This window comes from Leuresthes tenuis, unplaced genomic scaffold (genome assembly GCF_036924035.1).
Source record: "Leuresthes tenuis unplaced genomic scaffold, fLeuTen1.0.hap1 SCAF_12, whole genome shotgun sequence".
Taxonomy (NCBI): domain Eukaryota; kingdom Metazoa; phylum Chordata; class Actinopteri; order Atheriniformes; family Atherinopsidae; genus Leuresthes; species Leuresthes tenuis.
Window position 1 is genome coordinate 23748938 of NW_027325366.1, and position 288358 is coordinate 24037295.

Below are 288358 nucleotides of genomic sequence, written 5' to 3' on the forward strand. Positions count from 1 at the left end.
GATTGGAGTAAAAATTTTTTTATAAAATTGTCTAAAAAAAATAATTTGATTAACATTTTCAGCCTTCTAAGACCGTTTTGAGTTTTCCAGAGAAAACATAAACTCTCTAAGAGGTTAAACCTTCAGCGTTTATTGTAAATGACAGCCTTTTTATTGTCTTCTAAAAAAATCGTAACAGGTTCTGTGTTTTGAAGATGTAATGTGACATGTATGCTTGAAAGAGAAAATGCATACGTCACTCTCAGTCATAAAGGTTAACCATTTCGTGGGCACACTTTATGGTCCAATGAAGCTTAATTGTAGACATCTTCAAATTTTTCAAACAAAAGGAGACATGCCATAACAAATGTTTGAAGTCTTGATTAAATGTCTGTAATATTATCCAAGCATTGTTTTATGCCTCTATTCAAGCATGTGATTTTAGGGATGCAGGCCTTCAGGCCTTCTAGAAACCTTTACTGCAGGATCTGCATATTTTGATATCACTAGTACTTAATAACCTTAAAACACTTTACCACGGTATGTGAGAGCATCCAGTAAATAACCTGAGAGTTAAGACTACTATCCAAACTGATGGAAATATGATATTTTTATACTTCTATTTTGCTTGTCTGCAGTTGGACTGTGGACGGCTGGTAGGCTACCAATCTCTTTTAGGCACAATCTTGTTTCCTGTATTGCCTTGAGCAGCCCGGGTCATTAAAACATACACTGCAGAAAGTAATGCTGTTGATAACAACATTGAGAACTCGCTGCTCTGTCATATAATGGCTTCATGAACTCTGGACTTCACTGTTGGTCCATTTTTCTGTAAACTTAAAGACTAACATTTAGAATTGGTTATTTATATGAGGATTATTTCACCAGTGTTTACTTTGGTAAGGATAGCTGCCGGTGCTGTACCGATGTGCATTCAATTTTTCTAACTTTCAACTGATGAAAAATGTCAGAATTGTGTCAAACTCTGTCAAAGTCAGATTTCCTTGTCAGGATGGCAGTACTGTGATTGGCAGGAGTGTCAACATGTTGGCATTGTTACTGTGAACATAATAACATGCTAATGGAGCAAGTCAGTGTTTTAAGACCTGTCCTATTTCAGGGACTATGACTTTACTTCATTGCCAAAAGTCCATCAAATCTGGAAAAGCCCCTGAGTAGAATTTGTCTTGAAACTTTTTACGCACATACTATAATCTATTGCTCTAATTACTGAGCATGAGCCCTGTAGTTTCTTCATCACTTTACCATCCAACTACACTCATACACCAGAAATGATATAAGGGCTTTTCACCATCAGAGATGCAAAATAATCTGATACGTGGTGCACGATGTGACTTGACTGTGTAATCTGATATTACAGGACCCGGCAATCTGGTGGACCTCATCATCAGTGCAGGACAGAAGGTGAGCTACCTATGGGTTGCCTAACAACCCCAGACTCGGAATGAATACACAGTGAACCATAGCCCAGAAAAGACACACTTATTTTAGCTTGTAATTACCAGGACGACAGGGAAAACTGTTAGCACACAGACCCATACAGGCAATGAGTGTCAGAATACCAACAGCAAAATAGCAACCATTTGCTAAACTTACAGCCTGGTCATGTTTCTATTTTTGGAATAGGATGCAGTATAAAAATATCAGCAACAAATTCCCAAAACATTTCAATTGGAATTAATTTGCTTTCTTAGATAATACACCGCTATCCTCTTTAGATGGGTTAGAAAATGGAAAAATTATTAAATGTTTAAGCTTTTCCCAGTACAACCTTATCAATTTCATACAGCCTTTAAGCAAAGTGAGGCTTGTGATCAGATTCAGATGTATTATGCAGCCAGTGACAACAAGCCGACAATCATTATGTACTACCCTCAGCAACAAGAAGAACACTGAATATTGCTCCCCCCCAGAGCCCTAATCAAGTCAGTCTTGGAGACTCGCATGAGGAGACAGAAGAAACTGTGAGCCTCTCAAAGTATCTGAGAGATCCCTAACCGGCAGAATGCTGGCTTTGTCAAAATGGTACGATGAGACGGGTCATATTTCTAAAAACTGGGAAAGTAGAGTGTAGAGTTGATCTGTATGTTCTTAACAAATAATCATTACAGAGACAAAGAAATAAACATTGAGAAATGCAATCACAGTCCAACTGTCATTGAGCTCTAAGCTACAGATAACAGTGAAAATAATGTGACATGGAAAGATAGCAGAAAAATATCATCTTTTAGTAGGAGCTAAATAGTACCCATAGGTGAGGAGGGGTTAGTTGCTTTCATCATTCATCAACAAAGAACGCAGGCTGCTTAGCAACCAACAAAACAAGAATACACACATGCCAAAGAGTTGAGAGTGACACAAGATGAAAAAAGGAGGGCAAGAAATGGGGTCTCTACATGTCTCTCTGTGTGTGCACGTGTGTGCGTGTCCCTTTGCATAATTGTGATTGCATGCAAGTGTGTAACTTAAAATCCAGAACAAACTCATGGTCATGTTTTACAAGGAAACTCTTAGAGATTTCTATCAGTTCTATTTCAGGAAAGACATTATATTGATTGCCAGCGGCAGCACAATGTGCCTGAAATAGACAGCATCAGGCTTCAAACCAAACTATTTGATGTTTCATTAGTCACACTGCAAAAGATGGAAAGGCTTGTCCACTTTTATATCAAACACCACTTGGCCAAGACTGCTGTCAGCAAACTTATGACAGTTGTGCAACACCAACAGAATTCTACAGTAGAAGCACATTGCTCCTTTTACAGTTCAGTATCCCTTTTTTCCTTTGACACTGTCTGCTGAAAGTGAAATCTACCAACTGCTTGGTTGCAGAAAATGCAGCAGGCACATGTTCAGAGCAATTTTACTACAACTTTTTATTCCGCCTGTTTTTCTTTTCTAGGGTGGTGGGCTGCTAACCTGTGCAAGAAGTTGGGGGAGCACCGAATCAGCTCTTTTAGCAGAAGGACATGATTCTCTATCTCATGTATCTACCATTTGCACCCAAACTGTTCCCTTTGTAGTGGCCGCTTAATTTACAACTTTACAACAGCTTTTATTTCAGCAAAAAGGTATCTTATTTTGTATTCTATGGTAAGATGATACCCAGCAGCAAGTGAGTGCTGACGAAATGCAAGGAAATCTACAAGGAGAGACAGTCGTTAAACTGAGAGGAGATAAAAGCGTGGAAACCTATATGATTGTTTGTAATTAAGAGGGTTTTATTTTGGCTATATTTCTAAGCTGGTAAAAACTAGCCATCACAACGCTTCTGACTTGTCTGTTCAAATTCCGAACAGTCCAAGAAAACGTGATTTTTACTGAATCATTCGTTGTTAGACAGAGGGTCAAGTTTATTGTTTCTAATAAATGTAGTGAAGGAGTTATTTTCTTTTACATGAGAAAGGTAACTAGCCAGCAAACCTCTTATGTTTTTGAAGACATTAAAGACTAGCTGGCAATGAAGGGCAGAACACACATGAGGGGTCTACATAGTTCCTCTGTTTTAAATTAGTTCATTAACTTTCGTTTGGATATCTTTGAAGTGTTTTTCTTAATCTGAATAAAGAATCAGAGGCAAGCTGGTGATTTGTGTGTTTCTTGTTTGGAAAAGCTACGAATTTTGTGAAAGGAAACTTATGGTACAGCGTGGTTTCAAACTAGTTAGTGCTACACGTTGAGTGGAGGGCATAAATAAGTGGATTAATCAGACACAAGAGGGAGCAAGAGGACAGCTTGAAGAAGCTTTCCCTTTTAAGAGCTACATGACAAGTGATGTCCCAATCAGTAACCCATCATTCGGCCACCTTCAGCCAGGGCAATCATAAAGTTTGCATGTCTAAGGCACATTTTTCCTAGATCGAGAGAGAACAAAGTTTAACTTAAATGTTTTACGTTGCAGGGAATGGGTGCGTGTAAACATGCTCTGTGGTCTTATCCAGACTCTCCACCGCATTAAGGGCCGGAGCCATGATCATCACATTTTTATGGTATAAGTGTTCTAAATAATATCACCATTGGCAAAATATTCTACAGGATCCCACTGCTAAGAAAAAATCGTCCATACCACTCAACTATAATCCATCCATCCATCCATCTGAACTTTCTATCTTAATCCAATTCAGGGACCATAATGAAAAAAATAAGAAGCAAGTCAACGGCAGCGTCTTCAATGGAAAACATACAAACGAATTGATGACTGTGCTCAAGTTTGCTGATTTATAGATTATGGGTGGGCAAATGGGTTGAATATGAAAGTTAATGATTTCGCCCAACGTCCCCCTCCCCCCTCTATTTTTCAAAGTCGTGGTGACGTAGCTGCAGGTTGATGCCTTCTGTTGCAGAGACCTCCCTGTTTCCACAGACTGTGCGGTGTTTCCGCAGTTCTGCTATCGTGAGTCGATACTACGCTGCTTGCCCACAGTCTGTTCCCTCCTCTCCCCACGCCCGCCTGACTGGTCACTGGGAGCATTTTTTTCTCTCCATTTGTTTTTCTTCTCCATTTTCCCCCCCTCTCACATGAGTTTCTTGGGTTCAGTGTGAGCTGCCTACACTACCGCTCTTGAAAACATGACGAGGATTTAGAGGAGGACAACACTCCGCATCCTTCTATCTCCATCCCCTCTGCCGCTGTGGCGCTTCAGAGGATCATGCAACATCTTAAGCCATGGCGAGCTCTGCTCCTTCTGGCTGTGCTGTACCAACCAGCAATCTCTGAAAAATACGGTAAGGTGATGATGATAGTAACATTGGGCTTATCAGAATTTACTCCCCTGTGATATTCTCACAGTTGCTCAGTGTAAGTAGCAAACGACTTCAGTCGTACAATTCTACTGTAGGCTACTTTATCCCCTGCATATTGTTGCTGGTAAATTTATGCATCAGTAGAGGGGAACTATGCTTATCGTTCCCATATTTACTCAGATCTGTAAGTAGATATAGAAAATGGCATTTAACAGAAGTGGAGAGGAGATGGAAGATGGAAGTGCAGTGAGTATTTTATTCTTGTCTTGAGGGGAGAAAAAGAACATTATAGGCTGATTTGATTACCCGTATAACACCAATGACACTGTTTTTGCTTTTGTTAATCTTCTTCAGAGGATAGGGAAAGCCAATCTCCAAATCTAGTTGCAAATGATGTTGCACCATACAATATGAAATGAAAAACTGAAAAATTACATTTGAAACCTAAAAATGAGAGAAAGAAATATGTTATTTTCTATATATTGATACCAGAAACTCATAGGAATCCCATTGTGCACGAAATACTGCCAGTGGTTAATATTTCATGTCTTCTTTATTAAGTGAAAAATTAATTAAATTGTGTTTTTACTGAACAGCCTCATTTTCCACTCTCTGCAACAGAGACTACTATGACGCTGACAGCAGTAGGTGTCATGTTTATATTATTAAGAGCAGTGATAGTTTCAGATTGAATATATCAAACTGATTATCACTTTGACTGATGGTTCTTTTTGTAGAGTGAATAATTGAACTGGCACAATTTGTAAGGGTCTGAAGGATGCAACAAGTCCATTTTTACATCATCTTATTATTTCATTTTTCCCCATATAATTTCAGTCTGCCTGTCTATATTGCATGTGAACATTTGTGAAATGATTTAGTGATTCAGATTGAGACCAAAGAATTGTTTACTATCTTTTCCTTTCCCCAGCAAAATATGACAAGTGAACCATACCATCAGCTTGCCCCAACCCTGTATATTTGCCATGTATATATATTCAGTCCTGTTATTTATTTAAGGTATATTTCCATTTTTTTTCTCCGAAGTAGAATTGCTCAAATTCATTAAACAGTATTGAAGCAGGTGGTTGCAGTTGAATTGTCAACATTAAAGGCAGCGTGCAGAAATACCAAGGAACAGAAATATACCTGTACTCGCACTAAATTCACACAAAATGCTGGTAAAATGCCCATTGTTTTTAGAAATTGCAGTTAAAAGGTGTGCAGTCCTTATATTATTCAAGAAAAAGACAGACAGAGAAACACAATGAACAATCAACTATGACAAGCCAAACTGCAAGATTTCAACACTTTGGAGAGAAATCAATTGCCACTGTTGCTCATCTCATCGGTTCACTTGTTAACACTTCATTGCTTCCATCATTGTCATGTCACACATGAACCCATCCACCTGTTTCTCTGATAAGTCATCCAGCCATATGTCCAGCTGTCTATCCACACACACAAGTGTTATGATGTTCCTGCGTTGACATCTCAGCAGCCAGTTATTTCCTGAGGGGCAGATGTCTTGTTGCTATGACCAACGCTGTTGTTGCTGACCAAAGTTAAAGGGTTAAATAGAACCTTTGTGATACTTTACCATGCTCTGGTATTCATTTTTTCTATTTTACATACATAGCAAACAATAATAACCATCAGTATAATGATCGAAAAATCATGTTATTTTTGCCAACTGAACTGTCAAACCTGAGGAAGCTGACTTATTCCATTTTGCTCAAATAGAGCTGCAGCCTGGGATCGTAGCATCTTAGTGTTGATGATGTAATGTAACATTATGTTAAAATGTGCTGGTGTTTTGTCTTAGATAAGTTCTCATTGCCAAGAAAATAAATTGTTGATGTGTTCTTAGAAATCAGCTTTGTTTTTTCACATGTTGCTTGTTAAAGAACCACCACCACCAAATGTCACCTTTACATTGATCTGTGTTTGACTAGCACAGACCATTAACCCCGAGTGTTTTGTACTACACTTTGGCACCAATAAAACAAAGAAGAATCAAATGAAGGCTAGTTTTAAAAGACACCTTGAAAACACTACATTTCTGCGCTGCGTGTATACACTGCTGCCTGTGGATATGAGTCACTGGTGCGTCAAGACACTTCGTCAGAATTTTTTTTTCTCACTTTTCTTTTTTCATTGCTGTGTTATTTCCTCGGAAAAAACACTCAATTCAATCCAGGGATCCATCAGCTCAGTCAAACAGCTACTCATCAGCTATATTTAGATTACATTTTGACTCACATTGTATATTTGCCATTTAATCATTTATGTATTTGCACCCTTTACATCCACGTATATAGAGGACCTCTGGATATGAAAGACACCTGAGCTGTGGCATTAGAGAGAAAGCCAGTCAGGGTTGTCCAAGCATATTCTTCTGTGCTGCCTTCTTATCTACAACCGGCCACCTGCTCCTTCTCACACTCCAAGGTCTTACTCGCCAAACTAAAATAAGAACTGGTTTAACTACTCAAAATTAAACACAAAGGAATTAGCAAAAATACTAAAGACTACTCTACATGATGACCCGCTGTTTATTCATAGTAATTATCTCCCTCTTACATGTGTAAATCCGTGCTTTAGATACTTAAGTTTGGAGTTGGTGAAGGAGAGTTATTGGCTAATGGGTTTAAGTGAGTATTTAAATGGTCTTTGTGCCATTACATAACTGTTGTATTCATATATTAGTGGGAAGGACAACTGTAGCATAAAAGAGATGCAGATCACTGTTACTGCGTGCATTTCAGTCACCAATTGTGCTGTACATTTTGAGACTAATTATAATGAGTAAACCAGTAAACCACTAAATGTGATTTAAATAAGCAGTTGCTATGGAAATGACTGCAAAAGATTTTAATCTCCCAGCTCTCTCATTGTCTTTCTACCACAGGTTGTCTGTTCGAGAGAAAACTGTGCACAAGAGATCAGTTCTGCTCGGATGGTGAGTACCACACATTCTCGCATGGAGTAACACACACAATAAAATTTTTCACAATCACACTTTTTTTTTTTTTTTACTTGGTCATTTAATTTTTTAAAGCAAATTACTTTTTCTAATCCTTCTGTATCTCTGGCAAATTAGATTTTTCACTCTGCAGCTGAACACGCAGGCAAAAACACCTTAATCGCCACATTAAGCAAGCTGACACAAAGATTGTGTAAATAAAAAAAAGTCAAGGATTTCTTTTCTCCCTCTGCCTCATGTGCGATCGTCTCTCCGTCACCTGCCCCTCTCCTTTTCCTCATCTTTATCAAAGCGCCTCCTCCACCCCACTGTCTCCATGGTAACACTGACATCACAGTGAGGTCGACACCCCCACAGTTGTTGTGCTAATACAGTGATGAGTCACTGACGCGCTCTTACGTCCTTCTTTGTGGAAACTGCTCTTACGCACACACACACGATCATTGAGCAGAATACTAAATGGATCAGTGCATTTGCTACCCAGGAGCACATAGAGACACATGCCTGCGTGTCTGAGGACAGAACATATTTCCACAGATTGTGGTTGTTATGAGCTCTTTCCTCTGCATTTATTCAAAAGTCTATTATGCAATATGGACTATAAACAATCTTTGCTTTTGTTAGACGCTAACAAAGACTAACTGACCTAATATTCTTAAATTATTAGTCCACTAGGAGCATTACCACAATGTTCACAGATACGTACTTCAAAGAGCGTACTCAACCACTGCGTTGTGCTTAGATGGTCGAGGTCGTGCCTGCATAAGACTGCACGGAGCAACAGTAAAAATCTTAAGAAAACAGGAAGCTATTTGGGGTCATAACTAATGGACACAACACCAGTTTGTCTATTTGTGCTTCCCATTTGTGTTCAGAATTAAGACTTAATGATTTTACTTGTTGTATTGTATGTTTGATGTCATACTAAGAACACAAGTGTGCTGAAGTGTGTGACATATACAATACAAAGGCTACACGGTAAACTTTAACTTTGGTCTTGGCGAAGGAACCAACTGGCAGGGTTCTGAAGATGGAATTACCATTCAGAAGACCATTTTCTTTGTCAGTTTAGCTTGTCATCCACAAGATTGGTTTTACCAATGGTAATATTAACAAAACATGCATACGTTAATCTTGCATAAAAAAATTAATAGCTTTATCAACGCGTTCACTTTGGCGGCCCTAGTATATATGTGTGTCCCCCTCCCGCAACCCTGAATTGGTTAAAGCGGAGTGCTGCTCTCCGGTGAACACAGGAGCAATAAACATCAGGTGTCAGGTCAGCCCACTGAAGAATGTTTGAATGTTCCGCTTTAACCGATCATCGAAGAACATACAAATACTCTTACACTTTTTGTGGTAAGTCACAAGAATAAACGACCAAGCGTCGCCAGTTGATCAGAGGCTTTAGCTTGGAATTGTGCAAAGAGGTATTATGTCCAAATACTATAAGATTCTTTGAGCCATTGTGTTTGAAGAGTATTCTGAATACTTGAATTTTGTGAAAATTAAAAAGTCAATATGTTCCCTGCACAAAAAAAGAGAACAGAAAGAACCAGCCTCCAAGTCGAGCCCTGCAGTGAACAACATGAATAACAACAACGTCCTGGTCCTATCTTACATCATTATATCATAAACAGTCATTTTGTTATTGTAGGACTGTGTGTATGAACAGATTTTTTTTACTGGGAAAACTATGTGCAATTTTATAACTTTATGTGTCTGTGTTATCTAGCTGATTCTATATCTGGCTGAGACATTTGCCTATTTGACACCCTACCACAAAGAGGTATATGTCGTCCACTTGTTCTTCATTAGACTGAGTTGTGAAACAGATAGATGGATAGAGATAGAATTGCCAGTATATTTTGCTGAATGCTTTCAGTGCCATGGCCTACCTTGAGAACTGATTATCTAAGAATCAGCCCAAACACTTAACAGCAGTTTTTCTGCTACAAATGTCTAACAGATTTTAACCCAAGGCTGTAGATGTTGTCTAGCAACCAAAATAATGCTTATAATGACCTTTTAATAGTAGGTGGTGAGTTCTTCTATTGAATTGTTCTGATCTGGTAGGCAATGGTAAGCCACAGATAAAACTGAAATATATATGGGCTATAATAAATCCTGGTACAAATGTACATGTCTCAATTGCATACTTTTTCATGTTAGATTTCAATATAGCTATTTAACAGCTGGGCTTGACACATACACCTCTTTCGAAGTGGCTTATAACTGTTTGGTTTCGCGGAAGATTTTTTGCAATAAAAACACTCTAACCCACTGTGATCTGTCCGATATAATAATTCACCTCTCATCTCTCTGTGGTAGATTAGGTTGTGTGTGATTTAACTGGTGTAGTGACTGTGATGACTCATCATTGCACCAAATAAAATATAGTCTCCCCTGCTTTATCTTCACTCTCACCAGATAGCAATCAACAGTGCTAGTTTTCTCATGTAAATACCTAGAGTTTTATATGATGAGGATTCAGTGTTAAAAAAAAACCTTTATACTTTGTCAAGCTTAAGAAGGACACATCTGCGTTTTTGAGGAATGACAGCGTGAGCTAAAGGTGACGTAGAGCTCACACCTGGTGCACTTCTTTAAGAATGGATTTATTTATGATTATAACAAAAGAAAATTTCACAGAGAATTCTACAATAGTAAAAGTCATTATTATTTATGTTGCTATGAGTTTGAAGGCAAGTTCACAGCTTTCATAGGACTGTTGAAATATTTGTACATGCACATGCGAACTAACAGGTGCAGAACCTTCTAACAAGGACCGTGGCAAGCAGTATAAGTGTGGGGGCTGTACTTCAGAATAATGATTCACTGTACGGTAGTGAAGGGTAGGAAATGATAAGAAGGCACTGTGCATCAGTGAGAGCGAACCATTTTTGCTCATAAGTGTTTCAAATGTGTACAGTTAAAGAAGAAGATCATCCCAAAAACATTTATGATAATGAAAATGAGCTTTTCTTTTATATATATATGAATATATTAACTGTATCATGCCTTTATTCTCATAACAGATACTTTGACAAACAAGGTAAATCAATTAATAATCGATTAATAACATCTCACTTTTCTTCAAGTGTTGCAGTTAGCAATGACAATGCTTTTCTACCTCTGTCGTGTCAAACCATTCATGATCAAACCCATTCTAAACTGTGACATAATTTAGACTAGTAGCCACACCGGTGACTGGAGTTAAAATGTTTCCCTCCTTTGTGTGTATGCATGTGTGTTTTTCCAGATGGGTTGTTCGGTCAATGTCGAGGCTCCAAGCAGGACCAGGTCCAGTACCAGGTGTCAGTTCCTGTGCTGAAAAGAATGCAGGAAGTCCTCAAACAGCTCATGCTACAAGGTAAGGCAGAGTATGGAAAACATTTACAAAGCTAAAACTGTTAAGGTGAGTACCACACAGAATTTAGTTGGCTGTGATGATACATAAAGTCAGCATTGATGTTTGAATAAATAATGAAAGAAATCCAGTCTTAGAATGAGCACTTCAACACAGTGCCAGTAAGACAGATATGAGAAACCGCGTTAATTCAGAAACTTTGTGGCGTCCCTTAATTGCAGTATTTGTGTGTCTGTATATGTGTGTGCAGGACTGTCATGGCAGGATGACATCACCCAGTATATTTTATCAAAGGAGCTGAAGAGAGTTCCCCATACAACCCTTCCGTCAAAGCCAATCTCCTCATCGCCCTCTCTTCATTCGTCTCAGTAAGCATTTTTACTGTAGCTTTAATAAGTAATGTACATTTACACATACGTACGCACACACACACACACACACACACACACGCACACGCACGCACACACACACACGCACGCACACACACACATCGATCTTAATCCTGTATTTGTTTTTGTCCTGGTTGCTAGGTCCAAACAACACATCTCCCACCACCACAGCTCAAAGTCAGGGTCTACACCACCTGGTGGCAAATATGTGGACTACATGATTGTTGAGCCACCTCAGTCTCCAATGCGCATGCAAACTGCATCAATGGATCCATACACATACCACCAGGTATGCCAACAAACACACGCAGTGACTGTATGGATGCTGAGGAAAGTCATTTACATGTTGTGCTTGACATGATGTCTTTAGATCCAATACAACACCACAACTTGAATATGAAGTCATACAATAGTCTGACTTCATACTAAAAGATTATGAATAACAGCGTGCTGCTTCTGCCAATCACAGCACAGGTACCAAGATGAAGCTGAGAGATCTCTTATGGGTGCAGGAGGGGGTTATGCTCGTCCCTCTTCAAGATCCCAGGCCAACCAGAGAGAGAGAGAGCGTGATAGGCAGCTGCTACAGGAAGCTCTGTCTCTCTACCTGACAAATGCGCAGCCCTCATATCGCCACCGAGGGGCTGCCTCCATTGCACCTGCAGGTAAATAGAGAAAATCTGAAAAAAAATTAAATGGATGCTGGATGCGTTTAAGGGACTCTCAGAAAAGGTCGATGTGCTTGAATGCTGTAGAAAATTAATTTTGTCATACTGTACCATGTTTCTCAAACAACCAGCTAGGCAGGTATGATGCAGATGTTGTTTTGTGATGAAGTCATGTCAAGAAAAAACCCTTTGGAGCACAAGTGGGGAATTTCAAGCATTTCATGAACACCTGTGGGAGAGAGGAAAAAACCCATATGATGTTAATGTTAAGTTTTGTACCTTTCTGAAACTTGTTACATCCACAAATATATTTGTTATAAAAACAGCATAGAAGTTAAATCAGTAGTCTGTCTTAGATGTTACACAAATTACACCTTACAAATTTACCTTATATTTCATGAGCAGGTCTGCCTTATTATGATGACTTGGAGTTGGAGATACCGGTGGACTACGTGGAAGACTACACCTTACAGGAGAGACTTGGCACTGCAGGCAGGCAGCAACCCTTGCAAAATAAGAAAGCTCCTCAGGACTTAAATGCCTTGTCTGGAAACGATGGTAAGGAAATTGTATTTAAATTAAGTTATACTTAATCTATCTAAGGTGTTTAAGAGAACTACTGTGCAACTTAAAAATAACTCCGCCCTTCTTTGTTGAGATGGCTTGCTCCAGAGGATGTTAGAAGTTTACCTCAGGAGGTACAACGTTGATCCGAGGGAGCTGAGTCAGGAGCAGCTCTACAAGCTGGCTCTCATACTGCAGCTTCTGCAGGGGCAGGACAAAGCAGGTACAGGTTCCCTTTTTATGATGATCTGAATGTTTTAAATAGAAATGAAAATCTTACTCTTCTGTGAACTGAGCAAATTGGAAAGACAGGTTTTTGCTAACACTGATTAATGTTTTATTGTAGTATCTGTCTGCATCACTGTTTTTTTTTCTCTCAACATAGATCCAATTGAGAAAGACCTCATCACTCTCAAGGAGGTATGTTGGTTCCTCGTGTTAGCCATGATTACAGAATCTAATCCTACACCTTTTACAGTAAAAGGCTTCCTATCATCCTCCTTAGATGCAGCTGTTAAAAAAAGAAAGTGTGTCCAAACCAGAGAAGCCTGCTGCTGTTCCTGGTCCCCCTGATGACCCTCCTGCGCCTCCTGCCCCTCCTGCCCCTCCTGCCCCCTCCTCTGCCTCAGTCCCAGATACACCTCCAGCTAAAAGTGCCAGCTTGCCCCCATCTGCCTCCAAACCTCCACAGACTGTTCCTGCTGAAGATTGGCACAGCTTTAAGGAGTCCCTTGTTGAGGGTGCAGGAGCCAAAGAGGAATATGGATATATCGTCACTAACCAGAGGTCAGCATCTTATTGGCCATATCAACCATAAGTAAACAGGATATTTATCATAAGTTATGATAAAAATATATATATTTCTTCTTTAGTCCTCTGAGTCTCTATGATGGAGTGAAGCTGTTGGAGCAACTGGCTAATAAGATACACTTGACAACTAGCAGCTTCATCAACATCAGGTAGCGCTCCAGTAATGTGGATGTCTGTGTCAGCAAGTTACTACATTACTGTTTTCAAGGATTCAAAGTGTGTGGCCCTGTGTTTGTGTGTCACTAGCGTGGTCGGTCCTGCGTTGACTTTCCGCATCCGTCAAAACGAGCACAACATGACGGCTGTAGAGGTGGCCGCTAAAGCCGGTGAGACTCGTGCGCACACATAAACACCTAGATTACATATCAGCACTTACGTGCGCACGACCATGAAGTGGAAAGTATACGTGGGCTCTCCATTCTGTTGCTCTCACAATTTAGTCCATTTTCTCCAAAGTTGTTTTTTTTTTCACTTCAACAGTATCTGAGAAGAACTTCCTGGAGTCTGAGACTGGCCTGAAAATTGTACAGAGTGGTGTGGGAGAGGTACTTAATAAACACACAGGCACACTTCCACGGCTTTTCTATCAGTAACACACGGACCAGTTGTCAAGGCAACAGAGATCTAATCTTTAGTCTTTATTCATTACCATTGCCACTTTAATCTCATCATTTTATTATCAGACATGCAAGCTTTTTTTTTTTTTTCATCATCTAAATATACTTTATCTATGGCTGTCTTTTGTGATTATGATGACTCTTAGCTTACGGATATTAAGTAGCCAGTCCCATGAAATAATTCAGATATAAAGTTTAGTCCTTAAGAATCCCAGTATGAATCAAAGACGAACAGGATTAGTTGGGACATTATGTGGTTTTAAATGTGAAGTCTATATTTGGTTTTGTTCAGTGGAACATTTTTAGTATTTTAAGTCATATTAGTAAGTCTCACCCACACAGTAACCTTGGCACTACCTCACAGACAAAAGCAGTGCATTTATCTCACATTTAAGTTTTTGGTGTTTTTTATAATTCATCGCTATTCTTTATGCTGTAATGCTGTGAGTCACTCATTTTTGTGTGTGTTTGTGTGCACTCCTGTGGCCTAAATTAATAATCAAAGTGACACTTTGTAGCAACCGGTTTTTCACTTGTTGCCATGGCGTTTCAACTCCTCCATCCCCCACCTCCCCTTGCTATGGCTCACAGATCCAAGGTGCTATGGCAACTGTCACACGTGTCATTAACCTTATTAGCTGCCTATTAGCTGCTGTTCACACAAACGGCCTCTGGGTTATAACTGTTTAAACCAAATAACAGTATAATGTCCGTATACTGATTGCTTTTGAAGATTTTTTTGTGCTGACACTAAATTTGTTTTATATTTTGAATCATATCATTGTGATGTTTTTTTAATTATTGGAAGGGCTTGTCAGTGATTTCTACTTTACTTACACAAATTTAGTCTTTGGTTTCTAATCTATTGAGTAAGTTGTGCTCTAAAGTCACTTCATGGATGTTACAAGCCAACTGTAATAGCTATTTCTCAAACTGGGCTATAGAATTCCTCCTAATCTGTTGTGTATCAGAGCATGTCTCACGTAAAAGTTAGTAGTATCTTAACAAACAATGGTCCCTATTTCCTATTTGATTACAGTTGTCTCTTCTATAAGATAGATCTAAATCCAGTTCAGTAACAGAGTTACTTTCTGCCACTGACCTCCAAAAATGAATTTGTCCTGTCAAGGCTGGGAAATATTTTCCCTTTGCTTGTGAATCTGCTGTTCTCCTTCTGACTGACAATTTGAATAAACAGGAGTGATAAGATTTTGTATTCATCTGTTTAAACACAAGATCCCCAAACTCTAATGGTGATTTCTGTTAATGTTGAGACTTCTTTTTGAAAGATGGAAATGGAGTGATACTGTGCGGCAGCACTGATGTTTAACATGTCACATGTTATGGCTGGTTGCTCTTTACTCGGCCTCAGCTGGCTTTTTAATGGATTCATGGGATATAGCACCTTGACCTTTCAGACCCAGGTTTCTAAAACCCAACCTCAGCTGCTCATTAAGCACACAACGCTGTCATATGTGCTTGCCGAGAATCTAATCCGCCATTAAACTGAAACGAGTGACCTTTGAATTTCAGTGAGGAGAGCAAATCCTATGGAGCAACTGAGCTTGGGTTTACCACTAATGTGTAGAGAAATATGAGAGAGAGATGAGATTGCAGTCTCATTAGGTAATAATCAGTTTTATTCATAGTCCTTGTCCTCTTCTTCACCACTGTTTGTGGTTTTCTTTTCTCCCAGAGAATAGATGCACATGGTCTCCCTCAGGTGGCCCGGGTTTCCCAAGGCTCCAGTGGGACAGTCATCACCCTTGTTTCCATGGCTGTTGTGGGGGGTGTGCTGGTACTGGCCATGGCCATAGCTTGTTTCAGGCACTATGCTCAGCAAGTGGCCAATGGCAAGCTTGGCCTGGGTCCAGAGGGAGGAACAGAAACACACTTTGACTACCAGGTGAGGCAATATATAGTGACCACTGGCTTGTGAAGACCTTTAAAGTGTTTTTTAGGTATTTTGGGAATTTGGGGTAACCATCTATAGGGTTAATGTGACGGGAGTATCTTTTATGTTGCATTTTGCCAATGTCTTGCTGTTACAATAGAATGGAAGATTATAGGAAGCCAAATGATAAATGAAGGGTTACGAATGTATGAGTTCACATGTCATAGCATCGTTATTGTTATTTAGAGCAGGCACAACTTTACACAAGTGATACAAATTGTGTCTTGAGTTAAGCACTTTATGCTCATATTGATGCAATAATAATGGAATGGAACGGCTCCCATCGATTTGAATGCTCTTGCAAAGGCACAACTCGGTCCCTCCGTTTGTCGCAGGATTGTCGTCTAGCTGTGCCTACACCACGCTTAAGACAATCCAAACTCTTTCATGTGTCATTCCACGATGGTGGAATGACCTAAAGAGTGCTACCAGAACAGGGGCGTCCCTGTCTATCTTCAAGAAACTTATGAAAACCCAGCTCTTCAGAGAGCATCTCCTATCTTAGCACTTACCTTGTACTTCCCTACTCTGCACTTTATCTTTCTGTACTTTCCTCTATGCCTGCACTCTACCTCTACTCTGTCACCTCCGACAGAGTCTGACAAGTGGGTTCCTTCTTTGGAGTTTATTGTAGTTTATTGTTAGCTTTTTTTATATAGCTTGTTATATCTTCTTTTGTAAGTCGCTTTGGATAGAAGCGTCTGCTGAATGCATAAACATAACATAACATAACATAACATAATGCAATTTTAACATATTTCAGGAGCTATGTCGGCAGCATATGGCCTCCAAAACCTCCCTGTCCCGCCAGGACTGCATGAGTGGGGTGACTGCTGGCATGGCTGGTTCTGCCATAAGTACTGGTGCTGGTGGACGGAGGGGCACAGACACGTCCCGTGTCAGCAGCGTCTCCTCCCAGTTCAGTGACGGCCCGCAGCACAGTCCATCCTCCACACACAGCTCTACCCCATCCTGGAGTGAAGAACCAGCCCAGCCTAACATGGATATCTCTACTGGTCACATGATACTGGTGAGGGAGGACAAAGTCAATGAGGTGCTGTGGAAACAACCCCTGTTGAGCAAATAATGATTGCCCTTTTGCTGCCTTTCTTGCAGGCATACATGGAGGACCACCTGCGTAATAAGGACCGACTGCAGAAGGAGTGGGAGGCTTTGTGTTCCTATCAGGCTGAACCCTGTTCAGTAGCTGTGGCTCAAGACCCGACCAACATGGACAAAAACCGACGCCCTGAGGCCCTCCCCTGTTAGTTCATCTATGTGCCACACTTTCTGATAATTTCTGTCACTTTTATGCATTTACAGATTTGAAATTTAAAGTGAGTGTCAAAATGAAACAGTGGGAGTAGCACAGATGTTGAACATGTAGCACTTTATTTCCTTCTTTTTTTTCAATTTAAATATGGTGGGAAATTTATTGCCTTAACGGATTCATTTTATTGTTACTATTCTCTATTTTTCTAGATGATCACACTCGCGTGAAGCTGAAGACAGAAGTCAACCCGAATAAACAAGATTACATCAATGCCAGTTTTATAGTAAGAAAATCCACAATTCAATTCAGTTCAGTTAAATTCAGTTTTGTTTATATACCGCCAAATCCCAACAAATGTCATCTGAAGGCACTCCAAAGATACAGTCCAAGAGTGACTCTTGTTTTTCTCTCTGATCTGCAGTTTGATCACGACCCTCGTCAACCAGCTTATATCGCCACACAGGGACCTCTGCCCCACACCGTTGCTGATTTCTGGCAGGTCAGTTCAGTCTTGTTGTGTTTTAGTTTAGTTTAGTTTTTTTTTCCAACTCTGCCGAATTTGTTTTTTTATTTAAAGGCAAATTTCCCAAATAAATGTGGCATTGTGTTGTATGTAAATAAGAACAGAGTGCAATGGCTTTCAAATCATTTAAACTTTGTTTAATTGAAAATAGTCAAATAAAAAAAAAAAATTATAAATCGTAAGTATCTCCCAATGTCATTTTAATAAGGTAAGACAAAAGGGTTGGAATGGGGGCACGTGTACCGTGTTGCTGCAGTGCCTCCTTTTAACACTTTGACCCATCATATAACACATCAATACTTCAAAGGGACAATATTTGCATCCATCTTGTCCAATTTCCCTTTTTGTGCACACTTGATTCTTCCCCTCAACGCTTGTTCCTCCCACATTCAGGACAGACATTGTGATAGAGTAGGTAAGGTAAAAGGCTTTTACTCAAATAAGACATTCTTACTTCCTTTTAAGCTGACATGAATTAAATGTGACCTGTAACACATCTGCATCATATAAATATTTTTTTGTTCCAGCATATTGCGGCTGTATTTTCTTATTTCTGAGTATCAGGAGGTTTGGTGAAAAAGTATGTATTTTACTTAATTCAGCTCACAATGTGGGATTGGTATATCCCACCTCCTTCAAACATCACTGGTTGCAACGTTGCTCGTAGCTCGTAGCTCTTCCAGAAAGCTTCCTCTCCCCTCTGGCCACATTTCAGAATAAGAAACTCATTTGGTTGTGAACCATTTTCAAAACACAGACAGAAAGAAGGAAGAGAGAAGAGAGGAGGAAGCACAAACTGGACAAAGCAGACGAGCCTCATGTCCTTGTGTGTGCTTTCTGTCATCAACCTGCAGATGGTGTGGGAGAACGGCTGCACGGTGATCGTGATGATGACCGCTCTGGTGGAAGACGGAGAGAAGCAATGTGAACGATACTGGCCTGATGAGGGCTCATCTCTCTACCACATCTACGAGGTTCATTTCCAGTTGTAACATTAAAGTAAACGATACTAGATCTCAAAAGATATACGGACAGGAAAATAGTCTTGTAGTATTTGTATTAAAATGTTTATCCATAATCTATATTTTATTCTATCTCCTTACTATAGGTGGAGTTGTTTTACTCTAACATTTCTGTAGAAAAATATTGATGAGTCAATAATCCTTCCATTTTGAGGAGACTGCTTAATTTCTCTATCACAAACAAGACATTATTTGGCACCCTTTGCTTTATCTTTGTCTGCCACCCCTTCCACTCTTCTTTGCCTGTTTCTATCAGGTCAACCTGGTGTCGGAGCATATCTGGTGTAAGGACTTCCTGGTGCGCAGCTTCTACCTAAAAAATGTCCAGACACAGGAGACAAGAACCTTGACACAGTTTCATCTGCTGAGTTGGCCGGGTGATGGCATCCCCACCTCCACTCGACCACTGCTTGACTTCCGCAGGTAAAAAAGAAAAAAGAAACTACACACTTACACACATACATAAATATACTGTCCCTGCATGGCCCATGATTTTAACAGGTGCCACAAGACTCAGTCTTATTCTGAAGGCAAACTCAAAAATTCGGTATGCAGTGTGTAAAATATTACGTTCAACTCCATCTGATTGCCTTCATCACATCCATCACTTCTCCTTGTTTCCTACTTTCTTGTTCATGAAACACTGTCTAATCGATTATAGCATCTTCATTTAATGCTTTCTCCATCCACCATCTTGGCTCCCTCTCCCTCTCTCCCAGTGTGCAGGTTGATAGGTTTGTATTTTAACATCTCCCAGTGTCATTTTTGTGGTTTGCAGCTAGTACTCTGGCTCCAGTTGCATAGTCACAAAAATGAGCATTGGCAGGTGTGATTGGCTGCTGCAAGAGGGACAGTGAAACTGTTGCTTCCTCTCCACCTGTTCTATCCTGTACCCACATGTCACTGTCTTCCACAACCACATAGTCTCTGCTCCTCCTGTCCTGTCAGTGTCCGTCACTGCTAGTCAAGTTGCTTTTATCTGTCCTTCAGTGCACATTTCCACAGGTCCATTCCATACAGTTCCATTTGGTTTGCTCTTATTGTTATTAATTCAAACACAATCCACCCATACCTGAAGCTGGTTAAGAAAACTCTAATCCTTGTGTTTTTTGAAAAATAAGAATAAAAAGTTGACAATAAAGTGTCTGTCTCTGTCCTTTGTTCTCTTATATCTTTCTGTCCTTTGTTTCTGCTTTTCAGGAAGGTGAATAAATGTTATCGAGGACGATCCTGTCCAATCATCGTTCACTGCGGGTAAGACAAAAATAAATACTGACACTGTATGTGCAACATAAATGTTTTGTGACATAATGTCTTCATATAATGGGTCTCTCTCCCACAGTGATGGCACCGGTAGGGCTGGCTCGTACATCCTCATTGACATGGTGCTGAACCGCATGGCCAAAGGTGAGGCACACACATACACACACCACACAAATAAGCTTTATCAGTTGTTGATCATTTTGACACAAGACCCAGTAATTATCCAAGGTAAACATAATTTTAAGAGAACATCAATCAAAATCAATGCATTTTCAGTGAATGTTGCATATTGTCAAATGCATTACCTGTTGTGGACAGCAGAGGGAGCTATGTTCAATCTGTTGGAAAAAACAGCATTTGCTTTAATGATGCTACACCTATTTAAAGGATTAATGCATCGTTCCGTTACAGTCCCATTTTATTTATCAAACAGGGTGATTACTTTTTTAAATAAGATCAAATGTACATGCAGTATGGCCTTAAGTCTTTCATTTCAAGATTGGAGCATTATTAAAATCAGTCCATCCTTTCACAGATGACACACAAACGTCTTCGTTGTTTTTTCATATGTACAGATCTCAAAATTGTCTCAATAATAATTTTTTTTAAAAGCATCATAAAGTAAAGCAAAATCGTGAATATGGAAACCTAAGCCATTTCCCCCTGTTCACTTTTTTTCAGAAGTTGAACTAATGCTGTTACTGTCTCTTGTTGTCATTAGGAGTGAAGGAAATCGATATTGCAGCCACACTGGAGCACATTAGAGACCAGAGACCTGGCCTGGTTCGCACCAAGGTACCAACTGTCTGTGTGCACTTATGTTTGTGTGCAGTATTTCAGCATACTCTCCTATTATCTATAATTCAACATAACCCAAAAGTCTTCACCTGCCTCCTTTCTGTTCTCCTCCTGATCAGGACCACTTTGAATTCGCCCTCACAGCAGTCGCTGAGGAGGTGAACGCCATCTTGAAAGCTCTGCCGCAGTGAGACACACTGACGACGCATTCGGGCACAAAAAAAAAAAATACACTCACCAAAGGACACATTCATGTGATGTGTTCGTGTACGTCCAATACCGTAAGTGTTGCTCGGCCACACTTGGAGCTGCTTTCCAACCTTTTCATTTCTTCTCTCTCTGGGAATTTACACCTTTTTGGAGTTTGTGAATGTTCTTGGCAGGATGCAAATAGGAACAGAGGATCGCATTTCTTCACAAATAAGGCACAAATTTCATCTCTGTCTTTGCTTTCTGAATATTCTACCTTATTATCCAAGGATGCAGCCATCAGTTGTGAAATTAACTGAAACAAAACCTTTGTGCCTGTGTAAATCCAGACGAAATTTCCTCTCTATTCCTCACAGGAGAACAGAATATTTGTTGTGTGGTCACACAGTCAGATAGGGGAGAATATAACTCTATCAGACTGTTGTGTCATACCATCAATTGTTAATGCCATCTGATTCAGTTTTTTCCTTTAGTTTTACTGGATACAATTACCTCAAATGATCAATCAGCACCAACAGATATGTTGTGTTGTAAATATTAAAATTGGACCAATGTTAAAAATATTGTTAACTTACCAAATATCTATAGCATCAATGAAACAAAAATAAGGTTTCTATTGATTTAACGCTCTGGGTGTGGTGTTTTGTGTCCACCAGAATACTGTATATGACTGTCAGGTGTGTTGATTTCTGACAAGTTATTTTATTTGTGAGGCTCGTCTTTGCCTTGCAAATGTAGGTGTTTTGCTCCCAGCACAGCTTCTTACTGTACATTGATTATAGTACACACCATCTTATCTATATCTGCACAAAAAGTAGCTTTGTTTGCTTTCTTTTACTGTCTTACTCAATGTACAAACTTGTGATCGATGTATATAATTCATCCTGATGATTGTGTTTATTTCATGTAGCATACAGACACAAAATATCTATAAAAATGTATTTTTGACTTGACTTGAATAAATGTGTGATGTGATGCAGCAGAAAACAAAACAAACAAAAAAAAACGCTCGGGTGCTCTTTTTCTGGTTGTGGATCCATTTAGCTTCCCATCTCATATGCAAAAACTGCAACTTCTGCACTTTTTTTCCAGAAAAAAAAAAAAAAAAAAGCTAAAATTTCTTTCAAATTTTTTTAATGCAGATGATTAGAACTCTTTCCTTGACCTTCAAAATATAAAGTTTCCAGTCTTTTGCTCCACATTGAGCGACATACATATACACACAGACACACGCATTCATAATAAATACACATTTCTTTAAGTGTCGTTCAGCAGGTAGGAGCCATGAGGGGGGGGGGGCTGACGGAGAAAGTGCATCTTAGGGAATTGATCTTTGACCTGTGAAAACAGATTTCACACAGAGATGTTACACTTCATCACTTTTGCAAACGGGCATCATGTGATCTGTTATCTACATGGAGTTGGTTGAAAGCAATGTTCAGCGTTCTGGATGCCTCAGATTCAAGCTCGTTCTTTACCTCCAGGCTGGGCTTAAGGGCACAGAGCAGCATGAGCCCATCAGGTTAGCTTGTGAAGGCCTTGAAGTCTGAGTCTGAAACAGGAAGCAGGAAGTGTAAGACAAAAAGTCCAACTTATGGTCCGTTAGTGTGATACTAGATAAAAAAAAAGTTCCTTACACACGCATCTGAAAAACATAGAAAGAAAATGTCTATTTGAGGTGGAAATGAGAGCAACAGATCGGTATAACATTGTCACTAGATAAGAGCTCACCTTTTGGTAGCCGTGCTAGTGTTAGATACAGTATATCATTTACACATATTAGTTTAAATAAATAATGGGAAATACATGACTGTTACTGCTATATTGAGAAAAAAAAATAATCCCAACTCGTCTTTTGGCGCAAACTTTATTTGTTACTTCTGGTTCAACAATCTGAAAAGAACATTAACACATGGCACTGCAACATAGTACAAATAATAGTACAAATAACACAAGGTGTAATGTATTTCGAAGAGAATTGATTGGCCTCCTTCTAACTGAGGAGGAAGGATGATCGATGGTTCGTGGTGAAAAAGAATCCATTTTGCTCTAATTTTATCAGCGATAATTATACTTTCAGGTGAAAGATGAACTTGTGTGACGTAAAAACAAACCAGGCACTCCCAAAATGTGCCGATATATATTACAAACAAATGGAGTTACTGCTGCATGAGCAGCATACACACAAGAGAGGGTCAAGGGACACCGCCTGCACTGAGATGCTGAAAAAGTATTTTTTCAACACACGTTACTGGTAGTAATTAATTTGAACAAGTCTGTGTCCTGGCACCAACGTAAGTTTCTTTTCACTGAAGATTTCTATGCACAAAGATTCAGCAGCAAACCCATTAGCAGCCGTTAGTGTTACACTAATAACACTTCTGCCTGATTAGAGCTCTGAGCCAAGGCAAGTTTAGGGTTTTATCCCAAAGCACCGCAAAGCGCCGTTCTCTCCCCCACATACACAAATCAATTTTTTTTGTCCCCGTATAACTCCATCACATGGATACTTTTCAACCTACAATTCTTACGGCTTTGTAAACAATGCCTCAGCTTCAGTGCAAAAGTAGGAACGCTCACTGAGAGTTTAGACCAACTCAGCTGAGTCCGTAACTGGAGATATGACATCAAAATATGAAATGAAAATATAGTCTATTTGTTCAAATCTATATCAGTTTATTCTAATATATTAAAGACAGAAATGATGCATCTAAGGCAACTGAAGTTGCCACTGATGGGGGGGGGGGTCAACATTTTTGTGAGACCCGCTTAAACAAATGTTGAAAGAAAAGTGGTGACTGTAGTTCTACTATTCTACTGAAACTGCTTGATTGTTAAAACTCGAACCATCATATGACTATCACAATCACATGGTGCAACTCCTGCAAGTGTCTTCATTTAAAAGCAGCGAAACGCACCACAAAAGCCACTGATGAGGAGCTTGAGGATAACAGAGATATAAGAATCCAAAAAGAACTCGATAGTTCTTGTGCATTTGTTTGTCCAAGTTGGCGTCTTTGCACTTGTAAGTTCAGTGTGGCCAACAGCGACACAGTTAGAACGTGCATGCGCACCGAAAGACTTAAATTAGGTTTCAATTCACAGGTAGTCATGTTAGAGAAAGTGTACTGAGATCAAATGTACATGATTGTCCTGATGTAAATCCTCAAAACTGCAACTTCAGAACAATTCCAAGCTACCTCCAGCATGTGAATGTTTCTGCCTCAGAGTATCTATAAAGTAGGTTTGAGTGTGCTTCACGCAGTTGTTCTATGCGGTACATTCTTTAGAAATATTTATCAGTTGACCAGTAAACGTAGGTCTTTTCTGATCCCTACTGACGATCATCAAAGAAACTTCTGTGCCCTACTTTTAATCAATCAATTGTTGCGCGTCACGCAGTTTGGTTACATTCTGTTTGCCAGGGAGTCTAAATGAGAAAATTCTATGGCAAGGTCCCAGCTGACCCAAACACAAACAGACACACAAAGATAACTGCACACACACACACACACACACACACACATTGCACTGATTTAATGCATTCCCTTGTCACAACATGATGCCTGACACAAACCACTTACCTACCTCTAATCTACTCCTGATCTTCATCCTGAAACTAAATTATGACCCTTAAAAGCCATTTCAAGCTTTATTTAAAAGCCAAATTGGTCCTCATAAAAGACCGTACCCTTCACACTGGTTGAGTAAATCCCACCCCACTCAGTCGATGGAATATTTGGCACATTTATGTACATTCTGAATAAGTCCTCTGTGTAGCTATGTATCTATGAAACAAAACACTTTGAAATTATATAGGCAGATAGGTGGAAATATCTTGGCTGTCTATCAAAAAAAAAAAAAAGCACCAGTAAGAAATGTTAGGAGCGCTGAGACATCATTAAAGATTCAACCAATCGCATAAGAGTCTGGCTACTGGCTCACTCTGAGAGGAGAGAAGGTATGATAAGGCATCCCAAATACTCACACACAGACACTGCATTAGCACACAGCACACCTACATTTCTTTTTCTTTTTCACACTGCAATCGCAGTTTCTGATCTCAGGTTTGACTCTCTCTTCGCAACAGTGGCTTGGCAGTGTTGTGTTGGCAGTTGCGAGTGACTCAGGAGAGAAGCTCGCCTCCCTGGGTACATTTCTCTCCACTTCACATTTATCTGCAGGCTTCGAACCCATTTCAAACTGTCCCTCATCATCTTTCTCCCCTTCAACAGCTCCTTCACTTTTAGGCAAGTTTAAATGTCTTCCCTTTACCACCTCGCCTCTTCTATTCCCCTTAGTTTCGGCACTCTTGGCTCTGCCCCCGCCCCCAGCACCTGATATGCAGTCGGTAGCAGCAGCTCTCTGCTGGGCTTCCATTTCTGACAGGCTGCATGCCAAAGCCATCTGAAGTTCTTCGTCGTCCTCCTCATCCTCGCTGCCTCCTGCAACCCCGTAATGGTAGTATGGGGCGGAGCTAAATGACCGCTGTGCAGCAGAGTAAGGGCTGCTCCGGTACTTGTCAGACTCAGCAGGTGACCTGGTTTGGATTTGTGGCTTCTGAGGGGACGGATGGGGCTGTTCCTCTCTCCGGCTAAGCTCCAGAGCGAGGGCCATTTCATCTTCCACACCTGGGAAAAACACACACAGCAACACAGGCGCGTTTGTGCACAATCGACATGTAGCAACAGATGCACATACATGCAGAAATATTTAACCATGACAGACATCAGTTATGTATAGTGAAGCTGTCACTTTAAAACACAGTAAAATGCCTAAAACTTTTATTCAAACAAATTCTTGTGTTTTCTATGGCAACAAGGATGGTAAGGTTTAAGAATGTATTGTGTTTAGAGGTTAAAAAAGACTCTTTTAATGTGTTAACTTCATGTTAGTGAGCTTTTTCTGGTAGAAAGTGTTGAGATAAAACTTGTATCATGTGCACAAAAAAAACAGAGAAGCTGGAGAATAATTAGTAAAGCCAGTTCAGGCCAGTGGACTTGACCAATCAGAGCAGACTAGGATTTTGTGGAGCCAGGAAGTCTCCCAGCTTCTGTTTTAACCGAAAACATAAATATGTGAAAGTAAATTTTGATCCTCAAAGTGTATCTGGTCTTTTGTGGAAGCACTTGAACTGTAGAAATGTTGTTGTAATTGGATTACAATGAACTGGAATGAAATAGACTTCTTTATTTGCTGTTTGGGGAGCATTTAGATGAGACACGTTGCAAACTGGCACTATATAAATAAATTGAAGTGAATTGCCTTATCTTTCAATTGCTCACCAAAATTTAGTGTGTGACAACTTACCGTTTATTAAGACACTCTTTAACACCCCGTCCTCCTCTACCTCAATTCTTTCCTGCCCGTTCTCCTTGATTCTGCGGGCAAGACAATAACAAAGATGACTGTTAAGTATTGAAAAGCCTCCATTTACTTTTTAGCTTTTCAAAAATTAGGGAAATTACTCAAACACTCGGCAAGAAAACATACATTTTCCACAAACTCATTTATGACATTCGCATGCAAAATGCCTCGAACCCTTTGTGGCAATTTGAGCAAAACTGTACAATCTAACAAGTTGAGGCCTCATTTCTTTGTTAAATATTTCTTTGTTTGGACGACTTTCTTTAGGGAAGATATCACGTACTTCTTGGTGGTGGTGCGTTTGCCATTTAGGATGCGAGTGGAAGTAGAAACAGATTTGAAGTTACCCATCCCTCCACCCATGCTGTCCATCCCGTCCAGACCACCGAAAGAGGAAGAGAAAGAGGCGAACTCAACTGCAGAAAGGCAGACAATCAGTGTACAGAGGAGAGGATAGATGTACACTATCGATCAAAAGTTTGGGGTCACTTAGAAATTTCCTTATTTTTCAAAGAAAAGCACTTTTTTTTACAATGAAGATAACATTAAATGCATCAGAAATACACTCTATACATGGTTAATGTGGTAAATGACTATTCTGGGTGGAAAAATCTGGTTTTTAATCAAATATCTACATAGGTGTATGGAGGCCCATTTCACTCCAGTCTTCTAATGGTACATTGTGTTAATTGTGTACATTTCTACAGATTACCTCAACAAATTAACAGCGAGAATGCAAAAGGTCTGCAATGCTGTAATTGCTACAAATGCCGCATTATTTGATGAAAGCAAAGTTTGAAGAACAAAATTAATATTTCAAATAAAACTGAATATTGTCAATGCCTTGACTATAATTTTGCAACCCATTTGATAAATAAAAGTGTGAGTTTTCATGGAAAACACAAAATTGTCTGGGTGACCCCAAACTTTTGAACGGTAGTGTAAGTGTCACACATCTCTGCAGACCCTCGGTCTGTGTGAACAGAACACCACCGGCACGCTATTACAGAAACAGAAAGTGGGAATTTGGGCAGGGCAAAATTAAACAAATATTCTAACTTTCTAATATATTTTTTTACTATAACATTACCCAACTTGATCAGTTAAACTACCTGAAAATATTGTTTGACACTCCGGTTCAGCTTTCACCTATTCTTACTTTTACCAACAACTCCATTGTGTTGCAAAAACTGCTAAAACTAGGACTGATTAAAAGATTATGAAATGTTAAGCGTCAATTCTAGGATGCATCCGCGGTTTGATCTCAACAGGATCGCTGTCGATGTGACACGTTTCTTCCAGCAAGTAACTGTTTACCTCCAGCTGAAGGGAAAGAGAAGAATCGGCTGGGGCCAAGGCGAGAGGATGAACCTCCGAACGATGAGAAGTCATCTGAACGAGGGAAGGAAAGTCATGTAAGGATGTGAAAATGAGTAAATGGAACTGTGAATTATGTAAGAGACAAGAGTGACGACGAGCAAAAAATATTTCCAATCTTAATGTAATAAAAATGACACTGATTCCAGTCAGTTAGTCAGAGGAACAGTTTGGTGTTGTGCTCGACATACCAAAAAGGCTAGCAAAGGGATCCTGCCCACCAAAAAACTCCCTGAACACCTCGTCTGGGCTGCGGAATGTGAAGGTAAATCCTGGGAAATCTGGTGAGAAGTCTGAGCTGGAGGAACCTGGGAGATGAAGATGTAAGGGCCGTGAGCGAAATAAGGAGAGAACTGGGAAGAAAGAGAGTGCTGCAGCAACACAACAATGAGGATAGAAATCCAACCTTCACATACTATCAGTTTTAACTTCCATCTGTTAGAGGTGACCACTTTTCATTAGTCTTTTCACATGTAGCCTCAGTATGCTTTTACTTGCCTGTGTGTCGCACTCTGTCACTGCCAAATTTGTCATACTCGTTGCGTTTGCTCTCTGTTAAAAGGAAGAGGCACCACAAGAATCAATATAGGTTCGTTTTTGTTTTTTTTCATACAAATATTAAATATACAGAGTATCAATTCTGTCCAAATCTGTGATTCAAACGTTCACAATCTCATGTCGTGTCTTATAGTCTGTCATTTGTTGATACATACTGTCAGACAGGACTTCATAGGCCTCAGCAAGCTCTTTGAACTTTCTTTCTGCCTCGTCCTTGTTGTCTGGGTTTTTGTCTGGATGCCATTTCAAGGCCAGTTTTCGGTACCTTCACACCCAAAGACACCAACAAACGTTTACACCAGACATACAACCAAATACAAATAGAGTATCAATACTTTTTATACCAAGCTTTCTTTGGAAAAACAACAAGCACAGCCCAGAGGAGAAACGGAAAAAAGAAATAACATACTTCTCCATGGTTTTCAGAGATTCATATATTTCATACCAGTTATTGACGCCTCTTTTCTAAATGGATTTACTTGGAGATTATATCAGATTAACAGATATTATATACACACAGCACAAACAATTGATTTGAGTCTTGTCTTTTTGTTAAAACGGCCATTGTCATTCTTAAGAAGAAGAAGAAAACACAAAACTATGATAAAAACAAGTCCACTCAAATGTTATAGCAAGCAACACTTAAAATGGATCTTGTACTGAAAGAAGTATTTATTTTTTCTGTTTACTTGCTATTCCTGGGACTTTAACTAATCTTGCGATACTCACGCTTTCTTGATGTCATCTTGCGAGGCTGTTCTGGACACACCGAGGATTTTATAGTAGTCCACCATGTCTCCCCCCGTCACTGCTCAGTACACTACCCTGAAATATAATCATACACTCAGCCCCAATCTGCATAGGTGTGCATCACTTAGATAATGTCACTCTAGACAAAAAGAAAGACTTGTAATCTGTGGTATTCCTCTAAAGCCACACAAGGTAAAGAACAAGAACTGATAAAGAATGCAGCTGGGAACACAGGTGAAATATGACCATTTTTAAACCATATCTTACTTAGAATGTCAGACACATAAATGTTAATTCATCCCAGTATCATGAGATAATGTTTAATGCGTCCTTTTGATGTTTCGATGTTTTGTAAGACTTACTGAGATAACTAAACTTAACTGTGATTGGAGTTTTTTTTTTTTTTTTTTTTACTATAATCATTAGTCACATTTATATAACATATGTACACAGTACATATGTAAACAGTAAAAACAAACGTTTATTGGCGGATTTCACCTAATCTCGAATGAGGCTAGTCATTTTAAGACTTTGCATAATTTATCTAAAGGACAAAGGCTTGTTCAAGACCTCAGTATCGTCAGCAATTCTATAATAGCCACAGACAACACGTTCGCCATCATGCCAGTCTCATTAGTAGCCTGCAACAGTTGAAGGGGGGCTTCCAAACTGAGGCAAAACAGCTAAACTTAACTTTCTGAGTCCCCTCGAGAACAGCCATGCACTCACACAAGTATTATTACAGCGTTATTTCTAGTACTGAGGCATCTGACAACTGCTGCTGACATGACGGTAGGCCTATACACGCTTAAACACGGCAGATGTACTTGGAAGCACAGGTGCTGTGCTATTAAAGTGTGTACCCTTAACATTAGGGCACAGTTGGCATTATTTGGAAATTTGAAGGAACATTTCCTATTATGGTAAAGTTGTGATGGCAAAGTCAATAAACTGCAGTGGCAGTCTATTAGCAGGGTAGCCATGACTTGTTAGTAATAGCCAAAGCTCGGAACCTACCGTTCGACTCTTTTGGCCCAATCACTAAGCAGTTTAGCCGTCTGTCCGAAGGTTTGGGATAAAAGTGGATTTGTTGCGTTTGCCTCTGGAAAATGCTCTCTTCGAGACAAGCGCGCAGCCACCCCCCACGTTTCGTCAGCCTCTCCACCGTCCCGACACCAATGTTGTCTTCAACAACACACTATCACTCACTGGTGCAGTTATGCCTCTGCGGCGTACACCGGTGTTTCCCAGCACAAAAACATGCAGACAGTTAGGCCAGTTTACGCTGAGCGCAGCCGTTGGTCTAAACTGCACGCGCTACGTCAGTGTGAACAGACAGAAAAAAATAGAACGTCTAGAACATGCCAGTGTTTGGAAACGTCACCAGACCCGCCCTGCTTAGCGTCTGCTTGTTGCGCCGTGACAATGTTCTCTGAGATTTAACAATTGAAACCAACGACTTTAACCATCCATTGCTAATGCAACATTTCTATCAATAACAGTTTTTCATTTAGGTCATTACGGTAGTCTTTCGTAGCCATTGTAGTGCTGAAATAAATCGCTAAGTTTGAGTATTTCTTTTTCTCTCTTACTGCTCTATCATGACTATAGGGCGACTTTATAAAACGCAATTCTCTATTACATACTAACACTTATGGCTATATAATGCACCATTATATAATGAATGGCATTCACTACCATTGTTATTACATTCACCATTGTATTTAGAATTAGCCTACATAGTGGATTATTCAGTCGCAATAGAATAACCATTTTTGCTCAAATTTAAATGAAATTTTGATCGCAATTTCAGCATATGGATACATAGATCTAACCCATTAACAGCGTGGCATTATCATCATTTCAATTCCCTTACAAGTTATTGAATAAGCTGATAAATTCAGCTCACTTCACGTTACTCACTGGTCACATTGCTGCCATCTCCTGGGTGGAAGAGAAGCAACTTTAGGAAACAGACCTATTTACCTCGAGGACACTCAAAAATACATGAAACTGGCAAAGGGGAACTGAGATTTCCCTTTGAAAAGCGCTGAAGTTGCAGCAACCCAATCCTAAATCTAAAAAATATGTATTAATTGCCAATATCTATAGTTTGCAATTTATTACCCACAAAAATACGGCTGAAATATAAATTTGGACACGATTGAGTACTTGTAAGAATAATGCTGCTAAAATGTTTCCATTTTCCTGTCTGGCAGTCATGTATAGTGTGTCAGTTATAAAGGTTTAAACATAACATTTTGTGTATTTGCTTGTTTGAGTAAGTCTAATATTATCCAAATGAGTCACTATATAAAAGAAGGACAGTTCAAGAAAATCATCTCATGTTCCTTCAAACCTTTATTGATACGGACATATCACCAGATGTTTTTTTTTTTAGAATGTTGCTGGGAATGTGTTATGTTCAGAACAACATTTGGAATGCATGGTGATGTTGGAGCCCTTAATACTCCTCTCCTTCCTCATCCTCCTCTCCAACGCTGTCAGTGCCCACCTCTTCATAATCCTTCTCCAGAGCAGCCATATCTTCCCTGGCCTCTGAGAACTCTCCTTCCTCCATGCCCTCACCAACATACCAGTGGACAAAGGCCCTCTTGGCATACATGAGGTCAAACTTGTGGTCAAGTCGGGCCCAAGCCTCGGCGATGGCTGTGGTGTTGCTCAGCATGCACACAGCTCTCTGCACCTTGGCCAGGTCTCCTCCAGGAACCACGGTTGGAGGCTGGTAGTTGATGCCCACCTTGAAGCCTGTGGGGCACCAGTCCACAAACTGGATGGTGCGTTTGGTCTTGATGGCTGCGATGGCGGAGTTGACATCTTTGGGCACCACATCACCACGATACAGCAGACAGCAGGCCATGTATTTACCATGGCGTGGGTCACACTTCACCATCTGATTGGCTGGCTCAAAGCAGGCGTTGGTGATGTCAGCCACAGACAGCTGCTCATGGTAGGCTTTCTCAGCAGAGATGACTGGGGCATAGGTGGCCAGAGGGAAATGGATTCGAGGGTAGGGCACCAAGTTGGTCTGGAACTCTGTCAGGTCAACGTTCAGAGCTCCATCAAAGCGAAGTGAGGCTGTGATAGAAGACACAATCTGGCCAATCAGCCTGTTCAGGTTAGTGTAAGTTGGTCTCTCGATGTCAAGGTTCCTGCGGCAGATGTCATAGATGGCCTCATTGTCCACCATGAATGCACAGTCGGAGTGCTCCAAGGTGGTGTGGGTTGTCAAGATGGAGTTGTAAGGCTCCACTACTGCTGTGGAAACCTGGGGGGCTGGGTAGACGGCAAATTCAAGCTTGGACTTTTTGCCATAATCAACAGAGAGTCTCTCCATTAGCAAGGAGGTGAAACCAGAGCCAGTGCCTCCACCAAAGGAGTGAAAGATGAGGAAACCCTGCAGGCCAGTACACTGATCAGCCTGAAAAGACAATTAGCTTTAATTAGTTGAAATGCAGCTGTAGCCACAGATGCCTCTAAAGTTCGTTGATACTTGTACAAATCAGCCAGTAATTCTTCCCAGAGTACTCAAAATTGTGTTCAGTGTTAAGCGTGTCAAGCGAACTAATGTGACCAAACTCTCACCAGCTTGCGTGTCCTGTCGAGAACAAGATCTATGATCTCTTTGCCGATGGTGTAGTGTCCACGGGCGTAGTTGTTGGCAGCATCCTCCTTTCCTGTAATCAGCTGCTCAGGGTGGAAGAGCTGACGGTAAGTTCCTGTACGCACCTCATCTATAAAATGGATAGTTAAAAAGTAATAAATAAATAATATATATACAACTTATTCAAAATGTACCAGATTAATAGGCAATTTCTCATTCATTTAGAGACTGACCAATGACAGTAGGTTCCAGATCAACAAAGATGGCTCTGGGAACATGCTTCCCTGCCCCGGTCTCACTGAAGAAGGTGTTGAAGGAGTCATCTCCTCCGCCAATCGTTTTGTCAGAGGGCATCTGTCCATCTGGCTGAATCCCATGTTCCAGGCAGTACAGCTCCCAGCATGCATTGCCCATTTGGGCTCCAGCCTGGCCAACGTGCATAGAAATACACTCACGCTGAAAAAGAAGACGAAAAAAGGTTAGGTAAAAGGAGCCTGACAAGTTCTATTTTGTGAGATAAAGCGCACATTTATCATTCAGGTTTTCTATTTTCAATTGAGGTAATGCCTGCTTAAATTCTGATTGCTTTGAGGTCATAGTATGAACACTTAAGATTCTACAGATGGGTATGGGTCATCTTTGTAGTCCAAAAATGAGGTCAGTCTTTGTCATAAAGTCTTCACACAGCTAAGATGTCTTGTAAATTCTCAAAACTGTATGTCAGAACAAATTGTTGAAGCTTTCATGAGCACACAGTAGATTCTGAAACAGCAGGCTTTCGATCGAAAGACTGTAGATGAAATGTATTTGAAAAATCTCTTTGTGCACCAAGGAGAATGGTTGAGAAAAAAAAAAAAGGTCTGGCAGACAGGAAGGCCATGCCCCAAGAAGATGGGAAACTCTCCCCCCACCCCCCCATCCTGTGTGTCCGCCCTTTCCTCATCCCCTCCCCTTCTGGGCCTCTTTCCTCCCCCATCCTGTCCAGCTGTGCACTGTAGTGCCATGTAACACTCAGAGATGTCTCTCTCTCGCTCTCTCACAAACCAAAAACCTAACAAAATGGCTGCCGCCTAACTCATACTGCAGACTAGACCACTCCTCTTTTGTCTGTACTTTTTATTCCATCCCCCCACTGCCACGATGACTATGTATTCAGTCCCTCTGACTTAAGAAAACTAATTCTTAAAGAACGTTTTTACCTTCAGTTCGATAGGTTTCCTATTTTATTACTAAATGTATATTAGACAAATCTGATAAGAAAGCTGTGCATCTTTTACTATTTTCCATCTGACCAGGATCATCCAAGACTTCAGAAATGACTGGTCTTCCTCTCCTCTTTAGCATCTGCACTGCATGCCTCACCCTGAATTCTCAACAGACATGCCGCGAAAAGTTTAATTACGTCAATTCAGCTTAAACTCCTTACTGCATAGTATGACAAAGCTGCTTTTGTGCCGGTAGCTTTTGCTCCAGCAGAGGGCTAATGTGCATTACAGAGACCCAGATATAAAACCCATGTAGTGCTGAGCCACAAAAGAGAGGCAGGATACAAAAGAGAATGGACATTTCAAGCCTACGTCATCACCCAAGCTGTTACTCACCATTTTGTCTGCTTGTCCTTCGACGACGTTGAGGAGTCAGACACAAGAAAGAAGTGCAGAGGAAAGGAAGAGCCGAAGGTTATATAGACACGGATGTGAAGGGGCGGGCAGAAAACCACAGAAAGCAGCTGCATAGTCTATTGGCGGGACGGAAGAGCATTTTGGAAAAAAAAGAGGGAAGTCCCTATACTGCCTGTCATTGTATCCACCCTAATACATTTCTACTTTGTCTGTCTGTTTTATCTGAAACCCCTAAGAGTCCAAAGTGACATTATTTCATGCCCTTTAAAGCCTTTGTACTCTTTTTTTCATAGTGTGACTGTTTTTTTAGTAAAACTCTACACAGATTTCCAGAGTTAACAGGGTAATAGATCAGTGGTGCAGTAGCTATGTATGTATGAATTTATCAATTCAGCAAAATGCAAATCATCAACCTCCATACATTTTCAACAAATGTATAAGGACTGGGAGCAGGCTCATTATTATGCATCTTGGTTGCTGCTGCACCCACACACTCACCCACCCCACTTCATGACTGCATTTAATCTTTAAATGAATAATCCCACCCAACAGATCCAGACAAAAGAAAAATGCTTTATTCTGGTCATTGAATTAAAAAGAAGTGGTGCTTTAATGATAGAAGAGCATTGTGAGAGCGATTACAAATGATATATTAGTATGACAAAAAAAAATGCATGTCATGCTTTAGTACTGCTGTATAATTCCGAACACAGAAAAACAGTATACACCACTAACAAGTACAACAATTAAAAAACAAACATTTTTAAACAAATCTCAGGGCTAGTCTTATGGTTTTGCTCTCTTTTTAGGTTGCAGCTTTTGATCAACCCTGTTGGAGTCACATGGTTGTGATTCATACGTAAGTGAACATAGATCCTATTGTGGCTGCAGGCCGCTGTCTGAGAGTGGGCCACACAAACAACACTAACCAGTGAGTACGAAAGTTATTTTCTCTCGCTCTCGTTCTCATAGAGTCACAGCTGAATGGCATATAGAAACTGACATAGAAGCCCTTTCATAACTTGCATTCCTCATGGAAGAGGATACTGCAGAGGGGGGAGGTGCACAGAGGAGAGGGTGTGGTCAGTGTTTCTCAGCAGGAAAGAAAAGAACTTTAAATAACAAAGGGAAGTCATGCTGTTTTCCTCTGAATGCAAATGTAAATTTTCTAAATGACAACACAACAGATGATTAGAATGATTAGAATTCAATCCACATTGCAGTTATGAATTGCTCACTACAGATTGTAGTTTAGTTGGTATGTTTTTACATTTGATACATTTTCTCTCACATAAAAAAAGCCTAAAAGACCAATTTTAAAACCAAGAAGAAATCTATTTATTTTTACTTGAATAAAGACTTTACATTAATCAGTATTCCTCTCCATCATCATCTTCTCCAACGCTGTCAGTGCCCACCTCTTCATAATCCTTCTCCAGAGCAGCCATATCTTCCCTGGCCTCTGAGAACTCTCCTTCCTCCATGCCCTCACCAACATACCAGTGGACAAAGGCCCTCTTGGCATACATGAGGTCAAACTTGTGGTCAAGTCGGGCCCAAGCCTCGGCGATGGCTGTGGTGTTGCTCAGCATGCACACAGCTCTCTGCACCTTGGCCAGGTCTCCTCCAGGAACCACGGTTGGAGGCTGGTAGTTGATGCCCACCTTGAAGCCTGTGGGGCACCAATCCACAAACTGGATGGTGCGTTTGGTCTTGATGGCTGCGATGGCGGAGTTGACATCTTTGGGCACCACATCACCACGATACAGCAGACAGCAGGCCATGTATTTACCATGGCGTGGGTCACACTTCACCATCTGATTGGCTGGCTCAAAGCAGGTGTTGGTGATGTCAGCCACAGACAGCTGCTCATGGTAGGCTTTCTCAGCAGAGATGACTGGGGCATAGGTGGCCAGAGGGAAATGGATTCGAGGGTAGGGCACCAAGTTGGTCTGGAACTCTGTCAGGTCAACATTCAGAGCTCCATCAAAGCGAAGTGAGGCTGTGATAGAAGACACAATCTGGCCAATCAGCCTGTTCAGGTTAGTGTAAGTTGGTCTCTCGATGTCAAGGTTCCTGCGGCAGATGTCATAGATGGCCTCATTGTCCACCATGAATGCACAGTCAGAGTGCTCCAAGGTGGTGTGGGTTGTCAAGATGGAGTTGTAAGGCTCCACTACTGCTGTGGAAACCTGGGGGGCTGGGTAGATGGCAAACTCAAGCTTGGACTTTTTGCCATAATCAACAGAGAGTCTCTCCATTAGCAAGGAGGTGAAACCAGAGCCAGTGCCTCCACCAAAGGAGTGAAAGATGAGGAAACCCTGCAGGCCAGTACACTGATCAGCCTGAAAAGTGAATAGTTCACGTATGTTTAGGCAGAGACATAATATGCAAAACAAGTTTGACATAGTAACCAGCTAACATGTACACTCAGCTCTTTCATTCTCACCAGCTTGCGTGTCCTGTCGAGAACGAGATCTATGATCTCTTTGCCGATGGTGTAGTGTCCACGGGCGTAGTTGTTGGCAGCATCCTCCTTTCCTGTAATCAGCTGCTCAGGGTGGAAGAGCTGACGGTAAGTTCCTGTACGCACCTCATCTGAATGATGAAAAGATTTAAAGATTTAGTAAGTGAGTAATCTTAAAGTTGAAATGCAGTAAAAAACTTTGTTCTCAAATGTTTGCTCAATGGAAAAAAAGTAAACTAAAGAAGTTGTTGTCATCTGTGTTTTATATTCTGGGGACATATCTCTTTATTGGTTAAATGGAAGACTTATTACACAGCTAACAAACAATCCCAACACAATCATTTAGTGTAATACACTGGTATAAATTTGTCTATAAAACTGACCAATGACAGTAGGTTCCAGATCAACAAAGATGGCTCTGGGAACATGTTTCCCTGCCCCTGTCTCACTGAAGAAGGTGTTGAAGGAGTCATCTCCTCTTCCAAAAGTCTTGTCAGAGGGCATCTGTCCATCTGGTTGAATCCCATGTTCCAGGCAATACAGCTCCCAGCATGCATTGCCAATCTGAGACCCAGCTTGGCCCACATGAATGGAGATACATTCACGCTGCAGAGAGTAAGTTACACCGTTGAATTAATAGAGGGGTCTATTTGCTCTCCACAGTTCTGCTGCATAAAATCTGATTCAACTACTTTTGGACTGATGCAATCAGAAATAGATTTCCATTTGACTGAATATACTACATAACACAGTTTAATGACAAATTCAAGCTGAATCTGAACAAATAGTGCATATCTCATAATTGATAAAAAAAATAAATAAATAAATACATCCATCTACACTAAGGATTACACCAGCAAATCACATCTTACCATGGTTGAGCTCTCTTCTCCAATGTCTAGGTATCAGAAAGAAGATGTAGTGCTGGAACCAGCTGTGTTTCTCTGCTTTTATGTACAGGACTGTCAGCGTACTATGTACAGTGATTTAATCTGAGCTGTAATCAGAGAACCTACTGATGAGACTTGGATAAGATCGTTCACTTTACAAACATAAACACAATGCAAAAAGAGGTCACCACCCTCGTCATTGTGTGCAGTGTTTGTACAGGTGTGTATGCACCTCATATTTCAGAAAGCAAATTCAACCCCAGATGATGGGAAGGTAACCTATTAACGTTTAACTTTCCAGTTTTGAAAGCATGAAATTATGTTGCAGCTTATGATTGAAACGTAAAAGTCGTATTGCTCTCAGTGTGTTTTTCATTTGCAATATCATCAGACAGAGTCAGAGAAAGTATCCTTGTCCAAAACCAGCTCGCTCTACAAATTTTGACAAACTGGAATTGAAGTGCAAAGTGTTCCAAGGTTTTGGGCAATTGGGGCAATATACTAAATATGTGGATAGATTTGTATAGACACTGAAAATGTAAGGATCTACATTTTTTGCTGAAATGTTTTAAGTAATCCTCCATAACTTAAACATTCTCCTCTTTCCTTAATTGTTCCTCTGTTCCTTGTGGGAAAGAAACATAATATATGTTAATTGCCCCATGAGGTGTCAGCTGACTATATGGTGCGAACTGAATGCTCACCATTGTGGTTTCACTGTATGCTAAATGACAGTCAGGGACAGGGTGTTTAAGGTGTCCCGGTCCATACAGTCACTGAATACACCATGGTGTGTATTTCACATGTTCACAGTTCTGTGTCTCATCACTTTGAGTTGGGTAGCAATACCTGTCTCAGTTGGCAAGTAAAACCTAAAGTGTTGATACAATACCATGCCTTTAAGGCAGAGTGCTCTTCTCTGTGATATTTTAAACAAGTCAAACAGCTTTCAAGACCAGGAGGCATGAACCGTAACACAAAAGTTCAAAATCATGTGGGAACGTTGTCTTAGTTGAGTGCTCTGTGACAAAACACGGCAGCAGGTTATGGTTCATTCATAAATAACAAAAGAAACTCCCCTTTTGTTATCACCATATTTATTTGTAATAGTATAAAGACTTACCCTGAAAAAGTATTGGATGAAAATTAAAGAGGAAAATCAGACTGAAAGCAATGCTCCAGCTTGAACTGCACCACCCTTCACTGAAGGGACAGTGTTCATGAAAGCACTATATTGTAAGCCGTACACAATGCTACTTTATGTGTATCAAACATATGAATTAAAAGGTTTTTGTAGACAGGATGGGGTTGAATTTATAATAGAAGCAACATTGTGTAACTATTTTAAACAGTGCCAGATAAAAAAGATAACTAAATGTTAGCCATCGATTCAAAGTAACGTTTAGCTCAGTTTCATGTCCTATAGGACGAAACAACTCTGGGAAAGCTCATACCTTACTGTTCTCTTTTGTGTGTTACCCTCAGAGGTGTTGCCTGAGTCGTAAAGCTGTGACCCACTTTCATTGTATGAGAGCAGGGCCTTCCTTCATGGGTCCTTTTCCAGTGCTGCACAATTAAGTCTTTTCACTAATGGCTCACAACAATGCCAGTAATAGTAAACAGAATGAAACATGGAGACCCAGGCTGTGTAAGGTATGCCATTGTGTGATAAGGCTGTCCTGTATACATTTAGGAACATTTGAACTAAGTTTGTGAAACTTTTGTAATTACTTTTTTAACTGATTCCTCATTAATCACAACTTGACAAAGGTGGTAACACACACATGATCACATTTTTTCATTTCTTGATTGAACACACTGATCAGCCACCCACAGCTTCTTTTTAAGCATCTCATCTTTTTAAGCATCTCATGTTTCATGGCTTTGCAGCTTATGACTCTTGTATCATGACTTCTCATACATTCTTCTTTTACTTCCTACTTACCAAAGATGTTGTGTTTGAACATTTATTGTCTGAAATAGGTTGCGGTCACTTGGCCATTCAAAGACATAAATGATTTACTTAGTCTGTTGCTGATATATTTGTGACCTTTGTCTTGTTGAAACACCTGGCTCCGAGACAACAAGTCATGTACCAAAAAGTCTCAATCCAATTTTGGAAACATTGTTCCCTCGCTGAATACAAGTTGCCCACGTTCTGAGGTAGAAAGCTAACTCCAAACCATGATAATATCTCGACCTGAGGAGAATTTTCCTTTTCATATGTTATGACTGGCTCAGAATCATGAGGTCAAAGCAAGAAACTCAGTACATTTTCTAATTTTATTCAACTTAATCCAGTGTACTCAAATTTCAAACACTTATGTTATGGAGTGTGTCAGTAAAGCTGTAAATTGTGAAAACAATGAAGGAGGTGTTGTGTGGTAGAAAGGACCAAAGATTAGGATAGGTTAGGATCTTTTTCAGTGCCAGTGCTAGTACTAGTTTTTTTTACTAGTTTGACTAGATTGCCACAGGCAGAGGCAACAAAATGCAAATTGCATTTAACCAGAAGTGCATAAGCAGTAATTGTAGTGCAATACTTTTCTAACAGTATACACATAGATCTTATGAAGATGTAATGATTTTTTTATTTTGCTGTTACCTTTGGCTTATCTTTTTATCCTCTCAACTTGGCATGCTGTGGTGTAGTATTCAGAGGGAGAGAGAAATAAGCAATGAAATTTCCCAAATATTCAACAGTTTGCCTTTGGATTGATGGACATAAGAGTCTTTAGAACTTCTTCTGTGGAATATCCCAGATTTCTCTTTCAGGCTTACTCTGGTTCTGTGAAAACTGTTGTGACTCATGTTTGGTTTACATCAAAATCTATTTGTTGGGGATAGTGGCATTTGTCTATTATCAAACTGGTCGGTATCTGTTTATCTATGGACACGTGCAACTGTGTGACCTATACTTCTAAATGTATCTGCTCAACTGAAATACCTAACCAAAGAAAACTCGGGAGAATCCATTTACTTTGTTCTACTTTGAAAAACCCCTCAGTCTGTTCACATGAATGTAGAAGTGTTTGCTAAGACTGTATGTTATTAGTTTTGTTCAGACTGTGTCTTTAGCTGAAGATCAATTTATTACTAAGTAGCTCAGAAATCCAAATTAAATCCAAATATATGTTGCTGGACCCTCAGTGGAGGAGGAAAAATAAAATTCTGCTATGTTTTCACATAAACATGTCACATGTTGCTTTGTTTTTCTCAGGTACTCAGGGTGAGGCAACCACGACCCCCAGCGGTGAAAATGTTGAAGCACCAACATGTGTAACAATATGATAGTATGAGGACTGTTGGTTCGGATTAGTTTGCCCCACCCCATAGGCAAACTGACTGCATGTTTTCCGTCTCCGAGGAGGCACTGAACTGACCCTCTGACAAAATGAGCTTTTAAAAACGTCTTATCACACATTTATTAATTTACTAGGTTATATATTTAGTTAGTTATGTGCATGAAATGTTGGACCAGATTTTGTGGGCTGTGAAAAAGGGTTGTGGTTGCAAAACATATCGGCGTTGTTTGGAAGATAAACACAGGAAGGTAGCAATGACTGCTATTGAAGGCCTGAAGGCTAAACGTAAATGCTACGTGTCTGTTATTTGTCAAGTGCAGGTTAACAACTCTGCATTCTGTCATTAAGCACACGTTTCTAAAGGGCTGTCACAAAGGTATGAAATTCTCTTTCTTCCTGTTCCCTGCTTTGTATTTTCCTTAAACAATGGATGCTTTCAAGAGTCAAACTAAAACGTATTAGTCATATCCTTAATCCACTGGAGCCTGTGCAGCAGTCTGAGGTTTGTGCAAATTGTTTTCCTAAATGCCATGGTTATGGAATCTGCTTAATAAAGTCCAGTTCAGCTCTTAAGTTTTTTTCCTTCTTTTTTTCATTACTAACATTGACAGAAATTCCTGCCAAGACGTTTACCACCGCGTGTGTAAACCTACATGAATTACTCCATAGAAGAAACTATATTCTCGCTTTAAATGCCTTCAACTCCCTGGACTCTTAACAGCAAGGAAAATGTTGCAAAACCAGGTTTAGTGTCATTCCCTGCATTACCGAGTCAAAATGAGAAGTTCCCGTTGTCTTTGCGATTACAATAACAGCAGTCACTTTAATATCTAACCATGGCCGGTGATATTAACAGATGCGAATTTCAACAAGTCCAAAACTGTCTCTAAAATGAAAATGATCAAATTTCATAGTTTTAGGTTCATTTTTCAATTTTATTTGGGCTATACTGAGTAAAGATTGTTCATAGAAAATGTCTCCAACCGTCTTTTGGGCTTACTACAAAAGTGTTAGTCACGGTCCTTACATTGGAATATTTGTACAATAATATAATAATAGGTGAAAGAGATGCTCCAAACTGTACAATTGTCGGATTATCATAAGTGTACATGTATTATCCATCTGTATGAAGAAATGAGAAAGAAATGAACGAATGAAACACCATTATCAGCTCAATATTATCACTGTCGCTTGTAATAATCCACGCCCGAAGCGGTTTACGCGCGCTCCCGCGAATAGGGACGCATTTCTTGGCAGGCATGCACTTCTCGGCATAACACCGGCGCGTTCGAAATAACGCGTTCACGTCAAAGGCACAGGTGGGCGTGGTTTGGAGTTGAACACAGCGCCGCAGTCCCTCGTCCACCTGGCAGTACTTACTCACCCGCACCACGTTAACGGCCGCAGTGAGGGGCTACACAAACAGGTCTTTTTGTTCGAGATCATCCCACTAACATTCAACAATGGTAAGTGCAACACTATCATCTGTCTTAAGCGATTGAAGTTTGTTTGGTGCGTCAGTGAAAACACCAGCATTCGGTGTTTTAAAAATGCCAAGTTAATGGAGTGATGCAGCAGCCCCCAACCTCTCCCTGTGGGGCCTCCTGCAGCAGGACCACAGTGTCAGAAATAGCTTATTGGCTCAGTGACTGGCAGTAAAGCTGAGCTGGCTTCTGTCTGGAAGAGCAGGTGGTGATGAGTAGTCTACTTTTTCAGCACACGATTAGAGTAAAGATATAAATACACCAGGTTTAACATAGACAAAACAATTATTTAGCGTTTACTGAATCAGTGGTCCAATAATCTTTTTAACTAAGAGGAAAAAGTTCTGCTTGTTTCTCTCAGATGGCATTTTGGGATAGGTTAGGTGAGGTGTGGGATTTGTATGTCTCATACTGGGCAATACATAAGTTAGAGGTGGAATAAGGTGTGTCTCATGATGCACTTAGGCTACTGACAAGTCAGTGCAGATTGGGACAAGGCCGGAATCATTTCCCTCATATTGAAAAGGTCACTGAAAACTTGTCAGTGTCAAATTTTGTAGATCCAACAAAAATATAATATTTTTGTGCTGTAAAATGTGCTGCAGCAGTTGAGAAGAAAGTGAACAGATAATAAGTTTGTGGTCTGTGATTACCTGTAAAGCTATAATAACTTTATGATGTACCGGTCTGAGCCTCCTATATCACGAGATTCAGGAAGCACATATGCTCAACCTCTGTGGTCTGTTTGCACTGTGTAGTGTAAACACAGCTTGTCACCACAGTGCAGCATAAGCTCTGCATTTTTTACCTGCCCCGATCAAGTAGATGACATGATTTTAAAACATGTAGATGTTTTTCAGTTGGTTCAAATGTTATACTCACAGCAACAGTTTACCCTCAAAGTTTTCAGTACACATACATGGATGTGTGTGAAAATTCAAATAGAGCAAACATGGAAAAATTCACAAGTAGCTCCGTCACTTGTTCAAAAGTTACGCAAGCAGCACAGGTCGACGAGTGCAAAACATCACACCCAATCTTGTGATTGACAAACTGTAGTCAAAGAACGGCTTACTTTGGGGAATGAATGTGCTCAGCACATCTTGTGACAGCCAGCAGTCACTGTGCATGCAGTTTATCGTCAGCCCTAGTGGGTTTACTTTTGAACTTCCCGATGGAGCAGGTTTCAGCTAACGTGCTATTTCTACAACATAGCTTCATTACTAGGTTGACAGCTTGTCACTTTTCTTACGGTTTTATTGCAACCTTAGGGGAGCTAGTTTGGGCTGAATCACAAATTCAGCCTTCGCTTTGACTATTCTTGTCAGGTTGTTTTGATTCCTGATATATCTGATCAATTGACCCGAGACACCAAAGGAAATTTTGACCAGCAAAATGGTGATGAGGACAAGACTCTTTCTTGCTCTCTCTTTTTTTTTAAACTCATAGTGCTCCAGGCACTATGCATATGTTTGAGTCTGAAAATCTGAAATGAGTCATCCTTTAGGTAACACGAATGATTGATCTTACCAGTTATCATGTCTGATTGACTTTCAGATTTCTAAACATGTTGGTCTAAACCAAGACAAACACACCTAATGACTCAATACAGTAGACGTTGCTCTTCAAGCGTGGTTAATTGGGATCTGAAACAACTTATTGACAAATTACATTGCTGCTTAGATCTGTGCAAATTTCCAGCAAATCATTATCTATTCTCACCTTGTCCCAGTTCTGCCTGTTTTCAGCACATTCTGTGACAGTGGGGCATTAAGGGATGTCTGCTCCCATGCCTGCTGACCTGAAAAAGCTTTTAACAAATTGATTGCTCTTTATGCATTTCACTGTTCCTCCTTAACAGCCTGTCTCTGGTGGAATCCTGAGTTCTCTACTTTTAACTACTAACTAAACAGGATTCTCAAGTCAGGATTGTGGTTACACCTCAGACGTGCCCTTACTCCTGTACACAGACACACCCTAACAAGTTGAACTGATATGAAAAATGTTGACAGTTTGAGAAAGCTTTGTTCTCTAATCTCGCTCTTATGAGGGGAGACTCTTTTTTTTTTTTCTCATACCTAAAATCATTTTGATGAACACTTACAGCCGATAGGTTTAGTAATTCTACCTGGCAGCTAACGCTGTTTGGGGGGTGACAGTCAGTGTTTACAGCAACAGTCAGTCCTTGCAGCTAAGTGTCAGGTTAGCATGGAGAAACTAAAATAGCTCTGCTAAGCTGGAAACTCGGGCAAGTCACGGAGGATCAACTTTGGGAGAAGAGACAGTGGTCTAAATATTGACTATTTCTAAGCATGTTTGATTTAAAAAAAAAAAGAAAAAGAAAATTAATGTATTGATTTTATTTTAACGGACCTTAAGAAGTGATACGGCTTAACTTTCTGGACAGTTTCTACCCTCTCCCAACCGTCACCCACTATGTGATCACAGAGGAAGAGAGTGGGGGGGTTGTGTAAAAATAGCAGCCTGACATGAACTAAGGTGAAAATGCAGTGTGCCAAAAGTGGCAGGTTGTCCCAGTTGTTTGCATTGGGATTAAATGACAGGTGGCATAGTTTAACTGCCCTTGTTTTTAATTCATGATGTTTTGAATCCAGAGCCACATAAGAAAAGTGCAAACAGGGAATTTAATCCAGTTTATTGATTCAGTTATTGATTAAAAAAAAATACTGTTTACAGATTTTCCAATGCAGAAGTTGCTTCTCTCACTTTCAACTTTGGTACTATGACTGATTGGCTTGATATTCGAAGGCACTGGCAGATGCTAAAGATGAATGTTTTAATGCTGTTCACTCACAACAGAATGTAGGTGTTTATTCAAGTTAAAGTGTCCTTATTCAAACATAAAGTTGTTGCATTGTAACCATCTTAAAGGATCATTCCTTCTCAAATGTAGAGCTTTTGCAAAAACAAAACTTAAAGTTTAAATGACTGAACCAAATTAAATTAAAACCCTAAATCTACGCAAAAGTTCGGTCTTAAACAGACAAATCTGACAAACCTTGAAGTTGAATTTTAACTTAAAGAATACAAACAAAGGGATCCAATGGAACAATAATTTTCTGGCGTTGTCTTTGTGTTTTGTTGGAGAAGTGTATGTTCAGTGAACTGCTGCCTTCAGTGTTTTAAAGGTCTGACTCTGGTCTTTTAATCTATACCACCACTCTGATCCCAGAAATGGTCTAGTAGCTCCTAATTGTCTGTGTTTAAGTGACATAAGAGCTTATACTTGTTTTTTTTTAGCGATCTATCAATCCTCACATAGTTGTTATAAATGTTACAGAGGGCCCTTATTGACAAAACACTGTATGTCTCTTTGGTTAGTAAGATTCTTTTGGTCCTGCCATTAGACAAATGTCTCTTTAATTCAGGTCATCTTCACTGCATCAGTAGTACATGCTTATTTGTTCTCTGAACTCAACCGCAATTTCAGCTAAGGAAAAGGCTCATGAGCTCATGACTGCTCATAGCAGTCACATGAACTGTAGTGACAGCTGCTGCAAATATGTGCTGTTGTTGTTCTTCTCATGTCTCTTTGCTTCCACCTAGTGGTCGGGTGAGGAAACGACTCCTTTTGAATCGTATCGGCTTTAGTTTTGTATAAAATCTGATCACAGCTAAATTCAAGCCATTCTAATTTTTTTGTGTCTTCTCTGCATTCTACCTTCTCCTCTGTCCTCTTTCTACCACCTCCCCTGCTTGTCTTTGATTCCTCTCTTGCAGCGTGAATGCATCTCTGTCCATGTCGGCCAGGCCGGTGTCCAAATGGGGAACACCTGCTGGGAGCTCTACTGTTTAGAGCACGGCATCCAGCCAAATGGTCAGATGCCAAGCAATAAGCCCATAGGTGGCCATGATGACTCCTTCACAACCTTCTTCAGTGAGACTGGGGCTGGGAAATACGTCCCCAGAGCAATCTTTGTTGACCTGGAGCCCACTGTCATTGGTCAGTAGTGTTGTTCTTTTGAACTCGGGTTTTTAGCTATCAAGAATGTGCACTTTAAGAAGTTGTTTGTATCTTTCTTTGAGGTACAGGTAAGTGTAATGCGACAGCTAAATACAAATTTCAGATTAAACCTGAGAACATTTATTCGATGCTATAGATAGCTCAGCAGTGATGTTTTAACTTGAAAAAGTTCCTTTTGAACCTGTGAAATACTTTTGATGTGTTGATACTTAAACAAAAGCTCTTTCTGTAAATAAGAGCAATCGATATTTGTAACCCTTGCTGTGTTGTTCTTTCAGATGAAGTGCGAACCGGAACGTACCGTCAACTCTTTCACCCTGAACAGCTGATCTCAGGAAAGGAGGATGCGGCTAATAACTACGCCCGAGGACATTACACCATCGGCAAAGAGATAATTGACTCAGTCCTGGACCGGATCCGCAAACTGGTAGGGCACTTAAAGGGTCATCTCCATGCTTTTTCTATGGATCAAGGATTATCTTGCCATATCCAATAGCGTCATTCAGACCCACCCTGCAGGATTTTGTATACTATAGAACAATGACTGCAGCGGTCATTGGTGGCTTGGAGTATGGGTCACTTCTATTAAAACAAAAGAAACCCTCAACCCAGTCAAACTGCTGCTTTACTAGATTCTAGAGGAAAGTGGATTATTTAAAGGTCATACAAACACGTGGCTGTCGACTTTGGCAGGATTAACCCTGATTGGCTGACCGAATACATGCTATCGTCATGCAGATTTGTGACAATACCGTACGTTGACAAACCAATAGTATCCTCCCCTGATCACAAAACAGGGATTGTAATATTTTGGAATATTTTATCAACTGACTCATAAACACAATTTAAATTTTGCATCAACCCATTATGACCTGATGCACCATACGGGGTTCAGCAGTTCCCACAACTAGAAGATGTTTCAGGTCTGAGTGGGTTAATGACGGCTCTCTTAGATGGTATAACTTAAAGTTTTTTATTTGACACTCTTTGTAACTTTTTAACTATCATATCTACAGGCTGATCAGTGCACTGGTCTCCAAGGATTCTTGGTCTTCCACTCCTTTGGTGGAGGCACTGGCTCTGGTTTCACCTCCCTGCTAATGGAGAGACTCTCTGTTGACTTTGGCAAAAAGTCTAAGCTTGAGTTTGCCATCTACCCAGCCCCCCAGGTTTCCACAGCAGTAGTGGAGCCTTACAACTCCATCTTGACAACCCACACCACCTTGGAGCACTCTGACTGTGCATTCATGGTGGACAATGAGGCCATCTATGACATCTGCCGCAGGAACCTTGATATTGAACGCCCATCCTATACCAATCTCAACCGCCTTATCAGCCAGATTGTGTCTTCTATCACAGCCTCACTTCGCTTTGATGGAGCTCTGAATGTTGACCTGACAGAGTTCCAGACCAACTTGGTGCCCTACCCTCGAATCCATTTCCCTCTGGCCACCTATGCCCCAGTCATCTCTGCTGAGAAAGCCTACCATGAGCAGCTGTCTGTGGCTGAGATTACTAACGCCTGCTTTGAGCCAGCCAATCAGATGGTGAAGTGTGACCCACGCCATGGTAAATACATGGCCTGCTGTCTGCTGTATCGAGGGGATGTGGTGCCCAAAGATGTCAATGTGGCCATCGCAGCCATCAAGACCAAACGCACCATCCAGTTTGTGGACTGGTGCCCCACAGGCTTCAAGGTGGGCATCAACTACCAGCCTCCAACCGTGGTTCCTGGAGGAGACCTGGCCAAGGTGCAGAGAGCTGTGTGCATGCTGAGCAACACCACAGCCATCGCCGAGGCTTGGGCCCGACTTGACCACAAGTTTGACCTCATGTATGCCAAGAGGGCCTTTGTCCACTGGTATGTTGGTGAGGGCATGGAGGAAGGAGAGTTCTCAGAGGCCAGGGAAGATATGGCTGCTCTGGAGAAGGATTATGAAGAGGTTGGGATTGACTCATTTGAAGAGGATGAGGAAGGAGAGGAGTATTAAAGGGGTTTTGCTGTCATTTTCAGGGACAAAATGAGTCATTGTTATTATTTATTAAAGACAAGAAACTATGCTTTGCATGTTAGTTTCACATTCAGAAGGATTTGGTTGTTTTTATTTACCTTTTTAAATTCTTGAACTTAGCTTCAATCTAGTATCTGAAATAATGGTTTATTGTGCCATCAAAATTCTTGTTTTTGACAGTTTTTGATTTGTTGGTTGATTGTTTGATACTTGATATCAAAATGATATTATGTAATAACCTACTTTTGCACTGTGGTGTTGCTTAATGAATACTCCCAATAAATCATAAAGAACCCATTCTGTCATTTTCTTTTGGCTCAAATCGTATAAGGTATTGATTTATTTATTTATTTTCTTTTTAGGTCTCCATTTTTTTTATTACATGTATTTGATTCTGTTTCTGGGCCTGTAATTGTAAATAACTGTTTGCAGCTATATAACAGCATTTAGACCAGGCCTTAACATGTGAAATTGCTACAGTTTGGTATATTATGCGGTATTCAAGAACAACTGTTAATGAACGTCACAAGGGATTTTTGTGTTGGCACCATACGCAGACCAACTACATTTCAGTGTCATTGGTATTTGCAAGTAAAGGCTTTGAAATTTGATAGATCACTAACCCGAAATTAATACAGACAGAAGAGGTGGAACTTTCCCAGATAGTGGGTATTGTTTGGATTGGCTCCAGAACAGTGTGATAAGTTTATTAAAGTACAAAACTGCTTTTTAGTTTTATATGAACATTTGTAACACAAACCCATTTTAGATACTGACAGCTCATAGTCACAGTACTTTGTTGATAATGTGCACCTGTTTTTCCTTCTGCATGTCTATACTGTTTTGTGAAATCCTATAGGGTGCATCCCTAAAACATTTTGTTGATCAAACAATATGCATTTTGCAGGGCAAGTATGAAAAACATCATATGATCATACCTGATAAAAAGTGTTCCAACAATACCATTCACAGATTTTACTGTTTGTCTCAAAGCTAGATTTTGCTCCTCCTACTTGAACAACCTCAAATATTGCTGAATTAACCAGCAAAAAGAGATCATGCTACACTAAATATGACTGTATATGTATATGTATATATTTTATATTTTGAAATAATATAATTGTGTAAATGGCAGCTAGCGGAGCAGAACTCACAGGCAGGGTGACTCTGCAATCACTTTTCTGTCCATTGTTGCTGGAAACTACACCAAGTTGCATCCTTTGATTATATAGCCTATAATTCTATTTATAATGCAAGCACAAGTTAAAGTAGGCTGGAGCAAGGAACAATAAACAAATCAAGTCATAAATTAGTGATAAGATTAAATTTTTCCATGAGAAGCCTCTATCTGCAGATGTCAGTAACATTGTCACTTAGATTGGACCGATCTTTTCCAAATAGTTTATCATTACTGCAGGGAATACACTGTTTATAATGACTTCTGCAATTATCTAGTCTTGCTCTAGAGCAGAGTCATCTCTGGCCCTGAAAATACCAAAACAAAAATTAACCATTTGGACATGATCCCATGAAAATGCTTTCACATTAATGAGGTATCAGAAAATAATGGGCAGTTTAGACTTTATTCATCTCTCCGGGGCTCAGCGACAGCTTTACATTTTCATTAAGTGGATTTTCAAGGTCTGTTTGAAGATGTCTTCCTTTATTCAACTCATCCTCCTCACAAATCTGCAGGTGGCTCTTTAGATTGCTGGTTGCTCGGCAACCGTACCGACGCCTTCCGTGCTTCCGGAAGTGCGTGGCTTCGAGGAAATATGGCGCACTGCACATTGCATATACCATTGATATATCTATTGTCAACTTATTCGTTAAGGACGTACCTTTTGTTTCTTTTCGTCGCTTTTGGAGCGCTACAAACTGTGAAAAATGACAATGTATTCAGTGCAAGCCAGACGGCCACAGCCCCCATCGCTGCCGCTAGGGATCTGCGGTGAGTCCAATCTTTTGTTAGCTAGCAATGCTAAAGTAATTTGTTTACAATTGTTAGTTTTTCTTGAACTGTAGGTGGTGAGTTTCTTTGTATGGCAACTATAACCTCACGTTACACTCCTGGTCTTATACATATGTGTCTCTATCCCGTTTCCCAGAACTGAGTGCATGTGTTGATCCCCTTTCTCGAAGAGAGCGCTACTGATTCCAATGTAAAAGTTTCCAATTTAATGATTATTTACGTATAAGACCCATAAATCCGTTGTACACACACACGCTAATAGGAAGGTGAAAATTGTATTGTGCTGCAGTGATGTTCGGCGTAGAGATAGTTGGTTAAAATTATTTTAGTAGAGTTGCATTCACTTGATTCCATTCACTTATTCATTCCTCCGTGACTCATGGGTATTAACGTTAATATAAAGTTTGATAGAGCAGTGATTCTTGAACTTTTTACACCATGTAGCACCTCAGAAAATATTTGGAAGTAAGAACATCAAGAACAGCATGCCAACAACAGTGTACAACCCTAACCACTACAGGGAGCTTGTGTTCTACTAATTGTACATGTACCACAGTTTGAGAACCATGGAGATCGGGGATTTCTAATTTGACTAATACTATCGTCATGTGTATTCTTTCAGGGTGAACATATCTGATCAAGCCGAATATGATAATGGAGAAAAGACAGGAAGAAATTATTTTGTAATTAGGAACATTGACACTTTTTCCTCATGTCTGTTTTCATCTCAGCTACCTGTTGTATGATGTAAACCCTCCAGAGGGTTTTAATCTGCGTAGAGACGTCTATATCCGCATGGCCTCCCTTGTCAAGACTTTGAGGAAAACAGGAGATGACTGGGTATTGGTGCTTCCTCCTTGGGGTCGCCTCTATCACTGGCAAAGTCCCGATATCCACCAGATCCGCATCCCATGGGGAGAGTTCTTCAGCCTTACTAGCCTGCAGGCCAACGTGCCTGTCATTGAGTATGAGGAATTCATTGCTGGTGAGTCGATTTATCTGGAATTCCATTGACATTTCCTTTATGTTTATATGGCTGATTTGTAAATTGGATGTTTTGTTTATTATACCTTTTCTGACAAAGCTCAGTCACCACTTTATAGCAGGTTTAATGAATTCAAACTACACAGCCACTAAGAGTGCTTTTTTTATTCCTCTTCCTGGATGTAGAAAATGGAGGCCCATTTGTAGACCAAGTTATGATAATGCAGAACTATGCTGAGGGATGGACTGATGGAAAATGGGAAGAAAAAGTTGATGAGCGACCATGCATCGAAAAGCTGATGTACTCCAAAGATAAACAGGGCTACTACAGGTGATATAACACAACGTGTCGAGCCAACAACATCTATTTAGAACCAGTATAATATATTGTAAATGTCAATAATTTCACATATGTCTCACAAGTTTTCATTGTATACAATCGGTAGAGGATATTTTACGTGTTGCTCTGAAAGATTTGTGAAAATGAAAGCTGCAGAGGTCACGGTGGTGTATGAGTGAATTGTTTAAGCTCGACAGAGAAGCCTTTTCATAAATACACAAACCTGTTTTTGGAACTTGACAGATCATATTCGGAGTTGTATGTATCTATGTACCTAAATACCTGCAGTATTTTTGTTTGTTTCCATAGAGGCTGGTTTTGGGGCTTTGAGGAGACGAGAGCTCGAAACGTAACATGCATATCAGTCCAAGGCCATGCCTCGATCATGGCCCCAGTTCTTCAGGGAAACTTCACAGCGACGTGGGTCTACACAAAAACACCCACTGACTATACACAGAGACATTGTCTTGACATCTTTAAAACCAGTGGCTGGTTAAAAACATGTCTACAGGAGATAAACTGCAGTAGTAACATTCGTGTAGAGTTTTTAGTTATTTTAGAAATTGACTGGTAAATCTGTGTCTTTAATGCATTTAGATTCACCTTATTTTGGCAAAAGAGGCCCAGAATGCCCAAAGAATGAAACAAGTATTTTCTATAACAAATGGTTTGAAGAATTAGGTTTAGTTTCTTTTTCTTTTTTTTTTTAAATCACTGTCACAGGGAGACTTTTATGATCCTAACACACCAGAGTTGCATCTTGAGGGAAAGCAGTTTGCACTACATTAAAAACAATTAAGCAACCCTATTTTATTGTTTGTGGGCGGCTGAAAGATGACCTGACTTCATTATTGTTTAATTGTAGTTTCAGTTCTTATTGTTGCAGATCTTAGGAATGCTTGCTTTAATAAGTATGTGCTGCTATATTTCAGATCAGTTATGCTTGATCGAGCAGAGACCCTTCTTCACGATGACTATGCTGGGAAGCATTACTGGGATGTAAGTCAAGTAATAACACACCTGTATGTCTTGGTGTCGGGATTTAGGTGTAACATGCTCTTATGCTATGCCGTGGCATCAGTAGTTCTTATTTAAAGTAACTCATACCATGTGCTATTGGATTTTTGTACATTTCTACCAAACGTCAAAAGCACATGTTTCTGTCTGTAAACTGATGTCAGAATCTCTGCAATTGTCTGCGTACAATGTAGACCCGCCGCAGCATGGTTTTTGCGAAGCACCTGCGACTCATAGGAGATGACTTCAGAGCAGAATACCTGAACTCTACAGATGACAGAGACCACACAATATACAGCGAGGACTGGAAACGCATGAAGGCAAGTCATTGTGTGTCTTATCATGGCATTTGTGGTTGTTCTTATTCTGGGAAATGCACCTTTTGAAATGTGACCATCTCCATTTACAAATTTGAAAGGGATGATTTGGTTTCTCTGAAAGAGAGCTGAATGACCTTCTCATCTACAATGGGTGTATTATTTACTGTTGACGAGAAAGCACAGCTCTTGTTTAACAAGGCAAAGAGAAGTAACTGCAGGTATGGAACATAAGCGCTGCTCAACAGAAACCATACGCATACCTCAAGAATTCCACATTTCTTTAAGGATATGCTGTATCCAGAATATTTAACAGGCAGAACTTGCTGTCAGCGAGCATTTCTCAATTGGCTGCTGATGCTGTTATGATGCTCTCTTTAGGATTTCTCTGACAGGAACCTCAAAGAACTCAGGAACCGCTGCTCTGCCATTGCCTGATCTCTTGTGTTTTAAGGGGTAATATGGATTTGGACACAAAAAAAACCTAATTCAAACAAACACACTAGCCAATCGAGGCATTGCTAGACCTTCGACCTTGTGTTCTTTAAAGTAAAATATCTGAGGTTTGTCAAGGGAGTCTGGTTATTTTAAAGAGAACACAGATAGATGTGACAGTTTCCAATCCCCATCACAATGGGTTGTCTGGTGTCTGTATTGTTGAAATACAGTAAATGTAGTGTAGGCATATTTTGTTGCTGACTGTGTTCGTATCAGGTTGCTGCTTAGCTCTCATGCTGGCCCTTCAGCCAGTTTGTACAATCTGGAGTCATGCCTTCTGTGTACTACCTATTATAGTGTAAGGACCGTGGGTAATCGCCTCAAACCAAGCAAGACAAACTTTTTTTCAGTTATTAGCAGTAATTAAAAGGTTGGCTTCTGTTTCTTTATTTCCCCCTCAGACTAAGTCTGGCTCAGCCAAAGGTGGTCCATATCTAGGAGTTCATCTCCGCAGAAAGGACTTTATCTGGGGTCACAGAGAGGACGTACCCAGCCTGAAGGGGGCGGTCAAAAGAATACGCAGCTTGATGAAGAAACACAAACTCGACAAAGTGTTCGTTGCTACAGATGCAGATGGTGAAGGTAATGATGGAACAATTTGTTGTACATTCATAAAAAGAAATGTCTGCAATATACATTCAGTTGCTTAAAGTAACACCGGAGAATTTGGATATGTTTTTGCAGAAGCCCTGAAAAAAATGTCAAGCAATCATAAGAAAAAACGTGGGATACCAAAGTTCATTAACAAGAAGAGAGGTATTTGTAAAGGCATATCATCCTCCTGTGCAATTTGTGTACACCTGTAGACCTGAGGGAGCTGAGAAGCTTGTTACCAGACATGGTGCGGTTTGAGCCATCCAAAGAAGACCTGGAACTACTGAAAGATGGAGGAGTGGCCATCATTGACCAGTGGATATGTGCCCACGCCAGGTCATTTCCTTTACATGATTATTGTTGTAGCTGAAATGGTCACTTCTAAGATCAGATTTACTGTTTCAGCACCTTTGATAATACAACAGGGTGTTTTAATGTAGACTGGGTGGATGGTTGTCAAAGCTTGCCAAAATCAAAACAATTAATTCTCTCTCTTTTATGTTTAAGTTTATCTTGTTCTGTAAGGTGCATTCAGCTCACGGTACATCAATACGGACAGTGTAAAAATGGTAGACGAGGCATACCGTATCAAAATGAAGCCAACATTTAAGGGCAGTAATCGTGCGGTCTGTTTAACGACCTGCAGAGGGCGGCTCCTTCGACTGGAAAAAGAAATCCTTTTGTGCAGATAGCTCAAGGACTCCTCACTCCATTTGTGACTTCAGAATGAATTTTTACGATGACTTTAAGATCTTAATGGCTTGTCCTGTGTTGTAGTTTACTGAGAATTATGCTCTTCTTTATTAATTTATGAAATAATGGTTTAATTTACAATTAAATAGTAAAAAAAAAAACACGACACGTATTCGGAAGAAGCTACATTTTGATTGACAGCCTGCTACTCAGAGGTGGAGTGATCAGATTCAGACTAACTAGATTTCAGACAAAGAGTATGTTTGTGTGGGGCATATTACCAACACTTAAAGGAAGTCTTAAATTTGATATAATGTCCAACTTAAAAAGTCTCTACAGAGGCTGACACTCCATCACAAACTGCCTCTAAACCATCTCTCTCCGACTTTCCCGATGGGGAATTTAAGCTGCGTAACACACACAGATGCACTGGATACGTGCACACTGTCGCGCGCTATTTGCTCGACGGACCCTGAGAGCTTCACTGCAGCCTGCAGGTATATTTTTGATGAATTAGACACTCCCGGTGTGCATTTGATGCGATGCGGTGTGCAGCGTACCGGAGCTTTGGACTCCTGCGTGGGTGCTGCTGTCGAGCTTCAACACATGCACACGAGGCAGCTCAGACTCTGACTGTTTTTGCTTATTTCAGCTTATATTTGAAATGAATTAGCATTGGCTGTAAACTGTAGTTGATTTATCCATTGTTTGATAGTCTGTGAGCCAATAAAGAGCAATGACCAAAAAAAACCCAAAAAACTGTTGTCAGAAATAAATCCGTTCGCAAATTTTCAAATCCAAACCCACATTTTCTAAGACGTTTAATATGGATTAATGACAGAACTGTCACGGTTGGCACCAGTTCATGGAAAATATCTTCAACTTGAAAAACTAGTCAGGGTAGCTCGTGCTGCTTGTAATTTTCCAATCTTGTACATCAATGTCCAATGTTTGTTTGTTTGTTTGTTTCCAGATTCTTTATAGGAACGTCTGTATCCACATTTTCCTTCCGGATCCACGAAGAGAGAGAAATCCTGGGATTTGACCCCAAAACTACATACAACCGATTCTGTGGCGACACCGAGAAAGAATGCGAGCAGCCCACACACTGGAAGATAGTGTACTAATGCGACCTCTGACTTTGATGACACACAAGTGCCAAGAGTAGTGTTAACAGTGATTTATTTTTTTTTTCTATTGTATGGAATATACAAGATATTTAAACTCTATGATTTTCACTTTTCCATCAGTGTTGTGCAGTCAGGTGGCCACTGTGACAAACTATGCTTCTGAAAAGGCCAAGACTGGGCTGCCAAAAATATGTTACTGCAATGTTCCAACAACTACATCTGGATATATTTTCAGGTTGAATGTTCATTGTGGATCTTTCATGGGAGCCTTGTATTTGACAGAAATTGGAATATTTATTTCTAACACCATCTCACATGCTTGAGGAAAGTGTGTTGTAATGACTGACAGTATTGTTTGGCTGGCGTCTCAATTTGCTATTTGCCAAGCTTAAGCTTCTAAATATTCTATGCGACGTTTTGAGTTTTTTTTCTTTTTTGTTTAGTTTCTTTTCACCCAAAGTGAAAGTACAAAGTGAAAATGTGATGCAGTTTTCTTGTCATCTAGTTAAGTTCTGCTTGAAGTCAGTATTCTTACCTCAATAGTTCATATGTGAAGCACATAAGATTTATAAAGTGAATTACAATATTTTCTTTCCCCTTTCTGAGTCAGCATATCTTTTTATGCATTATCCAGAACATTTGACACAAAGAGCTACATCACATTGTCTTTAATGTTTGAATATTAACAGGTTTTGTAAGTAGCATTATGAGGAATATTGGTAATTCTTAAGCAGTTCAACCTTGTCTTTACACCACAGGCGATTTAAAAAATACCATTACCACTCACAAAAAAAACCCATAAAAAAAAAACAACACAAGCTAGCCTGCTTTTATCCTAATAAACATACTTTACAGTATGCACAATGTTTGATTAAACCCGTTTTGGCACGGACAGCCTTGAGTCCACCCAACATTCCCAGGCCGTCGTGCTGGTTTAGGAGACTTGGGTCTGATAGCTTTGTGCACTTTTGCTTTATTTCAAAACTATTTGGGAAAAATGATTGACATTAAGAGTTTCCTTTTTATCATTTTTAATGGAGTGTTTATTTAATTGACACAGTTGACTTCTTAATCACATCAAGCAAAAAAAAAAAGATAATCCTATAAAAAGGTTATGTTGCGTGTGTTTAGAGAAAGTAAACACATAAATCATGTACATGTCATTCAAATACTCGTTCTTCCCTGTATTCGGAGTAGTGATGAGCCTGTGTTGAGAAAAACAGATTCAAAAAGCCAAAAAGAGAAGTGGTGTTTGAGAAAGTTAGCCAACCTGAGGCTGTGTGTCACCTGTGGCAGAGGATTGAAAGTGCTCACTTATGGCTCTGACTCTTTCCCCACATCTTATCAAAATGGAAAACCGGTATGACTGCCCTGATGATGGATTTCTTTTTCATGTTTTGCAATGCATTGTCACATCTCACCTTTATCCACGCTTGGCCTAAGTCTTAAATAGCCTACTCCATTGTTTTGTAATATGGCTTCTTGAACATCTGGTAATGGAAAGAATCTGTTGAAGTAACTGCCTGCTAGACAGGTGCTTCTACTCTATCGGGAAGTTCATGAAAAAATCCTTTGAAACTTTACTCACCACGTCCCACAGAGTAGCATTTATTAGACATAAATCTGTACAAAGAAAAGCAATACGGCTTCCAGCGTATAAATGATGTTACTATTTATTTGCCTGATGTATTTTCTTGATTTTCATTTGAACGTTAATCATCTTCAGCCGCAAGATAACAGTGAGAGGTGAAACATCTTCAACTTTTTTTTCTTTTCTTTTCACGTTTTCCCAGTGGATCCCCCTCACGATGGTAGTGTGACTTTTCCCAGCGGTTTCCCCTCACGATGGTAGTGTGACTTTTCCCAGCGGTTTCCCCTCACGATGGTAGTGTGACTTCTCCCAGTGGAGATCCACTCACCCCCATCCCTCAGCAACTGGTTACAAAATGAGTGTATCTCCCTATGATGCCTTTAGTTACCCTGTCGGCACTCTCATCCACATGCTCAGTAGCTATGAATAATAAAGATTAACGCCTCATAACACTGGAGCCTGTAACCTTCATCACACTTCTCCCAATTCCTTATTTTCACCAAAGTCACCCTGAATGAACATTGCAAAGCAGCGTTGAGGAGGTCATGATTGTACACAGCATCCACACAAACGATTCGGATATTTGATTGAGAAGATAATAAGATATAGAAGTCCTTAATTTTACACACATATTCTTGCATTTAAAGGACCCTCCAATCACACATAATCTCAAGCGCAAGTCTCGTTAACTTGTTGGAAAAAGACGAGCGTTTTTCTTTTTTTGCTTTGGACACACATACCAGCCAGTCACACCCCTTTTTTCTCCCCTCACAGCTATTCTTTATTACAGAGAGGACGAGCTGCAATGCCCTCATTATCAGGAGAACAGGAGAAGCCGGTGAGGTGAAGGCTGTTTTTGTTGCGGTTCATAAAGAGTAGTTTCTCTTTTTGTTTTTTAAGCGTTAGGATTTGGTTTTCTTTCTCTCTCACTGTTTTTGAGGGTGAATTATTATTTTTTTCTCGCTGCAACGATCCAACTGATGGAAAGGGCATCCTGCTAGGGGCCACCCGCGGCACCATGCCCGCCCTAACGACCCTGCGAATTACACTAAGATAGCGAACAGTTCAAACCAATTTAACCCAACCACAAGCCAAGAGGACAGCGGCAGCCAGGTTTGTCGGTACTTCTGTTTTTTATCACTTCACGCTTCTTGTAAAGCGCGCGCATCAAAGTGTTACCGCAGCCGCTTGATATTTTGATGGCAGTATTTTGATGTTTATTCATATTCGATGTTTGACTACTGTACATAGATTTGAATACATTTCACTAAAAGATAATTTCATCAGTAAAATGATCTCACTGTCTCATCATAATTTCACAAACTTTACCACTTGTCAAGTAAATCTGACTTGGATGTTTCGACTTCCAGTCCCGCTGAATTTATTGTTGCTTGAAATAATGGAATTACACCCACACACACACACTTAGGTGTGAGGTTTTTACTACTTTAATACAGTATTATAAATTTATAAATGACTTTACTCACTTTTATATGTTTGTGTGTCACTTTTATGTGTCTGTCTTTATTTTCAGCAACTCAACTGATGGCCTTCTTCCAGCAGCTGCGACTTCTTCTCTGGAAGAATGGACTGTCCGTCATTAGACAACCTGTGGGTGACATTTATTGAGTTTTTTGTTTGTTTGTTTTATTTCCTTTCAAATTTGATCAACATGAAAAATAAATTTGGAGAATATCTGCTGTAAATTAAATGAACCCATAGCTTTCACACCATGTGTCCCTCAAAATAAATGAACTTTTCACGAAAGGATTACCATACCTGATTTATAATGTATTGTGTTGTAGTTATGGTCCCTGACTCTGATTGCCTGGCCTCTGATCATCTTCATCATCATTGCTGTGACCCGCAAACAGTTCCCTCCCATCGTCAAAGAGACGTGTGAGTATAAAACTTCCCTGGAATAAAGGGTTTTGATCCAGTTTGGAGACAAATGCAAATATACTACAAGGAAACTATCCTATTTTGTCAGTTATAAAGAGTAGCTTATCAGTGGAAGCATCTGTTCTAAATATTTTTTATATCTTTTATCTTTTTATCTTTAATTTTTGTGAGATACTGTTTAAGCAACTTTAAAAAAAATTGAATCAAGTCATTAAATTTGTGGCACTTCTGAAACATGTATTGACACAAAACAGACCTCACATGGATCCCAGGGTACATTAAAGGCCAGTTCCTTCACACCAAATTCTAATTTCACAATCAGAGTAATCAAATGAAGAATAATGGTCAAACAACAACAGCCTTTTAGAACTGAGCCTATCCAGTCACTGTTGACATGACGTTAGCTCTCCTTTATTTCTTAAATGCTGTGGACTGAAGTCACTTTTGTTCATTTGCAGTAATGTGGGTAAGGCTTCTTTCTTGAGGGAGTGTCTTACGTTACCTTTGTGCCGACATCCACTGCCAGGGTTACAAAAGGTGGTTGGGGAGGGAGGGATGGTCAAGACTTACAGTTACCAGCAGGCAAAAAGTGTGTAGCCTCACAATACGACAGCATCAGCATTATTTTAGACAGGCTTCATCCTACAATCTGACTGTCAATGTGTATGATATGAATTATAAAAATAACAGCATAACAATTGCAGTGGAAGCTGCTTTCACATGATTTGTTCAGCCTCTCTTAAATGTATCACATTCTGAGCATGCAGGGATTCTTTTTGTAATTTGATAACCCCAGCGGGCTCAAATATAAAAGCTGTCCACTGTTTCAAAACAATAGGACTCCTTTTTTCTTTCCATACGTACTGGAAACAAGCACAGTATTAGACCACACCCAAGACAGACAACAAAACCACTTTTAGTATCTGAACTTGATTGAATGATCAGCATTCACTTTGAATCTTGCATATTGTTTCAACTTGGTCTGCAAATATGGCCAAAACTGATCTAAAAGAACGAATAATAACGATTTCAGCATGGGCTCCTGTTTGTCCCAAAACGATTATGCATTATCAGAAAAAAAATTTCGAGATGGGTAAAAGTGTCATGTTTGGAAGCTTATTATTATTCTTTTTTTAAATTTAAAAACTGTGCACACACCGATGCTTATGCTTGTCCCCCCTGCTTCTTAACAGTAGTAATACACTGAAAGGTTTGAGCAATCCTTACCTCTAGAGGAAGTGCCATCGAAGGTTCATTTTCTTTGTGAAGAAGTAGTTACAAAAGCCAGTGTTTGCGTCATACCTCTTACATTGGTATTTCGTGAAGCTTTTTTTGCTCTCCATTGTTTAACTCTCATAAGTTAATGTTTTATTTCCCAGATCATTTCTCTTTCCAGCTGTGACAACTATACATTTAAACAATAAAAGTGGGTGTGTGGATAAAATAGATAACATTGGGGTGTGATGTAAGACACGTTTTCAAAGGTATCTTGCATGCTCAAGGTTTTGTCCGGTCTTTCACGCGTGTCATGGCTGTCATTATTTAAACCATTTTTTTTTAACGTTTGTTGGAAAAACATGCAAATAGAAAATGCCACACATGTGATGTTCCGTACATTTGGTGTGGTCATAGCTGTTCAACTGCAACTTGATCCTCATACCTCTTCACATGTTATTTTCTTTTGTCCTGCCTTGAATAAATAGCTGAGATTATTTCCTGACAAAAGATGGTATAAGTTACGCACAGATAGTGATCCGAGTGTTACAGCCCACACAAAATGATCACAGGCTTATTATACTGCAATCAACAATGTTCCACGAACTGTTCAAAGAACTTCTCCGATTTTTTTTTTATACTTAAACCTGACTATTTTATTGTTGTTGATAAAACATAGGTTCCCCCTATGAATGTCATTGATGATTATAAATGAACTTGAATGTAGTATTTTGACTTGTGATCCATTTATTCACTTTGAAGCACAGTGCTTCTGGATTTGAAAGAGATCCGAAATCAAGAGTCGTTTTTAAGTATCAACCTGACAGTAAAACTTAATACCGTCTCTTCTAGGCTATGTTGGACCCCGTAATCTACCCAGCACAGGCTTCTTCCCTTTCCTGCAGACCCTAATGTGCAACACAGACAGCAATTGTCATAACACATCTCGCCTGGTGGACTCAGTTACGTCAAAGTCATCGAGGAATAAGCGGTAACATTTTTATTATTTGAGGAACTTAGGACTTCTGCATGAATACCTAGAACAGACATTCCGTTGTGGATGAGGGGAAGGGGAACTGATTCTTAACAATAGCCTACATCATTAATCTAGCAGAATTTTCTTTAACTGTACTGTTCTTTGACACTTGCTCACGCAAACCTGTCTGGTTTGTTGGCCTTCAGGGCTAAAATGACATCCGTAAGCATGAGTATTTAAATGCCATAAGCAGGAACAATAGTAGGTGGTTGAAAAACTTTCAACTTCAGTTTTGCTTTCGAAGTAGAAAGTAGAATAAATGATCAACAGGGTTTTTACTGAAAACATTTTGTCTAATCAAAAAAACGGAACTAATCAAATGTAAATAGATGACTGTTCAACGTATTTCAGCGAGCAAACTTGTGATCCTCTTTGAAGCTATATTTACTCAAATAGATTAAATAAAACTGATCTTCTGGCCAAGGATGACCATGTCAGGATTTGCTTAGGTTTAGCATTGTTGGACAGGTGGGCAGATTCTCAGCAGCACCGCCTTGGCTACAGTGGAAGTTGACAGAGTTGCTTCAATGCAACTTTGGGTTGGTCACTTATGGTACATAATCCAAAATGATAAGCGGCTTATTTTGTTTCAGCTGCAGATCTTTGACCAGTCTCTGGCCTGTTTAAGTTGCATACAGAATTGCACATTTATCGAATAATATGAACCAGAAAGATTTCCCTCTTGGAACACCATTTAAGATTAGGTTGTGTTGGAGATTAAGTAGAAAGCTCTCATAACTTAAAAATGTACATTACAGGTCAACCCACTCGGACGAAAAGACTTCCCCACTGTCAGCTCTGGTTCATGGAGGAGAATTTTTCCAATTAAATTTCCCCACTGACTCCAGTAATGATCCAGCAGCGCTGGTTAAGGTCCTGGAAAACATTTTTGGTAAGTTAGTCCCCTTTGCATGGACTTCGTCTGTATAATTTGCCTAACTGTTTGTGCTTTTAGTAAAGATACTCATCACTTGTGTGGATTGAATTATTCATTTTTGAGATCTTGATAAAAGTGCCACATTCAAATCTTAATTAACTTACACGATAGCACTTTTTTAAAAGGAAGATCTCTAAAGATTTTCATTTGTGGTAGTAGATAGATTTAGTTTACTTTTACTGTTAAGATAAAGCACAGTAACCCCCCCCTTATTTGTACTAAGCTTATCTACCATCTGCTTGTAGTATATGTTTAAAATGTAGAAATCATCTGTCCAGCTAACTGCCAAAAGGAAGATAGAGGTAATTAGGACTATTTGCAGACATTGTTGTTGATGTATAAACTCTTACACTCTGTCAGCCTTCAACCATGTGTCCTTATTTTAAAGGCTCATCTTACCAAGGAAACCATAGTAAAATCTCTCTCATGAGTGTCATCAACACCACTCTGGACGATCAGGTGGGTATTTGCACGATCCAGTGAAAGGAAGAGGAGTTTTCAGAGGAAATAGTGGGGTTTTCAGTTCAAGCCATGCACCAAAGAATAATTAAATGACAAGACAAACGCCAAGTCTGCTACAACATAATAAACCGATGACAGATTTTTGCTAAAATCACGTTGTCAATCAAATTTCAGGACTGTCAGTGTATCCCTAACCCTAAGTCCATTTGAAGTAAGGTACCATAGGTCACTTGGGTCTAACTCATATTCAAAACTCTACCTTTTAGCTCAGCAAGCATTTGTTGTGCTTAGAATGGGTAAAACTGCAGTGTTAACTCAATGTTGTTTATTTATAAAAATATGTATTTACTTTTTGAAAGCTAATGGCTGATTGGGTTTAAGATTTTCTTAATGAAATGATTGACTGTAATAACTTGAATCACATGTCTTGCAGGAGGCCTTGAACAAAATGCTGGAGTCAGTGAACATTTTGAAGAGAGCCATCTGCACTATGACTCTGCCCATGATAAACAGGACCTCACCCGACACCCTGACATATGCAGTGATCACGTTCTGTAACTCCAACGACACTGTATTTGAAGTCTCAATTGATACACTCAACCAGGTTTGCCTTTTTACAGTACGGATTTGTGCGTTCACGTTAATATTTTTTAAATATAAAATAATTTTTGGTGTTAGTTTGTGACTAAGACATTATCTTCGGTTGTCAGATACTAACGGAGCTGATGCTGACAGAACCAGATGAGATACTCTCAGTGGCCGGGACAATGGTGCTGTTGTTCGATCAGCTGCAAAATGAGACCTCACTGTGGGAGAGCCTTCTTGCTCTTCCTCAGCTCTTCTCCCCTCATTCTGTTGACCAAGCGCTGAGCAGCACAGAAACCCTACTCACAAACATACAGGGGTGAAGTATTTTCGATGATGCAACAGCGCAAAAGTGAACAAATGGCTGATGTGTGAGGGATGTATTGACTACACTTGCTAATTATGTTTTTTGTCCCCTCATACTCTCCTTAGTGCGATGTATGTCATCCAAAGGAATTTCCCTGAAACTGGTGACTTATTCTCCGCTGTGCATCCCCTGCTTGTCGGAGGGACCAACTTGATCCGCTACGTTCAAAACTGGCCTGGAAAAAGTAACTTGACACCATCAGCATTATTGTTTCCCAGAGTTTTTTGTCTGAATTCTTATACCTAATCAAAATCAAGGCAGAAAGTTCCGGTATTTTGGGAAAGCATTGATTAAAACACAGTTCTAAAAAGAAAAAAAGTTGCAGAAAAAAATGTTGCCAGTCGATTTGGTGCTAACATTGGAACATGTCCTTTTGATCTTCTTAGATGTTTCCATTTCCCTCGGAGATGTTGTCATGTTACACAATGACTCACTGAGTGAAATAATGAAACGTGTTCTACAAGAGGTTCAGATACCACTGGACAAGGTATGTGCCATTTGAGTATTTTCAAAAGATACAGGGATAGGCTAATGACTAAGACTATAGACAATTGTCCCTCCAACACATATTTTCCTTGGAATTTTGTCTAAATTTCTAAATGTCTAAAATTTCAAAACGGCTTGACTCTCTGGCTCACGACTCTAGTTTCAGAACTGTGCCCTCTGGTAAGAAAGCCAGTTGCGTCACATTTACTTCTGAATTTAGAAACCAGACTCAGGGTCACTGAAGAGACTTTTAATATACAAAAAAAGTTATAGGACAGGTTTTTAGACATTATCTTGTTTTTTTTGTTGTTGGCATTTGAGTGCCAGCTCCAAAAGAGCAAATGTTAAAAGTTTGACTATGATTCTGTGATAAACACTATAACTGGGGTCTCTGTCCTAGGCTATTGGTCTGACGTTGGACAAGGCCATGGTGCATTCCTACCTGTGTGACAACAGCAGTAACCCAATGTGGCTAAGTGTTGCGTGCAGTACGGGCACTGTAAACCTGCTCTTGGGTTGGATCAGCCCTGACAAGGTGGCAAAACAGGTAGGGTGTTATCTGTAAAGTTTTCAGTATAAACACAAAGACCTGCAGACATCCGAAATGACTCTATGTTATGTTATGTATGGCATGTTTAGTCTGTTTTTTTCTGCCTTTGTTGCTGTGTCATGCTGCTGAGAACATCAGATGATTTGTATGGAAGCTGTTGGCCATGGCAACAGGCAAATGCAGCTCCAGGGAGCAGAAACCTAAAGGATACCCAATTAGCACTGCCATAACAGCATGCACGTGTTAATAAGATAATTCCGAGTCAGAAGCTAACACAGGCACAAGTTTATATAAGCTTCTGGTTATAAATTCTGCTGTCCTGACACGATCCAGTTGCAAGTACACCCTCATTTGTCTTTTTTGAGGCAAGAAAAGCCCTGCATTTTTGTCCACTTAATTACACACCTCCTTCTGAAAACGCCAAAAAGAACAAAATGATTTGAGACCAAACTGTCGTTTTCCCTTTTCTTTTTGAGACAGACAGATTTAGGAACTGCTGGACTGTATGTGTTTGCCTTGTTCTGATTTGCTTCTGCTTAAGTTTGACAGACAGTAATTTGTAAAGTCTGTCAGTGTGATTTATTACCCCTTCATAATTATCATGCTTAATGTACACTAGTAAATTCCGTAGGGAAAAGGACAGAGTGTTAGGTTGTTTTGACATATTTGGAAACACCTGTGATCCTTTTCGGAACATTGTGTGCAGCTGAATTGGATTAAAAGGGTATAGAAAATGGATGAATGAATGGATGGATGTCTTACATTCACTGCCTGTTTTAATTTCTTATGCTTTTCTGCTTAGATCCATTATCCAGCTGAAATGTCCTCTCATTGTTCAACTTTAACTTTCGGACAGGTGGCCTGAACACTGTCTTGAAGCACTTATTTTGATGTGATACAGAATTCACAGTTGAGTCAGTGACCACAAGCTGTCAAGTCTTTAGTGCAACAAAGCACCAAAAAACAGGACTGGTTTCTTAGGTTTGTAATAAGTGAAATCCTCCTAGGTGGAAATGTTCCACTGTGCTGTTGTCTACTTGTTGCGTTTATAGCCTGTAGAATATGAGAAATACCATATGAACATGTTGAAAATATTAGAAACTACATTTTTGCAAGAGATGATCTTTAAGGTCTGAGCAACTTTATTAATCAACAAGTAATTAGCATAACTTTGAGAGTTTTAGACACCTTTGCTCTTACCTTATTGATTAGATGAGCATTTATGCTCCTCAGCTTATTTGTTGTATGGCCTAAAGAGGACATGAGCTGCTGTAGCTCGAGGCATAAGCAAAAATTGAAGTTTGGATGTGGGGTGTGGACTCTGCATTAATGGTAAACATTAATCCAACATTGATTTGTTCTCTATGTAGAAACTTACGTAAAGCAACACAACCTTGTAGAATCATTCACTTACAAATTAAATCTTTGGTATTTCCTCTCCTCTGTTTTTCCACCTTATGTAAATTGTGTTACTCCCAGGCTCTCCTGGCATGGAGCAAGCACGTGGCAGCACATGATGTGTCCTTTGCCAAAGGACTGCTTCACAGTCTTATGGGAGGTTCATCCTCAGGAGAACAAGAAGGCGCCAACATCACGAGGTCCCGGCGTAGCATAGTTGCACAACCACAAAACATCGACGAGGAGCTGTAAGTGCAATCCCATTTCTTTTTAAAATAAAATGAAAGCTGTGAAATAGATTCATTAAGACTACTGAGGCTTTTAATTCCAGATTTTCCAACCTCTCACGTTCGGATTCCATACATTTAAGAACACTCCAGAAGCTTTCTCTCACACTTAAAGATTTGAATCTCTTTAAGTGCACCAGACCTTCTAATTAGACATTTGTACCAGTACAAACCAGTACGTCTTCCCAAAGAAACAGGTAGTAATTTATGTTGAACCTGGTTTTATGCTTTGGTAGGTTTCTGGGGGTCGGTCAAATACTTTTGGAGATTGTAGAGATTGAACCAGAGGTGAACCTGGTTGTCCAGAGAGTCCTGAGAACTGGCTTTCAGTCCATGAAGGCAACAACGCTGGCTTTACACACTGTAGAAGGTAAGGTTACAAAAACAGAAAATGAAAAGCTGTGGTAAAAATCTCATACTTATCTCTGTCTATTCACAACTTTAGGCTATAGAACTTACTGAGAAAGAGACAAGTGACAAAAAGTGATATCAAAGTTGTCAGTCCTACCATTAAAAAGCAAAAAGCAGACAGACCAAATGAAAACACGAAGGGAATTTAGTGTTTGATATCAGGATCATGGCTTGGATTTTTCACATACTTTTACAATCACCATTATTGTCTCTCCAGAAAGAATATATTGTATAACCAAAAGGTAAATGACACAAGTTCACACCTTTCCTCAAGGGACTATGAAAGAAAAAACATTGAGAACCAAAGAGGGATTAGAAGAGTTGCATGCCGAAAAGTCAAACACACACACTCACACAAAAGAAAACTGGAATATGTCATAGAAAGAAAAATGTGAGTCAAGGTTCAGCTTAAACAAGGAGAGTGTCCAAAGGTTGATTTATTGGAAAGAAGGCCTGTATTTTCTAGGATCTAAGATCAAAAGATTTGTCTCACTGAATACACTGAATACATAAACTGACATGGTTTTATCTCCTTGGTGCGCACTTGTTGTCTACATGATGGTCCCCAGAAATGATGAGCAATGTCCTGGAAGATGCTGGTCAACTCCAAATGACTTATCATCTGCTGCTGACCAACCAGTCTGAAGCGAGCGCTTGGTTCAACCATGTCCTGGACGGTGTGATGGAAGTGGTTATGAAGGTATGCTTGTAGTATTTCAATTTACCACAGGCCTTGACACTTTGATTAAAATATCACAACCTCAATCTTATTTTCTTTTATTATGATTTTTCATAAGTGTTTATAAGTACTTAGTCACCAGTGTTATTGCTCAGATGTTGGGAGGCAGATAGACATGCACTCCATATGTAAGGCACATGAGTAATTTCACAAGAAATTAGTTTTAATCCACACCGTGGCTGCATTTACTTTCAGTTTTGCTTGCAAACACATACCTTAAGCTATTTAAACTTTGTGATATGCTGGCTGAGCTCTGGACCCATCTTTTGTTTGACTAATGATCCACACATATGTCAGCTCTCTGTCACATGTGCTACTGAATGATGAAGGGATGACATGTTTTATATTTTCAGTCGTAAAAAATGCTGATAAAGATAGGAAATACTCAGCAGGTGATGTATTTTCTTCCCATCTGTTTCACTAGATTGTTTTATCAAAGCCTCAAACATGTGAAGAAGCTCTGAGGCCCTTCGAGTGGCTCTTATCCACCAAGAGCATAACAATTGAGGCGTGGAGATCAATGATCTGCCAAAACAGCTCAGCTCTTCAGCAAACTTTGATTAAGGACTGGATGCATGTGATTCAAGAGGTAAAAACTACTGAATTCAAGCATTTTTTTTTCTCCCCACAGTGGAGATAAAAAAAAGTGTGGCCTGAAATGTCGATATTATGTAAATAACGCATCAATGATTTTATCACGCTCCCTTTTTTTCTTTTTTTTTTGTGACAATTCGTCTATTACTGCCTAAAGGTGTTTTTATTTATTTATACTTCATGTTTTATTTGGTACTTACGATTTGAAGCCTATATTTCAACCAACCTTGTGATTCTTTTAACATAACTCAGGTGTCAGCTTATAATTAAACCCTGCCTCATATTTCCTGTTGTTTTCTGATTTTCAGGTGCTAGAAGTGTACGGCACCCTCACAAGTGAAGCAGACTTCAATGTCACACTTCCCATGATTCTGTCTGAGTGGCATGACTTGCATAATAAAAGCCTGCATTTTGGAGAGTTTTTGGACAAACTGTTCACAGAGCTGGGTGGAGCAAACTGGATGAACTGGATGCCTAAGAACACTACTCATGATGTTACTGCAACGTTTCAACAAAGGTGCTGACAATCATACCTGCAGGGTTTAATTCCAGTGACATAATCAGATCACGATATGAGCTAAATCATTTCTAATTCACAAAAGCATTAAAATCACAAGACACAGATGAAAATGCATTCCTTGCCATGAAACTAGATTTATGTTTGACAGGGCTGTGAAAATTACCAGCTTAGGTTTAGAGTAAGAAAATAAACAAGCAAAACTAAGGCGTGTCAAAGGATCAATTTTCCACCATGGTGTGTTTTTAACTTGTGCAATGCCTGCTTGTATATTGTGCGTTCACTGTTCATTGTGCTTTTGTTCTGCTTGTAGTGTTTTCAAGTTCCAGGCAGAGTTTGGCGAAAAGATTGAGGACATTTGGCCTGAGGTGAAGAGCTACTTCCACATGATTTACTGGATTGTGAACTTCAGGCCTGGCATCACAACTCAGCCAGCAAACTGTGAGTGTACATGATAAAATAATGTACAGTTTGTATATGTACATGAATTCTGTGTAAATTAATAAGCTACGGCGTTGTCGTAACAAAGCTCAATGAAACACAGAATATTCAGGATGTACAGAGAAAACAAATATCCCTCCAGATGACCAACCTTTCTTTATTCAATGATGAAGTGATTTTTTACCTGTTTTCACTTTGTCCTTCAGGTTCTGCTGACACTGCATCCTTAGCCATTCATTGTGATACTGGCTTGAAGTGGCCGCAGTTTATTCAAACAGTGGCACAGGCTCTGATGTCACCAAGCCAAGACATTTTGGTGAAGTGAGTGACAAAGATTTGTTCTTCATTTGGTGTGAAAAATAGATAAACATTAAACTGCTTGTTAGATTATGTTAAATACAGTAGATTTATGTCATTCTCTTATCGGTTAAATTTTCATTGAAATTCTAATAATACTGATCTTTTGTCCCCAACCTTTCCCTTTTCTTTCTAGTATTCTCAAAGGAACTGTGAATCTGTTGCAGCATGTGTATCGGGACACATACTCACACCTGGCAGCCTCATATCTGAAACAAGAAATTAAAGGTGGAGATGCCCTTTCTGCCAGTCTGATTAACCTGATGCATAACTTGGATAACTTTGTCCAGATGATCTCGGTTCTCCCCAATCAGAACATCTCAGACCCTGCTGTCATGGTTCCACTTATCAGTAACCTGTTCAAGTCCACCGGTCTGACACCCCTGCTGCCTCTGCTCTTCAGTGAGGGTCCCATCAATGCCTCCATGGTGCTGGATGTGGCCTCAAAGGTTGGCAGGCTCAACCAGCACATCTTTACCTTCAATGAGACAGACCCAACAATGCCTGAACTTGAACGGTTGATAATGCAGTTTCTCTCCTTGGAAACTAACCTCACATTGCCTCTCTCCCACATCATGGGACATAGTCTGCTAACATATACCAACTCGTTCAACCCTGCCGATGTGGCCCATCTCAAAGAAGCCATTCGTCCTTTCACAAATCAGACCTCAGCTGGCCTTGTAGAAGCTATCCTCAGTGCTACGGAGCTTCTGAAGACGCTGATGGATTCTCCAAATGCTGACCCAACTAACGTCATTCTGGGCTACGTACACCAGCTTCAAGAGTTTGTAATTTCGCTTTACAGACTGAGAAAAATTGAAAATGTCTTGTTGCCAAATGGCCAGATGAGCCCAGCTCAAGTTACTGACCTCCACATGGTTTCCAAGGACTTTCTCAATCTCCTAACTCCTGAAAGCCTTCAGAACCTCACTCAGGCTGGTCCAGATGATGCCCAGAACATTGTTTTCCAGAAGTTTGTGTTGCTTCTACCACCTGCTGTCCAAAATGAAACTGCTCACTTTCTCCAGGATTTCAAAGCTCTGCAGTATCATATATCCAAATGTGCAAAGGGACAGAACTGTTTGGCTGGAATTTCAGATATCTTCACGTTCCTGGATCAGATTTTACAAATTATGCTCATGGCCAATGGTAATGTCACTATTCAAATAGGCCCAAACATTCCTTTGGTATTGGAAAGTGAAGAAATGACATCCCTGTTCTTCTCCCTCCTCCTGTCACCAAATGATGCTGATAATGTGAAAACATTCAAACAGGCCCTTCATTTCATCAAGTTAGTCATGGCTACACCAAATATCACTGTTGCCAGCGTGCAGAATGCTCTGAGACAGTCAAACCTAACCATTCAGGAGCTGAATGACATTGCTGCAATAGCTGGAGCTGCCAACTTGAATGAGCTGATGGTAAATGTGATGGAGATTGTCAATGTTCAGCAGTGTTTTCAACCTCAAAATAACCCAAAGGTAACCTCCCACTGCGTCATGGGGCTGATAAATGGGGTCAGTGGCTTTCTGACACGCCTACCCGCTCTCCGTAATGAGACATCCATCCTCTCTCTCATCACGCTAATTGTCAATAAAACTATCAATGGTGTCATCAAAGTTAACTTCAGTTCTGATCCTAACATGGTTGCCGCGCACACGTTGAACACCACCCTGGCTAACATCAAGATGAGCCTCCAGCTGAGCCAACTGAACACTCCCGAGATCATGAATGAAATCCGAGTGGTGGAAGGTCTAATACAGCTGGTTACCAACATGGAACCATTCAACAGTTTAAATTCTACCTTGATGGAGGACCCCATATATGCCCAGAGAGTTTATCTGGAGCTTGTGAACTGGTATTTAAAAAGGCTGGAAAACATCACCAGCAACAGTTCAGTCTCAGAGCTCCTTCAACCCTTTTTCTTAATCACACACATGCAAGTGGCATCACAGCTGGCTCAGACGGAATTCTCTATGTTTGTCAGTAACAAGATTGAGTTCCTTATGAACAACCTCAAGTACCCAATAGATGGTTCGGGGCTAAGTGCAATCGGTCAGGCAGCAACTGAAATTACTCGCCATCTGTGGGACTTCATCAAGGTCAGCCTAGAGCTTCAGAATAACAATCAATATTTGTACGAACCGTTCAACACAACAGTTCTGCATTCTATTGAGCACCAAATCAAACTGTACCTGAATCTCATAGAAAAGTGGATGAAACAGCCTGATATTCCATCACTCCTTACTAGTATGCTTCAGTGGGGAAACTCCTCCCTGAGTGCATCCACACCTGTGACAGACATCCAGCAGCTGCTGCAGTCGATGGCTAATTTCCTCAGTGGTGATCAGCTGGCCTACCTCTCCATGATAAGCAACATAACCCAGTCTGTAAGTAAAGCCCTAATGATTGTAGAGGAAACAGGTGGCCTACAGAGTGAACACTTTGTAGCTGCAATCTTGGAAGGAGTCCAAAGCGCAATGCAGATCCTGACCACAACCGCTGCCCCTCTACCGCCTCGTGTTCAGGAGGATATCCTGGAAATGATACGAGGTTCACTAAAACTCATTGTCGATCCAAACATGAGTTTTGCCTCTTCACGTAACATCTCCCTTCTCATCCTGAAGACAGCTGAGCGGGTCATTCAACAAATACTACCAGATATATTTGCCGAATATCTGGTTGGTGTAGTCAAGGTGGTAACTACATATTTTGACGGCATGTCTAATGGCGGCGGTCCTGACAAGTGGAATCAAATGTGAGTGATACTAATATATTTGCTAAACCTTGACTGCAATAATATCTGATATAAACGTTTGATATGCAGAAAAAATATTTGAGGCAGATTCTTCACCTGTCTTTAAAATAAACAAAGCTCATTGTTGTCGTAACTGAACAAGGAAATGAATTGCGCACTTTTGCATTCTTTGCTTTGCTGATTAAAACACAATGACCTTTAAACGAGAAAAGCTCAGATGTGAAATATTGATCTGCTTTGTTTCTGAAGAATTGTAGATGAGATGAAGACAATCCAGAGCCTCCTGCCGACAAACTGCACAGCGCAGGCCTACGTCTCTGTCCTCATTAACATCACTCACTTCATCTTGGAGTCTGGCCAAAGTAAGTTAGCTTCTCACTATAACTGGAGGTAGACAACATGTTGAATAAATGTTTTGAAGTAGACTTAGCATTGTGCACACCATTATTCCAGAATTGACGCTGGATAGTCAAAGGGTGAAGGTGAATCGAAGTAATCAAAGTAACAATGTTTCTAGCATTGGTTATAAGAGTATTGGTGGAAGACTTGTGTTTGCATGTTGGGTATCAAAGTTCACGTTTCTCATTTTTCTGATGATTTCAGGCAACACGACTCTGTGGGCAACTTTTGCTGGAGCATCATTTGAAACTCTGCCAGAAATTGTTGGACAGGTAAATCCAATGTATGAGTGAACATATGTATGTGGAAAAGAGGGTTTGGTTTGTTGGAAGTTTATTTTGTAATCTAATTGTTCGCCTTATATTTATAGGTAGGAAAACTCTTGAGCATGTTTTGGCAACTTGTTATGGGAGACACAGGGTCACCTGCTCCACCTCTAGGGGAACTGACTCATCTTGTTCCAGTTCTGGAGAAACTGATGACAGGGGAGGCAGACCAAGACACGTGGGACAAGTAAGTTTTATCATCAGCCATGATGGAAGCAAACCAAACAAGTAATTACTTGATGCTGTTGTACAACATTTTTTGTATTTGATCAAATAGATGTCTCATTAAGTCATTTTTGGAAAAAAAAAAAAAAGTCAAAATGAAGCCTGCTGTTCAGTTCTGTGACTGCTTCAAACCAAATACAATGTGTTTTGTCACAGACTTGAACAGATGCTGGCAGCCCTACTGTCAACCTTTGAGGGGACAGAGTTGTGGAACAGCACCGCATCTGTTATACCTCTGTCCGAAAAGGTCATTGGAAGTTTGGTGAAGAGCATGCAAGCGGAGAATGGTGAGCACACATCAAAACTATTGTGGAAACTCTGGTCTGGAGAATCAGAATTACAATGCTGAATAGAATGAGACTCAAGCAGTGCAGCTGTTACAACTTTTTAAATCTTTTTGTAAAAACAGTAAAGTATAAGTATATATTAATACCGCCAAATTTCCAATAAGCTAAATACAGTTTTCAGTTTATTTTGTCAGATGGCTATATGTGTGAGAAAACTTGACTGAAGCAGCTGATCAAGACCATGTGTCGATGACTTAATACATTTCCAGACTTTAATAAGGCATTAGGCCAATCCCGATTTTAGAACCGCAGCATCATCTGACAAAATCAACATTCAACTAACTTTAAGAAAACATTTGTACCTGATTTCAGCTACACTTACATGTAAGATGATCTCTCATAGAGAAAGTAAAAAGCGTCAGAATGCCTTGAACATTTTCTCACACAGTTCACTGCATCATGGTGTAGGACGTGGTTAGGCTAGGTTGAGCTTTAATCATTGATTGTTAAGATCTGTCAAATCAGACAGCCTGGGTATCTTGAACGTAATTTGCAGCACATGAGCTCAGCTATGAAGGTCCAAACGATGGATCTGAACAATTATAACAAGATTAACGTGACACTTTATTATATTGGGGTACTATATTTAGATTGAGGAGAATAGCAGAAGATTTTAATCTGTTGTGACATGAGTTTGTAATTACATTTTTGATTCAATTAAAAGTAATGTATGCTGGTTACTCCATCTGTTTTCTTCTTTTTAGTGATGATACTGAGCCTTCAGATGCCCATGGTGACCCTGATGACAGACATAGCAGTGTCCGTGAACAAGAGTCGTTTAAACGTGTCAGAGCTCTCAGAGGGAATGCAGTTTGCCATTGAACGCACGATTCAAGCAGCTCAACAGGTCTGTTTATGTTCTTTCAAGAATTGCATGAGCACATAATGTCATCATTACCTAAGTGTGTCCTCACTGTCATTTGCTGGCACTCTTTTGTAGATGTGTTTACGTGCCTGTGTCTATGAGAGATTGAGGTGGGACAAAGCTACTTATTGTGTTAGTCGCCATGCATTGCTGCATTTAACAATAGCAGTGTTATTATGTCTCACATTTAGCACAAGTTTCCAAACACTTGATAGACTCAAGACACCATTTTTGCCTTGTGCCTTTATCTGTCTGTTCTATCTGTCTGCATAGGCATTAGCACATTTATTTTCTCTTTATCAGATATGCAGACAGTCAACATTCTCACACAAGGAAACAAAAAGCATGTGGGTCTTGCTGGACTGGTTAACGCTTTGAACAATATTATAAGGGTATACAGAAGCTTGCTGGGATTTGTCATAGATATGCCTCATTTCATTACAAAAATACACTGTAAAAAAAAATCTTTCTTTTCAAAAGGTTAATTTTGTTGATAAATTAATTTGATCAAAAGAAATTTGTTGAAAGAATCTTTAAAAAAAAGCTTCTGTGTTTCAGATTTGGTCTGATTCGCAACTTAAGCAGTTTGATAATATTAATATCTGATATTATCTTATGATATATATATAATAGCACGCTTATGTATGCTAATGTTCGACTAATGTTTTATGCAAACGCACAAGAGGGATTTTGAAAAAATTCTAGGCTATTAAATGTGGATTTACTGTTGTATTCACTGAAATTTCTCATGCAGTTCTATCTAATTAATTGAAATTTTGGTATGTTGAGTGTTTTACATTTGTGAAGGCTCATTCTAATTTTGTGAAGTCAGTGTAGCTAGCTGGTTAAGTTATCTTAGCATAAAGATACATGCAGACACGCAGATAAGCAACCCTCAGCAACTAGCAGCTTGTTAACCTAATTTGACACAAAGACTGCTCATAAGGTGGAAGAACTAGCCTGGCTTAGCCTGAAGCTAACTCAACTCACCTGCTATCTGAGACCCATAAGAGACTCATGTTATAGGCTATAAAGAACATGTGTGGGTGTGTAAATAGTGACATCATGGGAAAAATATGCATGCATAAGACTTTTCTTTTTATATGCTTAACTGTAAACTTAAAGGAAGCTATTAGGATATTCTCCACATTTTATGTCCCAGACACTGTTCTATTTTCATTTGTTTGTTTTTACAAGAGTGCCTGATGAGGATATTTCAATGGATACCGTATGACACATAAAAATATGTTTGTCTTTTTGTTTCCCTCAAGGCAAATGGTACATTGGATTGCGGGGAGGCTCTTAAAGCATGGGAACCTGTTCGAAAGGCAGCAGGGTTAAATGCCACGTTGTCAATGTGGTGTGACATCAGCCTGCAGCCTGTTTTGGATGCCCACGCTGCAGCCCAGACTGTCTACTTCCAACTGAACATAAATGTGAGTGGAGACTTGGCAGTTTAAAATGGAAACAGCTTACGAACAGATTTGATAGAATGCTGTCTTGTCTGTATTATTCTGCAACATGTGTAATAAAAATTGAACTCTTACCGAAGTACAAGCATCAGTTTCACCACTTGGTGGCAGTGTTGGCACACAGAGGAAACCAGCATTTGTTAACAGTCCATTTCTGCTGCTTGTTTCTGTACAGCACATGGGCGTGGGACCTATGAGTGTGAACGCCGCAGCTGGCAGGATTATCAAAATAGTACAGCCTCTCTACCAAGTCAGCATGAACCGCACACTTGTGATACAGCAGTTCATCAACACTTTCTCCAGCAAGCTGTCTGGACTGGCAGGCCAGCCATTGAGTCCTGAGGCACAGGCTTACTGGTATGAGCAGCTCCAGGACATGCAGTTGCAAAACAGGTCAGCTACAGTTGGATTATGTCATTGCAAAAAACAATGTGCTTTTCACTTAATTCACGTAATTTGCATTCTAGAAAGGAAATCTCTTTGTTTTGAATCAAGCATCCAAGATGAATCTAATTAGGTGTTAATTGACAACACATCACATCAGATTATTCATCGGATTTTCAAAACCATTGGAAACAAATGCTTTTTATTGCAACAATAAATCATACTGAAAAAAACTGCAGGCCTTACTAGACCACAAAGACCAATGCTATCTGAGGACAGTGCAATGCAGTCATATCCAGACGTACTGTAATGCATCCACAGAAGAAATCCCACTGAAAATGATGTGTGTGTTGACAGCATTTCATTATATTGTAGAAAGATTGCCTATATTTCTATCAGATTCTGTTCAGAGTTAACACCATTTCCACTCAGACCCACATACCTCACCCACAGAATACATGAACTCATCATGAACTTACCACTCCATTTGCTGTTGCCACATTAACCAAATGCACCAGTCAGACCAATTTGATTTGTACATAATTACACAAGGAATTGGAGTGTTCACATTTGCATTCAGATTGATTAATTTAATGCAAGTCTGCCTGAAAGCAGGCCAATGCCCGAAACGGTAAGAGCTCAACTAAGATCCAGATGGCTGGGACATCCTCTTAAAATTGATTTTCATTTTTGTGCCAGCTACAATAATGGGATAGGTATGGTGGTAAGGATCCTATTCTGCATATCACAAGAAATCAGGTCTTACTACCTGACTTATAGATCAGTGATAGCAGTGGAAAGACACTTCACTCTATTACTGAGGATGAAATGGTGTGAGCTGGCATTAAGGATAGTGATGAAGAAATATTCTCTCTTTCCAAATCTCAGAAATTAGAAGTCTATGTGGTCATTGTATTGAGGAGATATAATTAAAACATGGGTTGCAATGTATTAAAGTAGTTGTGTAAAATTCCACTGAGTTCTACCTAGAAGTCATATTTCTAAATATCATTTAGGTCATACAACCATCACAATTCATCTTGATATTTTTTTTCATTGGGTCAGAAGAAAGAATTTTGACATTCAGTGAATTTCTCTTTTTTTCCAGTTTGACTACTATTACACAGCTCTCAGATGAGTTGCTTGCCGTGGCTCCCGCCCTGCAGCCTTACATTGAAGCTACAATAAATGCACTGACCCACATCCTGGGCAACTTCCACCTGGCTCAAAACAGCAGCTCGTCACAGGAGCTCTTGGAACAAGCAGCAATGATCTTCCTAACTTCAGCAAACATCACCTCAAATGACATCTTCTCCCTGATGTGGGGAAATGGTACTGAAGTTAATGGGCTCCTGTTTGCTGACATGATGAGGGAGGCTATCAAACTGATGATCAACATGAGGTTATTTGGGGATGAGCCTATGGTTTACCAAGCCCTGGATCAATTTCTGGCATCCAATGAGACAAACCTAATGGTGCAGAATTTGGTTGAGATGTCTGTATGGTTGGCTGCAACTCAAGCGTCTGGACTGGATCTGCTGAGTCAGGCTCTGCCCAAAATGTATGACATCCTCAGACCTCTGTTGTCTGTCCTGAAGAGGATGAACGTGGGCTTCCCTGCGGGTACAGAGCTTTATGAAGACCTGGCTGGAAACATAATTGCAATGTTTAGACAGTTGGTAAGCACCGGTGATCTTCTGCCCCCCATGCATCATCAACTTGGCATGTTACACTCAGAAGTAGCAGGTGGTCACCAAGTGAGTAGGGTCAGGCAAAGACGAGATGTCTCATTGATGATGACAAGAGAACCCATGGATGATTTCATAGACCTTTTCTACATCGACTACCCCGCCATGTTCAGAGCCATCTCTGTCCCTCCAACCGCAACAGAATTTATGGAGACGGCCCACATGTTCTTTGCCAATCCTGATCTGAACATTGTAATGAAGGGCGCTACAAGTGACATGCCCTGGGGCTTGAATGCCTCTCGGGAAGCAACCATTGATGCTGCCCTTGGAATGTTTTCCTTCCTCACCCACCCTGACTTATTTCAGACGTAAGTGTTATTTGGCATTAAGAATCAGAGGAGAAATAAGTTGCCTTTGTGCACAGCATCTTTCTTGAGATCTGAATTTGCCTTAGCTTTGAGAAGATGCTTGTTTCCCTTATAGGTCAGTATTATGTATATTCCTTTTTCAATTTTCCACAGGCCATCAATGAATCTCCTGACAAATGCTGTTGGTATGCTTCCCGATGGCTTTCCATTCTCCTCTGAGATTAAAAATATCACCAGAGCGCTAGCCAGTGAATCTCAAGGTAATTTAAACATTCTTGTATTTCCATTAATGTGCTATATGTCTTTTGTGCGTGGAATAGGTCTGCATAGTTATTAAACCCAAAGTCCTAAGCAAAACAAGTTTTTCTCTCCCACAGAAAATGCTTTACTTAAAGAACCTGAAACACATCATTTGTCATCCAGGCTTGTTGCCTGGTTGGTAGTAAAGCACATCTCAAACAAAGAATGAGCAGGTGCTCTGCATGTAGCCCTTTTCCATCAATTAGCAGACCCATCAGAGCAAACTGGGTTGTTTAGGAGGGTGCTTGAAAAGGCGGTAGCTAAATTAGAACATTTGAAACTAAATGTAACAAGAGATGCTGCAGCAATTTCATCTGCAAGGAAAACAATGCATTTCATAAATATTAAAGATGTAAACATTTATTATTCGTAGACCCCCTTAAATGACCATGGACTTGCAAATCTGCATAACATTGCCTTTTTAACAATTCAGGTTTCCATCTTCTTAACTAAGTTTGGAAAGTTCTGGGCTTTTTTATCCAAAGTCTGATTTATTGTGTGAAATGTGCAGTAATTAGTTAAATAGATAATTCCCAAATGAACACCTCATTTCCCTACTGACTCCACTGTGAGTCTCCCCTCCACTCTTTCCTAGTCTAATTGTTGTTGTGCTGTTGAGTTCACACTTATGCCGCAGCTTGTATTTGCATACCTGCTGTGACAGTATGAATGCATAAGTACAGTCTGCTGTTAAACAGTCACACAGCTTGGAACTCTACCATCCTGCAATTTATAGCTATTGCAAGACCAAAGGAACACCATATAGCATTTTGTCAATGCTACTGTGGCTGTAAACATGATTATAGTGCAGCAAATATTCATTTTGGAGATATGAGGAATACGACTTCACAGTAGCTTAGCTTGAGCTCCCAAAGAGCCCAAGGCCATATGGCCCTTCTCCAGCAGAAAGCCACTCAGCACCTTTTTAAATCTCATTAGCAAGGTAGAATTCAATCACTTATCCCGTCCGCCCTCGCTAAATGTCTCCTCTTACATTCGCACAAGTGGACAGCTATGACCTCTTTTTAATTTTTCGTCTGTGCTTGCATGATAATGTTTTCAGTGCATAGAATCATTCTGCATGCAGCTTCACTTTTCTGCAACCCCACTCATATCCTCCCCCAAACAAACACACAGCGAGCTGTTATAACTGCAGAGGCCTCCAGGTGTTGAGCAGTCTGAGATTAAATAATACCATTGTCTAATTTTGGACTAATTAAATATTCTGTCATCACATCTTGTAGCCTAAGGTGGTGCCTTTCTTAGGGCTTGTCAGATTTGTTTTAATGCATGACAGCATGTAGTGCGGCTGGCCCTCCTGGCCTCATCAGACCCACACAGGGCTTCACTTTAAGCACATCATTTGCTGCTCGGTGCTTGACTACGATGCTCCGTAATGGTGCAAGTCGTAATGAAGCCCACTGGGATGTCATGTTATTCTGTCACCTTGCAGACCTGACTCTTTAAGGTTCTACACTCTAACACAATTGCACCTCTTGTCTCACTCCTTTGTCTCCCTGTCTCTCTGACCTGTCACAGAGAACCTGATACTCATGCAGCAGACCATCCAAACAGTGACTGAGCTTCTCCAGATCAACCCAACAGAGCCACAGTTCACAGAGCAGCTACGCCACCTGAGATCCCAGGTTTGTGCATTAATTGTCACACGTTACCTCCAAGGGGTATTTTTGTTTAAAAGAGAAGAAAGAATTATTCAAAAAAGGCTTAAAGCTATGGCTTATTGCATCAGCTGGTGTGGTTCAGTCATCACCGCATTTGAGAGGAAAAGTGCAGCCTCCTCAACTTCCTTTTTATACTCTAAATTCCTGAATGTTCGAACAGTTATCACTTGATGACCATGAGATATGGAAATCTTAAAAACCTAAGTACACAAACAAAAAGAGTCACATTTACTACAAATTAACCCTACTTTGCCTCCCTTAAAATGTAATACTGCCACTGTAGTGTAGAGATGTTTAAATAATGTGATTAAGATAATGGTATATACACCACTTCGCTTAATTAGATTATTGCTTATTTCAAATATGACTTTATTTTGTTTTAGATGATCAGGAAAGGCTATTTTTAAATGACTCAGCTCACCTCACCTCAACGTTATTTGTGGGCCACCTTTTAAACACAAGTGTACCACAAAGGTCAAGTAATGTTCTTTTAAAAACTTGTAAAAGCAATTGGCCTATATATAAACGAAAAACCCAATGTGTCTTGAACATGTTAGATCATTATCCTCCCTTTAATGTCCTCAATGAGAGAATATTTTCTTTGCGTTTTTCCCTTTTCATGGGGCAGTAATTAGAACAACCATTGTTGTTAGCAACCGATTATCAAAACCATACAAAATTTACAAAAGCAATGACATAACATTCACTAAATATGAATAAAGTGGTAGAGAGATTTACTGCTACAAATTTTGAATAAGCAACATTGAAGGAATTGCTCTACCAATCAGAACAGTAGGACATTATAGGATTATTCTTCCCCATCTGACTGATTTATATGTTGCAGGTTTGTACCTTGGAGAGCACGGAGTCTGTGCGTCAGCTGATGTTGACCCTATCTACAGAACCTGGGCAGCTCTGTCACACTTTTCTGCCCACCTTGCAAATCTTGGCTGAGAGTTTGCTGATGAACACAACTTCTATGTCGGAAGTAATCTTCCAGGCTGTCATCGGCGAACCCAGGAGCTACAATGTCCAGACAAACTGGTACAGAGTTGTCTTCACCTGTCAACAAAGTAGTGAGAGCAGCATGTTGTGCAGAGAAAGCTGCTCTCACCACTGTCTAGATCTTCACTGCTTATACTTTATATTTTTCATGTAATTTGCCAAATACCATCACAGAATTGCACAGTCAGCTGCATTTATCTAACTCATCTTATAAGATTAGATTACAGAGAAGTCTGAAAAATCAGCTACATTTTTGTGTGATTACAACAAGTTTGTCTCTGTGTGTTGTATATTTGTGTGAATGTGATTATAGGACCACTGTGTTGAGTCAAGGTTTGGGCTTTAACACCAGCAGCCTGAGCTCTCTCAACATCAACTTCACCTCTCCAGGTGAGTCTACCTGTTAGCTAGTTTTTAGTTGGCTTGTTGCTGGGAGAATCTCAGTAATAACTGGCAAACATTAACCTACTGTTTTTGACCGTGAAACCAGTTTACAATCAGAACAGTACATTTTCAGACTCAAAATATGTCATTTTAGCCCAAACTAGGTTTAGCTTTTTTGAGAAAAAAAGAACATTTTTTGGTACAAAGCAAGTCTTTACAATAAAAAAAGAAAAAAAGGTGCAGGTTATAGTTGTTCCCTTTTTCTTTTTTTCCCTTTTTATTGTTGTGTAGCTGACACTGATTTAATTAAAAATAGATATATGGTACAGGCTAACTCTTATATCTCATTATTTCCCAGGTGTGGTCACAGTTGGTGAGATGTTGAAGAATCCTATCGATTTTGTTGTGGATGTTCAGCGACACATGGATTTCAATCCTATAGCTCTTCAGCTCCTGATGGAAACCATCGTGCCAAACAACAATCTACAGGTGGGCCAGGATCTGCATGTTCTCACTTTAAACTTACTGACCTATTTATGTGTTCTGAGACAGGTGCTATTGGTGCATGATAAATGTAAGTTCCAACTTCATAAAAGATAGGTGGTTTCCTTTACAGCACAGTGAACAGAACTGAAAGCTTAATCACAATCACTTTGTGGCTGTTTTTGCCACATGGACAAATTGTCCCAAAAAAGAGCTTCCCTCTTCATGAGAAAAGTCACTTAAATAAAGTTTATCAGCTGCAGACCACACACGTGTAGAAAGCTAACAACATGAGACGACTGAGCCACCCACGTGACTCACACACATCATGCATATCAGCACAAGCACACTTTATACGTTTGTTTAGCAGTTTCACTGTATGTTTCAAGTCTTTGCCTTTGTCTCATTGACCATGTTTTATAGTCTAACATTCTTGTGACCTGACCTCAAACATATTACACTCTGTGTTTATGAAAAGATGGCCAAGAGTTCCTAACCATTTTTACACCTATTTTTTACACCTATTCTGTGCCTGGGCACACTCTCAAAGCCCTTGTTGGCAGTTTGGCTGGTTTCCATGTCTCTTATAATGCGTTTTGGAACAGATCCTGTCCTGGCTGGCAAACCTGCATCACTGCCACACTACAGCAATTACGAACATGAAACAGACTGATGCAGTCATCATGAAGACCTTCTGCTCCATGTCTGTTGAGGAGTGGTACACGTTTTCACTGCTGATGGCTAAACATCTGAACATGGAGAGACTCATTTACAGGGTGAGGTTTTAGGTCAAAATACTTTGTTTTTCTTTTTTTTTTACAGGTTATGGACAGATATTGTTTCTTTGCAGTCAGAGAACACATTCTGTTTGAGGAACTGTGAGTCAGAAATCTTTGTATAGTATTGTCATGTTCACCACACTAAGCTTTTTCTCCTTCACACGTGTTGACTCATTTCTTTTATAAGCGACATAAAAAAATAAATAAAATCCCTGCACTATTCATTTCAAATAACTCAAAACCACATTTGATATTTGAGTTGGAGACTTGCTCAGGTGGAAAAATGCTTTTGAGAAGATAATTAGTTCCACTTGAAATATATATTTGATATAATACATGTACAGTATGTTCAGATTTTATATCATATAAAGACTAGAGATCTGCCACACTGAGGAAAACAAAACCACAGACATCTGAATGTTGGTTCCTTTTTTGCAGGTGGTGTTGTGTGAGGAAATGCAGAACACAGTGGGAGTTGTGTTTCAGGTGGCCGAGGTTCTAACCGACACAATGAACAAGATTCTTCCTGCTGTCAGTCAACTGCAGAGCTACCTGCTCTCCATTAAAGACCTCAACTTGGAAGCTAACAACGAATTCAACCATGTGCGTCCTCTTTACTGTTACAATGAACAGCTTTTCTCTCAATGTACCTCAATATGTTTGTGAGGATGTCCAACTTTCACATTGCCAAATGAAAGGGATGTCATTGTTTCAGTGATCTAAATATCCCCGCGACCTGTGACTGATCAGGCAATTATTAAAGATTTCTGGGATTTTTTTTGTTTTATTTTCCAGATGGCAAGAGGGCAGAGGGCCGCCATCTCTAGCCGAGCTACATTCGTAACCCTGTCCCGCGCTTTGTGCAGTAACGGTATCCTGGCTCTGTTTGGAATCTCCAAACTCCCTGACATGAACAATTCAAGCCCCTCTTTCCCTGACAACCAGCAGAGGGAAAAGATGATCGAGAGGTTCAAGATTCCACAAAATGCCAGTATGTTTGCAGATTCACAAAATTAGAGCTTGTTAGTCCATGGTTTCACGGGCCTTTTTTGTTAAAAATAACATTCATATTTAGATTTACAAAGTAAAAAATAAGTAACTTATTGTAAACAGATATTTGACTTTTTTTTTTCTAAGTGAAACAAACAGGGTTTGTTTCTGACCAATCTGTCAAGCAGCTATCAGAGTTTTCACCTTCTGGAGGCCTCAGCTTGGTTTCCATAGATGGTGTTAGCTGCCTCTTCTTAATTACATTAGGAACTGAGGAGGGTGCTACCTAAAGAAATGCTAACAAGCTAATTAAAGTTCCAAGACTTTGGGATGTAAAGTTATCTCAAAGCTCAAATATCTTGGATGTCCAAACCTCTATTATTTTCTTTTTTACTCTAAAACTGAACAAAATAATAGACTAATTAATACAAAATAATACACCCAACTAAATGTTTGTTCATCTTAAACTTTATTAATTTTATGGATAAGCCTATTTTCTGCACATTTAAATAATTTACAGTAAATGTTGTATTCTTCTGTATTTCCACAAAAGACTTGTTTGCCTGCAACACAAAATAATGTCTGCAACAAGAAAGCAAGATGTCCAGTGTTTGTGCTGTCCAAATGTCAGCCTTCACTATGAATACTGCATTTCTAACACCTCTGTTGTTTTTGCTGGGCAGCTCCCTTCTGCATGAACATGTATCTGGACATGGTGAATACCACGGGAGGAGCTATTGCCTGGGCCTTCCTCAAACCAATGCTGATGGGACATGTCCTCTACACACCTGACACACCCACCACCAGAGCCATAATGGAGAAGGTATAAACGCATGCAGTATAAATGGACATGTGCACAAGTGACCTCCTCTACACTTTACTTCACACATATACATTGTGATACACACTTTGATCATTTATTATTTACGGCAAATGAAAGTCTTCATTGCCGACCGACTAATTTAGGTAAATTATTTAGTCCCTTACCTGTGGTTTGTAAAATGGCAATCACTGATTTCTGTGAAGGCATCTCCTCTTTCCTTTCTGCTCCTTATTGGGACTGAAGCAACTTCTTCAACTTTTTGTTCTAACCCTTCATAATTCCTCATTTTCATTTTCACTGCTATTTCTGGATTTTCTAGGTCATAGTTACTTCTTTAGTCCCCACACACCTGCGCTGAAACTAAGCAAACAAAGCACCCAATGTTGCACAAGATGTACAGATACAGTATGTGGATGCACAAGCACCTATGACTACTGTATGGTTCTATTTTGAGCAAGTCTGACTTTGTTTTCAGTGTACGGCAGCCTTTACAGACTCAAGCAGATTTTTTACTGATACCCAGCCAATTTACATGCTGTGTCCTTGTCTTATCTTTGCCTAGGCCAATGCGACCTTGCAGGAGTTTGCAAATCTACGGAAATATTCTGAGGACTGGATTGAATCCTCCAAGTACATCATGAACTCTGCCGAAATACTCAGAACCACCTTGCCAATGCTGCAGGTATGAGAACTCAGAGAGGCCTTCTTTACATCTGATTATGTTAGCTGGCTCTCTGTCGACAGAAAATCTAGAGATAAACTTTGCAGTGGTCTTCAATGAGTTTCAGCAGCTGAAACTTGATGATGCTCATGGTTTCCTTCACTCTCTCCTGCCAGAATTCCCTCGGCAATTCTTTTGTGAGGAATTTCATTGAGATACAGACAGACATCAATGTCGGCAGAATGAAGGAGACGCTCAGCAACTTCTGTAAGTGAACTTTTTAAAGTCTTACTTTTGTAAGGTGCATATCTGGTATGTAACCTTTTTATTTGACCTTTATTATTACCTGAACAATTTTCAAAATATGAGGAAGTGAGACTGCTCCGTTGTACAGAACACATAGGACTTATCATTTCTATGCCTGTTTTTCCTTGATTTAAGTGTACAGGTCACTCACTGACAGATTTTTAAATAAAAATTGTAAATAAATAACATATTGTCAGAACGTTTAGATATCATAGATATAGATAGATATCTAGTTAAGATATAATGGAACAGAGTTTTGCATAGAACTTGAACAATACCTATTTTTATTTGGCTTTACAGCAGTCAAAGCTAATTGTCCTATCCTTCGTTCTATGCAAACTTTCAAACTTTCAAAAAATTAACTTGAACTTCTTGTTAGATTTGGTCACTTTTGGGTGATATGTATGTGTGTTATATTGGATTCATTACTGTAACTAAAGCTGCATTTCTCAGAAAAGTAGAAAAGTCTGTAAGATACAGACACGGTCATGCAGAATATGGTAAATACTGTTGTTGGCTTAATTCTAATAAAAAAAATCATCACTGACATCTAAGGTTAGATAATTGTGTCTGTAATAATCTTGATTTATAGGAAAATAGATAGGCTGAACTGCTGATGGATAGGTTTGGACTCATGGTGCTGTAGTTTGCATTCTCCCACATCAAAAACATTCATGTCAGATTAATTAGGGATGCTGAATTTAAGTTTGATGGGTGTTTCATCTCACTTCATTTCTGCACCAGGACACAAAGGTACATTTTAGTCACTTAGTGGTGCAGTCTTGGTCTTTCTAAGATACAGAAAAGAAGGGACAAAAAGGTACCAATGTTCAGTGTTACAAAGTTACAGTTGCTTGTACCCTGCAAGGATTCAACTCTAACAACAAGGCATGTGTACTTTGTTGGGATCACTCTTGCACTTTGATTTAATTGTATGTGTGCGGCTGGATCACTAATGGCACAGGACACCTTTTCCTGTCTGGTGATATCAATGGGGTTATGACTTGGAGTGACATATGTCTGTTCATCTTTCATGTTTGGTGTGACGCACACGTTGCTTCAGTCTTTTCAAGACACATTAACTTCAGTTATATCTAAAAGATATTAATGAACAAGTGGCCAAAGCTACTAAATATTTTTAAAGCTAAATTTAACCTGAATGGTTTCATTTCATCTTTCTCATTTCTTCAGAGACTCAGAATTAAAAGTTGACAGTTTGAGGTTTTACAGAAAGCCCTCAGAGTTAGGCGGCTGTTTTTAACAAAGCCTTAGGTCTGGTTAAGCTAGTTTAAGGAGCTAGTAGGACCTTTTTGGGTTGAAGATCTAACAAAAAAACATTTGCCACTAGAAAACCTTTTATTAGGCCATGATAATTACGCAGGAATTGCTTCATCACATGCATCCAACTTCTCCACTTGACTACCCTGCAGGAGCCTCAGATCTTTGAAAGGTCACAAATTATATTAAATTATAATTGCGTGTTCCTCATTTGTTCCACTTATTCTAAATGTCGAGAATTAACAATTGAGTTGGAAAAAAAGATTTTTCTCATCTAGTTGCCCAATAATCCTACACATTTATGGCCTAACAATCACTTGTACACTTGTACACATCTAGAAAAAATACTACAGTCACTCATCTGAGTGTTAAACACTCAAGTTTACAGCTCAGTAAAATTTTGGAATGACTGAGAGTGTTTTATTTGTTCCGCAAGAAATGGTTTGTCTTATAACTGTGCATGCTGTGTTTCCTTCCAAAGCCAACATGACGGTGTTGCTGGAGCAGAACAAACACATACTTGACCAGATCACCACCTTGTCCACCCTTATGATGAGACTCTCCTCCTGCATCAAGTTTGACCGTTACCGTGGTTACGACTCAGCTGAGGAGCTCAACACTGTGGCTCAGGAGCTCGCCAAAAATCGTGATCTCTATGCAAGTGAGTATATGTGAGGTGAATCCATCCAGCATTCAGTAGTGCAGATCCAGTGTCTGGTGTCACATCAGACACCTATTCGGGGCCGACGGGGGTTTCTAATTTGCTTTAGTGGATGGTAATTTAGCATTTCTTGACAGCTGTATTGAGTGCAGGTCATCTAAATACACCTAAACTACTCTATTTCCAGAGTTATGACTCTCAAGGGCTGCAAATGGTACTATGGTAACTATTACGATGGTAATGAAGCCAAATTTTGTTCTTAAATGAAAACTGTGTGGGCTGTGTGTCCTCAAGGTGTCATCTTCAAGCTTCCCAAAGATTCATCCAGGAAGCGTGAGGCCAGATCCTCTTCCTCCTCCTCAACATCCACACTGCCTCCCAAAATCAGCTACACCATCCGTATGCATATGGACAATGTCATGCGTACTAATAGAGTGCGAAACCCCTACTTTGTGAAGGATACGCACATCTCGGCCAGTCAAACGATGCGCTACAATCGGGGATTCATCTACCTGCAGGAGAACATTGATCGAGCAATCATTGAAACCCAGACTGGGCAGAAAGTCACAGACTTGGCCGTACAACTGCAGCCCTTCCCCTATCCGTGCCATCTGCGAGATGAGTGAGTTCTCTAAATCTATGGACGCACACACCTGCAAATGTTGACACACAGTAAATGTATGAATTCGTGCACAGAAAAATGAAAGGATCCACCTTGTCTCTGAGAGGAAAAGACATTAACATGGAATAATGCATGCTCTCTCATTACTCATTTGCAACATTGGACTGACAGCAAGTAGTCATTCAAAAGAACTTGTCACATTGTAATTAGCTCTACACCAAGTGCATGAATACTTTCTGCAAAATTGCATTAATTTTGAAGACCATGCACATACTGTATACACATCCCTCAGGCCTGAATAAACCTCTATGAAGAACACGACTACTCTATGCAAAATGTATCCAACATGGATTTAACATTAACTTGTCCATCGACATGCAACATCATTTTCATTAAATCATCCTTGAACTTAATCCTTATGTGTGCGCCGTCGAGTGTGACTTAGGACAGTGATATCTCATCCAGCCACTGTCTGGCTCCCTAGCTTTTGACCAGCTATAAGATATGAAGATCCTCGCCTTTCCCTCCTTCTGATTTATTACTCAGCATCACAAATACTGACACGACAGCTGTGAAGTGTGTACATGTAAAACAGCCACCACTAAAATCTAATTTATTAAACTCCTGTTATGACTGGTCAAAAAAGAAAAAGAAAGGAACAAATACAGATGGAGAGGTATTTATTTTTGTAAATAATGGAAGGATGAAAATGTGGCTGTCAAAATCTCCAAACCCTCTCCACGCTGTGTCAAGCTTGGGACTGAATGATAGGCCCCTTCATCTGCTTGGATGTTAGATTTGAAAGGAATTTGATTGACAATGTGCCTCTCTGTATTCCTCAGGTACCTGGAGGCCATCTCTTTTGTCTTTCCTATCATGCTGATGGTAGCCTGGGTGTTGTTTGTGGCTGATTTTGTGAAAAAACTGGTCCATGAGAGAGAGCTGAGGCTTCATGAGGTAATATTTCTTAATTTTAAAATAATAGCTCTCTATTTTGGTATGCTTATTGTGCTTCTTTTTGTTTTTCACTCTAAAAAGAACCAATCAGACATCTAATAAATCAGACCCACACTGACTGTTAAATATGATTTATTTCTGATGGGATTGTGTTGTATCTTTCCCTCAAGGTTTTGAACAGCCACAAATGTTTAATTGAATTTTCCTTGGCACGCACTTTCGATATTGTCCCCGATAGTATACACATTCACTGGCACCACTGGCAAGATAAATGTTGTGTTCTCCTTCAATTTCTCCTTTCACAGTACATGAAAATGATGGGAGTCAATCCACTCAGCCATTTTTTCGCCTGGTTCCTGGAGTCTGCCTTCTATCTGGTGTCGACCATCTCAATCCTCACCTTGGTGCTGAAATATGGCGACATCCTGCCCAACAGCAATGGGTTCATCATTTTCCTGTACTTATGTGACTATGGGCTGAGCATTATAGCCTTCAGTTATATGATCAGTTCCTTCTTTGACAAGACCTACATTGCCGGCCTGAGTGGAAGCCTCCTCTACATCCTCTGCTTCTTCCCCTACATCGTGGTCATGGCACTGGAAACAAATCTAAGCATATCCCAGAAGAGCGCCCTGGTGAGTACACTGTGAACCTGCTTAACTGTTACACATGTATATGAAAACTATTGTTTATTATCTGATCATTTTGATAAGATTGATTTTAGGGATTGAAAAATGGAGTTGAGATATGATGTCATTTCTTTTTACTGTCAAAATGTGACTTACTGTATCACTCTTATAGTATTGCAGCATCAGATGTTTGAATAAACAGTAGCCTCTGTCTCTGCCTGTTTTCCATTATGAGCATTACCAACAGGGATGTAAGGGAGGATAAGCTTATTTGTTGAACATAGCTGTACTCATGTACTCACATCCTTATTTTTCTGAGAAAAATCTGAATAGTGTTTTTCTTTCCTTTTTTTCTTGGTCTTTGCTGTCTTGCGATCATTAACTGGAGGTCAGATACCACAGATCTGAATAACTAAACAGTCACTGCTCACATTTAAAGCCTTGTTTGGAAAAGACTTGCACACATACAGTCAGTTTATACCGCACAGTGTTGTTGAAAATAACAAGAAAAGCGGATTTTTAAGCAGATTGGCATTGCTTAAAAATGCAATGCCAATCTTTCTCTTGCCTCTTTTTTTATTTAAATTTTTTAATTCCTCTCTGATTTTCCGGCAGGGTTTGTTCTCTCCAACCTGTTTCAGCTACGCCAGTCAATACGCTTCTCGCTATGAGACCCAAGGAGAAGGTACAAACTCGTAGATGTCATCTGATTACCATCACATCTCTCTGACACATAAGCAAGCTGAATACGATGTTTGTTTTGTCTACTTCTTTAGGAATTCAATGGAGCAACTTGTACACCTCACCCATTGCGGCAGACACGGCCTCGTTTAGTTGGCTGTGCTGGCTCATGCTCATCGACTCCATCTTGTATTTCATCATCGGGGCTTACATCCGCATGGTTTTCCCAGGCAAGCTCTCACTTATTCATTGTTTCTTGGAATTTCTCTGTCTGTATTTTCCTCAAAGGTACATATTGCTTGTTTAAGAACACACGGTTTGTTATAACCTGTTTGTTACAGATATCTGCAAATAGATTTTTCATTTATTATGAATATGAGATCTCTTGACTTTTTTTTGACCCATCAGGAAAATATGGCATCCCTGCCCCATGGTACTTCCCCTTCAAACCCTCTTTCTGGGCTGACTTGTGCTGCTGCACTCAATCAAAGAGCAATGTGGGAAAAGGGCTCCTCTTTGCCAACATCATACAGAAAAAACAGCCTGTCTTCTCTGAGGACAAAGAAAAAGGTACATAGGGGTTGGGTATGATATTTTCACAAGCAGAAATTCGAAGCCTCACCTGTCAGGATCTGTTATTTTATTTCCTTTCTCTGAAACCTCACTACATTTATATTTCCATATATTCTATACTTAGTCCCTGCTTCCTTTTAGTTTGATTTACAGTTTGCCTCTCCATGTTTCTCTCAGGCAAGAGCACTCTTTCCTATCAGGCTGGTGAGGAGTGCTCAGAGCTCCCTGTGGGCGTTGCACTCCACGGCCTCACCAAGATGTTTGGTGACCAAGCAGCCATTCAAAACCTAAATCTGTCCTTTTGTGAGGGCCACGTCACCTCCCTTCTTGGTCACAATGGAGCCGGCAAGACCACCACCATGTACGTGTGGCTCAGTTGTTATCCTTTTTATGTTGTTTTTCTTCAACAAAATCAGCATGTCCTAACAGTAATGCAAAGCCATTGGGACCAATTATTGTGTATGAGTGCACTTTTAGTATTAGATTTGTGCATGCCTTTAATCGTTTCAATGGTCTGCTGCTGACAGGGAGATTGTATTGTCCATATCTGGCACAGCAAATGCACCGTGGTAGAGATTAGCCTGATGGGTCTTCATCTACTGGAGCACACACACTTAAACTTACATTCTAAATGTGACTCATTTTGCTGATGTTCTTATCCAAGGGGAACATGTAATGACTACAGCAGCATAATGAAATTTTGCAAAACTGAGAAGACAAAGATCCAGAAGGGATTATACGCCCCATGTGGGACCAGCAAGTGATTATTTAAGAGGGATAAATTGCAAATGCTGACGTTATACTGTAACCTTAAGAACATGCTCTCTGTCTAGGTCTCTCCTGACTGGCCTTTATGCGCCATCATTGGGCACCATAGAGGTGTATGGCAAAGACATGCATGCAAACATCGACAAAGTCCGCAAAGAGCTCGGAGTCTGCATGCAGTATGACGTCCTCTTTGATCATATGACCACCAAGGAGCACCTGCTGCTGTATGGTCAAATCAAGGCCCCACACTGGTCTCAAAGAGAACTGCGTGAGCAAGTCCGCATGTGAGTAAAGTCTGAGTCTCAAAGACAACATGAGAGCATTTACGCGATATATTGGTAACATTTTATCTTTCATAATGATTTCTCTTATAAGCGGTTCTTTTTACTGTTAAACTGTGTTCAATCTCAGTCTCTGGCAGGGTGATTCAATAAAAAAGGAAAAACGTGTCATGGTTATGAGGTTCATGAGCAAAAGTAGCCAGGGCTCAGTGTTGAAAATATAAGGTTACACATTGGAAATATCAAAGTATTAAAGGGATCTTCAGATGGTTGTAATCAAACAAATGTAATGGCTATGTCTACTGTGATTTGTTAAACCTGATATTCTTGAAACAAACTCTCACCCTAACATTTTCATGAGCTGTCAAATATAGATTTGAATGCATGCTCTGGGAAAAAAGTTAGAGGAATAAATTTCCCCTGGTTTTTTTTCACATTTTTCATTAGAATATTTAACCCCTTTTTTTTGTTGCATCTTATGTTGTGTTGCATCATGAGACTCTTCCGGAGAGTTTCCTTATGACAGGAGCTGCAGTAATAAACCTGAACCTAAGGGCAGGCAGCAGTACCTCTCCTGCGATTTTAGGAACTCAGAAACTCCTGCTGGGTTACTAATGGAACAGATCGAACTACAAATCAGAGGCTGGGCTGCAATGCACTAAAAAAAGTATGCTTGCATCAGCCCTGTGCTAAATGTTTTTTACTGGCTCCCCTCCCAGGATCCTGGAGGAGACAGACATGTACGCTCACAGACACAAGCGAGTGGGTTCCTTGTCAGGGGGCATGAAACGCAAGCTGTCAATCTCAATCGCCTTCATAGGGGGCTCTCGCTTGGTGGTTCTGGATGAACCCACCACAGGAGTCGATCCCTGCTCCAGGCGCAGCATCTGGGACATTGTTCTTCAGCATAAGAAAGGTGAGTCTCACAATTACTTTTAAACAGTGAACACTTAAAATTCTTTGCTGTTATTTAACTTAACAAACTCTCTGTTGAACTCAAAGTACCAAGACTAACTACTATTGCTGTTACTATTCGTCACAACTACTGTTGCTGCGATTCAGTGACATAGTTTTCATACATCAGCTACAGGTATAAACTCTCCCTACAACACTTACCTGGAATTCTGACTTTTTACTTCTTATTTTACAGCCCATTATGCCAAACAAACTGGGTTTTGTCCAGTACACGCTCTCTGGGAAACTTTTTGCAAGCAAAAAGCTGTTTCCCAACTCACAGCTGCAGTTAACTGCAGATCCTGTAATGAAATATTAGTGAGTTAAGAGACCTTTTTTCCATCAGTGTGCATTTCTACAAATTTACTGCGGTAACCAGTCCTGGAATCTTAACTCTTGGCATGACACTGCACGCTTCACACTAGCAAAGAGAAAACCGGGCTCTAGATGTTAGCAGTTTTGATTATTTAAAGGTCCTCAATTAACATTATAGTAAGATTCTAATGTAATGTAATGTGTTTCTAATGTAGTTTAATTTATTTCCACAGCTTCTCACACTAACCACGAATGCCAGTTTTATGTGTTGCCTTTGTTACGCTCATTGTATTATCATTAATGTTTTACAGAATGTTCATGGATTTTGAATTGCAGTCTAAGACCACTTCAAAAGGTTTATAAAATTGTGATTAATAACACGGCATTGAACGTCCTTATTCCAAACGTCACAGAGTAAATTGACACAAAAGATTACAAAAACAAATCAAATAAAACAGAAAAAACTAAACAAAAAGGCTCTGACGGTTTTTTTTTTGCCTGAAGCAGTGAAGCTGAGGGGCACCCTGCAGGGATTTCCTCTGCTCAGTCCCCTGCCTGAATTAGTGTAAAAAAAAAAAAAAGTTGCAAGTATTTAGTCTTCAGGCAGTTGTAAAATAGGAGCTGTTATGGCAGGATAGATGTTCAGTCTTTTATAATTTTAGTGTTATTGGTTCCGTGCCAGATGTTACAGTGGTTAGATTTTCCCGCCAGGACATGTTTTTTGCTTGTAAACCTTTTGTGCGTGTAAACTTGTCATTGAATCCTTGCTTTACTGACTTGCTTGTCTGACAGATTAACATCCTTAATTATCACAAGTGTACCTTTGGTTTCTATTTGAGTGTCAATTATTAATGAAGGAATAGTATGATAATGCGTGTGTAAATTATTCAAAATGTGATATACATGTGTCCTCTTAGACCGCACCATCATCATGTCCACTCACCATCTGGATGAGGCTGAAGTACTGAGCGACCGCATTGCCTTCCTGGAGAGAGGAGGATTAAAATGCTGCGGCTCACCCTTCTACTTGAAAGACAAGCTGGGTCAAGGCTACAAGCTCACCCTCACCAAAAAGGTAAACTACCTTCGCAGGCATTCAGTCACTGTGTCTGTGAGAAGCACTGAAGACTAATCTTACAGCAGCAAAATTATTGTTTATTACTATTATTTCTGATGCATATCTTTCATGATGACTCAGTGATGCCAGTGCTCCATGTTAAAACATTAGCATGAGTGCAAGCTGCGAGAGTGTGGGCCGCAACCTTTATCTTGACAGCAAAGGAAAAATAGGCAGATTTCTGATGCATTTTAACAGGGACACATCATGGCCAGCATAAATTGTAACGCTTCATGATCCATTATTATGGATGAGCCAGACCGCTCATGTGGAAATAAATCCCTGGTTTTATCTCTGCTGCATTTGACACATTGCAATAGTGTGATGTGTATCAGATATATTGAAAATATGGCAGATGGACCAAATCCCCACTCAACTGATGCTGTGCAGACGTTAAAGTTTTAACTGTTGGGTAGTTTCCTCTTCATCTTCACCGATGTTGAGGATGAATAACTTTTGTCATTTCGTTCAAATATGTTGTTTCTTTTAGTTTTCTGTATTTTGGCTACTTTATACTCTTTTCTACTTAGTTTTTGGAACAACCTTAAGACAGAAACCCTCAGGCAGTGTCAGAAAATATCTTGGCAGTCTCCTAATTTTTAATCCCCTTATTAAAGTACTCATGACTTATTTGGACAATGCATTAATGAGAAGCAGGAGCACCATCTGATCAGTTGGGGTGATGACTCTCAAAGTGGAGAATGCTGGACATCTACTGCTGATAAACTACAAGAGTATTGTTGGATGATATAAGCAGTTACAGAGATAAAAACACTTGATGCTTTCCTCCTTGCAGATTCAAAACACAGAATCTGAGCCGGTTGACAATGCTGAGCTCAAGGCCTTTATCCAATCTCATGTACCTGAAGCACGACTGAAGGACGCCCAGGGGGGTGACATGGTCTACTCACTGCCCCCCTTCACCTCATCAAACGCCTCCTCGTATCGATCCCTTTTGACGGCGCTGGATGCCAACCTGGATGACCTACAGCTGGGAGGCTATGGCATCTCTGACACTTCACTGGAGGAGGTGAACTCACAAAAACGCATGCTGATTGAAACTTGATTGAAAAATGGAGAGGAAAAATATGCACCGCTGAATGTGTTCCCCTTCCACATTTAACAATAAACTTTGCGTCTTGTATGTGTGTAGGTGTTCCTCCAGTTGACTCATGGAAACACATCTGGAGCAGCTGATGGCCCGCTTTCTATCTCAGAGACGGTTTCTGACACTGCATCCATCAACAGCTTCCCTTCAGACTTTGATGAAGGCATCTCCAACCTTGGTGACAAGATCAGTGAGTTCACTCCATTTTTCCTCACCCATTACCTGTCTCATTCCTGCCCCTCTTTCTCTCACCTGCACACATCCAGAGAAAAGCCAATGAAAATTAAGTAGGAAGTCTCATCACCTAACACCATTACCATTTTTTCTACTGATGAAGTGCACTTTTATCTTTTGCAAAACAAACTGTTTGATTACCTGTGTGTTTTAGAGCTTACCAGTTCGCCCACTGTGGGCGGCATTTCCCTGGCCTGGCAGCAGATGAAAGCCATTCTAATCAAGAGATTCCACCATAGCCGCAGAGACTGTAAGGGCCTGCTCTCACAGATCCTGCTTCCTGTCCTGTTTGTGGTGTTTGCTATGGGCTTGGGCTCTATCAGGAGTGACTTGCAGCACTATCCTGAGCTGGAGCTTAGCCCTGCACTCTACAAGATTGGGCCAACTTACTCTTTCTTCAGGTCAGTCCCCACGGGAGAGTAACGAGAGACAGAGGTAGATTAGTCAAGGCAGAGCTCTAGATTAACTCTACTACAAGCAGAACTTGTGCAAACAACTTTCCCAGTTAGGCACACCAGCACATGATTTAGTCTCCCTGCACAATAGAGAAGAAGAACGCGGTACTTTATCAACATGATTTCACTCTTTTTTTTCTCTTGTTGCAGCTTACAGTGGATACCTTAAACAGAGACAGATAGTGTAATATTATTTTCATAATAATTTTACTTAACACTTTTGCAATTAATTTGCACACTAATAGCAATACTTAGCTATGTGAGCTCCAGAAATACAGCATGTCTTATTCATACACAGTTATACCTGAAATAAAATGTGGTGAGTGACAAAATGAATTTGTGATTTGGGCAGTTTCAAAAACACATTCAAGTGTACAGCTGTATAATGAATATGATCTTAAGGTGCAGTCTCTCTGCTTTAATTTGAGGACATCCATTTCCAATTTGGAAAAAGCGTTCATGTATTAAATCTCTTTTTTTATATCAAGAGCCCTGTTTTTCAGGGGCCCAAACATAAATGGGCAATTAATGACAAAGCTTTTTCATGGACACCTGTGGGATCTTCCTTCATTATGTTTTGAACTAATTATAACAATTATACAGATGAAAGGTCCGGAATTGTTTCAACTGATATATTTGCATTTGAAAGCTGTTGCCGTGAACCCACAACATGTGGTCAAAGAGGCTCTTGATGGATGTGAAAAAGGCCACCCTTAGGCAGAACAAAAAGTCCATTAGAGACATCAACGGTTTGGTATATTTAAGGAAATAGAAAAGAGAGAAAAACAAAACAAAACACAGATGAGCTCAATGACAAGGCGAGGATGACGATAGAAGACAACAGTAGTAGGAAAAGCCACATTCTTTGGATGATAAAACTAAGAGCAATTTGTACCAGAACTGAAAAAGTATGGAGGAAGCTTGATCTAAACCATATGGCACTAGTGTACCAGTGTTTATTAATAACCTGAAAGAAGATAGAAGCAGTCAGAGGAAATCTAAAGCAGCATAGCTGATTGAACGATACTTAACAGCACATCCAGACAATGACCTGAAACATACTGCTAAAGCAACCGAGGAGCCTTTGAAGATAAAGCAGTGGAATATTCCACTGTGGCTCAACTGGTTCACTGGTTTCGTGCATCATTTGCAGGGGACTGCGGTTTACACTTTTTATGAAATGAGTTTGAAGCCGTCGTTTGCTGAAGGGCAGATGGACTTTCAGGGGAGAGCCCGAGTGAGAAGGCGAGGGTAAGAGATGATCGAGATAAGGACGGCTGTGATGTGAGATCAAACGGATAGAGATGAACAGTGTCAAGAGATTGCGAGATGTCTTCATTCTCAACATGCGCTGTTGTTTGATCAAGAGGACATGAAGCGGGGGAGAAAATGCTTAGGTGCCTATCCATATCAAAGACGGCGTGGACGCACCTCCCAGTTATCTTTTTATTGATATTCAAAAGAGATTGAAAAGGATATTTCATTAGATTTTATGAGTGGGAAGGCTGAGGGTGAAGAGCGAGGTTCCAGGTTTACTTAAATATATGTAGATTAAACTAGGCTTGTTTTTGATCACATTTCTCAGAGTTCTATTTTTTTCTGGGTTGGCTTTATCAGCAATGCAAATGTGATGATCTGATTGTTTATTTATGAGTGTAGTCTTGAGTTGAGAAGCAGTGGGTGCCTCAAACAAAACAATCCCACTTAGATCTAACGTGGATTTGTCAAATATTCTCAGATCTACTCTACTTTCATCTCTTGAGTTGCTTAGAAGCAGCACATATTGTTAGAATTGCTGATTGTGCCTATATATCATTTCAATGTTAGGAAATTGAAATTGCTTGAGCTCTCCTAAGAAACTGACATGAAACCTCAGACTGGCTACTTGAGAGTTGCATCAATCTCTTTGATTTCCCAAAGTGTTAGAACCTTGTGAAACAACTTTTTGTCTGTATTACATCATGTAAAGGTTCTGAGTTACCTTGGAATCAAGACTGACTGACTGATTTACTGGCTCCACAGTAACCAGAATCCAGAATCCAGCCACCTGGTGGACACCATGATGTCATTCCCTGGGATCGATAATGCCTGCCTCGACACGTCTGATAACCAGTACGTAATTGCACTTCCAGCTATCCTAGTTTTTCATAAAATGCACTCATCTTCCTGGCAGCCTTTTCACATTTCACTTATTGTCATTCTCTCCATACCTGCTCTTTCTCCATGTTTCATTTTACTGGACAACCTCTCTCCAATTCCTGTCGTCCTCTCTGGTCTCTCTCACGTCCCTCCTCTTCATTTTCCTGCTGCTCATCTCCATGCATGTGGCTGAAAGCCTACAGCAGAACTCTGCAATGTGACAGCATCATCTGTATTCCATAAACACCTCGTGTTTATAGGAGAGATTTTCCCCTTGCAGGCACTCAAATCAATGTTGGAACTCATGAAGCAGAGCTCAGAGGCATTTAAAAGTGCGCCAACAATCACACTGTGTAAAAGAGTGTGATTGTTGCTCACATTTCCCTGTAACTATAAAATGACAATGATTAACTTTAAGTGCTGTGTTTCGTGTACATCTATAGAAGATCTTCAGTGTTGTCCATCCTTATTTACTCATTTATATCTTAGGTAACAGGTGTGCTCACATTGCTGCATTCTGTTTTTGATCTGCTCATAGCATTTGGCAGAAGGCAAACTGTGAGGGAGTCGAGCATCAGCCCACACAAACACAAGTTTCACGCAATATAACTTTTCAACACAAATTTAAGAGCTTGGAAAACTGTAATCAGAGAAAATATTTAGCTTCTGATTTTAATAAAAGCACACACGCTCACAGCTACTTCATCAATCACTGCTGACTTAAACATTTTTGACTCTTTCTGACACTGTCAGAAAACCATTTATTTTCAAGCATTGAGCCGCCTTTCATACAGCATTAACTCAGTTTCAGGATTTGTTTTGGAGTGTGTTAAAAGACATCATCTCACATATTCACTGAACCACTATTTAACTTTTTATTTTTATTTTTAAAGGGTCTGCACTAGAAGCACAGACAACTGGAGCTCCAGAGGGAACAGCTCCAAAGCGTTTAGTGTCTGTAAATGCACCCAACAGGAACAGGTGAGACAGGGTCACTAATAACAGTAGGGGTGGGGGTGAGTGAGTTTTTGGGTTCTCACTTGTATCCATCCTGTGCTCGCATTCTCGATCATTTGAAAAGGGGCAAGTCTGAGGCTTTTTCTGTCCTCTGCTCACTGTAGATTTGTGAGGAGGACCACTACCAGCCCCCCCACAAGAAGATCCCCTCGTCTCAGATTGTCTATAACCTGAGCGGCATCAATGTGGAGAACTACCTGGTGTCCACAGCCAACAACTTCATCAGGAACAGGTGAATTCAGCCTCTGTTGACATTTGACTCACGGACCAAATCCAATCCAGTCCAACTTTATTTGTTAAGTACTTTGTACTACAAATACTAGCTCGGGCTCTCAGATGATTTGCCGTTTTCTTTAGGGTGCAATATCAAAACATTCTTCCAACAAGATCGAGATAGTTTTTTCAAATATTACATCCCTTTTTATGTTTATATTTCAGCACATTTCATCATCGTGATGAGTTAATTTAGTTTGAGGAAGTTTGCAAACATTGTATAGGCTTTTTTTTCACTTTGTTTATTAAATTTAGATATTTGACCCAAATAGGATGTTGCGACAGTCCAAAAAGTTTAATCAGAAACTTTTAGTGTTTTCGCTTCTCAGATGAAATATTCATTTTAGATATAAAATGCCTTTGATGATGTCTCAAAGTTTAGTCCTGATAGTTGCTCAGCTTGACATCTGTACTTGAAAAATACAGCACTCATCATCTTCACGCAACAAGAAGTTAAAGCCTTTTACCTTACCTGTTTGTGTTGGATTTTTACTGTGATTAAACGAAACCAGCCAGTTTAAAACACAGCGTGCATCACATTTGGTTTCTCAGCAGCAACCAAAGCTTCTTGTTTTGATCAATGTGCTCGCTTTGATTTTTCAGGTACGGTGGCTTTGCTTTTGGCATGCCGCTCCCACCTGACTTAAAAATGGACCTAAAGGCGGTGCCCAAAAACCGTACGCTGTCTAAGGTAACTGTCCTTTCTGCTTCCCTACTGCCTGGTTTTATTATCATTTTAATTACGGTACTGTAATGATGAGTTGTTAAAAGTTAATATATGATGTCCCAATTAAAGTCTTTTGGCTGTAAGATCAATGCTAGCAGATGGAGCTGAATTGTTACCCCATCAGTGTCATCATAAATATGCTTTACTGTGGCAATTGTGCCACGTTTCAACGTGTCAATGTTTTCAGATGATCATGCCATCAGCCCTTTGTATCTTCAAAGTGCTTTTATAGAGATTTGATAGACTTAGATTTCCTGATTTTGAATGGTTTTTCGTGCATGCCTGTGTTCATGCTTGGCTTCATGGACGTAGGTCTGGTTCAATCCTGAGGGCCACCACACAATGCCGGCATACTTGAACAGCCTCAACAACTTGATTCTACGCTCCAATATCCCAGCTGACAAAGACCCACAAAAATATGGTAAGTTTAGGGGAAAAAAACGGGAGGATAGTCTATACATTCGAAGGTAACGACAGAAATGTGATACAATTTTCTGACAATAATATATACATTTCCAACATCTTAATCTTATTTGATACCGTTATAGAAGATATATATATATTTATATACGTATCATTTTGGTAGGATTGCTTCCTTTTAGCAAACACCACTTTCCTGACATAGCAAAAGAGACATAGGCATGAAATAAGGGATGAACTGAAAAGGACATGACAGAACAAATTGAATGCATATCAGCGTTAAAATGATGCACCCAGTGCATTTTGCATGCTAAAAGAAAAAGACAGCTATAATCATTATGTTCACCCATGATTCATTTTTCTAGATTAAAGCCAGGGGGTGCTGTTAGTTCTCACACTGACATCACTAAACATGTTGAATACTGATCAGTGCCACTCACAGGGGAGCTATGCTAAAGAGAAACAAGGCTGGCCCACATTTTCTGTGCTGTTTCAGCTCTGAGTAGCACCCTGACCATCTGCCTGTGGGAAAGATTGCACAAACATACACACATGAACATACACACACTCTTGCATGAAAAGAATGGCTCATATACATATGCAGTGCATGCACACAAGAACAGACCCAAGCATTTTAATCCTCCCGGAGAAGGTAGAAGAGCTCAAGGGTAAAGCATAAGCATTTAACTATTAACAGTGGTGGTGGAGGTTAGCAGGAGTAGAGATCCATGGAGATTACTTTTCAAGGTGACCAGTTTATCTGTCAAACCTGATGTTCTAACCCTTACGTTGTACACAACAGCATCAGCAGTGGGTTGGCACCCTTTAGAGGTCTGCATCAAACAGCTTTCATCCCTCTCTTGCAGAATATCTCAACATAACTGCCTACTGTCGCAGATGTGCCATCGAATTCCAGTCCGTCAATCTACAGTGTCATGCTATAGATTTGATCCCTCTCACCTTAAAATATGTTTTGGAGTGGAAGCCTTTCTGCCACAATGTTCTAAATATGATAAATCAGTGACTGATAAAAAGTATACCAGTTCCAGCCTCTGAAATTGAAACTCTGGTGACACAAAATGGACTCATCACCTTGGATATGATTTTTGGATTATTCAGTGTCCGATGAATTAACTTGCTTCATAGGGAAATATATAAAAAGAAACCTAGCCAAATCCAAGGTTAGTAGCAATGTCGTGCCAATAATTACAGATGGATTAGTATGTAATACCTGACATTAAGGGCACAAAAGCGCCCTTAAACATTAACACTGATCCTCCAGCCAGCTCTGGGACAGCTTTGCTTCAGGTCCTGCTCTCCTACCTCAAGAAATTTCAATAAACACACGAGGAAGGGCAGTTTATGTCTGAGAGCATCTAGAAGACCCTGAGAAATGATAAATAAAATTCAATTCCCTTCGTGTGCACTGGCAAATTAAATCATCTCGCACTATATTTTGCAAGATGTGTCTCAGACTAAGAGAATATCATTGCTCATTTGGTTCCTGTGCTCAGTAATAGCCTGCATGCTGTTGTTTTTCCATTGCTAATATGATACCCTGTTTCTTTCTATTACAGCTATTTCAATTTCCAGCCACCCCTACTTTGGCCGGGCAGATGATGAAGATGCAATGTAAGTATTGTGCTCAAATTTTGCTGAATTGACTGCCACTATATAATCATACAAATGTAAATGGAAACATCTACTCAAAAATATTCATATTAGCACTTTTATTGGCATAAATATTCTAAAAGTACTCACGTTACTATAAAGAATATTGCTTACCCTGCTTGAAAAAGTTCCTAAAAAAAAAAAATCTATTTTTCAACTGGTCTTAAAGGTCAGGCTGGATTTAGGTCAGGGAGGTACATGACAGCAGTATTTACCCATATTTAATTTTCTAAATGGATTCACCTGAGCTTACGGTATTGATCAGAGTCCAAATGTAATGAGTGTTTATCCTTCCTGAAGGTGGCTCTGAAATACATTGATTCTCACCTTTTTGCCCAAAAAAGTTTATTAAAAATTCTCCACATTTTGCTTTATAGGCCCAGACAGGGTGATTGTGAGTAAACATGCAATCAAGTGTGTGTGCCGGAGGATCAAATCAAATTAATCTTTTTGAGTGTGGATTTGTTTGATCTTGTGGCTTCATGAAGTTTCTTCCTCTCTGGTGCCTTATTAGCGCTAACCCTCTCACTGGCTGATTCAGTGTTACTGGTCGTCAATTTTTGTAGCTCACTGAGGTGCTGCAGATTCACTCATCCTGTTCAGTCAATGCTTCCTACTTGATATATTGACTTGGCCTGTGTTGTGTTAGAGTTATGGCAGTTGTATTACTCCAGTTGCGGATTCTTGCCATTCAGCAGCGACGCCCATGGGACAAATTCTAAGACTGTACTGTTAACAAGCCTGCTCAGTAGTTGCAGCTCCTGGCTATTCTCTTTAGTTAGTGCTGCACTGTAACGCCCACTATAGTTGCCTCTCTGTTTTTCTCTCTCTGTCCCTCCTGGTCACCGCCATCTGCACCCTCCTCTTAGTCTCATGGAGCATTTTCAGTCTGGTTGCTGGTGGTGTGCTCCAGCCAGAGGGGAGTGGTACTGTAGAAGTAGCTCAGCAGCATGCAGGCGAGGCAAGAGAGCATGTAAGATGAATCGGTTCTGACATGGCAAGAAGAAAGTTTGAGTGAGCACCCTGTGTTGAAGAGTAACTAAGGGATCAAAGCCTCAACTGAATTCCTGGGGTCTAATCTGGACAATAGACTCTGCAGGCTCACAACAACACCTCTGGCTTACATACAATACATACAATACAGCAAGGGCAGCATGAAGATGGTCTCTACATTGTCTCTCTCTTTTTTTTCTTTTATTATTTTGTCATAGACGAGGCAAAAGCATCTCTTTATACAAAGCTGTTACTTATTAATGGAACTCTATTTATTTCACCCCACTTCAATAGATCTAATGAGTCAGAGCTCAGCAGGGATTGTTAATGATCATTTGTAATGTGGGCCATTGTCTCAATAGAAGACTTGCACCAGCTTGCCTTTTTTTTTTAAAAGCAATCCAGCTCATCAGAATATATTGATTCGTATGTGTATGTTGCTGTCTCTCTGCTCTTATATTGGTAAAATATATTGCCTCTTATTCAATTTTATGATGGTGAATAATAATGATAATAAGTATGAACATAAATAACACTTGATCACATGATCTTTTCCTCACAGTGTTCAGGGAATGCTCCAGATCCTCGTGGCTATGTGTGTGCTGACAGGTTATTCAATTATGACAGCCAGCTTTGCCATCTATGAAGTCAGTGAGCACCACAGCGGGCTCAAGAGGCTCCAGCACATTGCAGGCATCAGTGAGCCTTTCTACTGGGCTGTGAACTTCTTTTATGACATGGTAACATCTTCAAATCTTTCAAATCACTAAGCAGCACACCGAAACAAACATCTCATGAAATAGATTGAGCAAACCATGTATCAAATTTAGTTCCAGTAAAATTAAAAGTGAGAAACAAGATTTTAAATGCACATATGTGGACTCAGTTTTTATTTGTAACAAAATATTCTGTTATGATCAAAAAATGCTTTCAATGAAATCAAATGCCACTATGTTCCTTCTTTTTCCACAGGTTGTTTATATGATCCCTGTGACTCTGACCATCGGAGTGATTGCTGCCTTCCAGATTCCAGCATTTACAGATCACCAAAATTTGGCTGCCATCACCCTCCTTCTCGTGCTCTATGGGTAAGTAAATTGAGTTAAAGCTGAGAAATAACCATCAGTATATGTTGCGTTGCCATTGTTAGTTTTTTTCCTTCTGTAATTGTTGAGCACAGTGTAAGGGGCATCCAAAGGGGCAGGATAAAATAATAGTAAGACAATTATTGAAGGTGTGCCAGATTTGCCACCACAACTTTTAAAGTTGTAAAGCTGAAAGTCTCATTTGTTCGATAGCCGATAGATCGATAGCCTACCATATGGTTATATCAGTGGTGATAGAACTTTTTCTCGATTAAATTTTGCAAAATATGGATGCTTGCTTAAAACTTGGTATTAGTTTTAGTTTTGAATGTAAAGGGTACCACTAATTGTTCAATGTACAAGGTAGTCCAATGAATTTAAAGAAAAATCCCATAAGATCATAGCTAAAAGCTCTATGCAGGTGATGTTACAGTCACTTGACTCATCAAAGTGTTATACAGCTTTCTTTCTTTTTTTTTGGCATTTTAAAAGTCTGAAGGATTATCTATTAAATGGTATAGTCTTTATAATCCATCCAAAAGGTATTCAAACCCTTCTGACCTAAAATCCAATTGTATTCTCATTCAGTTTAAATACCTCTCCATACTTCTAATGTGTAAGTAATTTTGGATTAAAAACATCCGCTGGATCAATGTAATGTAATAAACTGACGCATAGCGAAATAGTGTGTTTCCTGTCTGTGCTCCTCCAGCTTCACACACGCTCTGATTGGTAACGTTAAGGGGATACTGTCTGTAATGGAAAACTAAGGAGAAGAAGAGCTGTGCTGAGTGAAACCATACATAATTCCATACAATATAAGGATTAGCAAGTTCAAAATTCTCTCCCACAGAAAACACTGCTCATGATATGCCAGAAACAAATCATTAATAGATCAGACTTTTTCCACGTTACATGACATCGTCACAAAACATATTTTCATAATGCCTGCCCAGTGGCTAATTTGGAAAACATCAAACAAAACGTGAGCATCTGCCTGCTGCTCAGCAGTTTTTGACCTATCAGTGCAGACTTAAGGCTCATGTATGCTCACTTTACATAAATAGGTACGTCAGTTTCTAACGTTGTCAAGCGTCAATGCCCACATACTCCCACCCATGCTTTACGTTAGCATGGTTGTTAGTACATCCACCAGAAGGCAGTGCAGAACTCAGAGTTCACTTCCAAATCCCCTCCCAGCTGTTTAGGAGTTCTCTGTACCTTTGCCCAAGCGAGGTAACATCATAGATGTGTTTGTAGTTCCGTACACCAGCCTCTCCTCAAAAAGTTTCTGTTTTTGTCTTCTTCTTGTTTGTTTCTTTCGCTGGGCGCATGTGAGCTATTCAGCGCAACACTGCCCCATGATTTCCGATGCCACTGCTCCGTTTGCTCTGTTTGCTATGTTTGGATACGCGTGGAAATGAACGCAGAGGACGGACAGAAGGGTCCGTCCGTATGCGTCTGTGTATTTAGCATTGAGCATAAATGAGCTCTTAGACTTTTAGGAGAAGGGGCTCACTGAGATAAAAGCTTAAACAGTGATGAACTATTAAATAGGTAATATGGATGCATAATAACGTGTGTATGAGCATGATATGGCAGCAAACATGTAAATAACAAGCATTACGAAAAATGGACTGTTTAGATCCAAGCAAACCGACGTATGGTGTGTTATGATGGCAATCTGAGCATCCTCCTCAATATGACCCGTTAGCAACCAAGGAGTTGTTGCCAAACAGTTAAATGCGGTCATTCAAACATTTCTACGTTTACAACAGCCTTTCCTCACATATGCGCTGAGATTTCTAGCCTCTAATGGGTGTTACTTTGCTGCTAGATTGAATTGACAGCGCTGAGCATAAGGAGGCTGCTGTTGTTCAAATGTAAACACAGCTAATTTTGTTATAAGATTTCTTGCAAATACAGATGGCATTAGGACTGAAAACCTGATAGGAAAGTTTCTGCCAACATGTTTATCCCATTCACGCAAAAAATGCCAGAGAGAGGGACAAAGGAGGATCAGGATGTAACAGAGCTTATGGCAATAACAATATGATTTAGTGTGAGATAGAGGTTAGCTGTAATCTAAGAATACCAGTGTTTTGAAATCAATCTGAAAAAAGAGATTTAGATTTTGAAACAGTGTCAAAAACAATGATGTGTCATGGCCCCCCCATCTGTATTACAAGGCTCCTTTTAAATAATTCAGCTGCTGAAGATGAAGTTTAGCTCCTGTGTTTGCCGTTGTTGTTTGCAGGCCTCATACTGAGCCTTATATCACTGAAGGCCAAGTCAGCACTCTCCTTCTCATTTATCAGACAGATGTCTCCCTCCCAAGCAATGAGTAATCGCAGTACTCCATCTGTCAGGCTGCACCCACCTGGTCTGGTCTGCAGCCTTCTCTCTTCTGTTCCTTGTCATGGCTTGGCACCCACAGTCTGCCTACCAAGCACCTTTTTTTGGGCATGGCACACAGATGCTTTGTCTCTGTCTGACTCTATCTGTTTGTGTCTCTTTCTTTTCCGACCCTGCTTTTGTGTTTTTCATCTCTTTCTCCTTTCCCCCCTTCCTCTTTTCCTCACTGACCCAAACACCCCAATCAACAGAACTAGCACAATTGCATGAGGAAAAAAGGGAAAAGATCTTCTGCCCCCCCTCTGGGGAATAAAGAGAGAAGTCATTTGTCTCTGTCTATTTTGGCATCATGACTGAATGTTTACCCTCCTCATGGTGTGGTATTTTCCTCCTTCCTTTGTCAGTATTCTTTGGTGCCTGATTTCATCAGGTTCACAGCTACTGTTTCTTCAGTTAAAGGTCTTACCCACCTCAGTTAAAGATACAGCTTAGAATATGAAGTTGTGAGGAAAACCATACGAATGCTCAATGTTAACTTTGTTCATGTTTGTATTCTATACTGAAGCTGCCCCAGTCAGATCACAGCAGGGGTATTTTTTCAAGTTGCGTGTATAGTTATTCTTAGTAGACTGTGTGTTTAAAATACTCCTTATTATTGTATTCCTCAGGTTCGCTACCTTCCCGTGGATGTATCTCTTATCAGGTGTCTTCAAAGACACAGAGATGGCCTTCATCAGCTACGTGTGCATCAACCTCTTCATCACTGTGAACACCATCATATCTACCTCCGTCCTCTACTTTCTGGGTCAAATATCACACCACAACTCAGAGGTCAGAATAAACTGCCGCATTCAGGTTGCCTTTGTTAGAAACTTGTTCTGTAGACGTTAGATGCACAGTTCAGCTCACTAATAAGAAAATATACCTCACATATCCACGAATCCAACCAGATCCTTTCAGTATCTTCTGTTCTGTCCCACCCGCTGTAGGTAATCCAGGACATCTTCCAGAAGCTGTGCTATGCCTTCTACATCTTCCCTCAGTTCAACTTTGGAAATGGGCTGATGCAGCTGGCCAGAACGAACATAGAGGTTCAGATTCTCAGTGGCTACGGAATTGACGCCTACAAGAACCCATTCTCCACAGAGAGCTTGGGCTGGATGTTCATCTCTTCCTTCATCCAAGGCCTGATCTTCTTCACTCTTCGTCTTCTGCTCAACAAATCTCTCATGCGCAAAATAAGGTGAGGAAAACAGACACTGGAGTAGTAATTTGATGTGATGTTTATGGAATTCAGACTTTTAATGCAGTTAAGATTGTTCTCTATGCACAGAATGTTGTACCATGATCAGTTTCAGATGCTTTGCTTTTGTTAATGTATGGTGCTCCATATCGAAAGGTTTTGCTTTCTGCTAGAGCTGAAAAAGATTTGCTGCCGTCTTGCAGCTCAAAACATGAATGTGGGATGAAATAAAGGCATATGATATGCAAATTGGTAGTTGGTTATGTAACAGAGCCACTTTGAGTATGAAGAACTCAAATGTTATATTTACTTTCAGATATTCTTTCCTCAGCTTTAGGACCAAGCAGTAATTAAAAAATATATGTATATAAACCAAAGTAACAAAGAAAGAAACAAAACCTTTCTTTCTCATTGTAGAGATGCAGTTTTGGGCAGGAAGACCGTGCACCAGGTTCCTCCTAAGGATGAGGATGAGGATGTGGCAGCGGAGCATCTGCGAGTGTCCAGTGGTGCTGCCAGCTCGGACTTACTGCAGGTCAACAATCTCACTAAGGTCTATCAACATCTCAAGAAAAAGGTCCATGCTGTCAAGAGGCTGTCTGTAGGCATCCCTGCTGGAGAGGTGAGTAATAATAGAATGGTTTCAAACTGAAGGCAGCGAGGTGGTTTCATTAATTACTTACTTCTCACGAGGACAGCCAGTCTGTAATTTTCCAAATAAACACACAGTCTCCAGCATAGTATTACTGAGTTTTACACTGTTTCTGGTCACATGTGAAGTGGAATCAGAGACTGAGTTAGACTGGCTAACACTGCCCACTGTTCATGTTCTTAATTCAGCACAGTTTTCAATTGAGATTCATATACTAGCAAGGAAATTTTAGGATTTGGAGGCCACTATGATTGCAATAAAAAGTTTAATGCAGAATGAAAATACAACCCAGCACATTGCGTTTATCCTTAAGTCAGTTAAAATGTTTCATCTTTCAGACTGGACGAAAAGAACCTCATCTGTTATGCCAAAATCAAAAATAGCTAATTCCTCTTCTCAATTATTGCAGCTGGCTGTGGGAACATCATTCATTTGATTATGAGTGTATTTTTGTTTCATGAGTGCGAGAGTAGCTCTAATAACTGCTTATTACTCAAATGGTTTAAGAAATGAATGTTTGCCTTTCAGTGCTTTGGCCTGCTGGGAGTGAATGGGGCAGGAAAAACTACCACCTTCAAGATGTTGACCGGAGATGTTAGCCCCACTGATGGCTCTGCACAGATCAGGGACTGGGACGGGTAAGCTGTACAATGATTCATTTATGCACATAACACAAACACGGCGGATATCTTCACATCTTTTATTTATGTCTTTATTACTTTTCCAGTTCCAGCACTATTATCATTTGCATCGAAATTTGATGTGCAGTGTTATTGGTATATGTATAACAGAATACTGTTTGCACAACTTTTTCGTAAAATATAAATCATATTTGAAAGGCTCTCTGGTTGTGTCATAGTGTCAGACTGAATATGTGACAGCCTGAAAAATATTGGCTCTTATATTCCTGGATGCCTTTTCAAGTAATCGTTTTGTTTTTTGTTTTTTTGTTGTTGTTGTTTTTCAGGCGGTTGGTAGACATCATGGAGTGCAGGAACGAGGGAATTAACATCGGCTACTGTCCCCAGGTTGATGCACTCGATGAGCTGCTTACTGGAGAGGAGCATTTGTACTTCTACGCTCGCATTCGTGGCATCTCAAAGCGGGAGATAGATGGGGTAAGGAAGACTTGCAGATCCTGCTCTGTCTTTTAAAGCTTTGAGTAGTGGCAGCATCATCCACAAAATGACGCCAGATCTGATATGAATTCCAGGGTGCATTCTCACTCCAAGACTAGTAGCTGTTGCTTTTGTGCATATTGAATCAGAGCGTGTGAAGTGTTGAGTGATGTGTGTTGAAAGCTTTACAGTCGGGGGCGAAATGGAAAAGCATTTGTTCTCAGCTCGGCTTGGAGTCCAAACTCTAGAATTAAGTTTATACTGTTTGCATCAGTGCGTACAAATTTGTATTTAAATGATACTTTGATAGGGAGAGGAACTTATTAGATGTGTCACTTTAGCTCCATTCTTCTCATTTATCTTTGTGAGAACTAATCAATCTTGCTTCTGTGGTGATTACTTAGTGTGCCTGTCTGTCAGTGCGGCTGAGTTGAGAGGAATCAGCAGAGTAACAAAAAGAAAATAAGCAGCTTTGAGGAGTTTAGGAAACATTTTAGAAATAAATTAAAGAATATTTGTCTGTCTGTCAACCTGTATGGTCTTTGTTCCTTGCTCTAACTTTTCTCTTGATCTACTTCTTGCTCGGCGGGCACATTGCTGGATCTCATAGAAGTGCTGGTGTACAGCAATCTTTAAGCCATGGCACAGATTCTCAGTTGGATTGAGGTCTGGGCTTTGACTTGTCCATTCCAACACATTTAAATGTTTACCAGTATGCTAAGGGTCATTGTCCTACTGAAAGGTGCACCTTGATCCCTGTCTGAAATCTCTGGAAGACTGACACAGGTTTTCCTCAATAATTCCCCTATTTAGTATAATCTATCCCAGTTTCCTGTTCCTGTTGCTGACTCTGGCATTGCTCACTCTGTGGCCTTTCAGAACAAGTATATATATATCTATCTATATATATATATATATTCACTGAGATCATGTTACACTTAGCTATGCATTCAGGTGAAATGCTAACATATCATTTTATTCCCCAAAAGGAGTGACAGCAAGCACTGCACTAGTCATGGCAAATCTGAGTTGTATGCAAAAAGACTACCAGATGTGTTTTTTACTCTCTACAGGATTTTCTACAGAAGCTCAAAAACATTGATTGTCTCAGTCATTTATCAGCAGAACTGAGGACAAACCTTACCAAGTACGGTCACAGACACATAGACAAAACAGCCGAGAAATGGATCTGTCTGGCGCTAATCACCATCACTGCTGTTGTTACAGCTCTTGCTCTCTGCTCAGGGAAGTGACAACAGTGGTTATAATAGCCACAGCAATGGTGTCAGGCTAATTCACAAAGATGAGGTTATATATAGAATTTCTCTTATGATGTCTTCCACTGACAGTCGCCCAGCTGTGGATAATGAGACAAGTCTTAATGGGGTCATTTTGCATTGACACGGCTTTGTCGGCTTAATGAGCTGTTACATCAAAGGTGATGGAAAATGGCTTTTATGAGAGAACATAAAGAACAACATATTTTGATCTGAAACTTGTAAGAATATGACATGTTGCTGGTACTAGTCTAAAGTATAAAATTGTATAGACAGTGTTCAGGTAAATGAGATCAGTGAATCAACCAGATAAAAAAGAAAAAAAATCAGCCAAAACCAAATGCCCTTAAATAGGAGAAGCAGATGGTCCTAGTAGAATTAGATACCTATTGCATTTGCTTGCTTTATTGATCTGGTTTCCACATTTCCATATTTCATAAATGATGGAAAAAATGGTTGTAGTTCATAATTATCAGTATGAAAGGTAAGCATTTTTCAGCGACTGATGTGGTCATAATTCATTAATGTTCTAATATGCTGTCTGATATTCTAAACCTCAATACTGCTGCAACTAACTATTTGCGATATGTGTGGATGTTTGTATTCATGCCTTAGAACACGACCTCTGTGAAACAATTGGCTGTGAACATTTTATCGCTATGATTCGTGGCTTTGTTCTCACAAATGACAATTTCATGAGTCATGGATGCTTTTATTTGTGCCTTAGAACATAATTGCAGGGAAAAAAGTACCAAAGAAATAAGACATTGTCACACCACCAGACATGTTCAGCAATGACCCTCAAAGATGCTAGTTTTTGGAAAAGATTCTTGCATTCAAAACGCCGCTTAAGCTATTTGAAAGGCTGCGCCTGTAAATTTCAGCTTCTGTCTTGGCTGTTTGTTTGGACTGATGTGCTGTTGCTCGCAATAGTTTCCTAAGGTCACATATTACCCCCTTAAAAGGTTTCTGTTTTTAGCTTTCACAGGATAAACTAACATGCACCAAATGGATTGTGCTGCATCACTTCCTGCAGCCCCAAGGAATGCATAGAGTCTACATAGAAAAAAGTAACCAAGTAAAGCCATCATTGTTGTGCAAACAAAATTAAATATCCATGGCAGCGGGACCGGTGGACAATTCATGTAATTTACTTTGTTGCTGTGCTGGACAGCATAAGGGAAGGCAATTACTGTAAGAACATGAATATCAACTAGCCAATAAGGAGTAGCACCACTCAATGTTCTCTGCTCATTTTCCTGTTGTGAACAGGCACTGAAGTATGTGTAGTGGCATATTGGACCTCTACAGAAAGCATCCATTTGATGGATTTAAATATTTGGAAATTCACTTAATTTAAGGAGACCTGTTTTCTTGGATCTGCTCAAGTTAACAATGGTGATTTTATTCCTGCAAAGCTTGAAGCTAGGAAAGAGCACAGCCTATTGAATTGACAAACTTTTCCTTTACTTTCCTTTTTCATCATACATGGAGAGAAATTATGAGAGCTATTGACTCACAAGATGACTGCAAGACCATTGTACATCTCCTGTATTGAGTACAAGTTTGCAGCAGAGATAGACTGGAGGACTATTTTCTCTCAGATAAAAACATGTGTAACATGTGTAACTGATGTTTGTTATTCTGCTTCTCCGTTATGTAATCCCCTGCCTGTTTCCCTTTCAGGCGGTGAACTACCTGCTGAAGAAACTGGGGCTAAATCAGCACAGAAACATCACAACTGACAGTTACAGTTGCGGCACCCGCAGGAAGCTCTCTACTGCACTGGCTCTCGTTGGACATCCACAAATCTTGCTCCTGGTGAGGAGGACACACCTGTTTCACACTGCTGCAGCTGCCTAATGAATTGCCTGACTGGTCTCCAGAAAACAAATACTAGGCTAACTGTACACTGTTCTTCTTACAATAGTCTTTGAAGTAAAGTAGATATTGATCCCCTTTACTTGAAAGATCTCATGCAGTTAATTAGTCTGCTTTTTAAAGCTTACCCTAGGATGGTCTTCCCTGTAGTCTTACATTTTGTTTCTACCTTATGTCTCTGTTAGATCCTCTTGTGTCTTTAGCTGGCTCCTTCCTTCCTGCGTACCTCAACACTCTCCATCCCTTTCCTCACTGTGTCTTCTTAATTCCCCCTCCTTTTTAATTGCCTTTAACAGAGGCCCTCTCATCTTCACTTTTATATTCCTTTTATGAATAGTGATTACTCTTACTCTGTCACCATCCCTTGCTTACCCTTCTCACACTCCATGTACTGCACTGTGCTTGTTTCATGCTACTTTTGTTAATAATCTCTTTTTTTTTTCCTTTCTCTTTACTGTGATCTCATCATCCTGCAACCGTATAATCTACTCATTCCTTCTCTACTCACAGGATGAGCCCAGCTCTGGCATGGACCCTCGCAGTAAGCGTCACTTTTGGAAGATCATCTCTGAGGAAGTGAGAGGAAAATGTGCCGTGGTCCTTACCTCGCACAGGTGAGGAGTGTGTCACACAGAGATTATTCTCAACAACGACATTTTGATCAAAACATTCCTAAATTCCATTCACCACAGTTTTTTCAGGTAAGATTAAATATACAACATTCATAGTTTGTGCAGAGCTGGTTAGCATTCTGGGACATTATAATTAGGACATTTTCCTTCCCAGTGTCCTGCAGATAAGAACTACAGTAACATTAAATGCACAGGAAGCCTTGCTAATTACTCTAAGCTCAAAGGGTTCTTGTATGACCTTTTTATCTTTCTCTCTTTGTCTCCATATCTCAGCATGGAGGAGTGTGAGGCACTGTGCAGCCGTCTTGCCATCATGGTGAACGGTCATTTCCAATGCCTGGGCTCCCTGCAGCACATTAAGAACAGGTTCGTGACCTCTGCTCATCTTTCAGACCACCCTTTACTTCCTCTTCTACCCACACCACTGCCCCTCAGACATGAAATAACAGTGCTTTGTTTGTAAAATACTCTTTGGGCAGGTTCGGTAGCGGATTCACTGTGAAGATGTACTTGGCCGACGCCTCTTGTGATGCAGAGGCAATCACTCGCTTTATGCAGCGCAGATTCCCCAGTATCTATCTCAAGGTGAGCTTTCTTAGCTATTCTAAGTTGTCAACAGTACTTGGATAAGGAGAAATCACATGTTTGTGATTTTGTATGAATGTTTTTCCTTGTCTAGAGTGCTAAAAAGATTAAATTAGAAAACTCTATGACCAATATACACTTAAAATATATCTAAATAAACAAATATATATTTTGATAATATCAGATGTCAGATATTGTAATCCAATTGGAATATTTTTGGATTTCTTTTTGGATCATTTTAATATCAAGGATTAGATAAGGTGGGAATATTGCCCCTAGCATTAGAAAAAGAGATACAGCCACAGAATTTTAATTCCTATGAATATGTATGTATGAACTTAAAATTCTGAAGCTTCATCCTTTTTTCTTCAATTAATTTTCTTTAAACGTCACATCTTTTTCTATCAGATGTTTTTTGCTTTGAGGAACACTCCATTTTCACTCCATTTTCTGTGAAAATAAAAGGACAAGACAGGAACGTCTGTTTTCTATCACAGTCAACAAAACTGGGAACCTCAGAGAATAAGAACCATAAAGTAAAACATATTCACCATTTAAAAGGGGTCACAACAAACTACTCTTACAAAAACGTGGTGACGTAAACATTTACATATATTGCCTTGATGCTTCTCTTAGTTATCGTTGCTATATTTATAAAAATTTTAAGAGAATCTAATCAAGCAGTGCTTGACAGTGTCACTGTAATTACATTTCCTGGTTCCTCTTTATGTATATACAGTGTTAAATAGAACTTTTCCATAAAGTTGAAAACACAGCAATGAAGTACTGGCTTGTTTAAGCCTAAAAAAAAATGTCGTCAGACTCTTTTTGCTTTTACATTTAGGAGATGTGAAGTATGTAGCAGACGTCAAAAAGGTGTTTGTGGCTCAGTGAACACCAGCTAGTGGATATTATTGCACAGGAAAATGCATAAAGATGTTAGACTTTGGCACACTGCATCTCTGTAAGAAACAATATAAGGGATGAGTTGTGTTCATCGTGAAACTGCAACATTTCATGACATGGATCCAAGTGGCTTTTTCATCAGGTTTCCCCTGCTGCTCGATTTTAAGTTGTGGTAAAATGGTGAAAGTGAGTTGAAACATAAAAGTAATTTGGTGCATTTCTCACACTAATTAACCCCTTTCACTTAACATCTAGTCACTGTGAATTTGATTATCTTGATTAGTGAAGCTTTAAAGAACCTGATAATTGGGTATTGATGGCTGTGCTCTTGACATGTATTCCTAATGACCCATGTGGAAAAGAAAAAAAAAGAAACAAGCTTCTGATTTACTTTATTGAACATTAGTGGCAACTGATTGTATCAGGTTGTGGGGTGATCCAGCTTCATTCAATTATATGTGTTAACTAACATAAAAATAAATTTGATTCCCCAGCAAATCATTTTTGTTAAATTGAACAATCAGGAAATTTTGTTTTTTTGATGAAACTGATGTTTAATGAGTTCTTTGGGTGGGATTCAGTGATCTACACTATTCAAGAGCATTGTCTTCTTTTCAAACTTTTAATCTCTGCATTCTCTCTGAACACGCAGGACCAGCACTCTGCCATGGTGGAATACCATGTACCAATTGCTCCTGGAGGAGTTGCTGACATCTTTGACCAGCTGGAGTCCAGCAAGAATGCTCTGCAGATCAAACACTTCTCTGTGAGCCAGACCACACTGGATGAGGTGAGAAGAAGCAACATAAAACGAGAGAGAGGGAGAACTATCTTGTGGCTTTTGTAGGGGTGGGTAGGTGGTAGCTGGGGACAGAGTGAAGGGACAAGAGATGAGAGCAGGAGCGAGAGGGCAGGAGGGGAAGCGGGGACAGAAGAAAGCTGAGTGGGAGTGAAAGACAGAGCAGAGAAAGTTTAAGAGAGGCAGAGGGAAACTGACAGAGGGTATGCCTGAGGGAAAATAAATGGAATATGAGTTAGGGGAAGAAACCATGAACTGTATTTGCAGCCAGTGCTGATATTCTTCAACCACTTTAAACCCTCTGGGGTCTGGGATTGGAAGACACCACAGCCAGGAGAAAGAGAGGGGGAAACAAAAAGAAAACCGGGTGGGAAGCTGAGCAGCCTATTAGCTCACATCAGGGGAAATTATTACTTTTAACGCTGGCGTGACTCTTACATTATTATTGAATCTCCACAGGTCTTCATTAATTTTGCCATGGGAAAGACTGGTATGGAAAACATATCAATTGATGCTGAAGACGAGTGCGATGGCCAGGACTCTATTAAGGAAGTACATACATAGAGCAAACTGCCATGTCCTCTAGGCTTTTTTTGCTCACTGTGAGATAAAACACTGGTGTCCTCTCATAGTAAATCTGCCCATAAATATGTGTACAAAATATGATTATAACATATTTGTTTCTTAGATCCTGATTATTTCTTATAAATCTCTTGATTGATCAAATGAAGGAAAATTACATTTCTGTGTATATCCCATGACATGAGGAATGAGAAGCAGAAGAGCACCTGCACTTTTTCATACATGCACAGATGAAGTTGAAAATGTAGTCTAGTGTTTATTTACAAGTCATTTGACTCCACATGTAGGTTTACTTTGGATTCAATTTGATGTAATTATTTTTGAAGATTTGATTTTTCTTTCTGTGGCTTGGGTACTGTTCACATCTTGAATTGTTGTGTATTGCTGGTATGCCCTGATTGCATATCATCTTAAACCAATCACTCAGTAAATATATTACATATATATTTTTAAAAACCTGAGATACATTTAATTGTATCTATTTGATTAAACTTGACAAAAGAAAAAAATCCACACTCAAACTCAATATACCCTTTTCCTTTACTCATTAATAGTTACTCTAAGGGCACATCTCTCTATTGGAGTGACTATATTGAATATTTAATGGACTTTCTTGCTCATGTGGTCTTTAATGTATTAAGACTATTTTTATAATTCTAATAAAGATTTTTCAAGTTCTGATGCAGTCCAGTTTAATGTTGTTCAAACTTTTATTCTGTTTCTACTCTGGGGTGCATTTAAGATCTTTGATTTTCTGATTAGACTTTATGTTTGTATATATATATCTTGCTCTTGTACTCAAGAACAGGCCCTGAGGCTTCTAAGACAGTCCAGTACATAGTAGTGGGGTGTAAGATGCAGGCAGGTACAGAATGCGTGGAACGCCATAACCAAATGGTGGAATTAGCGTCCAGAGACGTTGGTGCCGGGTATGGATTGGAAGTCCCAAAGTCAAAATGAAAGACACCTCCAAAGATGGTGGAGAATGACCGTGCTTAGGTCCTGTGGAACGTCTAGAACCAGACTGATAAATAACCAACGGGACATTGTGGTGGTCGACAACCTAGAAGAAAGCCAGAGTACCCAGAGAGAACCCACGCTTACACAGGGAGAACATCCAAACTCCACACAGAAAGGCCCCAGCTAGGAGTTGAACCTGGAACTCTCTTGCTGTGAGGTGATGGTGTTAACCACCACCATGCAGCCCTATGACAAAAAATAAAAATAAATAAATATAACAACATCAAGAAAAATTAATGGCCCAAAGGCTATGGCCAATCAGTATTGGACTTTGGCTTTGCACCCCTGAGTTTTCCAGCAAACAAAATAGATAAACAACCAAGTATGTTGGCTCTAAAATTCTCTGAAATATTGAAACCACGCTTACTGTATTAACCATTACAGGCTCATCCTCTCTGGATAAATATTTGTATACCTAGTTGGTTACTCATCTGTCGGTAGGTGACCTTTTAGTGGCATGACACAACTATTTATTTGTTGCTCTTTTCTCAAGCATTTGGAAACATGTTGTTCGGATCAAAGTCCAAATCACACGTATTACATACTTTAGTAAATCGAGTGTATTAAGTTACCGAATTATTCAGAGCTGTTTACGGGTTTACGACTGAAATACAGCTGGGTGTAACCTCAGTGTTGACGTTTTAAGGCTCTATGAGTTTGTTGAAATTGTGACCGGCCGAATGAGGGCGGCCTGGAGGATACGTCACACCACGAGAAGTTACGTTACTTCCGTCATCTCTGGCGGGAGATGCGAGAGAGCAGGAAGCAAGCTCGGTTAGTTTTTACCGTATTGTTATTGAGGCAGTGATACCAAAGAAGGAAAATCAAGCAAACAAAGTCACAGTTCGTCTTAAAAATGAATAAGCAAACTCTCGTGCAGACGGATGACTGGAAGAGCACCAAAGAGGCGGTTGCTAACTTCCGTCGACTGCTCCTTTGTTCTAAATGGTAAGTTCACTTTAGTATTTATCTAATGCACTGCCATACACACGAATGTCAAGCTGCTCCAAACTGGATTTATCACGACACTCTACTGAAAATACCCCCTGTGCAGTTCGTTTAGTAGCTGGGTTAATCATGTGGGCAGAATGGATGATTTCTAACAGGCGTTTCGCCCCTTTTCGATGTTCGTGTAAGTTTTACGTAACTGGAGAGCGAAAATGAAGCGCAGCTTCGCAGTATTTGGTGTTTTTTTTTTTAATGATCAAACCACTTGTGATCCAATCTGTTTATTTTTATCCTCAAAACTCTCCATTTGTGGGTTCTGGCCGGTTGTAAAGTTAAGTAAGCCGAGTCTTTGCCTCCCTGGGCATCAAAAACAGATGTCCAGAGTGGCAAAGGCGTGTCTGCACTGACTACTAATACGTGTTTTCTGTCCTTTACTCCAGCTCAAATATGATGGAAGAGCCTGTGTGTCTGGGCTTGTGCGAGCATATGCTGTGCAGGTAATGCAACCTTGCTGTGATACGCTTATTACACACACACTTCTCTCGAGGCAGGAAGCTTTCTCGCCCAACACAGGTGTAGCTAATAAAGATGATGATGCTCCATTCCATTTAAGTGTGCCGCTGCTGCCAGAATTGTGAAATTGTGCATGTTAGCACACTGGCAGGGTATAATGGCATGCCTAAGTGGTACTTAAAAGTAACAGTATGGCCTTCTTGCTATGACATCAAAATAGCTACAGTGGGAGATATTTTGTCAGTTCATTCAGGTGTGTCAAATGAGTGAAATCAGTGGGGAAAATGACTTTTTTAAATTGAATATTCTCCAGTGTAGATGATGCGTGTTTTTTAATGGTGAAGACCATTCACAGAGTATAAATAAATAAATAAATAAAAGCCTTAACTTGTTCCCTTTCTTCATATCTGAATCCGCTAAGAGGAGGAGTCGGTAACCTCTCTGTATTTCTTTCCACTGAACTGTGAGTTGGACTCCAATCTAAGAAGAGTTTATTGCTCAGGTCCTGTGCCGGCCCCCGGGCAGGAGATGGCTGCGTCGTGTGTCACAGCCCTGCGTGGGTGAAGGACATCCAAATCAACAGGCAGCTGAGCAGCATCATACAAATCTTCTGTGGTTTGGAGTCCCTGCTCAATCCCACAAAACAACCAGGTAGTTAGGAGCTTTGTGTGTACAGGCATCCACCTACATGCTTCTAGTTGATGTATTTGAACATTTCCTCTCGGTATTAGGGGTTTATTGCATGTATCGCCCATCTGGGCATTGGCATCTATTGTGCAACGCATTTAACCACTTTTGTTTTTTATTTTGTTTTGACAAATCAATCAGGGCAATATAAGCGGCTGAATATGTGCATGTCTGCAGGGGCCTGCGTAAATGTATCAAAACGGAAATTGATTGTCAGTATTCTTATTTATTTTTTCATCTCAGTGGGTATTGCTAACACAAACGGCTTTTTTGAAAGCCATTCATACTGAGAAGCTGTAGTGTACACACAGCGGGGAAGGGATTATTTTGTGCTGTTAAATGTGTATTGTCTGTGTTTTTTCGACGCTTCATTGCAGACTCATCTGTTGTCGAGATCCAAGCACAGCCTGAGACTGCTGTGTTAAAACACAAGAAGAACTTTAAGATTTGGTTCAGTCCCCGCAGTCGCAAAGTGCGCTGCAAGGTGGAGAAGCCCTCAGAGGTAACTGTAACCGACAGCACGTCCTCGGGAGAAACGACTGCAGCGCAGCAAGACGCTCCTGCAGCTCAGTGCCAGGACCTGTCGGTTTTTAATTTTACCTCCTCCTCCCAAGACTCTTCCTCGTCTCAAAGAAGCAGCTGTGTTAACGGGAAAAGGAAGAAGAGGCTGCCTGAGAACAATGCTGACAACAGGCGTGTGCAGGTGCAAGGATCCGCTGCAACCACATGGAAACGGAACATGCAGGATTTGAAGAAGGAGAGGCTGGAGGCGATAAACCAACAATGGGGAATTTCAGAGGCTGCACATATCTCATCTGAACTGGTGCAGCCCTGTGCTGATGGGGCGAAAAGGTCCAGTAAAAGGGTTTCTTTCCTAAGCCCTGCTGTCACCTCTGACGAACCTGAGCTTGAAGTGCCACAGGGCAGTACTAATGAACTCAGTCCTGCCAGCAGCACAATGACTGACAATCTCTCAAGAGATGGAGTCGAGCTACTGAATCACCAAACCCGGCCAGTTCAGAGCATGACGAACAGTGTGGCGTTACAACTACCTGAAAATGACTCCAACCCAAATGATAATCCTGAAAAGCGGGATGAAATACCTCCACCAGACAAGTCTTCAAAAAGAACCAGAGTTGAGGAAAAAAAGTGCGCCTTGGAAAACACACCAAAAAGGCCAAAGGCTTCTCCGGGCCGAGGGAGGAAGTCACTGGGTCGGATGTCTCCAGCGGTCCTTAACCTCCAGTCTTTAACTAGCCCTAAGGCTGATAAGAGAGTCGCAAACTGTAGAAAAGAGGAAAGGGGCAGTCCCTTTGCAGCATCTATGGAAAACCACAGCAGATCTCCCTGTAGTCCTCGATCATCTGTGGGACGACCCAGCCCAGGAAGCCCTGCAGTTATGAAGAGGAACCACAAGGGAGAGACCCCGCTGCATCTAGCTGCAATAAAGGTCGAGAGGTTTCTGAATAAATTTCCTAATTCCTCATTTATTTGACTCTATTTCATGTTGGGAATGTTTTCTCATTAGACTGAAGCAATTCAAAGATTAAATACACGATGCTTGATTTTCATCAACAACATGGAGTGAAGCATCTGAGCATGAAATGTGATGTTTACAGTATAAACCAAAATCAGGGGGTTTCATGTGGCTTAAATACACTTTAACTTTTGCCTTGAAATAGCTTTCTAGTTTATCATTTGTTTAACTGCAAAAAGAAGAAGTGCATTTATGGAAATAAATGATTAATTGAGGGTGCATGACGCATATTGTTTTTTTTTTTTTTTTGCTCTTTAGTTTCTTTTATATAACACAGATTTCATTGGCTTCCTTTCCTGTGGAGTTGAACATTAGTATCCAGATCATTAGGCAGCCACGTTCTGTCTTACAATAATCCTTGTGAACATAGTTGTAATCCCTCACTGCACCTCAGACAAAGTAATCAATGGCCCACTGTGGAGCCTGATTGATAAACCTTAGGGTTTTGATTCACTCGGACCAGCTGGGCTGCCTTTGCGGGTCTGTGATTCTGACCCGGGGTGTGTTGTTCTCCCTCGGCCCTGCAGGGAGATGTGGAGGCCGTCAGGGAACTGCTGGACCTGGGAGCTGACCCCAACCTGAAGGATAACGCTGGGTGGACACCTCTGGTAAGTGATGTGTTTGAAAAACTCGGCAACAGAACGTTTCATCTGCAAAGCTGGACTTGTTTGGAGGTCAACTGTTTTTCTACAGCATTAAGGCTTTTTAAGGTTTTCCCTTATGTTGAAAGAGATGTTTCTTGTCAGTAGCAGAAGCGGTTTTCATTTTTAGCCACCGCGATGCAAAGGTACTTCAGGCTTTGTCAGACAGTTTGATGGTGGAAACTTTTCCAGACCGTTTGTTTACACTTTAACTTTGCCTGCAGATGTTTGTATCATTAACCACAATTTGACACATTTCTTATCTTTTCTCCTCTGGTACACCAACATGCTTCGATGCTGCGTTCATTGTCCGTAGCGTAATCGCATTACGCACTGGTTCTTGCATATATTTCTGACATTTGTCTCTGATGTGATTGTCTGATAGTTGTATTTCTTTTAGGTTTAAAGGTCAATCGTGAAATATTTCTGCTGTGGAAAATAAAACTGCAACTGTTTTATGCTAAAAGTTAACTTTGAAATGTGTTCACCTGAAGCCTGAGCTGCATTTATTTCAGCACTCCAGAGTTTGCAGCTGATCATTCAAAATGCTGCCAATAACCTTGGAGCTTGAATGCTTCATATTTGATTTCCCTTCTATAGCTGGAACGGCCGGGAGCTGTAAACACGCTGCAGTCATTTGGAACTCCCCGGTGTGTCTTTTCCTGAGCTGATCTTATCTCCTTTGCTCTATTACTTGGATAACAGTTGGGTTTGAGTTCTTACTTGTGTCTGCTCTGCCTTTGTTTGTCAAGCCTTAAAGAAACAAAATGAAACGGATTTTAATGTCCACTTTACAAATCCATGGATTTTGGTTCTTCACGGAGAGGAAAATAAACATTTGTCTGCTACAGATGGTGAACACGAAGGATTTATATGAAACAGTTGGTGGGTAGGAAATGACGAGAGGCAGCTTTCAGTTTCTAGACAAATGAAGTAATTTATTACATTATATTTCCTTCTAAATATTTCATAGCTGATATTGCAAATATTTTTTTCCGACCAGCTTCTGAAGAGAAGCTGAAGAGTTTTTAAGTTGATCAGACTTGCATCTTTTTAGTCGCAGGAGACCTTAGTTACACGGTTCGTATCGGTAATGTGTGCACTGTGCTGCTGCTGCAGTGTCTTGGATACGTTCCCAATCTAATCTCAGACTGAATTGTGAGTGAAGAATTTACAAAGCAAGACAAGCTTGGGACATTGTTTTTGCCCCTGAGGATAACAGGAAAATGAAACGGGTCTGTGATCAGGGTGACTTGCCAGCTTTGCTGCCTCTTGTTTCAGCATGAAGCGTGTAACCTGGGCCACCTGACAGTCGTGGAGGAACTGGTCTCAAAAGGAGCCCTTCTGAACACACCTGGGTATGAAAATGATTCTCCACTCCACGACGCTGTGAGGAACGGACATGCGGCCATCGTCAGAAGGCTGCTGCAGCTTGGCGCCTTGCAGAGTGTTCTGTAAGTTCCTTCACCCCCTTTTTTCTTTCTTCTTCTCATTTTAAATACGTTTAAGGTTATTGGTTTTACTGCTACAGATACTTTTATCCCATTGGGTGATTTTATTTATTTATTTATTTCTTCTTCAACCGCCTGGTTTTGAATGCAACCTTTCAGATCTTTTTAGTTTGCCTGCAGTTTAAAGTTGGTGGACAAAACATGATGAAAACCTTTGAACTGAGTCAGTTTAAATTTGGGGGAAAAAAAGATGCATTGCATCATTTAGGTTTTTAGTTCTGATTGGCCAGAACTTTTATAACTCTTCTAAAGCAAACAATGTAGTTCCTGTTCCCTTGCTGCTGTGCCGGGTAATCATTTCTGTGCGTAGTTAAGGTTGACTGAAGCAGTGTTGTGTGTAGGTGGAGGGATGCCTGGCTGATGCTGATTACTTGTTGGCCAGTCAGCTGATGCTGCATCAGCTTTATTTTTCCCATGGAAGCAAGGTAGAGTGTCGATAATGAGAGAGAATGTCGGGTAATCATTATGATGAGTGGAGTCATTGATCAGGGTCAGTGTAATGGTCAGTTTGTGCACTCTTCACCATCATTTTATACCCCTCATCATTTGTCTACTCTTCTTCTTTTTTACTATATTTTTCTCATATAATTTATTGGCTCCCGGTTGCTCGGCCACATGTTTTCTCGTCTGAACGTTGTTGCTTGTCTGCAAAGGAAAGATGCAATGATGTGGACAGTCTGTCAGAGCTCTGCCAGACGAATGCAGTTCTTGTCATAGCATCTTTGCTTACCAAGCACAAACTGCCAGTGCATTTCCTAATGGAACGACTGGCACACATCTCTGGGTTTGGGCGCACCGATGTTGCAAGTCTTCATTGTCCCTTTGTGTATCCGCATGTGTGCATTATGGGGTTGAATGTTTCCACTGCCTTTTTCAAGTGTTAAGGCCACCCTTTCTAAATCAGCTGCTGCCAGAAATCCCCATTACGAATTACCCAGAAATGATGAAGTTTTAGAGAAAACAAAAACACCTGCTCTGAATGTGTTTACCTTCCCTTTTGGGGAAAACTCCACAGCATGCATAGCAAGGCCTCTTATTAGCTCTATAGGTGTAATGGAGGCAGCCTGCAAAGTCCATGCTGGAAGACATTTAATAAGCTTTTACATGCTCTGTTTATGCTCGTGTTGGTGCAGCTGATGAATTTGTGTTCAACAGAAGTGGGGAAACAAATAATTTAGTATACTTCTGGCTCAGTCGTCAGGATTGAGTGTTGAATCCATACAATGAATCCATATTCGGATTTTAATTGACATCACCTGTGGGCCTCCAGTACTCGAATGCCAATAAGACGCACCGGATTGTTATAATTAGGGTACACAAATCACACAAGCAATAGCAGTCACCAAATGTTGGTAATTTGTTCATTTGGGTCTGCAGTATTCCATGTAATGAGCACAGTGTGACATTGCTTTACTGGTTTTGCCATAGCTTACCTTGATTTAAAAACACTTTGTGGGACTGAATGTTAAGAAATGTGTGTTTATAGGTATAAGATTGGGATACATGTGCTCGAGCTTCAGCTCGTGGCTTTCAGTTATTGAATTCTTACAGCCTTCTTGGTTTCTACAAGCAAACAACATATGGTTGTAAAATGCTTAATGCAGAAATGCATCATCATCGGCTCAGTAAGACGGCAAGCAAGTACACAAAAGGGTGGAAAGAATTATGGAAATGAATTCAGCATCTTTGTTGGACCTCAAGGATGCACAGAATGTTTTTTTTTTTTTGAATAAGGCTGAGTGGAAACAGGAACTTTAGTTGTTTACAAAAAAACCTCACAGGGCACCTTTAAGATAAATGCACATTTGACAACTTGCAGAGAATGGATATAATTTTGTTTCTTTCGTCTATTTCTTTTCTCTTTTTTTTTTTTCAGTCCTCGAAATGTACTCTGTCTGCGTTTCATTGTCTTGTCAAAACAAAGTGCAATGCTCAGATGAATTTTGGCTCTTTTTATACAGGACTGTAGCTGTTTTCCAGTTACAAGGGATGAAATATTCCTAATGATTTGTGTTAAGTCCATCATCAATGCAAGATTCAGATGAACTCGAGCATCATGACAGGTCAGAGGGGAAAGAGAGAAGACCAAGTTTTTTTTTTTTTTTTATAATGAAGGGATGTGTTACACTTGATTATTATTATTTTTTGTTTGTTTTTAACATGTTGACACACTTCCCTAATGTTTTAATGAAATGTTTCACACCCTTTGGTCAAAAATACCACAGATGGGGATGGATGTTTTAGGGAATCTGATGGATTCACTGAGTGAGAAATTTGCAGAGTTTGCAGATCTTTTTTTAGCTGGAATTGATTTCATATGTGCTCTCAGAAAAGGTGTATTTTATCCATAATATATCCCCTTTAAGAAGGCATTCAGGTCTGAACCAATGCCTGTTGAGTTGATGCCTGCACGCTTCCACCAGTAGTCTCCTGCTGGACCGACATAATTCAGCACTTCTGTCAGCCTTTCAGTTCTCATAAGATTGGCTTAAATTTAGAATGAAAGTCTTAGTGCTGTGTACCATAAGAGTTAGTTAGATTTGTGTCACAGACATCCATTTTTGATATGCATTCACCCACTCGATTGTGGACTACAGTTTTGAAGCCTCAAGTTTTTAATTGGGATGTTTCAATCTTTGTTTTTTAATAAGCAGAATTAACATTTAATTGCTGGCTTTGACTGAAATCCCGAGCACACTCTCCCTGTCCCATTGGATCCTTGTCACAGCCCCTAATTATGCAGAAACTTAAACTGGAAATGTAAAAAATGTATGTATTGCTGTAGAGACCTTCAGAGTTTTCCAGACCATGAATTTAAAGTAGTTTTCTTCTGTTTGACATGTTAACACTGGAATCTATAAGGATTGACACCCTTTGAATGACGCTTTAAGGAGCTGCATTGGCTTAAATTTTCAGGCCCTTTTTTTTTTTGTCAGTGTTGCAATTGTTGTTTAATGTTAGCTTCAATAAAGAAGTCTGTTTTGTAAAGAATCTGAGAAAAACACTGGTTTGATTCTTCTCCCTGTGGTTAAAGAAAAAGCGTTAGTTTAAAAAGGAATCCTCTACGATCACTTTCCTCTCGCTTTGGTAGTGAAATGGAGGCCGTGGAAGTGTTTGTTCCTTTACCTCCAGCTCAACTTTTCCAGGATATTTTACATATTCTCCTCACATGCTGCTGTGCGCATATGTTTAAGTGTCAGGGACATTTTCTGTTTGTTTGTATTTGTGTGTGTATTGGGCTTGGGGTATGAATCCAAATGAAATATTTTATGGACCAGTGGACCTATTAATTGTCCCCCAGGTGTTATCTTTGCTGACGCCTAATCTTTTAGAGACGACCTGCTGGTCTTCGTTCTTCCCTTCATATCCCCTCTTCCTCCTGCGCATGCCTTCATCCCTTTTTCTTCCCTTCTTCCTCAAGGTGACCTCAGTCTTATTTTATGCAGCTTCTTCAAACTTAGACTTCTCCTCAGTATCCCTGCTGTAACCAGGAGGTTTACTATGTATCAAAGCTGAAATATATACTGCATCTGTAAAGTGTCTTCTCATCAGATGATATATACACACGTTTAAGATTGTTCTTTGGGATGCAATGCTGTGATTTTTTTAATTTTATTTAATCAAATTGGGCTTTTTGGATGTAATGACTCTCGCCGTGTTTTTCCTCTGAAGTACAGATTTCAGCTCACCCTCATATCAAACAAATATGACAAAACAAGTGAATGACACACATGAATGCACAGTTTCATAGAACAAGCCGGGTGTGACACTATCAGATTATGTTGCTCGGAGCTCAGCACTGGCAAATATTGAATTTCAGTGTTGTGCGTGGCCAGTGGTTTAAAAAGAAAGCCCGTTCAGAAGCACCGTGAAGGCATGTTTAGAGGATGATTGACTTTTTGGGAGGATTTGCTGTGGATTGCACATGGTAACATGCACGCTCCTTCAGTGTGTGAAGACAAAAATAGGTTCCAGGAATGTTAACGTTTATTAGTCACTAAGCTCCAGAAGGGCCTGACATGTAATGATTTTCATCCTTTAACGTGTTTGACAAACTTAGCTCTTACTTGTATCCATAAGGGAGTTTTTATTTGTTCCCGACTTCAAACTGTAAACGGAGCCTTTTATAAGCCAGTTCCCAAACACTCGAGTTCCAAAAACTACAGATATATGAGAAGGTGTCATTTAAAAAGAAAACTAAATAGATAAGAATGATTGTTTCTGAAAGCTTATCCTGTATTCATGGTGAGCTAATTGTTAAAAAATGGTGGAGTGAGGTGCTTTCTCTTTGTTTATGACATGCAAAATGATAATGCAAACAGGTGAGGAAAGAAAAGCCTGGACTACAATCAAGGTGTTCAAGCACACGCTCTATAGACTCTCGATAACTCTGTAGACCTTTTTGGACACGGTAACAGAAAGGGGGAAATTAAATATCTTTTCCTTTGATGTTGATTGATAAGAATCTGGCACTAATACTATTGTACTTTATTATAGGTGGAGTCTACATGCTTCCTGTTTCATAAACGCACTTTATCTGTGGAATTCTCCTCTTCACAGTAATCTGCATGGAAAGCGGCCTGCAGATTATGCAGTGAGCCTGGAGATGCTGGAGATTTTCCAGGAAGCTGCAGAAGGCGCCCAGTATGCTAATTGTCACAGATCTCCGAGCCCCTCAGCCAATCTCTCTGTGGTACGTCTTCACCAAGAAGAATTGAAAAATCCTTTTAAAATTTTTTTTTTTACTTCATTTGATATTGAAAACCCTTGACAGCTGATATTCTAGCATCGGACAAGCATTTTGTGACTGTGTTCTTGTGTTTCTTAGGTTAGTGAGTGTGTGAGGCGGGATCAAACTGTGGTGGTTTTAGTCAGCAAGCTGTCTAAGCCAGAGCAGCATCAGCTGACCATACTGGGAGAGCTACTGGGAGGGAGAATTACTGACACCTTCTCTGGCTCAGGTAATGTTTGTGTGACTCAGACAGCACCCCGTCAGGGTGTGTGCTTCTTCAATGTTCCAGTAAAGCCCCTTATGATGCTCTCCCAGCTGGTGAATAAGCTCGTTCACTCCCAAAGAATCTAATAGGTCATCAGAAGTCGATTGTCTTGTTTTAGACTCGGCCACCTCATGGTTTCTGTAGTTATGAAGTCATCTCATGCTCTAGTTGTCATGTTTGCTGTGAGGATTATTTCCTCCACCACAGAGATGGGATTTTGAATTTTTTATTTTTTTTTTTATATCCGATTGTATTTTTCCTCACACAGCCGTGCTTTATAGACTTTACTATCTAACACAGATCCATTTGTACTGTAAGAGCCAGCGGTCGGAGCTTGAGCATCATCTCTCATGGAGGTTCAGCAGTAGCAAACAAGTGCTTTTAGAGGTGTATACATCACTGATATACAGCAGCTCCTTCGGTCTTGAATAGTAATGGCTGGAAGAACACCAGAGAGCCAAAGTAATTGCAATCATTCCTCATAAAATGTTTGGAGGTGCTGTCAGAGTGATGAATACACACTAATGAAAAGCAGAAGTGCTTCTCACTGCTCTGTCAATGCTGGCCAGAGGGGTGAAAGTTGCTGCTTTCACAGAATTATTATTATTTTTCTTAAGTGAAGCTTACAGGTCCACCAAAATCCACGGCCAATGCACAGTGGCGTAAGAGGGTTTTACCCTGGATATATAATTATGTCCAGTCTGCACTTGTCAGCTGTGTTCACTTGTTGAATGAAGAGGCAATAAGCTTGATTTAAATTTTAATTAGACTATAATTATGTGCCCCTGCCTTTTATAGCATAAGCTGCTGCCTGGTCTTTTGCCAGTAGTTGTTTGACAAGCTCAGAGTGCGTTTACCTGGTAAACCACCAGGCAAATTATCCATCGATCAATCCGTCCCTTTTCTATACGTGCTCGATCAATTTCAGGGGGCAGCCATAGTGCGAGAGGTGGGGTAAACCTTGGATGGGTTGTCAGTCCATCACAGAGACGAACCAGAGAAACAGCCACGTACATTCACACTGTTGGCAAAAAACAATGTGAAAAACAGACTTTTTGTTTTTCTTCTGGAGTTGGACTCAGTTGATTCACACTGCTGTCCAGTTATATTGTGTTATCCTGTCACAAAACTCAGTCTTTCAAATGTATGATTTTTTAAAAAACAGATTGTGTATGGGACTTATGTTATACGCATGCTAAATGCTTTGGAATTATTCTGACAGATCCTCCCTTAAAGCATTCATAGTGTTGCGCTTTGAACATGTAACAAATGACAGAAACAATGCGAGTGGATGTGATTGTGTATGTCGGACATGGTATTCTTTCTTCTTACATGAGAAAGCAGTTCTTTAAGGGGTCTCTGAAGCTCTCCTACCATCCATCAAATTCTGTCTGTTCTTCCTATCTCGATATAGTTGTCAGCAGTATTGTTCAGGCTTAGGATTCTCGTGAGAGCCCCATTTCTCCACATGAGATAGTTCTCTACATGAATTTCTTTTCAAGCATTCAGGTGGATGATTTGATTTGTTTGATATAACACCTTTTTTTTTTAATCACATATTTTATATTCGATTAACTTGCTTTGCAGCCTTTACTTGAGTCAATCCCTAGACTATACATAAAAGGCTGATGTTTCCCATTTGGCTAAAAAATATAATTTGACGACTACAGTATCTTAACTTTTCAATAAAGACTTTAATTTATGTGATCAAAGTATTATTTTGACAACAACCGGCAGCATGTATTCGTGTGTGTGTTGCACTGCTCCCATATGTGCTCACCTTTTTCAGTTTGGCTTTGTTCTTGTTTGTTTCTTTCCCCAGTGAGCCATGTCGTGGTGCCAGAAGGACAAATGCCCACCACCTACTCCGCCCTCCTGGGTCTTCTTGCTGGCTGCTGGGTTGTCAAATACAGCTGTAAGTATTGAGTGAGCTGTCAGCTGGAACAGTGTCCCTGTGGATGCTGTTTTTGAATGTGGGTGTTTACGCTGCTGCTGGAACCTGAATAAGCTCCTACTGCAGTGACACTAATACAGATTTTATTTGGAAAAAAAAGCCTCCTTAAATACATCGTCCCTTTATAAGACCTGCAATCTAGGTGATATTACAACCCAAACAGCAGCTTGTTTAACTGTGATAAGATATTTCAAATTTTTATTTTTTACCTCTGTTTCCCTTTATTCATGACAGCCTTTAATTCGTGTCGGTGGGCTTATATTTATTCCATCCCTGTTAGATTTGGGTTAGTTCATGTTTTTTTTTCCTCTGTAGGCTTCAGTAGACAGGGGCACAATGCTTATTTGTCCTGCACTAAAAAAGAAAAGTACAAATTTTCCGGGGTTTTAAAGTTAATCTAAATCTATGAAGTTGACTGAATCATTTAAAGGTAATTTAGCCATACAAATAATAACTCGAGCTGAATCTCATGTTAAGTTAGTTGACTCTTTACATAGTATGATGCATCTAAGACTTGGCTGCTAAGTTGGACAGTAAAGAAGAAATGGGTTGAACTGGACTACCTGTTGGGAGATTTCCTTGGTTTTGTACTCCAAGCTGAGCACCAGGAAGATTGTACCTTCCACTTGGCTAAAATAGTTTCATGTTAGCTCCCTTTTAAGACTAACACTGACTCTACTTTAACAGCCAATTTTTAAAGGAAATATAAAATGCATTGGCATGAATTGAGTTTATGTGAATACAGTGAGGGACATGGAAAACCTTGAGTTCCTGCAAAGGCTTCTGTGTTTATTCCTCTACAGTACCAAAGCAATCCAGGGCCTGGCCATTCAAACCTTTAATTTCCTCTCTGCAAGTTTACACATCAAACCAAAACTCCATCAGCGGAATGGGGTATTGGGACCTCTAAATAGTCTTTGTTTCATTTCATTGCAGAATACGCAATACCCTGGGAAAGATTCAAAGAATATTGTGCAACAGGCAACTTCAAATCAATTATTTGTGGCTGCTGCTGTGTGCACATGTCTGCTTACATGTCTGACTCCCGTATAGCGGGGGTGGATGACTTGGGGATAGAATCTAGCAATCAATGCGCCACAAAGCTTCAATATCACTAGCGATGAAATGATGGCTTAGGCTCTTTTCTCTTTTTCTTTTGGCAAGCTGAAAACTAATTTGCTATTCTCAGCCAGTCTCCCTGCCATCCTTGAACCAAGTCAACAAGCAGATATTCAGAGGAAGTCGGCTACAGGCAAAGGAAAAGGAGACTTGCTGTCAAAGAGTTTTCTGGCACCTCGGTATGCCTTTCACTGTTGTATTTGTCAGTAGCATCACTTCAGTGCATGTATGTGTGTGTGTTGAGTGCCACGCCGAGAGTGCTTGTGCCTGCCAGAATGCCAGTTCAACTTTGGATGTGTGTTGCTGTGTCACTGTAAGATTTTGTTTGCACTATATCCCGCCTCTCCCCTTCTCTTTTCTCCACGCTGGTTGAGCACTTGACACAGCTAGTCTCCCTCCTGACAATCACTGTGGCATTCCATCTGTTTTCCATACTTGTGTATGAGCACACAACAGCAGCTGAGTTTTCACTGTCACCTGCCTTTGGATGGCGTCGCTGTCATCTAAGCCAAGGCTTGGATTACCTCTCACCAGAATTATGTTCAATTTCCCTTTATCTTCTTTAAAAAAAGAAATCGTTTATGTCCATTACGCAGCAGTTTGGTTAACCTATTTATTTAGTCAACAAAAGCCGGAGTCGAGACGTGTTTGGCCCAGCTTTAGATGATGATGTAGGCTAGGAGAAACGGCAATTAATCACTAATTAACTTGTTTTAACCCATAAATGAGCAACAATATGATAATTCTGATTATCCCAGTCCAATAACTCACTGTGATGTTACTTTGGTATCATAAAATGTGCACAGAAACCAAAACCTGTGTTTGCCAACTGGATCAGGCAATCGTTGCACAGATTGATGTTTTTGCTCTCCTTTTAGTGTCCGAGTCCCCTGATAAGTCGTGTTTTTTTTGTTTCTACGTTGTACGGAGACTGTTAAACCGTTCATACTGTATCAGATGTTCAAACTGAACTATTCTGAACAGAATGCGACTCCGGCACTTTACTTAACCATTAAATTGATATTGATGTTCTCATCTCAGTCTTAGAAAGCAGCTAATTAGGCCCAAAGGTTGAATTTTTACTCTGATAATTGCATGTTCCTGTCCTCACTTTGCCCCATTTTCCTTTCACTTTTTTTTTGTCTTTTTGTGTAATTGTCCTGATCATTTTCAGCCTGCTACTCCCATTGTTGGCTGGGAAGCTTGCATGCCTTTTTCCAGCCTCCAGTGAAATGTGAAAAATGAGATAAGAATAAATTGAAAAGGGCTCCTGCCCCAGTGGAACACATGGCCCTGCCAGAAATTGAACCCAGGTTGACTCTCTCTGGCTGTGGTCAGACTGCAGGCAATCCAGATTTGTCAATCCTGAGCTTTAGTTTATTGTAATGCTTTGATCCTGGACAAACAGGTGCTCATTTCAGAATCTACTTAAAGTTGATTGTGTGCACAGGTATGCTTGAAAACAGAGTATAGTAGAATTTATCAAGGTTTTATATTTAAAAAGTTTGAGATGACAATACAAGTCCTGTCAAATATAACTATTGTGTTTAGGGATAGGACCTGTGCAGCGTGTACCCTGCCTTTCACCTGTAGTAGCAGCTGGGATAGACTCCAGAGCTGTTTCATCTTGTTGCTAACCTTAAATGTTTCTGCTGGGCGTTAGAAATGCTTTATGCTTGAAATTTAAACTAGTCTTAATTTCATCGTGGCATCATAAAGACTTTCGGTTTATCTGATGACTAATCGAGGAGATAGATATTTGGCACATGAAGATTGGGGTTCAAGATGTCTTTGGATTTCTTTCACAACATAACTGGCAAATATAGAAATTAGTCCTCAGCATTAAATGATTTCCTTTGGAGATTCAGCCCAGTATATTTGCTCTTATTCAGTCCAAATATCTGGCAGGACCCCATCAAAGAAAGCTATAATTAAGGAGGAGAACCACACTTTGTACTAGTTACTGCAAGTGTGTATATATGCATGTAATTTACTTTATTGTGACAGTGTGTACATACTTGCACACATTTACCTTAATTTGCTCATTTAATCGTCTGTCACAACTAGGAGCAACTGTGTGTAAGACCAACTTGAAGCTGAATGGCCCTGAAAGCAGTTGTTGGTTCAGGTGTACGTGTCATCCAAATGTGTCCATAGATACAGTACTGATCAAAACAATTGCCTTCCCCAAATCGTGGCGCTGAATAAAGATCTTCAGAAATGAATGCCAGTAAACCAATTTTTCATACTTGTTTTCATGTTTTGAATTGTATTAACGCTTTGATCAAATGTCCAAAGTTAATGAACAGATTTTGTTGTTGGAGCGTTGATGACTGCCTTTTTTGATGAAAGCGCTCCTGATAATCTGAGATGGATCTGTTATCTTTGCTTGTGTAAAAAAAAAAAAGAGAGGGAATTAAGTAACTGGAGATTTCATGAAAATATTATGAGACAAAATGTGTGTTTTTGCTTTCTTTTTTTCCCTGAGGGTATTGTAAGTTTGGGGCTGTCTACACTACCAGCTATGAATATATATATATATATATATATATATATATACTGCTGCTTCTGCATCTGAAGTGTCAGTGTGGTTCGGTTTGTGTCTTAGGCTTTTTTTCTTTTTGGACATCTTTAATTTTGTATTTTAATTATCAAACGGAAACAGTTACTGTGCACCTCAGTGTGCTACTTTTAAATCCTCAGTAACTGTATGCATGCTGTGAACTGCAGCACTTTGATCTGTGACATGTTCAGAAGCCATTTTTAGAGAGAGGTCATTAAAATGTGCCCCCATTTTTTATTTTTTTTTTCTTCCTCATCTTACTTAAAAAGTGTCCTTTGAGATACTTTTCTCAAGGATTTAGAACAAAAGCCTCATCTCCAGCTACAAAAAAAAAAAAAAAATGCTTGCTGCGACACAGTTCCAGTTTCACTCCTTAAAATCTCAAGAGAGACAGACTGAGATATGATGCTCAAATTCTTGTTAATACTTACTAAGGGGGTTGCATCATTAACTCCATTCTGTGGGCATCGTTCTCTGTCAACTGCTGCTTCGCCAGTTCTTGAAATCTTCCAACAGACAGGATAAAACAGACGTGAGCTTTGTCTTCCCCCGTTCACAAATGCCTCGACAGTCTCTTTTAAGTCGGCATAATTAGCTGCAGCTTTAATTTTCCTTGTTTTCTCTCTTTGATGGCAGGGGTGGAAGCGTGTCTGGAGGCAGGGAAGTGGCTGCCTGAAGCCGAGCATGAAGCAGGAGAAGGCCCTCGGCGCAGTCGCATCAACAGATTGAGCTTGGTAAACAAAATGCTGGAAATCTGAAATAAATGAGGGAAAAGACCGTGTAGTCCTACAGTCATAAGGAAAAGTTTGTTTTCCCAGGCAGCAGCACACATGCCTGTTCATTTATCATGTTTTAATATGATGAGTCACAGTTGCTGCTCCCCCCGCCCCACCGGACTCAAATCAACAGCAGCCACGATTCAGATTTCTTAAATTCAAATCAATCTCCCTTTATCAGCACTTTGTTTTTCCCTCATCTGTTATATCCAGACAATCTTTTTAGCTTGAAGAAAGACGACCGGAAAGGCAGAAGCTTCCAAGCAAATCCAAAATTACACTGAAGTAGCTTGAAAAACGACATAAATGCCTCGCGTTGGCCAAATCAGAGTCACGACCTCAGTCAAAACAAGAAACTGTGTCAGGGCTTGAAAATTGCTGCTTCCAGTTGGCATGAAAGTTGACAGTTGGACGAAACTATCACTTTTGAGGCTGCGCTTGCTGCAGTGACATCTGATCATAGTCTGACGTCGGTGATTTTCTCTTGATTCCTGTGAAAACTAAATTAATACCGACTGTGACTCATTACAGCAGAACAACTAAATATGAGCAAATGGTTTTAATCGGCATTGCAAATGAACATGATAATGCAATTTCATGTTTGCCCCCTGATGGATGGTGGTACTAGGAAAATTAGGAATCAGAGCAGCATAGTGCTGGTTGTAAACACAATAAATGTATTCGTCGCAGGTTTGGCATTTCCCTACTGTTGGTTTCAGCTCTTCACCTCATTTCTATACAGAAGAAATGTTCATTCTTAGAAAAACAATAGCCTTAGTCATAATCCTATATGAGGGACACACATTATTCAAAGTGAAAGCCAAAGTATAGTCAAATAACCTTCCTGCTCGAAACAACAGAGAGCTAGCTTACATCCCTCAACAGTTGAATTCATTAATGCTTTGAATAGACCAGTCTCCAGTGGCCTAATTCACTGCTGCATGAAACAACATTGCTAAATGGTTCAGAGTTTGTGTGGAGAACAAGGCTTTTAAAAATTAATTTCATCTCTACAGTAAATAATAAAAGCATCCACATAGACACTTGGCTGGATGTAATGGCAGAGGAAATGCATGAATCATTTGATTTAATCAAACAAAAGGGGAGGTTGTAATGATTCAGCCCCAGCTAGGCTGACAAGTTTCAGTAAAGTAAGATGGGTGTCAGTCACGGGTAATCTCAGCTAGACATCTGATGAAAGGGTTTGGTCAAAAGAACTCATCAAACAAGAGGAATTCATCAAAGTTCCCAGTAATGCATGAATTGCTTTTTTGCTTTGCAGCTACCACCACTCTTCGATGGCTGTTTCTTCTTCCTCCTTGGCCACTTTAAGTCGCCCTCCAAGGACGAGCTCACCAAGCTGCTGCGGGAAGGAGGAGGCCAACTCCTGAGCCGGCAGCCCAAGCCGGATAGCGACGTGACTCAAACTCTCAGTGCAGCGGCTTACCACGCCATGCCCAGCTCTGACCAGGCCCTCTGCACCCAGTACATCATCTATGACCCCCGGGGTCCTCACAAGCCTGCAGTGGTGAGACGAGGCAAGGTGTGGTCCGCCCCGTCCACCTGGATCATCGACTGCATCGCAGCCTTCTGCCTCCTGCCTGTGCCATGTCCTCAGATAGTGGTCTAAACCTTTTTTTGTCTCGTTTAAAACCTATATTGAATATTAACTTGTAATAATTAGGTTGGATACTAACCAACAAATGACCTATTGAAAAGAATAATGTTGCACACCACAGTTTTAGTGATCTGTGCTTTAAATGTAAAATAAAGTGGTAATGGTTGCCCTCTGGGGGGCGATCAGCAGGAAATGACTGCATTAATAACTGAAAGAGAAAATAGTCCAGCTAAAAAAAGACTGTAACTTCAACCAACCAGGGTTACTGGTTACTGATGGCATGCAACTATAATCAGCTCAGACTACATTTACAGTTTGCTTTAAATCACATTAAAATATAGCAACCAAAACTTTCTTGTACACTTTTATGACTTCTATGACTTTTATGACTGATTTTGTATAGACCATTTGATTTGACCAGTATGTAAATGTTCAATAAACAAAATAATTGTGCTTGCATTGAAATGGTCCTGAGATGTTTGAGGGGAAAAGAAAATGCTTATGTAATTTGTAATCTATGGTAAAATGTGCACTGGTTTCAGTGTTTGACTTTGAAATAATCCTAAATTATTCAGATTCAGTTATTTTGAAATCCCATGGAAAACAAATGCAACTAACTCCACTTGACAAGTCATTTGCATTCAATAGCTGACCACTTTTCAAAGTAATCTGCTCGAAACTGCATGCTGCTCGGTAATTGTAGAGTTCCTGTTTTGTCATTGCAGGTCAAAGTACACCATCCTTCCATTCCCGGCCACTTTTCCAGGCAGGGGTCACAGGAGCTGCAGGGTAAATAAGGCAGTGCAGGTGCCTCTCGCATCATTAATGCCTCGGCTTTTACTGGATAAACTCAGACATTTCCAGGCCAGGGTGTATACATTATATAATTGCTCTGACATTGTGTGCTTCTGCATGCGGTATTTAATGAGTTTTCCACTTGCCGGGAGACATCCACAGACAGGTGTCCAGGTCACAGCCTAAACCACCATCGCTGTTTAACTGTTTGATGTGAAGTAGCTGCAGTCTGTGGACCAGACCTCTCATCCTGCCTCACAGGGGGAGCTGAGCTCCTGCAGAGGAAACTCATGACTCTACATTGTGGTTGCAAGTTAGATTGACTGAAGTTGGATTGAATTAGATTGTAATTCGCTGCTTCTTCTCAACAACACTCCGGCTCAGCATCCGCATCATTGCCTATGCAACAACCTCCCATTTGTCGATCTTCGGCTCACTTTAAGCCCATTCATCTGTTGCTCAAGTTTCCTGTTCGTCTTTTTTTTTTTTTTTTTTTTTTGCCGTGTGTGTGACACTGAAATAAATTTGTTGCATGTTTCGGTATCTAATGAATGATTTTTTTAGAGTGGAATTACTTCCCATAATATGCATGTGTTTACCAGACAGAGATGATCGTATAATGGAAAATGTCACTTTGATACAAAAGCAAACAGTGGGTCCTGGAGAAAGATTGATGGAAAGTCAATATTGAGAGTAGAACAGGAAAACAAAGCAATTAATTATTCCATCACATCGTTGGCGCTTGTGGAGAAAAAAAGCTAAACTTTTTCAGGTATGTGTGCTTTAAGAGGTCCTTCACTGACCATCTCCCAAGATGCCATTTTCTGCGGGATTAGTCGGGGATGCAGCTAATTGCTATTGATTGCTCTACGCTGCATAAAATTGCTTCCTTTTTCTTGTCCATGGTAGGAGGTGGGAGAAGGCAATTAGCAGTGTGGACCAGATAGAAGTCTGGACTGACTTGTAATGAAATGGAATGGAGGAATGAACCTGTGAGTAATGCCCTTGAACTCGGTAAGCATTACAAAACCTTTAAGCACCACTATCTTCTTAGTCCTGCTCTCACATAACCATGAAGCAGGAAAATGATGGGCTTTTATTTATTGTGAAACGCTCCGTTTATCGACACGACACCTGGGGTTTTCTTGTGTTCTGTTTCAGTGAATTGTTGTTTTTTTTTTTGTCAAGGAGATTTGTCCCACAGCATCCTCTGGGTTTCTGCCAAATCTCCACATGCTGTTATTCAGTAAAAAAAAAAAGAAAGAAAGAAAAAAACCACTGCATTTTACACCGTTAATAGCTGTTGGGAGTTATTAGTGTTTTCAAGCAATCTGGTGTCTGGAAATGTTAGCGTTCTCCTGAGTGAAAAAGACACACACACAAGAATAATAAAGAATCCACACTCACTTTTGCCGAATAACACCTCCTTTTCAAGTCTATTTAACAAAATACTTTTGTCTCGGTGAATAATACACATTTTCTTATGACTTTTTTTTTTTCTTTTTGACTCCACCTCAGATTTCAGAATACACATTTTACGTTTGAAGATATTTACATATGAACAACACGTGGAGCACCAAGGGTTGTCTTTTGAAGTTTGGACCCTTTATTGTACAGTTTAGGTTGAATTTCTGTGAGCAGGAATTCGTATACAATCAAAGATGCTCTTGATTTTAAGCAGAAATTAAAGGTAACCTCATATTTGAGTCCTACATTAACAAACCCATGGTGCTCCCTCAGAATAATACAATTGATTGTATAATAACAGTGTTTCTCTCTTCCCACATCTGTGTTGGTTTTCAGGCACACTTTATGTAACAGTTTTGTTGCTGAAAAAATAATTGACAGAAGGGGAACAAAATAAAAACAAACACAATCTTTCATTGTTTCCAGCTACAGTTAGTCGGTGTCTCATGGAAAAAGCAAACGGTGTACCTGCCCATGTACAAGCCCGCGGTTTTTATGATGTAGGAAAGGAACAGGTGGCGTCATTTGAACAGATCGACATTCACACACGGACATGAAGACTCGAGCTTCTTGGCAGAAAATATATAAAAAAAAAAACGACAGACTGCACAGCTCATTTGTCCTTTCGCATATTTGCAAGGTGAAATGTAATTTCCTCTGTTTTGAATGCACACAGTGCATTGTAGCAGACCTCTGCCGCATGACGCCTCGTGCGGTTTTCAAAAGGTAACTTCTTCCTTCAAATGACTCACAGACTTTACCTTTTTATGTAATGCGGCTTGTGGTTTCAACAAAATCCATCCTTTCCTTTCCTGGATCTGTTTCTTTAACGCTCAACTTTCGGTTGGCAACCACTTGGTCCTCTGCAAACCTACTTTTACTCTCATCCAATGACAGCAGTTCACAAAATCAAGAAAATGAGCAGCCATTGCTCACCAGTTTGCTAAGTGCAGCGCATATCAGAAGCCTTTGAGGAGTGTGTATCAAAATGACCAGTACGGTCAGCTAAAATGTCATGCTGCCACGAGGATAGAGTTGCTTCAGCTTGAAAATGACATCTGCCGCTTTTGTTGCTCCTTGTTTTTCTTTTTTCTTTTTTTTTTTTTTTTACCTCTTCCAAATGCCACCGTGTATTTTTAGATCCAGCCTCTGCAGTTTCAGCTGTAAATGAACTGTACTCGTCTTCGTAGTTCTGTTAAGCCCCACTGGCTCTTTCTGGAATGTCGTAGGATAAAACAATAAACAGTATGGGGCAATACATAAGAGTAAAGCGTTGCACAGCGAAGTGAAACAAACTAGCTCTTACAGCAGTCTGGGCTGTTCATTCTGTGTGAAGCCAAAGGCCATGCTTTGTGACTCTTATCTGCAGCGGTAGCAGTAAGGCATCTGTGGTGGCAGCAATGCCTTTGAGCCCTGTCAACTGACACTCGCTCCTCCATCTGTCTCTGTTGCAACCTACTAAAACAAATTTTTAATTTTTTTCCTTTTTGGATACATGTATAAGCTCAATAATTATGTGGCATTTAGAGTAATTAAGATTAATGAATCTCTTTTTAATAATTCTAATGCCTGGAGCACCGAGGCTGTGACTGATAAACCATTCATGTCAGGTTTGTTTTATGAGCCTGCAGACATCAAGCCAGATAGATGAGGTCTGTCTTTCCACAATGAAAGATACTAAATCACTGCAGCTAAATTATTGAAATAACGCAAACTGTATTGTTGTCTCCGTGACTGAACTTTGCTCAAATGATTTCAGCTCGTCCACTGCACATGCGCTGCAGTTACGCAGCAGGCGATGAGATTTTTCCAAGATTAGTTTTTGGTGCCTCTTTACACCTCTTTAGTCATTGCTCTTTATCCTATGTTCATTTCTCTCATTACAGAGTGCTGGGAGCTACTGTTAAGCAGCCCATCCATCATTGAACAAGAATAGGGTCTGAAAGGTTAACAGGAACGGATTTTCTGGAAATGGAAAAAAAATTCTAGTGAAGAATGGCATGAGCTTACGGAAATTCACCTTTGAATTAACAAATCGTATTTATCATCTCAAAAATGTGTTTTGGAGTCCGGTTGGGTGCTTTTTCTTTCTGACTCGACAACCACCCTAATCTGAAAAAGTGTCAAAGCAATACATTAGCTGGTCTGGATGCTATAACAATGGCCAAAGCTACACTACATTGGCTGAAGCATTCTGACATATTTAGGAGGGGAGGGACTGAAATCCTGTTACACACACTGTAATATATGCAACAGCTTTGTATCTTAACAAGCCTTATTTATTGGATTGAGTGCGTCAGTGGGTGCAGATTAACATACTGTGCCTTGGACTGTGGCTGAATGTCGTGCACATGTACTTTCACATAGACATTATGCTTGTGAATGCAGCTTAAAAGCATTTCGCCATATGCAGATTCCCTCCTTTTGTCTGCTCGTTCTTGCTGAATGTGCCCAGCGTGCAGGCTGCAGCAGCGCCAAGCATCCAGCTGGATGATTTATCACAGAATACTCCTGATTAAGGAGAATTAAAGCGGGCTGCTTTTGGCTCACTAACTGTTCAAGCAGTTAGGTAGTGGGGGTGTTTTGGAGGATCGGAACCTCAGAGAAAACGATAAAACCAACTGATCTGGAAAATGTTTGACATTCTTCTGACGTGGTTCCTGCTACTCCAAGGTCGGGAGTGGCTATCTCCTTGCTTGCTCTTCAGCTACACTTGGTGCTGCTAACATATTTTGTTTGTGTTGCTACTAAACAGACGTGAGTCAAAAACAATGATATGTTAATAAAATAAGTGTTGGGGAGGTTTCATTGCAGTTCAGGAAATATGACAGTAGCATCTTGCAAGTGGTAGAGGTGAGCAACAGCCACAGTGATTTAAGAAAAAACCTAATGAAGACAAACATTTATGTTATGTGCATTTTGTAAACAAGCTCTTAGAGTGAAGTTTTGAAACTCAAGCACATTTGCAGGGTCACACCTACTCTGACCAGAAAACAGCAGCGCTGTAAAGTGTGCTTTCGGTTTGCTTTTTCCTGCTGTTGGAAATTTACAACATTTACGCGGTTGTGACTCGTATAACAAGCTGATGACACGCATACAGAAGATGACATGAGCAATAAGAGCATTGCCAGTGGTTAGGAAAGAGTTCGAAGAGCTTAGAAACCTTCTGTGTGAGAGCAGCAAGTCAAGCAAGTCAACTTTTCAAACTATATAGGACGAGTAAAACTTGAGGGTGGAAACAGCTGTGACAAGTTCCATCATCTTCTCACTGGCTAAATTTGTATTTGTGTGAAGCTTGTGAGATCATCTCTTCGGTTCTATGCCGTCTTCATTTTTTAAGGAATTGTGCTCCTGCCCTATCAATCATACAAAATGGCGCAGTCGGCAGAGCCTTGCCTGAGCTTATCCACCGTCCCCTGTGAAGTCTCTCTATGACAACGACTGGCCATTGAGGCACTCCCGCCGCAAGCACTGCGCCGGCTTCCACCAGTCTCCGTTGTGGCAACGGCAGATGGTGCAGTCGTCCACCTTCACTTCAATTCCGGCTGGGATGATTGTTGTTCCAGCAAAGCAATTTGGACCTGCCGCATGGGAAGGGAGGGAAGAGAGACAGGAAAGAAGGAATTTAGAACGACAAGAAATGGATGTGTTTCTCCTGAGAGCCTCTCTTTGCAGAGGGGTGGTGGAGTGATGCAGAGAGCTGCAGGGAGTTAGGGGAGTCAAAGCAGACGTACAGATCTTTTCACAGGCATGCACCGATGGGCTTGTTTTTGCAACACTAAAGCGCTTTTGTTAGTCTCCCCTTCTCCCTCGACATGGAGCGCTTTGCATCCTAATGCGTCGCGAGCAGAGAAGCCTGCCAGGCGCTGGCTTGGCAGTTCAGAGAGGCTGGAGAGCTGAGAGAGGCAGAGGGAGAAAGCTGCTCTGAGAGGGCATAGGGAGGATGGTGTTAATCACTTCGCTTCTGTAATGGGAGAAAAAAAAAAAGCCACAGAACTCCTCAGCAGTTCCTTACGGTTTGTTTCCAAACACACGCAAAGACATCCAAACCAATAAAGTACTCGGATTAATTGTGACATCCGATTCATCCTCTAAACTCTGCAGGATTTACCACTGTGGATCCCTTCTTGTTGATAAGATTCTTTCATTCTAAAATGCGTTGTGTACCACCAAAGTACACGTCATACCCATGTATTTGATCATCTCACCAGACACAGAAGCAGATTAGCCAAGGTAATCTGTTTTCAGAGAAGCCAATAATGCTGCTACCTTTGTTAGAAGGCAGTGCGGTTACCAGTAAATACCCTTTGAAATGAACATATCTAATTTGTCTATCTGTCTCAGGGAGATTTAAGGCTCTGTGACAGACGGATGACCTGTGTAGGACGCTCCCTGTGTAGGACGCTCCCTGCCTCTCGCCCAATGATTGCTGGGATAGGCTGCAGCCGCCCTGAGACCCTGAATATGATAAAAGCGGGAATGCACAAAGAATCCATGACATTAGACGCTGTGCATCTGTCCCTGACCTTTTTGAGACAAAGGAGCTAGGTGGTGGAAGGAATTGACCCTAGTTTTATTCATTTAAACAAAGCAATGAGCAACTCAATTGAGGTGAAGGTGACTTGGGATTGGTCTCAGTATTCAGCTCTGTAAAACCTGCCAGAGTTAAGAGTCCTCTACGACTTATCATAAAAACCCGTATGTCCCATAACTCTTGCAGATACAGCAGTTTCTACAGCCAGTACTCACAGATATTTAGGTGTGGCTGTGAAACTGATTTAGTGTGGGATAACTCATTGACAGTCAACCACCTTTCATGAAAAACATTTTCATGTGCCGCAGTAGACTTTAAAGACTGAGCTGCCTTGTACGCCCTTTCAGTTTTGTGATTCTGGTGAGGTGTGTGCTCACTAACTGTCTCACAGTCACGGCTTTTAGTGACACTTGGATACCGGAGACATTGATGTTGTTACTATCACCTGTGTCTTCAGTAGAAAAGCTTCTAAATGTATTTATCGACTTTTCAAGCAATTTCCAGAAAAAACATTTCAAACTCAAAGGACAAAACTAGTTTTTTTCAATGTTTAACCAATATTTTAAGTTTTTTTTTCTTTCTTGCACCTGGAGTAGTCCAGCAACTCCTGATAAGGACTGTGAGTTGCTTATGAGTGAAAATTAGGTGCAAGAGTGCAGAAATAATCATGAGATACAGACAAAAGGGGCTGTTGGCTACCACCTAATCCCAGCCTTTGCCTCAGTGTAGCTGTGTCTCATCCTCTATTTGGACCTGATAAAAAGCCCTTTGATCTGAGCTTACAGGAGACACTGAAAGTACTTGCCAAGTCTTAACTCTCATTGATCGACCTCTGGACACCTGGCACAGGTTGCAGGACAAACTCAGTAAAGGTTGATGTGGGATGAGCATGACCAGTGCTGCTGCTACGGGTTGCCGTTTACAGCCAGATAGGTTTGGAGACGGATTTAGATTCCTTTAACCAAAGTATAAAGTGAATACATATTACCACTTATTTCAATCAAGGGGAATATGTTACCCAAATATCACTCTGTTGCTCTCCCACTCCATGATACTTATGTCAGCAAAAAAAAAAAAAAAAACATGCATGGAAAATCTTCAAATGGTATAATCCTATAATACTTAGAAAATACCGACCGTTCTCAAGACTGCTGCACATTATCACAAGAATTATATGATTACACAGACCCTGATGAATTTATAGTATATAATTCATGATAAAGATTAAAGCAGAATCAGTTGGACTCAAAGAATGTGGAGCTCAGAGATAAATACGGACTCTTCTATTGTGCTGCCTTCTGTTCTCTGTCTTCAGGGTGAAATTCCAAGAAGAAGATGAGCAAAAAAGCTCCTTCTTAATAAAGATAAGCAGCATGGATTTTTTTTAGTAAGAGTTAAGACATAAGTATATCAAGTTGAAAATGCTAAATTGAGTTGATTTTGATTAATTTTTATTAAATATTGAAATATGCTTTAGATGCTGAAATATAGTCACAGATGCCCTATTCAACCACATAAAGCCCTATTTTAATCCAAGTAATACTAAATCAGCGATTCATTTAAGCTAAGTGGTCAATCGATTCCACTTCTATTAACAGTTAAGGCACAGCTTTCCTTGACCAATTTTAGAAATAATCTACTCAAACTTTTCACTTGTTTGTGAGCGGAGCAATCGCAGTGTGGAGATGTAGCTGAACCTGCAGTTGCCAAAAAAAGCGTAAAAAAAAGGAAAATTGTTTCGGCTTCAGGACGTTAAGGGGAAATTCTGGGATTCTTCAGAATGGGCCTTACCTTTCTTGCCTTTTTGTTTTTAGATTATTTATGCAGACACATGTCATTGCAATCTTGAGGCAATATTAAAGTAAAAGTGCCTTTTTTTCAATCCCTACAAATTGGTTCAAGAAAAAATACCCAGGATTATTAACAAAGGTGTCCATCGTGGAGAAATGGTAGACCCGGAGTTATTTCGGGATAAAATATAAACTTTCCTTGGAACACATTTATTTTTTGGTGATCTAGACTTCCCTTTTCATATGAGGTCATATTCTAAACTCCCAAGCAGGCAAAAATTTGTAATGCATGGGCTGTTTGTTGGGCTTTGGAGTTCTACTTATATTATATGTTCCCAGCTCTCTGCTCATTTGTCCTTGGTTGAGTGAAATTTCTTATCCATCTATATGATTATTTGAAATGAACACCTCTAAGCGTAAAGGAAATTGCCAGCTTTGGTCTCGCTCTGACTGCATGAGTAACTGAAGCACATTTAGATATCTTCATTCCCCAGTCCCTTGTCCCCAGGCCAGAACTGAGAGCTAAACAGAGACCACTCACTGTCCTTTCCCCAAAGCTCTCAGCCATCCACTCATGTACAGATTTATCCTGATGCCAGAGTCTTACCACGCACCCTTGGGGGACCTAGAAACAGCAGGCCTACCGTAAAATGCCAAAGGGTGTCACTGTGTCCTGTCAGCCTGGATTAGTTCTCTTTTTGCAGGTTCTCCTGCACTGTTACTGTATGTGTTATTGTGTGAATACAGACATGTTGTAGGTATGTAATGGTAGTAAACTAAGACTAAGTGCAGCAGAAAACGTGTGTAGTTTTGGCAGAATTAACATTTTTGTTTGTCCTTTCACAAACTCGATCTACATAATGTAAAGACGTTACATAGTTACAGTTATTTGGTTATCAGGCTCTCATCTGAGTACAGGAAAACTTAAAAAGGAAAAAAAGATCAAATCAATCATTTGAATTCAATATTACCCAAAGCGCCCTTTGCTATCGATCACTCCAGGCGGGTTTAAACTCCAAATGTGCAGTTATGGTACTTTATTCATGAAGCCACCCACCTCACCTTGTAAATAGTCAATGAACCATTGGAATCCTATAGTTCTAATTTAGGGATTGGCTGTGTGTGACAAGGGCACCAGGGCACTAGCAGATAAAAGGCCCTCCAAGGACCCATTAGTCCCTCCTACCGTGCCTTTAATCAGTGGGCTAATGTTTACTCTGCTTAGTGTGTCATTTATAATTAAAACTAGTACTGCTCATTAGTGTATAACGGGCCCAAGGTAATAACTTTAATTCATAATAACATCAATTACATCCTTATTTTAAGGTGCAACCATCAGATGGTGATACCACAGATAAACTTGCTGCCAATGGTTTAATGAACACTTAATGATTTTTAAAAAATCAACACCAAATTCCAGTGGAGGTGAGTGTTTACCGTTTTTACAGATGGGACAGCACTGCTCCGGCTCATACACAGGGTTGACACACTCTGGGACGGCGCAGTCGGACACCACACAGTGCACCTCGTTATTTGGTTCACAGCGGCACCATTCACAGGGCGACGGCTGTGGGTACAGGGGAAACAGAGACAGGGAATCTGGGTCAGACGATTCAGCTGGTTTCACCTTACCGTGTGCATATGTGTATATGTGCATGTTACAACTGGTGAGTTAAAGCATCTGTGCAACCATAATATTTAAATCTCGTATGCGTTTCATAAACAAAGAACATAATCAACATTATAGCTAGCTGTGGGCGATATGGCAAAACTATCATATCACGATTTAAAAAAAAAAAAAATCACGATTTCTATTTTATCACGATCTTAAATTGAAAAATGAAAAACAGACAATTTAGCCCAAAGAATAAGGCTCTGAAGTGCGGCTGGACCACAGATCACTCGTTGCAAAAAACTGGGTAAGAAAGCGCGTCACTGCCTGTGATTCGCTGTGATTGGTCGGTCAGGTTGACGACGTAATACGTCTGGTGTGTCGGTGCATCAGCATAGAACTGCAATTTATAGAATGAATGTGCCTGAGACGATCCCACGATCTCTGCAGTTTGACAGATCGTCTTCACGTTGTAATCCTTCACGATCTAATATCGTCATATCGCCCACCCCTAATTATAGCCCCTCTTTATAAAGGTCCTTGCATCTTAACAAACTCCAAATCAAGTCTTTTTGAACAAAATTCTGCTTTGGCCTGCCTCTGGAAACTGTAAACAGAAAACAACAGCGGCTTATCTAACCACCTCTTCTACATTTAGATCAGAGTTGTGTTGCTCTCCGTGCTGCTGCCTGTTACTCGACTTTATCTTTACAAAGTGTCTTGACCGGAAAATGAACTGTAACATGATTACATGGGGTGCAAAAATACAAACTGTCTAAATCACAAAAGGTCAACTGTTCATCATATTACATTTTCTTTCTGTTCATCGTGATAAACGGCCTTCAGAGGACCTCCCCTCACTGGGCCTCTTATCAAGAGCTCAGAGCTCTGAACGAATGTTAGAGGCTACAAATGCTTCAGATTTGATAACCTCTTTCTTGGCCTTTTTATTGGTAGGCTAACATGTGCAGAGAGCAGGCCATGGGACCAAACACGGTTCAGATTATTTATGATAAACTATCCCATAAATTGCAGTTGCAAAAATTGTATTCCATAACAGCTTATTGGCAAACCCAACCAATTTGTGAGCAAATATCTGAAACATATTTCCAGAAGAGAATGAAATTGGCCGATAATATGCCTTTCTTTGAATTAATTAAAAAATTCTTTATCTTGAGGAGACACTGGCCTGGATCAGCTGAGAGGTCTATCTCTGTCTCTGTTGCTAACAGCTTGCTTTATTGGTTGCCATGTAACCAATAGAGACTCCAGGGAGGTTGAAGACACATAAAGTGGTGGTTGACATGTTGTGAACCCTTTAAAAGGTTCTATAGAACGACATAAACAGCTAAAGATTATTATACATGTCCTTAAAGTATCGTACTGGGTGATTTATTTATATATTGAAACTGTTGCATATGTCAAAGTATGTGAACCTCAAGGATTTGAAGGTGAAAGAGCCCAGCTTTTTCACTCAATGGGACGACTATTGGGTGTGAAAGAAAATTCTCTTTGTTAAAGTGTATCATGGCACGTGCACAGGACACTTTTGAGGACCTCAGAAGAATTGTTGATGCTCATCAGCCTGGAAAAGGTTACAAAACCCTCTCTCAAGAGTTTGGACTGCACAGTTCGACAGATTGTGTACAAAAAAAAGGGAAAATTGTTACCCTCCTCAGGAGGGTTCAAACAATAGTTCACTCTGAGTGCAAGCATTGTTCACAACATCACAAAGGAACCCACTATAACTTCTAAGCACTATAAGGCCTCTAAAGACGTCTGTCTGTCTGGACCCTGTTCATCACATATGACTTCTTCTATTATAGAGCTTTAACCTGTGGACGACACAGTGAAACTATGTCGACAGACAATCATCTCTGCAGCGCTGCAAAACGGTGCAAAGATGACGGGCAATCACCATTGATTTCTGGCTGTTGATTGTTTCTGCAGAACCTTTTGATCATTATATGTACTGTGCTGATGGTGAAATATTTAAAGAATTACCTTATCTTATGTTCCACATTTTGTAGATGTAGGTTTCGTCAGAATGCTCAACCTCTGCACATCTCTACTTTTAGAGGCTCTGTCTTAGTCATGTTACTGTTGTGGTTTTTCATTTAATCTAATTGGTTGCAATCCGTTCCTCTGGCTGTTTATTTTCAGAACCTCTTACTTTTCCAACCTTTTGTTGCCCCAATCCCAAGTATTTTGAGACATGTTGCTGCCATCAAACCATAGTATTTGTTCATGAAAATCTAAAATGTCTCACTTTACACATTCTTGTATTCTATAGTAAATACACTGTGGTATGATGAGGTGAGCAAATTATTCCCTACTTTTTTTTACCTGCATTTTACAGTGCATCCCAACCTTTTGGAATTTGGGGTTGTACTTTGGGATTAGGGATTTATTAGGCCCATAAACTGTAACACTTGCAATGATTCCGGCAATACTGACATAGGAATTATAACTAAAAAACAGCACCTCAGGTCAAGATATGAGTTAATGTAGAAATAAGTAAAGGGCTATGGTAATACTGGATGATTCAATGTGACTTTAGCTGCCCATTTTGCCAGAATGAATTAAGTGACAGAGAAAAGGAAGATTTCCTTTGATTCTAATGGGATGTAATTGGAGTCTAGTTGTAGCAATAATCTAAGCAATGTTGTGATTAAAACTACATTTCGTTTGTTTAAACCAAGTAGAAAAAGAATTAAATGCTGAAATGAAACATTGAATTTGGCCTTATTATTCCGCTCTCCGTCCTTGTGTTAGTATTAATCATACATCTGTGATACTTCAACGCACATTAAGTGTCTCTGATACAAGGTTGTGGCAGGGCTGACCACCACAACAACATCCATCCACCCACCCATCCATTTCCCATTTCCTATGTCTGCTTAATCAAATTCAGGGTCGATTGTATAGGGTATACCTGAACAGTTCACCAGGGCGACACAGAGACAAATGAAAGAAACAACCCTGCACGCTCACACTCAATCACACACAATTTAGAATCAGCAATTAATCTAACTTGGCTGTCTTTGGACATTAGGAGGAAGCCAGAGTAACCAGAGAGAACCCACGAATGCACATGCAAACTCCACACAGAAAGGCCCCTGCTGGGATTCAAACCCACTTGCTGTGAGGCGACAGTGCTAACCACCACACCACTGTGCACCCATTAAAGACAAATATTAAGACTTTAAATTTGTTTCAACGCCAAGTTACAATGGGAGCTATTGTTCAAGTCGCAATTCACTTAAATTTCCTCAGTCAGTGTTTGTTAAACCATCTGTTGCAATTTAATTCAGCTAGTTGAACACATAAGCACTGAACTATTAGTTATCCTGTACTAGCAATTAAGGGATGAGAAATAAAGCATACTTTCATTCTAACTGACCCAGAACTCCAACACAATCAAAAACATTTTTGGCAAATGTAAATACAAGAGACCAGATTAACTTCGCTTTATTTTGCTTGGCACCTGGTGCAATCCCCATAATGGCATTAAAAAGTTCTCATCAGTATTTTATAATGTGGCGCAGTGTTAGAGCCTTAAAATATTTGTATGGTTAATGCTGTGACTTTATGATACTGATCACTGCCAACTGAGCTATTATTGACGGCTAAAATAGAGCATGTCTCTTGTACTTGGCATAGCTGTGATAAGTTGCTTTGACGAGGACATACGAGTATTGCCATTCCTGTAAATTAATTTGAAACACCAGGAGAAGATTTTAACAGAAAAACTGCATCTAAATTGACTGGAGGAAATCTAATTTTTGCCTGTGCTGTCCAAAAATAGACATTATTGGGAAAAATATCTCCTTACGATGTTTAAGGGGCTTTAAGTAGGTTGTTAGGTAAGGCTACGTGTTAGGCTTTAGTGACTCTTCAACACTATTACACCCATGCAAAAGTAGGAGCTTATTTATCAAAGTAGACACTGTAAACAGTCTTATTTTTTTCAGCTGAGCCAAATAGCACATCTTAGATCATCTAAATAAACAAGTCCATAGTTGTTGTGTACAAGAAACAAACTGTGCCTGTTTAACTGGTAAAATTACAGGCTCCTGTTTATCAATGGTTTGTGTGCAACTCTACTCTTTTTTTGCTAAACTGCTTTAGTGTTTACTGAGATGAGCTTGTTGTGCTTGTAGATAAGTTCACTTCTAGGAACTCGACTGCAAATCTGAACACTACTGCAGGCACTGATTATGATATCCAACCACGTGTGTTTGCCGGACTGAGTAAATTTGCCCTTAAATTGGTCATTAGGGGATGAGAGAAATGGTGTTTTGCAATGATAAGTCACAAACCCTGTGTTTATTTACATATTTAGAGAGAGGCCCAGATGTCTTTAATGAACTTGACAAACTGAGGCAGAGTTAAACTGTTGCATAATGAGACCAAGATGAAGTGTTTGGTTAAGCCTTGTCTATATGTTCATGACTTTGAAATAAAGGTGGAAAAAGCATCAAGCAGAGATCATTTCAACTGATAAATCTGAGATCCATCAGCACATGCTTACTGTTTGAGGGCAAAGAGCTGCATAAATGAAATGTGAGATGCAGAAAAGTAAAAGCAATTGTAAACATGAAAAAGCAGTTTGCTCTAAATGTGGGCTACTTAACATGAGCTACAGCCTTTAAGCAGCTCTGACTTTGACTATTGTTCCACTGTTTTGCTTGTGTTCATCCATCCATTTTCTATACCCGCTTAATCCATCGGTCGGGTGACAGGGGGGCTGGAGCCTACCCCAGCGGTCATTGGGTGAGAGGTGGGGTACACCCTGGACAGGTCACCAGTCCATCACAGGGCGCTTGTGTTCATATTTTGACAATTCAAGTTCTATGCTAGTGATGTGCAGTTGAAATGAAACAACACAACTTTCAGAAATCAAATAGAATTAGGGCTTGGTAAACCAAAAACGCTCCTATTAGCAATACTCAGGAAATATTGTGCAGGGCCACTTGACACTGGACAAGAAGCAATATACACTCTGAACAAACTGATCAAACTGGTCAAAATCACAAATTAAGTCCAAGACGGACGGAAATAGGCACAGTGATGTCATACAGCTCGAAAAGCTCCAGTCAAGCAGGTTTGAACTAAAACCACTCTGAACTGCATATTACAGAAGGGTAATAAGACCATTTACACTTTCTAGAAAGTGTCACTTGGATAATAAATCTATCTTATGTTTGCTTTTTTTTAAATGTGACATTTAACGCAAAATGTTTTTCTGTTCTTGGCAGCTTAAATTTGGGTGTTTAGTCACCAGCAAGTGTGAAACTTAGCAAAAACACGACCCTGGGGTGTTTTTTAGTGCCCCTTTCTTTGAAGGTTCCTCATGTAAGGAGCCATTCTGATTTTCATTTCAAAACTGCATCACTCCACCTCCTCTGCTAAGCCTCGGCCACTAAGTCCCGTCCGCTCACATCCACCCTGCTGGACTGATGAAATGTTCTGTTGTCAGCCGTAGAGGAGCATGTGTTTTACATCCACCACCAGCCTCAGAGGATATAAGAGCACAGTATTAGCTAAAGACTGTGTATGTGCAGCAACCACTTTTTATCTTTTAACTCTTTTAACAACTTCATCCAGTTCAACGCTGGACTGAGGAAACTGAGCCACAAAGAGGGATTAGTTCCAACTCTCAGTACCTGAACTTCAGACGAGTGAAATTTAAGTTTCTGAGAAATAATTCGACACGGTTTATTTATTTTTTATTTTTTTGCTCAGCAGTAGCTAAACTCTAACGGCTTAAACAATGAAGTACATGACGTGAAAGATTAACATTATCTCTAAAAATGTGTCAAATTGTAAAAAACAAAAAGGGCATAATAGGGCACAATATGTCATATTTTAAGAAAGCAACAAAATTAAATGATTTTAATTTTCATCACTAATATCAGTGAATTAATTTACATGTAGTGCATACAAAGTTTACAAACTAATTAACAGTGATGAAACAGAACTCAGTTTGAATATACTAACTAACTAATCTCCACCGTGCAACTGTGGAGATGGTCCTGGTTACCGGTTGTTTGCACTGGTTAATAGTGCGGTGAAGCGATAAGCCTGACAAGTAGCCTCACTCGCTCCAGACTAGTCTTGAGGGATGTTTCCATTATGACACAAAAACAGCTTATCTTAGTTTCTGAGCAACGTCTCCTTTGTAGACAGGCGCCTCGTCAGCTCAGGATGAAAGAAATGAGAAACAGATGACAAGCAATGATATGCTAATGTAGGAGGTAAGTAAGGTCTTGCAAGATATGATTCACTGAATTGTTATTCTCACACTTTCTTGTAGCTGACAAGATGGAGAAACTACAACCAGGAAAATTCTGGATGCTAAAAAGAAAACAACCTCATTCTTAAATGCTTAAGGACCTCAGTCAGTAGAGAAATTGGAACGGCTGGCTGTGAAGGAGTTACCCAAACCTAATGCAGGCAATCGGGAACCTGTATATTGCCTGTAACTGTGTGTCACAGAGTATTTACTTAGCAGTAGACATTTCAGTGTGAAACAACTACTTATAGGTAAGAGTGTCTCTTTACTTTTAACCCCTTGATAAACTATGCAGAGAATATTTATCTCTTTCATATCAAGGTTTTTGTTGGTGTCCACAGATACTGCCTCATGCATTTTGTAGTAAAGAACAAACTAAAGAAACCTAAAATGAAAGACAGCATGTGGTATTTCACAATCACGACTGGGCTTTAGAAAAAAAAAACATTTCAAAGCCGCTGTGGTACTTCTCTGTAGGTTAATTTGCTTGATTGGTCTGTAAAGCAGCTCAGGTAGAAGATGCAGATGCAGACGTTTTAGAGGAAGTGTTACATAAGAGACATCATTTGAAAAGAAAACTACTCCATGTTCTTATAGCACATTGCAGAGAATCCCTCAGTGCAGTCTGCAGCTCCTGATGCTTTCAGTGAGTCCTTTTGTATGAGGTCTACCGTGAAGAGGATCAGTCATGCCTTATCCCAGACTCACAAAAGAAAATGGAACATGAGCACCGAATTTAGACATGTTGCCAGATGTTTTGGTGATGAAAAGACTCCTGTTGTCCCCATTTTAATGGATGGGTATTAGAGTGAATTGACTGTCATGCTTCTCATTGTCATACTGCAACAAATGGAGACAGGGCAGGGAGGTAATGAACTGTCAAATAACCTTTAGGGGGACAAATGTTAATGCGGAATACTTTAAGGCTGGACAACAAGGCCACAGGAATCTAACCCCAGGCACTTAATAAGAATGGCACCTTGGCAGCCAAACTGCAAGCTGTCACTGTGCAGTTAGAAATGTTTTAGAAGTCATCAGGCAAAACAAAGAAAGAAATGGAAAGACTTAAGAACAAGGAGAGTCGCTTGCTTAAAAACACTCAACGCTGACTACAAGTGCAATTCATAAACAAAACGTTCTTTGTGACCAAATTGTTTGCACTTATTGGCATCATCGTTGCCTCTGGCAAAAGGGATAAGAAAATCAATTTCAGCAGTCAGTTTTACAGCTTTTGCGACTGAAAAAAACGAGTTACTAACTACTGTAATGTGTGGGCAGCTCAGCATGAGGGTGTATGTTTGCTGTTTAAAATTCATTCTTATAATTGTAAGCGCATGTGCTCTTGCATTATATTGCCAATAACTACAGCATATCGACATCTGAAAAGACCTTTGCTGTATTGAAACAGTAGAACAATTAAAAGCTAGGGGGAAAGGAGCCACAAAAAAATCAAACTTTTTCTTTCATTTGTATTAATTGCAGTTGCAGAGGCATAGAAATCAAGTTTTTTTAAACTTTGTAATCCTACAGAGGGACAGGCTTTCACTGGGTTGGACTGTTGTAACCCACATACCTTTTTCATCTAAAGTGGATCTCAGACAGGTATTGCCCACTTATAAGATCACATCCCAGCCCTTTGATCTGAACTCACCTTATATGTTTTGGTGCTATAGCTGCACTGAAGCCATATACAACTTCAGATATGCTGTGTGTACCGGTCTTTTTCTCCTCTTATTGTAAACATGTACATAAGAGGCATAACTTCCTGACAGTGCAATAAACCAAAAATATACTTTTGCCCAATTTACATCAGAAGTCAATTCTAAGAGTAAGAACACCTGGATGGAGGAGACATATTTTTCAGGCTGCTGATGCACGAAATATATCAGCATTAGATTAAACAAATTACAGGCTGACGTCAGCGGTTTTCTGTTGAATGGACACCCAAAACAACATGCATGATAGTGACTCCATACCCTATGTACATGGCAGTAGGCTGAACAACTGCATGATGGGATTTTCAGTATAAGGGAAAATAAAATAAAAAACCTTGATAGAAATAAAGCCTTTACAGAAACTTGTTTTTTTTTTTGCTAATTTTTTGACAGAATATGAATGCATATATCTGCACAATGCAACACAATCGCACCAAAGGTTAATCTGTCAGCATCCCTGAACGGGGTTCTGCATAGCACATACTGATGGCTTTCTAGTTCCTTCAAGACTGCAGGGTTCCAAGGCTTTCATGTCTTCAATGAGGAGACCCACTCTTGTGGAACGGTTACTTGTCTGATTAGAGAGTGATATGATCATTCTGTAGCCAAGATCTCTTCTCTCCTTATTTCCATCTAATAAACTGTTGTCCACAGAGAGAAAATCTTTAACCCTAAAATATGCTGAAATTTGCTTTCTCCCTCTGGCTCCTCGCTCAAGGTTAGCATGGCAGTGAGCTTCACTATTGATAGACCTGATCTCACATTAGAATGCGAGGCTTATGCACATACAAAATCTGTGGGCTCGCATCTTAATGCAGGCTGAGCTTGATTCTATCTGACATGCAAACACACCAATCAGTACAGATTAAGTAGATAAGTTTTGAATGGTCTGATCCCACACACCCCTTATTAATGGCATCACTATTTTACCTTATGTGGATGTGCCAGTGCAAAAAGACGGATGCGGCCAGCAATTATCTCCTTGACTTGTTACCCGATTCTCTCTTTTTGAGTGACTAATTATTTTATTAAAAAAAACTAGGACAATATAAATTTCAAAGTTGTCCAATTTGAAATAAAATAAAAGAAACAAAAGCAAATTTTGGGACTTGTTGGAAATGAAATGAAATGACAAATCAGTCGATTATATTCATAATATTTGTAATAATATAATGTCAGCTGAAGTGGGTAAATAGTGTGTAATAAGTTGCTTGCACAGATTCTCCTAGACAGCCAAATAACAATGTTTATTCTTTAAGAAATTATCCAATAAATTCTCTTTAATTTATCCCCACCCGGGGCCTTTCTGTGTGGAATTTACATGTTCTGCCCGTGTATGCGTGGGTTCTCTCCGGGTACTCCAGCTTCTTCCCACTGTCCAAAAACATGCACGTTAGGTTAATTGGTGTCTCTAAAATTGTCCCTAGGAGTGAGCGTGCATGGTTGGAATGAGTGTGAGCGTGTGTGTGGTTGTTTGTCTCGTTTGTCTCTGTGTGGGCCTGTGATGGACTGGGAACCTCTCGGCAATGACCGCTGGGATAGGCTCCAGCCCCACCGCGATCCGACCGACGGATTAAGCGTCGATGCTCTTTAATTTAAAAACAGTGATTTGTCATGGTCTTATCTTCTCAACATATTTGTGGAAGAAAGATTATGATGGAGTAGAGATTTATCAAACTTGTTGATGCTCATCAGAAGAGAAAACATTAGACAATTATCTCTCTAGAGTTTGAACTCAAACAATCCATAGTCAGACAGATTGTGTACAAATTCACAACCACTGTTGGACTACCCAGCACTGGCTGTAGGCAGCCAAAGGCCTCTCTCGCACTGGCTAATGTTCATATTCATGAGTCTGAACAGCAATGATAAAGCCACTTTTCTCCAAAAATAACATTGCTTCACAGAGTTTCATAAGAAAAAGCCAGAAGCGTATTGGCAAAGTTTTTCATGAAAAGACCAAAATAGAAGTTTTTCATTTAAATCAGAAGTGTTCCCTTTGAAAAAAGAAAACATTACATTGCAGCATAACCTTATTCCATCTGTGGTGGCGATAGTATTGTGGTTTAGGCCACATGAGGACCAGGCAGGCTTGCTTTCATTGAAAGGACAAATAACTCTAAATTATACTGACATACTCTTGAGGAAAATGTCAGAACACATGTTCATGAACTGAATCTCAACAAAAAGTGGGTCATGCACCGGGAAAATTACGCTTACATGGCTATTACATCTTCAAAAAGCTAAGTCAAAGCCCTAACTTTAATCCATTAGACATGTTGTAGAAGACCTGAAGTAAGCAGTTCATGTGACGTAACCCGTCAACATCTGTTCTGTATTGACGAATGAGCTGTGCTAGACTATTCAGAAGTTATTTCATACTGAGAGCGAAGGTCCACATACTATTGTTACTTACGGATGTGCAATACTGGATAATTTCCCTCAATATAGATATAAATAAAGAAGTAGGCGGCAATAATCTTGGTTAGTTTGCTTTAACTTGGTTCTAGACTTGGAGGTCTGATGGAAGTCTGATACAGACAAGTTGGAAGGGTTCACAAATGTACCTCTGAATAGATTATTAAAGTCTTTATATTAGTTGTCAGTGCTGAGGCACACACTGCAAAAATACCACAATGTTAGCTCTTCTTAATGTACTTTTGGAAAGTAAGTTTTAAGTAGTAATTTAGCTTCTGAGTTTCATTAGGAGGATAAATAAGTTCTGCTGTCATACGGTACATTTTGTACACTGGACAGATGTCTGCAATGGACAGGTATTGTTTAGGCTGACTGCACAGAAATGATGATTGAAAAGGACTTTTCTTCACTGACACATGAACATAAATCCTTCTTTTATCTGATTAGGAGAACAATTTGCCTACAGAGTTGTGGTTGTTTTTTTTGTGTATCTGGCTACCTACAGAATTAGCTTCTGAAACTGATTTGTCATGAAAGAGTTGGCAGTGTCATTTCAGAATAATACTTTGTTGTATACATTATTGTATAACCATTTTTTAACTTGTCTCACTCGATGTAGGCAACTCTCAGCTTTTTTGTAACATGTAAACTTGAAATCCAGAACCAAATTAATTCAGTGCTGTCTCAATAAGGAAAAACAACAAAGGGTCATCATTCAGTCAGACAACTCAAAAGATCTTTTTCTTTCAGATCACAACCAGGATTTAGAAATTAAGCTTTCTCTTGGGGGCCTGCAGCGTTTGGCAGGTCAGACTGTAATGGATGCACAAACCCCATACCAATCACTGATTTATTTGCACAGACATGGATACATTCCATGATTAACCACAGAGCTTCTCATTTTGGCCACATTGTGTCATATTACATTTCAATCACTTTCAGCCTCAGTCCACTTGTTGGGAATGTGAATAAGGAGATTTCCTCATGGGCAGCAACAGTTTAAACACAGACTGTAGTTGTCATGCTCCCAGTGTCATTTATAATCAAGTAGTGCTGTCACGCTCCATAACAACCGCTGACACACTGGTCTGATGGGTAGAGACCCTCTGCAGGAGACACAGGGAAACTAGATCTGCCAGCAATGACTCAGTGTCCACAAATCACCGTATTAAAAATACTGTTATGGCCTCTGTCACTTTTGTAATGTTGGGTGAATGTTCAGTGGATGAGGCAGGGAGTGGAGATGACATCACCCTGGGAGGCAGCCATCTTGGTGCCCTTAGCCAATAAACACATTTTGATGGTACTTTTACATTATGCCAAGAATGAATCAAAACCCAAAACATCACTCATTCAAACAATACCCCTCCCCCAATCCTGCTTTTGGGTTGCGATTTTCTTCATTTAAACTATTCATCGAAATCATAGATGACTATTGTCAACAAGTTGTAAGACCAAAAAAAAAAAGGTTGAAAACACAACAAAACAAACATTTATGACCTACATTCATTATAAATAGCATATGTTATGCTAAAAGTGGCAGCCAATGTAACACATGTGACATGTGGTATCAGATTGTGTTTTACATGGCTTATCAGCTTATCATGAACATGCAAGCATATTTGGGGGTGTTCGTGAGATTCCTTTTGAAACAGGCTGGATAATATCTGAATAACCAAGAATGCCTTGTTATAGGCTGGCTTTAAAGTCTAGAATTTAAATGAACCCAACTGGGAACATATCAACTGATGAGCTTCAGAGAGGTTTCTCTTAGCCTACGAAGAAGTTGAGTAACGAAAAATAAAAATAATACCTCAAACGCTTAACTTTAAACTATGTTGTAAAGGTTCATAAAGGAATGTGAGAGTGCAAATGCTGCAATGTCTTCGCTGAGTTTTTGTAAAGAGATACAAGTGAAGAAATCGTTTTAAAATAAAAGTTTGAATTGAAAAAAATTGCAGAAACTAGACCTTCATCTTAAACTGGCGCCTTACCTTGAATTCTTCCAGTATTTTGTACGTTTTCCCTCGGTACTCGCAGAAGTTTTTAACCTCTTTGCACTCTGGGCAGCATCCGTTGTGTTCCACTTTGGTGCACTTAGGGTGTAGTTTCGGGCACTCGGGCTGGTCGCACACGGGCCCATCCTCCGTGCACACGCACGGGCAGTTCGAGTGTCCCGGGTAGAAGCGTTCCCCGAGTTTGTACACGAAACCACTGTCATCCACGCACCCTTTGCCCCGGTAGTCATCGAAGACGATGTTCTCAGCTGCGGTCCGCTCCGCCTCGTCCGCGGTGTAATCCTCAGGGTTACCCACAGCGGCCGGACATACGGCGCTCAGGGCCAGCAGGAGGACGAAGGCGGCCGAGGGGAGAGGGCCCATGCTTCGCCGCGGCATTGACATCCACATTCAACACGACTACGTGGATGCCATTTCTAAGCTCCCCGTATCCTCTCTGGATCCGTCCAGGGCTTTATTATCGCCATTATCATCATCATCATCATAATCATCAAGTAAGGAGATGGGCTGCGGTGGAGAGAAAAATCATAACAGATAAGCAAATGAAGGTTCCACTGCTGCTGTTTCGCACATTCTCAGAAGGCAACCTCACCTTACAACGGGCTACTTTTTAATTTTTTTCTTTCGGCTTGTGAAAGCTTTCTCTCTGCTGCAACCACTTCTCTAATAGGGGCAAAACAGACACAAAATGGATTCGTTATAGCAGCGTAGCCTGCTCAACAGGTTAATGCCATTCATCATCAAAGCAAAGGCAGTCACATAAGAAGAAACCTCTGTGATCTGGACTGCAAGTGGTCTATATGTGCATGTATAGTGGCTGCGCGCTATCCCATGCAAATGATTCTTCCCTTGCAAAATCACAACAGCAGCAACAACAAAGGAACGATTATGACATTCATTATCTGAATCTGGTGGAGTGTATTATCATTTCCACATTCAATAACAGGAAATCGAATAGGTATTTCAATGTGAAACTTTATGACAAGGCTCAAAGACAACAGGTAGCTTTAGTCGTTTTCAAAATTGCTTTAATCAAGAAATTACACTGATGACTTAGATTGCATTGGACTTAACGGTAACCTACTCTATAGCACTAAACAACGGTGTCACGAGCAAATGCCCCGAAACATTGTTAATGCGCAATCATTTAACCCACCCAGTTGAAAGAGGAAACACACGTAAAAAAAGCCAGGCAGTTAGAGGTATATACGGTTATAGAATAATCTTTTTTTAGAGCCGTGTTTCAGAGCAGTTGGAGTTCCAGCAACAGCAGTGATGTACACCAAGCAAAAAGGCAAACTCACCGCGGTTTATATTGCTTGATATCCTTTTAAATGTGAAGCCAGGATACCCAACACATAGAGGGCTGGAGCAGATCGCAGATAGTCGCCTTTCCTATTGGAAACTTCACTCGATCCACACGGTAAATTCGCCAGGCTCCACGAGTAACTGTAATCCCCCCTCTTGCTGTAGTTTTTGTGGTTTAAAAGCAATTAAAGAGCACCCTTTTGGAAATTTGCTTTCCCCTTTTCCAGTGCAAAGAAAATGACATCCACAAAAAAGTAGGTCTTCTTCATAATTATAACCATCCGACACATCTTTTTGATACAAAATCGCAGTTCACGTCCAACGGCATGCGGCACACGGAGGGAAGAGACCAGAAAAAAATCCTATTTAGTGTTCCCTGAGAATCCGAAGTCAATTCAGTATTTCCAAATGATGCAGGTGAATGCTAGAAAGCGACAGCAGGTCTTGTTGCACATATGCGTGTGTACATCCAGCGGTTGCATGACAAATAAAAATCCACATGGGCACGGATTAAAGAGTGTACAATTTAAATCAACGGAGACTAAAGCCAGTTATTATTGGATTTTGTTGTCGATGTTGCATTCATCGTCAGTAGGCGAGACTGAGGAGGGAGCGCTCCGACTTTCAGCACCTTGGAGAGCGACTGTCTCCTGCGTCCTGCACCAGCGGAGCAGAGCCCCCCCACCCCCCTCTCTCTCTTCCGTTCTCCCTGTGACACCCACAGCCACAGCCACAACACTCACATCCCACATCCATTAGGACAAATACCGGACTACATTTCTGGAAGTCGTCTAGCAAGAGACTAAAAACAAGTCAAACGGCGAAATAAGAGGTCAGTTGTCAGCAACAGCTGGGAGATTGAGCATGTAGGATAGATCTTATGGATGTCTGTGAGTTCCCATTTCTGTCAGTAAACTGATGTGCCTCTTTGCATGTTTATGTCATTGCAAGTCTGTGACTGCAGGTCTCTTTACGTGCGCTTGTGTTTATGTGCTCCTGCCTTCAGAGTCACTCCTAATTTGCAGCAGATTTTACGGAGACCTTTGTATTTGTATTCTCTTGTGCATGGCACAGGGCACTCTGACTTGTCTGCCCCATACAACCCCAGAAAAAATACAGTATGGCTTCACAGCAACATCAGCTTTATTTTACAGATGATAGCCCATAGGGGCCACTGCATAACTACATTCAGTCTGAGCCCATGACTGGGGGAAATCCAGAAGACCATCACTTAATTAGATATTCCCATGAGACATCATGAACATTTTAACAACTGCAGCCTCATGGCCCAGAACCCATTGCCCATTTGGAAGGGGGGATGCAACAAAACATACTGACAGTAAATATACAGCAATATACTATATATCTGAAGATAAATATCACTCCTGGCTTGGAAAAAAAGTGTTTTACAATATTGACAGATTGGATGATAATCCAAGGAAGCAAAAACATGTGTGAGGCAAAGTCATCACACTTGATTGCTTGAAATCCACTTAATTTGAATGGAAACCAAAACAACACAGGGGTAGAACAGACTATGGTAGTCCCAATTTGACACTTCAGTCAGTCCGCAGATGTGGTATACTTTCAGTCTTCTATTTAATAGAACCATCAATATGTGATATATCTCTAGAAGGTAACAAACACACCTTTGGCCTCGAAAGTTAGTATTTTCATGTTTTAATGTTTTTTTGTGGAGATTTTTACTTAAATTGTTCACTCGTTTCACACAACTGGCAACTCTAGAATTCAAAATGCTTTTAGTCACTAGATGTTTGAGCTTCCATTAATATACTGTGTGTTTGAAATCACACAGCATATTTCAGTGGGATTAAAATCTGGGTTTAACTAGCTCATTTCATAAAGCGTCATATTATGTTCAAGTGCTTTTTGAAATGATGGAGAATTAAAAGCTGTCCAGTCCCTGAGGTAGCAAAGCAAATCCAAACCATAATGTCTCTATTACCATGCTTTAAAGTTTGTATGAGGTTTTACTGATGAAATGGTATCTTTGGTAACTGATCAATAGACTGATAAACTAGACTAGACTAGTAGTAATCGACCGCCTACCTTTAGACCAACTGCTCTTCTTCCTGAGCTACAGTCATCTGAACCCAACATGTCAACTGTTGTTGTGGCTAAACATTTTAATATTTGATTAATCCCTCCAGAGCACAAATTTTCCCAAAGGCCTGGTCATTGGCAGCGTCTCAGTTTGCAAACTTGTTTTTTCGCTCATGTTCTCTTTGGTAAACAAAGGCTTTATACTGACATGTCAAATTTGAGCAAGTCAAATTTGAGCTTTTTAGATGTACGCACTTTGATATTATTAGCTGCAAGAGTTACCTGCAGGTCTTGTGATGGCATTCTGGGTTGCCTCGAGAGTTATTTTTCCCATCAAATGCCCATCTTGAGCTGATTTTGCTGGGGTAGCCACCTAAACCACTTGCAATATCCCTCATGGTCTAATTACTTACCTCAAATCATTTAGAGGGCTTTTTAAAATCCTGGCTAGACTCACAGGCCTTTACAATCTTTTCTCATAAGGCCCAAGAGAACTGACAATTAAAAGTATGGGGTTTCAATAAGATAGTGTTCACTCCATGAAGAAGCTCCCATTGAGACCAAATCTGGAACTCCTGATTCAAATTATTTGGATTCAAGATTGTGATAAACGTTTGATTTTTTTCAGTGGTGTTGATCCTGTTTTTTTTGTAAACGATTGAAAAATGTTGTTTTAAGTTTTTCATTTGCTTCTTACCTTCATTTAAGAAACTCATTCAAAAAGGATCATGTGTTTGTTTGAATGTGTTGAACATAATGATAAAAACCCAACAATTTCCAAGAATATTTATTCACCTTATCAGTCTCTGATAAGGTGAACCTACATTAACCCATCTCTCATGATGATTCTTTTTATCAAATATTCAGTGTTCATTGGGGAGGGAATTAATAGAAAGAAAAACTATTAACTTAGAGAAAAGTTTGAGACTACTTTGAGTATGAATCAAATAAGAAAGACTGAAGCTCAACATCAAGAGGTTGCCTTGAATATAGTGTGAAAATATTCTCCTGCGTAAGTGCTGGGCCAAGCCACCTTTAAATAAGATGCAAAACAGCAAGCCTGCACTCATCGGTCTCATGCTTGACGATGCTCAACCAACTTAACCAAAACTCTGTCTAAAGAGCAGTGTCATAGGCACCTCCCGTTGACTAAGTTCAAATGACTGTTTTCTGATTCTAGAAAATCTAAAGGCTCATATGATATGTATATGATAGCTGTGATTAGACAAACTAACATTGCATCTGAGAGCAGGCTGTGAGATGGTGCAGGAAGTGCCACTGACAGTGACCATGCAGGGCCAGGTATCTTTAAAAGGTCGGCAGGTCTTTGAAATACAGATGGAGAAAGATGTGATCACACACACACACACACACAGACACACACACACACACACAAACTGCTTGGTAAACTTTGGCTTGTCAAACTCCAGGTAACATGGGTAAAATGGATGAGAACTGTGTCAGCTAAAACATTTAACATGCAAACACACGAGGGCAAACTATTAACACTGTTAAATTTTCTCATATGCTGAATGCAGAAATGAGGAGGGCATATTTTGATTTTGTTTTCATGTGGGGTTTGCATTCTTCCATCCTGTCTTCTCATCACCTTTCATCAGCCCACATTTGACCAAAGTGAGTGTGAACGTGTTGGGGCGGGTGGAGCTCAGGAGTAAGAGCGGTGGTCTGCCAGTCGAAAGGTCGATGGTTTGATTCCCTGCCTCCGCTGGACCAAAGTGTCCTTCAGCAAGACATTGAACCTGAGGTTGCCTGATGCATTCGTCAGTGCACAATATACAAAAAGCACTACGCAGCCTGTAACACTGTGTAAACCAGGAAGTGCTGTGTTTGTGTGAGTGTGAGTGGCTAAATGTGGCTTGTCGTGTAAAAGCGTTTTGAGTGCTCAAGTAGACTCGAAAAGCTCTATATAAGGACAGTCCATTTGCCATTCCATTTACAGCACCCCTACCAGCTGTGACGCCCCATTCTTTTTTAAATTCTCTCTTTTACATCTCTAAATCATGCTTTGTTCGCAGACAGATATGTTTTCTGCCACATTCTGCCTCGAACATCAAATTATTCTTTTTGATATCCATATGCCACGTCTCTCCCAGACATACTGTACATCTCTATCTTTCTATTTAAAAGAAAAATGCATCATTTAGCATGCATTTCAAAGTGTTCTTATCTATACACAATACACATTCCCTCTCCCCCACCTCTGTACAGAGACATCTTGGCTGTTGACCTGGTTCCAAAGAAAAATAACACTTATGGGTTGTGAAGTCTATCACCCTCCTTACAATTCTCACAGCATCTCTTGCAATAGAACCCATACAAGTATATATATATCATTTATTAAATCTGACATTGCACTCGAGTAAATGTTAGATCCTAATGTGTGATGTGTTGTCTGAGAGAGCTGGCCAGCCACTCCAGCATGCTATGGTCCATTAGGCCTTCACTCTGGCTCACGCAGTACATGGTTTGGATGATACAAAACATCAGCGGTACCAAGAAATGTACTAGGGCGACCGCTTTTACGAACACACTACCTGTGTTACAGCTGGGTGAGGAAGAAGTCTTGCTGGTGTGACAGTGCTTTTTCATGACATTTTCCTGAGCCCTATAACAGAGGTGTTTACATCTTAGTCTTATTTAATGTGAGGGAAACAAGTGTCAGCCAACAAGACTGGGTTCCAACTCAATCAGTTAATGGAAAGAGAGCACTCCCCCCTCCCCTTTCCACCTCCCCCATTTTCCTGCAGCAACACATTCCCTAGAGCAGGGCCCGTACCAAATGTTATAATGGTTTTGCCATTAGGACTACATTTATAGCCCGTTGGCAGGTCTCAGGCATTATGTTTGGTCGCAGCTATTCATGGTAACTTATTAAACTGAATACCAAGACGAGGAAAAGCAGAGCTAGTGGAAGAGAGGGGAAGAAAGACAAGAAGCAGCCAACAGCATGGAAAGAGGGCCTCTGGTAAATCAAGACTTGTGTGCAAGTGAAGCATACATTTTTCCCCTTGCATAGAAATAAAGGTTATGCAAGATAATGTGAAGATTTTGTGGGGTTGTTTCTGGCAGAGCATTTTATGTCCAACAATTGTGGTATTCTCTTCGTGGCTTGAAATTAGCACGGGAGCTCCAGTTTTACTGTGACAACTATAATCCATGGCTTTAGCTCCTGCAATCCCTTGTTGATTTAACTGTATTACAATGTGAATCCATTTTTGTCTATCTGATCTTTGCATTTGCTTAAAAAAGTCCTGGTGAGTCTGCTTGAGTTGTGAAGTGAAGTAGTTGTATCACTATGAACTTATTAGAAAATAGATATATAAACAGAATAAAGAGATGACAAATCATAGCAGAATTTCTTTATATGAGTTGTGCCAGAGGATTATCTGATTTATTGATCCCAAAGTTATACAAACATCTTGGGCTGATTTTGGTTAATATGTGCACAATATTTGTTTTGTCAAGCAGCAAAAAGATTTTCATGATAGAAATAAGTTAAATTATGCTTTTGTGGGGGGATAGCCAAGATCTTGCAGATTGTGTATTGTGGGAATTTCATGACCTAAATGTTTAAATTTAAGTCTGGATTTCAGAGATTGCATGCTGTCACCTCATGCTGTGGTCCTGTAAACCACGCCTTGCATTGCTATTATTGCGGTTATCATTGATTTTGATTTTAGCCCTGCTGTTAAAAAATATTATTCATTTTTTTTCTAGAGATGGGGATGGGGATGGGAGTTAGCATAGTGGCAATGTTGAATAGGGAGAAAAATGCATGTGCGAGTTTCAGTTTCCTGGTGGATCGTGGGTCTCCCTTTGGTACCTCTTATCCCAGCTGTGTGTAACCAGGCCCCTGTGGGTGCTGGCATTTTCCACCAAGTTAGAATAAGAGCTCCTTTCTCCTCCCATAGGGGATCTGTAGAGGTTCTCTGATTCGTCTTCTCCAAAGACTGACGATGCTTCAGCAGCTTCAGGGAGGTACTCAGCACTGAGACTGTGTTGCTGTGGTTGGTTGCTTTTTAATGACTCTACTGCTTTAGACATGCAAATAGAGTTGAAGTGGAGAGATGGCCTGGAGGGACGCTTTGGCATAAGAATAAAATGCAATATACTGGATTTTAGGCTGTAATACGGGACTCATTTGTATGAATGGATGACTGCATTAATTGAATTCCCAACAACACCGCTGTTCATCATGAATGATATGATTATATGATTAATCCATCAACATACATCAAGATATTCAACACATTTGGCTTATGTATATTTTACCCTGCGTGGAAAATTATTGCCGGCTCTTGAACTTTGAGTATATTCATTTGGAAACTGACACATGGTATTTACCACTTTCTCAGTAGTCAAACGTAAATAGAATAGTAAATGGAGAAATATGTGAATATATACATATATATATATATATGTATATAAATAAATATATACTGTTAGTTATTTGACAATGTGTGATATATATATATATATATATATATATATATATATATATATATATATATATATATATATATGTATATATATATATATATATATATATATATATGTATATATATATATGTATAAATATGCACACACACACACATGTGTATATATATATATATATATATATATATATATATATACATCGACATTTTCATTTCCGAATTACATTCAGATAATACAATGCTTTACTGACACACTTTTGGCACTTTCTAGTTGGGCTTAAACTACAATATCACATAAAGGTTATAGCTATGGCTAAAATGCATTATTTTTCAAAATAAGACTGTTCCCGTTATGGATGCCATTTTGCTTGCTGACTTAGTTACATGTAAACAAGTGTTACACATAACTTTGACTTTTAATGGGTAAATTTAGCCATCAACTTAACTTGGTTAGTGTTAGAAAATGACCATTTGGAGTTTAATACATCACTTTTACAATGAGATTGTTAACGTAATGAATGCCACTTTTACAATTCACCTGCACTTGTCCTCAAAACTAGTGAGTGCATATTCTATGAGCATACTTTAATTTTAGGTGATCCCAGCCTGCATTAATAAACTATTGGGACGTTTGTGGGTGGAGGACAGGCTCCCAAAGAGCCAGCCGTTGAAAAGAGGCTTTCTTGACGATATGTCATGTTGCTGCCTTCATATGTTTGGTTATATAATTTTTCACCTTAACTTATTTAGTATAACAGTTTATACAATATTCAATACATTTCTGTTGTGGCTTTTAATAGCATGCTGACCAGTATACTGGCCACGGATCACCACTATAGAGTTTTCAACAATGCCAGGTGCTCCCAGGCCTATTGGCTTGGGAGCCTTCCTGCAGCCTCAGGCATAAAAGCTAAAAGGTGCCTCACCAAAGGTTTTAGATCTGAACTTTGGAACAACTAACAGGTGGAGGAGGTCTTGAGTGTATTAGTAACACACTGTAAGCATATGACTGTTACTATGAACTATAAAAAGGTAAAGACTGCAGGCTGTAGATTTGTTCTGGAATAAAACACAGCGCACTCAGGAAGACTATTAATTTCTCCATAACATGTATATATATATATACTGTGTTCCAGTTTGTGAGACATCATGTCAATCCTTCATGTAAACAGTCACCCAGATGCCTGCACACACTTTGTTTAATCTTTTAGCACAGCTAATTTGAAGATGGAAACAGCATATGTTAAAGATTTGTACATGTTCTCTAACAAACACACAGTGTTATCACACAATTTTGAAATTTGCCTGGTTTCACTGAGCACTCCTTCTTAGATTATACTTACACTACATGCAAGCTAAGTAGTTGAATCTTGAACTTAATCAGCAGTGACAATAATTTAAACGCTCTTGGATGTGTAACCCCCTTATATCCACTCATTGTAGTCTGAGCACTACCTCTGCACAGTGAGAAGTCATGCTTGCTGGTATTAACTGTGTTGAGTCAGCTTTGCAGTGACACGATGTGATACAATACCAGCCTCCTCTGTTTCCACCGCACTTATAAGACACAAGGGAGGTGCAGTGCTTCCCAGCATTTGGCAGCCAATTAGACTGAGTGTCACTCCACTCAAAAGGGTGTCAGTCATCAGTGTAATGTATTCAACTGTAATCACCAACAATTACAGTAACCCCTGGAGTTGTGAACCACTGAATGGTGGCTTTTATGTAAATGGTAGGATTCTCACCGTTGTCACAAAAATCTGCTATAAAGAAACTATTTCAGAGGTAAAGCTTTTTGACACCACTGTTTTTAACTACTACTATTAAGATAGAGATCTCTGACTGCTGTCCATGTCATGACAGGATTTTTCCATTTGTAAGAAATAACAATGGAGGACATAAGTCATTTTGTGATGTTTTGTACAATTCTTTTCTTTTTTTTTCTATTGCCACACATATGATAGGGAAGTTTTAGTGTCCTGCCACTTTAGGGAAATCTGAGCAGTTTAAGATTCCATATTGACATGTGTTCTTTCTTGGTTGGCAAATATTACACAGACAACAATTAGAGGGCACATGAGGTATGCAGATTTATTTTCTTTCCACAGATGTAAAGTCAGCCTACTGTAATGTAAAATACACACCAGAGGTGAGCACATCTTGCAATGTGGATGTCAGATGATTAAGAATGGTGTCATCTTACAGTGAATGTAAGCTGGATCAGAATTGAATTTTGCTTTTATGTGACTTTAGAAGGTAGAACAGATTACAACAAGGCAGTAAATATTTTGTCAGTAAGACTGAAATCTCTTGTGTACTTTAAAGGTTTTAAATGATGGGCTCAGTCCTCCTTGGCATGGTGAATACCAGTGTGGCAGAAATTTCTTGAGAAATGTTGTTTTTTTTAAGCTGCTTTTTGCCAGAGGGTGTGTTGTGTTGCTCCCCATCTCTCTTGGCAGGTCGTACCATGGATTTTGCTTTTATTTTTTTCTTCAGAAACTATTGTGTGATTTTAGCAGGGCGCTTTGGATTGCTGTCATGCCGAATCAAATCCTCTTCTGCTAAGTTTCTGGCCATCCCCTTTTACTCTTTACCTCCTCAACACCTTTTGCACTCATGCAGCCCTGTACAGTATCATCACCCTCAGATGTCCATGCTCCACTGCTGGTGTCATCCTCCTTGTTTTTTCCTGTGTCTTTTTTGAAGGTTACTTTCCTCATGTGATTTGTCTGGTTTTACTTCCTGTGTTTTCGTGTTATGTCCCCGATGGTTGTATTCATTGTTCCCTTCTATGTCCCTACACTCAGCTTTCCAGTTCCCTTTGCGAGTGTACCTGTTTTCTCCTGTTAGTTCACTCTTCTGTTTACCTACCAGTGTTCTTTTTTTCATGAACTTCACTTTGTGTTTACTCTGCTTACTCTTCTTTCTGGTCACTTTGGTTTATCTTCAGACTTTGCATCTAGTGAGTTATAATGGACTTTTATTCCCTGGACTCATATTGGACTCATATGGACCTCATATTCTCAAGTACGTTTTGATAATGAGTCACCTTTCTCTGGTTAATCAGGGCCAGGTATACTCCAGAAATAAATCCAAATTCAAAACCTGATCTCATCAAAGAAAACAATCTTCTAAAGTTTTATCAGACTTCCTCTTGTGTTTTCTAGCACAGTATAATCTCACACTTTCATGTAAAAGAAAAGGCAGGATTTGTCTTTTTTGTCTCTCTTTGATGTTATGCTGTGTCTTTTGCATTATTTGCTGTCACTGAGGATGCAGAATGCTGAGCACTGTTTTTCAGACCCAGAATGAAGTGTAGAACTAGAGCGATGTATGTGGTGTCATTTTGGAGGCATGCAGGCCACTGGATGATTAGCAGCTCTATATGGATCCCTTCATGCCTCCTGGTTACTACTGAAACCATTTTTCCACTGATTTCTGGTTACTGATGTTCTTGAATCCTCTTTCCTTTTAGGGAAAAATCAAGGTTATTTTTTTTCCCCTGATTATTCTTTGCCATGCAAAGCCACGATTGACCATGTCCAAAGGTTATTTCACAAGCATGCTTATGCAGGGGCAACTAATTTAATTTCATTGCTCTGAGTTTTTATAACTCGTGTCAGAGATTGTAGATATACAATGAATTTTACTTTGTTGGCTGAGTTAAAGTAGAATAAATGTAATATTGGACTCACTTGTGTTGTATACTTTTCTAAAATATATATTTTGGATGAAAAAAGGTACTAAATTACAATTATTGTTATCATTATTAAATGGTATAACAAAAGGGAAAAAGACTAAGAATAGTTAACTTCCATCCAAGCCCTTTTAAAATGTCAAGTCAATTTATTTGTCTTTGGACATGCTATACTTTCTTAAGTTTAGCGCTGAATAGTTTTCATGCAAATGTGTGATATTACTCTAATTATGTGTGGTAGATGTAAACAGCTGGTAGTTCCTTCCTGGACTCATAATTATCCAGTGGCATACAGAAAAAAAACGCACATGGTGTCTCTCAATCTTTCCCCTTTCTGTGGCTCACAGGCTGTTTCTCAGGGGTGCTTCCATCTGTATCTAACTCCTCTCACCACAGGGATTTTCATAACCTCTATCTCTCATTCTGCTCATCCCCTTCTTCATCAACTTTCTTTCTTCCATCTAATATCACTGATTCAATGAGAGGCAGAGGTGGGAATAGGAACCCACGGAGGAGATGACATCACTGCTGCAGATGGCAGAGTATGGATTTGTGCACTATACTAACAAGACCAGGTGTTTCACCACCAGAGCTGCAACATGCATTTATAAAGAGAGTGCAAATGTAATGCAAACCCATTTACCTTCTAAGCGTGTGCATCTAGCCTAACATCTGGTGTGCTTTTAATATTCATGCCCTTCTCGATTTAGGAAAGTGCTTACCAAACATATACACCCAGTGATTCCTGACTCGTTGGCTAATTGTTTTGTGAGTCGAGCAATGACAACAACCAGAAAACTGTGACAAATAGAATTTCCCTCAGCACGCTACACTCAGTCTACATAATGAACAAGGTTGACAGACACCCTGATTTTCCTGTTATTATAAAAGCATTATAATTACTGGTAGACTGCTCTTCACTTCTGTATGTTTCAACATATTACTTAAAAGAAATTACTGTCATGGGACAGTTACATAGCTATTAATGTTCATAGGTAGTTAGTATTATTTACTTTGTAATGTAAGTGGTTAATAATAATTATTGTTTTTTGGAGAACTGCAATGTTTGAAATGACAAACTCACCTATTCAGTTGAAATAAAAGAGAAGTATAACCTAAATCCACAGTTAGTTAGAGTTAGTAAGTAATTATGATAGATTTGATGACCAGTACTGTGTAATGAAATTTCAAACTTTTGCCTCAACAATTGTAAGAGTTTAGTGCAACGGCCAATTTTACGACCCAGAAAGCTTTGCTTGTCGAACTGAAGCAGACATTTTATTGTTGGCTTAAATCGATGGAGGTCAAAACACAGGTTTTGGCTCAGTGTTTGTTCCATTACAACAGCACATTGCTTCAATCATGACCAAAAGCAAGTCAGTTTCTTATGAAACTAAATAAAAAAAGACATATACATAAATCTGAGATCCTTTATCTTTCTACATCAAGATACTAAGTGTTTCATTTCATGATTATTATTGTAAGGGTTTACATTTGTTTGTGTGATTTCTAGTTGATATTTCTGCATAGACTCAATTAGAGAACATTTTTTCTCATTGTGGTTTTAGAACTAAGCTGAACACTCTTTCCACCCTAAGAGAGAAGGTGGAGGCAGATGCGTGGGTGTTCCCTTGGACAACAGACTGGACTGGAAATGCAGCACTGAAGGTGTTTTCAAGAAGGGACACAGCAGACTACATTTTTGAAGAAGCTTACATATTTCAACATTAGTAGCAAGATGCTGCATATCATCTATAAGTCTGTGGTGGAAAGTACATTTTTCTTTGACTCAGTGGCTCAAAGAAACAGAACAAACTGATAAAGAAGGCTGGCTCTGTGCGGAGGACTGCTCTGAAGTCCCTGCAGCTGATTATGCAAAGACGACTGCTGCAAAAGCCACTCAACATAATGGAAAATACTGTTCACCCTCTATTCAATATACTGATTAAACAATGGAGTGTTTTCAGTCAGAGGCGTCTTCAGTTCATTTATGCACTGGTACAGAACGTCTCTTTTACCTACAGCAATATCTTTCGATCATGATTCTCCTCAGTGACTATTTGTTTTTAATTTAAATGTTTTAGTCAGTAATGTTCTGCGACAGCATTGTTTCCGTTTGGGTTTAATATTGTATTATTCAATTCAGTTCTATAAAATTCAATGGTAAGGCTTTTTCACATCACTGTGACTAAATAAAGTGACTTACTAAATAAAATATACATTTCCTTTTATTTTCAAAGTCAATGCACATCGATTTGTAATTTTCCCAGTTATGTCCCCAAATGTAAAAACAACCTAGTTCAGGTAAAACAATTAATTGTGATGGAATGATTTAAAGTACCCTTTAACAATGCAATTCAGACTATACAGAAATTATATGTTTTGCTTTGTTGTAAGCTTGAGAACTATAATCAAGCTGCACCTTAAAATAAAAATACATGTTTTCAATCAGTGCACTCAACCGAGAGTTATCTGAAAATGTGTTTTTTCTCCAAGCACGTAAAATAAGATGATAACAGAGATGGTGAAGTTTCTGTGCTCCTTTGCAGCCATGACAGCGATGTGGGCTGTTGACTGGAGAAGGATCACTCTCCACAATAAATAAAAAAACAGCTCTAATTTAGGAGGTTTATCTGCTTTTCATGTTAGATACGTAAGGATACAGTGTTGCCATTTTAATTTTTAGAAATAGGAAATAATTGCAACGTGTACATTCATGACTTTTCCATCAAGTTCTTTCAGTTTTTGTAGACAGATGGACTCGGTGTGTACATGACTTTCTTTGTATGTATTTTTTTTTAACCCTAAACAAATATTTTATGTTTAAATAGTAACCATCCATCCATTTTCTGTACCCGCTTTATCCGTCAGTTGGGTCATGGGGGGAGGCTGGAGCCTATCCCAGCAGTCATCAGGCGAGCGTCGGGGTTCACCCCGGACAGGTCACCAGTCCATCACAGGACCACACAGAGACGAACGAGACAAACAACAACACACGCTCACACTCCTAGGGACAATTTTAGAGTCGCCAATTAACCTAACATGCATGTTTTTGGACGTTAGGAGGAAGTACCCAGAGAGAACCCACGCATACACGGGGAGAACATGCAAACTACACAGAAAGGCTCCAGCTGGGAGTTAAACCTGGAACCCTCTCACTGAGGCGATGGTGCTAACCACCACACCTAAATAGTAACCCTTTACTTCAACCAGATATTATCGTGTTAATTGGTCTGGGGTTTGGAATATACATATGGCACAACATTTTTGCCCCTCTGGAAATGTAAAATGAAACACTGATTCCTGGCCATTGTCTTAAATGGTTTGGAAGCTTCTTGGATCCCCCTTCTAACTGCCTCCAAAGCACCTACTTTCTGAGCTGTAATAGGCTTCAACCCCCATGACCCTGAATTCGTTTAAGCAGGTGTAGAAAATAGATGGATGGATGGCATTTGCTTTCTGATTTATGTATCTTTAAAAATGAATATGTACATTTTGCAGCATGGGGCACTCCATCACTGCCAAGATTAATGTTCTTTTTTTTCCCTGGTTTGTTCAACCAAGGTTTTTCATGTTAAATTGTGTTTCTCTTAAGAAAAAAAAAATCAAAAGTTGAATACATTTTATCTTGGAGGTTGATAATAACACAAGTCTTCCCCTCAAAGCAAAAATAAAATATTAACTGGAAATCCACCTGATAACATTATGTATCTTTTCTCTGAAATAAGAGAATCTCTAAGATGTTTGCACAGGTAAAAATGCATTATGATTAATTTCAGACGCTAGTATAAAAGTAATCTATTCACAAAAAGTCCCCTGATCTCTCGAAGGTCTACTGCTGGTACTTCTTTCAGTCACAACTGTAGCCTTCTGAGGTGCTCAAAAGAGGGCCAAAATAATAGCAACATTGCATTCAATTTTTGGTGGACATCTGCCTTAATTTGTATCACCATTATCCTCCAAATCAATTTTTAATTCTTGTTTTAACATTCCATGGGTTTTGTGTTTGCTTTGAATAAATTGATGAAGCACCAATAACACGGCTCTAATGTGAGGTCTGCCTGTGAATAGGGCAAGTCTAATGTCTGCTGAAATGCATATTTATATTATAAAAGGCAGACTGCCTGCTCAATTATTAACATAACTTTGTTAGAAACATAACTTTATCACCTTACAGAAATTAGACACTCAATTCAAGCTTTTTATGTCAGAGTAATGAAAACAAATTAATCAACTGGTTCCTTCTAGAAAAGCTTTATGTAGCATAAAACAACAAGAAGAGCCAACATTGTACTGAAATATCTGAACAACACTGCTAAAAAGATGAGCTTGTACAAGGTAAAAGACAATAAATTGCTGCTTGGTTGTAAAATATTTGTGTAATATCCTTAAAATGTAAAAAAAAACCCAAAACAATTTAGAATGTATTAATAAATCTATGTTCCAGCCATATTCAACACTAAATTAAGCTTGCAAACATATAAACAATTCATAAAAAAACTTTTATTCATATAGCGCCAAATTACAGCAAATGTCATCTCAAGGCACTTAAATAGTATAGTCCAATTCAAGACAATTGGAGTTCAGTTCATTGTAATCCTAATCCAATGAAATCCAATTTATTTTCAAAATAATCCAATTAAAAAACAATATCCTAGCTAAGGAAACCAACAGATTGCACCGAAACTTGTCTTCAGTCCAATCTCCCGTCCTGAGCGTGCCTGAGGTGACTCTGGAAAGGAACGACTCCCCTTTAACAGGAAGAAACCTCTGGCAGAACCAGACTCAGGACTCTTTGTGTTTGCTTTTATTGTTAACTAATTTGATTTGATCTGACGAAAGCCACAATGCAATCCAAACATCAGACTCACCAAAACAACAGACAAGAGGATATTAGCTTGTCTTCTAGTTACTTTCTTGACAGAAAACCCAATGGTTTATTGCTCTTTTTATTCTTATCAGCCTTTGTTGGGACATTGCCCACTCTGCAAGTAAATTCAGCTCAACTGAGGAGCTATTAATTATATAAATGCAAGGACCAGCCAAGTCCACATAGACAGAACAGTCACAACAGCAACCTGACCAGCTAAATCATTGGAGAGGAACCTGCTGAGTGGAAGATATTTGCCAGTTGGGCATCTTGAACTGTTAACTGAAGATAGGCAACTATGAACAAGTTCAGACAAGAAACTGAGAAAAACTGCACAGGTTATGTATTGTAAACATCTCAGCTTTTAAATAGATTATTTTGAATAAACTGAAGGACATTTTAAGATATAAGATTTAAGCTCAATGACAAGCAGTTTTCTCTGAGGTACAGTACATATACATGCATTATAAAGCGCTAAATTTAGTATATAGAGCACACTAAAAACACAAAGCCTACTCACTCTTGAAACAGAAAGTAATGGAAAAAGATGACATGCAGACTGATAGAAAAATAAAAAAATAAACACAGTGTTCACCTCTCTTCATGTTCCTTTCCCTCAACACTGCGTGTTGTCAAAAAAAAACAAGGTAACACATGCAGCCGACACGTGGAAAAACTATTCTTGGTCTCAAGTTGAAAACTTCACTTCGTAGTGTGAAGTATATGGTTCATAAAAAACCTCTGTTTAGAAAAGCATTGCATGACCTGTTGTAAACTCAGTACTGTATAACTGGATTTTCTTGTCACATTTACTGGGGGCTAATAAAAATTTTATAGCTGTGTTGAAAATCTTGGATATTATTTCTAACAAATGAATTAGAAAATGTTCACTACAGCGCTTCATAGGGACTCTATGAGATTCAGCAGTTCAGTCTATATTTGTAAAGAGAAGACAGGCCTGTGAAAGTGAGTTAGCTTGTTAGAGCAGCTGCCTGCCTCCCCCATGCATTCACATGCATAATGCATTGCAACCCCATCTTTCATTCCCTTGTCTAAATAGCGGGCTTGTCCCCATGACACTCAGAGCAACATGAGGACAGGCTGAGCTGGCAGGTCTTGGCAGTGGACACTTTGGACCCATCTAATATATGCTTGAACTGTGGTCCTGTCAACTTCACTAACACTCCCAGGTAGGGGATAAAATATATCAAGAGATACGTCAAGAAACATATCCAGAGACGTTCACCACTGTAAGTCTAAAGTGTATATGAAGAATATGCTGCACAAGTTTGCCAAAATTGGTTAAAATTTCTTCCACACAATGACTAGAGTTATAGCAGTGATTATTATCTTCTTAACATAGCTGTGACACTTTGTCCGTCAGCTATGACGATAACTGTGGGTGCTACAATGATTCAAGACACACCAAGGTAGTATAAGAATATGATTCTAAACTGACAGTGAAGAAGATAATAAGCAGACCAGTAGCCAGGATGTTCACTTATGAAAAAAACTCAGACTAAGCATGGAGCTATTAAGGAAGCACTGTCCTTAATTAGCTGAAGACATAAACTCTTTAGATGAGTCGATAAGAAGCAGCCGGCTAATGCAATCTCCAGCAGATTGAAAAGCATTTAAGACAAAGTACCAGTGACTACTCAAATGGCATTGAAGCCAACGCTTCGCCACATCAGCATTGAGCTGCTCTACCCCACGCCGTTGTGGCTGACCCAAAGAAAAACAGGACAATGATTACTAATGTGCATGGATGGCTGGGGTATGAGTTTGCATTTATCATTTTTTTCACTTATTTTTCTCCGCAAGGATAAAGGAAGTACACTCTGTTTGAAATGTTTTACCACAGTCTTCTTTTTAAAAGTCAACACCAGTTGTACCATATGAAGAATATAGCTGTGACATGTTGTATTTGTGTGTAACTCTCTGAGCTCTTTCTCTGAAGTAAATTACAAACTGTTCCTTTAATGTGTTTGTGTCACTGTTTGTGTAAATCAACACAACTATACGAGAGTCAAACCAAATATCATATGTTTTCTTAAATGGTACAAAGTAGAAGTGTGGCATGTTGAATTATTGTGAATACTGGGAAGTGTTACTTAACCTGTCAGCAAGACATGAAAACAGTCCCGGGAAGCTGCAATTATGCATGCTGTGATAGCACGCTCACTGAGACAATGGAAGTTACAATGTTCACAATGTAAACAATGTCGTACTCTGAATTTTCACTGAGCAACAATAGGGTTAAAATTGAGAATATCTCCAAAGTGATCACAGTTCATCTACATTGTGGCATGAATATAGATAGACAGGTTATACATTAAGAGAAAACCAAACATTAGGTGTCTTTGTGAGGTTACTTTGTAACCATGTGATGAAAAACAGCTTCAGTGTACCTTTAAAAAACAGAGCCACATTTAGACAAACAACCATGCATGCTCACACTCATTTAGAGTTAACCTAACATGCTTGTTTTTGGTGGGGTGGGAGGAAGCTGGAGTACCTGGAGAGAACCCACATATAAACCCTCTTGCTGTGAGGCAATGATGCTATACATCACATCACTGTACAGCCCTCAGTTAAATCAAATTCACTTGTATTTATATAGTACCATTTCACATCAAAAATCATCTCAAGGCACTTTAAACAAATCAATTCCACTTACAGTCCATTTCAGTCCAATTCACTATACTTTAATAAAATTAAATTCATAAAAAAAAACACATGAGTCCAATTCGTATAGTGCCAGTTCATAAAAAAAGGCCTGGCTAAGGAAACCAATCAGATCAAATCTTCTCTTTGATTTAATCTTGAGTGAACGAGGAGACACGAAGAGAGGAAAACTCTTTCAACAGGAAGAAACCTTCATCAGAGCCAGACTCAGGAGAGGTGGTCAACTGCCTTGGCTGGTTGGGGGTTGAAGGGACTTTTGGTGTTAATGGTGGTGGAGGAGTGCTCTATCTAACATGTGAGTAAACTCCTACTGATATTTAATCAGGCTGAGACCTGCGGACCAACTCATCAAACCATCCATGCCATATAGACAGAGGTGTTGTCATCCTCCATCAGGAAAGAGATATTTCGTCTCAGGGTAAAGGCTATCACTCAGAACAACTTTTCATCGATTTGCAGTGAGTCTTCTCTCTAAGGGGACAAGTGGATCCAAACTGTGCCAGAAAATTTGCTTCACAACACAACAGTCACTGGATCCCCTCACAACAGGGATCAAGGGTTCAGGTTTTTCTGTCAATTCGTCAGCATCCATCCATCATGGTAGACCAAGAGGAAAAGTTGCAGGATAAATAAAGGTGCTGGATCTTCTCCAGTGGGAACCATGAGGGTCAGTGCCAAATGTTGTATCAGTTCATCTCTCAGAGGCTATGTCACAGGAAAACTTTTTTATTGAAAACATTTTTCCTCCTGGTGGAGCCAAGAGAAAAAATCAGGAATCACTTACATTTTTAGGGTTCATTCATCCACCAAATGTCCTTCATGTCATGGCAACCATCCACTTCATCACTCTAGGCCAAAAAGGTTAAGACACAGGGATGATCTAATTTAATAAGAATCATCCCCAACCTTTAGCTTTTGAGATATTTCAGTTTGGAACTAAGTCAAAATAGCTTTGAGCCAAGCATTTATCATGTAAAATGCAGTAAATTGAAATGATTTGCAGAACTACCTGCTGGTATTGTGATGAGTCATTATGAGTCAAGTCAGAAAATGTTTCAGTATAATTAAATGACAAAGCCAGGAGAGGAATCGGACCTGAGTCAATGTGACAGATGACTGATGTGTTTATCCTTTTTCCAGGAAGCTGCTCTGTTGACTAGCATATCTTTATCTGACAGATTTGTAGTATGTCATGTTGACTGTAAAAAGGGACCCTATAGATATACAGCTTTAACCTACTCTGCAAATAGTTCAAACCAGAGTAAAAACCACTGACAACACAGAAGTAAATTCACCTCTTGATTAATGATAAACAGTACGCTTACACTAAAGAAAGGTTTCTAAAATGCATTTCTACATGATATTGTTTCAGCAGAACTTGAGTTGCTTCTTCAACTGGAATAGGAATCTTGGACAGTTTTAATCTGTTTAATCTAAATCTGAGCTCATGAATTGAAATAGGAAGTTTTAAAAAATTTATAAAACTATACAGATGGCAGTGGGTTGTCAGGGAGGCTGAGTGGTTCTGACAAAACTCAGCGTCAGCTCACAAAAATACAATCACATTTTACATTTTTGGTAGTGACAGATATAAATCTGACATACGGTACATCAGGTAGATTTGGTGCATTAGAAACCTAGGCACACTCACCCTACATCAGTATAATGGTAGTTTTAAAAATACTTCATAAAATGTAGAGTGGAAAGATGGAGAGTGGCGAGAGAAGGACATTTTAAAGACTAGTTTTATTCATGAAGTGTGCAGCTCAGGCAGTTCCTCTGAGTAATGATGAGATCTTACATTGTGTTGGAACGTTTCAAGTGCACAGAAATGGGCTACATAGGAGAACAACTTCTCAGATTCTTTCCTTGTTCCCACACTGATGATAGTGTATTGCTAAATCAAAGTTATTGCTTTCATTGAGCAATCACCTTATCCTGTTTGCTTTGTTTTTTTTTTGTAATTTATTCTCATTATATGCAAGCAAACATTGATCTTCTGCGTCCTATCTTCCTCTCTTGGTCAATAAAATGACGCTATAACATTTCATAAAATCTAAAATGATTCCTGCTCTTCTTATTTTCATATTATTTACTTCCTTCCTCGTCCTCATCATAGTTCTTGCTCTCATCTTACTTCTGCTCTTCCTGGAATTCTTTGCATTGCTGTTATTCTTTGTTGAATTCTTTATCTTCTTTTTGTTCATCATTGTCTTCACTGTAGTTTTATTTTTGTTTTCTTTCTCTTCTTCTTTTTCTTGTTTTCGTCTTCAGCATTGTATTTTTTGCATTCTTTGGGTGCTGTCAAATAATGAAATAAAAAGGAATCCTTTTATTCAAAACAATTATCATAATCCTTTCGCTTTTATAAGCTTTAATTGGAAAATATTTTAAGACTAAAGAAAGGAGAAATTATGGAAGACTTTGGAGATGACAACCTTGCTGCAAAGCGAATACAACCACAGTCATAAGCTGTAATGTAGGTCAGCAGTTATGAAACCATGGATGTTCAATAGATACATATTCAACAAAATAATAGCATACGGATAACGATATAATATACGGTACCATGATATAAAATAAAGAAAAGGCACAAAAGTGTCAGTTACTGCTGTGAGAGACTGCTCACTCTTGTGGTCCTGTCCTCATATTCATCCACAACAATCACAGTACGACTGGATGAAAATGATCAAGAGTTGTTTTGAAAGTTGCGGCAGTGAGGAATTGAGGGAAAGAATCAACAACTTCTTTTGGTCCAGTGTTTCCAAAACTTAATTAGATAATAAAGGAATAACTTGAGCCCCTTCCCTTTAGCATACATTGAAAATTCACGCAGCGCTCATAAAAGCTATTGCTTCTGGGTCCGTTCATTTGGTTAGGGACCTTTCTAAACTAAAAAGACTACATGGCTGACCTTTTGTCTTTGTATTCCACTTCTTCTTCTTCTTTCTTTCTCTTCTGATATAGAGTTCTGCTGTCTAAAAAAAAAAAAAAAAAATACTCAAATGTATTTTCCTGCTAAAGTCGGTAGAATTAACCATAATAGCACACGCTATCTGATACACACTATCTCCCCTATAGTTTCTTTCTTTTCAATAGTGTATTAACTCGATACAGTCATGTTTTTAGGCATGCAAGTTCCTCTTAAAAGTGTGAGAGCATTTCTATAAGATTTATTCGTATATTTCTGTCAACTAAACAACTCCAACTGGACTGATCTATAGTGAACAGCTCAAGATTCCCTCATTGTGAAGCCAATGCTTTTTCATTGACATGAGTGATAGAGCCTGCAACTGTATGGAGACGTAGTTCTGGTGCAACACCTTCTCACCACTGGGAGTGTTGGGTAATATTTCGTCCTCCTGGATCAGGGATGGTACATTTATCCATGCTAGGCCGCTTTCTCTCCCAGAGCTCAATAATAAGCCTGTCAGCTTGATTTAAAAAGCCTGTGGCAGTATCATGAGAGACACCATCAAGTTTACAATAATTCATAAATCTCAAGCAATAAAGAATAAATCAATAGAAGCGTGAGCTTAAACTGTTTTCAGTTTCCATTCCCTCTGTCTGATAACTCAAAGGAAAGACACAATTCAATTATAGAGGCATTGCAGCATTATTTCACTACATTATCATTTCCATGGTCACAAAATATGACATATGACGTTGAAAACTTTGGAAGACTGGATGAAATTAGAGGACTGGTAATTTTCAGACTAGCTAGATCACTCCTAAATGTATACAATGTGTTACAATTTCCATGCTTCAATTAAATAAAAGTGGTGAACACTTAATATGTGTCTTCTATCATTAGATTATATTGATCCTATAATATGATTATAGTTCTGTTGTGTATTTATGACACACGTTTTAAAAGTGACAGAAATATATCTTTGTGTATTATTAACAAGGCAGTACATTTACTACAGCTTGGCTGAAAATCATTGGTGTCCATTGGATACACCTGATCGGAGATCTCACATGAGTCAGTCTGCCGAATTTTAGATTCCTGACAAGTTGTTTTGGGGGTTTGAGATACGGACCGCTGGTGAAGTGTGTTAGCACCCGTGAGATTTTGAACGCAACTTTTCATCACCTGGTAATTGCTGGGAAAGAGAAGCCATATCACAGTCTCTCTTTTGTTTATTTCATGCATCAGTTGATTTTTTAATTCCAGAGGTGCCGTAAATGAACTTATCAAACACATACACGGCCATTACTCATGCTGATGAGAGAAAGAGAGAGAGAGAGAGAGAGAGAAAGAGAGAGAGAGAGAGAGATGAAAGAAAAAGAAGCAAATAACTTTTTTTAGCCGACACTGAAATTATTCACAGCGATTTCTTTTTTTAGTAGCACGCACTAAGTGTGCATTTTGCCAACAGGATAGAGGTTTATACATTTGGAAACATGCAGACATGTGCTGTATCTCTGCTTTTAACAAAACATCTTCAACATCAATTTTAGGATTCTGGTATTGTTGCTGACTGAATATTTCAACTGATTTTTCACTGGTGAATTTATATCTATTTCTGTTTCTTCTGTCGCTTCTCTTTTAATTGAACAACCTTTTTTAATCTTATCTATTAAGTCACCACTGCATAACACACTTTAAAAAACAAAGTACATAAGAGGAAGATGTTGAATTCTGGTCCTTCCTGCGCTATGGCAAATGTTATTTACCTACTGTGCAGTTAAAGACAATTTCAAGAGATGTTTATCATGCACTTAATGGTTTTTAGGTGTTTCAATAAAACATTTTCAAGGTCTGAAAATGAGATTTCATAGATGTTTGGGTCATACCAAGACAAGGATTCAACATCACTCTTTATGTACGGTCCGGAAACATAACCCTCTTATGAGAAAGTATGATAAACTTAACCTTTTCATGGCCAAACCTGCATTTTGTAAACACCAAATACCAAAAGGAATTCACTTTTATTCACTTAATCAAGAATAATACACCACATGTCTGTGCTCCCAGTACACACTTCCATAACAGACCATGCAGTAAGCCTATTTACACCTGGGGCTAAGGGCATTGTGAGTGATCCAATCACAAGGGGTGAATCAGTTTACACCTGGTATTGAAATGTGTTTCTGCATGCATCCCAAGCGACTGTTTCTGAACTGATAGCCCTTCTGTACTCAAATGTACTCAAGCAAAAAAACAAGCAGCCCAAGTCATACATAGTCAGTTGTGGTTGGTAATAAAGGGAAGAAAGGGGTACATAAGAGAGTATCTAATGATTAAGATGCAATATAAAAACACCTTTTGTTATAGTTTGATCTGGAATCCTTTAAATGCAATTGATAAAACAAACAAAAGATATTTGACTACCTCTGCATTTTTTTTTTCATCAAGGCCATCTATTATAATTGGCTGCTCAGAAAGTCAACTGTAATTCAACTTCAAATAATATTTGGTTGAAAAAAGACAAAAATGTCTTGCTGCTTACCAATGGAAGTGAACTATTATTCATTCAATTGCAGATTTTTTTTTAAACCCATACAGTGATAAAATAATAAGACACTGTTTTGGTCAAAGTGCAATGTCATAAACACGAAGTGATGCTCATCCTTGCTAAACCTCCAAAGACCTTAATTACTGATAGAAATCCCATCTTAGAGAACCAGTGATAAACCTTTCTGTGAGTTATCATTGTTGCATTAATAACTGTACTCAATATGAGCTTGTCTTAACTGACCAGTCGTCACTTATCAATAAGCTGATTGTCCTTGTGGTGAAGGACAGAACAAAGGACAACTGTTCCTTTTCATAGTGACGTATTAATTAATATTTACGTGCCAGTGAATCTCATTCATTTTTTTCTGTCAATCAAGTTAAAAAGACAATCCTTCTCTTTCATCTGCTAAGACAACAATGGGAGCTTTGTCTTCATTTTGAGTCTGTGTTAAAATAATGAGACATCTTTATACACTTGAAGTGGATACCATGTGTGAAAAAGTTAGGATTGGCTGTTGATTGGATTTCTGTCCAGAGACTGAGCAGGAAATGAAAGCCCTTGTATTGCTAGTAGTTACAGTAGGGGGGGAATTGTAGGCTGTTATCAAGGGCTTGATGCAATTTATGAAGCACTTTTTTGGCTTTTGGGTGCATGAAATAAACAAGGCAATGGTAGTCTGCTAATCCTCTGCTTCATTCAGTCCTGGGCGTCTGTTTGAAAGGGTCAGTGATTGACTCTGATTTGGTCTGTTTCCAGTTCAGATGAAAAGAATAGATGCCAATCACAGTCCTGCGATTCTGTCAGCAGGACTACCCAGCTATGAATAGATGTTGCACAATGACTAGTTCATGCCAGTCCCAAGTAATAATTACATGCTACCGTACATGATGTTGCAGTATAAGCCTCCTGTAATGTATAATATTGGAACAGTACAGAAAAGCCTTACATGGATATTTTTGTTCAAACTAGTTTTTTCTCTTGATCAAAAAATTATTTCTTGTTCATTTCAGCAGCACTGCTTTGTAAAAGTCTGATGTTGTTTATGTGGAATTTGAACAGTAATCTGCTGAATTTTTGTCATACAATTAACTGCAATGAAATATATGCTGCCAAAACCGTCCATATTTACACATAGGTGCTTTTGGTGCCTAAACTTCCTCAGTTACTGTTTGTCAAAACCTAACCAAACAGCATTTAAAAGCAAAATGATCAATACCCTAAAAAAGTCTAAAGAGGAGGAAAATGGAATCAGATCAGGGTACCGAGTATTTGTTCCTCTCAGCCACCGCACCATCCTTCCCCCAAATATTGATTTATTGGGAGCCTTTATAATTCCTCAGAGTAGCAAGGATTCCCCGCGTTCATCACAACAAAGAAAGCTGTGTGTCCATGGTAAATTGATGCCACAACAACAAATCCAGTTTGTACAAGTTTAAACCTAACGTACCAGTCAAGTGTCAGATATTCTTCATATAAAATGTTGTTTTTGCAACTTGAATTCTGATTTTGTTGAATTAGAGTTGAGACATGGGATGGAGGTTTGCACTGTGAGGCAAGGAAGTTGGCATTTTTTCCCCCAACAATCATTATAAATTCCCATTATGCACAATTATTGCTGTAGGATATCAGGTTATTGGAATAATTAATGATTCTACATCTGCTGTAGTAATAAGTGATCGTGAGTGTGAGACTGCCTGGTTGTCTTTCTCTTTGCTGTAGCCCTCTGATGACATTAAAGGAGCATAACCCTCTGTACATGGTGGACATTTACAGTTCCGAGAGTTGTCAGTGTTATTAGAGAGGCTTTCAATAAGAATAAGAATAACATAAAGAAAATACTACATGTAATGATGAGACAGTAATCTAAAAAACTGTGTAATTTTGCAACTGTGCTGCAAAATTGATGATTCAAAATTTGGCAATGTGTCTTTTGTGGGGGGTCACGGTTTTGCTACCACTGAATTTGTCAGCCAGAACACTCAAGTGCTCATGCACTGAATGTTCCTGTAATTTCAACACCCACCTCTGGAGGAAACATGTGCTTGGAATGAACTGGAAGGTCTTTCTGATTGAGCCTCTGCTTTAATTTCAAATCATTTCAGCATCTATCAAAAGATTCTTTGAGGAGACCAGACCTAACAAAGTAACAACATGGGGGCCAGCCAGTGCAGTAGCATTATCTGGTGGTGCACTTTAATACACCACAGTACTTTCAACTCAGGTGGGGGTGTATCAAGAACTAATGGCTGTACACTCTACATGAGAGTAGAAATGACATATAATGATAGAGTTACGATCAGGCAAACAACTCCATATCTCACTTGGCATCATTCTGTAGGAGTGCCACTTTCCTGAAAGTCGACACTACACATTTATGCCTCTTTGATGTGTCTTGAGACGTTGTTGAAGGATGAGCACTGCTGCATCCTTTTCCAGCAGGCTGCATTTTCTATTTCTGATACACCTCAGTGAAAACTACTGCTCTGTAATCTTCTTAAGCAAACCCCCATCAAAACATTCCACTCTTAATTTGAGCTGGTGGTTGATGGCTAGAGAAATAGATAGGGTATTGTGTGAAAGTTTTTGTTCTGTGTCCATTTTAACAAGAATCGCAAAGGCTTCATGTGTGTAATGGGTTAGCTGCTGCCTTAATGATTTGCATTTTTGTGACAAAATTGGCTTATCATAATGCATTGAGGCTAAGCTCTTGTTAAGTGAAATACCTGCTGGCTGGCTGTTGATTGAAAATCCCAACTGGGTAAGATGCAGCACTAAATGATCTGTGTAGAGAATGCCCACTACCCACCATTTGTCATAATAGTAAGGTTGTACAGATACAAGAAGATTCTTATCACAAAAGCCCAAAGGGAACAACCGTGGCTAAGCTGAATGAAAAACTATTGTATTCAAAACCAGAGAGAAGCAGAGGAATTTTCTATAACTCTTAGTCAATAGAAGATAAAATTGAGCATCTCTCAAATCTATAGCGGTTACTTGAGGCTTTACGCACTCAGGTGTTTACAGATATTTAGGTTCCAGAACAGCCCATATATAGCCTTTACTACAACACCTGGTGGTGGGTATGATTTCTCAGAATGAACATGTTTAAAAACTGCAGTACTCTGTGTTTCTTTGTGCTAGTCCTGTGTCATTATGCAATACCTCTGAAACTAAAGGTCTTTGAATCTATTAAAGTCAACTTGTTTTAGCGCAGTCAGAACCAATTAAACTCATACAGAGAAGAAAGCAGTGTCAAAGAAAATCATCTTGTTTATCGTGTGTCAAAGCCACTTCGTCCTATCATGCGACATCTCACCACCGAGTCAGGAACTGAATTAATTCCGCCCTTATTAGGAGTTTCATCAACGTGTGTCTGCAACTGCTCCATCCCACAATGTTTTTCACGGTAGATCTTTGTGTTCCAAGTATTCCACTATTCTGTATTCTGGTCCTGCCAAGGAAACCCATGCATATGTTATGCCCAGATAGTTGCAAGCCTGCATACTTGGATGACTAAAATACTGAGCCTTAATGTTATTCAGAATTCTCAGCTCTGTTTTATTATTTGAAACTTTTAAGTATTGGAGATTTCCAAATTAATAAGTAATGCTTCTTTTTTGCTTCAGTCTCCCAACTAATATATGCTGCATATCAGAATTGAGATATGCAGAAGAGTGTGTACTTTATATAAGTCTGAAGTAAATAGATACTGCATTTAAAACTTGACTTCTTCTTCTGTGTTATCATACATCTCTTTATAATCCACTCAGTCTGGTAAATTTTCCAAATATGTGTGAGTTAGTTAAATGCAGTCTTTAACTTCAGAATAACAATTAAATGAGTTATTTTCCAAATATGTGTGAGTTCACAGCATCTACTTACTAACTAATATACTTATACTTATACTAGAGTACATACTGTAATGAGGTCTCTAGTAATCTCTTCTACAGAAAAACTGACTGTTAAGTGATCACGTGTTGCTACTGTATTAAGAGTAATCTTAACCCAAAAACAACCCCATTGATAAAGTCTTCATGTAGGGAATAATTACTTATATTCAGGCTCAATGAATTTGCAACCTTAGTGGTCAGAAGAGCATTTGAAGTGTGAAAATAGCATCTGTTACTGTGATGGTGGTACAGTATTTATAGACAATGTATTTTAGCCCTAACCATGATGTCTTAACCAAATAGTTTTGATATGTAACTCTAAGCAAGTGATGATCTTGCCAGAACCACGCAAACACGCAGTGAAAAAAGTGTCATTATAACTTCCTGTTGTGTTGACATGTCACCAAAACAGTTGGCAAAATGGCCTTTATTAAGAAGTTGATGGCATTCTAAGAATAATTTATGTCAACCCCAACCATAATCATCACCTAATCCTAATCAAGTAGTTTTGATTTCTTTCTCTAACCAAGTCAGGATAATTCATAAACTCAACCAAGAAGTGACAGAACTGTTTGCTGACTGAACATAACCCAGGAGTGGAAAAAAGAAACAGTTGTCACATCTGAGACACATACTTCCACCATCCACCCCACCTTTTTCTTCTTGAAAAAGACTGTGGCTTGTCAAAGGAAACACTTGAGAATGATGCTCAGATATGAAAACACTCACATGAGTCATGTTTTATTCCTTCTGATTTTAGGGGGAATAGTTAAGAGAAAATACTCTACGGGCTGTATTTAGGGGTATGAACAAACAACGTATTTGGTACTTTTGGTTGGAGGAGCTGCTGGAATTAAAAGTGACATAATATGACACATTTTTTTCTGAGGTCTTATTGATATGTAAGAGACAGGCTTTGGTCAAAATACCTGTTGGTTGGCCCTTCTTTGACCCCCGTCTTAACACCTCACCTGAGAACATGCTCTTTGGTGAGAGAGCAGAGAGTGAGCAAGTGCTCAAGTGGCCCTGACTTGAATGAGATTGAAATCATTCAAGTCTGTTGATTCCAGCATATTCTCTTTCCCAACTTGTCATATGGAGTCGCTTAGTCAAGAGCCCTTTGTGTCAGTTTCTCAACAAATGAAGTATACCCTTATGGTCACGGGTGACAGCTGTATAGCTGTATATTGCTTGCTATCCCACTGCTACCAATCGTAAATGGCAACTGTAAAGACATTGAAATACACAGTGACATACATGGTTAAATCCTGTAATAGTTCAAATGGAAAAGGCGTATGTAAGTGTCCTTGTATAGTGAAGGTCGGTGGCTGAGCTCATTAATGTGCAACACTTCTTCTGGCTGAGCAAGCTGATGTCTTGTCACATACATGTGGAGTTTGGCCATCTATATGTGTGCAGGGCGAATGTTACTGAATCAACTGTATCTGTTTAGAAAAGTGATGGCTTTCATGGGGCTTCTATTCCCCATTTACAGTTAGTCTGTTTTTGTAAGAACTAAGGTTTTCTAAGGTTTGGTTCAATCTATCACATGTTGAATGCAAAACCCAGTGTTGTTGCTGAGGGCTTGGACCTAACTAGCATATTATATTGTTACTATCTGTTCACACAATCCATTTGGACATAGACAATTGAAAAAGAAAAGAGTCTTCACATGATTTCTGAACAGTGTTACTCTGATGTCACAGTTAAAAATGTAGAATGAAAAAAAAAAACTTGCCCGGAGGCCTTAATCTTTTAAGCTAGTCAATAGTTTGAGTAATTGCTTATTTGTAATGCTAATGATATAACTTCAAAATTACAGATGGATATCAATATTTTAGTTTCAGGCCTTGTGAGTATGTTCAGTTTGCTGCTGATGTATTGTGCATCCCTAGAAAAATAGACAAGTCTGAATCTCAATGGCAACAATTATAGGAACTAAAAGCCAGAGGCTGGAAAAACATCATCTAAACCATGCAAACAAATGCCATTGTGCTATACGTATGTATCAGCTACACTTTCTAATGAGGAAAGATAAAACTTAAATGGTCCATGTATGAAATCAAATGGACTGACACTGGTACTGGCTGTAGTTGAACTATTACAGAAAAAAAAATATGTCAGTATAACTTTAAGAAACCAGTGTTCACCTTTCAGGTCTCTGCTTATGTATTCAGCTTCCCCTCAACTATCAAAGCGTGCTAAGCCAGCTGATGATTTAGCCACGGGCTGTGAAGACACAGTAGAACTTTATATCTCTCTGATCTAAAATCCTTGAAAATCCATTACAACAGCCTCGGACTGGGCAAAGCAACGCAAAGGACGGCATGAATGCTAAGTTCGAAGTTCTTAGACATGCAGAGTGATGCTTTCAGCTTTAAAAATTTTTTTTTTTAAAACGTTTTTTGTTTGTTTGTTTTATTCTTTCTTATTCAGTTTCTCTTTTTTGCCCTCAGAATATTGCTGGAGGCAAGTTATTCCGAGAGGGTTTATTTTAGAGGCCTGCTCTACTTTAGGCAAAAGAGAAAAAAAGATACTCAAAGCCTTCTTTACTTTATATTTCTCTTATGATGAATTACATGAGGGTGGCACAACGGTGTGGTGGTGAACACTGTAGTGTCCCTGCTGTAATTAGCCTCTTGGTCTAACTCTCTGCAGGGTTATTTCTATATGGATGGAGTTTACATTTGCGTGTGGGCCACCTTCTTCCCAAATACCAAAAACATGCATATCAGATTGATGTTAGCTGATTCTAAATTGAATAACTGTGAGCGTACAAGGTTGTTTGTCTTGCTTGTGTCTGTGATCCTGTCCAGGGTGCTTTCCACCTCTCACCCTGTTATGGCTGGGTTGCCCTGTTAGACTCTGGCCAGTTTATGGTGTATGGGTATAAAAACAGAAGTTTAAATCTAAAAGATTTAAAATACATTTTTCACATTATCGCCATTCTTGGGCTACATGAAATGCGGTGTGGGTGTGTAGTGAGGATTAGTGTCAGCAGCAATATCTTGTATTGACATTTTTCTTATTCTGCATAAACATAAAAATCTTTTCAGAAGCAGGATTTGGGGAAAGCCAAAGGAAAAATTATAACTTGTTTATGTTTTGAAATGATCTTTGGCATCTTCTGATTAGAGATGTGAGCTGAGTTAAAAAAAAAATCTAATCTCTCTTATTCCTATCTGTGATTGGAAAATAGAACTGAAATAAATGTCTTATCATTACTAAAGGCACAAAATGATTATTCCAAAAATGTGACATATCTTTTTGAGATATGTTTCTGCACAGTTGCATTTAAAGAATATACATTAAAAGTGGTAGCATTTAATCCTTTTACTTGTTCACCGAGACCAAATAATTCTTTTCAAGCTTTGAAGGTCAGAATGTCAAATATATAGGGGTCACTGCCTCAGCATTTCCAAAGGACACAGGAATATCACAGCCTTCTTGCTCTCCGTATCCCCTGCTGTGTTTGTGTAATTTTCCCCCCACGGTAGCTCACATGTTTGTTATTCCTATCTCCTGTGACCAGGTTAATGCTTACACACCGGCCTCTGGGGCAAAAGCGAGCACATATGGGAGTTTGCCTGGGCACGGACCCACAGTCTGATTTCCAACTTAAGGCACAGGCTGCAATCATTCATCAGAGAGCTATACATATCTGATTTGGGGGGTTTCACTCTCATAACTGTAGATAAACATGGCCTCAAGATCTGAAAAGTGAAGCTGATGAAGTATCATAAAGTGCACAACTATTAAGGGTCACTGAGCAATAGCTCAGATATAGTTGGGGCTCTTCTAGACTTCCAATAAAAGTGTCAACTTTGTTCATAAAGTAGCAGGTGTCTATAGATTTTTTCAAATCATTAAGATCTTATTGGTTCAAAGTCACTCCTTCCACACAGTAAGATGGTGGTCATTTTGAAAAAAATTGTATAGCTGAAGTGGCTGACATGCTATTTTAGGACAAAGAGGTTGATTTGATGCTGAGCCAAGGTAAAATGAGGACAGCTATCTTAATTTTTGATCGATTTGTTGTCTATGCCCACCTTGTATACATAGTCTATGTTCACTGTGCATGTGCAAATGCAAAATGCCGAATAATAAAATGGAATGGGATGGTCAGATAAGAATCAAAGTAAAACCAAAAGTCAATTGACACCAAAAGCCAATTAAGTCAATAATCCCTTGAAATAAGTGTGAGCTGCTGTGACTGTGGAGTTGCAAATACAAGCATAGCTGCTCGAAAAGTTGTGCACGCTTAAGAAGGCTCTATATTTCTGCCTAAGGCACAGAATGAAAACACACTGAGAGTAATGAAACATAAATACTTGGTCATTTTTCATTCAGAAAAATCACACAGTCTTTCTGTGAGTGGCTGAAGTATGTGCACCACAAGGATTAGGCATTCATTTGAAGGTGAAATTGATAATGAAAGTGAAATGAAAGATGTTTTTGATCAATGTTTTGACAACTAGGTATCTGGATGTGCATCATGACAAACACACAATATATTTCTGTTGGTGGAGGGAACCAGGAAACAGAAAACGAAATACTTGCAAGGAACATGGGCAAGGACCACAGCTGGACTGTAAACCACAGAGGTTGGAAAATTAGGGAACAAATCACAGGCTAAACTCATGAGATAATAACAGGAGAGAGAACTACAAAGGCAGTGAGATGACAAAAAAATGGGAGGGTTTTCTTAAAAATAAAATACAAAACACCAAGAACAAACTAAGCTTAACCAAAGTTCCATAACCTTTAATGTTAGAACGTTAATAATCACCAAAAAAGAAACAGCCAGCTGCTCTGTTTGACTGCTGCTCTCTGGAAGAACAATGCTGCCAATTTAGCTAAGATTACAGAGATGAAGCAGATGACTGTTGGAAGACGGGTTTGGTAAAACAGATGGCACTAAATAGAACTTATTGTCTGAAATGACAAACATTAAGTTTTGGGAAATTATATATTGCATTCAAGCTAAACATTGTCTCTGCATGAAACAGCATCATTCCAAAGTATCTGTTCTGTTTGGAAAAATAGGCTGAAAATTTTACAATTTGATAAAAAGGGTTGATCAGCATCTACCAAATTGACCATTTTAATTGCAATTTCAATTTCTTTCAGCACATACACAATCAGTTATATCATTTCTTTATTTCATTTATATAATTGTGTTCTTTTTGATATGCTCTTGTCTTTTCTGTTCTATCTTTCTGTTATCTGATGGACAGAGGTCGGCAAAAAAGAACGAGAGAGGGCACTGACCTCATTTTCAACCACTGCGTGAGCTGAATGCCACACTGGGCATCTGCCTCAGCCCCTCCTCAGTGATGTTTAAAGAAATGTTTTTCACACTGTTGCATTTGAAGTTCTAATGGTGTACTGATTTGTATGCAAATGGAATAAAGGTTTGATACCAAAGCGTCGGAGCTGCATGGAGATTAATGACAGCTTGGTTGTTGAATTAATATTCCTCTCCCTCTGGGTTCTGTCTGGCTCCTGTCTGCCAGAGAGTTGAGCGGTCTGTCTGTGCAGATCCTTGAAAATATGACGTTGACATATCTGCATTAACTGTTAATGCCTTACAAAGGCTCAGTCGAGACTTATGTATGCATTGTACATAAATATCAGTTGAGCTTTCAAAAGCATGTAGATGTCAAAAAGGGTCTAGCTTTAGTGAATGAATGCGCAAGTGACATTTTTTTTAGATAACAACCAAAATGCATTAAGATGGCCTTGTCATGAGCTTCCCTTTCAGAATTCATCTCTTATGAAGTTTGATTTTTTAAGACAAGCTTGCATATCGTATGTTGCTGCTCCATATCCAGCTCCTGTCTCCTGTGAGATTGTCTTTCTGTGCAACACAAGTTTAAGAAAGTAAAATTCTAGTACTACCTCAACACTCAGTAAGACACTGTAACTAGGAATCTGTTTTCATTTACACATTCATCTCTAAAACTGAAAAAAAAGCAAAAACAAAAACAGAATCACAATAACCAAAACCCTTTTTGTTTAACATCTTAGTGCCGGGTGAAAGAAAATTGACCCTGACATCAACAATAAGTTCACCCACTGGTTTGAATCACTATTATGCTTGTTATTCATTTAGTACAAAGAGCTTTAACTCAAGTGTTGAGGATGTGACTGCAGCACCTAAGTTAGATATAGATATTAGATCAAATAAACAATTGTAAATCCTCATGTATGCTATTGATATCAGCATTCACATTTTTAGCATTTTATCAGCTTTACTTCCTGCTGTAGCTGCAGCAGCTGTGTTGCTTTTCATCCTTCTAGGAATAACGGGCTGTGATTCATTATCTTCTAACAACTCTATTGTACACATAAATCCTTAATTGGAAAACTAGGGTTTACTTACCAAGGTAAAAATCAACATTGTAGTGGGGTCTCTATTGTTAGGGAATCTCTGCTATGCATATTAACATTGTCCCTATCATGTCCTGCTACAATATGTAGGGAATGAGGCGAAAAAATAAGACTTTGCAGTTCCCTTCTTTGTGTTGTCATCCATTTCAGAGTTATGATATTACAAGTGTAAGCCAGTATTATACAGTATGTAGAATGAGAAAAGCACAGAGCAATTGAATTTGTGATTGTCTACTGGCTGCTAATTTTCTGTCTTTTGTTTCCAGCTGCATGAAGCTTTCTGGACATTTTGTCTCTGCTTTAAATATTCATTCAGTATAGTCTTCAATCTGTGATTCTTCATTAAAATAGATCTGTTCAAGCATGTTCTTAAGAAAAGATTACCTGTTAAGACGTGATACTGCCCAAGTAATTAAGTTTCAGACAATGCAAGTGAGAAAGCTGGTTACACTATTCATCTTCCTTTAATCCTCCGTTTTTTGTTAAATTTCGAGTTCATTTCCAATTCAAATGGGTTTGAAAAAGATTAGATTCATGTCGAACCATATATATATATACATGGTTCATTGAAGACTGCGATTCACAAAACATTCTTTGAACTGAAAATGTTATATTTAAAAGCTTTGCCTCTTGAGTGAAGTTGGAAAATGTCATTGATGAGATTGAGAGTGAGAGTGGCAAACCTTGTCATGGCTCATACTGTATGTGACACCGGCCTTGGGAAACAGTGGTAAGAAATAAATAAGACAAATGGTTTTGTTTAGTGGCATGTGCACATTTTTCAGCCACACACTTTGGCCCTTGACCATCTCAAAGTAGCAGTTTCAGGCTGAACTTGGCCCTGGAAATGGGATTTCTTTAGATAAAATACAACTTGTCTAATTGTGGTTATGCACTTATCAGTGCAAGGAAAGTTCAGGCTACTCAAAGGACATTCCCAGCTGCCATTGGGCGAGAGGCACAGTACACCCTTCACATATTGCCAGTCCATTGCAGGGAGCGCTTCAATTTGACAATGAAAAATTATCATTCACCTTTTGTGAAAAAGTTTTCAAAATGATGGGAAATTGAACTCTTAGATCCCTGTTGGAAACTACATCAAGCCGAAGCTGTTGTTTCCATTTTCATCTAACACAAAATCACTGAAGTCATTATTAGCGTCAGTGTGTTATTACAATAAAAGAGACAAGAGAATGTATTCATCAGGATTACATCTAGAATAGTAGCTTTCAAATCTTCAGTTTTGTGGGCTGCATACTGGGTTAATTACTCTAAATTGCATTAACTTATCTGAGGTTAGATTGAATCTTGTAGTCCCACTTCTTCAAATATAGAAGATTTCAGTTATTTCCATATAAGTTAAATCATCAGACTGTCCTCTCAGAAATAACATCATGAGTTGTTTGTTCATGCAGGGAATTACAACCTCGGAGTTTGTGTCAAGAACATGTGTAATTTAGTAGTACATAGTACCTTCATACAAAATGTGAAAATGAGGTCCATAAACATGATGATGACATTACTCAACATTACCTCTTTTACAACCATTCCTAAAAAGCTTTGATTTCTAACTCTATGGGATGCTGTGGCCTGAATGTAACCAGGAAGTGTTATCATAATCAAAGTAATGATGTTCTTTAATGGTAGAGTTGTAGATAGAGTTTAGTAAGAGCAATGATAGTATTTTTTGCCCAACCAAACAACGCAAACAAAATGATTTCATTGCCAAAACTGAATCAGGAAGTGACATAAGTGTTTTGATAAAGCAATGTGGACTTATTGCCGAAAGTCATCTGTAGGTGAAACAAAAGAAAAAAAGAAATGTTGGTCTCAAATTGTGGTCCCATAATTGAAAAAATGCCTAATGATGGCAAGTAGCTGCTGGGAAGTTTGTATGTTGCTTGGCTACCTTGGTGTAGCGGAACAGCTTATAAACTCTCTACCAAATTAGTGGGACATTTGGGACATCATTCCTCCAAAAGTTTTTGTTTTGATGAATGTGGAGAGTCCATGTTGGTCAGAAATATCTCTCCTTCTATTTTTGGTGTTTATGTGGAAGGGGAAAAAAAGCTGGATAACATGCAGTAAAGGGCCTTTAAATGAAACGCCTACTCAGCCCATATCATACGATTCACATCAGTTTCATGCAAAAACCATTCACTGACCAAGACATGGAAGAATTGTCATATGGGAAGAAACTCTAAGCAGGGTAGAAGTGCCTCTGAATAACTGACCTTATCTCAGAGTAACTGGTGTTGATCTGCAGAGCGCCTTCCCAATTATCCTTTAAACAAGTTATTTCAAACCATGCAAATGTCCCTGAATTCTTGGCCCCTTGTAGATAGCAATATCCATTTTCTTGGGGTGTGCTGCAGATGCACTCACTCTCTTAGAGATGTTGAAGACATGAAAGATGACTCATCAAACCCCATTTTTTCAACATCTCTGTAAATAACTGCCCAATGTTTTTGCACCATCAAATGTGCATTCATCTGTGTAATAAGTGCTTTATGTACTTCAGGCCTAATTGAATATCCCTCTCTGTGTAATTGCTGATGAACTCTTCTTGCTGACACATTCCGATCATTGCCTGCATCGACAAAGTAATCAAATGTATTTACTAATGTCTTTTCCATTGATCTAAATTCAGATGTCACTCTAGGGACTTGTCTTATTTAAACATACAATGAATCTGTGTGTAAGCATCTTCGTTTGTTTTTCCCCACCCATCTGTTCCAGTTTTTTCTCTAATTAGCCAAAGTTTGACCTTTTTTTTGTACTTGTTTTGATGTTCTGACATTAAGTTAAGAGTACATAGATGTTCTGCTCCGTGTCAATATTTATGAACATATGAGGTCAGACCCTTCGATTTATAATAATATTGTTCTACGTGACCTGAGTCCAATTGTAGGAAAAGCAAAATTGTTGGATAACATTAATGTAATAACCTTACTTTCACAAACATCCAAAGAACAATTCTAAGATGGTTGACAGCTGACATTAAAGATGTAATATCAGGATTTTTTATCTCTTTTCTTCAATGTGTGATATGGTTTTTGTGGCTTAAAAGGTTTTGCAGAATTATAAATGTAAAGACCGCATCAAAGGGAGTTATTCCCCCCAACAGAAGACACTGCTCCTAAAAGTGCCGGAAATAGCTCATTTGTCATCAAGTTTTTTCTTTTCTTGATGACCTCATCATGAGACATGTTTTCAAAATCCCTGCATAGGTGCTGATTATGCACACTTTAATGAATGAACTGGCAGCTACCACACACTTCATCATTTCTGAACAACCAGCTGACCAATTAGAGAAAACTGTGGCATTAAGAGGTGGGTCCTTAGAGAAACAGGACCTAGGAGTGTATTCAATGTGGCTTAGCAACAACAACAACAAAAAAAGACCTATTCTAGTAGACCCCTAAAATAAAAGTATGCACCTGAGCATGAGGGTGTTCTGGATTCTTTGATCTGGAACCTATTGATTAATTTTAACCTTAATACAACAGACAGCTGTCAGTAAATTATGTCAGCATTACAATCACAGAACTTGATATAGCATAGCCTGTTTCAGTTTTTTTGTTTTACTTTGGTTACAATTGTGTTTTTTTTAAATCATGGTTCTGGTTGACAAACATCATCTTATCAGATGTTGTCTCAAGGATGTTACACTGACACTCCAGTACATCTCCCCGTTAAGTTAATAGCTAAAAGGCTCTAAGCTCAGTTTAGGACAATGAAAGTAAAGCACTATGGGACTGTAGTGAGCACAGGGCTGCCATATGTAATATATTTATACTCTGACCAGTAGAAACACTCTGTCTTCAGAGACTTGGCATTACAGCCCCAAAAGACTTAATGCGTTTTTTCCATTTTGAACTTGGCATGCTGCAAGAAGTGGATAAAGAGACTGCAGTGAAATGTTTTGATACAGTTTTACTACACTGTGCTTGTTATTATAAGCCTCCCAAAAAAAAGTTTGGTGCACTGAAGCATAACTTAACGGCATGGCTGGGTTTGATATTTACCTATTTCAATCTTAAAAGTGCAATTGGAGACAGTTACAAAGGTGAAGAATCAAAAACTTTTCTCAAGCCCTCCACGTCTGAAAGGCTGCTGAATTCCTGCTTGAGAAGACTCCTGTTGACAGTTAATGTTTTATTTCAATTTTGTAATTTGTATTGTATTGTATGTAACAGTTATACATTACAACCTACAGCATTTAAAATAAATTATACCTACTTTACAAGACACCTCAAAGCACTTATTGGGATCACAGAATTTGTCAGCATATTTGATTCAACATTCCCTTATTGTTGCTTTACAAAATATAGGGAAATGTCAAGCAGTCCATGATGGATTTATTGATGGAAACGCAGCAGTCCAAGCTAACAAAGTAATCAGTTCCAGACACGGTCCCAGACTGAGCTAGCTGTCATATTTCTGGGTAATTGCACAGGCTGATACACATCATTGAGAATTTTGAACATTTTACTAAAGGAAATCTGTGTGTAGATAAATGCTTAGATGCATACATGTATTCTCTTTTAAGTCTTAAGAGCTAAGTCCCTTGTCATGAGATTTGAGTTTTGCCTTTTGAGACACAAAGGGAGCACTATAGACTTACCAGTCTTTGGGACTTGTGGGACCTCAGTCCTCTCTTTTACTGCCCTGGATTCACAATTTTCTTCTGTTCTTGGCAAATGGCTGTAACCCCCTTGGAATTCTGAACAATTTATATTCTTGTCTTAAATGAAAATTGAGGAAAGAAGGTGTCAGAACCCATTATGCAGTATACTGTTACATAGATAAACCATCGTATGGTGGAGTACCAGACATCTACCTCGCTGGTTTGTGATCAGACCCGGTTGGACCTCTTGTTGGTGGGAATAATAAGGTGGCTTTCATTTAGACACACAGAAATCATACTCAAATCTTCACAATTCTAAATCTTGCATCTTATAGTATCACTGACAATTTTGCCATGTCATTTAGACTCCTGCTGCTCCTTAATATAATGCTGTTTGGTCCTTGTGTCATACTGCAGTGGCAAGTGCATCCCATCACTGACGTCAAGGAACACATTCTGTCATTCCTTGAGATGCTATAGCAGTGATATTTGATGTATTGAGGATTACAATAGGTTAGTTTTCCTCCTGTGTAACATTTGCAGAGATTATTGTGTCACTTTATCTTTTATTTCTCATTCACTGCGAACAGCGAGCGGTACCCCTGAATGTGAAAATATCCACAACAGCTCTTTCATTGATGAAGGGAAAGCAACTTTTTTCTTTCAAATTTCTATATATGTTAGATCCAAGGATATCTCACTTGTATTCTTCATATTTCAAGAGTCATAGTGTTGTTTCTCATTCAGCAGCTGTCACCCCCTTCTGTCCCTAACACCTCAATTTCTGCAGTAACAGGAGGGCATACTCTAACCATTACCCCTTTTTATGGGTTTGTCTGTTCTCAAACGTGGGGGTTTTGTAAATGCTGCCATTCCTCTTTGGCACAGGTTTTATCTCACAGACTCAAGCTGTCTGCGTAGTCTGCTATGACCACACTGCTGTTCTCCTCTGCACAGCAGCAGCCAGCTCTTTTTTCCTCTAACCGATTATATATTGACATTTTTATGTGGACTGTTTTTTCAGGGAAAGTTCATGTGAATTCCAAGCCCATCGTGCATGTCATTAGCATAAAATGAAGCTGATTCCTTTGTTTATGATAATTAGTTGGTGTATAGAGAATGTTAAGGATGAAGGATTATCAGAAAGCAGCCTTCTTAAAGAAGCAACATAATTATTTCCTCAGTAAAGGACAAACGTTGTCAGGATGTCTTAAAGACCTTGAGGTCCTTGGGGAAATACTGTGATCATTAGCTGTCAAAAGCATGAGCAAAAGTATTTTTTTAAAAGACAAGTCTCTAAAAAATTCTTGTCAAACCTGGTAAATCATCCCTATTATCCTCAAGGTCTCAGACAGCCTTCTTACATTAAAGCTCCATGAACCATGACCCTTCTGAATATTTGGAATGTCATCTTCTAGACAGACTCTGTCTCCCAGATGAGTCATAGCAATAAAACATCTTTTTTCTTTTGAAAAATCCTAAAAATAGCAGTATCTAATATGCGCTATATGTTAAGATTAAATGAAAGGACACAGGACATACAGGAGCTCACTTTTCATAATGTTATGCCATCCATAGGAAATGTTGCCCCACTTAGCACTGATTTCTTAAATTATAAATTTCCCTTTTCATGGAAATGTTGCTAAACACATGCTGTGTGGTCTGAAGCATCTGTGCTGGCTAACAGACACATTAAGATAAATACAACTGAGCAGAGCAAGAAAACTGCACTGCACCATATTCAAAATGTGCTTCATTAAATCACTTTCCAATAGCATTTAGAGGCATGGGGGGGGGGGGGGGGGTGACAGAATATACACTATTCCCAATATTATAATAATATTGATCATTATCATTGGTTTCCAACAGATATCAAATCCAACTGGAATTAGACTATCAATCAATTGCAGAGCGCAGACCTCTGCAAAGCATCGTCACACATTGACTTGTCACCATTTTATAATCTGAACAACACTCTCACCTCACTTACTGGGATTGCTTGTTAGAGAAACTCAGGAACAGGCAATGCTCAGGGGTAGGGAGAAGTGTTTCTGCTGATGTCAGGTATAGATGTGTTTTGGTGCATGCAATGTCTTTCACACAACTGTTAATTATGGCAGTAAGAGTCGTAGTGTGTGTCTGTGGTTGGCATTTTTCTCCTCTTGAGCTGGTAATCACAGGGTAATTAGTGACTGTCTACATCAGCCCTGCTTTTCTACTCCTGACATGGGCCTGAGGATGCTGTCATGACTCACTATTGAACAATAAGTGAAAAATGATTTAGAGACATTGGCTGCCTTATGCAAAGAAAGAGAGCACCCAACTATATGTTTCTAAAAGAGATTAAAAGAAATGCTACTCCCTCTTTGTGGCGCACCATTGTGTGCCACAAAGTGTGTTTCTCCTCACTTAGGCTATTTTTATCATTCTCCCCAATCATTGCCATTTACTGGCAGTAATTTCTTCAACTACATTCTAACATACAGAAATCTTGCTAAACATAGGAGTGATTAATCATCACTGTATCAGTGTGCACCTTTCTGGATTCATCTTTTCTACTTCAGGACGATGTTCTTTTTTCTTTCCTCCCGTGAGCATTTTGTATGATCCCATCAAGGCACATGTAAAAATATGAAACTCAAACAGTCTTTGTATATGATGATGATCTATGCCAGTGACTCATACTGGGTCTTTGAATAATGCAGTCTATGTTTAGAATTGTGCCTTTATAACAAGTGCACACTATAATTTGCATCAGGTTCACTGGGTATGGACCTTAGTCTGCCAATTTGAACAAATTCCACTTTGTACTCTATCAATTAAGCCTGAAGTCAGGGCCGAGTATGTTTTTGGAAGGGATGACACTTTAAAAAAAACTAATCATTGTGTTAGTTCAATCAAAAATAGACACAGGTAAACAGAGGAGTCTGTCCACACTTGTACGAAATTAATGAAGCTGGTGATCACATCACTCCTGTATATATATGCTCAACCAGAATCGAATGGGTAAAGGTACTCCGTTCATGCTCCAAAATTCCACTTTTTTTGAGTAACTCGATTCCCTTCCTGCACATGTATTTTGGGATAACAACGGTGGTCCAAATAAATGGCCAGGCTGAGCTATTACTGAAGCTCAACACAATTGTGAATGTAACCTTCCTGAATAATATACTGAGTGTGCTACACTTAAGAGAAAGTGGTTTTGTGGGAAAAAGCAGAGAATACAGAAAAAAAAGAGAAAACAAACATGTCAACAAAAGAGCTCCATTTATCGGATAATGTGTGATTTAAACTGCAAATGACATTTCCTCAGCACCCTCTAAGATCCACAGAGGCACCAGGCATCTGATTCAGCTGATTGTTCTTTTCTTTCTGCGGCAGGGTCCAAGATGTCCGGGGACTTCAAAGAAATGTTTGGATTAAAGGCGGGTGATCAGAACTACCGAGGTCGGCATGCAAACCACAGCGGGCAGAAAGGAAAATCACACAGAATTGTCACCAAAGAGATGAGCCTTTGAAAAACGACACACTAGCAAATATTTGAAGATGCGAATGACTGTGCGTGACCTTGTTGCTAAAATTACAAACTGAACAAAAACACGACAAAAATTGCTCTTCACTGTGCTATTGTCTACCAATACACAGCAGTGGACTGATATTAACTCATTTTCAAATCTCTACAAGAGCACCTAAAATTATACCTTTGTTGAGTGACTACATTTTCTTCAAACCATGACCGCCAATAAATGATGGCACCGGGAAAGAAACAACCCTGGTGTGATGTGATGGATATGGGGGAAGTGCTGAGAGGGCAAGATTAAAGATGAAACCCTCCCTAAGCCTCCATGAGTCCTGGCACCTGAGGTTCTCTAGTGTGTAAAATCCAGCAAGTCTTGCATTTTATGTGCAGCTTTCCCTGTGTAATGCATTACTCAGTCCACACTGATCTGTCTGTGATGTTGTGCAACATGCAGCCTCGGGGAAGGGATCTGCAGCGATGTGATCTAAAATCTGCAATCCGAATGTCAGTGATTACATCCAACTTGCCTTTACTATAGTAAACAAAGTCATAACTAATTCTGCTGCAGTGAGTTATATTGTTTTGTTAAACATCCTTCAGCTTACCATCAACATAACTCAACCGGATAAGCTCGGTGATTTCCACCCACTTCACAAGAACCAAGTCATAAAGCCACATAGAAGAATTTTATTGATCTCATTCCACTGAAATTGCTCTTGCATGATCTGATTGTTCCTTGGCTACTTATTTCTTTCCTTATTATTTTAAATAAGCTGATTTTAGCAATTTATTTAGATATTTGATGTGTTCATCAGTCTACAAAGTTTTATTGAAAAATGGACAGCTCTGTGCCAAAACAACAATCGAAGGCCTCATTTACCATCCTTAGCAAGGAATTATTTCTTAAGTAATACATATATTAAACTTTTAAGCTTAATTTGCCATTGGATAATAAACCAGTTTAACAGCATTATTACAAAATTGCATTTTTAATCTGGAGTGTATGAGGCAAATTGTACTGGCTGACCCATATTGTGTAAGTCTAAGCTATACAGTTTGCATTGATTGAACTTTAAGATTTCCCTCCATTAAATAAACTATGTCCTCTCATAATGAGAGGAATAAGGCCAGACCCAACCTGGCTCTAGTTTTAAAGAGTTAAGAGATATTTGTAGTGACTGCAATGTACATAATTCACCACATCTTCAAAACCAGCACATTTCACATTCTTAGTAATAGTAAGTATAACTGTTTACTGGTCTTGCCCCCTTTAAGTGGCGGCGATGTTTGATGACGTTTTTTGTGTTTGATTTCTTCAACCCTTCTTGGAATGCTGTTGACCGGTTCTGGAGCTTTGAATAAACATCACTGTCAAGCGTGTACGTTCTGTGGAAAATCGCACCTTCTTGGTCTTTTCAATTTCCCACATATTCATATTTTTAGGATTATGTGCCTCAGTATAGGTTTTGTCGGTTATTGACTGAAATAGTAGTGCTTTAATGTAACACCCAATGGTTTTTCTAATGTCATAATTTTCATAATTGAGTGTTTCCTAATTCTTGTCTTCAGGACACACTGCTCTGCTTGTTTTAGATGTTTCCCTGTTCCCCCTTGCGTTTTAAATGACTGGATACCCTCATCAGCTTGTCATCAAGTTGTGAAGAAGTCTGTTAATGACTAATGACTAATTTTTTGGCACAGGTGTGTTGAGGCAATAACACATATGGTGCATATTTACTTTTTCTGTCTTCACACAGCCTCCAGTCTCAGCCCCTCTGTGGGATTTGGTAGGGTGTTTACACATGATCCGATGCTAACAAGGAACAACTGTCCCAAATTTTCAATTCATGAGGACATCATAAGAATTCAAGGGTGAACAGTTTTGTGGTTCAAGAACAAGCCACGGTCTTTGGTCAATGCCTGCCTTAATTTAGCAGTATTGAAATTATATGTTTTAAAGTTGATGCGTCATGTGGCCTCTTCATTCAGTGTGCTGCTGACTCTCGTCTCTTCACAGTGCAGGAGATTTGTTTTACTTGAGAAGGTCTCTCTTATTGTATGACACAGAAGCACGACTGTGACTCACTACATCTGGATGCATCTGTCGTTGCTCAGACTGAGCTGTCATCTGAACACACCACTTTCAAAAATAGAATATGGTCGTAATAGTGTGCTCATTTTGGGTGACTTGAAATCATGCTAACCGTGTGGCAATTTGAGAATATGACGAACTGGGAATCAGCACTCTTAGAGTCATATGATAATTTCTTTTTTTTTATATGTCTGCCTTTTGTTAAGACAGTTTAAATCTAGCATAACACTTTTAAGTATTTTTTTCTTTAATTGTTGGGAGATGATTATGCTGCCTTGGTTTACCCCACCACTGGATGTTCTCTGTCTGACATTTAACTTAAGATTGCTTTAGGTATGTTGCAATAGTAGTTTACTGTTCAGTGAGTAGCCCTTAAAATCTTCCACATAATGTTTGCATGTATAAAAGGAGCTGGTAAAGTTTCATGCTTATGTTTGTTGAAATCAATGTAATCTATGAACCATAGAGTAACCACACTCAGTGATTCAGTTATCTTGGCTTAGTGTAACCACTCAAGACTTAGTATGAGTGAGTGAACACGTGTTAATTCTACAGATCCATGAGATCGATTAATTCAATCTGAAAGAAGTACCCGAGTTCACAAAGCTATGTGCAAACACTTGTGGATGTTTCATGAACAAATAAAGAAGTGAAGCATGTCAAAGTCAAGTATAAACTCTCATTGACTATCCTGTAAAGTTTTAAACAGTTAAGCACACAGCTTTTCCGGGGAATGCTCACTCAATTTGTATTGCTTGAGGCTTAGAAAACTGAGCAGTGTTTTGTGTTCTCCCTTTCTTTGTGTTCAGTGCCCAATCAAATAAAGCTGTTTGAATGGATTTCCAGAAATTGAATGTAACATCTTTGTGTCAGATGCCTTGGCGTGTGGCATGTCATTCCAAATGATTCCAAGCATCTGCATAGTTTAACAGCTTTTCATTACAATGAGATTATATAATGACGTTGGCCATGTTACAAAGATGCATTCAACTTCCCCTCACCAAGTTACCAAATGTGTAAGTGGGTGGCTTCTCTCAGATTTGGAGAGTGTTGCAAAGTGTGTGTGTGCACCTTGAATTATACTGTAGCGCCACATGGACTGAAAGCTCCAGCCCACAATCTGTCACCACTACGTCTCACACAGCTATTTCACGAGCTGCTTTTATTTGTGCAAATATATCATGGGCTTTCCCAAGAGCTCTCGAATATATACAACCCATTTCACCAGATACCACCCCCTCTTGAAATACTACTCTAATGATCCAGCACTGAAGTCAAGGAAGGAGCAAAATTAGTTTAATTGAAATAGGAGCCCAAGTAAGTAATTCACTTTGTTGGGCTATTAGGTAAATTTGCTTAAACAGGAGCAGGACCCAACTCATAAGCTTATAGCTCAGTCTTAGACTTGTTGAGGTGCTAGCTTGAGGGGATAATAAGATTACCATGGGTAGTGGACTCCCATTTTAAACAGCAATGTCATATGCACTCAGTTGGAAATGGTAAGATTAATGATATTATTTTTGTTGAGGAAAAAAAACATAAAGCTCTGTGTTTTTCTGGAAATGTCATACAGTTCTAGTCTCACTTGAGTCACAACTGGGGTTCACTTTCTTCTCTCCACACGACCACGTTGTTGTAAAAGTCAGGACAGTTACACACACAGTTCCGTCAGTTAGAGTTCAACCTGGCCAGTTTATTGGACTACTGTCATTGTCCAATTATACAGTATATACTGAGAAGAGAATCAAGTTATATCAAGTATTAAACAAGAGTGTGTCTACTGTGAACTGTGTGTGAAAATGTTAAAGACGTGTTGCTCCTTCTAACTTTCTCTGTGAGATTATTGCCGTTCACAGATGCTTCAGAGATGCCAGCTTGATGTGGTGAACTACAAATCTTTATTTACATCTGTTGTCATGTGCTTCATTGTATGAGTAATAATAATAAAAAAAACATTCTTCACATAGGTCCTGTAAACATTGACATAGTTCCCTGCTGTGTCTTTGTCTCATCCTTTACAGTGTTTCTGATTTTTATCCCAGACCTTCATGATTCATTATTCTAGTCTGTGCCCTCTCACCTCCTCCATTCTTTGTCACCCTGCCTGCAACCTTCAGCCCAACTTCTCGAATCATGTCTCAATTCCTAAAATGCTTCTGAGGGAGAGAGGAGTGAAAGGTGCATCCACAACAGACCAACCTTTTGGCACTGTATCATATAAAAGGGCTGATGCATTACGATAAATCTAAAATTGAATCAAAAGTGAATAAATAAGTAGTCCCAAACACTGCTCAGTTACCAGATACAAATCATAAAATACAGCTGTTAGCTATAATAATAATGGACAAATGATGCAGGTGTATCACATGCCATAATTGACTGACGCTGGTTAAAAGTAAAAGCTCCAAAGAAAACATGTTAAATTGCATCAAAATGAATGTGATTAACAAGACTTGTTGTATGAATACAACATTGAAAACTTTTACAGTTTCAAAAATACTCAAAGATTAGCACAGTTTTCTCTATGGCAGTTGCCAATAGTTTACATATGGAATGCATTATTTCCTAGATGGCTGTAGTGTAAATATTGATACAAACTGTAGCTACATGATGATCCTTCTTGAATCTCCACAGCTTTTGTTGCAATAAGGTAGGAACAAAAAGAGCTTAGTAAAAACTCTTGAATGTGTTCCCACATCTCCCCTGTTTGATTTAATACACGTTATCTACTTATCACCCACATAGGTACTATATCGAACCCACATAGCAAAATAAAATGGGGACTCAGGGGGCAATCCCTCTTACAACCTGATTTTCAGCCAATGCAGTCCCTGTATAGTACCAAAATTTAAAGCCCAGCTGTGTCTTTCATATGTTTCCCTGTTGGGACCCACCTTGCACAGTGTAATCTCACATCAAACTTATTTAAGTAATTAACACAAGGCCAATTTGAAACCATGGACAATCCTGCAGTGAGCCCATTTTTCAGCCAATTCAATACCCACATGGGCTCCATGTACAAATGTTGTCTGGATTTTTCAGACAAAAGAGCTCACAGTTTCCACTCACAATCGTGGAAGTCTATAAAAAAAGCCTTGCCTATCATTTCAGCCCACGTTGGATGTAAATGCTGTCATATGGCAAGTGAACTCCGCATTAGTGGTTAGTTGAAGCAGAAGGTTGTGAGTGCAGCTTAATTTTTTTTGTTTTTACTCTGCATCAAAATGACTTCACTTGCTCAGATTATGCCAAAAGCCATTAAATAAATTTATTTGTCTGAAACACTTCCCAGATGATGAACGTTGCCCCACCTTCAGATCCCCGTTGGGCATTGTTTGTTAAACTTTATATTGTTCTCAGACATTCAAAACTGCTTGCCAGTTTCTCCCTGCTTCACACTACTCTTGACCTGCTTTTGGGTCCATTATTGTGTCTTACAGCTATCCACTTACCAAGCACTTTGTTACAACATACTGCTTGTACACGTAATCGATAACAATGCTCAGGCTGAGTTTGACAAGTAAAGATTCCCTTCATATCAACACCCTTGATTGATGACTGCTGATGTAAAGTTTGGTCCTTGTATTCATTCTGTAAACTTCATCTTTTTATTTCTTTGGAGCCCATGCTTAGTCCAGCCTCATTTCTTTTCTCGACTTACAGGATTGATTTTTGTGCTTTTGTCCAGTTTTTCTGAAGGTTGGACATGTTGTGAATTTTGACATAGTTTTCACAGTCAAGTGGTGGTTATCGCAATTACAACGGCATTCCTGTCAGTTCCAACCGGTCTGACCAATTTTCTCTGTCCTCCCTGATTACTAAGAACATTTTGCATCCAAAACTGTCAGTCGAAGTTGAAGTGGTTTGTTTTCGTGCACCCCTCTGGCTTATATAGACTGTTTCACTGAAAATCCCAATAGATCTGCACTTTCATAAGCACTCAAGCCAGCCTGTCTGGAAGGAACAATTGTCCTACAAAGTCTCAGAATTTTTTTTTACATTGTGATCTGTAGTCACTCCCCAGCTGCTACAAAGTGTTTGAATAATTGCGTGAGAAAGTGAGTTTCAAGTTGTGCCCAATAGAGTATAGTAGGTATATTGACATTGCACATAATATTTTGGGCGTCGCGTAGATATTAAAGGTGGGAGTGAGAGTTAAAGCAATAAGGAAGTCTCTTGTTTAAGCTTGACATACAAAATACTTTTCTGATGAATAATATAGGTCCCAAAAAACATCAGCCTTTATAAAGAGCTCTGTGGTCATTTATAAGTTATGGTGAAATGCCAATAAGACTTTTTTGCACTCAGCTCTAAAAGGAAGAAACTAAGTTCTAGGACCAAATTCAAGACTGTGACACTCTCAGCAAAAGTGAGAAATGGTTGCTTGTATCAAATGGATGCTATGTTAATCTAACATAGTTCAAATTAAAATTGCGACTCCTATGAATTTCTTAAAGCTTTTTGTACTTTATGATGAGTGGTAAAGTGCTATTTTGTTGGTGATTTGACTTAGAAATTTAACTTATTAGAATGAGCTGTTTATTTGTTGCATTGTACATATTTCGCAGTATGTAATATTGGTAATACCGAGTACAGCATGTGGTTCAAAATGACCACCAACCACTTGTTCGTTGGAGTGGGTTCACACTCACTGACAGTACAATTTCAGTACCAGAGTAAAAGAAGGATAAGTAAAGTGTAGAATATGTTCCTAGTGGTTGCCATGTTGTCTATCTGCCAGAGGAGGGACTACCCAATTGTTATCAGCCAGTTTTAGTAGAATTTATTGTCAGGCTGGTGGTGATTCTTGTTATTAAGTCACTGATATGACAGACGTTATGATTTTGTTTGGTATTTATGCCCATTCAATTTTTTGCAATATTTAGTTCTACAGTAAAAACAACAAGATGATAAACAATTCAGATCATTTACAAAAGTGTGTTGTTAAATGTTCCGATCATAATTTCTGGTAACTATCAGTACCTAATTTGCTACACAACCCCATTGAAAAGTGCTATTAAGCAAGTGATTATCTAGTAGGTTGCTCCCTGTAGGCAGGAACAATTCAGCATGTTCCAGCAGAACCACAAACCTTGCAATGATTTCTGCACCACTCGCAGGCATAAATACCATTTATACAATTAACAGAACTGCATTGAAAGAGTTACTGTGGGTTCCCCTGTGTTTTTGTTTTTTTTCTCATTGTTTTTTTTCCTCGTGCTGCCTCCCATGGGCCTGGCTTCCCGGTGTTGCCTGATTTCTCATTCAACTAACCTGGAATTGCATTGATACCCTCCTCTTTATAAGCCTGGGTCTGCTCTTCAGTTGTCACCAGTTCATATGCTTCCATGCAGTACTGTATGGCCAAAACCTTGAGGCTTATGTTTTTTTCTGTACCCTTTTCCAGGAACCTGTGTCTGTTTGGAGTTTGGATCTTCCATTTGTTTAAAATGCTTTGCCTGGATTTGAGCAGCCTAGTGTTCCTTTGCAAATATGAGGAAAATTCTCCAGACATCAATCAGCTTTCAGTCACTCACCTTTGATCTTGTCACCCTGCAACGCCACCATCCTCACCTGTGGAGGGTTGCAAATCTATGCTCTTCAGGAAAACCCTCCACGGTCAGTGAACTCACCTGTCACCTTCCTCTCCTGCAGTCCTTACTGCTCCCTCCCCTTCGGAGAGCATCATCCACAAGTTTGTTTCTGCAACGTCAGCTTGATTACCTTTGGTACTTTGTGAATAAATTCTTTAAATATCAGTCTTCAGGAGTCTGTCTCTGTTTAAGGGTCCTGCCTCAGTTAACAAACCATAACAGTTACAGATGTGTTGGACCATGGAGCAACATTCCCACTGCAGACGGCATAGTAGAAAAGAAAAGGTTTGATTTTTGAGTATCTTGATAGTAAGTAATAATGATGATAATAATAAATAAATAAAAACAGATATAAATCTATCTGCTTAGTGCAGTGACTTTTATTTTGTACAGTAACTTAAAATACCACTTTGCACCTGATGTTCTCGTTAGGGTTAGGGAGCCAATGCCGCTGAGATAGTTCCTTACAAGAACATCAGATGCAAAACGATATTTTGAGTGTAACTAATAAGTAATTAAGTAATAATATTTCAGTTTCTCAAGTGTTTATAATCTTTATTTATTTTTTTGCTCATGTAACTTTTGAATAAACTTATTTCGTCTTTGTGTCTTGGCATAGATGTGGATGAAGTCAGATGCCTTGGCCAGGGTATTGCTATTTATTTTTTTCCTCTTTTCTCTCCCTTCACCGTTAGCTGAATTAACAATATTTCTACGATGTGAAATAAGCCACAGCCTCTGTTTTCAGTGCTTGATCCTTTTTAAAAAATAATTTATTGAACAGCCAATTGTACTGTACAATAATGCAGATGTTAAAGACTACTGTTAAACTTTCACTGATAACTTGAACTCACAATGTTGAGTGAATCCACCTGCAGGCCCCTGGCAGCTGTTCTCATCTCATGCACGCAGTTGGTAGCACTTCAGTGATTCTGATCAACAGTGGTTGTTTTGCTTGGAGCAGCCGTGACGGAAATGAGACTGTGCGTGTCTTTAATTCAGAGCAGATGGAATCTTAATGGATGTGCCATGAACTGTATGAGGTCACATTGAAAGACTCAATTGGAGAGTTGGGCTTATTCAATTGACTCCCCTGAGTCTCACAACAGCCAGGTGGGACTCTTGAAATTATTTTTCAATCTACCGAAGCAAACCACGTCGCATATGGTAATAGTGACAAAACTGTTAGAATGTTACAGGAAATAAGTGGCTATACAGCATTTTGAATGTGTTGTTTATCATCATTGTTAATGCTTCTCAACTCATTTTTGGCAGTGAAGTGAATAAGATAATCTGATTATCTTTAGATATGAGGCTTTTGAATGTTTTTCATTCTATGGGCCCACAGCACATAGGGAAGTCCTCATTTTCTTTTATGTGTGTAAAGATTTGACAGAGGTTGCTACATTAGTTCTGACTAGAATAGGGTGAATATGAAATATCTTATTTAAGAGAATAGCGGATTGTGATTAATAGGCTAATGCGTAATAACCCCCCCCCCCCCCCCCCCCCCCCCCCCCCCAAACTTATTTCTTCAATCTAAATTCGGTAACAAGGTCAATTATGTGTGAACGTCATTTCTAATGAAAGTTAATTTTCTAGTACTGTGAAAGACAAACATGGGCATGATATCTAAAAGAATAACTCATGTTCGTTTCTTCCTGAAGATGATTTATTTTCACTTCAATCATGACTCAGGACTTTTTAGCTATTAAACTGCCAATCAGAATTCTAATCATACCAAGAATTTAGTACTGGGCAAAAACGATAGGGATGGGAGAAAGATACGTCTAGAATTTTTGAAAGCTTGTCTAATGACACATTCTGTACGTCCAACCCAGCAGTAAACTCATGATACCAGTAAAACCTTCTCATGGCATGATTTTAGAAACACTAAAGCAAGGATGTTAGATAATCATTAAAAAATATATAACATGAATAGTTATTTCCAGGATTTTCCCTCACCAGTTTAACTTGACTCATTTCTGATGGATCTGAGGTCATAAATCACTACTATGTTCTGTTGAATGTTCAGTTTTATAAAAAGTATTTTTGATCCTCCTGGGAGAGAACCATACACCTCCAGCTTTTTACAACTGGCTATCATGTGTCGCTTTCAGAGCTTATAAATATCAAAGAACATTTCATTTCGTGTGACTTAAAACCAAGCTTTATAGTAAAACAGTGCTGTTCTTCTCCAAACATTTCCTACCCACAAATCTAATTAGAGCAAACACCCACCATCATTAAATTTATGCACCAACCCTAGAGCTAGCTCCTGAATAGTAAATGCAAAGAGATATCTGGGCTGCTGATGGGGAAGGTTAGAGAGCTGAGGTCAGCAGCTTTAGCTGAAATCCACTCCTCACTCTGCTCTAAAATGTTCACTGGAAGCTGGAGTGTAGTCTTTTGAGACTCCCACAAAGTGCTTAAAGAGACAGTCACCAAGGAAGGACCCTCATGGCAAAGTGAGGAGAAAGCCTTTAGGATACTTTTAATGTGTTTGACTTATGCGAGAGAGAGAAAACGATCGTACGGCTCTGGCAGCTTCTTTAAATCATGCAGCCCTCTGAGGCGTGTCAAGTCATTTGCATCAGAGATCTTTAAGGACGATGGTGATAATTGAACTCACTTTTAACTCACTGTTGACACACTTTTAACGTTACTTTGTATGAGAAACACAAGTCAAAGTGCAAGATACTGGTGGACAATTGTTCTCAGATGGAAAATGTAGTGTCTGAATCATTATTTTGAATTTGTTTGAAATATAACAATGTTATCGGTCAGTTATGATATAATTATAATAGTTATAGTCGTTTTAATTAATGAAGTAGAGCTTTATATGTATTTTAACTTGGTAGCTTGGTATGTATATCATATGTACTATATACTCTTATATTATGTTTTTCATCAGAATATCTCACAGTGTTTAAATAGATACAGAGATACAGTATCTATCTATGCTGCTGGCCATGAGGACAAGCTAACAGCTAAACTTGGACATGTGTCAATCATTACTCATTATGTCAATACACAATGATCCTTTTACTCATACAATCAGTGGAAGTAAAGAATCAAGACACAACAGTGTTTGCCTCTAAGAGAGACAATTTATCAACAAACTTGACTGAATGAACATTGAAATAAAAGAAAGAAAGCAAAAAAAAACAGCTTTTGATATGGTGCAGATCAAAACACCACCATGAAAAAATGAGATAAAAACAACATTAACCAAAAACACCAAGGCATAGCCAATTTTGAGCATCTATCTATCTATCTATCTATCTATCTATCTATCTATCTATCTATCTATCTATCTATCTATCTATCTATCTATCTATCTATCTATCTATCTATCTATCTATCTATCTATCTATCTATCTATCTATCTATCTATCTATCTATCTATCTATCTATCTATCTATCTATCTATCCATCTATCTATCTATATATACACCTTGTAGAGATGTGTATAGATGGACAATTAGGTAGAAAAATGATAGAACCTGGTTTCTTTTTCATGCTGTGCTTATGTCTTTCTGAACACAGCCTTAGAAGTGTAAGGCATGACTGAAAGTGGAGCTTTCAAGACCCATGGAGGATTAATTATGTAATTATCTTCAAGCGTATTGCAATCTCAAGGCATAATTACAAAGCTCCTTCATTTTTCTGCGTTTGGGTTCGGTCATTTGTAGGTCCCTTATTTTTCAAAAATGGAATGGCGTGATTGGAATTCAATAACATTTGTTTCTTTGGAGAAACACCAAGTGAGACTATGCTGAGCCCTGTGGAAATAGACTAGGTCAACAATTCCAGGCTGATCTTACAAAATGAGTAATACCATAAAGTTAAACTTTTTCCAACATATTGTAGTTATTGTACCTAATTTGACTCTGTTTAAAAGTCTATCAAACACTCCCAGTTAATCCTAGACCTCTATATGTAAGGCTGTAGACTTTTGGATACACAAACAAAACATGCAGTTCATGTAAGCTTAGAAACTCCAGGTAGCTGCTCATTAACTCCAAGTATCTTTCATCTTACAAGCTTTGGGGCTTGTTACTTTTGTAGGCCTCTGCCCCCTGGCAGTCCCCACCTGCTGCGCTGATGCTTCATTGGGATGAGATACTCCACTCATCTCTCTAACATCTCCGAGGACTGAAGCTTTGTCAAGAAACTCCAGTCAGTGACAGGGAGGAAAAACCTAGCTGAGGAAAATGCATCTCAAATATTTATTCTATTACATGTGAAGCAAGTTTTATCTTTTGAAGTTCGAAAATGCTACGTTGCTGTGTTATTTATTAGCAAATGTAACAATAGATTATCTGAACGCCGGATAAAGAAACAGAGAAGAGGCTCATCTATCAACTTTGGTGCGAGACTAAGTGAACAAGCTAAAAACATTAACACTGTCAGACATAGTACATTTTCTTTTTTGTCACTCACTTATATGGAAATGGAAAACTATCAATCACCCACCTGGCATGAAGTATATGACGGGTCAAAGGCTGGTACAGAAGTCACCTTGATTAATGGAAAGCAATGTGAGTTTTGTCCCTGCTTAGGGACCGAGATCTCTGGGAGAACCCAACCATACAGTATGGCTAAGTACAGCATTTATCCACTAAAGTGACCTCTCCTTCAGAGTTGTCATCTGTCCTTCACTAATTAGAACTCTGATGGACATTCACATTCTGAGCCGTGTTTCACTTGTCACTGCTGTGGGAAGGTCACTGTCAGTCACCATCTATGAAGGCATTTATGACGGTAAGACACAACTAGCATTACATCACAGGAAAAAATCTTTTTCCTTTTTCCATTTAATATTTGATTGACAGATAGAATGTAAAATATTAATGAGGTAGGACTGACAAAGTTCTTCAAAACCGAGTTATCAGGAAAGGAGTCATCATGCTATTGACCTGTCAAAGGCCCAGTTTTCACCCTCTTTCTCTAACTCTATCGTTCTTCTTCCGTCTTTGCACCATGCTCGCTGTGCAGGGCCAGACATTTCAGGATCAGAAAAATACCAATAGGATTCTATGCTAATACAAGAATTTGTACTTAAGTAATGAAGTAAAACACATCAGGTACTATAAGAAATGACAGCAACGTCTTTCAGAGTTGAAACTTATCGTCACCTGTCATGAGAATGGCACAAACATGACACATTACTGTATTACATCCACTAACAATAGACGCATGTTTTTATGAGACAAATTGAAAGTCTGCTCAGGTTTAGTGACACCATAGAGGATTTATGGGATGTCATCAACTTACATGAATCAATAGCGCCGCTCCCTAGCATCAAGAATATTATTGTGTAGACATAAACACAATTGTCAGATTTTGTTGATTATCTGATTACTCTTGTGCATAGTGACCATATACTGAGTGTGTAGGACCAAGTGTTGGCAGAAAGAAATTATGTCATGCATTGGGAGAATTAAGTCAATAAATGAGTAACCACTGGGCCAATGAGAAAAACAAAAAGCAGTATAGGACTTTCTATAGCTCGGCTGCCAGTAGTCAGGGAAAAAAGCTTTTTTTATAAAAACTTGAGCAAATACAAAGATAGTTACTTTGGAAAGATGGTACTTTCAGATTCTAATACATTTCCTCTTATCATTACTGAAGTCCAAGGTGTGACGTTTACTGCGTGTCTTCAAGTACAACTTTGATGTTTTGGACAAAGAAAGGAAAACAAAACAAAAGAAATCAGCTTAAAAGAAAGCAAGAAAGCAAAAGAAAGCAACTTATGGAAAAAATTATGAAAGACTTGGGCACAATACCAAAGCTTTGCTGACACAGGTTATACCATCAAAATGCAGTCGAGTCTTTCTGAATCTATAAGAAAATAATCTGAAAGAATCAACTGGAGAGTTGGGGGGTAAAAAAAAAAGAAGATTTACAGAGCTTTGTTACCTTTTGAAGAAATATAATTATGCATTGCAGCTACATTCTACTGATTGAAATATGGTGTCATGGAGCTAAAGAGAGCGCTCTCGTAAAAGCAAACTTGAGCATTTTGTTAATTATGCTGTGCTGTTTACTAAAGGCTTCATTTCACTTCACATTCACGTCAGTCTCGCACTTCAGTATGCAAAAGAATAAAATTAAATAAATTTGCTCCACCTTGTTAACTAAAGTAATACTTGATGCTAATTACCAAACAGAAACACCTCCTAAGGGGTGTTATTTAGCCACAAGCATGACCTTTATATAATTATCTCTTTTTAATGGAGGTGACAGTCTGAAAGCAACGCACTGGCCTGAAATTAGAAATGGGCTTGAACAGGTCAGGTGTCTGATGAGCTGGGTTTGAAAAAGTGTTATTTGATAAGTGATTTATTTTTCACCTGAGTGTTAGTGTCCACTGAGGACACAATATTGCTTATAATAGCAATACCAAACTGAAGAATTTATCTCGTGCTATTATTTAAAACTAGAAGCTCTGAGGGAACTAAATTAAATGTCAGAGCACTTGCATTTAGACTGAAGCCATTTCATTGATAAGGACAGCCTTTCCCTTAGAATTACCCAATAAATTAAAGCGCTTTGAATAATCTCCTACAGAGCTGCTCCCCAGAGGTTCTTTATGATCCTTTAAAAGTCATCACTCTCTCTACAACCTCCAGTTCACTATGTACTCTGACTTGCAATGATCCATCCGTCAGACACGATAATTTGTCAGCGCAAAACGAAAGCCCCTGATAAATTCTCAGTTCACTAGCGCAATGTAAAGGAACAGAGTTCACAAAACACTGTTGTTTTTCAAGCTGAAAGTGCAAATAATATTCATTTGTAAGCTATCTGAAGGTTGATGTCTTGAAAATGATCAAATGTCAGGCTTTTTCACTTTTATTTTGTCATAGGCCTGTTTATAATTCTGCTTTTTACACAATATAAGTCCTATTTATTTATATAATATATATACTTTATCCTTCTCTGCTACAGAGACGCGAGGGAGCAGTTGCAGAAAAACAGTTTGTGAGCACAAAATTGGGATGGTCAGTCAAATAATAAACCACATGTCACAGTTTGGAGCTGGAGGCGAAGAAGGAAGATCCAGGTGCAGGCAGGGGACAGGAGCCAGGAGGAAACTTAAAGTAGTTTATCTAGGAACAAAAATCCCAGCAACTCTTGAGTACCCAAAAAGCTAAACTAGAAAAAAAACAAACACCTAAGAAGAAACAAAATCATCCAGAACATTACGAGGAAATGGCAAGGCTAAACTAAGAGACAAAACAGAGACTAACCAAAAAAAACACACAAAACATAAATGGATCGTGACACTACATGTGTACACGCTAGGTTAATATAGAGGGCAGCTAGAGCAAGAAAGGTAACCTCTACTGAAACAGGAAAACAAACAAAAACTTCCAGTTATTATAAACCTGACTTATTTAGTCATACTATGGTTTTTCAATTACTGTTCACAGACTCAAGATGTAGTTGAACAAGGTCAAGCAGAGGCAGTGTTCAAGCAAGCTGCAGGAAGCTAAAGAAAGTAAATCCGGCGAGGGAACAAAGTAACAAATAAACATTGGAGATACAGAGACAAATCCACTTTGTTTTTCAGATCAAAATAGGAAATTAGCAAATACGAATGAGTATTCATGAGTAGTGGAGCACCTACTTTGCCCACTTTACACCTCTATCACACAGTTACTTCAAGTTTAGTTAACAAAAGTCATAGCTTTCACATTTGAGGTATTTTTATCAAGTGTGTATATCCATTTGTACAACCTGTTCTTCTTTTGAGGGACGAGTTAGGTGATTGCAGCTTTTTTCTGTACAAAGAGCATCAAATGATGCGCAAAACATCAATTTCATCTGAGCACCTACAAAGCTTGGAGTGACAAGCCTGAACAGAAAGATCAAAATAACTGCTATGAGTATCCGTTATCTCTGATTCGATAATTAGGCCCTACGTACAAGAACATGGTTATTTTAAAAACCACTGATTCTTTTATGGGTGTGGGCCTTATTGTTCATGTGTAAATGCAGTCTTGAGTGCTAAAGCCAAACCTTTTGGAAAATGTTTTCAGAGCTTCACTGACTCCATCTGTAATATTCATGTGTGAACTGAAAAAACAGGATTTTTGACTTGCAATGTTAAATTGTACACCATTATTTCTTGATATGATGCCAGAATTTACACCAAATTCCCCTTTGTTGCACTATTTACTGTAGCGTGCGAGAGTAGTTAACATATGAAAACGAACACCTTTATTAAAAGTGATTTCGACAACAATAAGGCAAGTTTTACTATCTGTGCTGTGTTCATACAGTAAGCTGTCTATGTGGAACTTTTGAATCATGTGGTGTATGATTTGTATAGCTGGAGAAAACATGTTTCCTATGAAACCTATGTTTCTCCTAGAGGAGAGAAATCCCCTGTGTTTAAAAATATCCATGTTCTTATGTTCTTATCCTCAGGTTCTGACAATCCAAATAACACAAGAAAGTCCGGCTGTGTTGAACTGGCTTTGAAGTACACCCGTCAGGAGCGATAGGATACCTGTTGTTGTCGTTGCCTTGTCTGTCTGAGTGTGTGTGGAAAGATATTTTGCTGGAGTCAACTACAGTAGCAGGAACTATGACAAAAAAGAAATACTCCATGTTTAATCTGCAGTTTGCCCACTCTCTGTAGCTAGAGCTCTGCTGACAACAAAACTGTATCCATGGCAAAAGTGTATACAGCAAACAGTGCTTGTTCTGGTTCCTAAGTAGCTTGGTGAGTCACATAAATTACACCTTCAGTTCACTTTATGCCGCCTCTGCTCCAGGAACAAATGAATCATTAGACATTGAAAAATGCAGAAATCATAAAGACATGACCTAAAAATACAAATAAAACTCAAACTATACTTTTAATTCTTTGTTTTCATATATATGTATGAACGTGTTTCTCTCTGTTGAAACTCTAAATATATCTGTCACTTGGTATAAGTCAGTTTTGTTCTACTTGGCCTGTGCAAGTTCTTGTTGATAATGAGTACAAAGACCTTCATAGTAAAACCGTATGTGGTTGTAGATTATGTGTCCGACCAATGCTTAACACACTGCAAATATTCAAACCATAATTGTCGTGCCCTGATACTTGTGGCACAAATTTTGGTGAGCAAGATTTTGTACGAGTGGACCAGTCAGGTGACACATGAATCTTCATAAATTCTATAACTTACTGAGACAAGCATTGCCATTCAAATGATAACATTTTCAGTATCACATGTATGTCCGTATAAATATTAAGGACACAGGATGGAGTGAGAATGCAGGAGTAGCCTTCTGCCACTCATTAGTGTGGGCACATGAATCATCCACACTTGAAGACCCTCAGTCATATCTTTGCTCATATCAGATCAGTTGTCGATTACAGCTCACAATCATATGGCAAAATTGAGATAACCATTTCATGTTGGTTATCTCAATGCTGAATTGCCTAATGCTTGGATTACTCTTTTGTCTATCAAAATCATGTTTTCAATTCAAGAGCCATGATCAAAACACACTCCACATTTACAACAAGTATACTGCCTGTGCTGTTTTCTTTTTCTAAATGTTCGCATGCTTTGTTGAATTTTATTGCTGGAGCTGTGAAGGTGGAAGGCAAATATTTAGTTTATTCATTTTCTCATGGTCAGGCAAGCAATTCATAGCTCCCACAGTTTTTTTTTTACCTTTGTGATCTCGTATATGGAGGACTGTGGCAGTGTACTAATTCTAACTGCTGAAATGGAAAAGAAGTGCCACATATTGTTTGGGCGATATAAAGCCTATCAAAACAGATTTTTGCAGACTCTTAACTAGACAAGCAACTGTGGACTTTAGGTACATAATGCAAAGGACATCCTATTATTTCTTTCTTTTTTACATCACATGACCCATTTTTGTTTTCATTGTACATACTGTAGTCACATTTGTAAAAACTAGACTTGTATCGCACAATCCTAGCATACAAAGCAGAGGTATAATTTAATAAAAATAAGTTTTTAACTTTGTTAACAATTCATTTGGTAATTTCTATGTGCAAAAGCGTATATTTCAAGTGAGACAAGAAGTCAGCACCATGGCTGAGTATATCAGTCTTGGAGCTGAAGTGTACCAATAAAAGTTTCAAAATCTTGGGTTGAAACTGCCAGGATTTCTTATGCAACAAACCAGAGAAAGTATTCTCATCTGTGTGTCTCATCTGCTGTGCTCTGTCTGGCTCCACGCCATACTGTATATCTGCACGCACTGTTGCAACTCTATAGCTGCTTCCCAGCCAAAATCTGTTGGCTGGTAACCATGTACCAAAGCACAACTAATTGACCTTATTAGTAATGCTCTAATACATGGGTATTAAATGAGTATGGAACTGAAAAGGGCATCTCAACTTGCTCCAGTTGCGTCAACTTCATTGGCGAACCAAGGTGGGCTTCCCATGTGCGTCCTACCTGGGAATCCAATGGGAAATGCATGCATGACTTTGAAATGGGCGACACAAATAGAGCCCATTTGACTTTAACAAATTTATAGGAAAAAAAACATGTACGACTTCTTTAGCCAATTACAATTTTACAGGCTACACAGTGTTTTTTTTGTCTATGACATCTATTCAGACACCGATGGGCACATCTGTAGGCAACGTGGGGTTCAGTGTCTCACCCGAGGATACTTCAACATGTGGTTCAACATAGGAAGCTGGAATTGAACCACTCTCCTTCCAATTGGCAGATGATTGCCCTTCCATCTGATGTACAGCTGCCCCATTAAGTAGTTAAACTTAAATAATTTCCCTTTTTGGAATCTATAAAGTAAGTTTTCTAAAGTCCTATGTTTTAAGTGTGTGAATGAATTTAATAGAAAGGGCTGATGACCTTCAACATCAGAATGAGTTTGTCCTTTTAAACCCCAGCTGTTCAGCGCAGATGGCCAGGCTTCCTGGATCTGATTCTGCCAAAGGTTTCTTCTCGTTAAAAGTTCTTTCATTCCACTATCGCCTTGTGCTTGCTCAGGATGGGGGATTGAATCTAAGTTACGATGCAATCCTTAGCTACCAAACTTTTTGGAATTGTCATGATATGAATTGGACCAGTTTTGAATATAATGAATTTGATTTGATTATGAATTTATTACAGAGAATTTGATTATAATTGGCTTAAGTTGGGCTGTTCTTTTAACTGCCTTGAGATGACATTTTTTGTGGTTTGGCAGGATTTTCCTTTGATTTTTGTAAAAGAGGATCAGATATGGTTGTTTGCTGATGGACTGGGGACCTGTCCAGGGTGTACCCAGCCTCTTGCCCAATTACAGCTGGGATGGGCTCCAGCCCCGCCGTGACTCTGAATTGGACTAAGTGGGCATAGAAAATGGATGGATGGATAGATGGTGTTGTTTGGGTTGACAAAAAACTGACAACTTGTTATTCTAAATAACAATGAAAAGTTTGAACTGTGCCAAGAATTGCATGTTCACAAAGTTGAGTACAAGGCTATGAAAAAGAGTACATGTTGGTTGGATTTCATAGTGCAGCAGTGTTTGGTTTTATAGTTTAAACGCAGATGTAATTCCAGATCATAGTGAGTAGCACACTTTATTACAGCCCTTTATCTTGGTGGAAAATGGAATTATTGAAGGCAGATCCAGGGATGCCCCCAAAACTACAGTCGTGATTGTGTCCTCAAGCCTGTCTGCAGATGCAATTTGTCCTTTGATAAAACAGCCGCAATATGGCAGGATCAATAGGGACTATGAAATCCATTCAATCAGAAACTTAGTGCTGCTGAAGGCAACCTTATGTCAGCATCATTTTTAACTTCTGTATATGTTCTAAAAATGACCTAGAGCAGGAATAAATCTGTAATATTCTAAAAAAAAACATTAGCAACTAGTATACATCAGAAAAGTTAAGCCAGACTTGTTTCTTAGAACTCAAATGGAAAATAAGTCCATAATCCTTTTGAAAACAATTATTTTGGATTATGATATCCCCAAGTTAGTTAGTTAAAGCCTCCCCTATAAATATACAAAGAGGTTAAAAAACAGATTTGCTGTCATGATTTATGGTGTATAGTAGTAGTAGTGTATAGCAGAGGAGAGAACCCAAATGCAGACTCATAAACTGAATGCATGCAGGCAGGTGAAGAACTAAAAAAAAAATTAAAGGTGGTAGAGGCGTAGAAGTAAAAAATGCTGAGCAGAAAGAGGAAAGAAAATTAAACTTGATTTGATTTGACATAGCCAAGTAGAACACACATTTGCATTTTATATTGCAGATTCTTCTACAAAACATTATTCTTAAATTTCAATTGATAGTACGTCTAGAAGGAAACACATTACGAGACAGAAATGGTAAAAATCAATAGTTATTGTCACTGCCATCAACAGCCATGCAAACAGTATTTAAAGCATTAAGATTAAAATGTTGAAGTGGGTTATTGATAGTACAAGTTATAGACCAGACACTTTCTTGAAACTAAACAGAGGGTAATGGATTTTAGAGGAGCAGCAGTGATACTGTGATGATTAAATCGAGATTAATAACCAGGCAACCTCCAAAAGAGATGAGGGACTGACTTTATGTTGAACCAGCTGATTTTGTGGTCTGATCCTTTTCTGATTTGCTGCCAAGAAATCATTTATAAATAAATGTTCAATCATAATAGACCAAAGCCATTAGCCAAGACAGCAGTCCAGCCAGGGCATGCAGTTGGCCGACTAGCCTCGAGCTAAATTAAATTTTGTATAGAGCAAATTAAGACCTCTAAATAAATAACTTTCAGTAAACAGAACACACTCTTTGGGTTCTGACCTCTGAGATGTGTAATTAATTAAACTTTATTCAAATAAGTTCCCATTCTGAAAATGTATAAGAACATGTTGGTCATGGAAAAAAGGTGGCCATTTCATGAAAGATGGCTGTTTGCTTTTTCATTTTGTAACTCAGAAAAGGAAAATCAGGTCAGTGATGTACAATGCTTGCTTAATTAATTGATGAATTAAATCTTTTAAAATAAAGGCATAAAAAAAGAAATTGTAATATTTCACAACATTTACAAAGCAAGACGAATTAATAATGAAGTAAATGTATAATTTTATTTTATTTAATTCAGAAATCAAGGTATAAAAACTAGACATTTTTATAACAAGCTTGAGGGAGGAAACAACGGGGAAACCATTTTTGCTTCCATTGGAGATTGCAAGGAACATATTCAGGATAAGCAGCTAATCTGGGAGTCAATTTGTGCCATGGCTTTCTTTTTGTGATTTGAATTCTCAGCAGGGCAGTTGTGAAGGTGAAAATAATTCAGGAGCCATTACCATGGCCCCATGTCGCTGTGCCTGAGAACCACCTGAGGAAGGGGACGCTAGGTCAAAATAATTACAGCAATACTGCACAAAGATGTTTTTTCTTTCTTTCTTTCTTTCAACTGTCATTACAGTTTGTCTCCTGACTGTGACCATGATCAAGTTGAGGAAGAAGGGGTGGAGGCACTATTTAAAATTTCATCTTCTTAGATGTATTTTTTCTAAATGAGCTGCATGAGAGCACAACCAGTTTCTAGATTTAATCACTTACCTGAGCCACAACCATCCACGCACATTCACACATGGTGTCTTAGGCTTCAGGGGAACTTCTCACTGCATTCAGTTTCACAGTAAGGAGTTCTATTTTTCAAAGTGAAAGAGCTCCATTTCTATGTACTGGAGACGTACATATTATGGAATAGCTTTCTATTGAAGTATCTGTCACAATATGTCTGCCAAGAGACTTTAATATGTCATTGGCAGCCGTCATTGTTGTTGATATTCATTTGTGAATTATGCATCAGTGAGCTCTAGGCCTAATACAGTTTTCCAAAAGACATTCAATGTATGATGATATTTTGCTTTTCAGTTTAGTTTCTAGACTGATTTTTGCATTAATAAAAAGAGAGACTCACAGCATGGTCAAGCTGAATGTGCACTTAAAATTATAAAGTGATAAAGCTGTTTATATTGAGAAATAGGTAACTGACTGAAGGGACTAAATTGCAATTAGGAGTTGGTGACTTCTCTGGGTATATTGTGTTATATTGCATCTTCTTGTGATTTCTTTATAATGACTTTTTTTCTGTGAAAACAGATAAATTAAAAAATGTCTGGTTTGGATTCTATGCTATTGGAATGAACATGCAGTCGTGGACATATCACTGAGAAGAAGCTTCTCTATACCCCAGATGTGGAACTGGTAGCTTTGAGTTCTTGTCCATATTGTCTGCTGAGAAAGTTCACCTGAGTTACCTGCCTAAAAAACCAACACCCTAATCCATTCATGGCGATTTCTGAAGATTTCTACCATATCTTTAATGATAATCTGTATGGCAGCAATATCATTTTTCTTTTGGTAATTGATTAAATATTATTGGATTGAATTAAACTGAATGAGAATAATAGAGACTCTTAGAGAATATGAAAAAACAACTTACCTTGCGTCAATGAGGAGGAGTCACTTTTCAAGTATTTCACTTCAAACTACAGGTGAGTTTTCTCTGAAAGTCTGTTGACTTTAAATGCTGATTTATCAACTCTCCAATTTCTGGATATTAATATTAGTTTGGTAGAACAATGCATCACAGAGAAACTGAACTTTAATAAACGTGTTAACCACATCTTAACCGTAGACCCTTTGTCGATGAAAAGAACGATTTTCATTATATCTCATTGCTAAAGGTGTGACGTTAAAAGTTATGACAGTAGTGTTGTCAGAGTTTTTAGCCCAAATGCCACCATTCCTGATACCTTTTATTGATATCAGGGATGGCATAAACTTTCAAGAAAATTATTCTCTATTTTATTATTTTTTTTAACACAAATGAATAAGTTTATAATAGTTCATCTGTGCGGTGATAAATTAGCAGTTACTTATCCTTTAGGATCGGATAAACTCCTACATAAATGATTTATCTTTAACATTAAAGTTGGAAATATTCTATCAAATAGCAGATTTGGTTTAAGGCATATACACTGTTGATAATTGTCAAACATAGATTGATGAAAAACACACAGTTTTGAAAAATATAGATCTAGTTATTTGTGATGGATTACAGCTAAATTTTGAGGAGGATTGCTTTTTTATCTCATCATCTACAGACAACCCCTCTACCCATACACCTCCGTGTTTTAACAGCTCATTCAGTAAGGGTGAATGTGCAGATTTTGAATAGGTCGTTATAAAGGGAATTGTGTGCTTAAGACAATGGATATTCATAGATACTATTTGAACCATGACAATTTACAATATTTCCCTGTGGAGCAGAAAATGGCCCAAAAATGTCTCCTTGGCAACTCCCATTTTCTATCACCTATTCTCATGGTGTCTGAGTTTTGTTTTCTTCTTACTTTGCAGAAACAGGATTTAAGAGCACGGACTGACCGGTGAGTGGCCCATGTTCTTCTTTAATTCTACACATATAACATAATTACCTTGTTTATTCCATACACCAATCAATTGCTTTAAAAGAATGACCCTTTTACCTCTAAGTTAGCTTTGTAAAGCATTTTGTTGTATAGCTAAAAGAAAAAGAAAATTCTGAAATCGATGGTGCTCTGTTGAGTTATTCAGTTTCCCAATGATTGTGGTGTATGAGAAGAAAATAACAAGCTAATCAAACCATGCAAACATGTGTAAAGAGCTGTGTAGAGTGCATCTCTTTGGATGATCGAGTGAGAGTATCTTCTCAGCTGCAGAGAAGAGGCACTCATATTAATAGGACACAAGCCATGCATTGCTGCTTCAGTGATGTCTGAAATTCAATAGGCAGCATTTACAAATTGCATTGATATAATGTGCAAAAGTTAACGTTGCATTAGTCACACATTTTATGTCTGTTTCCGAAGTAGCAGCTCAAACGGGTGTTGTGTGTCTGATGATTACAAGTTGGCATTTCATAATTTACATGATGTTCATCTTACATAGCATTTTTTAATCTTACACAAAACTGAATTATTATATATCTTTGGGGTATAGTTTTTCAACACTTTCCCACATAAACTTAAAAAATATTAGGGTATCTTTTAATTATGTATAATATTTATATTACGTTTCACATTAGACAATTATAACAATATGCATACAGACAATATGTAACCCAGCCCAACATGACCCAGTGGCAATGAAAAACACATTCTGAATATGGATCAGCAAGAGAGGATATGGTCCAAAACTAACTTATTTGGCAATGCTACACTTATTGCCCTTTCATCTGTTAAGTTCAGTCAGTAACACACACTCCTCTCAGAAATACCCCACACAGTTGGGCTGGCCCTCTTATAAATCTTTACTCATTAATCATTTAGAGGAAGCAATTTGTGGAGCACCTGTCCCAAGCAGAAGGCCATTAGGGTTTTCAATAGAAGAAGTATGGTGAATCTAATGGCTTTTCAGTGGGTCTTATTGGAAGACATATTGGATTCTGTGCCACACATGGCCACTGGCTTCATGATGGTCATGTGGAAGCAAATACTTGAGTTTTTAACGTTGCAGTATAGAAAGAAAAATGTAGCTCTTGGTCTGCATGTACAGTATGCTTTGGTATTTGATATTTCATGGTTTAATCTGTGAATTGTTGAGTAATGTAGATTTAATTTTCAGCAGCCAAGATAAAGACATTCTATAGTTTGCCAATTCTTTGTGTGTTCATGTTTACTCACAGAAGGCTTTTAAAGCCTACCTCAACATTTACAGGAGAAAAATTAAAAGACACCTTGACAATTTATTGCATAGCCAGTGTCAGTGTCATGTGGAGCAAACTGTCATGCTTGTTTTCCTCATTTTGACAAAACCAAATGCATTCATTTCAAAATGCATCTATTCTGCCAAACTGTCATGAATCTTGTGCCAGGGTATTTGTGACCTGTGATGAATTTTCCCTTTAGAAATTAAGAAAGCAAGTCTGACCTCATCACATGCTCAAGCACTGTTCCAGGACCTCCTCAGGTGAGAGTGCATTTTGTCAAAAAACCATAAGATTCTGTTTTGTGCTTGAGATACAATGATCACATTTCTTTCTCAGATTCTCATTACCGAGTCTCTTCCTCTATTCAGAGGATTATACTCCCAGAGCAGTTAGCCGTCACTGTGGCTTATGCTGCAAAGCCAAGGGAAGCCCTGGGGACTGCTGTGTCCTCACACCTGTGCACAATGTACAGTATCAGCTTGAGCAAGGACAGGACCCATCAATATTAGTCTGTCATCTTATCTGATAGAGACAAGCACAGTGCTGAATCACCAAACCGTGAATGGGCTCTATGTTTAGATATGCACTTCACTTCACTTTCCTCAATGAATATGAATGGCCTCAACACTCCCAACTTCTCAAACTTTGTGTCTACTTTGCAGTATGTAAAAGTTGTTATGGTTTCAACAAGCAAAAAAAAAATCCTAAAAGTTGTTAATATGAAAATGAGATTGGATCTATAATCAATGAAGGACGTTATTTGCACCCAGGTGTCAACAGCCAACAATGTGAGTTGTACCTGGGCCCAAAGATAAGCTTTCTGCTAGAAAAGCTGAATCTGGGTAGCTTTGTTATATATTCTCTATACTCAGATCAAACAATAACCGAAAACTAAAAATTTTAAAAAGCAGGAAAAATATCATAAAAAATATAAAATAACATGCCAGCACTATTGCATCATCCTACACAAAAACTGAAATAGTTGTTTTATATAAGGTCAACAGGTCTACTTTGTGGTGAAGTCAAAGAGACTTGATCAAAATGACCAAGGCCAAAAATATATATATATATATGTATGTATAGTTTATCAGCATTATATAATACTGTGGGTTATCTTACAAGCTTATCTGTTAGCCTAAGGTGTGCTATCAATGACAAGGAAACAGTGAACAGAAGTGCTACAACACTGGCAACTTAATGAATGACTTCCTGCCATTGGAACAGGCTTATCAGTGCTCACAGACACTGATAATGGATTTGTAGACCCAGCGATTTCTGTTTTTGTTGGATTTTTTGTTTTTATCTTCTAAGAGTAAGCTGTAAATGCACCCCCTTCTCCCCGCTCCACACACACACGCACACACACACTCTTTAGCTTTTGTTTGTTGCCTTTGATTTAAGGCAAAATGGATTTCTCCAAACCATAAATCAAAAATTGAGTAAATGATGAAGATGAAATGTGTCTGCTATTATATAGTCTTGGAAATGACCCCTTCATTACGGAGTGAGTCAAGAGCTGACTAAGATTAATTGTGGACATTATGGACAGGGAAGCTCAATGTTCATTTGCTGACCAACACGCTACCCTTTGCACAGCTCATTCATTACAGTTAGGGATGTTCAGGCTACCAAATCTAATTAGGATGAACAACTGGTTTTGTCATTTGTACATCACCATATTTTCTAAAATAGTGCATCAAATCACACAGACCTGAATTTCTATGATTATGATTATATGATTTATATCTGAATGTGGTTGGAATGTGGTTTGAGGAAAGGCTACTGGTTACCCTGGGGATTTGAAAGCAAATTATTAGAATATGCAAGTGTGGATTTTATCCTTGAACCTCTTAACGGTGTACATGTTGACATGATTACAGGATAAAGGTACAGTATTTTTGTGAAGAGCTAATGGCTCTCTATCGGAGTGGCCACTTTGGGGAACATTAATTTATGAGGAGAAATAAATGTATGACAAAGTTATTATATAATCTCCATTTATACTACAATGCAGCTTTACTCATCTTCTTGGCCTTTGCCCAACACAGCCTATCAGAGTTATCCATAAAAACAAGTGAAAGACGAAATGTAGCCTACTCTTGGGGACGGCAAGCTTAAATGGATAAAGAAAATAATCTTTTGAATGGCAAGTTCACCTTCAAAACCCTGCCTGATGGATCTCTCAACAAGACCAAAGTTATCTGTCGTTACTGTAGATGTGAATTGTGTTATCATCAGAATAGTCTTGAACATCACTTGTTAGCTAAACACACAACTGATGTAGAGATCCCCACTCCCTCTCGCCATATCTATCTATATCTAATTTTATATACAGTACAGTATATATACAGTATATAGTCAAGTTCCGATACTGCTGAACAATACATGCTGTGATTCTTACAAAGTTGTCAGTATGACATCAGTACTGTGTGAAGGACATGTTCTGACTTGTGGAGGAACATAGCACCTTAAGCTTATTTAGCCAAAGACTGACGCAGACAGATACATGTCTTTGCATGTTAACATGGGTTTGTAGTTTTAAGTTTACTATGAGCTTTATTCTGGTTTTAGAAAAAGAAACATTCTTTAAAAATAAATTATGATATTTTATGATATTTTCTCAGTTTATTTCATGAATGTAGACAGTAGTAATAAATAATGGAGTCATTGTCATTGATGATAAGCAATTTTTCTCACATAGCCATTCAGCCACCACTTGCACATTGCATCAAAAACTCCCTTGAGATTTCATTACAGAAGATTTATTGGTGGCGTCACAAAGGCCACTGTTAACTACAAAAGCTCTCTTAAGAAATCTCAAATGAATTGAGTTTTGCATGGCAAAACACAAAGCAGCACATACACTGGTAGCTTCTAATTAAATACATATTTTATCAAACAGATCCAAATTTAGTCAAGAATGAAAGATGTCATGCACCTTGGTGCATGTTTTCTACTGTGGCAAAGTCTCTGCGAAGTTGACTCTATCAGTAGTCTTATAGTTTATGCATTATAATGCAATAGAAACCATGGAAACCTTGAGCCCTGCATTTATGTGGAGCTTACTCTGGCTGGTCAAGTACAACTAGCAGGCGGGTGGGTTGTTTTAAAGTTGGGGCTTATCAGGTCCAGTAAATAATTACCCCATTGTTTTTAAAAGTAATGTATTCACACAATTTTTTATTTGTGTAGCATTAGACATTAACTGAAAAAGACTTGTACCCCAGAGCATCTCTTCCTTTTTATTAGAATGGTTCATAATTTTGCAGATTCTCCACAAATAATGCAGAGAGATAACTGAAAAGATTATCAATTATGGCATGGCTTTCTTTCCCTACACTGCATTCACAAACACATGCATTTATATTGTATATGAAGAGAAAATTGATAAAATCAAACTGTGTTGTTGTTGTTGTTGTGAACCAGTGATAATGGGAAACATTGCATAGTGCATTTAATTCTGCTTTCCCTTACCTATGAAATACATCAATTTATTTTTGTTAAAGTTGAATCACATTTTGTTTTGAAAGCATGCCTGAGATGTTCACAGTGAGACACTTGTTGCAGAAATAGTTGATTTCTTCTTCTTCATCAGCTCAATAGACTCAGGCTTACACAAGAACTATTAACAGTTCAATACCCCCCAATAACTGCTAGAGGGGTTCATTTTATCCCATAATGAATAATAATACGACTAAAGTCAGCATATTGCGACAATTCATTTGACCAATATGATTAATTCATGCTCATATTTCAAGTAGAAAATGTCAAATACTCATAACATGCATGGATAAACTGACATTAAACAACCTAAGAAAAATATTCACTTTTAAAATATTGTTGGAGAGCATTTACAAAAAAATGTTAATATGTTAATATCATGCCAGAATAATGAAATTAAATGCTTGATGTCAGTTGATAGAAATCTTTTTAATCACAGACTGGAAAATGTTAAGTGAAGGCAGCAACAATACTGAACAAAAGAAGACATGTAATAAGATGTTATAGTTTGCGAGTTCACAAGGAGGTTTTGGTAATGTCTGAGCAATGAGAGGCCTTTCTAAAATAGTCTAATGTTTATCTTTGTGAGTCCACCATTAAGAGACTGAATACATAAAGGGCTAAAATGTGAAAGCTTGTGCTATCCAAAAAGAATATTTAGTATGTGTGCTATTTGCTAAATATCAAGTGGACAGGCCAGAGGGCTGTTGGAAAATGGGTATGTGGACACATGAGAATACAAATAGAACCAGTTGGCTGAAATTTGAGGTTGTTTGGTGAAAAGATAAGACTGTATTTAAACTTAAAAAATGTCATCCTCTTTGTGAAATATAGCAAGTGCAAATTAATACTTTATATATTGAGTCACTAAGGTTTATTCTTATTCTAAATGCGACGGATTTTTCATCAACCGTTCAACAGGACGTCTGATGCAACTCTAATTCAAAATCTTCTCATGGCTGTCACAGCTCAGTGTATGTGCTGGAGAACACATTAGGTAATAATGACATACAAATGAGAGCGTGTGTTTTTGCATAAAAGCCAAATCATTTTCTCACACAAAGTAGCACACGTGACCCCTGTCAGACATGTCGACTGATCAGATTGATCACAGCAGAGTTTGACAACATTTTTGACCACACAAGTCTCTCACTTTAAATGACTTTTTGACATCAATGATACCCTAAACACAAACTCCAACAAACAGAAAAGGAGAAGTACCCCTGATGAGGCGTCATCTAAAAGTTCTCAAACTTAAAGCTATAATTATTATTATCCACAAGATTTGATGTAGATCAGACAAATGGCTGCTGTGATGGGTGAGGAGAAACAATCAGACCAACTGACTTTGATGCAATTATAAGACGTTGACACTTAGAACACTGCTGTTGTAGTAAATGTATAACAAGTACAATGCTGGTGTGTGAGAGAGAATGAGAGTAACATTTTGAAAATGTTAACACTTACTCCCAATGTAAAACCAGGTCACTGTTGTTTAACTGATGCCATCCACCAACGTGAACTCCTCGCTCTTGCTGAACTTAATCACACCTCTTTATGCAACGCTACATTGCTGATGCAGATTAGCTGCATAAGAACATGATTAATCAGAGACAAGTTTGTAAAAACATGCAGAATATCAAACAGGGCAAAACTGCTTCGTAAGTTAAATCTCAGGGATGAATAATCAAGTTGATTTACCCCAAATAAGCAGCATTGGGGAAGCTACTTTAGAGACATGGCTTTGCAAGCTACCAGCTACCTCACACATCTAGTTTGGTTTACAAAAACTACATTAAACATGTTAAAATTACTGAATTGATGAATTGAAAAAAAAATGTTACTGGTTCTGATTTATGATGAAATACATCACAAAAAGTCACAAGCTTGAGCTAATCAGTGTCATGTATTTGCTTAAGTATAGCATTGCAGTGGGGATTCGTCCTCAGGCTGACATTGAACGTTTATCCATCATGACATTGTCGTTGTCATGTGTGAGCTGTGAGCAATCCACGTCCTTTGCACATGTACTATACAAAGGTCAAGTCGCTGTGTGTCGGTGGCTGCCTGACGAATGGATGAGCAGAGAGGAGACAGAGAAGAGAGTGAAACTCATGATGCAACAAACAGCTGTAAAAAGGAGCGGTTTGTGGGATGGACAAAGTGATAAAACATTATGGCTCTGGAATTGGCTTCCCACAGTCCTGACAACCCTACTCAAAACATCAACTGTTTGGTCAAACCGTCAATCAGAGTTCTACCTGTAGCTTACTGATGACTACCAGATGTATCTTGTTAAATATCATCTTTCAAATAATCATTCATTAGATGTGTAGGTTTTAAATTTTTTGACACATAAACATAATTTTTAAACTTTGTTTATTGCAGGAAATCGAAAATTAGGGACATTTTTGCTCTAAGTAGAATTTTCTTTTCTTTAAGTGCTCTTGCTCATGCCTAGATTTTTATCTAAAAATTCTTGGATATAGAATGAAAACAGAGTTTCACTGTAAGATTTGTTGAGACAATTTGAATCTCTGCAAAGCTCTTTTTCTGCTGGTGCAGAATTGGACAGAGAATATGTTTTCTTTACTTATGGCTACTTAGACACAACCTCTTGCTGACGATGATGTTGGCTGTTCAAGTTCTTTTGATACGTCTATATGTTTTAGTCCTGAGAACACCATCATATATGATACTCCCAGTTCAATCAGGAGTTGGTTCAGTTCTAATATCATGCAGTTATGATATCTTGTCTTGCAGGTGTGTCATTTCTCTCAGGCTCCAAATCAGTTTCTCAGCATTGTGAAACCATTTGAGGTTTTGCACTGATAAATTGATCCATCTGAGAAATTGTTAAGTAGAACATTGTCCCTGGCTGCAGACACCATTGGGAAATCACAGTTCTGTCCTCGACGATGACATGAATGACTGCTCTGGCAGACACAGCAGGCATTTTAATCAGGCATGATGACAGAGGAGGAACGAAGGTGCGTGTGGAGCAGACTACAGAAGTAACACAGTTTAAGAAAAAAAAGAAAATCAAGACTGGGATAATGCTTACTCTGGCCTGATTAAAGGATTGCAGACAGTTTGTGGAACATTTAAAAGCACATAAATCTTAGGAGGAGGGAGAAGTGGGTTGTCAGCAAGATATATTCCTTTCAACAATTGTAGACCCTCTTGTATAAACTGATTAGATTTGGTGCTATTGTCTGCAGCATTCATACAGTATTCATGGTTTCCATTGCTTCAACACTGTTTAGTTCAAAGCAACTCCACAATTGCAACTGGAGAGGTGTCTTATTTAAAATGATGCAAATTGTTTTGTCTTATGCATTTTAACAGTAACACACAGGACTAATATCTTTTTAATGTGAACACTGACTCACGTGTAGAGCACAAAAGACTACCAATCAACAAACTGTTACTTTGTTTTTGTAATGTTTCCAGTGGTGACTTCAAGCACTCCAATTAAACTCTCTACATCACCACTGCAAATGCAAACTCACAGATATCTTCCAAAGGGCTCACACAAGCTGTTGTGGCAGCAAAAAAGCCACCGTCTATGAAATACAACTGCAGAGGGAAATTCATGCTACTGTGGTGGATCTTTCAAGCCCAAATCTCCATAGAATATCTTACTCACTGTGTGTGTGCTTTTCATTAAGTAGGGTAGAATCCTCCTGTTTTTTGGCAACCTTGGAGATGCTGCATGTTCCCATCACCAGGCACAAAGCCCAGATATGGTGTGTGCGTATCTATTGAGCCTATTCTGGACACACTAACTGGGGAGTGCGTAATTTTCAAGATGTTTTATTTTAGCCAAAAATTCCCCTACACATCTTGTAATTATCGGACACTACATATTTCTTATCGGTTCCCAAACCTCCTTTGCACAGTTGGTAAGTATCAGTACCCTAAAGCTAGATATATGCAGCCCTTATCAGAATTATAGACATCCATGAAATTTGAGTGTGTTATTTTCAATGCTCTTTAAAATCAATGCATAACTATTTATCAAAAGGGCCCAAAAAAACGGCCCAAGTCACTATACATTTAGTGAAATAATACAAACACAAATGCCATGTTGATAAAATGGTCACACCGAAACTAACATTTGTGTTGAAGTACCTTTGGCAACACTGACTGCTTGTAAATGTTTCTTATGAATACCCAGAAGCTTCTTGAAACTCTCTGCTTTGGTCTATGCTATTTTCCCACCGATATTAGTTCGAGCTCTATCAAATCTGCAGGAGCCACTTTTGCAAGGGCAGAATTCAGCTCCTTTCAGAGTTTCTACAGGATCAAAAGTTAAAATTAACTTAAAGTCACTTTAAAACACTTCAAAAACCCAATATCTTCCCTTTAAAGCATCCTTGATATATTCAGGGCCCTCAGTACCAAAGGTGGCAATGCAACTGCACAGCATGACATGACTGACACAATGTTTTAATACAGGTAGTGCAAGCTCCATGGGATTTTATCATTATTGCATTTATCTCTGCTGTACTGAGACTCAAACAAAGCATTCCTAAAGTATTGCAATGGGGAAGTTATGAAGGAGAGATCTACCACCCAAAAATCCTGATTAAAAAAGATGACAGTTTACAATAAATCTCCAAAAAGTAACTTGATCAATCAATCATAAAATTGCACAGATGCAACTGCACAGTTGTGGTTCAAGATAGCTTTAACTGGGTGGTTGCAGCATGCAGATCTTACACATTCGTTATACTGGGCCACTCTGAATAGAGTGGTGTATGAAGATGATGTTTCACATAAATAAGTATAAAGCTGTGAAAAAAGCATTTTAAAACTATCTATTTATTTTTTTAGACAAACCTTTTTGGCTTTTATCCACCGGTGCTCATAAATGAACATTTTTGGAGCACCACAACAAACCTTGATGTTAAACAATTTGAAGAAAACCCAAACTTTCTTTTTATTTAATTAACTAACATTGCTGGGTTTGGTGGAACATGGAGAGAGAAGAAAATCCTTCCGTTAGGCAGTGTTTAAAAACATTAGATACCAAATTCATGATTCCCTTAATATTACCACGTTTTTTAATATAAAAAGCATTTTGGTATTTTTGTAAATTGTCTGAAATCACCAAAGCTATGACTGTGTTGCATCACGAATCCATGTAAGTTAATTGGGTGAAACATTGTATCAGTAACAACAAACTGCACACACATGCAAGTTTTTATTCACTAACCCATATGATTGCACATCTAATTGCACCAGGATGTATTTATTATGATCACGTTCTCTCCCAATTCATTTAGATGGAGACCTGGAGCCTCGTGTACAATATAAAATACTGCACAGCTTTCGTTCTAAAAGAGGTGTCACAGCCGGGCTCTAAGGCTGCAACAATGATGGGAGACAGACAAGAGTTTTTCAATTAAAAAAATTAATTTTATTCTTTGATGCTCACAAGTATTTGGTTGAAAATCAAGGTCTGGACTATAAATATGTAAAATATAAAATGATCAAATAAATAGTTTGAACTGTAAAAGTGTAGACTGTACATTTATGTTTACATAATTCCTTTATTTTTTTTTCTATTTATTTACTGTATTTACAGGCCAACCATAAACGTGAAGGAGTTGCTCGCACGTTCATTGGTGGAGACCTTTCCATGCCTGAATGATGGATCCAACAGTGGCTATGTGAGTTTATTTTTCCTCGTTCATGTGGAAAAGGATGCCAAGGATGCTTTTTCTAACGATGTGAATTCATTTGATAAAAACAAATAGTGTCCTATAAGATGGAAGGGATCATTCTTTTCACTCACAGCATACAGGGCATATATCTGTAGGTCTACATACAGTGGAATGCAAAGGTTTGGGCACTCCTGGTTTAAAATTTAAAATAACTGTGTGATTTGGTGCATTTGTCTATTAACGTTACAGCATGACCTGTCCATGTGCCCGTGTATATATGAAATATATATATATATATCTATCAACAACTAGTGGAGCGGAGGGGTCATCACGGAGGGCATATTCAAAGGAACACTCAGGAATACACTCAGGAGCATATACACCCAGGAGCATCCACGTTCCATGAAAACACCAGATGCTGCACACTAAACAAATGACTGTAAGATGCCTCTCCTTTCATCTATTGTCCCCTCAACAATAGCAATTCCTGCTGCAAACTTTTTTGGTGGTTTGAGCTCTGGGATGACTAACAAGTATAAAGGGATACATTGGCAGAGTGTCATCCTGAAGTTCATGCTACTGGCTTTGAAAAACACACAGTTAAGGAATTTTTATTACCATTATCATTATCTTTAAAGTGACATTAAAGTGGATGTAAAGAAGAAGGTGACTTTGCACTGGCAGAGTTTGGCGGCCACAGGTGGAAGCATAGTAAGCTGGAGCTGAAAGTACACAGAGAGGATGGCAGCCATCATGGCTGACACCCTTTTATCTGCCATCTCCTAATGCACACTTTCTCCACACTCTATTTGCAATCACCTCCAGCACAAGAACAGCGACTGTTTATAGCGTTGGTACCATCACGTTTACGCAGCCTTTTATAGGCCACTGCTAACTACCTACACCTAATTGATTTAATTACGCATTATCCACGGGAACATTTACGTAAGAAAATTGACTCACTCAGTGTGCATTCACCCATCTATCAGGAGTTTTACCCTCTTGATAGATGGATCTGTGCCTCTCCCCTCTTTTGTCTCCTGGCATCTGACATACCAAAATATGTTCACATCATAAGTAAGATGTCCAATTAACTGACACTAACTAACTGTGGTTGTGTCAATGTGATCCGGCATGTCTGCTGCTGGAAAATATTTTCAAGGTATTTAATAAGACAAAGTTAAGGATATTATGGATTACTTAGCATTTGCTGAATGATGAAAATAAGGGGTGGGTTTTGGCCATTCTGATATTAAGCTAAACTCTCAACTCTTCGAAACTAATTGACTATCTGCTTATAAAATTGCATATTTTCTTTGGCATAGAGCAGTGTGGAGGTTACATTATTTTGGAGCTCTCTGCAGTTTACATATCTGCCACAATGGTTCTAGACTTTGAGGTTCTGCCTGCACACTCTCATGCCGGGTATATTCTTAACAATAACTCCCAAGAATTCAGCTTCAAGAACTATGTCAAATTGAACTTCATTGTAATATTGTAGGTATTTGTGTAGGAGATGTACGATGAAATGCTAAAAATTGTCAGTGTTTTGAGACCCTTTTGTCTCTGGAATATGAAATCATCCCCAGTTTTGTCCGGACACACCAGCCAACATCATCACCAACACACTGAACATGTATGAATTGAAATTGCGTATCAGAATGTGGAACATAGGGCTACAGTGTAAGATTCAGATGTCACCTCTCAGTTGATTCATGACGAAAGCTTTCTCCTGGTAAGTCTCATATGGGACAAAGAGGTGAGATAAAAAGGGCTAAGGAAAATCTCAATGTGAAGCTTAAGCCCCAGAAAGTGATGTCCTTATAGGTGTTTGTGTGTCCGTCACAGTTTGACTGAGTCAGACACCATGGAAAGCGGCTTACAGCCATTGTTGCGCTCTCAGCTGTTAAAGGTTGTATGAAAGCCCAGCACAAGAAAGGCAGGGATGATGCCACACCACTCGTGCCTGTTCCGCTGACTAAGCCTCAAGTGTACTAAGGTATTTGATGTTGACATTTAAGCAAAGAGCAGGGTTTGAATATTAAATGACACAATACTGGCTTCTGGCATTAAAACAATTGTTTACAAAGGTCCCTTTTCATAGTGTTTTCACTCCTGAATGAGCTCTGTTAGACACTCAAAATGCAATTGTTTGCCACTTTGACGGTCCAATGAGGTTTTCTACTTTACATGTGTAGGCACAGCACCTCCGAGTTGCTGTAACAAATAAATATATATTTTCTGAGGCAAGTTTGTTTGCATGTAAAGATGTCAAATATTAAACAGACTTATTCTATTCTGTTGTGAACTGCAGGGATACTAACAACTGGATTCAAAACTATATGAAAAGGTTAAAGTGAGATTAAACTTAATCTCACTTAAAAAGGATTAAGTGAGATGATGTTACAACAATAAACAATTCAAAAGCACAAGAAGCTCTCTTCAGAAAGAGGTGTGGCAAACTGACACACGAGGAAAGCTTTCAGTATGCAGTAAGCATTGTTCTACTTCTTACGGTACACTTCCTTCATTGAAAAATGACATGCATGATTTACATATGTAGGGGGATGGGGAGGGTCCATCTTAGCCATACACTTCATTGTGATCAGTGTATATGTTTATAGCTGGAGGCTAAGAAATTGCTGAAGGCATTTTGTGCCTTAATAAATTTTTTGTCAGTTTAAAACATGAAAAAAAAATGTCTTTAGAGGTCCAAGGCTCTGGACGTGTTCCTTTCTAGATGAATGTTTGATGCACTACCATTTGAATTTCACAAGGAGAAGTAACCTTGTATCTCGATGATATTCATTGGCATTAAGCCACATGTTATGAGTAACATAAAAACGTGACTTTGCTTATAAAAAGTAAATCTTTTGACTATTTTGGTGGGGATCACAGTTGTCTGTACACAGGTATGGATTTGTTTTTTTTTAATGAATGAAACATATTTATGGAAATCAATCTATTCATGACAGGCAGAAACAATTAAGCTGTGAAACTACATGAAATGGCCAACCATATTTGTATCAACAAAAACAGAGAAAAAAAAGATAATATCATCAGTGCCATTGTATGCTGCGCAGCTTGTGATACTATATGAAGATACGATTGCTCTTCTGCATAACAATGACACATAATTTGATTATATATGAAGAATTATGTTACCCATTGACTGAGTGTATTGTACCAAACATTCACTATCACTCCTCTGTAAAAGGATTATCCCAAAGAGATAAACTGGAATGGAAATGGATCGAAATTGTGTTTTTTATTTTAATTGATCATAAATCAAAAAAGATCATTCTAAGGCCACTGCTCAGTTGATATAGTTTGTCGTTTTTTTCAGATTTTGTTACTCTTGGTCAATTTTCACAATATGTTATTTGTAGTCATTCTGGGTGCCATAGATAATCTTAGCTGTGCGTCTTGAGTAACGGCTGTGGAAGAGCTCTCTTATGATGCTTTACTAAGAGACTAATTTGAAAATTTTTCAGATTTTCTCGTGCAAGATTGTCTCATGTGCCTCGACAGACCTGTAACCCATCTGTACCTCTCGTCTCCCTTCTGATCATCTCCAAGCCAGACAGCTAGTCAGAGGAAAGAAAGTAAGGTTTTAGACTGAATTAAAATATTCATTCACGCTGATACGTGAAGCCTCCATATTTACTCCCATAAACGCAGCATGCTGTGTGTGACGTCACATCTTCTGTGCATCTAGGTCACATCAGGGCAGTAGACTGTTCACAATGCAGTCTGATGGCAGTCGCGTTTAATTTATAATGTGAACAGCCACGCAAAAAAATTGGATCTCAGCAAAAAAAGTCTGAATTGAGCATTAAGACTTGCACCTGAGCATAGCCTGTGATACATTTCAAAAGTTCCTTGTGATGTCTGTTCTGGTAAAAATTCAAACTTATGTCGCCCACATCAAGCCCAAATCCATTCAGCTCATTTATCTCTAGTTACATTGATGCCTTTGAGTGCTGCTAAAAAACAGAAAAAACATTTCCATCAGCTTCTTGTAACCTTGAAATAAATCATTAATAGATTCAGCTTACATTTTTTAGTGCACTGCAAGAGACAGTGGACAGTAACAACAATCCTACCAGTTACTTCAGTAAGGCAAAGTCTAGTTGGCTATGATACCTTCATCCATTTCTGGCTCTCTGGAACTCCATCATATCAAAGTTAATCAAAGCTGAACTCTGTAGAATCCAGAAATATGAATGAATTAATATTAATAATTCATGTTATATTTACATTAATTAATACCCCTTTCTAAAGCACTTAGTACTGGCAGTGAAATTCTATGGGAGTTGAAACTTAAATGTTTCCATTCTGCATCCTGCTGTGACTGCCTTCTGCTCCCCTTTTGATGCACATGTATCGTATGTCCACACTTCACACATTCTTCAGGCTAGGTGTTCATGTTTGTAGTCTAATGTAACCATGAGATGGGAACACAAAAATAAGCTAAATAATTTCATAAAAAAAACAAAACAGACAATTTTATTCAGGCTGATATGCATGAAAATATTATTTTTCTAATTGCCAATGAATCTTTTATATCATTATCCTTATTTAAATGAGAGAATGGCAGCCGTGAGTATGTGTGTATTGGCTGTGGAAGAGCTTACTAATGAGGGTTTGAAAAGAGACAGAGTGTTCAGAGATATTTTTTTTATGTTCTGAAGCAAGATGGATTCATACCCTGCTCTCGGCTTCCAAACCCCCTCCAAAAAAGACAGCAAACACAGTGATCCTTCTGTAAATCAGGGTCTCCCTCTTGAACATCTTCATGCAAGGCTGTATACTGTACAGGCTGTGCATTCATCTGCTGCAGAAAAAGCAGCAGTTGCTTGTCTTCCTCCAGTTGTTCTGAAGCGCTTCATGTGTCAGCTGATGCACATTTTCTCTGTTTTGTGATCTGACCATTTCTTTTTTCTTCCACCTCCACAGGGTCCTTTGCCTATAACAGATTGCTTCTGCTGGCTTCTGTTTATTTATTCCATTCTCTGGTTTTCGTTCCGTTCACTATTCCAGAACTGATTCCAGAATCCAATACTATTGTATACTTCACTGATGAGTTCCCCAGTTTGACATTCAATAAAACAGTGGTTCTTCTTTATTGTTGCTTTATTTAGGGTCAAATTTATTTTCTCATAGCCAAATGATTAATTAGGGGAAGGTTTTCATACATTTGTTGCTAAAAATTACAATGGAAATCAGTTTGTAATTGATATTTAGAAAAAATAACAACACATACACAGAACTTTACAAATCTGTCTGAGTGTGAACTGTTTTACTCAAGAACCTAAACAGAGTTTAATGCATATGGCCCAAGAAAGTTGACTCTGACTCTGAAACTGAGTTTTGCTGTAACCAACTGATAACATATAACACTTGCCTTATTTTAACTCTGTATTCAGAATCATCCTGTCTGTATGATTCCCTTTACTAGAGCTGTGGAAAAAAAAAAACAATGATTAAGAAGAGAACATTTATTCTTGCATCACACTAGATCAAGGTGTTATCTTGATTAAGAATTTAGCACACTCCTCATACGGAAGTTGTATTGTTGGAGGGTGTATGTTTTTTGTGCTCCAATTAAAGCTTGCTGCATTTTCAGATGTCCCATTTATAGCCAATCACACTACCTCCTACACATACATACAGTACATGCCCTCAGTTCTGCAACACAAAGGAATGAAACTAAGCGTCAGACCCAGAGGGACTCACTGTCAGAGGAGGCTCCTATATGCATCAGTGCAGCCTAATGGTCCAGAACCAACATTTCTTTGGGTTGGTACGGCTGGGAGGAAATTATCTTAGTTCAACGGGATACCATCCTTTTCATTTGGCAGGCACTATTCCTGCCAAGCCAGTAGCAGAGTGACAAGTTAATTTGATGATTTGGGTGACATTAATTAAATCTGTACTTGGACTATGAGAACACAACATCTTGAACCACCCTCTTTCATCAAGTCAGCATTTATACATTGATATAAATGCATACACATATGTACACACAAAACACAAACACACATAAACCCACTTATTGTTTGTGTATGAAATGCATGCACCATAATTCCTTTGATCATTTCTTAAAATAGCTACGTGTCTCTTTGTGATTACCTCAACACAGCCATGAAAACTTAATCAGAATCAGAATCGACTGTATTTGGCCAAGTATGTAGACACATACAAGGAATTCTTTGCCAGCAGTTGATGTCTCTCACATGCACTTGTCATAAATAATATTAAAAAATAATTTTTTTTTTTCAAATACACATAAAAACTGTAGGTGACAGTTATAAAATCAACAGTTCCAATGTTTTTCAGCTGTTCAATAAGGTGACTGCTGTTGGGAAGAAGCTGCTCCGGTGCCTGTTAGTCCTGGTCTGAAGGACTTTGAGGCGCCTGCCAGACAGAAGCAGTATATCATAATGTATAATCATACTGGATGCATGCAAATCATGCATATATGATGAGAGCATTTTAATGTGTCTGATATTGATCAATGTTTCTACACCTAGGCCATGACACCTGTGCTATAGATGCTTATCAGAGATTAACTTTGAGCCGGTGGAGGGGGATTCGGATAAAGTGGAAAAATAAGACAACTACTGTAGACATTGGAGGTTATCGATTTTATTTTTAACTAAACTATTTCATCTAATAGCAGTTTGGGTTAATATCCCTTTTCACAGTCCAGGATATACTGATGCAGATGAGAACTTTCAATCCAGACCAACTCCCACATTGTTTTGTTACATCCATTTACTGGGATTCATCCAAATTGTCAGAGTGGTAGAGACGACAGTGTAACTATAACGACTTACTCCCACTTGCCTTTATGCAAGAGGAAATTAAGAAACCGTGCTGTTGCCAGTGCAGCAGATTGAATTTCCTCTGAGCAGCATCAGTTAGAATTAATTACAATACAATAAATTGGAATGATTGTGAGCCTGGGGTTTCAGCAGTGGTCCACCGATTGAAAATTGGTGGTTCCGTCTATTGCACTCCACATGCCCAGCTTCCTTGGGCAGGATATTGAACCCAATGTTGACCTCAACCCATTCATCAGTGAGAGTCCATGTGTTTTTGTGATAGACAAAAGCACAATAGATTAAGAAGTGCTATATGAATGTGTGTGGTGATGGGTGAATGTGGCTTGAACTATAAAACTCTTATAAAACTCTTAAGAAAAAAAAAAGGACTAAAAATTGAATGTTCCAGCAAATGGCGCTTTAGCATCAAGTTGACCTAATGTATGCCCTGGTAACCTCTAAATAAAATAAGCTAAAATTAGAAATGCTATATTTCATGTGTTGCCACGGAAATAGAGGAAACTGTAGTCAATTACAATACCGAATCATAAATGATATAGTACAGCAAAAAAATGAATAAATACATGTTTCAGTATTTAAGATTAGGCCATCTTTTTACTCGTCACAAAGCAGCTGTCTTATTCTACAGCAAGGCACCACATACAAGTTAATCATTGTCAGCTGTTAAACACTGCATGGATGCCTACTATTCAGCACAGTCTGCCACAGCAGGTTCCTTGTCAGACACTCATAAAAAAGCCATCACCTGCAAGATTTATATGCAAAGATATGTGGCCCGCCTTTGTTGTTTCATGAGAGAGGTTACAGGAATTTATGATGAAACTGGAGCCGATACATTATTGACTTAAGTCGTCTGTAGTAGGACTATGTGAATCCGAGGCACTGTTTGTGTGCATGTGGAATGGAGATTAACTTTAGAATACATTAAAAGACTTGTGTGCTTATCTCAAACTCATTCAGACTTTATTTTAGGAAAAACTGGCATTTTTTTTCTTGTATGAAATTCTGCTAAATGTGCTGAATGTCACCAAGTTCCATACAAACACCTCCAAAGGGAGAGAATAACAGTTTATGTAAATAGTATACATTGAGAATCCATAGAGATTCACCACCAAACTTATGTACGGCTTATTAAAAACTCGTTGACTGGAAAGATTCTAGATATGCTTAAATTCAAATAGGAAATCTGCATTCCATAAAGTGGCAAACAAGACAGAACCACATCACTTTGCTAACATGTCATAAGAAAATGTATCATGAAATTGGATGCAATCACTGATTATTTGTTTGTTGCATGTCTTAATGGTTTGAGGATTTCTCATAAAGAAGGACAGTCAGTGGTGATTGAAGACTAAATCTAATAATAGTTTCAAACTTTACAATTTAGTTTACAATCGGACATTGTGTATAAACAACATTTCTTAAACAGTGGTATGCAGAAAGCATGGAATTTGATTTGTGTTGGATTGTGCACTTTGGCCTATGAGTTTTATTCATATGAGAGCTTGTGAAATGGCTTTGGTGGCGATGATTATTACTTTCCAGGTTTTGCATAACAGCAACAAGTATTGTGTCTTAAACTGCATAATGCAAGTAGGTAATGGCCAATTATTTAAACAACATTTGTGGAATTTTGATGTAAATAAATGTCTGTTCTGACAACTACATAGTCAAAAGTCAATTTATTTGTATAGAACATTTCATGTACAAAACAATTCAAAGTGCTTTACACAAAATAAAAGCATTGCAGCAGGGAGCGGAAAAAAACATTAAAAAAAATGTAAAAGAATATAAACAGAAAGAAATAAAATAATCAACATGAATTCAAATTAATAAAAACAAGCAACAGTCTAGATAAATTAAAAGATACCGTGCAGATTTCATGCATAGACACGAGAAAATAAATCTTTTTAACCTGGATTTAAAAATGTCTGTCTTGGTGACAGTTTCAATCTCCACAGGCAGTTTGTTCATCAGTAGACTTTTAAAATATATTCTGTGACTGACTGGAAACCAGTGCAAAGATTTTATAACTGGTGTGATGTGTTCAGATCTCTTAGTCCTGAATAAAACTCTAGTAGCAGCATTCTGGATGAGCTGCAGATGTTTAATGCTATTTTTGGGAAGTCCAGATAAAAGACCATTACAGCAATCGAGTCTACTGGAGATGAATGCATGGATGAGTTTCTCCTGGTCTTTTTGGGAGAGAAAACCTTTAATTCTGTTGATGTTTCTGAGTTGGTAAAAAGCTGCCTTGGTGACAGCTTTGATGTGGCTGCTGAAAGTCAGATCTGAGTCTATCAACACTCCAAGGTTACAAATTTGGGGGCTGGGCTGGATGGTGTAGTGGTAAGATTGCCACCTTCCATGTGGGAGATCTGGGTTTAAATCCCCTGCATTAAAGGTATTATCTCCAGTAGGGATCCTTAGGCAAGACCCCCTTACCCTATCTGCCTACCTGTAAGTCGCTTTGGATAAAAGCATCTGCTAAATGCATAAACATAAACGTGGTCAGTGATTGTAAGGGCCCTCTTCTCTTTGCTGCCAAACAGAATGATCTCAGTTTTGTCTTTATTTAATTGTAGAAAATTGTTATATAAAAATAAGAATTTAATTAGTTTAGTCAAGTCACAAGTTTAGTTTAGTTCACAGTGACAATGGAAATGTCCAGTATATTAGTGGTTGAGTAACTGTCATTAGAAAAAGGATTGGAATGACAATTGGATGTGTCCTTTCTGATGTCAGTTTATATCAGCGACAAAGAAGAAAGATGTAGGCTGGTTATTGCTCATCATTTGCTTACCATTGAGTTAAAGACTTTATGGGTGAACATTCTTCCTTCACCAGTCCCAACCACCTGAACTATTTCTCTCATTTTCTCATCACAATTGTTTTTTTTTGGGGGTGTTAGAGAAAAACATTAATAATTCATATTCCATATAAGTAGTCGCCCCAACCTAGCCCCAGTCTCTAGATCTTACTTGTAGTTACAGAAACCCAGTGAAAAATATTTGCTTATTAAAATCCTATACACCATCATATTCCCCCTAAAACAACTTGTTTTAGAAGAGCCAGTCTGAATGTATTTTCAGCTACACAAATACTGAATTTATATAGCAATATTAAAGAAATATTAAATATGAATATCCATCTATCCATTTTCTACATCTGCTTAATCCAATTTAGGGTTGCGGCGGGGCAGGAGCCTATCCCTGGACAGGTCGCCCATCCATTACAGGGCTACATAGAGGCAAACAACAATGCACGCTCACACTCTATATAGTGAAATATATACCATAAATATGCCCTTATGAGTCTCTTTTTCTTCTTTGCAGTTGCACATCGCTTCTTTGTCACTTGGGTCATGAGGGTGACACCACTATATAAAGCATAATAGTTGCTTTTATGGTCCATACTGTGTTTAGGTTTTGTACTATATACAGTAGTTTAGAGAATATTATCTATCCTAAGCATGACACAAAGATTCCACGTATAGGGCACCCAGCTATTTCAGATTCCCATCTTTTTACAGGTCTCATGCTTTGAAGAGTGCACCATTGTAATTGTGCCTTGCTCTTATGGATCCCATGACTCCAGGCTCCATTCCTTTGAGACCACACTCTAGTTGAAGAATGCTCATAGAGCTTGTCACCATTCCCTGTGCATATAGCATATTTTTAACACTATCTCATGTGATGTGAGCGCCAGGAATAGGAACATGAATAAATTATTGCATCCACTCCATGTTGTATTTAGCTATCAGGGTCGCTTAATATTGCTGCCTGCTATTCCGGTTTACTCGAGGGAGCAACTGGATTATAAAGTGGCAAATATAGTTGTAAGAAAGGGTTATTTATCATAAAATGCTTCTTAATGGTGGAGTCAGTTTCAAAGAAACATTCTGACCTTCAGTAAAATATCAGATATCAAAGAAATAACTGACTCGCTTTTAGCCTGAAACTTTGATGCAGTCTTTTTTCATGCTAATCGAAGACTTCACAGAATATGTACAATGTTTGTTGTATATTTTTTTTCTCCCAAGCAATAAGGAGACTGATATAAAATGCTTTTGGAAGCTGCACAATGCTAGTAACAATTTGCATATTTATATGGCTTGTTATGAGGACTACAATATTAGACCCACTCTAACAGATGGCTCTTTTCAGTTGCTGGAACTTGACATTGGCATGCAGCAAGAAGGGCATATATTCTGTTGTATTCAAGCTCAGTTTTCTGCCCAAAAAATATATTGAATACTGTGCAGTTTAACATTTTTATATATATACCACAAGGCTTGAAGACTGTTTACTGCAGTTATGCAGAGTTTAAGATGGATCACAGTAATCATCAACAGGTAGGTAGGGATTTTACAGTAGAATCTAAAGCCAAGTCAAGCATTTTGAGGTCATTTAAACAAAAAAAAAAATAAAATTAAAGTAACAGGAGAGATAAAGCTACCTTTAGCCTTCATTACTGGTGGTTTCAAAGACGTATTGATTTCTAACTGGCACTATTACTATAAGTGGACATTTTTTCAGAGGGAGAGGTTCATTGACACTTCTTATAGGGAAAGTCTTGGCATACATTACCTAGATAATTTTTTTAAAGGTACATTCCTGTAATTTAGTTTGCCTTCAATAACGTAGGGTCTCTAATGCAATGCTAGTGCTGTAAAGTCTTTTTACAACTTTGTACATTAAATTGATGCTAGAGATTTTAGCTTTCAGTTCCAAGGTTTTAGCATACCTTAGAGGCTAGTCATCAAAGACAGTACAATATGCGTTTCTTATTTTTCCTTCTCTTTTTTCCTTCTTATTTGTTTTTTTTATTTTTTGTAGTTGGCATGCATCAACATTGATAGAGTTCCCAATTGGAAGTATGGCTTTCTTCAAAATATGTTTTAACTGAAACTTCCATCCATTCATCCATTTTCAATACCAGCTTAATCCAATTCAGGGTCGCCAATCCATTGCAGGGCCACACAGAGACAAACGAGACAAACAACCAGGCGCACTCTCAATTAGAGGGATAATTTAGAGTCACCGATTAACCTAACATGGATGCTTGTGAGAGGAGGCTGGAGAGAACCCACAAATGCACATGGAGAACATGCAAAGCCCAGTCTTACAAGAAAAAATTTAAAAAACGTACACTAGATACCCTCGTCTCTTGTTTTTTCTAACCATAGTCATGTGTTATTAACTTCTAACTCTAATCATGGACACCAGGCAGAGTGGGTCTTGAATTCTCTAAGTGCTGCATGAAAGTCCACAGATTAGCACCTCCTCCTCCCTCCGTATAAGCATTGGTGTTGTAAATCAACAGTGTTAAATGTGCAACAAGATGTGTAAGATGGATGTGATAACGTACGTACGTAAAGATGGCCACAGTAGAGGCTTGGCTGAGCATCACCAGAGAAGATACTCAGCACCTGATGATGTCTATCAAATTCACACAGTTATTGCGTGTAAGCGACATGCAACAAAGTACAAAACATGACTACCTTAATTTACCTGTAATTACTTGGGCCCATTACATGGTGTCCTGAAATGAGATGGACTGTGTAGAAAAAGTCTTGTAATTTCTACATGGTGGAACTGAAATGTTTGAAAATGGCTTTAGAATTTTACACTGACGAGCAGAGGGGAACATTAGGGAGGGCACTGTATGTGGAGATTTGTTCCATGTTATTTATATTTATACAACAAGTCATTTTTGGATGTATCATCAATTCTTATTATATAAATTCTGCTTGTAAATATTAACATATTTTTCTCTCTTAGAAATTTGCATCAATCACAGTTTACGAGCAAGCACATCTTTTCAGTCACTGCCTTTCATTTAACAGCTAAACTTATTGGGAACTTTTACTCAAAGCCAAATCTTTGTAAAATCAAACATTGCACAATACTTTGACATGTTTGTGTGGAGACAACCCACAAAGAAGATCAAAAGAAAGGCACTGACTTTCTCTTTTGTTTTGTCTTATTTTCACAGCATAAACTCTAAGTAATTGGCCCAAGGATAAGGAGGGATGAAGTGATGCTTTTCCTGCATGATCATGATTTATTTTAGTGTAATTTGTTATTGAATTATTGCTGCTGAGCTAACAATAAATTGGGACATGTTTATTTTGTGTACCATATTCATTTCTGTGAAATACAGGGTGAGCCTTATCCACATCAGGGGTGAAACATTCAAATATCTTGGGCAGTGACTGTCTAAAGCTGTAGACTGACACAGCTTTTGGCAGAGGCAGCCTCTCAAGCATTATATACTGTAAGTGAATTAAATTAATGCGCCCATCTCCTTTCTGCTGCTGGACAGTATTTATTAGTCTGATGTACTTCCCTGAGTCTTATTGAGTGTCACAGCTGCATAGTTTATGCTTTCAGCTGAATGAAAAATGCTGAGCAATAATGCTCACCAATTGTCTTCCGAACAGATATGTGTACTTTATTATGTTAAAGTGTTTTGATAAAAGCCGCCAGCATGAAGTAAACTGTTTGTAATTTGCACTGTAGATACAGTAAATCTATGTATTTATGTCCATCATCACATAGGGATGGACATAAGGTCACTGATGCACCCCCCCTTAAAATTGCAGAGTCAAATTAACATTAAAACCATAGAAGAAAAATAATTTGTATCATTTTACCATTGTTGCACTGAACAACTAGAACACAATTCAGCTTTTTGAGTGATGTGCTTTGCAAATTTGAATGAGTTATGCAAACAAAGCACACAATTAATTTCCTTTGATACAGGCTGTCTGAAGTTCCATTATCTCTGCTTAGTACAGACTGGATTCAGGGGAATAAGCCTTTACACTGGTGCACAGAAGAGGTGACTGTGCTTATAACCGACACTGGCAGCTAGTTTATCAAAAAAGATTTCAGCAGCACACAATAACTGATCAACAATTGTCTTGAGAAGTGGAACACAGGACACAGAGACATATTACAGCATAGAAATCTGAAGTTTAAGAAACAGACAGGGGGCAGGCATAAGGTCAAAGGATTGGGGAAACGGGCTTGATTATATTAGGTTCGATATAGGACACAATTTTGAAGATTCTTTAAAGATTTCCATTGATTACAGGCAAGCTTCAACCAAATCTGATCAAAAGGGGTAGTCAATCAGTGAAATCAAGCTTGCTTCGGCCAGTCTGGAGGAGGGTGAGAATGGCTTTTCCACCTATTCATTGCTGCCCTTTTAATGGATAAATATATTAAAATTCATACTATGCACATTTGCAGTGCCATTATTGACTGTTCTCACACCTCAAATCATCCCGCAATTCTCATTAGGACAAGTCAGTTAATCTGAAACATTTTCCAACAAACGTATAGCTTGGAGCATGACGAGTTCAGCTGCTCTTGTAATCGTGATTTCGCAAGAATCAAGCTTCAAAACTGGGGATGCTTTTGACATCAGCAAGCATCATTTGTTCACAAAATAGAAACTGTTATCAACAATTGATTATTTCAGTGGTGCATTTGTCCCCTGGTGATAAATGTAATCTTTTCATGTATCCCCCAAATTCTATTTGCTATTCAGCAAATACATGGATTCGAAAGCTTGGTCTTGCAATGAAAATGGATGGCACACCTTAACACACTTAGGACATTGTTAGTCCAATGCATTTCAGCAAAGGAAAGCAGTGGTAAAAAGGGAAAAGAGTAATGAGTTAAAGATTTATTGGGTGCAACTAAAAATTGTGTTTGTGTGAGTATGGATGTCTCTTTCGCATACTTGTCCAGAAATGCTGTGTATTTGTCTTATTCAGTGCAATGCGTCAATCCATCCTTCATTCTCTTCTATTGTTTCCTATTATGTACCTCAGAAAGACATGGTTAACATACTCAGCTCCTGCTGCATACACAGCACTCTGACAAGGATCACCTCTGCAGTGCAAGGTTAATGTTAACTGCCAGTATCACAAAGACAGTACTCTTGATGATGATTGATCAGATTTTTTTTACATCTCCACTGTGTGACAAGAGGGCTACTATATTCTACTTTGGACCTACAGGAGTCCTTGGAGAGTTATCACAAGATGCATTTACTGCAGTGGGATACTGACACCCAAGAAAAGTAATACTTGTCACACCATGTCATCTGCATCTCAACAAAGCTGGAGGTAATAATGGGTTAGAGTAATGAGAAACCACAGTGCTTTGTGCCTTTTGATTGGCATTTTCACCTGGCAGCTTTGTTAATCTTCACAAATTCTCTACGATTACAATCGGTCACCTGCACCTCCTGCAGTTGTAATGGCAGATTTATGGAAATTAGGACTTCATAATCCTGATCAGTTATGTCGGCTTACTGCGTGTAAGGAAGTCCATGACCCTGCAGTAATTGCCTCTTGCAATCTTTCGAATCTTGCTTGACATACCAGCGAATCCACAAATCCCTGTTGTTTTTTAATGATGACCTTGCCATGGTGTCGGAGCCTTCTGCTGGGTGTGAGGGGAATAATGTTTTTCTTGATCTTAGTTTAAGACTCAGTGTGCAATTGACTGATAATTATCTTGTATTTCTTGAAGAAAAAAAAGCAGCATGATATCAGAGTAAAATCTAAATAATTCTGATAAAGAAGAATATATCTGGACAAGGGGTGTGATGTATCATAGAAACATGTCAAACTCATACTGAGATGAATGCAATTAGGGGGCGGAGTTCAAATCTGAGTTATCAAAAGCAGACTAATTACTCTAAAACACTGATAATGCTGAAATCCTCTATTTCCTGGCGGCTATGTTTAATGGTTTATTAACTCTACATAATTGACCGTAATTATAAAAGGGTCTTGGATCTTTCGTGTAAGAAAACCAAAGCCTTTTGACTTAGAGTTGACTTTTAAAGCCAAATAGTAGGCACAAATTAAATTGTTTCACTAAAAAGCATGAAACCTAACAGTATGAATATAACACTGCTTAAGAAGGAAAAAAACAACAACACAGTGGTTAACTCAAGGCCAGACAATTCTGTTAATGAAGCATCACTAAGAGGGGAGAATTCCATTAAATAACAAGCCAATGATTTGCTTTTGTACATCAACAAATGTGCAGTTGAAATCATAAAGGAAAGGACAAGTAGGTACAATAAACAAGTGGCACTTGGAAGGAAACTGAACATAACTCTCAAGAAGCCAAAGACCAGCTACAGATGGACAGGACTATAACTGGAAACTGTAAAATCAGAGAAACAAATCTGTGCACTGCCTGCATAGACTGCAAGAGAGCCTAACGCTCAATGCTGCACACATAGATATTGCAATTCTTGGGAAACGACTACATCAACAGGACTCTAAAAGCCTTCATCAAAAGCACCCAATGGAGCTGAAGTCAACTGAAGAGCCAATTCAAAACTAACAGCGCAAGTTACTACCAACAGTGTGATATTTTCTAAAGTGATGCTTTGTGGCCCTGCTGTCTAGTATACGTCTGAATCCCTGATAGCAGTTCCAAAATGGGGAAATCATCAGCAACTTTCTCTATATAACCTGGTGGTTCAACTCAAGCTGCCACTAGTAAACCTGCCATCAAATTTACCTTAATACAGTCATTGTAGTTTTAATTAATCAATGACACCCCCTTGTGGTGAAAGTGGTTGCCTGTTTGCGTGACATGGCTACGCAGTGACGTATTTTCCAGAGAGACGTATCGGAGAAGGTAGAAAACGAAGTAGCGGCAGTAAGTCGTTATCAGACAGAGCTGTTGCTAGAAGTTGCGAAGATTTTCTAAACTGGATACAATTAATACAGGACTGTTATAAACACAGCCAGTAGGTTATCACTCCACACAAATAGTGGTATTGAAACAGTGTTAACGCCAAGCTAGCAAGTTAACAGAGAGCCACGGCGCATCGCCGCGTGCAGCAGTTTGAACATTCCGGTGAGTTAATTGCTGACCACTTAGCACCCAGTTATTTGTGTTAGAAGTCAAAGTTGTGTGAGCAGGTGTACATTTGATATGAATTGTAAACCACTCTGGTTATTTATTATTTGCATGGGTTAGTTCATATTCATTGTATATGCTAATTTGTTAAATTGGGTCATGAGGGTTAAATCAGAATTTGTTAAATCAGACCTCGTTAGTGCAGCAATTTGTGCATTGCTTGAAACAGTATTGTTGTAATTGTTCTTGTTTATTAAAAAAAAGGTGTGTTTGTGTGAATATATGTATATACATATACACAAATGCTATAATTACAGTAATATATGTATTTGATAGTTAGTTTGGTTGTATTGTAATGTTAGAACGAATGTAAATTGCAAAAATGGACATTTAAGTTGTTCTTTCGCACATTTTGTACATGCTGGTTTTTGTTCACAGTTAAAGGAATATTTCGAGACTGCTTTGAGTTACCGTCGCCCACTGCCTCCTGGTCTCCAGCTTCATTACCTTCATCTTCTCTCGGCTACTGTCTTCATCATTTCAAGTCCCATCTACAAAATCCAGCTGAACAGCCATCATTATCTTCTGAAGAATCCAGGACGGACAGTCCCTTTGCCGTGGATGATGGTATGATTTGATAACAGAACCGATGTTGTTAAAATTGGCTTTTGTCAGGATCCACAGGATTCAGATTGTGAATTTACTGTTGCTGTTTTTTGTATTTTGAGAATCCACACTTTGAAGTAAGAGTTTTCCTTCGATCATTTGGGTTCATGGCAGATTGCATCCTGCTCATTTAATACATTGTTAAAAAGGGATTCAATTGTTGGTGTTATATTTTAGGAAGTAAGATACCGCATAAGATAAAGAATCCTGACAGAGGTTGAGGAACCATCATTGAAGGATAACCCTCTGCAATATACCATTACCAAATTGAAGAAGTAGTCAGTATCAAGAAGTCCTACCAGTGGCCAGAAAAGGCCACTTCAGACTGATAAACCGGCGATGCCTAAGCAGCTCAACATTGTGGTGGTCAAGGAATCAAGAAACTACAAAGACGCCACACTAAGATCAAAGAAAATAGTTTTTTCAGTGAATCTTAATCTTTTCCACTTGCCAATGATACAATGTTTAACAAAACGGAACATAAGAGTGAAAAAAATGAAAGCGGAGACAGTTTATTTTTTTTCTTTAAAGGTGTCATTAACTCCAATTGATGATATAGATTTAATTATTTTACTTTGGATTTTTTTTTCTTTGCTTCTACAGTCAATTTAGAATCATATATAATTGAAATGTATTTTTGGGCAGAAAAAGGAAAAAAAGATATGTTCAGCTGAAAATAGTTTTTAAAGAATGCATCAACGTAAGCTCACAGTCTCTGCAGCTAATGATTGGTTGGGTTTAGAAACTGTAATACCTAGCTGGGTTAGAACGTAAATAATTCATCATTAGAGTTCACCACAGCGTTATGTAATCACTGCCCTAAATAAAACCGTTGACAACATAAAAGTGGCCCGCTCATAATTTTAGACACATTTTTCTGATGACTCAATGATTTTGTGCCATTTACAAACTGAGCTATGAGACATTCTGACATCACACATGAGCACATACCTGTAAACTACTAAGCTGGCCTGCATAAACACTGCAGTATTGACTGCTATTCATACAAACTCAACCATGGGGCCAGTAAGCAGCCAAAAGAGCCAATAAAAATTGACTCATCATGCCTTGCCCCCTCAGATGTATCGCTGTGTTGTGACAGACTGACAGTGCCAACGTATACCACGTGTATCTTTATTACATGGTGGGGGTTTGGAGGACAGTCACTCATCTGTGACTCAATTACAAGAAGACAACAAAGGAGCAATATGATCCGTTTTGTCTGGAATTCACATAGCAATCATATTTGCTGCTTGTAAATTGAATTAGAGGACAGGAATGGGAGCAGGTAAAAGGGAGACACAAGAGGGCTCTTTGCTCGTCAAGACTAATTGTGTCTTCGAGTGACACAAAAGATTGAATAGAGGAAGCACTGCTGTAATCAGACGGCTGTGTGCTTGTTCATCAGCCCTGAACCTTTCTGCACCATTGGCTTCCCTGTCTGAGCGTATGACAACAGGAGCAACTGCAGTGCACTGATTGCAGTATCAACCCTTTCTCAAAGAAATGCAGCTATTTTAGGTAACATATCGGTCACAGAGGCACCACACAGGCAGCGAGACTTTCAGGTTAGCTTAGACAATACTGAAACGGTTTTCAACTCAAACTGTAGTCTGTAGCTGATGCAGATGCAATATGGAATATCTGAGAGAGAAGGAAATGGTAAGGGCACTTTTACTGTGTCATAATCATCTGATTAATCATTGCAACATGAGAGAAAGCAGGGTCTAATCGCCAACCCCACGCTCCAAAAAAACAACCTGTGATCCACTGGCCTTTTCTATTTTTAGAAGTGACATTTATTTAGTTCTCTTCATTTCCGCTTCATTGATTTGTGCACAGTAACTGCAGAGCCCAACATGTACCCTCCACAAGGCTACATACTGTAGAACTGGTGTAAACCCACTGAACCATGGCACACCTAAACTGAGTGCAAGACTGAGACAGACTAAGCTGTCTGAAAACTTTGTCAGGTAACATGCTGTCTTACATGTTCCTCTGTGTTGGTCTGCAAATATTCCCAAGTGGAATCTTAATTCAACCCAAATGAGACCCCAAATCATCTGATGTCTCTGATGCCCTCCTTCCCCCTCTGTTTATGTTAAGGCATGCATCATAATAGGGGAAAACAACCGTGATAAATATACAAAGAGATGTGCATACGCCATGAAGCAGTCTACCCATGTACTGTGGAGGTAAAATCAGCTGCAGTATTTTACAACGTTCTAATTTGCAAGAGTATTTAGATCAAAAATGAATAAATATACTGCTGTGTGTGGGTGGGAGGTGGGTGGAAAGCTATCCACAAATCCCCTGGAAAGAGCAATGAGATAGTACTAATCACATTAGATCACATTAGAATCACCAAAGACCGGTGAGGCAAGCGCGAGAGCAGTCAGATACGACCAAATCGGTCAAAATAATATATGGCAGTAAATAGTCCATATTTTATTCATATTTCTCCTTCTGTATAGAAGAAAAAACTAATGAAAATCAGTAAAACAAAATGTGCTTGAGTTTCATATCTGCTGGATGTTAGTCTGGTCTATTTTTTTTTTTCCCAGGTTTTTCATTCTTTTGGAGTCTCAGTATCTGCTGGAATGTCCACTGGTACAGTGTTGGTGCATTTGGCTACAGGGAATGTCATCGGCCTGCTGACATATTGCTCACACACAGTGATCAGACAAACAGTTTGTGCAGCCAGCCTTTTAAATCTTAAATGTCCTTTTTTTTCTGTTGTTTTTCCATGTAGCCTGCAGGGATGATTTATCTGCCCCAGATGTCTTAACTCATGTCACAAACTATAGAGCAAATCAAATGTGGAGGCCAAAATCTTATGACCATCGTTTGATGGCTCGTTGCCTCTTTATCATTGATGCATTGTTATTACTGGAGCAATACCTGCGGCCACAGGCAGGATAGTATTACCAAAGGAAGGTATTGCAATCGGTGACATCATTTTAACACTCTTGAATGAGATTTCTGCGATATTGACTGTGAGGTTACAGCGAGTAAGACTCACCGTTGTGAGTGTGGCTGTTGTGACTCCATCACATGACAGAGGAAGAGGCCCCCCAAATGAGACCACTGTTCATGTTCCTCAAACCTCACCGCATTCTGCTCTCAAAAACAGGTTCCAAGGTTGTGGTATATTAGACGAATGGTTGTTGTGTTTCCATGTGAAAAGGTTCATCGTTATATCTGAAGAGAAGGAAAAACTTCCTCGATTGCAGACATTTTTTTCAATAAATATCAAGGCTGGCCCGCGACTTTGTCAAAGTTTTTCATTTTGGCACACCTGGTCTAAGTCTTACCAAACTGCTGCAGTACTTGAGTCCAAGACTATATTATTAAAAGTTGCAACTGGAAGACATTCACAGAATCGGTCAGTAACAGCTGTAAAACTGAACAAGCCTGAATCAAATGAGAATCTGACATTTCAACTCCTGCATAATCCTGTGAAGCAGAAACTAAATAATGGCGATTTAGTGATAATAATGTCATTGCACTTGTTCTAAAAATTACTGGAGGTCTTAGGAAATATGTTTGGTCATAAATTTGGCACAAAAAATTTCAGATGCATGTTATTAGTGTTTTTGTACTGGGTGACATCTGGGTGTGTTTAAAATGCCTCGAAACTGAAAAAAAAAAAACAGTTAAAGTGCCTGGTGTCATTTTAAGTACACAGCCAGATGTATAACAGGGCGTTTCCATGTTGGATGAGGTCAAATATGGAATTGTCAAACATAAAGCCTGATATTTCACAGAAAGAAGTCATCAGTGTTTCTAGTAACTTAATGCCTAAATTCTCTAAATACCACAAAAAATAAATCTCAGTTAGAAAAAAAAGAAACAGAGTGGGTGACCTCAGCTGAAAAAGACTGCAGTACCTGAGGGAACACTGTTTCTGATCCGTTTGTCTGTGCTCCTCACAGTGTGAAAAGCCTTTTATGATTTTGCTTGTTACCATGTGCTATCACACACGTGTCTGTGTGTGTGTGTATGTATTTAAAGATATACAATAGACTGTCTAGGACCTGTCTAGGATCACCGGTTGTGAATGTGCGACTGATTAGGTGGTTATGGAAATCAGATGGATGGGGATGTGGGGGGTTCAAATGGAGAAGCAATGAATGCATAAACTGTTAACAGTCGTCAATCTGTTATTTTAAGCAGTCTTATAAGGAGTCATATTAGTTGTTAGAGCTAAATAAATATGTAGTGGTGACTCAAAAGGCTACAGCTTGCAATGTTGAAAATATGAAACCGCCGAGTATGAAGGCTCCTGGATTGCTGATTGGCTGATTGGCAGACCACACATAGCAGCAGCTCTGTACGTCTGACACAGTGGTCAGCAGAGCTAAGGCTCCACAGCGAACCGTCCTCTCTCCCTTCCTTTTTGCTCATTTCATTTTATTTCAGCTCCTGCACAGAGGCCTACAGAGGACAGCTTTGTCATATGGTGTGAGCTGAGCCATCTGCTGCTGAATGTGGAGGCCCAGGACATCAGGACTGATTGCCACAGGAAATTCCAGCCTGTGGCCATCAAGCTGTACAACTTATCCTGACAACCATTCATACACAAGCAGTGTACAAACAGTGCAATAATTCAGCAGTACATGATATAGTTGAAATGTCATGCTTCCACATAGTGTATCTAAAGAAAACTAAAGCAAGCATTTATGATTGTTTGTTCATCAAGTTAACCCTAAAAGGCCCAAACTACTGCCCAATAGTTGCGGTTTAAGATTGCTCAAGATCTTTAAGGAGTTAAATAAAATAAGCAAATCAACCTGGCCCTTACACTGCATGCACAGGTAATCAAAACATTAAAGTTCAATTAAGTACATAAGAATTCTGTCATTTAAGTGAATCCAAACTTTCTGGAATTACCTTAACCAGCGATACAGGAAGAAGTCCCGAGCTTTGAAGAGACTCAAAATCAAGATCTGCAGGACGACTCATGAACCCAGGTACTACACAACTTAGGAAGAGAGCAGAGGACTCAGAAATTACCTGCTCTGTTACATTTATATAATTTCCCTTTGGGATAAATCAAGTATTTATTCATTTAATTTATTTTTCATTTTTATTTAATTTACTGGTTCAAAATTCAGTTTACCTCTGAAAAGCTGTTGTTTCTTCATAAGAGAAAGTTGGCACCCTCCATCCACTGGATGGGAGGGTGGACGTTTGGTTATATTTGTCCCTCTATTCTTTAATTTGTGTTACTTGAGTTTGAGAGTGAACAAGGGAGTTGAGAATAATCTCTATAATTTAGCTGTGTGAACATGTGCACACCAACAGTTGCCTGATAAATGTGGACATTCTTATGAGGAAGACAAACCGCTTTTCTTTTGTTAAACTTTTTGGATTCACTGAAAGCATTATATTTGTTCAGCAATAAGTCCAAAGGAATCAAACTTTCTCAGTCACCCAGGTCATGGTAATCTCTAGAATTTGAATAATTGAATGTGAATCCTTCACATAGTTGTAAGAGCAAATTGGGAAACCTTGTTATCTTACCAGGAAAGAAGAAACCATGTTATACTGCCATCGCTATCGTCACAACCGGGATCAACTCTTCGGAGTATTCCCAAATTTCTAAGCCACAATCAATCAGCAGACCAAAACCCAGACCTAACTCAGGGAGAAGAATCCATTTCCTGCTTTCATCTGTAGTTCACATTTTCACCGTGTGCACTCGTAAATAAAATCTCGTACCTTTTAACTCACTTTTCCTCTTCAGTTTGTTTACGGGTCGTTGCTGCAAAATCAAACCTTAACGATTTGGGACAAGTTGCCAGCGTTCCTAGCGTCTAAATGGCACCTATGCCTTACACAATTTTTGGAAACCAATGACATTCAGTCATAATCTGCTTCTGCTCTGTTTTAAGATGTCCCAACTCCTAGTTCATAATCACAATCTGTTGCAGACTGAAGCACATTTGTCATTGGATGCATGTGCTCTTGGAAGAAAAGTGGATATTTTCAGCTGTTGATATAATCATACCAGTCCTAGCCTAAAATGACATAAGAACTTCATAGGCTTAAGCAAGAAAAAAGGAGATACAAGTGAAAACATTACAGAGGATAGACCAAAAAATATCAACCTTAGAGTTCAATTAGACAATATGATGTTGAGATATGGATGTCAAGCCAAAGTGAATTCAATTTCCTTGTCTACCTCAAATCAGAAGAGACTTTGCTATGTGATGAATGGTGACATTTATTGGATTTGGGAGATATTACAGTAGGTACTGTCAAGAAATATAAATGGATATACTTCTACAATCTCATTTTTCGAGAAGACCAATACTCTTGTGGTTGTGCAGCAAGGGTGGCAAAAGTGGGGCGGACAGACAGATCTTTGTCAGCTACTCAAAAAAATCGTTCGACTCCTAGATATAGGAACTGTGAAACGCAGTTACAATTTTTCTGGCTTTGTTGAAAATTTGACCTGCGCTATATCAAGTTTATTGCAAATTGTGTAATCTACCTGTTTGATATATACCAGCAAGAGAAAAAGGGAATTTGACAAAAAGGGAAGTCTTAGGTCTACATCACAGTCATGGCATAATGTAATAGCGCATAATTAGTCTCAGAATGGATCCAAGTGTCAGTGTTTTCTGAATAGGTGAATTCTAATCTTGCAGCAGAAGAATGTAAAAGGAATATTGAAGTGGTTTTGCTGTTAATAACAATCATTTGTCTCAGTCTACTTGCTGGCACAATCTTAATATCTTGTGAATGTACTTAAGAGTTAATGGACATTTTGTATCGTAGGCATTGGACTGTGGACTATTTAGGGCATAATTACAATTCCTCATAAGCGATGGAACAAGGTCACTCAGGAGTCTTTCATTCATAGTGTGGCAGTAGCATTATCTTAACTTGATACTTTTAAGTGACTTTAAATTCACTATTACCATGGTCTAGCTGAACAGGATCCACTCACTAGTAACATTAACTTTCCTGAGCTTCTTAATTCCTACCCAGAGCTCATCCGTCCCCAGTTTAGACAATGACTGACCATAACCCACCCATTATGTTTCAGACAAAGGCTAGAAAAGAAAGAGATGGTCAATGGCCGAAAGCCATTCTATCATTCTGGCATCATTCTGGCGTACCTATTTTAGAGTCCAATCTCATCAAGAGTCCTGTATGCGAGGATAGATTTGACTTTGAGGAGCTGCAATAGTTTGAAATGATCCACTTCTCATTTCTACTCTTTGATGGGTGTGAAAAAGCAATGAAATGTGAATGTTTCATAAAACAGGTTTAAAGCTCCCAAATCCTCTCAAATGAAAGCGTGACACAGCTCAGTGGGATTATTGCTTTTAACTGACAGGTTGTATATCACAGGCATGCTAATGATGGATTGCTATTATAAGCAAAATGTGTGAGTATTTATCTAGCTACAGGCAGGCAGGAAGGTTGTTAGACCTTCTGTGGTCAGGTTACAGTGTGCGTCTTTTTGCTTTTCATAGCTTTGGTAGAAAGTCCACTGAATATCCACTTTGAAAACAATTTTTTAAAAGTTTTTAGTAAATACACAAAAATTATTAAAGTAAGCCAGTTAACTATCACCACTGCTCCAAATGTAATTTTGTTTATTGGGGTGCGTCCTGTATACTCCAACTTGGTGAGCTGGAGTTATGCTGCAAATAAAGTCGATTGTATTCACGGTTCTGGAGCGGAGTGCCTCCTTGTATCTCAGTGACACAGGGCAGACGAGGCTTTTTCCTTTTTGAAGACACTGGCTTGTCTGGAGACATCAGACAACTTTTCAAGTGCAAACCATAAAAGGTCATATTAACCAACAAGAAAATATGTATGTATGAAAGTGGACAAAGACTCCTCAAAATGACTGGGTAACAGACTTCACTATTTCCCACAGAAAAACAAGTTTTACATATTCTGAAGGAACTGTTAACTGCTCCTGAGTAATAAATACGATACCAGGAAACAGAGGACATTTCACTAGTAATTAACTGGAGATTTTAAGAGGATTTGACTGTACTGCTTTGTTGATAAACCAGTCAGGAGAGACCAAGAAAATCAAAACGAGAAACGGAGGGGGAAAAAACAATCCGAGTTGACTGACAGCATGAAAACTTGTTTATCGTTGGTCCGCAGATGTGACTGTACTGTAGTTGCACCGGAGGGCAGCCAATATCTTAATGCTGGTCAGGTAGCATGCTCCATTTCCTGACCTGTCAACACTGACAAGCTAAACACGGGGCTTTCTGACTCTGGCATTTTACATCGCTCATTCTCACTGACAACTCCAATCGAAAGGAGAGTTGACGTTATGTCATTCCCCATGGGCCCCCCTAGCAACCTATGTGCTGTGCTTACAGTTTTAGAGGGAGATCAGTGCTGTCTATGATGATTTTGTTTCTCTCAGGTATGGAGAGCAAAAATGCCACATTTGACATCTCTGCTCCTGGCAAAATATGTCCTCACTTCTGATGGTATTTCTGATGAGGAAAGAGATCATCCTTTGATTTCTGATTCTTTTGTAGGAAGCATGAAGGTCATATTTTCTGATGATTCTGCTTAAGAAAAAAGCAAGAAAGAAGGATTGTAATGGCGCTGAATGGATTGGATACAAGGCCCTGAGGTTAGCCTTGGACCCACTGGAGAGATTATGTCTCTCAATTGGCTTGGTTACGGCTCGGGGTCAACCAAAATGAGCTGGAGGAAGTAGCGGGGGACAGGGATGTCTGGGCTTCTCTGCTTTCCATATTGACACCGCAAACTCATGTGGACTAAGCGGTTAAGAAGATGGATGGATGGATTGACATGTTTCTTCTTCAGAGAAAACTTTCATGTAACAAGTTTGTCATTTAGGGCAGTAGACATCTATCTATTGATCGATTGATCGATCGACTTAGATGATCTGAGAGCTGACCGCAGCAATCTCCTATAACAAGAGCCAGTGAACATCATGGTGGCTGACACCAAGAAAATGTCTCAAGTGTGATGAATTCATCAGGGCCTTGCATAATACACTCCTACTGGCTAAAGAAACTTACATGTTCACCATGAATACCGAGCAGATCAAACAAACCACCTACTAAGAGATGGGACCCACCCAAAGTAGTTACCCTAAGGCTGGAAAGAAATGATCATGAATGATCCCCAGAATGGGGGAATTCCAGCCAATTACCAGCAGATAACCTGCTTCAGCACAACACTGAAGCTTCCGTCAAGCATCATTGTTGATAAGATGAGTAGGCACATGGCTCAATACATGGAGAGGTCAAGAAGGGAAAGGAAGTAAAGTCAAAGGAGCCAAACATTATCTACTGATCCACAGAAGTATTTCTTGAAGAATGAATGCACTGTCTGGAGCAACTGCAAGAAACCCTTTGACTTGATGTTGCAACCATGGCATTGGAATTATGCCACAAACTTAATTTTGAATTGAAATAAGTGGATTGATTTAGGAGATGGTATAAGAAAGGTGTATGCTCTTTTCCAGCTGTCTTGTGTTAACATTTTGAGAAAGTGGATTACCTTCTTCTCTGAAATAAAATTAGGGCAGATACGGGACATTTTACAAAGTTTGAGAGATCGCTGTCTGCAGACCTTAGAGTTTTCTTTGCAGGTTGATATCTGTCACCCTGCTTGTCGGGGGAAATTATCATCAAAACTGAGGACACAGCTCTGCCTTTTTTGCTCTCTGTTGTGTGTTTTTTTACGTTCTATATACTTACCCACATCTTAGTTCCATTGTCATCAATAGTACTTTTTTTGTAACACCAAATTTTTTATGCTAATCACCAATTCAATTCCACAGAAGAGAACGTATTTGTGTTCATTTAACAGTGCATCAAAGCAAATAATTGGCATCGAGGATTCATTGTAATCGAGTTATTCGAGGAGTTGTTTTAGCCCTTTAGAGAACAACTCTGAAAAGAAACTGTTTTTTCCCTCGCTGGTTGCACCAACCTCCTCAGGCGACTTGACCCGACCGACCAAGGCCCTACGCTGCTGTGCTAACTAAGCACTAAGAAAAACTGTTGCTGATGTTTTTTGCATAGTACTCCTACATGCATATTACATTTTCAACTACTAAATATAGAGCTGTTAGAAACCTGTTCCACAACTCATTCATATTCATCATTATATTTAGAAAGTTGAAAAAAGTAATCTTAGTTGAGTTGAGACTTTCTTAAATAGTTCTAGTCTTCCTTCAGGCAGTGCTCCCGACCAGATCTTTAGACTGATGCTTCCGTTTTCCTCCATACAAAGGAGGTGGCGCCCAGTTTTAACGAGCGCAGAATTAATTATTTTAATTGTATGAATTATATTAAGTGTTAAGTCCACATCTACAAAATCTAACCAGCTGCACCTGTTATCATCAAGTGTAGCATCTTTTAAGGAGATACTCTGTATAGGTCTGAACGCACTCATCAAAGCAGGATCGATTATCCGCCTCCTACCCATGGATAACATCAAATTGTATGCCAGGACTTAGCAAGATGTTGACTCAGTGATTCGCCTTCACAGGATATACAGCAAAAAATATTCAGTGTTATGTCATTAAGACAAGACAAAAGGCATCAAATGGTACCAAAGAGAGACAAAATGTTCACAACCGAAGGAATTGAACTTCAAGAAGGTACAATGGCAGATGCTCTGGATAGCTACAAATAACTTGGGCTCCTGCAAGTAAATACAAGCAATGAAGAGACCTCAAGGAAGTCAGCCACCAAACTGTGTGTCCAGAAGAGCCAGTTGAATGGGTCCTGGTCCTAGACATCAACACATATGCCCTGCCAAAAACAGGTACCCTGCTGGTAAAATAATGTGGCCAAAGGAGGATAAAGAATCCACTGTTGTCAAAACACAAAAATTCCTAACAATTCATTGAGGGTTTCATCCAAAGTCTGGCACCCTGAGACTGTGAGTGGAGGAAGTGAGGCCCCGAGACAGGCAGCCACAGCATATATTAAAAGTCAGGTTTCTCAGTCATAACTTGAAAGAAGTAACATGTAACTGCTGAAATGAAGGGAAAAAAATTCATCAGTGTCTCTAATATTTGTGACATGTTGCCTGCACACTTAAGTTTTTAATGTTAACTTGGCTGAAAACTGCTAAGAAAACTCTTACCACAGTAATGAAAATAAGTCCCCATCCTGAAACTAGATGTCTCTCATCTGTGATGCAGCTCAGACACGTGTCTAACCCAACCAGGGAGGATGTTTTCATCTGTTAATGCTCAGGCCAAGGCTCAGACCTCCCCATATAAAGCCAAAGTCATCGTCAAATTTCTTGTAAGGCATGAGGAAGCATTTCATTAATTTTATTGTGTTCTTCTTTGCACAATGTATGCTTTGCTCGTTGTGTAGTCAAGTGATGATGAATATTTCCTGTGTAGACTGTGTGCTTGTGTATAGACATGTTGTGACATTGTAAACACCGAATGTCACTGTGGCACAAAAACAATGCTACAACTAACAATATAAAAGCTTTTTTGTTCTATTGGAAGACAACATCTCATTAGTAAGTAAGCTTTGTAAACCTAGAAGAGAGAATCGATGGCTCCATTCGTATTGCCTGAATCAGATTTTATCGCTCATATGTGACTCACATCTGATTGGTTTAACATCGCAAACAATACAGAATGCAAAAAAAATGGAAAATTGGACCACTTTCAATGGCCTCATTCATCAGATATATAGTGATTTTTTTTTTTTTAATTTGACCTCAGTTTAAACTGCTGGATGGGCATACATCCAACCCCTATATAGTTCTCTTGAGAATATTCTTTTCTATCCTGGATGAGTGGTAGGTAGCCAGCAGACACAAACATGGACAATAGCAGCTATGGAGCCAGTCAGTGGAATGATTATTAAACCTCAAAAATCTTTAGGGAGGACATGACTATAGAGTGTGGTTGCCGTGTCAATGAAAAGGGAAGCAAAGGACTTTACAAAGTGGCTGCTGGTGAAAATGTTGGCCTGCCTATTTTACAGTGAGCTTGACCCCCTGCAGGGGAGAGGAGTCATCAACTTTGTGGAGTGGAGCATCTTTGATTTTGATGGCAAGATATGCTAGTTATTTTGCTGCCCCTCAGTTTTTTTAGCCCATGTATCCCTGGTAAGGGAAAGTAAAGTAAAGTAAAGTAAAGAATTTTACTTTGACAGTCTTGGGGAGAAATGCTGGCAAATGTAATTAAAAAGGGACCCTTCACAGCCTGAAATATTGTCTGAAATGTGTTTTTCAGCCACACAACTCCCAGCTCATTTCCCACTTCTCTCTCATTTGCTCACAAAGTTGTCAAGTTCCACTCCATATGTGTTTGCAAATGAAACCGTATAAGAACTGAACACAACATCTTTGATAATGCTTTTTTTTTTTTTTAACCACGCGGTTTAGTTTTGGACGATGATCTGTTCACTTATGAGTCAAAAAGATAACAAAAGAGAAAAATTAAAAAGAATCATTATACACCTATATCAGCTTTACTTAGAGGTTCCACAGGATAGAAGTTTAAAAGTAGCTTTTCACCTTCAGTCTCTTTGTTACAGCCAGGAACAAAGGCAATTTAAGTTGTAATGCACCCTTAGAAAACAATTCCTCAGGTTGCCACTTCTAATAGGCCAGTATGAAATCTAAAGAGGCTTGTATCCAAAGAATCAAAGCTCATCAGATGCCGTAAAGTGCTACACAGCTGAGTCTAGATTTTAAAGCAACTGCTGTCATTTGGGATGGTGAATACCTTTTCTAATTAATCATTAAGGGAATAAGTTTAGTTGCACATTCCGCTTTAAGGGTGATTGAGGACAGAAGAAAAATTATTAATGTGATAGTTGCTAGTATTGTGCTTTTCCATGTTGCTGCTTTTCCTAGTTATATTGAAGACGGTATGAGTTTCTTCAAGACACGTTGTGCCTTGTTCCAACTACAGCATGTTTTTGTTCTGTCTCATGTAGCTTCATTAAACACAGAGATTTTTTAGGAGTAGAGCATAGCATCTGCACAACTGTACACAGAAAATTAAGCAAAGAAAAATAATGCATTTCTATTGAATTCAGTAATTTGACTATTCACCTTCTACAACATTTCTTTCATATAATTTCTGTCCTTTGTTCTCCTCTCGTATTTGTCCTTTATAAAAAAATTGAGGCCATCTTGTGTTTCACTGCTTATTTATTTATTTAATTATTCATGGTTACAGTTCTCTAACTAGTTCCCTTTTGGCCTTCTGCCTGCTATGGATTACTGTTGAAATAAACAGACAGTTACTCTGCTGGCACCACTACAGTTTGATATTGCAAATATCACTCTGTCTGTGCTGTAGTTGGAGCTCCTAATGACAGCAATCTTTTTTGTGCTACAGATAAGTCCAGATACATACACCCTTTCCAACAAACATGCATTTCTAGCTTGATATGTAGCTCATCCACTCTTGGATGAATATGATCTGAGAATTAAACTGCTATTATCTCTTCTTCACATCGCAATGTGTGCTTTTGACACTGGTGCTCTATGGAGTTTTGGCACAGTTTATAGACTCCAGTTTATATCATATAAGAAGTAGGTGACAAGAACCAAACTGGTGAGACATAACAATGTTGAAATCATGTCTACTGCTTACTGGAATCTATATGCATGAGTCTTAAGGTACAATGCATTGATATTTTTTGTAGAAGGTGTGCTGGCTCCTGTAAAAAGTACTGCATCCCACACATTTTCCACCACTATTCCATATCCATCTCCTTATTTTCCACATTATCTTTTCTTGCACATTGTTTGCACATGACTGCTTTGGATGTTTTCAGCAACTGTTTTGAAAAAGGCAATCCTACGTGGCACATACACACATGCAAACACTCAGTCCACACACAGGAGATTTTATGCCATGACACATCTCCAAGAGCTTTCATCAAGAGCAGTAATAACCCTGTGCTTATTTTCTCATCGGGTAAAGTGATACGACATTCCAGTGAAGCCTTTTTCTGCTTGTGGCTGGTGAGAAATTGAGGGGAAGGAAAAAAATAAAAAATTTTGCAAGGTATAGAACAAAGGATTTTCTCGTCACAAGTGTATCTGTCAACTCAGCGCAAATGAGAAATTCCACTTTGGTAAGTTGACTCACAAGAGTTAAAGAGAAGGGACTGAGGAGGTATTTTCTGTTGGTAAAGAAAGTGGGTGTCTTGAAGATATTTTGATGAACACCCAGAACTAAATCCATCTGGGATGCTCTAAGAGGCCAGAGTAGTGTGAGGAAGCAAATGACCATTTGGCCCCTGGCAATTAGCTGGAGAAATTCCGAGGGGGGAAAAAAAAGGAAGGGAAGAGACAAGAGAGAGAATGAAAAATGGCTCAGCCTTTGGAATTAGTTGAACTGCTATGGACACGAAACCTTGGGGAAGGAGAATCATCTGTTTTTAGTTTCTTTAAGCCTCACAGCCTCTTTGTTTCTTTGAGTATTGTATCTTTCCACTTGAAAGGGCAAGAAGCAGACCGTGCAGAACAGTTCTTTTAAAATGTATTCACAGATGTACTTTACCTTGTGTTTTAAGGTTAAATAAGTCATAAGTACAGTATGTTGAACTTTCACATAGCAGCAAAAAAATATCGGCCCAGTAAAGAGGGCTCATGTCATTCGTAACACCAAAAGAAGTCATTTTCTCTCAGCAGCACATTTCATGGTGCAGCTGTTTTTTGTTTGGTTTGTTCTGAACTGCTATCCTGCTACAGCCATTTGTTACCTAAGTCTATTAAAACTTTAACAGCTGAATTTGGCTTCAGATGGTATTTTTCAGCTATGTTTAGAAACGCATCAGTTGTGATCTAAATAGTTTAAAAATAAGCGACAAATAACATGATCGCAAAGGTTAACATGTGTACCATGCAGAGGACTCTCTGGATTATGGACAAACTTAAAACTGTATTTGTATACTTCAGTTATGTACAGTGCATGCACCGTGGTCATACTTGTGTCGTGCATGAATATCTGCAGGTTAGCATTGTCAAATGGAAAACATCGCATTTGAGCACTCAACAGCAAAGGAAAACTTGGAAAGAAGAGGGTTTTATATAGAGTTAGTCATACATTAACTCTTGCAGCCAGCAAGAGGAGTTTAAACTTAGCAGTGTGCTACATAGGAAGCACACAGATGGAGGGAGGCCACATGCTGTGGTAAGAACACCAATACACCATTATATCTTCTCATAGTAAGTGGTTTGTTGCTTTAATGTTTAAAATATTAGATACTGCAACTTTAAGAAAGTCAGTGCTTTATGTTTTCATTAAAGAAGATTGGAGAAATTATCATTTGACCCTGAGAAATAATGGCAAATTATTATGTAATATGGTACTAAATAGTGTGGTGGTTAATTTCCAGATCATTTGTCAAGTGAGACCATTTTCTTACTGAGGGAAGTGTATTAAATTTCACAGCGGTTGGAAAAAAAAAAAAAAGGAAATTGGTATCAGTCACTGAGGTGTGACAGATGTAAAATAGTTTTTATCTAATTAAAGATTCAACTAATACCTCAGAAAAGAGGGATGCTGACGGGATAGATGATCTTCCAGTGTGATGAGAACTGCTCTCTCAACCCCCCCAGCTCTCCTGCATTGGAAAGGCAATGGCTCATTAGACATGGTTTGGGAAACCAGTGCCACATTGTCAAATTGGATTTCATTATATTTTCTTAAACCTCGATTAGACAGGGGTCTGAGAGACTAAAACCATTTTGAATATTACAGAGTTCACACCAGGAAATTGCTATTAATCTGATAAAAGTTAGATAATGGAAAATATACAAGGTACTCATTATGGGATACCTATGCATAGATTTTCAGTGACCTATTGAAATAAGGGTTCATTTAATATTGAGGCTGACAACTGCCACTCATCAATTTGTTTTAAAGTTGAAACTTAAAGTACTGATTTAGAGAGGTTTTTACTAGACTTAAATCACTCCTCCACAAGGAATTCTGTATGTGATTTGAGTGTCAACATGGTGATATTTCATCGATTTCAATCTCATTTTGAAACCCCTGGTGGAGGAGCATTGTAAAAAATCTATTTTTACAATGCACAGTGTGGTGGTTGCTTTGACAACATGCTATATAGTGTGTCTCTAGAATGTTTAATGTGTGGCAGCAGTGGAACCGGTCATCTATTTCTTAGACCCATAAAATGTTTTGTGGACAATGAGGCAGGTTTTTTATGATCAGGAGACAGTACAGAAGATAAAACCACTGATGTAGGTTGACTTGGAGTCAGCTTGTAGGGCAGGGGTCCATGTGGAATAATCTGTCCTCCTGGGAACTGGCATGCTGAAAGAGGCAGTATACAAAGGACTGATGAGGAGGTTATGGATGCAGGCAGAGGAGAACAGCAGAATCCAGGAAGAGTTTTCACATAAATATTGTCTTAAGAATGACCTGCACAGGATGACCCGCTCACAAGCTGACCAGTGACAAGAGTGCATTATGAACTAGACAAAGTTTTGCTGTGTGACTTCTTCAGGATACTCTGCTAAGGCTTTTCTGACTATATTTTTTACACATATACTATATGTAACACAAAGTGAAGGACAGCAGCTATATTGATTTCTCATGTGAAAAAGCAAAATTGCAAATTTCCCTCAAACATGACATAAATTTGTCATTGTAATGTTTCAAAGTGAAATATATATGTTCAGCTATTAAATCAATGCAGTAGAGACTGTGGCAACGTATCTATGACTGTTTGGGTTCACCATATGTGTCACCGATGCAACGTTTTGTGTTCCACGGTCAGCTTATTGTTTTGCTTTTTGTTTCTGCTTGAAATGACAAAATGTCACAAAATGATATTGTGACATCAGGGAGCAATATTTGTGTGGTTTAGCTGAAATACAAATTTAAACACCACCAAAAAAGCAATCCATCCCACTGATTTAATATGATCGATGCTGGGTTTATCCATTCACTGCTGCATTTGTATTGGAGTAAGTATTTCTATTCTGTTCCCCTCAACATCCATTCCAACCTATTCTGTACAGTATATTATATACATGCATATTTTTTAATACATTTGAACTGAAAATCCTTATCCAGTTTAACTTATAACAGTTTTAGCATTCAGCCACATATATGTAGAATCGAAATTTCCAGATTAGGTGCCATGACTAGAAGCTTCTTAGGGACTGACAGGTTGCACAAGGTCCTACAATGATTGCAGATGAAGATTCATATTTACTTCAAGTATTACATTAAATTTGTCACTGTTTCAAAAATGATCAAATGTTTGTTCATCCTCCAAATATGCTAAAAGATGAACTTTATTTTTCTCATGGCTCCACTGAACCAGGTCATGTGTCAGAGCTAAACATGTCATAACAATTAAACAACATTGTTCCACTCTGAGGTGCTCTTTGTGAAAAATGCCAGAAAATGTCACACTTTATGTCCAAACTTGGGAGCTAATAAAGCTTTTCCACTGTGGACATTTTGATTTGTCACAGAAGAAAAAAAAAACTTTGTGGTCCCAAAAAAGCCATGTCATACACAATACTAAAGCCATAGAAAGGGCTCACCTATTCAATATGTAATGCAGCCATTATTAGTTACCAATCTGTGCTTCTGCTGCAATGTCCATCTTTCAAGCTGTAACAATTTTAAAGTAGGAAACAGAGATATGACAAACATGTGCACTTTATTTAAAGAAGTCATTTACTTTTAATTGTAAGAAAAAAAATGAATGAACCACTTACAATTTTGCAGTCTAACTGCAGAACAACACTCAATGGGTTGTTCCTCTTATAAGGTCTTTATGAGGCACTTTTCATTCAATTTGTCTACATAATAAATTCAAACCTGTGTGCTTGAGTTGAGGAAGACATATTAAATGGTAACATGTCAAAATATATATGTACCTGCTCTTTAAGTTGTGATTGGAACCTCCGTCTTCCTGCCAACAGGGCACTGTTACCCAGCATTTATTTACGATTTCTTGATTTTTTCGCTGTTATGGCCCTTTATTCGTGGGACAGTGATGGAAAAAGTGTGCAGGAGCAAATGGAGCTTGTCCACACAGAAACCAATATTTTAAAAACTGAGATGGAGCCACAGCTAGTGGAAATTGAGTGGAGTAAGCTGTCAGGGCCCTACTTATAGACAACAAGCCAATAACTATCACACTAACTAGCTAGTTCAACGTATGAAATAACTTATAAACTCTCAAAATAGAAACAATGCAGTCTCAGAAAGATCAACCTGAATTTTCAATGAAAATGTGATTGATCGCTTCACTGTTACGAGAAAATAATCTCACTATATTCAAGAAAATTCAAAATAAGAAATCGTGAGAACTGAATTAGTAAATTATTGGCTTAATCATATATGGTATTTGGCATTTATCAGGACTAAATGCTTTGCTTTTTTCATTAAATCTATTGTCAGGATCACCAATTTGACAACACCAAATCTTATTGTGAAATTGTTCTTGTGTTTTTTTTTCTAACCATCTTGTTTTTGTGCTTAATTATTCCAAAGATAACATTTACACTGTCTTAAAGCATTCAGGCAACTCATATGATTTTGTTTTAAATATACTGAGACATGCCTAACTGGCTCAGAAAATGATGTTAGTTTTCCATGCTATGTGTTGCTTCGATACATAAACCATACATCATGTTCATGCTGGGGTATTTTTCATCATTTCAAGGGCTAAAATTAAATTATGTTGATTTATGCTTAAATTCCTGTTGAGTTTGAAACGATACACATGGCCATTTTACAGTATGGGTAAGTGCAATGATGTGGGAGTAGGAGGGTCCTCGCTCTTGATAAACTAAAGACTTTATTTATTGTGCCACAGAGAAGGGAGAAGTATTAATTTCACACTCTGCCTCACAACGCCCCCGTAGGAGCAGATTATAAATTTATTGTATTAAGGAGGCGTCTCTGAGTCAGACCAGAAGACAATTACATCTTTGCCTGGTGATGAATTAATGCTTGTCGATACGAAAGGTCACTCCATAAAATCAGTTAGTCATTGTGATAAATGCTAAACTCTGTATATACAGGAGAAACATTTTAAATTGTAATGACACAATCTGAAGTTTGAATAAAACATGGAAGCACTTTGAAGCCTGCTGTGTTTATGCTGGTCAGACATTATAACAAGCATGTCCACTTTGCTTTGGGCGCCTCACTTTTCATGCCCTGCATGCCAATCTTTATCTATTCTGTTTGGTTATTTTGATTGTTGCTGCTTTCAGTTAGAGAGTTAATTTTTTTCTGTTGTTTTTGTTTTTTTTCCTTGCCAAGTTTCTTACTATGGACCATCATTTTATTCATCCTTACACCAGAGGTACTCTTTTTGCAATTTCAGTCTTTACTTTCTCCATCTGCACGGTCATTTGTTTGTGCTGTGATAATCCTTTCCCCTTACAGCTGAAATAAATGGGCCTTGTTATATGTAGATGCGGCTGTTTGGGTCAGTAACAGGGGGAAAGGGGTCAATATAAATTACCATAGCCTATATCTGTGCCCCCAAAGTTTCTTATCCTTTCACAATGATGTTGCCTTGACATCTAATTTTAATTGATTTATTTATTTTGTTGCTTCATTATGACCACCCAGCAATGCTTCAGAATCTGCCACAAAAGGTGACAATATGCACTGTTTCCACTTGTTAGTAGAGACTTTTTCCAGTTGACTAATTACTTTTCCAGACCAAAGAATATGACAAAATAGCTACCATGCTAAGTGGTGAATTGGACAGTTTTACAACTCTAAAATGCAAATGTGCTGCCTGCTTTATTAGTTTATTATTCATTGCTTAATTGTAATACAATAACAAAACACCATATATATATATATATATATATATATACTTTTTGTAATTTTTTCTTTCTAATGTAATTGCTATACTAATAGTTGTTGACATAAATATGACATTATGCATAATATTTGTTTATGTTTAAATTGAATTTACTGACAGTAGCAAAACACTGACATGGAAACTAGATTGTTTTTGGTACTCTGTTGTAGTCTTTTTGTTAGAGGTCGATCATTTAAAAATCTACGTGTATCTAATTAATCTGTTTAATTTGGTAATTACAATAATTGACTTCCGAAAAGCAATTAAACTCAAACTTCAGGGACCAGTGTACTGCGTGGCCCTTGTTGTGTAGTAACAACACTCACTGTTCCACTCACTATTTTCACTGGCACTGTGATTTGAAGTTAAGACAGAGTATAGTCAAGGGAAGTAGGAGTGTTATTAGTTTTTTTATGCATTTAGTCTATATGTGTGAATAAATAAATGTTTAGATTAAATCAAATTTTTGATCTGACAGTGGTAGATGACAAGTTGTGCAATGGAAAAACTAATATTAAAAGAAACATTTTGATATTACAGTGTATACCTCTCTCTATAAGCCACGCTGAGAAAACAGATCAGGAGTTACATATATTTAAACTTATGTTGAGGAAGTTTTGCCTGAAAGATGTCCACTCCTTGCGGCATTTCTTAAATTATTGTTTATGTATCACCTTAAAATAAAAATGAAGATGTATTTTACATTTTAAGCTTTTGACTTTAGGGTTACTGTAAAAAGAGTCATTTAGTAAACGTCAATGTCAAATTTAACATTCCTTTTCATGAAAAGTGAATTTAAAATTCAACCTAGCAGGGAAACAGAATATGAAATTGTACAAAATATGGGGCAGATGTCAGGCTTATGTGTTTTTCTGTTGCATCCAAAGGGATTCCTGTTTCTCTTTTAAGTTTGATTAGAGCTGGTCTTCACAGTAACATGCCACTACAGTAAATATATAAACTATAGGAAATGAAGCCTTAAATCAAAATAACTTAGCAAGCTGTGGGATGGTATCTTATCTACAGTGCTTTGAAAGCTGGTGAAAGCTGTTAGCACTGATGATTTTTGCTGCAATTGTTGACTCCAATTGCCGTGCTACATGTAAGCCAGAAGTGGCATAGATATAAACTCACATTATAAAGATCTCTAGCACCAGTAATATCAGTGTAACCTATCTGTCCTACTGGAATCAATCCCAAGTCTGTTGTGTGGTCCAACCAGCCAGAATCTCTAGCTGCTGTGATGCACAACTTCCATCAGTGTGTAGTGGAATGGAAAACGGGCGGCATGTTGTTAAAGAAATGGACTACGACAGGGTTGTCAGGAATCCTGAGGAGGGAGTCACTCTTCTCGTTACCCAGGTAGAGGGCTCGACCTATCTGTCAGGAGACCTTACTTATAACCAGCGCAGCTTTTTCTCATCCTCACTGTGTTCTCTGTCACAGTGACTGCTTTCTTCGTCTTTGCCAGCATTACACTCCCACCTCTGTCTTTTTTCATTTCTCACATGGCAATTGATCTCCCTCTTTTATCTCCTTTCCTTCTGGCTGTCACTGCTACAGTATAAGGGCATGTTTAATTAGAACAGGTGATGAATAGTCTTCTGTTCCACCTCAGAAAAGAAGCATGGGTTGAAAAGGAGGAGAGGATTTTTAGCAAAAAAAAGAGACTTTTGGATAAACTGAAATGATACTATTCAGTTTAGCTGCTTGTACTCTGATTTTTTTTTAAGGAGTATGGATGTGTGTAGAACTGACTCAGTGCTAGCAGATAATTTGACATGCTGAAAATCCACAGAAAACAGATTTAAGACCAAAGCACAGAAATTATTTTCAGTTCAAAGTCCCACTCGAGCAGTTACGATTCTCTAAAAAAACCTCATATGTACACACAATTTGCACCTGTGTACTTAGGATGTCAAAGTTTTTGCCAGGGAAAAACATTTGTCTTAAAATTGTTCAGATTACGATTATCTCCTTTATCTGATTGAATGAAAGAAGAACTGAGTATGCTAATCACCCACCAGCAGCCGTCATCAGCTAAGCAGTGACAAATTATAATATAATGTAATATGATATAATCAGCCAAGAATGTATACATCCAGTGTGTTTGGATTGTATTTTCAAAGAATCCTTGTTTAAAAAAAGAAGGAAAAAATGTTAAATTCAGCCATACATCACTAAATCAGAGAGTGATTCTCAGTCAGAGACTCTGAAGTCTGGAATTAATTTCTTCACTGTCTATGCTTTCAACAATCCAGATGTGGCTATGTCCAGAAGATGGGCTAAATCAGGTCTACTAGCTAGCCCGGCACTATAGCCAGCGAAAGCCAGCAAGCCGAGAATGCTCCTGACAAAACAATTGGAAGCTCGCTCGCCATGGAAGCCCTGCTAGCCCTGGTGTTCCCAGCCCTATCTAGTCTGCTGCAACATGAGCTAGCGACACTCAGAATCTTTAAAGCAGGAATATCATGCACTATGTACATGGACTATAAAGCATACACAGACCCCCGAGGCCAATTTAAGTCTAATTTGGTGTATACATGCAGGCATGCATGACCAAATTAACTCCCAACTGCATGATCTTGGTTCTTATGCCTTCTTAACACTTTTTTATTATTGTATTATTGTATGGTTTTTGTCAGACTGACATGTTTACATGTGTTTTAAAAGTCTCTTTGTTTTGATGCGAAATTATTTTATTATTAATTTGATTACTCCATTTATTTTCATTTTTTAAATTTTATTTCCTGTTTATTCTATTGTCATTTAAATGTGCTGCCTGAATTAGGTGTTGTCAGACTTCCACAGTAAACAATTACATATAGTTCACAAATTAAATTGACATTGCACACCATCCATAATCCAACAATTTCAAAATCAACTGAACATATTAAATTCAACAACATATTTTAGAAACCTTCTTTCATTCTGATGAAAAACTGAAATTGGCACTTATTTTGCCTAACAGAGTCGGTGTGTTTATTTGTCGCCTTTGTTTCTTGAGCATTGTTAAATTGAGATTGTAAGCATCCATCCATTTTTATTTTTTTTTATACCAGCTTAATCCATTTCAGGTTCGAGTTGGGAGGGCTGGAGCTTATCCCTGCAACAACTAGGCGATAGGCAGGGTACACCCTGGACGGGTGCCAGTCCATCACAGGGCCAAATGCACAAACGGCAAAAACAAATTCATTAAAACACCCTTTTAAACAGCCAATAGTATCATATTCTTCCAATCATGACTATACTCAAAATAAGGGTTACATAGATGTAGCTAGGGGACTTGCTCCGGGTTGCGAGAATGATACTGGCCATGGTAGGCACTGCACGAGCACTCGCTCTACACACATTTTCTCATCCACCCCTAAAATAATTTTAGAACAAGCTTCTCATCCTAATCTTCTGCCATATTCTGCCTGCTCTGCTTACTCATGTTTGAACCGAGGTCATCTAGTTGGTGGATGGTCCTGCTGCACTGTCCACAAGTTATTCTTTTAGCAATTTCTAAAGAAATGTGTAAAACAGGCACACAGTTTACCTTACTTATTTGCAGGAAATGTTCATGATGTTTATATAATTAATAACTGAGGGTTAATGAGCCCTCATTATGAACACAATGTATGACAGAGTTTGAGAGTTTGTTCTGTGGTGTATAATCTAGTTCTGTTGCTTGGAGAAACTAATGACTCATGAATGCTATTTGCACAGATGCTCCATATCTCTGAAGGGGCAAGAGCTTTGAATTATTGTCAAGCAGTTGGATTAAAACACACAAAAAGCTAGGAGTGGGATGCTGTATTGAAACAAAGGAACAAAGAAATTCAGGTGTATTCTCGTTATTATTAACATATCTGCACATAGTGCAGATCCAGTAAAATACTTGAAGTACCATCTCTCAGCTGGATGTGTGAATGAGGGGAGAGGTTCAATGAGAAGCCGGAAAAATAAATCAGTTTCAGCAGCCATGGTAAGTATTTTTAGATTTTATAAGTGCTTATGTATAAATTTGCAAGCTAAACTTCGATACTGGGACTATATGTATATTTCAGCGTTTTTTTTAGTGTTTTGAGAGCCTGGCTAATTTGTACTGTAAATGTTTGTTTGCCTCACAGTGTTGCCATATGGATGCACTCCCTAAGAGTCAATCAGTTTCTCAACACTCCTTGCACTTTCCTGCTGATTTCCATGTGAGTAAATGCATGGGGATAACCATTTCTTACATTCTGCAGCGCAGGAATCCATTTCACACAAGAAATCCCTGACACTCTCACACCTACATATTACCTGCATCTGCTGTATATCAGGTAGAAACCTCTGACAAATTCGGTATATAGTTTCAAAAACATTAAACTAAAATTCCCCACTTCACCCTCATGCTTCCAAAACAATGTCCAAAATGAATGATTCTAGCCTCAGGTCAGTTCTTTTTAAAATAATGAAGTAATTTTAGGGAGAGCTTTTGAATTCAGCCCTTCAGATGATGAAATATGCCAGAGTCATTATCTGTATCAGCTGGTGGTACGTAATGGTGATTTATCACCATTCATCTAAGCAAGCAATCTCATCCTTAAGTCAACTCCCAACCCTGCTTGCACAGTACATGAGCAAACTAATTCTACTCCAGCCAACGTGTGAGCAAACTTTACTCCTTGGGTGACAGAAATTAATAGGCAGGCCTGAGAGCCTGAAAGAGAAGAGGTCTTGAAGATTTGTTGTCCCTCTAGCTGCTATAAGTCTAAACTCCTGTTGGCATATTCTGTTGTTATGGTGATGAAGGCATGATGAGAGGAAGCTACTTTTTCATCTTGTTCCTATCAGCAAAGCTTTGCCTCTAGCTTTCTCAGTTGCAATTCAAGTCTATTGGTTCCTCTACTGAATTCCACTGCTGACTGCTGATTTACTCAGAAACTGAGCTTTTGTGCCTTAAAAATGCATTTAGTTTTGGTACCGTTAAAATTAGCTTGATATGATATTAGCATGGAGAAGGAGAATCGTCATTCATGGATTCTCTGAGTCATTTGGTCCAGAGCTGATTTCCCCTCAGTGAGTTTTCTATTGAAAAAAGATGAACAGTGACTTACAACCAGTATTTGATAACTTCTAGGACAAACCTTACCTACTGCATGGGGAACAAAGTCACAGATATTGGTCTGTGTGGGCAGGATCAACTTATCTGCTCTGTACAATTTGTTCATTCTCATAAATGAGATATAGCTGGCAGGCCTACGTGCCAGAGCAGAGTAAGTGGACCTGCAGAATGGCAGTTGACAGATGTCTATAACTTAGTGAAAACATTTCTAACTTTTCCCCGTGAGTGATCATCTTATATGTAAATGTGACTGAAATTATTTCATAAAAGTGTCATTATCCATGTATTTTGTGTTTTTTTTCTATGTTCTTGCTGTTATTTCTGTCTTCAGTTTACTAATTGTGCCTTTGTTAGTTTACTTCCGGTTTTATTTTGTAGTATTTTCTCCCATGTGTATTTTGTTGACTTTACTTCCTGTCATGCCTGCGTTTTATCACTGATGATGTTCATCTGCTGTTCATTGGTTAATTACTCCCATATATACCTTCCCGGTTTTCCCGGTTGTGCATTGTCAGATCATTGTATGGTGTTTGTTGTGATACTTTTGTCCCGATCCCTCTCATCATTTGATTTTCTTGTTGTTTTTTAGATGGCCTTTTTTCAATGTTTGGTAATTTAGTGAATCATTTTCAGCCACATATGTATAACACTAACTGAAGAAACATGCCATAAAAGGAGCATTGCACTCTTTATTTAGTTTTATAATCTAAAATGATATTGTCATTTTGTTGTTTGTACAATTATTTTGTAATGATGCATTAGTAACAATTATTAAATTGTTGCTCAAAGGCACCTTGGCTGTGGTAAGGAGGTGGCCTGACACCCCTCCAGCTGCCAGTTCACCAATCTATGAGTGGCAAGAGTGGGAATTGAACCGCCAACCTTACAGTTACTGAACAACCTACTCTGGCCACTGAACCATGTTTACAATATCTGTAACAGTGATAATACTGTGATAATTTATGTTCTGAAGCTAAGACCAGGTCAGTGTGTGTGCCTCCTCTACATTGTGACAGCAACACATGTTCAGAGGACTGTAGACCAGCTGCCCTCCAACTGCAAAATTAGAGAGGCAATACGTGTACCTTCTGACATGAGCATGCAATCTGTGCTTGTTATCTGGGAAATCATACATCAAACATTTCTGTTATCGCCTGTGAGGTGTTGATCTTGCCTAGTAAAGTGGCTATATCACCTTAACCGAGCTCAGAGATCAAGCCTCCTCCACCCACCACAGACAGATGAGATTAATAGATTCTGTGGCGGTTTAGCATAGCTAGACTCACTCCTGCTAGCACACTACATCGACCAAGAATTTTGGTGCTTTGTGGCAAGAAATGCCCTTGATGAAAATGTAAGATGCACAATTTAACAATATTGATAACTTAGTCCACAGCTGGAAGGTGATCAAAATACATAAATAAACAAGTGCACTTTTGTGATTTCCCATTAAAGTAGTATAGTTTATTTAGTTTGAAAATGTCTTCTTCTGCTCTGTTGTTCATTTGAGCTAACGTAAGACATGTCAATCAGTGTCCTCTGCAGACATGGCTCTGGCTTCATAGAGCAGAGAACAGTGAACAATTGAAAAATACAAATCAATAAAAGTTGCATCGATAGGCAAGTGTTTCAATTGCCAACCGCATTGGTGGAAGATCATGTTGGTGAAACATTTTTTTCTGTAGTGTGAAAAAAATCAGGATACATGTGTCTTTATTTCTGAGAAAATACTCAAAGCGCATCTGCATGTGCTCACGTGTTACCTGTGTTGTTAATTAATCTGCAAAGTCAAAGAGGTGGGATATATGGTTACAAATAACCTCACAGACTATGTTGCCTAGTAACAGGGTCCACCCAAACTCAGAAGACAGGAGAGGAACTTGAAAGTGAGATCGTCATAATTACACTTACTGACACAATGCAGACAGAAAAACAGAAATTCTGTGATTTATTGGAGAGATTAGTGGATTATATATTTGACTCTGGAATGGATATCTACATTATTGTTTGATTTATATTCATTTTTCATATTGTGTAAAGTATTTCTATTTTTTTTTTTGCATGTATGCCATAAAGTGCATTTTCTCACTCTGAAAAGTGATCATGCTAATGAATAGAGTTTATTTCTTTGCATATCAATATTCACTCCCAACATGAGTTTGAAAATAAAAACAAGGTGCAGAATGGGTAAACAGAAGATTGGATCATTTGAAATTTTAGGTACGGTACATCTGACAGTGGTATGTCTGGATCAACCCTGCTTCCTTGTTGTCCTTCTCATAGACAGAGAGGGTATTTGAAATGCATTGCTATAGTCTGACAGCTGTCTGCTCCCTGGCACTTATCAGCATGTTGCTTTCCCTGATATACCTGGTGGTGCATACGATACATGACACACATCAGTCTTTCACAGATACTGGAATGTGTCACAAACAGATGGGACATGCATACTGCTATGGTTCTTAAATAGGCTGAGTTGGGGGTTATAGTGATGGACATTCATACTAGTATAATATTTTAGTTTGAATAAAAGATGAGAGATTGGTGCTATATCAAAACTCTACATGTTTTATTCTCATGTTTTAATGTTTTTTTTCAGAATAAGATTCATGATATTCACAGCACTAATTGATGAAAAGTAATGAAATCAATTTGTGTCGGTGCTGCACAATAGGCTTTTAGAAAATACGAATGAATGTTTTTCACAAATATGTGTGATGTAAACTATAGGCAAAGGCTTAAAATTGGAAGAAAGCAAAGGGTATATGCGAAAATACTGACTGTTGCATCTCAAGAATAAATTTATTCATGATCCAGGATTTCAAACTCTCCTGGAGGAGTATAGCCTGTACAGCATGCCATAACTTTAACAACCTATCTTGTTTGTCAGCACTGATATTGAGGTTGTGTGTTGAGAAAAACAAACTAGGCTTGTTGAAGAACCTTTTTAGATAACTTATGCTGGGGAAAAGTTTTCTATTTCTGCATTAAATTATTTGTTTGTAGCTACAAGGATGGAGAACTTGCTGATTCAGGAAATAATTGAGCACATGTTGTACCACAGCTGGAGCAACTGGCCAACAGTCAAAACCAAGAGTGACTGCATTTCAAAGCTGATAAAATTAATGATATTGATCATCACACTGTGAAATTCTGCATGGACGTGAAGAGGTGAAACAAATACAAAAGAAGAACCTACGTTAAAGTTAGACAAACTAAGAAAAAAGCCACCATGATGCCACACACTGGTTTGTGGACACCCATTTTGAATTAAATAGTTTATTAAATGTTGTGATGTTGGTTACAAGTGAGAACTGTAGAAACTGTTAATGACATGTCTGTTAGTTGTCAGTTGCAAGGTAGCCCTGCCACAAAGCACACCACACTTTGTCTATTTCAGGGTTTGCTTTTATTTATTTATTTATTTTTTTCAACACACACCAAAGGCCAAACCAGAATCCCACTAATGCCAACCTGCTGCAGTAACACTGGACATTATGAGCCTTTTGTCTGTGTCTGTGTGTGTGTGTGTGTGTGTGTCCTCTTCGTTTTTTTTTTGTGAAAAAAAACCAAACAAACATATCTTACTATGCTGGTTTGTGCTTTTTTTATGATTTCTGCTGGTACTTCTCGAACATTTTAACATTTGTTATGATGCTCAACCATGCCAACTGGAAAGTTATTGGAAAGTGGTGGCAGTTGACTGAACTTTTCAAAGCCTAAATAATGCCCCGAATAAGACCCCAAATCCAGATTAATTAAAAAGGAGACGTTATAGATGTTGGGCAGGAGCAAAATAAAGGGTAGGAATGAGGGAGAAGTTTTAGTAATTTCCTTGCCTTGATCATTACTGCTGGGAATGTGAGATCACAAGAAATTAAAATGGAAAAGCTTGAAGAGCTGTTGACGGTGGTCATTTTGGAAATACAGTAATGTGTGTGCACAACTGCCTCAGATCAGGAGGTGATGCACTGCAGCAGAGAGCAAACCAAGTGTTAGAAACATCAGCAATAATTAAGTATTAATTAGGAAGTAAAAAACCTTCAGTCAGAGGATGTAACTAACTGTTTTGCGAGCATCAACTTTCAAGGTTAGATTATATTTTCATTCCATTTCACTTCATTTAGAGTATATTGAATTGTCAGTCACCACTGCAATGCACCTCTGAGATGTAACCTTATCCTGGAGAAATTCCCTGTGCATGCTTCTTACTTATATTAGGCCCTGCGAATACTTGGCGGTATTTTAAAGCATAGATCTCTGACTTACAGCAAGTCATCATCCCGAGAAGCCCAATAATCTACATTGTTTATCCCTAGAGTTTCTTTGGCACAACCTTCAACAGGGTGGCAAAGTTAATGCAAAAGCTGGAACATTATTCTGTAGGCTGATGTGTTTTGCTTTTATCCCTCAGTGGTATAAATTATTCACTTATGCTTATATTTGTAGGGTGGACGCATGGGCTGTTGGTTCAACATAAAAGTGAGAGACAGCCTCATTTTATTTTAAGGCTGCAACATATATATTATCCTTCAAAAAAATGGAAGCCCACTTTTGTTTACTCATACTGTACATAAATTCCCAAGCCAAGCTGTTGAGTAGGAATTATATGGATATCAATTCATCTGAAATTTTTCAAACTTTAAACAGAGAAACTGAATTTTTATTCATTATTTTATTTAATTTGAGAGGATTAACATACTTTCTGTGTAGTTCATTGGATTTCTAGTGAGGGAGATGACAGGTATGGTGTTAGACTACTGCTTGTCGCCCTGTGATGTTGTTCCCTTCAAGCCAGTATTCAGATTCATCCAAAGTAAAAACTGATGTTCAAAAAGTCAGCTTGCTACATTTCTTGGCTTACAAATCAAAGTGAAAAAACAGCCTTAACTCTTCATTAACTTGTGTTATCAGGGTGTTTTTCTAAACTTGCTTAGAGCTACTCATTGGACATTACTTTTGAGTGCAATCACTGCAATATTTAGAGGTTTGTTGAAGCCCTGATGTGCTTATGGTCTGCCAAGAAAATAAGCCAAGGGACACAGTGGCATTATATGTGCGAAGGTCAGCTTGTTAACCAAAGTAATTGGATTTTCCATCCCTCTATGGGTGATGAGAGCCTTTAGCCTACGTTTGTTGCACAGTTTTCCCTTGACTGCAGTTTGGATATTGATTTATCTGTCTGTTGGATTCAGTGAGGACAATGGCAAACATCGCTCACACTCTGCCATAAAACACTCCAATGTTTTGATTAATCACCATCTATTACAGATTTATATGAAGGACCAATTATCATCTTTCAACAATACCCCGACATAGAATCATGGATTATTCGTGGTGACTGGATAGAATGTCCATCTAAAATAGCAGACTCCAATTAATAATTACTCATTTGGTTTCATATAGACATAAAAATGCCAAAATAATTAATCGTAGCAGCGGTAGTATCCATGAGGATGTTTTCAAACTAACTTTGGAGAGCTCAACAGTCTGAAGTTTCCCGCAGTTTTAAAGTTAGCTGAAAGATATATTTAATCTGTAGCAGCACAAAAGAAACTGATGGAATAGCTGGAAAGGAAATATCAATAATTCAGAATACTGAAATTTGAAACCTAGAGCTATGACCTTCGATGGAGAGAAAGAAAGAGGAAGTACATGTTGCTTTTGCTTGTTTTGAACAACTTTTAAATGTACTATTAATTTAACAACCAAAAGACAGTGAACTGCACAGTCTCATCAAAATGATCATAATTATTGCCTTGGTATTAAGCTAATTTCTGTTATATTTAGTTATCTGTCTTCTTAATTCAATGTATTTATTTTAGTTTGGTAAAATATGTCGACTTTGTGCACTTTATCAAAGAGAGCTGGTCACGTCAGTCTGATGGCTTTATTGTAAGTATATCTTAACTGAATACACAAGTAAATGTCAAAATTATTTAGAGGGCATAACACCTTCAAGGCTGTGCAATCCTCTAAATGTTTAAGTTAGATACTACATTACATTCATTTTAGCGCACACACAGTCATTCAAGGACTCGAGAACAGAGCAACCCTACAGTCAGTCTCTAACCTTCTCTACCAATTGAGATACAGCCTCTAAGGGCCAGATTATCCAACAGAGCCTTGGGGCAAAAATGATCTTTGCTCCTCAATCTTTGAGCCTTAGTACACACAATCAAAAATCCAATTGACATTTCTACACTGGAATACACCCCTCACCCTCCTTTGCTGTTTATTGATGTTTTATATTTGACGTACTTTTAAAGTTTGTTTAAACACAGTTTCGTTAGCATAACGAATCACCATATTAAAACGATAACATATTGGAGGTGAATTTAACGGGAGTTAACGGAGTTATCAACAATGCAGGGCCTCAGAGGTAGTTTCACATAAAATATTAATGTGCTTTAATTGAGCATATTACTAAACCAATTTGCAATTAATCAAATTTCCACAAAACCAACCTGCAGCCTTTAGTGCCCCTCAGGATTTATGACCCATACGACACTTAAAATGAACTGATATTTTATGGTAATGAACTAAAACCTGATCTCCTTCTAAGGAAATGTAGTGGAAGACAGCCATGTCATGTATAGAGTAAATGCTGTTGAATTAATTACAGAATTATTGATTTAATTCATGAACATCCTAAAACAGACACTCCACAGGCCTTTAAAGTCCACACTTACAAGTGACCTCAGATGAAGCAATAGAAATTTATTTCTATCAGCTGTGCTGTCAGAATAGAAAATTAGAGTGAAATATCATATGTTAGTAGATATCAAAATAGTAGAAATATTGACAACGGATTTCTGTTTGTTGTCTTGGCAGGAGCATATTCTTTATGCAATGGTGAGAAATTGATATAATCAAAGTCTACCTCAAACCTCATACTCAGACTGTGAACCATCACGCCCTAAGGCACTTCTTTTTTTTTTTTAGAAATTCCAGTTAAATCCAGCACTTCAACACAGTCTTCTGCACTAGACATAAGAGGAACCATTTGGCAGAGGCAAACAGAGCAACAAAACGAATGAGAAAATAAGTCATAAATCACAAATACAACACTGGGTAGAATACCATAAATAGTTGCTGCTACTTGGGAAATAATTATTAAGTATATATATATGTTTGAAAGAAGGTCACTCTCTGTAGATGTGTCTATAGACGCCAGTGCAACCCCAGACTTACCAGTCAATCGGTATCAGTGAAAAAGCTTTAAAAAACTTAAACATCCAGTAAATTATATTTCATCCCATCCATTTGCTATACCGTCAATCCTTCGGTCGGGTCGCGGGTATATTTCAAACCCAAATAAGTAAATAAATATTTACTATGTGACAATGTGTAATGATGTTCTTAATGAGAGGGAATTTTCTGAGTTTAGTCGTAGTAGCCAGTCATATTCATATAAAGGCATTTTATACATAGTCTACTACTGTTAGATTTTCCAAGAAGAAAAGTGCTCAAACAGTCATTCAGAGAAAACATTCTCAATATTTCGTAATTGCCCAAAAAGTGCCAAAACCATCAAAACCCACCAAAAGCAAATTGATGGCAAGGAAGCCTTTCATTCGGAAGGAACTTGTGAAAAATATTAATTTGCTCCCTTTTATACCCAACATGTTCTGTCAGTTACACTACAACACTTCAGTGGAAAGTTTTGAAAATAACATGACTTGGTTAGGGTTAGAAATCAAACTTTCAGTGATGCAACTATAGATGTCATTTACCCTTCACATGCAGCTGCTCTCACAACCGCTTGATATTGCCCATTCTTTGAATGTAATAATTTGCCACATTTGCCCGCCTGAGCAAATGCCATATTGGCACGTTTTGAGGTTGAGGAACGTCTTGCAAGATGGGCAAAAATTTCTGTTGTAAACTCCAACAATTATTACCATTCCATTTCATTGTGAAAAGTCTAATCAGTTTTATCAACTGTATGATTAAAATAGAGGGTGGTCGAAGCACACAATGTTAAACACGTCTCTATGCCAACTTGTACTTTTGCTTTTATTTCATAATGTAGACACTGTCAATGCAGACATGTTTTCTTGGGACACGTGTCTGTGTGAAGTTTCAAACGGCTTTCTTTGACTTTTCACAGCATTTTAATTGGATCAAGATGCTGGCCATGTCATTGAGTTAATGTCTTTCCTCAAGAAAGGTGTGAACATGCTTTGCCCTGTGGCGAGATGCCACTGATATCAAGCTTGCAGACAAAGCTTGATATCAGACCCATTTCATCAATGACTGGAAATTTGCTTCCTCTTTGCAGGCAGTCATCTTTATGTTTTTATGTTTCATTGGACCTGCACCAAACAAAAGTTCCAGCATCATCTCCTTGACCAATACTGATTCATGCTTTTTCCCTGGATATCAGTCATTCACAGTACATCATGACTGCTTCTCTTTAGCCCACTACAACCTTGTGCTCAGGGTGGTAGTGGTGGTTAACGTTTGGCATTTCTGGATCTAATGTGATGCTTTGAACTCCTCTTTTATCAGCCTATAGTTCCCTTTTACAGATGTCCCAGCTCTGTATTGTCCTTGCTTCAGAACTGAGGGACAGTTGAATGGGAACAACCAACATCTTTTACCACACTGAGTCAAATTACCTTCTTAAAGGAGCCTTCTAATCCTTTCCATTGTTTCCACTGACAGCTCTCTTGTTAGGGCCATGTTTCTTGCCAGTCAGTCAGCTGCAACAGATCGTTAAAGTCTGCAAGCACTCTTTTTTAATGGCAGGCTGATTTGCATATTTAAACTTCTGCAGATACTGGTTTCAGAAATACAAATTACAGGGGAATTTAGTTTTTTTTCTTAAAAAAATAATAAGAAAATATAATAAAAAAATTTAATCTTAATATTTTGGTGTTCATACTGTATGTGATTATTTTAATTTAAATTTTAAACTGATTGACATACCATGTGCCAGCAAAATGGCCTCTTGACTTAGCATTCATTTTTCAAGTCTCTTCTGGAGAGTTGAACACAATTCCTCAGTTCCTTGTTTAGTGTTTTGATGATGATGTCAAACGTGTTATTTTACAGTCTCCCATAAATGGTCTGATGGTTGAGATCTGAGGAATGTGACACATTACACAGGACACGTGATTTCCATGCAAATCAAACCACTCACTGCACTATGGCTGCATGTCTCCCATAATATCCCAACTGTGTTCGAGCAAAATGTAATCATGAACTCACGTTCTCAATCACTTGGGGGAGAAAATGTTGCTCCTTTTTGTCTTACATAATGCGCCACTGCCTGTTAAGCACTTTATGTAAATGAAGGTTTTCCATTTACTTTATCACCTGTTGTTATGAACTACATGATAAGCTTCAAAAGATGTCATTTTAATTTAAACCACATTCCAACTGTAATGACTGAGAGAGAGAAATCCAATTCGTCAGACATGCACAGTTTTGTTTAATAGAAGAATAAACATTTAGTTGCTTTGTACTCTAAAAAAAAGCCATGAGAGAGATTAGGGAAAAGTATTTGCTGTAAGGGAGGCAATGGCTTTGAAGCAGAAAGATCAGTCAAATCAAAGAGAATCAGATATGCTGTTGTAATCTACTGTACAACTGTATGACTAATTATATCTTGTTTTTCACCTCACCC

The 288358-nt window shown here is 38.9% G+C and overlaps 9 protein-coding genes across 11 annotated transcripts; 5 read left to right on the top strand and 4 right to left on the bottom strand.

Annotated features, from left to right (window-relative positions):
- Positions 1 to 4364: 4364 nt before the first annotated feature.
- ptprna (protein tyrosine phosphatase receptor type Na) lies at positions 4365 to 22177 on the top strand. Its single transcript, XM_072397210.1, has 24 exons — positions 4365 to 4725; positions 7655 to 7705; positions 10992 to 11102; positions 11350 to 11467; positions 11630 to 11777; positions 11958 to 12153; positions 12562 to 12714; positions 12815 to 12943; positions 13106 to 13140; positions 13226 to 13506; positions 13593 to 13679; positions 13777 to 13856; positions 14011 to 14075; positions 15844 to 16053; positions 16865 to 17131; positions 17218 to 17365; positions 17584 to 17657; positions 17796 to 17873; positions 18752 to 18871; positions 19176 to 19342; positions 20120 to 20173; positions 20262 to 20326; positions 20904 to 20977; positions 21100 to 22177. Exons 1-24 carry the CDS (start codon positions 4650 to 4652, stop codon positions 21169 to 21171), a joined length of 2859 nt encoding a protein of 952 aa, XP_072253311.1. The 5' UTR covers positions 4365 to 4649; the 3' UTR covers positions 21172 to 22177.
- A 130-nt stretch (positions 22178 to 22307) lies between these two features.
- On the bottom strand, positions 22308 to 30579 carry dnajb2 (DnaJ heat shock protein family (Hsp40) member B2). Of its 2 annotated transcripts, XM_072397213.1 has the most exons (11): positions 30260 to 30575; positions 29222 to 29317; positions 28648 to 28757; positions 28433 to 28486; positions 28126 to 28242; positions 27875 to 27949; positions 26841 to 26973; positions 26501 to 26571; positions 25528 to 25821; positions 22669 to 22742; positions 22308 to 22528 (listed from the first exon to the last, which is right to left on the bottom strand). In XM_072397213.1, the coding sequence occupies exons 2-10, from the start codon at positions 29284 to 29286 to the stop codon at positions 22714 to 22716; spliced, it is 948 nt and encodes a 315-aa protein (XP_072253314.1). In that variant the 5' UTR covers positions 29287 to 29317; positions 30260 to 30575; the 3' UTR covers positions 22308 to 22528; positions 22669 to 22713. The 2 variants fall into 2 exon arrangements, with proteins under 2 accessions (XP_072253314.1, XP_072253313.1); XM_072397212.1 differs by lacking the exons at positions 22308 to 22528; positions 22669 to 22742 and having other exon boundaries at positions 22769 to 25821; positions 30260 to 30579.
- Positions 30580 to 31588: 1009 nt separating this feature from the next.
- Positions 31589 to 34580, bottom strand: LOC140319542 (tubulin alpha chain). The gene is made up of 4 exons (XM_072397211.1): positions 34469 to 34580; positions 33101 to 33323; positions 32849 to 32997; positions 31589 to 32684 (listed from the first exon to the last, which is right to left on the bottom strand). The coding sequence occupies exons 1-4, from the start codon at positions 34469 to 34471 to the stop codon at positions 31707 to 31709; spliced, it is 1353 nt and encodes a 450-aa protein (XP_072253312.1). The 5' UTR covers positions 34472 to 34580; the 3' UTR covers positions 31589 to 31706.
- A 500-nt stretch (positions 34581 to 35080) lies between these two features.
- Positions 35081 to 37846, bottom strand: LOC140319544 (tubulin alpha chain-like). The gene is made up of 4 exons (XM_072397214.1): positions 37829 to 37846; positions 37340 to 37562; positions 36939 to 37087; positions 35081 to 36834 (listed from the first exon to the last, which is right to left on the bottom strand). The coding sequence occupies exons 1-4, from the start codon at positions 37829 to 37831 to the stop codon at positions 35860 to 35862; spliced, it is 1350 nt and encodes a 449-aa protein (XP_072253315.1). The 5' UTR covers positions 37832 to 37846; the 3' UTR covers positions 35081 to 35859.
- Positions 37847 to 42507: 4661 nt separating this feature from the next.
- Positions 42508 to 48925, top strand: LOC140319545 (tubulin alpha chain-like). Its single transcript, XM_072397215.1, has 4 exons — positions 42508 to 42617; positions 46377 to 46599; positions 46899 to 47047; positions 47637 to 48925. Exons 1-4 carry the CDS (start codon positions 42615 to 42617, stop codon positions 48609 to 48611), a joined length of 1350 nt encoding a protein of 449 aa, XP_072253316.1. The 5' UTR covers positions 42508 to 42614; the 3' UTR covers positions 48612 to 48925.
- Positions 48926 to 50387: 1462 nt separating this feature from the next.
- Positions 50388 to 57231, top strand: pofut2 (protein O-fucosyltransferase 2). The gene is made up of 9 exons (XM_072397701.1): positions 50388 to 50583; positions 51336 to 51589; positions 51775 to 51919; positions 52238 to 52348; positions 52861 to 52927; positions 53140 to 53265; positions 54162 to 54342; positions 54567 to 54690; positions 56021 to 57231. The coding sequence occupies exons 1-9, from the start codon at positions 50408 to 50410 to the stop codon at positions 56172 to 56174; spliced, it is 1338 nt and encodes a 445-aa protein (XP_072253802.1). The 5' UTR covers positions 50388 to 50407; the 3' UTR covers positions 56175 to 57231.
- A 2076-nt stretch (positions 57232 to 59307) lies between these two features.
- abca12 (ATP-binding cassette, sub-family A (ABC1), member 12) lies at positions 59308 to 158955 on the top strand. 2 transcript variants are annotated; one of them, XR_011917965.1, is made up of 71 exons: positions 59308 to 59379; positions 59574 to 59667; positions 61738 to 61876; positions 62680 to 62813; positions 63247 to 63317; positions 63754 to 63924; positions 64031 to 64224; positions 64338 to 64456; positions 64659 to 64759; positions 65159 to 65305; positions 66788 to 66954; positions 67230 to 67363; positions 67974 to 68104; positions 68568 to 68732; positions 69046 to 69254; positions 69568 to 69695; positions 69902 to 70016; positions 70189 to 72810; positions 73060 to 73172; positions 73414 to 73481; positions 73580 to 73722; positions 73917 to 74047; positions 74812 to 74954; positions 76244 to 76408; positions 76620 to 76837; positions 77937 to 78884; positions 79038 to 79144; positions 80724 to 80830; positions 81711 to 81910; positions 82185 to 82261; positions 82614 to 82744; positions 83344 to 83514; positions 83956 to 84120; positions 84313 to 84508; positions 85191 to 85330; positions 85893 to 86012; positions 86168 to 86258; positions 88057 to 88236; positions 88531 to 88858; positions 89701 to 89815; positions 90121 to 90450; positions 91060 to 91129; positions 91221 to 91355; positions 91534 to 91695; positions 91876 to 92059; positions 92532 to 92750; positions 93467 to 93663; positions 94934 to 95091; positions 95930 to 96163; positions 96287 to 96431; positions 96630 to 96876; positions 98953 to 99042; positions 99963 to 100050; positions 100191 to 100318; positions 100963 to 101050; positions 101399 to 101507; positions 103084 to 103138; positions 104733 to 104910; positions 105143 to 105258; positions 108279 to 108441; positions 108600 to 108853; positions 109271 to 109475; positions 110034 to 110143; positions 110473 to 110623; positions 113587 to 113721; positions 114292 to 114395; positions 114687 to 114779; positions 114893 to 114998; positions 116557 to 116694; positions 117163 to 117318; positions 158945 to 158955. XR_011917965.1 is itself a non-coding variant. In XM_072397217.1 (70 exons), the coding sequence occupies exons 1-70, from the start codon at positions 59314 to 59316 to the stop codon at positions 117265 to 117267; spliced, it is 13461 nt and encodes a 4486-aa protein (XP_072253318.1). In that variant the 5' UTR covers positions 59308 to 59313; the 3' UTR covers positions 117268 to 117963. The 2 variants fall into 2 exon arrangements, 1 of the variants encoding a protein (XP_072253318.1); XM_072397217.1 differs by lacking the exon at positions 158945 to 158955 and having other exon boundaries at positions 117163 to 117963.
- bard1 (BRCA1 associated RING domain 1) lies at positions 119055 to 137394 on the top strand. Its single transcript, XM_072397216.1, has 11 exons — positions 119055 to 119253; positions 119694 to 119750; positions 120269 to 120417; positions 120831 to 121903; positions 122518 to 122598; positions 123913 to 124085; positions 128703 to 128835; positions 128971 to 129103; positions 130962 to 131054; positions 135412 to 135509; positions 136834 to 137394. Exons 1-11 carry the CDS (start codon positions 119162 to 119164, stop codon positions 137179 to 137181), a joined length of 2430 nt encoding a protein of 809 aa, XP_072253317.1. The 5' UTR covers positions 119055 to 119161; the 3' UTR covers positions 137182 to 137394.
- vwc2l (von Willebrand factor C domain containing 2 like) lies at positions 139311 to 161765 on the bottom strand. Its single transcript, XM_072397218.1, has 4 exons — positions 161121 to 161765; positions 159793 to 160323; positions 147193 to 147322; positions 139311 to 143012 (listed from the first exon to the last, which is right to left on the bottom strand). The coding sequence occupies exons 2-4, from the start codon at positions 160204 to 160206 to the stop codon at positions 142861 to 142863; spliced, it is 696 nt and encodes a 231-aa protein (XP_072253319.1). The 5' UTR covers positions 160207 to 160323; positions 161121 to 161765; the 3' UTR covers positions 139311 to 142860.
- Positions 161766 to 288358: the final 126593 nt, after the last annotated feature.

What these genes read in the sequence shown, in the direction of transcription:
- ptprna (XM_072397210.1), top strand. Translation starts at nt 4,650, where the DNA reads ATGCAACATCTTAAGCCATGGCGAGCTCTGCTCCTTCTGGCTGTGCTG. An exon ending in CCGTTGCTGATTTCTGGCAG is followed by an intron (nt 17,874 to 18,751) that starts GTCAGTTCAGTC and finishes ATCAACCTGCAG; the next exon opens with ATGGTGTGGGAGAACGGCTG. An exon ending in CTCTCTACCACATCTACGAG is followed by an intron (nt 18,872 to 19,175) that starts GTTCATTTCCAG and finishes TGTTTCTATCAG; the next exon opens with GTCAACCTGGTGTCGGAGCA.
- dnajb2 (XM_072397212.1), bottom strand. Translation starts at nt 29,286, where the DNA reads ATGGTGGACTACTATAAAATCCTCGGTGTGTCCAGAACAGCCTCGCAA. An exon ending in CAAGATGACATCAAGAAAGC is followed by an intron (nt 28,758 to 29,221) that starts GTGAGTATCGCA and finishes TTGGGTGTGAAG; the next exon opens with GTACCGAAAACTGGCCTTGA. An exon ending in AAACGCACCACCACCAAGAA is followed by an intron (nt 26,572 to 26,840) that starts GTACGTGATATC and finishes TCTTGCCCGCAG; the next exon opens with AATCAAGGAGAACGGGCAGG.
- LOC140319542 (XM_072397211.1), bottom strand. An exon ending in TCTGGAACCTACTGTCATTG is followed by an intron (nt 32,998 to 33,100) that starts GTCAGTCTCTAA and finishes TCCATTTTATAG; the next exon opens with ATGAGGTGCGTACAGGAACT. An exon ending in TCGACAGGACACGCAAGCTG is followed by an intron (nt 32,685 to 32,848) that starts GTGAGAGTTTGG and finishes TTGTCTTTTCAG; the next exon opens with GCTGATCAGTGTACTGGCCT.
- LOC140319544 (XM_072397214.1), bottom strand. An exon ending in TCTGGAACCTACTGTCATTG is followed by an intron (nt 37,088 to 37,339) that starts GTCAGTTTTATA and finishes TTCATCATTCAG; the next exon opens with ATGAGGTGCGTACAGGAACT. An exon ending in TCGACAGGACACGCAAGCTG is followed by an intron (nt 36,835 to 36,938) that starts GTGAGAATGAAA and finishes TTCACTTTTCAG; the next exon opens with GCTGATCAGTGTACTGGCCT.
- LOC140319545 (XM_072397215.1), top strand. An exon ending in CCTGGAGCCCACTGTCATTG is followed by an intron (nt 46,600 to 46,898) that starts GTCAGTAGTGTT and finishes TTGTTCTTTCAG; the next exon opens with ATGAAGTGCGAACCGGAACG. An exon ending in TGGACCGGATCCGCAAACTG is followed by an intron (nt 47,048 to 47,636) that starts GTAGGGCACTTA and finishes TCATATCTACAG; the next exon opens with GCTGATCAGTGCACTGGTCT.
- pofut2 (XM_072397701.1), top strand. Translation starts at nt 50,408, where the DNA reads ATGGCGCACTGCACATTGCATATACCATTGATATATCTATTGTCAACT. An exon ending in GTATGAGGAATTCATTGCTG is followed by an intron (nt 51,590 to 51,774) that starts GTGAGTCGATTT and finishes TCCTGGATGTAG; the next exon opens with AAAATGGAGGCCCATTTGTA. An exon ending in CTGGGAAGCATTACTGGGAT is followed by an intron (nt 52,928 to 53,139) that starts GTAAGTCAAGTA and finishes CGTACAATGTAG; the next exon opens with ACCCGCCGCAGCATGGTTTT.
- abca12 (XM_072397217.1), top strand. Translation starts at nt 59,314, where the DNA reads ATGGCCTTCTTCCAGCAGCTGCGACTTCTTCTCTGGAAGAATGGACTG. An exon ending in CTCGACACGTCTGATAACCA is followed by an intron (nt 99,043 to 99,962) that starts GTACGTAATTGC and finishes TTATTTTTAAAG; the next exon opens with GGTCTGCACTAGAAGCACAG. An exon ending in TAGGCATCCCTGCTGGAGAG is followed by an intron (nt 109,476 to 110,033) that starts GTGAGTAATAAT and finishes TTTGCCTTTCAG; the next exon opens with TGCTTTGGCCTGCTGGGAGT.
- bard1 (XM_072397216.1), top strand. Translation starts at nt 119,162, where the DNA reads ATGAATAAGCAAACTCTCGTGCAGACGGATGACTGGAAGAGCACCAAA. An exon ending in GGCGCCTTGCAGAGTGTTCT is followed by an intron (nt 124,086 to 128,702) that starts GTAAGTTCCTTC and finishes TCCTCTTCACAG; the next exon opens with TAATCTGCATGGAAAGCGGC. An exon ending in CTGGGTTGTCAAATACAGCT is followed by an intron (nt 131,055 to 135,411) that starts GTAAGTATTGAG and finishes CTTTGATGGCAG; the next exon opens with GGGTGGAAGCGTGTCTGGAG.
- vwc2l (XM_072397218.1), bottom strand. Translation starts at nt 160,206, where the DNA reads ATGTGGATGTCAATGCCGCGGCGAAGCATGGGCCCTCTCCCCTCGGCC. An exon ending in AAATACTGGAAGAATTCAAG is followed by an intron (nt 147,323 to 159,792) that starts GTAAGGCGCCAG and finishes CTGTACCCACAG; the next exon opens with CCGTCGCCCTGTGAATGGTG. An exon ending in CTGTCCCATCTGTAAAAACG is followed by an intron (nt 143,013 to 147,192) that starts GTAAACACTCAC and finishes CCCATGCGGCAG; the next exon opens with GTCCAAATTGCTTTGCTGGA.